Genomic DNA, 288,358 nt, shown 5'->3' with positions numbered 1-288,358 from the left:
TACTTATTTCTGCTTCAATTTTTTTCCTCTTTTCTATGTATTTGAAATTACTAAAGGTGATTCAGGAAATTGAAGATGAGACATTTTACTTTTAAAATAGTGAAGCATTCCCTGTAATTGCATTAGTGTTTTTGGTAAGTACAGGTGTTGAGGACTTAGTACTTCCTTGTTTTGGCAGCACGTTTAGCACATATGTTATCCTGCAGATGTCATTTTCCATTTCAGGATTTTCTTTTCCTTGTGTGAAAGTGGCAGAATGGCTGTGGTTTCCCGAGTTTCCCAAGGCTTCTTTTCTGACTTAAGGGTTAGAACTAGTTCATATCAGCACCCAGATGCTTTGCTGGCAGCGTTTTTCCTGGGCACTCTAGGATGGACAATATAAAAGCCACTTTGTAATCTTACTTGCTGCTCAGTCATTCAGTATGGATAGCCCTGAACAGAATATTACAAATAGAGACTAATAGAGAAAGCAGAAAATATCACCCCCTGAGAAGCTGAAAAGGGGGGTAAAGTAACTTTTATAATGTTTATAACACTATCAATGAAGTTGTTCAGCTTCACTGGTCTTTTGACCAAATGAGATTTCTTCTGGGAGTATATAGGAGCCCAAACAAAGTTCCTTATAATAATAATATGATAAAATAACATATGTCATATAATATGATAAAAGTAATTGCAGATTCTCAGCAGTTTGGTGACCCCAGCAAGTGACTTCTTTGTGTTGCCAACAGTAAAACTGCCAGCTGGAAACTTGCCAGCTTACTACTGTGCAGGGGAATAACTTTTTTATATTTAATTTTGTTTGATAAATATATATTCAGTTGTTACCATAATAAAATTCTGTCGAAGTCCCAGTTGTAGGATCTGCTTAATGCAGTCTGTCCTGTGCCACCTGCTGTGCTTGCCTGATGGATGCCATGCTTCCATTCAGGAGTTCTCCCTTGTAACTACAAATGTGTGAACAGAAAAGCTTTTCCAAGTGCTCTTATTTACAGTCCTGGAAAATGGACTGAGATCAACACACAAGGTCATGAAGTGCCTAGGGAAAACAGTAGCACTTATTTCCAGAGACATCACAGTGGCATAGCTTCTTACTCACAAGTTGCATGTGACATTGTCATTTAAAATGCTCTGGTCTAACCAGAGCTGGTTAGCAATTCAAGGTATGTGCCTTTAATGGAGCTGAGTTGTTCATGTGCTCTGCAGAGCATCGATTTCAATCGGCTTGAAACAACACAGCATTTGGTAGTTGGTTTCTGTTTCATAAAAAGTTACACATGCCTGAAAGAGTTGACTAACTGTGTGGTTGAATGGAATGAGAGGAGTAAATAAATGTTCTCCCACTGAAGAAAATATAGTAGTAAACCAAGGGTCTAGGTTTTGTGGCTTTAGAAGAATAAATCTTACCCACAAAATAATCACACTGACTTCAATGGGAGTAACAACACATGTGACTGGATTATTCTTAAAGAGTAACAGAATCAGAACCAAAGGGAATGCCTGCTAGTTTTTGCTTAAGGAGGCATTTTCCAACGCAGCCACAAGAGGGGAAAAAGCCCCTCACTTCCTAGAACAAAAAAAACCACCCCAAGGTTGCTTTATTCCTAATTCAGTGTTGGACCTAAGAGACTGTGTTCCGGCAGGGTTCAACTGGTTTAGAGAAGCTGTGTGATCACCAGCCACGGTTGTGTGTCCGTGTGGTGGATGCCTCATTAAAACATACAGCGGGTCATGCACATAATATCTCAAGCTCTGAGTGCACATAAATGATAAACATGTTGGACAAAATGCGTGTCTACACAATTCCTAATATGGGAAGAATTCCTTAATGTGAAGGGAGTATCATAGCACCAACACAGTTTGAACACAGCTATATTAAGCCAAACAGTGCAGTAATAAGGAGTCAGTGACTTCCCTGAAATGCTGTTGTAGAGGTGTTAGAGCATGACTGGTTCAGGACTTGGCTGCTGCTGTTCCAGAAAGAGTGTTTCTGGCAGTGGCATATGTAGATGTTTCTGGACTGCAGTTTGGGTTGCTGTGGCAGTGATGTGAAGGTGCTGGCTGTGAGGAGAGAGGGCCAGCACTGTGCTGCCTTTCCTGCTCTCACCTCTGCAGGTACAGACTAAGGGAGCAAAAGGGCCATTCTTGTTCTGCTGGAGGCTTCAGTCAGCTGTCTGCTCTGCCTGTAGCTGGGGCCTATGCTGCTCACTGCTGCCATAGGTGTGTGAAACAGGTGATTAGTGCACACAGTATTTTTTCACAGCCTGTTCTCTAACCTGTGCAGCATAAGCCCCTTATGCTGGCGTAAGGTACAGCCCTGGCTCTGTGGCAGGCTTATTTGTCTCTCTGGATCTCAGTCAGACAGATGCTTGTTTGCTAAATGGATAAACTGTCTGTCTGCAAAACTGGGCATGAAGGATGTTGTGAACTAAACCTGCCACCACTCTCTCCTATACAATGAGTAATGCTTCCTCAGCTTGTCTTGTGTTCAATGCTCCTTTCCTCTATTCTATGTGCATTCCTGTTGCTTAGTATAATTTGTTTTTATTTTGGTCTTTCTAGGACAGGCTGTGTAGGGTTTAGGCCCAATCTGGCTTCCTCTAAAGTCTAAGAAAATATTGGCCTTGAACCAGCAAAGCACTTACACTCCGATAATGCTCCCATAAAATTCAATGGCTAGACTCCCACTCACTTCAGTGGTGTAGCCCAAAGTGCTGGGATTACTCACTTGCTTGAAGTTATGTGTGTGTCTGTGTATTCTGTGTTTTAGAGTCCTAACCAATAAAAGCAGGTCTGAAATCAGGGATTTCCATGGTTATTTCATAGGTTTGATATCAGAAAGGAATGAATTGTGGGACTTTTCAGGAAGTGAATAGAAATGGAAACTGGAAATTCTTTCCTGAACCTGAAATACAAAATGAAATTGAGTTCTTTGAGGAGGAATTATGGAAATACTTGCAGGGCTCCAAAGACACAGCATGACCATGGAGTCCTATCTGCTTTACCTGACAGTATTCAGATCCTTTGGCTTCAATGGTATCAAAGTCTAGAAAGAAAACTCATTTCTTAGACTGTTTCCTGTTATTTTAACATCCTTTCCCTTAGTTCACAGAGCAGATGCTTTTTTGGTGTGTTTATCAAAGCATCAGCCCAGCCTCAGAACTGTAAACTTTGGCATTGAAGAGGTAGGTCCAAAGACCATTTCTGTGGGAAGCGGAAACATAACAGTGTATGGATTGCTCCAGACCAGAATCATTTAGGAAAAAGTGTGGCCTGTAACAGGCAGAAGTTGATTGTTTCACAATGCTCTTGTTTAAACCCTGCTTCATAACATTTTCACAGTGAGGAATGTTGCATACACTGCTGTCAGTGAAGTTTTGCTAATTAATTCATCTGAGGTATGGTTTTGCCCACAATATACAAGGTTTCTTAATAACCTGACTTCTAATAATAGTCTAGTTTACAGGTATTTTAGACTATAGCGTGACCACATTTATTAAAGAACTCTGTATTAAACTCTGTTTTTGAATAATCTAATGCACAAAAATGCATCTATACGTAAGTGTCTACATCCCATATTCATATGCTATAACAAATTGAAATTTTGGATAGTGATACAACTATTGCATCTAATTGTGGTACCTCCGATTCCATATCTGATGAATGACTGCAGCTTCCACTTAAAGAGAGGCCCTTGACTCCTGCACTGTTGAAATGCATGCCCATAAAATCTAAGGCTATCAAAAACTAGTGATTTAAAGAAAGTTCAGGATGTTCCAGTAATTATCAGATCCCTTTCAGAAACTGTTCTGCTTTACATTCTGCCCACAGAAAATGTGTATTTATAAAAAAGGAGTGAAAAAGATCAGCATAAACAAATATGCCTAATCTCTAATAATAGTACTGCCAAAAATAAAAATCTGCCAATTAAAGTATTAAAAAAAAGTTGCAGGTTTGATGCCATCATTCACTTGCATAACACCGCCGCTACAATCTGCATATACAGTCTGCCTTTTCAATGGAAATGCTGAACTTCAGCTCTTGGAAGTGTAGCTTCAATGAGCTAGGAAGTAATACACTCCACCAAGCTGGCAAACAGGAACTCAAGGCTTTGGATCCTAGCTGTATTTTTCTGCCGACCTTGGGTGCATCTGCTGAGAGGAGAAGCATTGGGTTTAACTGCACCAGCTCTTCCTCATTTACTTCCTTAATGTTTCCTCGTCTGTCAGGATATAGCAGAACTCGGAGGAACCCATGGGACTTCCCCATCCCAGGGGCTGTGCTCTTAGAGGCAAAGAAAGCCTCACACATAAATTATGTGTACTAATATACTGCTCATCCCACACTCCCCATGATGTCCATAATCACCCAGCAGGGCTCACTGTGTTTTTTCAAGTGAACATGAGCCATCCGAGTCTAAATCAACCTGGTCCGATCGCTTTGCACTATCTCAGTATTGACACTCAACCCGTCGTGCTGCATGACAGTGAACAGCTGGCAGAATAAATCAGGGATCCTGGACATGACAAGAACTCACTTGACCTTACTTGACTTGACCTATAATATCTTGTTGGCGCAGGAGGAGAGTAGGCTTTCTCTAGTGAAGTAATCATATCCTCTCTAATTTTTCTTCATCCTATCCAGAGCACACTGTTGTGTGTGCATGGAGTGAGGGGATTTGTGAGGGAGGAAGTGGTGGGGCCCTCCCCCTGCCATGTGGTCCTGAGAGAGGGGCCCTGGGGGGATACATGGGGTTTCCCTGCCCCTGGTCAGCCTCGTTCCCGTTGGTTGTTTTGTGTTCCCCTGCGCGGGCAAGGACCCTCGGGTCCCGTGATTGCCTCAGTTCCTCAGCAGAACTCCAGCCATGCGGCTGGAGAAATAAACATCTGTCTGAAACATCTATCAAAAATCAGTCCATATGTATTTCATTTCCACGGGCCTCGTTGTCTGATACGTGTGTTGCAGTATCCGCATTGTAACAAATGGTGGATAATGCGAGCAGAATGATCCCCAGTCCCTACAGGGACTGATTTGTGAGTAAACTCTGGATTCCTCGTCTTGTTTTTGTTTTGCTGTTCCATCTCTAAATTATGGAGGAACCATGGAAAGACTCTTGGCTCTCAGAGCCACATATGGACATTTATCTTAAACTTGAAAAGATTCTTGAACAACAATTTGAAAATTTTAGCTTAATTCAAACTCAAAAGAAACTGAAACATTTCCTTTCATGGTTGTTTAAGAACTTTTTCTATGTTTCTTGGGATTTAATTCTTACCAAAGACTTTTGGAAGACCGTTTGGACACAGTTAATTTCTGAGTCAAAATACATGCCGATGGAAGAGTATTTTCGTGAATATTATTTAATTACTGAGACTGTTGAGCAATGTCAGCTGTGTCCTGGTGAAGGGAAGCCTGGCTCAGGGACCGTGTGACCCAGACCACGTAGACCGAGCACTCTGTGAGCAGCAGTGAGGCAATTCCCGTGTGCGGGCGGAGCGATGTGAGCTGCAGTGTCAGCAATGGAGCGAGGCACGGTGGGAGCCCGCCCAGCCCCGCGCAGCGCGTGGTGGAGTGAACCCCGTGAACGCCTGACTGAGAGGGGCAGTGCGCGGGCAGTGGCTGGTGGCGGTGGCAGTAGAGTGGAGCTGTGCCCAGCCGAAACGCTGGAGCAGGGCACAGGGGGCTGTTGCTCAGGGGCCCAGCCAAGACGCGGGTGCAGCCCCAGTCAGCGGCAGCGCAGCTGAGAGCAGAGGCGGCAGCGCGGGGGGGAGCTGAGCAGCACGGTCCGGCCTGGCATGCGCGGCCCCGAATGCGACCCCGGGAAGAGCGTGCAGGCACGAGCAGCTCCGGCGGCCCCAGCAGCCCTGGCAGTTACAACGCGGGAGCGAGCGGAAGTGAAAGAGAAAGCAAAAATGCAGCAAGACAGAAAACAGCAGCCACTTGGAAAAAGGAAAAAATCTTTGTAGCCAAGGTTTTAGGAATAGTAAGATGGTATAATGTTAAACAAAATTGTGGTTTTATAACGAGATGTGACAACCAAGAAGACACATTTGTTCACAGAACTGCTATTAAAAAGAATAACCCTGAAAAATGCATCCCAAGCTTGGGAGATGGAGAGGTGGTGGAGTTCAAAATTGTGCAAGGTAGAAAAGGGTTACAAGCAGCAGAGGTCACTGGGCCTGATGGTGTTCCTGTAAAAGGCAGTATATATGCTAAAAATCGTAGTCATGTTAGATAATATCTCCATTATAAGCCCCCCTACAGTCTCGCTTTCCTAATCCCACCTTTCCCTTTTACCCTATGTCCTATTACCCCCAGTGTATTCCCAATCCGTTTTTTCACCCATGATTTCCCTCAAAAAACCATGCCTTTGCCAATTGTTTCCCCAAAAATCCCTTTCCAATGCCGAGTGGGGGATGAAGAGGGGGAGGGAAGAAATTAACTATTTTTGTTTAGTGTTCCAACAGGTACAAATAGAAGAAACCCTCTCCTGCCTCAGTTTCCCCACAAAGCATGCTCAGAGAGTTCTGTCTCCCTTCTATCAGCCTTAAGATGCTCCAGAGAATCTGTTTGGACATTTTAAGACTCAGGAGGGTGGCTTGTTTTGTTTTGAAACTGTCCTTGTTATCTCATGTTTATCCAGTTGTTTTCAATGTTAAGTTTTAAATCTCTTTTTGTTAAAAATAAACGGGTGAAATGCTGGGGCCCTCCCCCTGCCTGGGGTCCTGGGAGAGGGGCCCTGGGGGGGAGGCACGGAATTCCCTAGCCCCTGGTCAGCCTTGTTCCCCATTGGTTGTTTTGTGTTCCCCTGTGCAGGCCAGGACCCTTGGGTCCCGTGACTGCCTCGGCAGATCCTCAGCATGCAGCTGGAGAAATAAACATCTCTCAAGAATCAGTCCATATATATTCTTTTCCATGGGCCTTGTTGTCTGATACGTGTGTTGCAGTATCTGCACTGTAACAAGGAAGCACCTTTTCCTTCTTGAAGATTATTCTAGGAAACTGCAGTATAAATCCTTACTCAGTAGGTTTTTTCTTTGAAAAATGTTATAGAAAAAAGAACTTGTATTAGCTGAGTTGGAGGGAGAGTGAGAAAGTCCAGCGCTTTATGCCTGAGTGTGATTATTATTTTGTACTGAAGAGATTGGAGAGGTGTAAATTAAAGTGTCATTGTTTCTACAAATTATCACAAAGTGTTAACTTTGCTAAGATGAAAATAATAAAAGTAATGTAATGTGAGAGGACTAAAAGCCATGACAAATTTCTCAAAATTGCACAGTCCACTCCGCTGTGTATTGGAAATCTGACTCAAAACCTGAAGACACTTGAGGCCTTTGCTCATATAAACTTCCCTGTGCCAGGATGGAAGTTGTTGGGAGACTTGGTGAGCTAGACCATCAGGCATCTATTTCTGCACTGTCAACAGGCAGATATCAGATAGATGAAAGGGATGCTAATAAATGTTGCTCAGATAGTATTCTCATAGATGAAAAAAAATACTTTAAGTTCATTACAAGTTGATTTGTGTTTTCCCACACTGATTTGCTGTGTTTTAAGTAAAGTTATTACATTGCAAAAATGGCAACAATATATAAAAAGTATGGCTTAGGTGATGAGGTGTTCTAGGCCCTGGACAACCCAGAATCTTACGTAATATAAAATGTATTTCAGTTTAGCCACTGCAATTCTGAAAGTCTATTTAGACTGAGATACTAAGTATTTAATTTGTTTTAATTGAAACTCTCATGAATGCTGAGAGGATGTAGTAATAATATAGCCAGACATACAATTTTCTCACCCTGATTCACAGTGAATTATTAAATAATATGTACCATTAATCCTCACATTGAAATTTCTTAGTGAGATTCATGACCTGCTGGCCTTTAATTCCAAGTATTTGAAATGGTACTCACATATTTTATATATAAAACTTTGTCATGTATTCTTCCTTTGTTTATAAACTTTGTATGCTTGCAGTCATGCAACAGGTTTTCCTTTGTATTACGAATATGTTTATCTACTTGTTATTTAGTAATTTTATCAGCATGTGTGATAATCTGACACATAATATTTGAGTTGCACAAGTGCCTACATTTTCTGGAAATAAGATGCAGGGTCAATATAGTTCAACACAAGATCTGTCCTCATTTATCTGAAGGAAGTCTTAACTGCACAAGAGTGATTTTAATAAATTAGAAATGCTGTCCTGAGGAATTCAGCCCTGCTTTTGAAGAGCCCATCATTTAGTTTCATCCAGGGTGAGAGAAGTATTGCAGCTTTGGTAACAGTCACGTGCACATAGCCTGTTACCTTGTCTAAAGCTTCTGGAGGTAAATGCAATATTCATTAAATAGATTACATCACAGTAAAAGTGATAGCTTACAGTTTCAGGTATCTGATTTTCTTTCAGACACTTATTGATTCAACAGCTTTGCTTTCTGTGATTTTTTTTTTAAATTTATTTTTGGCTTAAGGAATTCAGGTTTTGTCCTAGGATATCAGCTTGGTACAGTGGTAAAGAAAATAACAGACTCAAGTGAGTTTTCTACTGGCAAGATTCCACAAGCTTCAGTGAAGCTATGCTTGTTTACATGCATTGAAAATTTGGCTCAGTGCCTGGATATGTGATATAAGTTATCTACCTGCTCCTACTTTTTCAGATAGAGACATCCTGTGCGTATCTTGGCTTTCTTCTTTCATTCCATTTCAGTCAAAGGGGACCTTCAGATAAGAAAAGTCTAGCAGACATGAGTAGTAGAAAGCATTAAACTGATAGGACGTTAGCAGGAAACTGCCTAGCAAGGAGGACTTGGATAATTTTCATAGTGGTGTAAGGATTGAACAATGATAAAAGTGGCTCTTCAGTTCCGGAAGAGGTGCTGAGGTATCTGGTTGTAACCGTTTCATTTGCACCATTGTTACAAGCTTGTTTTAGAAGGACATATTTTCACTTTCATGCCATTTCATGGAAAAACGCAAAACCTTTGCCTCCTGGAATGATCATCTCTTTCCCCAGCTATAGTGCCACATGTTGGTGGCAGGGAGCACTCTCTAGAAGGCTGCTCTGCCTAAAAGCTTACTGTGTCCATGCCCCAGCAGTCTCTTTTTTCAGTGTGCTCCCAAATTTTCAGGATTTTGCCAGCACTTTCCTTTTGTGTTTGCTATTGCATATTGAACAAGGACATACTTCTTCACATTCTGCCCCTGGTTTTCATTTGACTTTTTTTTTCTTTTTAATAGAGAGGAGTTGCAGTGCCTTTCTCTGGAAAGTAAGACTCCTGACTTGCAAGTGGCATGGAGTTGGGAGGTGTGTGCTTTATTCTGCTGCATGTCAGGGAATTTTGCTAAATTCCATTTCAATGCAATTTATTTTGAAATTATGCATCTGAGGTTCCGGTGGAACTTCTTGAATTACCTGTTTATAGCAATGCTGCAGGGTGTAAATCATCGCTAACTTTGCAGAATTTTTTTCCCATGAAGCAACACTTACAAATTTAAAGTAGTATTTTCAGATACAAAAAAGGTCTCTCAGTAATCCTGTTTCATGCCTTAAGACTTTAAAAGTCAACTTTTATTCTGAATTATTCAGGTCCAATGGGAGTTCTTATTTTCTGCCATGTAATCTGAATCTCAGTATCTTCCTTCTGAGCCTAAATATAATTATCTGTTAAGTTATACCAACTTTAGCTGATTTCACAACAGGGAATTTGGGTGCAGGTGCTCAAAGCAAACATAAAAACCAGAAATATGATGTCACCGTGCATCCATGGTAGAGTTACATTTCAGAGCAGTCTTCTACCACTGATGTTGGTGGACATCAATTCTGATAGACATGTAGTTCATATTTTGCAAAAAGATTACCATGTTCTTCTATTATTTTTTTCAGATTCAGAGATAATATTGATGAAAATTAATTTCACTGCTAAAAGAAACATTTCTTCACAAGAAGTGATATGTTTTAAGGACATAGGTTTGACATCAAATGTTATGACTAAATGTGGCTTTCTTTTTAACTCAGATCTTATGACAGGTTAGCTTTAACTCAACCCTGTTACATGTCATAAAATATACTCCTGTGTAAAAACAATGACAGTTACTGCACAGATGTGTGTGTGTGTGTGTTGTGATAAAAAAGGAAAATTGTTCAATTAGCAAGAGAGAATTGAAAAGGACAACAATGTGTTTAGATGAATTGTCCCAAATCATCAATAAATGCCATCCTTTTATGCAACATGACAAAATTCAGAAAGTGCATTTGGTTTCAAGCAGGTGAAACGTGGGTTACAGATAGAGAGCTCTTTGCAAGGATGGTATATCTGATATTCTCAAGAGCAAATGAAAGCTTGCAGTAGTTTTGGATAGTATCAGGGGATGGGTGGTCATAGGAATTCAGTCCTTGTGAAGTGCTAAAACTCCATCCATATTCATTGGACACACCCAAAGTGCTAAAACCTGCTGCTAGGGTCATAATTCAGGTTGGGATTCCCAGGGAAAGCTATGGAAGTCCGATTCACATAATCTAAGAGACCTGCTGCAAAGCAGCTTTGCTGAGAGGCAGGAGATGATCCCCCAGCTGATGGAGGAGCCCACACACCCACGTGCCTGCCTCTGGCACCCTGCTACCAGCACCAGAGCATGACGCAAGCATGAGTGCCAGCACTGCTCGAGCATCTTGCCTGGGTTTTAGAAAGAAAACAGAAGCCTGATGAGAGCTGCCTGCTGGTGGGAGGGAGCAGGGTCAGGCTCTATTTGGAGCTCTGGCATGGGCGGATACCGCAACCCTGGAGAGGGTACAAGAATTCAGGCCACGCTCCTGCAATTAACATTTCCAGCTCCAAGTGGCTCCCGCTCTACATGTGCTTTCTTGGATGGCCCTTCTGAGAGGTCTAACTCTGCATGTGCTCAATGAAGGGAGGCTTAGCACCCAGCTCTGGGTTTTGAATTTCACAGAAGGAGCCAGAAGCTTTGAGGCCAGGTATTTGGTGGCTGATCTGTGGGGGTTAATTCTCTTATTGGAGCTACGTACAATAATTTGACCTCAAGGATCACAGCTCCAATTAGATGGTGTAGGAAATGAAAAACTGCACAACCCCCTCCCATGCATTTTTAAATAGTTATGTATATAGGTCCATAGCAATTCTTTGTGCAGGCATGCATGGGGATTCCTATAATAAGCTCTCAGTAAGCTGAATGCATTGAGCAAAAGGTTTTGGTTTGGAATGCCACAGGCAAATTTAATGGTATGCTGCAACCTCCTCTTCGCTGCTGGAAATATTTTCTTCGTTTGCCCCTAGTTCTGAACCGACTAAGAACTGTGTTTCAGAGTGGAGAAGTTATGCTGCTTAAATTAGCTCCTTTTTAAAACTTTGCTAATGAGTTTTGCGTTGTGATTATCTGGTCCTTTATATTCTGAAAATGAAATAATGAGACTTTTTCCCAAGAGCCGAGGATTGGGCTGACAGAATGTTACTTTAATAGGTGGGAAAGAACAGCAAAATCTTCACATCACCACATGGCTTTCTGCTCATCCACCCACACCTGGAGGCAACTGTAGAAATGAAAGTCAGTCAAATTGCTCCTCATTTCTGCACTTGGGAGAATGCTGTTTCCTCTCTGCTACTGGGGCTACTAGTTCTGGGTTTTCTATAAGCCCCCTCCCAAGGTGAAGGGAGGTTGCGGCCTGAGGCCTTTTCCAAAGTTGATAGGAAACAGAAATAAAATTCCTGCTCCACTGCTGGGAGGAAGAGAGATGGGTTTTGCTGCAGGAAACCCACATGCACATGAAGGATGGTCATGAAGTCCCATTCCCATTAGGAAGGCAAGCAGCCATGTGGTGGCTTTTTATCACTCTTCAAGGTGTTAGAAAAATGTCCCACTGATACTTCCCCATGCAGGAACCCCCCAGCCACTCACTGGGGGCTGATGCTTGGTGTGGGGACAGTGCCTGAGTGCTTTCTGGGACCTGCATTCAGCCTGTTTAGGTCACCTGAGGTCACTTAGTGACCACCCACTGAGGGTGCCAAGGAATGCACAGCCTTCATCAGAGTGTCCTCGACTGGACACAGGAGACACACATGGGGTGGGCAGGGCTGCACAGGCCCTCCCCTCACCATCACCACACTGAGCTGTGCAAACCATCCTCCTGACACCATATGCTGGGCTGGGATGTGTGATACTGGTAAATGTGCAGGGCTCCATGCCAGGCACAGGGCCAGGCAAGAGCTGATCTGGGCTACAGCACATCAAAGCAGTAAGGTTGCCCTGTGGAGGGGCACCTTGGAACACTTGAAGATCCCCTGGTATCAATGTAGGCTGAGGGATGAATGCTTCAAGAGCAGCCCTGAGGAGATGGATTTGGGGCTACGAGTGGATGAGAGGCTGGACATGAAGCTGCAATGTGCACTGTGCTGCTAGAAAGCCAAATGTGTCCTGGGCTGCATCCAGAGCGACATCAAGGGGGGTTATTCTCCCATTCTGCTCTGCCCTCATGAGACCCCACCTGGAGCACTGCATTGAGGTCTGGTGTCCCCAGCTTAAGAAGGACATGGTCCTGTTGCAGTGTGTCCAGAGCCTAAAAAGATGATCAGGGGACTGGGGCACCTCTCCTATGAGGACAGAGTGAGAGCACTGAGGTTGTTCAGCCTGGAGAAGATTCTGGGGAGACCAGATAGCACCTTCCAGTATTTGAAAGGGGCCTATAAGAAAGACAACTTTTTCAACAGGGAACACAGAGTTTTCTGACTGAGAGATTTGACTTGACAAATGTAGATGCTGCCATTATTATTTCTACTTCCAAACTTAGAACTGGTGTCAATTTGCAGCATGTATTTTTCAAGGCAAGATATTATGAAATGACTTAAGGGGTTCACAAGTTTAGATTAATGTAAAGCAGTATTTACTTAAATGTTTGTAATGTACTGTGATTAAGGCCTTCTAGAAACAATTTTAAGGCCTGTAGATGTGATAAAATGGATAGCATGGGAGCTGCAGTTTGTGACCTTCCAACCCCAAACAAAGGAGGAGTGTGTGAGGCTATGTCAGACTGGGGGCAATGAACTGTCTGATTTGTTTTGTTAGCCAGGTCGCCTAGGTCTCATTAGCTGCACTCTAGGGCTATAAAAAGCCTGGGTCTCTTTTTGAGCCAAAGAGATAAGTCTGAGACAGTACTCCAGCTGGGAGCATGTCACAGGAAAATGTAACAGCATTGCAATGTACTCAGCATCATTTCCACCCCTCTTGTTGTGTTTCCTAATATTTTCTTTGGTTGGGTGAGTGCTATTTGTGAAGTTCAGCACAATGATTTTCAGATTATAGCTGTAGTGGACAATGCAATAGATACCCAGAGTTGCTTGGTCTCCTGTGGTTTCTAACAAGCTATATATAACTGCACCAGAATACGATTTGTGACCCAGGCCTAATTATTCGGTATGGGTTTTGCACCATCAGGTTCTGCTGTGCACCACAGCCAGTAGGCTTTTTTGGATACTATTTTCACTACATTTTACTTACTCCTCCATTTTGCATTTTATTGCTTTTACCACCATGGTTTTGATCTGGTGATCTCTTCTTTAGTTGTCAGCTTCCCTTATGAGGCTTGTTACCCTGTTTCAGCCTTGGGGGACCAGAAGAACCTTTTTCCACATTCTAGTGTTGGCACCTTGGTATTGTTACTCTCGTGACCAGTGACAGGACTCAAGGGAATGGCATGAAGCTGAGTCAAGGAAGGTTTAGAGTGGATATCAGGAAAAGGTTCTTCACCCGTAGGGTGGTTGGGCACTGGAAGAGGCTCCCCAGGGAAGTGGTCACAGCGCCAGCCTGACAGAGGTTAAGAAGGATTTGGACAACACTCTCAGGCGCATGGTGTGGTTGTTGGGGTGTCCTGGGGAGAATCAGGCATTGAACTCTATGACCCTGCTTGGTGCCTTCCAATTCAGCATATTCTATGATTCTGTGATTCTGTAATGAGGTCAGTATGTTAATATAAGTCTTTCAGTATCCTCAGACACAGGACGATATGAATGCAGAATGGACAAAAGGGACTGGTTGTATCATTGAGTCTTGACTTCCACAGGGTTGGGGAACCACATCTGAAATGGTTAGTCCAGAAGATTTTTTAGTCCATGTGTCTCAATCTGTCAGAGACCACAAGGCACACACCCTGTACTGAGTTTAGATCTTGAGAAACAGTACAAAATCAGTACACATTGAAATGCCTTGGTCTATATATATTTTTTTTTTGATGTGACTTATCTCCAATATTTGAAAGACTGAAAGAAAAATAATAAACATGTCAAATTTTATAAAAAAAGGGGAAACTAGTTCTTTCCTGAACATTTCAGGCAGCTAGAAGAAGCCTCAAATGAATGTCATGATATAAATGTACAGTATTAAACAAAGATGATCAAGGAATTGAAGATGGTGTCTTCTTTCTCTTCTTTCAGTTCTCCTCACAGTCAGCCTACCAACAAAGTAACCACATAAGGATTCACGACCAAAGCTTAGAATTACTCTGCTGTTTTCCAAAATGAGTATCTATCTATCTATCTATCTACACATCCATCTTTCCTCTTTTGGTTTTTTTTAAATCTCTGCTAGAACAATGACTCCAGCAGCTGTAACACAGATAATAGGACATAAAGAAAAGAAGATTTTGTTTTCAGCCATTTGGGAAGGATGTCACAGAAATTCCTTGACTGTTACTGAATTTTTTATTTAACTAATTTTTTTAGGTCTCACAATGTGGATATTATCATGTAGTGTCTGAAATCTTCACTCACTCTTCCATCTCCTGTGTTATACCAGTTACTCCTTATGTGACATCTGAAAGGTTATTTATTTACAGATAGTCTTATTTATTTACATGTAAAGCATCAGTGGAATGCCTCCCATTAGAAACCAAATCTTATGATTAGTTTAGAGTTTATGGTACAACTTAGAACACAATGTATTTATTGAGTTGCCAATTAGATTTATTTCCTGAAGTTGGACAATGATAGCTATCTAAACCTTGCTTCAGTATGTCGAAGTGCATCATACAAACAGTTGCATAAACTATTTTGCTAATGTTTTTTTTCTTGAACTGTAATTTTCCTTATTTCTTTTATTTTTAAAAGATAAAGGATTTACAAGTTGGAAAATATGGATCTCACAAGTTTGTGGGAACTCAACCTGACCAATAAACACATTTGCTTGCATCATATTCAGTGATTATTGTGATGTTAAGGAATGCTTTAAATCTTGTTGCCAACATAAAATCGTAAGATTTGTATTTATTTGCAGCAGATTTGAGGTTGGCCTATTGTGTAAAGATGAAATCTTAGCATGAAAGCCTCAGTAATGACACTGATCCAGAAATACTACAAAAAAGGGAGGAATCTCTTTAACTTCAGTGAGGTTTCGATTAGGATCTGTATCCATTCCAGTCTTTAGAAGCAAACATAAAACCAGCAGTAACAACCTCTGGACTACTGATTCATGACAGTAGATGAGATATTTTGGAGAAAAATTCAGGAGATAACTTGGTTGCAAGAGTTAAAATGTGTTTCTATAGAAGATGTATTTAATAAAGCAATACATTCATTTACAAAGATTTTTTTCATATTAACAGCCCTAGTTGTCAGAAAGTGTGCGGAGCTTTAGGTTGGAGCCAGGATACGTGACAGCTAAAAGTTTCTTGCATTGCAGAACACTGATCTGCACTGTAATTTTGAGATATTAATTCTGAGGCTTAATTCCAGATGTTTTTTGAGTATGTAGGAGGGAAGGATTTTGAATTTATCTTTGTAATGATACCGGTAAAAGAAGATGACAGGGCAGTAAAAATGAAAATTTCTGTTTTTCTGATTGTCAGAAATTGATTAATGCTTTGAAATAAAATTTTAGATTAAAAAGGAGATAAGGATTCTCTACTCTACCTCTCTGAGCAGTTCCCTTCATTATGGGGATAAAACCAGCACATAAGAACACAGAATCAGAACTAAAGCATAACTTCAAGTGAGGACAGCCGCAGAGAATCAATCTCTTGATTACAAAAAAGTCTAACTTATTCACAGAAGAGACATAGCAGAGCTGAGTCTTATTTGTAGCAATCATGATGACCAAGTCAGTAAATGCCCACATTGTCTTCTCTCTTGGTGTTTGCAAAGGGTAAGATTTTTTCTCCGTCCAGCATCAGCTGGTTCTGGATAACATCAGGTATATGCAAGAACTTTATACATCTCTGTTCTGCAGAGATCTGCAGCTGCTGCAGGGACACCTAGGTTCCGACTGAGCTGGAAGCAGACAGAACATAATTACAGCACTGGGTGAATGTGAACCCTCTCTAGCATGTTAGTCTGAGGGTGCTGAAAGTCAGGGCTGGTTAGCTGTGGAGCAGCAGCATCCTGGGGTGCTCGGACTGAGCTAGCACAACTGGTGCTGCACTCCACTTTAGGCTATACCAGTGTGGATCCATGGCAGTTCTGTATTCTACTGCTGAGGATAGAGATTCCTACAATTCACGAGGCTGTGGTCTGAGGATGTTACCCCTTAGAGCCTCTCAAAATCTTTTTAACCTTAAAAGATAGAAAAGGAGACAGTTTATTTGGAAAGTAGAAGAAAGATTTGTTTCAATGAGATTCTTTTCTCCTTAAACTGTGGATGATTGAATTTGTCTAAGGAAATCTTCTGTTCAATAGTCTTTCAAATGTGAAACATAGTACCTTTCCACTTTGGGAAAAAGAACACACAGTATTGGGTCTGTGGCTGGATCTGAGGATTCTGCCGTCGTTACAATCTGATTCTGTTTCTGAAAGCAAAGAAAGACAAGCAGATGAAGGAAGCAGAAAAGAGCATGGAAACAGCAAACATGCACTCTTGAGTTGCTGACTCTCAGAGGAACAAAGTTACTGTCACTACAAAACTTGGCAAACTCAGTAATTCACTCAGCTTTTCTTTTCCTCTGAAGACATTGGATGATACCAGTGCTCTGTAAGACAACTCTGGGCTATCTAAATTGGACTTTTCTGAGGCAAATGGCTAGAAAATGAGACATAGCAAAGGGAAACAAGGTGTGAAGGAGGTGGTAGTCAAGAGAGAGGTAGGTAGGGGAAATGTAGCAACAGGAAAGAAAAAAATCACACCTAAATTGAGGTCTAGGGTTTTCCTGTCCCTGATGGAAGTTGTAATGCCCAGAGATCCCTCTTTCTGCTGTTGGAATATTATTTAAGGGACTTATTGTTCTGGAAGTTTCATTTATGCTTTGATCCCAAAGAGTCTTCTTTTGGAAGGTTTCTAAAGACATATCTTTTTGAATAGTCAGTAATTTAACTCATCATTAATTACTTCCAGTGCTGCCTTTTGGGCTTACTTATTTCTAGTCCCATTCTCACATTTTCTTTCCTAGCACATTTTTGATGCAGCTCTTCTGTAGCATTGTCAGAGCACTATACTAGATTAATTCAGTCTTTCTCACTGTTACTGGCCTTTATAAACAGTGTCCTGTAACTTAGGTTCTTACAGTATCTGACTGAAGTTCCCATGTAGACAACCAGCACTGCAGGTTTTCAAAAACAAGGACTTTATTTGTGAGAGTTATTTTGTATCCTGAGATTCTCTTGTCTCTAATGACCAATGTTATGCCTGCCTGACATCTTCTTGGACAAAACAAGATTCTTGGTGCTTTCTTTGAAGATGTGAGCAGCATATTTCCTAATCTCTAGTAGCATGTGCCTGTCTGGGCTGAAACCCCAAAAATCTTGATGAGGATATGTTGCTTGTTAGTGACCTTGTTTTCTACCATGGTGAACCTCAAGCATACCCATCAATTTGATGTGCAGACTCTGTTCAGCCATAGTGTCTTTGTTCATCATGTCTCTTGTTCAACAGCCATATTCACCTCATTCCAGAGTGAATGGTTTCGTTCAAATTGCAGGTCATACTGTCATTGTTAAGGGTTACTTGTCAAAGGTTTTAATCTGTCTCCTAGAGCTTTGGACTTTGATCCTAGTGACAGTCTGGTTTGTGTTACTGACCCAGCTTGTTATCCTTTCTCCTTTTGATTTGTCTATATGAGAATTTTGTCCTTCATTTTCACACCACCCCCAAACTCTTCAATCAGTTGGCCTTCTTTCTGCACTCTGTTTAAGCAGACATCATTCATGTTTTGTTGTTATGTGGTGTTACTCCTTCCACTTTTTAAGCTTTGTTTCATAGTTAGCTTTCTCTGCCAGAAATAAATGAAAATTGATGAACACAACAAGAAGAGTCTGGACTCTGAAGTCTGTCTTTTGCTGGACCTCTCTGCTGGCAGATACAGAATGAAATAAATGCTTTACAAAGTTTCTCATTTTGAGGAGGCTTTAAATCTGTGGAGATCATAATCAGAGGAGAGAGGAGCTGGAGGTGTGTTTAATTTAGGAATGCTCAGCTATCAGTGACTGCCAGAAATCTGCTTTATTTTGTGTTCAGTGTCTGTACTTAAGGGTAACAAGAGCTTCTCTGTGCATGTTCCAGGCTGGAGTGCAGTGTAGAGATATGGAGGTAGCTTTGCATGTCTTAGCTCAGGTACTGAAAGAGACCAAAAGACTGTGTTGGGTTAATTAACCGACTTCTTGTTGATTTGTACAGAAGAAAAAAATCTCATATATTTTTTTTCTCACTCACTGGTGTCCTTAAATACTACAGTTACAGAGAGAGCAGTGAAATCTTAACAGAGGAAAGTAAGACAATGAATAGAAGATAATGTGGGTTTGTTACGAATGACTCATGACAAGTTAAATTATGTGTTTGGTGGTTATCTTAATGAAGGAAAGAAATGCAGTGCCCATACTGGTTTTTTTCCTTGTGTGAAGTTTTTTTCTGAAAAGCTCAGGTATGTGGTGGAGCTATAGCTGCCATAGTGAGATTCCAGTCTGTTCTGAATAAAGTAAGTTTAAACAAATATAACCAGTAATTGCTATTTGTTCATTGCCAGGATATGCTGATGTATGAGGACTCTGTACTCATGGGGGTTTAAATGTTTCTCAGAATCTCTTCATTATTACTTTTTCATAAAAATAGTCTGAAGAGAGTCATGAATGCTTTGTAGAGCACAGTTAAAAATACTGTATGAAAGATAACAGTAGAAACAGACTGAAGTCAGTCAAGTGAAGTTTTAAATGCAAACATAACATGTTTCACATAAGAAAAAATAAATATAGAATGCGGGAAATCTTTTGGGACATGTATTTAGCCCATAGGGAAGTATCTGGGGATTATAGTGGGTGGTGATTTGAGTTGGTAAACAATGCAGTACTAATGAGAAAAATAGCTACTCGTGTACTTCATTGAACTACCAAGAGTATTACATGTGAGGCAAGTGTTCCTAGTTTGCTGTAGTCAACACATGATCTATAATATTGTGTTCAATTCTGGGCAACATGTTTTAAAAGAGACCCAGACAAGCTGGAGAGAGATCAAAGAAGTGCAGCTAATGTGATAGATGTTTTGGAAATGAAGACCTGTGTGGAAAAGAAGTGAGAATATGTAATGCAGAGATGAGTGATGGGAACATGGGACCTGACTATCTCACATCAAAACAGTCTCACAAGGAGAAGCAGCATAACTGTTCATGTTAATCCACGAGGATGGTAGAAGTAATTATGGATGGAGCAGGAATAAGAATATAAATCAAGCATGGAGGGTTTGTTAGAGGAATGGAACAAAAAAGACAGCTGCCAATGGAGGGTGTGAAACTGCCTTTGTGGGATGTATTTCCAGCTAGAGTAACTGTCCATCCATCAAGGACAGCTTCTGGGCTTGAAACTATTGCTCCAAAGATGCAGGTGGCTGAGTTATACAGTTCTCAATTCGTTCCAGATCCTAAAACTGACTTGGCTTTCCCCTTTTTGTCTGTCATCTTCCATCCTTACCTCCTTTCAGCCTCAGGCATGGCTTCGGCTGTTTTGTATCAGTGACACGCTTGATTATTTGAGTGACTTAAATTCAAGGAGTGGCATTAGTAGAGGTCCTGGAACTACTCCTTACTTAAAACCTGGATACATGGATCTGCTTAGAGATGTTGAGGAGCACCTGTCAAATCTTTCAAGTGCCTCAGGCAGTGAACTATGAAACTTTGCAGTCAGAAGCAACATGGCTGGCATGATGTGGAGTCTTTTGGCTATGAGCCTCACAGCCAGTCGAACTAGTATCAGGCCCATGACATGCTGAGGAGATGTCTGGTTTGAGGGCCCAAGTATGGTTTCTGCACAGCTTTGCTCCATTCTGTGAGTACATGCTAGCACGTTTGGCTCTAACTTTGAGCCCTCTGCCTCACTTTCTATTGTACTATGTAAACATAATCTGTTGTGGTGGCCCAGCCCCCTTTGGGGCTGTGGCAATCAAACATGGTTGAGGCCATCCCCTGGGTGGATTTCCCTGCCCAAGATAGTGGATCTGAGGGCAGATCTATGGGCGGCACTGAAGTTTAAGTTGCATCCCCCTGGGTGGCACCTTGGTCCAAGCCGCCTCCCCCGCTTCTGGAAAATTTTCCATTACTTAGTTATCTATTGGCTCCCACTTGTAACTCCTGCCTCCTTGTTTCCCCACTGGTTAAAGCTAAGTTGTATCCTCCCCTTTGCTTGTACCCTATTGGTCGCTTTCCTTTTCCCCATCTTGATTCACTTCCCCCCCATAAAACTGTGTGCACAACCCTTCTCAAGGCCCTTCTGGTCCCTGGACCCTCCTGCTAATAAACCCTGCTGGAACACACACCAGAGGCCCCTCTCTTTTCCTTTGCCTGTGGTGGATGTAAGCCCAAACCATCGGCTCCCTGACGTGCCTCCTCTGTAGAGGAGCCAGCACACATGACCAGCTTATGCCCTACCCACACCAAAGACGTCTCTAAAGGACATTGCGGAAGAGACGCTGCCTCCCCTCTGACCGAGGGCATGCCGGAGCTCAAGCCAACGAGCCAGCACTGCGTCAGTCTGGCACCCAAACAGGGACTCACAAGCATGAGTTCCTGCAACGTCCTTGTCGTCAGAGGATGGCAAGTGTCCACATCCTTGGAGCTGCCAATGCCTCTCGTTGCAGTACGCTCTGTTCTAAGAGTGGTGCTCCGAGAGGAGGCTGCCAGCTCGCAGTTCCAGAGAGCAGCCTGTCCTGGAGGACCCCACCCGTGCTTTTTCAGTTTCCAGGACTGGATGTCTGTGGCTCCGTCAGGGGGAGCATCTTAGTTTTGTGTGAGTATTCCTGGTTCCTGGGAGTTTTGTTTAGTTTTCCTTTTGTGGGTGGTGGGTGGAAAAGAGTGCTGAGAGAGCCATGGGATCAAAACTCTCTCAGCCTCAAAGAGAGGTTTACATCCAGGTTGGCGAGTCCCTTAAGGGAAGTGGGTTTGTGTTTTCAAAGGGGTTGCTGAAGAAATGCATAAGGTGGCTTTTCTTTTACTTTCCTTAGGTGTACCTTGCATATTTAAAATCGTCTGCATTCTGGCAAGCTGTGGGTGATAAAATTTCTGATTTAAAGTGGAAAGGAGACACCTCAGGGGAAAAGTTTTACCCCCTGGTTTTAGTCCTTTGGGACTTGCAAAAACTAAATGAGAAAGTAAAAGAAAAAACAAAGTTTTCCCCAATTCTCCCCATATCCCTCCTTCCTCCCCTCGTGTCCCTCATCCCACTTCCCCTTTGTTGAGAAGATTGGGAGGAGTAAAATGCCTCGAGGCACAGGGTTGCCACCATCTCCCTGACCCTCCTCAGTCCTCTGCCCGTCGTAATAGCCCTGGTCAGCCTATTTCGCCCTCTACCCAAACCCAATCTCCTGTCCCCTCTTCCCCAGTTGTTAGTCCCCATAACTGTTCGAAATGTTGTTCCCCACAAAATGGTGGAGATGAAGTTTCCCAGCCCGCCATTTTGCCCCCTTTTCCCGCCTTCCCACAAACTGGAGGGGACCGCATGGCATGGCCCTTCATTATGTCTCCTTCTTCCCACTGTCCTTTTCTTCCTTCTCCTTCCAACCCTTTCTTGTCTCCACCCCTGGACGTGACTGCTGTGAGCTCCTCCCACGCGCTGGGTACCACCCCCTGCGTCGGGAGCTCCCGCCCCTCTTGTGGCCACTCCCTTTTGTCCTCAGTTCCCACCCACTGGGAGGGACCTTCCAGTTCACATGCCTCGTCTTCTGGTTCCCATAATGTGGAAACCGGAACCAACGCCATCTTGAAATCGGAACCGGAAGCGCCCTCCAATCCCTTTGCCACTCCGGTTATTTATAACCGAGCTGGTAACAACCTCGCATGGAAACCTTTTGACTCCTCTGGTCTCAAAGAGCTTTGCAAGGCCCAGAAGGAGTTTGGGAGGGAGAGTCAATATTTTCAGACTATCCTGCGGGAACCTTCACAACCACAGTGATGGTCCCACATGACCTTAAAAATATGTTCTCCTGCTTGCTTTCCCCATCCTAATTCCAGATGTGGGAAATGGAATGGAGAAAACAACTAGGAGACGTCCTCCCAGTCCTACTGCAAGACCCAAACAATGCAGGGGTTTCCATGGACCACCTTACTGGTGACGGGTTGTTGACTAAGCCACAGGACCAAGCCTGAAACACACCGGAGCCAGTCCTGAATGTGGTGAAGCATGCAGCAGAGCAAGCCTTTTTAATGATTCCCCCTGAATTGGTGCCTCAATTAAATTCTACTGAGATATGGCAACAACCAAATGAACCATTTATTGATTTCATAGACAAATTAAGACTTGTGGTGGAGAAACAAATTGAAGATTCAAAACCAAAAGAAAATATAATCACACAAATTGCAAAAACAAATGCGAATGAGGCATGTAAATATGTAATTCTGAATCTTCCATTTGATCCTCCACAAACGCTAAACCAAATGATTCGTGCTTGCACGACATTAGTCCCAGTTGGCCAACAAAATTTAAAAACAAGGGGGAATGCAGTGAGAACCACAGGTGCTGTTGAGGCAACAGCACCTCAGGACAAAAGGAATTTTAAATGGATCTGCCACAGGTGTGGGAAACAAGGGCATTTAGCCTGGAATTGTAGAGCTCTGGCTCCACTTAACTGCAATTTCCAAGCTGTCTCCCCAGGGCAAATGACATCGCCTGCCCCTGTTGAGATGCAGCCGGAAAACTGATGAACCAGTGCAAATCTGCAGCCCCGCATGAGGACAGAAATAAAGGAGCTGCATCTCGAGAGACTGTCACTACCACCGCCTCAACCTCGATGGACTCCATGACACCTCACAGAGTCCTTGTAAGTTGTGGAAGTCTCAAAGACTGCATATTATTTGTGACTGGGGACATGACACATATACCACCTGACATCTCAATTACACCTGAGATCGTCCAAGTGGGGCCACAAGGACTTTTCACTGTTAACATCCAGTGTATTAACCCGCCCTTTTTCCTTGCTGCCAACCAGGTTGTCGCCCAAGCCATCCTCATGCTCAGAAACTCACCACAGAACTACGACCCATCTGTCTTCTGGACTGAGGTGGTTGGGAAGGACAAACCAATGCTCAACTGCAGACTGTCCTGCCAAGGCTCGGATATCAGCCTGGGAGGTGATGATGGACACAGGGGCAGACGTGATGGTCATTTCTTCCAACCATTGGCCATCACACTGGGAGTTGCAGCCAATGGAAGGTATTGTTACTGGCGTGGGAGGATCCATACCTGCCCAGAGAAGCAGGACTCTTGTCCAAGTTGAGGGTCTGGAGGAGCAGGTTGCATCAGTCCGCCCATTTGTTATTGACTCCGGGTTTACATTGTGGGGCAGGGATCTCATGTCTCAATGGGGAGCCCAGGCTGAAATTCCATCTTGGCCTCAGTATTTTTAGTAGGGGCCACTGCAGAGCGCCCCACTCAGAAGCTCAATTGGACCACTGATAAGCCTGTCTGGGTGGACCAGTGGGCCTTGAATAAAAAAAATTGCAGGCGCTCACTGCACTCGTGGAGGAGCAATTGAAGAAAGGAAATATTGAGCCCTCCAACAGCCCTTGGAACTCCCCGGTCTTTGTGATCAGGAAGCCAGGGAAAGACAAGTGGCAGCTCCTCCACAACCTGCTGAAAATTAATGAAGTCATTGAGGACATGAGGCCCCTGCAGCCTGGAATGCCATCACCCTCTATGCTCCCTAGGCAGTGGAAGTTAGCAGTCATTGATATCAAGGACTGCTTCTTCCAGATCCCCCTACACCCAGACGATGCGCCCCGGTTTGCCTTCTTGGTGCCCACAATCAACCGAGAGGCTCCCATGCAGCGCTACCACTGGTGAGTTCTGCCGCAAGGCATGAAGAACTCACCCACCATCTGCCAGTGGTATGTAGCTTGCATTCTGTCCCCTGTCCAGAAGTTGGCAGCAAAGGCGGTGGTGCTCTACTATATGGATAATGTTTTAGTGTGCGCCCCCAATCAAATTTACCTGGACAGGACATTAGAGAAAGTAATCGGGACCTTGGAGGCCAATGGATTCGAAATCCAGGCCGAAAAGGTCCAGAGGACCTCTCCATTCAAGACTTACGATTCATAAGCAGCGTGTGGTTCCCCAGCAAATTAAAATTAATGATGACCCCAAGATCTTGCAGGAACTCCACCAACTCCGTGAGTCTATCATTTGGGTGAGGCCGCTCCTGGGGCTGACGACTGAAGACCTTGCCACTCTGTTCAACTTACTATGAGGCAATGATGATCTCCGTTCACCGAGACATCTGATGGAGGCGGAGAGGGAATCCATCTTGAAAGTTCAAGAAGTGTCGTCATCAAGGCAGGCACATCGCTGCGACCCAGGTCTGCCCTTTCAATTTATTGTTTTGGGGGGAGATGCCATACCTCTATGGGCTGATTTTCCAGTGGGACGAGGTGCAGAGGGATCCCCTGTTGATCATCAAGTGGGTTTTCCTCTCGCACCAGCTGTCCAAAAGCATTACAATGCCACAGGAGCTCATGGCTCAGTTGGTGATGAAGGCTAGATCCCACCTCCACACCTTTGCAGGGTGTGACTTTACGTGCATCTACTTACCACTGACAACTGATTAGCTTGATAACCTCCTTCAAAACAATGTGCACCTTCAATTTGCCCTGGACAGCTACCCAGGCCAAATTTCCATCCACAATCCCAGAGACAAATTGTTTAATTTGGTCTTCAAAATGATTCCAAGAGAAATCCAAAGTCGAGAACCATTGAATGGCCTGACAATTTTACAGATGGCTCTGGAGCATCCGATAAATCTGTAATCACTTGGAAGGATCCTCACACTCAGAAGTGGGAGTCTGATGTGCAGGTGGTCGAAGGATCACCACAAGTTGCAGAGCTTGCAGCCGTAGTCAGAGAATTTGAGTGGTTCAATGAGCCATTTAATCTGATAACTGATTCGGCCTATGTTGCAGGTGTAGTTTCCAGGGCAGAGAGAGCCCTACTAAAGGAGGTTGCAAGTCCAACAATTCACAACTTGCTTTCAAAACTGATTCAGCTAATCTCCCACTGAAAGCAACCATTCTATGTCATGCATGTAAGATCACACACTGACCTGCCAGGATTCATTGCAGAATGAATCTGGAGGGGAACCGGAGAGCAGACGTCTTAGCCATGCCTGTGGAATTGGCAAACCTGCCTAATAGGTTCCAACAAGCCCAGCTGAGCCATGCCATGTTCCATCAAAATGCTCCAGCTCTCGTCCAGATGTACCACCTTACCAACGACCAGGCAAACGCTATTGTGGAGACATGACCCAACTGCCAAAAACATCAGCTTCCATCATTAGGTCAAGGGGTTAACCCTTGAGGCCTAGGCAGTTGTGAGGTATAGCAAACTGACATCACCCACTTCCCCAATTTAGTTGCCAAAAATATGTTCATGTATCTGTAGACACCTTTTCCGGTGCGACCTTTGCCTCAGCCCACTGTGGGGAAAGGGCCAAAGACATTGTCAACCATCTGACCCAGGCCTTTGCTGTGCTGGGGACACCAAAGAAAATTAAAACTGATAATGGCCCGGCGTACATCCCCGCAGAATTCAAAAGTTTCATGGAAGAGTGGGGTGTGCAACACATCACTGGTATCCCTCACTCACCCACAGGCCAATCAATTGTGGAACAATGACATCAGACTTTGAAGAAGCTGCTAGAGCAGCAAAAAGGCGGCAGTGAAATCACCGCCCCTATCTTAAGACTATCCAAGGCTCTGTTCACATTCAACTTTTTAAATTGCACTTTTGAAGAACCCAATGCTCCCATCTTATGGCACTTTACGAACTCTTCAAAAGCAAAATTAACAGAGAGACCAGAGGTCTTTGTTAAAGACCCTGACACTTTACAAATATGTGGCCCTTACCCCCTAGTAACTTGGGGTAGAGGCTATGGGTATGTATCCACTCCAGGGGGTCCAAAATGGATCCCTGGAAAGTGGATCAAATCCTTTTTAAGATCACCACCTACAGGAGAGAAACACAACGAAGTAGCTACAGCCTGGAAGAGGAGAAAAGGCAAGGTCACCTGAAAAAGACATTCTCCTCCCAGGCCTGAAAAGACAAACCTTCTCTCCCTAATCTTCCCTAATGTGCTTCGCTATCCCAAAGTGACCCTTCATTTTATTTTGAAAAAAGGAGGGAGTTCATGGGAACCATCATTGTTTAAGTTGAAAATCATGTTATGTTTTGTTAATTGTCTTTGTTGTTCTTTTAATTTACTTAGCTTTTATCATGGTTAAAATTGTTCTTTTGACCCATTTCAAATATTAATAAATTAAAACGGCGGAGATATTGCAGTGCCCAACCCCCTTTGGGGCTGTGGCAATCAAACATGGTTGAGGCCATCCCCTGGGTGGATTTCCCTGCCCAAGATAGTGGATCCGAGGGCGGATCCATGGGCGGCACTGAAGTTTAAGTTGCATCCCCCTGGGTGGCACCTTGGTCCAAGCCGCCTCCCCCGCTTCTGGAAAATTTTCCATTACTTAGTTATCTATTGGCTCCCACTTGTAACTCCTGCCTCCTTGTTTCCCCACTGGTTAAAGCTAAGTTGTATCCTCCCCTTTGCTTGTACTCTATTGGTCGCTTTCCTTTTCCCCATCTTGATTCACTTCCCCCCCATAAAACTGTGTGCACAACCCTTCTCAAGGCCCTTCTGGTCCCTGGACCCTCCTGCTAATAAACCCTGCTGGAACACACACCAGAGGCCCCTCTCTTTTCCTTTGCCTGTGGTGGATGTAAGCCCAAACCATCGGCTCCCTGACGTGCCTCCTCTGTAGAGGAGCCAGCACACATGACCAGCTTATGCCCTACCCACACCAAAGACGTCTCTAAAGGACATTGCGGAAGAGACGCTGCCTCCCCTCTGACCGAGGGCACGCCGGAGCTCGAGCCAACGAGCCAGCACTGCATAAATAATTCCCATTTTCCAGAGTCGACTGAGAATTAAGTGCCTAACTGTGTGCAGAATCTCTCTGTGCTGAAGCTGTTCTCCCATCTGTTACAGCCTGGTCTTGAAGGAACAGGGCTTCCCGTGGTTCATAATATGTTACTGTCACCACGCTATAGGGCTTCCTGATATGCAGTTATCTAAGTCTGCAGAGCAGCTCAATTAGACTATTTACAAAATATAACCCAAAAAGATGCAGGCTCAGGAATTCGATTTCTGTAGGACTGTAATCTTTATGGAAATTGTCCTTTTGAAAATACCTAAAATAATGATAGATTAATCCTTGCATCAGATCAGTCAACCAGGGAAGAATTTTATCCCAAGTCTCCCAAGTGGAGACAGTGTGATGAAATGTTGTAAGGAATTGCCAGCTCTCCAGACAGTATTTTGGCTCCTACACTTTTCATTTTTCCGGCAAACATTGTGAACACTAAGATAAAAGGAAAATATGTAATAGGAAAAAAACCTGGGGGACAAATGATCATCCAATGCAAATCAGCACTGTGAAGGAAAAATACTGGTGTTCCCTGTTTAATATCTTGCTCTTTCTTGGCAGTATTCTACAGAAATATGTTGTTTTTCCCTTCATGAGACTAAAACTTTTCTGCATCAGCATACCCTAGCCCTGTGTTTCTGTCTTTTATCTAATTTTAATGGAACTGTAAAAGTGTTTTTTTTTCAGATAAAAGTTGACCATCAGGAGCAGAGTGCAGGAAACACAAGGAAATCTCAAGGTATCTGAAAAAGTCAACTTGATGATTTTCGAGATAAAAGAGCACAAACAATAATAAAATTTGGAGACATTTTATGAGCACTTTTCACTGACATTACAACTTCAAGTCATTTTGTGGCATTTCATTATTTAAATTTCCAGGTCAGTGGTCAGGAAGGGGGAACTATATTAGGTATGAAATATAAAAAAAGGAAAGGAAGGAATTATAATAAAACATTCACAGTCATTCATGTGCATGTGCAGACATATTTAAATTTACCTATGTTCTGAGTGTTTTTTTGGCCTACTCAGACAATTTGTCAATGCCAGCACTGGTATAGTCTAAACATCATAAATTGTCTTCTCTTCAGCTGCATTAAAGTCACTTGACTACAGCTTTAACCAGTGTTTTTTTGCTGCCAGTAATACTTCAGTTTCCTTTGCTGGGTTTCATGTATGCATTCAGAGGTAAGTTCTTTTGCTAGTCAATTATTCTAAGTATGTGGATTTCCTAAGGTTAAGGCAGACTTTGTATTTTACTCCCTTTTCCCACTGACAGTATGGCAAATACAAATAATTACTGGCATTACTGCTACATTTTTCTTGATTGCCATGCTATCATCAGAGACAAGACACAGAGTTGGAGGAACTTTTGGCTAAAGTCATGGCTATTCTTTTGTTCAGAAAAAATTAGAGGAGGATAAGGTGCCCAGGAGAAATGGCCATCCTGCACTGGGCCATAAATTTATACATGCCCATGTAAATTGAGACTCTCGTTACTGTTCACAGAATTTGGCACTTGTGGACTGCTGTGAGTCTTTGCAGATGGCTTTTGTCACTGGGTGTGCTCCACACGTCTAGCAGCTCTGTTTGTCCTGGGAAGAAGTGTGTTGTTGGGCACCTTTTTTTCATTTCAACGGAGTGTCAGCTTCTGTGGGAACAGTAACAACATGGGATTTGCTCTCATCACGTCCCTTTTGCTCTGTGACAGGCTGACTTGTGCTGTAGCCAGGCTAATCATGAGTTGAATTGGAGTGCCAGAAATTAGTCCTCCTCTACTGCTGTGGAAATGCTGCTCAGCACAGTTGTGCAATATGAAGCATGGTCTGCTCTTAAGTTTGTTTTTTGGTTTAATCCTGTGTTGCTCCTGTTTCTTGATATCTCTTGCTAGCTTGATATTTCCTAGTAAAACTTTTCAGCCACCTTTTGACCTCACACTCTTGTTGGTGGGTTCCTGTGTGAAGCCTAAAGCAGCAGGTTGCTGTAGCTGAAAGTTGTTCAAGATCTGCAATTGCTAGAATGGCTTTACTGTGGCCATGAGAACATAGGGGATAATTTGGAGACTTTCACACTTACCTTCAAAGATGATCTGTTCACATAGACTGAGTCTGTGGTAGGCCGCAAGGGTATTTTACCTTTTCCATGCCCTCCTGAGCTTTGTTGTACTTCAGGCCTGGGAAGCTCAGAATGGCTTTATGGTTACCTGTTTGGGAGATATACTGCTGAATTCTCATATATGAAGCTGAGACAGATGCCTGAAACTTTAAATTTTAAGGATCTTTCTTAGAAAAGCCTTGTTTGTTTCAAGCCATTGTATTAGATGCAGTGGGAAAAATCCTATTGTACACACTGGCACAGGCATCACAAAATCCTTTGTAGTTGGCTTAAACCAAGTAGATTTAGCTGCAGCCTTTACTCTATGAAGAAAGTTATCCATACAAAAATGAAATGCTAAGAATAACTGTTTGTATTCAGGGTTTTATTTTTCATTGTAGTCACTGGCTGCCGAAACTGATCTCTGCTTCCCAAGAAATATTTTATTCGTTTTCTGGTTGCATTTTTGTCAGCATCCCAGTTCAGCTTGGAGATTTTGTACTTATGGTAATTAGTTTCAGCTCATACTTACTGGCAGGCATTGCTCCAAATCAGTGAAAGTAAACAGAAGTGTAACAGCATTTTTAAAAGGATGCCGTATTTTTGCTTTTCGAAGGCCATAAACCAAAACACAAACACAAAAATACAGCAAGGCATCAAATGTGTAAATTCAATACAGTAAAGACGACAGGAATAATATTGCAGTTTTCAATCTCAACTAACTGCTAAGGATTATATCTTTTGCAGGGTAAAAAAACCCTGCCATCATAGGGACTGTAGATGACAGCTTAAGGCATTTGCAGTGAGAACTTAGAGAAGTTCTGGATGTTAATAGAAGCTTTTACTGATAATGGCTTGAAGTTCATGAGTGCTAGAAGTATGTTATTTCTGGTGTAAGGTTATAAAGAACATAATATGGTATTCATTAAACTGTGAAGCCAAAAATAACATCTGTCTCTCATGAATAAGGGATAAGGTCTCATTTTAGATCTCTTCATATTTGAAAACAGTATTTTTTATAGAAAATTAGTATTTGTACCCTTCCAAATAAGCAACAACATTAAATATCACAGTAATATGATCACACCATTTTACCACTATATGATAAAAATATACAAAAGTTGGTTGAACTTGGTTACAACTTTTCACACCTTAGGCATGATTCTCACTGCCCGAACAAGCCTTTATTTGGTTTCTTCGGTGGGTCACATGGGTATTTGCCATGTTACCTGAGAGGGAACTGGATGTTTTAGTCACTGATCTCTTTCGGAGCTGTGGAACAGGGTTCATCCATGGGCACGTCGGGTTCAGGCTGCCACTGTAAGAACCTGAGTCTGTATAGAACTGAATGCCTCTTGGGAGGTTCTCAAGAGCTTTAGGGTCCTATGGTGTAGTGCCTGGTAGCTTTTCACCATCACTGGTAATTGTTTATCAAATTCGTGGATTTCAGTTGTCTGGAAATTATTTATGAATTCTTGTAGAATTCAACAATTTTTTTTCATATAGAAAAAGAAGTATTTTATAAAAAAGATTGAAATGCTGCAGTCTGGTATCTTTGACGAAAAAATTTCAGCAGTCAGGTGTATTTCTTTCAGTAATGTGCATGAATTTACTGCTACTGAAACCTGCTCTAAGGTAGGTTCCCCTGCTCTTGTAAATGAAATGCATCACGTGAAAGACATTTTTGCTTGTTTTGCTGGATAAAAGTAGAAGGTTTTTTCTCAGGGTGTTGGGGGTTTTGGTTTACTCATCTCTCCTGAGTCAGTTATTCAGTCTGATCTACTCACTGTCACAACTGTCATAGGCCCTGCTGCTGCACTCTGGGAAAGGCAGATGCAGACATCTGCACAGAAACCCTGCTGCACCAGCATGCCACCGGGGGTGTGTGCATTTTGTCCTTGCAGAAGCAAGCATCATGTCATCATGTTTTCATAGCTAAGGTTATCCTTCTGTAAGGTGCTCTAGGTCAGTTTTTACAGGGTAGCTGTAGCCATTCCAAGACCAGACTGAAAGCAAGTGAAAGCAAACTCTGTAAGGTGAATGTATAACTGGAAATGCCCTCTGGAAAATGACAGATCTTCTGTGCAAGTTGGGTGCTGGGTACCCTCAGATAAGCAGCTTGCAGGCAGTCCATAGGCTGACTGTGGGTCTGTGTTCGGATGCAATTTAGAGACCCTACAGTATCCTCCTGCTCCCCAACTGATCTTTAAAAGTGAGTGTAGAGGCACTGACTGTAGCTTGTGCAGTGCCTGGTCTGCTGAGTGCATGTGAAACAATGTGCAATAAAATTGATGGATAGCAAATGTCATATTGCATTATTAATATGAATTTTTCATGGTTCAGGGCAAAAAATGCATAAATCAATAGTAAACACATTTTCTGTTTGGAACACCTGTTACAATTAATTCTGGATAATCAGTTATATTTTTTCAATGAAAAACAACAGCGACATAGACATTACTTATCTTCAGTCTGATTTTAATTTTGATGTCACACAAATCCTTTTGGTTTTGATTAAGGGCTTGCAAGATCTATAACAGGTCCATAACTTAGGTCAGAGATTTTGGCTGACACAGGAAAAGGACAACTGTTAAAGAACAGGTTATCTTGATTCATTAGTCTGGTTTTTATTTCCTATTATTTTTCCCCAATGGGAATTTAATTAACCAAGGGTGGCTTGAATAATAGTGTTGCAAAATAATATTATGAGTGGATAGTAATTCTGTAATCTCTGTGTCTATTTGGTAATAAAATATTTTGATTTAATAATGCTTAGCCAAAGTGGAGCATTGGAGCCACATGTTAATATTATTTAATCTCACACACTTAGCTTTGTTCAGCACGAATCTCAAATATGTCTGGAAGCAGTCAAAGTTTCCTCATTTATATGCATAGCCAAAATAAAATAGGTTCAGAAATTTGCACTGGTGGGAAGTCTCTGAGGGCACATCAGCCTGTTTGGGTCCAGGTTCATGTTCCTGTCTTTTAGTCATTGTCCCGAATGGCAGAATTTGCAGTCCTGATGCAGGCAGCTACGGATGTCTGGCTGGCACAGGGAAAGGAGAGGACTCCTTTCTTGGGACACTAAGCAAGGGATTGACCAGAGGACCTGAGGATGTGGGAAACGTTTCGTCCTATTCTGTCTCTCAAAGAGGCTTAGGCAGCTAATTCTGAAGGAGGGTGCCTCTGTTTCTTAGCACTGACAGCCATGAATCCTTTTCTGCAAGTAGGTGGGTGGCCAGGACTTTATAACATAAAGTGCAGCTGTAATAGGAGGAGGGGATGGAACGTGTGGTGCATTTGCACTTCTGGCCAACAGCTCAGTCAGCAGAGATCTGTCTGAAATAAAGAAGCGTTACATTCAAGCTCTTGCTCCAGTGATTATTTAATTATCGATGCAAAAATAGATAATTATTTAGCTTTACTCTGGTGGTCTTTCAGTTCAGCAAACCATCCCAAGTCAGGTATTTGCACTGTTCTCACTCGTTTTGTATCACAACCTCTTCAACAGGGGAGATGACATTCCTTGAAGTGCTCAATAGCCTGGTAGTTAAAGCATTTTCTTGGAAGTGGTCTTCAGATTTCTGCTCCAATTTGTACCTTACATGGCCTTGAATTTGGCTCATTTATATCCCTGTACTTCAGTTATAGAGTGCTTTGGTCTACTGTAAAGCTTTAGGCTTCCAAGAAAAAATAAGAAGGTGGTTCTGGCATGAAGTCTGCCATTTTGGGAATGGTGAACTGTGCTTATAGGATTCTTTCTTCCTTAAAATGCAGAGAGCACTTAATGAAACCTTAAACCATGGTTTAAGCCTGCGGCAGGAACTGAGCTGCACAGTACAGATCGTGATCTCTACAGCTTTGTGGCAAGCAGCAAAAATGAATTTACTTAAGAGATATTTTGGTGAAAAATTTAAGGTTAAGCATACACAGGCCAGTACAGACATGCATCTCTCCTGCACTCAGGCATGGTAGTTGATACGGCTTGTGCCCTGGAACAGTGTTAGTTGCAGCAAAATGCTTTTCTTTCTGAGCCAAAAAGAGATACTTTTAGACAGTAAACAGAGGACTGAAGTCTTAAATTTTGCGTGTAGGTACCCATCTCTAAGTAATGTGAGTGTGAGCATGAATGCGTTGTATTGTGTGTTCCATGGTTCTGAGACATTTCTTAGAGGATGTCAGAGTAGGGTTTAGTGTTATTAAGGTTCAAGATCTAGAATCCATAGTCAGTCAGTAGGACCTTATTATGTTACATGCTGCAGAAGCAGAAAATAACCTCTCTGTACCAAAGAAACCTGAAATTTAAATATAGAATGAAAACAAAGAACTAGCTGGCAATTATGGTCTGTGGTGATCTATTTACCCATTACGTTTCCTATCCCATATTATTCCCCCCACTCCCCTCTGCCCTTAGCCCTGGCCACTCCCTGGGGCTCTCCCTATTGGTTCCTGTACCCCAACCCTGCCCAGGGACCGCCCCTGAGCCCCTGAGAAAAGACCCTTGTGCCCGCATCACCCGGTCTCTCTGCCTCTGGGGATTGCTGGGACAAGATGTAAGATTAAAGATCTTCTAAAACCCTTGTGGAGGGATCCTTCTCGCCTGCTTCACCGTCACTGTGTTGTAGAGCTGATAGCGGGCCGGAGCAAAACTGTGGAGCCGTCTGAAAACAACTGCGGGAGGACAGAATGGCTGCCCTGCCCTAAGCAGCCCTGCTGAGCTCCCAGGGAAAGCTGCAGCTTGCTAAACTAAACTTAGCATTGCAACAATGGTTCTAGAACACTGGTTATCCTAAGCCCTATTATTATAGAACTTCTGGCAGAATATGTAGTATATACAGTGAACTGAGGTAGGAAAAATGGGTTATTTGGCTGGTGCTTACATTCTGTGTGAGATGTACTACTGGGGAAGTTCCAGAGACATTAGAAATGTTAGCAAATCATGCTGGCTGACAATATGGGCAATTTGGAGATAGACACTGATGTCTTGATCTTGAAGGAGGTGGTACCTTAAGGATACTAAAGGATATTTTCAGTATTGATCTCTCTTGTTCTTGTTCCATTTGCCTCAATACTAAACCATAAAGAACAAATAAAATCACAAGTGGGTGTATAATAGCTAAAGTGACTGTACAATAGGTATTAATTTATTACATTAGTACATAACTTTTGAGACTTAAGATAGGATGCATTAAAGTCAGCATATTGCGCAAGGAGTGAATAATGTAAAGTATATTACTAGCCTTGCTCCCAAAGGGAATAGAAATCCCAGATCTGGAGGAAACGGCCTGTGCTTCCCACCGCTTTATTAATACTTTAAATCACAGTCTTCTGTTCTAATCCATATCAGCTGTGCTCTGAACAGGCAAAGATTCTTTCCCTCTGATAAGGCTCATGGCTGTAACCTGTAGTCTGACTTGCATGGAAAGAAGTAAAAAGCTGTTGTCAGTGCATGTTTTAGGTTTCATTTCACCCTGACACCTGGAAATCTTTTCATGGAAATCAAAGAATAATTTCCTAGGAGAATGATGTGTTGAAAAGCACTGAGAAGAAAATGTCAGTATTAACTTCATATTTTCTTGGATTTCTCTGGTTGTCACAGATTTAGCATTAGCCAGGATAGCTTTTGTGTTGAATATGACAGGAAGATTACTTTTATTCTTGGTATCAAAATGCAGAATTACACTATGTTCAGCTATGCTTATACTGTGTGGTTTGGTTTTTGTTTAAAATTTAATTTAATAAAGATAGGTCAATTGCAATAGCTAATACAGAGTTGAAGTTGCACAGAAAATGGTTTCTGAAGTACAGGCTCCTGCTTTCAATCTACCTCAAGACTGGTTTTTCATGTTGTTTTTGAAACTTGGACTAGCAACAGTTTTTAAGAGAAAAACAGTCAATGCAGTGTATTTTCCATTTGATTAAATGAAATTTGTATACATGTACAATGTGGATTCCAGATTCTTCAAATTTTACAGCACTAAAATCTGTTACGATGCCAGAAAAAGTTAATTGTGGAAGAGATACATTCCTAGAAAACTCATAGCACTGTATCTGTGCTATAAAAAACAAACCCATTTCTTGTCCTTATCTAGCACAAATAAAACAGATTCCACAGGATGAAGTCAGAGTATTCTGTGACAAGGCTGCAGCAAAAAGACACAAAACCAAGACTGGGCTGAGAAAAAGAAATAGGAATTAAAAAACACTTTAAATTACCATACTCTGCTTATACAAGCAACTGTGGGATGACATCTAAATGCTTGTCAGGCATTAAAGAGGCTTCCCAACAACTTCATGAAGTTGCCTATTACATTCATTTTACAGATGGATTAGACTGAGAAAGCATGAAATTTAAATGTCTTGGTCCCATGAGGAATCACTGGCAGAGCTGAGAACAGAATCTCTCCCCAGCAACTGCTTCTTAGTACTGACAAGAGCAACCATTTTAAAGTAAAACCTTTGACCTAGGTTTACAAAATCATAACATTTTAAATAAAACTTGAGATTAAATCCTCAATGTTTCTATAATTAAAAAAAAATTGTTTACATATCCAGAAAAATGAAGAGAAGGTAGTATTAGTTGTAAAAAAGCAAGATTTCTAAGAAAGTATGAGAAGGTGTTTCTTTTGAAGTAATTTCTAACCTTTATACTAGAATCTCTGCTTTCACTGAAAAGACCAACTTTTCCCATAAACTTTATTGTTGGCACATCTGAATTTGTACAAAGGAAAGACTGGGACATAGAAGGTCAGCCTACCCTTGGATTCAGAGAATACCATCAAACCCACAGACTTGGTGTGGTGCCAGTGTAAACAGATTTACACCAAATATCCTATCAGGCATGATCATAACAAGTTGTTCCCTGCACAGAGAAATTGAGGGCACCTATGGATTCCTGATCTGTCATCCATGCAATGCAGACTCTCCTGCAGGACCCCTGTTTTCCTATCCCTGCCACATCTCTCTTTGTGTGCTTTGTACAACATTATTGGCATGCCCTCAGTTTTGCCCAGTTCCGAACTCCTTTAATACCCACAGCTCTGGCCCTTTACTCTTTGAGCCCCACAGTCCCTCAGATCCTCATCACAAACAAATGTCCTCAGGACCCTCTCCCATCTCCATCTTTATGGCCCAAGAGCACTGTGACTGATGGGTCAGGGACCTCATGTGCTGCTTGAGGGGCTCATGCCTGGTTAGTGGCTCAGTAGGACTGAGTGGATAAGGAATGAGAGCACCTTGTCTTCCCATCAGCAGAGGCAGTAGTAGCAAATCTCTCTGTCTCTGATGACAGGTGCTAAACTTTCTGTTAAATTCAGCTGAAATTGGTAAAGGGATTTGGGTACTGTTAGGGAGGATCTGAGAGATGCATAAGGTCATGTTCATATAGATATAATGGCAACATAAACATAATTTCCCTATGGGAAAAATGAAGCACTATATTATGAGCTGTGTTATCCAGACATCTACTTGATTAGTATTATAAACTGCTTGAATAAATAATAACAAAAATAATAATAATCAAAATCTACTGAACTTGTGATAAGGGTGGGATATGAAATAGAAACAGCAGGAGTAAACGCACCCATGCCAAAAAAATTGAATGTCCTTCACACAAAGGTAGGAGAGAGGAGCTTCTCAGAGAAGATTTGAAGCCCTTTGTGATGCTGTGGACAGAGAAACATAGGTATTCATTTGCTATCCAATAAATTGATGTTTGTGATATAGCAGATATTATACTTCTGTAGAAAAGCACCCTCTTCTCTTTAGGGTCTCACAGAAGTTTCAGAAACCCAGGAGAAAACTCCCAGTCAGGCTTTGTAAAAGTACAGAAAACCTCCGCTTACCTTTCTGTGCACTGATGCTGGCATTCCCAGAGATTTTGCTGCAATGACAAACTGGATGGAGAAGGAGCTAATGCTAAAATGAAAACTAAACCCCCCTGGTGCTATTTTTAAAGGATGACTCTGCTGCCATGGACTTTTTCCAAGAAATTTTTGCCCATCTGCCCATAAAACAGTTTGCCCTGGCCATATTTCCATGCTCCCCATAAAAGACTTTTCATATCCAGTTGAGTGTCACTAGCTGCCTTTACTACACCCAAAGTTCTGATGTTTTCTCACCTCCCACGCTTGGGACAGAAAAAGATCCCGTCAAAAACATGCAGAGGCTTTAATGCCTCCCCTGCTTCCTTCCTTTTTATGTTCTACAATTATACAGGCAATGAAGCACAGCTGTAACTAAAAAGTATACTAACCCTACCACCATTGCATAGTGGTTTGACTTCTGAGAGAAGGATTTGTTTCAGGACTGTGAGATTGCAGTAGGCTCCAGTGAGTTTTTGTGTATTTTGCTTTGGTTTCATGTTGGGAATATTTCAGTGAATGGTCTTCATATAGCTCTGGCTTGTAGATTACAACATCACTGCTGTAAAAGAATTTAAACCTAAAAAACATGTTTAATCTATTGTGCCTATATTATGGCAGAGTTTTATTTGATCTTGGCAGTTTGAACATCTTTGGGGAACAGTTGAAAACATCTTTCTAAACTCGTTATTGTCAGTCTAAAACAGCTCTCAAAAACTAAATGGCTGCAAGCTTCAGTATAAGGCAGCTGTACATTTATTAGACATAACATTGGACAGCAGAAGTACTGTGTCTTAGATAGCCAGACTGATAACATTTTATACTCTTCTGATACAAGTGAGATTATCTGATCTCTGCTAAGGAGTCAATGAAATGCATTTCTAATACAGCACACAGATAAATATTACAGCCTTAGCAAAGCTGAGAAGCATTCTGAATTTTCTGTAATAGCACTAATGCATGGTGGTGGAAATGGACAGACCTATGAGAAATACCAGGTGTGGGCCAAAGGAAGGCAGAGAGCCAGTTGTGTCAATTCTGTCTCTGACTAGTAACAGAAAAAAAGTATACTGATTGTGAAGGTTAAATAAATTAACCATTGAAGTTAAGCTTGTTGCACCATGGAAGTGAACAAGATTATATCACTGCCATGATTCCCAGGTATCTGTGAGATACAGAGCAGTGAGAGACCAAGTATTCCAAATAACCAAGTGTTCAAATATGCTCAAGCTCAGTCTGTGATGCCATTAATATTATTGGACTTAATATATACAAGATTGGCACTCTTAAGGATAATTATGGAAGGTCTGGGCTTTGTAATTTAAATAAACCACTTTGACTAAAGAATATAAGAACTGTAAGCCTAGACATGATCCAGCCATGCTACTCAAGGAGGTCTAAGAGAAAGTAGGAGGCTGAAGTGTGCTGGGCTCAAACAGACCTCAGAGCTGTTAGTACAGCATCAGTATCTCCTCTGCCACCTCACCTGGTGTACACACCACATCCTGGGCTAGCAACAGTGGTCAAGCTGTGCACTCAGGGACACCTGTGTCCAGGGAATGTCTGAATTTGGGGTGTCACTGTGCTGCTTGCCAGATGATAACCCTGTCCGTAATGTTAGCTCCCTCCCCTAGCAAGTCTGGCTGTGCTGACACTCGCTGGATCCCTCAGTGTCCTTGGCTTACTGGTGAGCTAGTCCTGAGACATCAAGGACACTCATGCATGGTGCAGACAGCTGCATGTCTGCTCTTGGGAAGGCAGAATTTATAGTCTGGACTCAAATTTACACTGATGCTGTCACATGGCATCTGGATTGCAGCTGGTTATGGAGCAAGCTGGGAATGTGAGGAACTATCTGTGGGACTGCAGATGTGTTTTGACTCTGCATGTGAAGATGATTTTAAGGAGTTCTTCCACAGAGAAATGTTTCCAAAAGAAAACAAGAGTGACAAGTATCAGTTATCTGTTTGCTTTGTTGACTGCACTGCCAGAAGGTGAAATAGGTTTATGGTCTTTATGTATTTGTTCCATGTCACCTGAACAAAACCAAAACACTATAAATTAATTGCACTGAAAAATTCTCCTTGAGGTTGGGCAAGTTTCTTCATTGCATGAAAACTCCTGGACTGCTGACTATTAGCTCTGTCCTCTGACAAATCCAGGAAAATCTTGCTGTACATCACATATGTCTCTGGAGGGGAAGAGAAACCCATCCACACAGTATAAATGTTCCTGAAAGGATTAGCTAACAAAACCATCGTGGTAGAATTGACTCATGGACAGTTTTTTGTCCACCGAGACCCCCAGGTCCTTCTCCACTGAGCCGCTTCCCAGGAGATTGACTCCCAGTCTATATGATGCCTGGAGTTATTCTTCTCCAGGTTCAGAACGCTGCATTTTCCCTTGTTGAATTTCAGCGGGTTCATCTCTGTCCATCTCTCCAGCCTGTTGAGGTCCCTCTGAAGGGCTGCAGAGATCTCTGGGGTATTGACCCCTCCTCCCAACTTTGTATCATCAGTGAGCATCTGCCCCTTCCTCCGAGCCATTGATGAACACGTTAAACAAGACTGGGCCCAGTATTGAACCCTGGGTGACATCAATATTGACAGGGCTTTAACTAGACCCTGTGCTACTCCAGAGATTACACCTCTCTGGAGTCTGACACTCAGCCAGTTCTCAGTCCATGTCACTGTCCACTCATCCAGTCCACACTTCCTGAGGTTGCCTACAAGGATGTTGTGAGAGACAATGCCAAAAGCCTTGTTGAAGTTGAGGTAGACAATATCCACTGCTCTCCCCTCATCCATCCAGGTAGTTGTTTCATGGTAGAAGGCAATCAGGCAGGTCAAACATGACTTACCTTTAATGAATCCATGCTGACTACTCCTGATCAGCTTCTTGTCTTCCATGTGGATAGAGATCGTATCCAGAATGAGGTGCTCTATCACCTTTCCAGGGATTGAAGTGAGGCTGACTGACTGGTAGTTCCCTGTGTCATCCTTCTTGCCACTTTGAAGACCAGGTTTTCTTCCAGTCCTAAGATTCCTCTCCTGATCTCCATGACCTTTCAAAGATGATAATGAGTCTTCTGGCTATGATGTCTGCCAGTTGCCTCTGCACTTGTGGATGCATCCTGTCAGGGCCCATGGACTTGCAGATGTCAACTTTTTTTATGTGTTCTCTGACCCAGTCCTTGGCCAGTGGAAGTCTTCCTTCTAACATTCCTTTACCCTGGTCTCCTGGGTTGGAAATCACTGAGGCCTGGTCTTAACAGTGAACACCGATGCAAAGAAGTCATGCAATAACTCTGCCTTCTCTCTGTCCTCTGTTACCAGGGTCCCCTCTCCATTTAGTCATGAGCCCACATCATCCTTTGTTTTCCTTTTGTTATTGGTGTATTTTGTTGTTGGTGTATTTTGCTATCCCATAAAGCAGTGTCTAATGCAGAGGTGACATATGAAGCTTCCTATTTCCTAAAATAAGAGGCTCCATTTTCAAAGGGCAGATTTGTGTCCTGGCTGAAGCTGACTGGGGTATTTTCTGTATCAACAGTGAATTGCTTTGAGGGCAGGATGACTTTTCAGCTGGGTTATTCTGCTTGTTACAAGGTGAAGGGAGAAGTAGCAGAAGACTGGAAGGTGGAAATACATCTTCTGCTCAGAGGCCTGTTCCTGTGTCAGCTACAGTCCTGAGCTTTTTAGGGAAGAAACATGGCAATGATGAATGTTGTAGGAAGCTGATTTAAAACATGAGTCTGGCAGGAGCTTCCCGGGAAATAAAGCCATGTAGCAACCTAGAGACCCTGAGCTTGGCATGATCCTCTCCCACAGTAGGGTCTGTAGCAAGTACAAAGCAGGTCTCAAACATGCACACTGGCTTTCCTGCATCCTGCTTGCTCAGCGTTCTTTGAGTATGGGTCTGAATGCCCATGGGTACATGCAGTAAAATGGCTCTGAGAAAGGGTACTAAAGGGAGGGAAGAGGTTGTCTTTCATATTACAACTGTTCTTGAAAGTATATTTGCATTGTGAATCTCTGCAGCTCTTTATTGTTTGAAGAAAAATCATTTTCTTTTCTAGCTCTGTTACCATGGGCTGGAAGGAAATCTTGCACAGTTATTGCAGTTGGTGCAGAAAAGTGTGGTCAATCAGCTTTGGTTTGGCTGCTGTCACTAACTCTGTTTTTCCCATTTATTTCAGGGACTTTGCTGGCATTCCACTGACTTTAATATACTGTCATGGATATGAATTCCATGTGCCCACTGTCTGGGCAGAGTTTGTTTGTTTGTTTATGTTTTGATGGTTTGTTTGTCTTGGAGATTATTTTAGGGCAGGGCTCACCCTGTCCTCACCCTGTCCAAAGCAAAGACAAACCATAGCCTCACTGCCACAGTACAAGGACCTCATTCGAAGCTTCCTCCTCTGCCAGAACAGGCAGCCAAATTATACATGAAATATGACAGCAGAAACTTCCTAAAGTTTCTGGGTTTAATTTAATTAATTTATTTTTTATTAATCCAGCTTGAAAATCTGTATTTCCTACCATATGCAATTAATGGAGAATTAATTTAAATGCTGCATATTCAGGGCTGTGCAACTTATATACATATCCTAAATCACAATATAAATCATGATATTTTCTACTTTCTCTATTGAAAAAAAAAGCAGAGCAGCATCAATTAGACTGAGTGAACTTTTTTATGTATACAATGCTTTGAAGATGCAAAATAGTGAATTATTATGGGTGTTCCATTTTTTTATGCCATCTTCTTGATGAGCATGGGTCCTATTTCAAACATAAATGTTCACTACAGAAGGCTGTTATAACACCCAGCCTTGGTAGCAGCTCTGCATATGTAACTTAGCAGTTCTTCATGCATTTGCAGTTAAGAGCTAGGAACCAGGATGAAAGCCGTGTTAGTAAGAAGGCCTTGGAAGGCCTCTTCTGGGACCTTTAACCTTGAGAATTAGGAGGGCTGCATGTAAAGTAAGTGGTTTTTGTTGTCTCTGTATCAAGGCTGGGGAGCTGAGGTGAAGGCAATTTTACTTTACTTCTTCACTTTTTTGTGCACAGGAAGTTATTCTATGGCTGGATCTGCTGCTATTGAACCTTGCTTTTTTGTTCAGTGTCCTTTTCAGATGGATATGTTTCTGTTTTCAGGAATGCTCACTTCTCTATCTTAGGCTGCAAGGCTGCAGTTACGGAGAAGATTATTCTGGAAGGGATTGGAAAACACCTGAAGGACAGCACAGTAATGGGTCACAGCTAGCAAGGCTTCATGTGGGGAAAGTCCTGCTTATCAAACCTGATTTCCTTTCATGACAAGGTAACCCACCCAGTTGATCAAGGGAAACCAGCTGAAGAAATCTTTTTGGACTTTAGCAAAACTCTTGATACTATCTCTCACAGAGTCCTTTCAGACAAAATGTCTAGACTCCAGCTGGATAAACACATCATGCAGTAGGTGAGCAACTGGCTCATGAGTAGGCTACAAAGAGTTGTACTGAATGGGGTGACATCAGACTGGCCATCTGTCTGTGGGGTTCCACAGGGCTCCATCCTCTGTCCTATGCTCTTTAACATCTTCATAAATGACTTGGACACAGGAGTGGAAGGGACACTGAGCAAGTTCACAGAAAGTACAAAAGTGGGAGGAGCTGTTGGCTCCCTCAAAGGCAGCAAGGCCCTGCAGAGACATGTTCACAAATTAGAGAGATGGGAAATCACTAACCATATGAAATTCAACAATGGGAAGTGCTGGATTCAGCACCTGGGATGGGGCAACCCTGGATGTACTGACCGACTGGGGAGTGAGAGGCTGGAGAGCACCACTGCAGAAAGAGACCTGGGTCAATGGCAAGTTGAACACGAGTCAGCAGTGCCCTGGCAGTCAGGAGGGCCAGCCCTGTCCTGGGAGCATCAAGGACATTATCTCCAGCCCAGTGAGGGAGGGGACTGTCCTGCTCTGCTCTGCGCTGGGGCAGCCTCACCTTGAGTGCTGGGGGCAGTTTTGGGTGCAACAATAAAAAACCTATTTTAAACTATTAAACTGTTAGAGAACATCCAAAGGAGGGCCAAAAGTGTGGTCAAGAGTCTGGAGAGGAAGCTGTTGAGGAGTGACTGAGATCACTTGTTCTGTTCAGCCTGGAGGAGAGGAGACTGAGGGGAGAACTCACCACAGTCTACAACATCCTGATGAGGGGAAGCAAAGGGGCAGGCACTGATCTCTGCTTGTGGTGACAGTGACAGGACCCAAGGGAATGGCCTGAAGTTGTGTCAGGGTAGGTTTAGGCTGGATATCAGGAAAAGGTTCTTCACCCAGAGGGTGGTTGGGGATTGGAGCAGGCTCCCCAGGAAAGTAGTCACAGCTCCAAGCCTAACAGTTAAAGAAGTGTTTGGACAGTGCTCTCAGGCAGCTTCCTGGTGTGACTCTTGGGGATGGTTCTGTGCAGGGTGAGGAGCTGGACGCTGATGATCCTTGTGGGTCCTTTCCAACTCAGGGTATTCTGTGTTTCTGTGATTCTGTGACTCTGTGTACTCTTTACAATGGACAGCTAGTAGCTGGATATTTGAGAAGATGGATTTTTAGGACTTCCAACATCACAGATTAATTGAACAATAAGTTCAGCTGTTTTCTGATAGAACTGAAAACAAATCCGAAGTATTTTGTTGCTGTTGTGAATCATACTAGACTTGACTGGTTTTTTTTCTTAAATTAAAAAAGGCTTATCAGTTTACTCTGTTGATGAAAGACTTCCTGCCCAACAATTCCATCTGTTACAGCAACACAGTATACATCATTAGTTTGACCATTTCTATTAGCTGTGTTGACGAAATAAGTTTTTAAGATCTTCAATTCTTTCCACTCTTGGGGAAAACAAAAAGTACCTGTTATAAAGCATAATATTTTTGATTACTGTTACATAATTTAGTTGTCAATGGGTATAGTCAATATTTTTTTTCAGTGGAGAAAAATCATATGTGATGAGTTCCAAAGCCTGCCATCAAAAGGTCATAGTTCTGCTCTGTAAATGTCAAATCTTAATTAGCTTTACATCATTTTGATTTTTGATTGTGATCTTGAAGCACTGCTTGTATTGATTTTTGGTCTTCCATCTCATTGATTGCAGCTCCAGTGTTGGTATTTAAACAGACCTGAGGAGCACGTGAGGGACCTGAGGGACTGGTAAGGCATTTACAACAGCCAGAAGGATGTAGACATTTCTGGAAATGGATGCAAGTGAAGCATGAGGATAGATTGTAAAACCCAACTGATCTTGTTCCCACTTACTGTCTCTTTCTTTCCCACACAAGCAGACTGTAGTAGATTAACAGAAGCCAAAAACTTGGTTATGTATCCCAATTTATTTTAATTTGTAGATAGGCTCAAACACAAAACATTTTTAAACATTTTTGGTTTAGATGTCCACCGTTTTTTGGCATTTGAACAGAGGAGCAGTGACTCTATCTGCCTGAATTAAATGGTTATTTTCTGATGCTGTTCATTACAACATAACTTGGTGTTGCTTGTTCGCTTTCACAAGGGTTTTTCTGATAAAAAGCACAGCCTGGTGAAATACAGGTCAAATACAGTCTGAAATGTTGAAAAGCAAACTCTTATGTATTGTTAATTTAGATTGTGCTATGCCCTGAGCAAGCAGAGCAGGAGGCAGACAGAGACAGTTTACTGCCTAAAAATTTGTGATGGGGAGATGAACAAATGGAAAAGCAGAACAGCACAGCAGAGGCAAATATTATCCTATTTACATGAATTTTTGAATTTTAAATTTTGAATTAATTTAGTTTTTCCAACTTAAAAATCTGGTTAGGGAGGGTTAGCCAGTGATTATAAAAGGAGACTGGAATGTCAATTTGCAAACATCACTTGCTTTGAAACATTGTTTGTCAACATGAGCCTCAAAGAATTGTCAGTAACTAAAATGCAAATATTTAAAAGGTCCAAATATGCATTACCCTTCTTTTTTTTTTTTTTTTTTTTTTTTTATTCTTTCTTCATTGTTCACTTGTGTTGCCTGATAGCAGTGAGCTTTTTCTTTACAAGGCAGCTTAGAAACCTCTGTGCCTTGTAGCACATTGGCCTTATCATCAGGCATGCCCTGTGCAACATGATCCTTTGAAAGTCAGTGAAAGTCTCTGATAATCCTTTTTTCTTGTAGAGTCCCATTTCTTAAATCAAGGCACATTCTCCCTGTTATTTGTTTGCATTTATTTACAGGTTGAAATGCGAGCATCCACACTTAATACTCTAACTGCATATTTGTTGTTGTAGTCACAAACAACATCACATAGCCATCGTGGTAACAAAATAGGTATTTTGTTTCATGCTTTCTGTCTTCTGTCGTGCTTTCAAATTTTCACATGACTTGGTTAGAGAGAGGAGTCCCTCCCAGAGGAGACAGCTGAACATCCACACAACATTAGCCAGCTGCATTTGAAGATGGAATTAGGAATAGAATGAACTTCCAAAAGAACAATCCTAGTATGGAAGAGAGCCATAAAATGATTTAAAGTAGTGAAACAGCAAAGAGGAAGCACTGTGGGTTTCCTATGACAGCTATTACTTTGTCTCTTCTTCTGACTCATGAGCTCTTGTAATTTTTAAATTTTTCTTTCTAAAACATGTGAAAGTACACAATGAACTGAACGTGTGTCATCAAAATAGTTTGTTAAGGGTAAAGGTTTTTTTGTTTCATGGTTTTTGTTTTCTTTGGTTGTTTTGTGAGGTTTTTTTTGGTTTTTTTTGGTTTGGGATTGGTTTTTTTTTTTTGGTACTCAGATGCTGCAATTCTCATTGGTTCGTGTCCTCAGGAATAAATCAGTAAGGTGTTAAAATCGATGTCAGTATCTCCATGGGAAGAAAAGGGATCTCACCAGTCCAAATCACCATCTTTCCTGGCTCTTCAGAAACTAAAGCAGAATATCTGAATTGGAGAAAAGCTATTGTCAACTGTGCTACTCCTTTTTTTTCTCAATATGATAGGTTATGAGTTGAGACTTGTTTTGGCAGTAGAGTTACTACTCTTTGCCAAAAGTGAAAGAGGGAATAGAAAACGGGGAAAACCTTGACTGCCATCAAAATCTCTAGAGTGCCATAAATATACAGCATTTTGGGTGCATTCCTTATGTATCCTCTCAGAATGTAAACATGATTTGCAGCCCTTCACGTACAAACCCTCTTTTCTGGTTGCTAAAGATTCCATCATTACCATCACTGTTGCTTCTTCCTGAAGGACAGAGGAGTGTCAGAGGTTTGGAAAGTTGTACACTGCATACTAAAGTTGGATCAAATGCTGTAAAATTGCAGTTTTTGGGGGCTTTCTCTCACCTTCAGGTATAAACTGCTAGGGTTTCTACCTCAGTACTTTTCTTCATTTGGGTCACAGCTTAGATCTCTGGATTGGGACAAACATTTATCTGTTCTGGAGAGCACAATCAAGCAGGTAAATGCAGACAGCATTTGAAGGTTGAATGCCCAAGGGTACAGCTCACTAACTGAAGTAAAAGCAGTGCACCATGCTAACCCTTGAGTTTACCAGTGCTGAGACCTTGGTGCAACGCGATGTCACCAGCGTTGGTTACACTGCAAGTGTTTACAACGTAAAGGAAGCATTCATTCCTTAAGTAGATCTTCATTAATGATGGAAAAATCAAAGAGATCCAGGGAGGTTTAGAGCTTGAATGTGTCTTGACGTAGTATTTCTGGGATTTTTCCCGCTCAGGTTGACATACAATTTGGAAGAAACATATCAGGAGTGAATCAAGCATTATTAGTACACGTAAGGTCTCATCTGATTTTTTATATTTCTTTAATTAGTTCTCTTTTAAATGCAAAGAAATGGCTCCAGCTGCATTAGACTTCTGCTGATGTTGACAGGATTGATTCTGACTTCAGGAGGATTTTTGTCTGTAGTCAAATATAGTTTAGTGTAGCAAGTAATGTCTCTGCACTGCTAGTATTGCATTTGCACTCCTCTATTCCTACAATGTTCAGCATTGTACAGAAATAAATTGCACTTAAATGGCCTTAACAGGAAATGTTGCCTTTCCTGTACATATGGCACAGCATTGTCAGGTTGCTGAAGTGGTTAAAAGCAATGCAGTTTCCTTAAAATCCTGTGCATTGGCAAGGAAGTCCCACATTATACTGGAACATTTCTGAAAGCAAAGATACAAGTTATGAAATTTTTATCTGTTTGTATAACCTACTGTGTTAAATAATTGTTGCAGTTAAGGAAATATATTTAGCTTTCTAGTATGTGCCAAAAATATTCACAGTATTTAATTTTCTCAGGAAGTTAATGTTCCTGGGATGCATTTCTTAGTGGTGAATGGATTGCTCTTGACTTCTGCGTACTTAACTACTCATGAACTGTATTTGGGAAGCTTTTTCTTACTTGCAGTTCTCCGGAGCCTGCAGCTGATTTCATCTCTGGTTTGCTTCTTGAAAAGAGATTCAAGTACTCACTGCTCACTGCCAACAGGCAGCACAATTTTGTGTTGTAGTGCTCATAGTCTGGTATCTTGGGATATCTGTTACCACAGATCTCTGAAGTCTTTTCTATAAAGATCATCTGCTGCATGGCAGCATAATACATTGCCCACTTCTAATGGGAAAAACCCCAATCAATCTGCACCCCCTTTCAAGCACTACATAATTTCTTTGCAGTAGTGGCTTCCTCACTCACCTGGGTGGATTTGAATTAGGGTTGTGCTGCTGTTGCTCCAGGACAAAGAGCCCATTTTCAGGTCTTTTGTGTCTGAGCCAGGCTCTGCATGTCATGTGTGCAGTTGGGTAGCTGCATCAGGCTACGCACATTGCCCAAGATCAGAAGCCTGACTGCATGATCTCACTGCTGTTCAGATCCCACTTCTCAGTGTCATGCCCCTCCAAAGAAAGTCCGGTCAGTGAAAGACTCTCAGATTTGGCTGTCTGCATGCCTGTAGCAGTTCTTCTGCTTGCAGAGGAACTGACATTAAAAGAATTGGAGGGCTTTTAGGAATGGAACTTCTGGTCTCCCTTGTAGTGGGACAGAAGCAAGACCAACATCTGCCAGCATCTTTTATGAGACCTGGACTGGATCTTATTCATAGTTCAACACTTTGGGTTCTTTTTCTTCAGCCATTTTCCAGCTCTAAAACTGTTGTTAGAAGTTCTCTGCATCTGACTGCCAGAAAGGAAAAAGGAATGGTACAAAAGAAGCCTCGGGATGTGTACCTTAGCCAGGGTGTGTTGGTGGTGGGTTCTGGTTTGGTCTGGGCACCAAAGAAAGAACCAAGTCTCCATTACAGAAACTGGAAGCCTACATTTGTGAATAGGGTTGGAGTCCAGGAGTTCTTGCTTTGCTCTAGGCACTCACTTCACCTGGGTTGAAACCACAGAGCTATTTTAGTGGGGCTCAGGCCAAGGAATGCACCAGAAAATCAGATTTTAATTTGACAATCAAACTGGAGTAATGATAATGAAGAGCTGATATTGCTACAGAAGTTCAATGAATAGAATGTCAGGTATAGATTTGACAGTTCTGTGAGGTGTTCCAGCTGTTGTTTTTTGTAGAAGATTAAACAGTGCTGAGCACTGGAGCCTGATCTTCTATATTGTTAAATGGTTAGAATGGCCCCAGGTATGACCCTTACCTGTGTTATGGCTCCCAAACTCTGAGTGGCTTGGCAGTTTGTACAAGAGCAAGCTAACTCCAGTGGTGGTTTGGTGGCAATGAGTTTGACAGCAAACTTATTTGTGTCATTACATGTTAGCTGGTCTCAGCTTAGAGCATGTAACTTTTAATTGCCATTACAGATGTAGCCCGTTGATCTAGCCATGGCACAACTGAGGAATTTCTGGTGGAGCTGTTGTCTCAGGCATGGAACAGGCATGCAGGGTGTTGCAGTGGGGATACTGCAACACGCATATATCAAACCAGGAGTCCCGTGGAAAGGAAATATATACGGACAGACAGATTCTTGATAGCTGTTTCAGAGATGTTTATTTCTCCAGCCGCATGGCCGGAGCTCTGCCCAGGAACTGTTCCAGTCACGGGACCAAGGGTCCTTCTGCCCGCGCAGGGAACACAAACCAACCAATGGGAACGAGGCTGAGCAGGGGCAGGGAAACCCCGTGTCTGTGCCCTCAGGGCCCCTCTGCCAGGGCTACACGGCAGGGGAGGGACCCCAACACCTCACCCGTTTTATTTTAATAAAAGGAGAATGAAAACAACTGGATAAACATAACAAGAACAGTTTCAAAACAAAACAAGCCACCCTCCTGAGTCTTTAAATGTCCGATCAGATTCTGTGGAACATCTTAGGGCTGACAGAAGGGAGACAGAACTCTCTGAGCATGCTTTGTGGGGAAACTGAGGCAGGAGAGGGTTTAACTTCTTCCCTCCCCCTTTTCATCCCCACTCGGCATTAGAAAGGGATTTTTGGGGAAACAATTGGCAAAAGCATGGTTTTTTGAGGGAAACCATGGATGAAAAAACGGATTGGGAATACACTGGGGGTAATAGGACATAGGGTAAAAGGGAAAGGTGGGATTAGGAAAGGGAGACTGTAGGGGGGGCTTACAATGGAGATATTGTCTAACATGACTACGGTTTTTTGCATGTATACTGCCTTTTACAGGAACACCATCAGGCCCAGTGACCTGCGATGCTTGTAACCCTTTTCTACCTCGTATAATTTTGAATTCCACAACTTCTCCATCTCCCAAGCTTGGGATGCATTTTTCAGGGTTATTCTTTTTAATAGCAGTTCTATGCACGAATATGTCTTGCTGGTTGTCACACCTTGTTATAAAACCATAATTTTGCTTAACATTATACCATTTTACTATCCCTAAGATCTTAGTTACTATGATCTTTTCGTTTTTCCGAGTGGCTGCTGTTTTCTGTCTTGCTGCATCTTTGCTCTCTCCTTCGGTCGCTCCCGTGTTGGAATTGTCGGAGCTGCTCGTGCCTGCACGCTCTTCCCGGGGTCGCGTTCGGGGCTGCGTGGGCCGGGCCGGGCCGCGCCGCTCAGTTCTCCGTGCGTCGCCTCCTCTGGTCGCAGCTTCGCTGCCGATGCCGGGCGCTGCACCCACATCTCGGCCGGGCCCCCGAGTGACGACCCCCCCGCGCCCGGCTCCAGCGCGCGTCTCGGCTGGGCGCGGCTCTGCTCCACCGCCGCTGCCGCCAGCCACCACCCGCGCGCCGCCCCTCTCGGTCGGGCGTTCACGGGGCTCACTCCACCACGCGCTGCACGCGGCCGTGTGGGCACCGCCGGGTCCCGCCGCGCCTCGCTCCGCCGCCGACACTGCGGCTCGCGTGGCTCTGCCCGCGCGCGGGAACTGCCTCGCTGCTGCTCGCAGAGCGCTCGGTGCACGTGGCCTGGGCCGCACGGTCCCTGCGCCAGGCTTCCCTTTGCCAGGACACAGCTGACATTGCTCAACAGTCTCGGTAACTAAATAATATTCACGAAAATATTCTTCCATCGGCATATATTTTGACTCCAATATTAACTGTGTCCAAACGGTTTTCCAAAAGCCCTTGGTAAGAATTAAATCCCAAGAAACATAGAAAAAGTTCTTAAACAACCATGCCAGGAAGTGTTTCAGTTCTTTTTGAGCTTGAATCAAGCTAAAATTTACAAATCGTTGTTCAAGAATCATTTTAAGATAAATGTCCATATGCGGCTCTGAGAGCCAAGAGTCTTCCCACAGTTCCTCCATAGTTTAGATATGGAATAGCAAAGCAAAACCAAAAAGAGGAATCCAAAGTTTCCAGGGTTTACTCACACAAATCAGTCGCTTAGGGATCGGGGATCGTTCTGCTCTCAATTCTCCACCATTATGTTGCAGTGGGGATACTGCAACACGCATATATCAAACCAGGAGTCCCGTGGAAAGGAAATATATATGGACAGACAGATTCTTGATAGCTGTTTCAGAGATGTTTATTTCTCCAGCCGCATGGCCGGAGCTCTGCCCAGGAACTGTTCCAGTCACGGGACCAAGGGTCCTTCTGCCCGCGCAGGGAACACAAACCAACCAATGGGAACGAGGCTGAGCAGGGACAGGGAAACCCCGTGTCTGTGCCCTCAGGGCCCCTCTGCCAGGGCTACACGGCAGGGGAGGGACCCCAACAGCAGGGGACTTTTGAGTACCAGGGACATTGTGATGAGAAAGATTTCAAGTGGCTGTGTCTTTGGTTTATTGTAAAATTTATTAATATATATCTCAATAGATAGACAGACAGTATTTAATATATTTATTTTATAATATATGTAATATATATTATTGTAATATAAAATATATTAAAAGTTACTTTGAATGTCATATGTATGTAGATATATGAAGAATTTTAAATAACATTTTTCCCCATTACCATTTGTACTCCACAGAATTCCCATGCTTGAGAAAGTAGGAGAGCCATAGTTAACATGTATTTTTACTGTAATTGTCCAAAGCCAAAACTAACTGAGCAGAGGAAATCTTAATGTCTCTGGAGGGAATCCTGGAATATTGTTTTATTTATATTAGAAAATAATCTGTGTTTCAGCCATGGAGTTTACCAACTGTGCTGCAGAAATATGGGTATCCTTGTGGGACCACAAATATGTTCAGTGTAGCAAGGTGGCAACATTTCACAGATGATCTCTGGGGAATGTTGAACTGGAAATTTCAAGGGGTCAGGGACTTAATTCTCTTCTATCTTAACCTTTCTGCCAGTTATTGAGAAATTGGCTGCTCTTTTCTTGATTTTAAGAGACAGTGACACACTAAAACCATTTTGCACTGCAAGCCTTTCTGAGCCAAGCTTTTTACCGAGACAGAGACCTCCTCAGTAGGACTGAGTACCTCAGGAGCATAACCATGGCAGTACAGGTGGAAATGGTAACGGGCTGCAGACTTGCAGTGGTTGGGATGCAGCTACTTGACAAAGAATCTTGTAGAGAATCTCTAGGAGATTTTATGCATCCCTTGAATCTCCTTTTAGTCTGAAGAACCTATAGTGCCTGAGCTGTCCCAGTAGTCTTCAGAAAGCATGTGTTCTGCTGTAAATTAGTTGCTGTGATGCAAGCGAGAATTTTGCTTGACCTGTGTTTTGGATCATGACAGGATCACCCAGACCCCAAACTATGTTTTGGCAAGTTATAATCCGAGACCTTTATTATCAGCATAACTGATTAATCCTAATCCTCCATGGGATGATCATAAATCATGATACATTAGTCACTACAGGTTTAGAAGGTCAATTTATGCAGTTGTTTGGTGTCAGGCTTAAAATCCAGATCCTGTTCCTCATATAAGTTCCTTCTTCACTCAGAGAAACTTTGATATCTGTCTACTGCTGATGTCCATTACTTGCTATGAATGTAGCCCAAATCCTTTTGTTGAAAGGAACAATCTTGTGGGGTGTGAACCTCTCTCTGTCTGAATATCAGGGTGTGTCTTGATCTACAGTTTTCAGTTTACTCTGAGTTACTACTGACTTTGAGTTACTACTGACTATTAACAACAGCTTTATGACAGATTGGTTAGACACCACTTCACCTAAAGCATCATTGACCATGAATTCTTACGTTCTCCTTTATCTATGTCATTTTATTTTGCTGAAAATCACCATATATGAGGTGTTCTCCATTTTCAAGACCTACTATTCAAGTTGTGCATCTAACTGTGTTTAGGAACTATAAGTGGCTTCATGTTCTCACCTAAGATCTACACAGAAGTGAGGTACTCAGGCTTAGGTAGTAGATAGGCTCCCTCTATAGTCACTATCAGATACTTTCCATAGAAGGAGATAATTGTCTTTTGGAGCTACCTGTTTTGCTACCTAGAGGAGTTTCCTGCATGACTACCAGACTGAACAGAGGAAAAAGACACACCTAACTATGTCCAGCAACTCCAAAACATACAATATTAAGGCATAAACCATAACTTACATCTGGAAAATCCTAAGTGATTTAACTTCTTTAGGATAGGAGGAAAAAATACATTCCTGTTACATATCTGAGCTCCTTTAAGAAATGCAGAAAAAGAACAATTTTTTTTCTTGTTTTGCTTTCATTTTCCAGATGGCACTGCTGATACAGTGCTGAGGAACAGAATTGCAGTTTGGCTGAAATCTGGTGGCAAGTTTGTGCACAGTCAAGTTGTGGCCCAGATCTCCCTCTGGCTCTTTTGGTCAGTAGCGCAGTCACCCCAGTCCGTGGTAGATGCCGGGCAGCTGTGACCACATCAGAAGATGGTGTACGGAATGCCAGGGCAGACATTGGGAATGGGAAGCAGAATTTGTAGACCGTCAGACATGAGCTGGAAACAGAAAATTTCAAGAGACTAGTTAGAAAAGCAAAGTATTCCAAGGTTTTATAAGAACTTTACAGAAATTACTGATTAGTGTAAATGATTCTAATTGGCACAATAGTCTGAAAATTTAAATTCCGGATGTGTTATGATGCCAAAAAAAAAAAAAAAAAGGCAAATTTCTAGCAGGGGGCCTTTAAATACGAAACTGAAGGAATCGATGGGAAGGGAGGGTCTATTGCATCTCCAGGAGGAAGGCGGAATGTGAACATCAAATGGGAAAATACCACCTTTTGTCGTCTCTACTACAAGGTTCCTTCTATAAAATACAGCAAGAGCATGTACTTAATATATCCACCTGTTTATAGGCATACTTGGTCAAGGCGTTGGCCATAGTTGTTCGGGTTTTTTTTAGTTTGGGTTATCTTAGTACATCTTCTGCTCTTGTTGTTTGGTTAGTTCTAGTTGTATAAGTAGTAAATTTATTTTTTCTGTCACTTCTGACTTGCACCTGCTCCTTCTGAGTTTCTTCCATTGGCATCTCTTTTTGGCTTTAGTCTAAAATCCTTAGTTTATACAGCATTTGACAGAACATTTCCAGAAGTCTGTTACCATATTCTTCCCCTCCAGTGAACTCAGTATTTGTTTGTTCAGCATGTATTGCATAAAGACTAAAAGATGTTGAATATAAAGGCTCCTTGACTTCCAAAATCCATGTCTGTGTATCTAATCAGTGCTGTCTTTCTCACTCCAGGCTGGTAAAAACTGAATTGCCATACAGCTCAGCAAAGACTGATTTTGCAGGTGCATCTTTTGTAGCTGTGCTTGTAAATCTGGCTTCTGGGATGTTTGGAAGGCAGTCTCAAGTACCTCCAGAGAAGGAATGCATTATGAACAGCAGAGATAAATACAAATATTAATGTTACCATTGACTGTTTAGAAGCTGCAGTATTTGATAGCATTTGTAAGAAGTTTTATGTGTGTCTGTACAGTACAAACTGCAGACTGTCAGAGTGATTTTTTGGGGGTGAAAACTGAAATAAGCTGATGTAAGCTTTTAAAGTACTCTCAGAACATAATACTGGGATCTAATATTTGCTTTCTTGGAATGGGCACATATTTAACTCTGGCCTCACAAAAACATAAAAGTGTTCTCTTGCTAATTCACTTCTTTCAGTTCACATCAACATTGGTTACACTGGTGCAGTGATGGACACATATGCACCAACTTTAAAACTTTTCCAAGGAGCTAGGTAAATCCAGAGAGCTATTTTGTCCAGACTGAGATTTCCCAGCTGAGATTTTGTTGCCAGTCATAGCTGAGGTGTAAATTCAAGTCAAAATCGAGAATAGTTTTATAAGATGTAGTCAGTTCAATGAAGGATACATGGGAGCAGAGAGGAAATTGCTTTTTAAGGAATAGAATTGGCATCCAATGATGTGTGTTTGCAGACCAGAAAGCCAGCTGTAGTCTGGACTGCATCCAAAGCAGTCTGACCACTAGGAAGGTGAACCTACCCCTCTCCTTTGCTCTGGTGAGATCCCACCTGGAGCACTGCACCCAGCTCTGAGGTCCCTGGCACGAGAAGGACACAGGGGAGGCCATGAAGATGATCAGGACTAGACCACTTCTCCTATGTGGACAGGCTGAGAGAGTTGGGAGAAGGCTCTGGGGACACCATATTTCATCTTCGGTACCTGAAGGGGTCCTAAAAAATAGCTGGAGAGGGGCTTTTTACGAGGGCATGGAGTGGTATGATTAGGGATAATGACTTCAAACAGAAAGACCGTAGGTTTTTCATTTTATAGTAGGAAGAAATTCTTCACTGTAAGGGTGGTGAGGCACTGGCACAGGTTGACCAGAGAAATAGCAGTTGAAGTGTTCAAGGCGAGGTTGGGTGGGTCGTTGAGCACCCTGGTCTAGTGGAAGTTGTCCCTGCCCACGGCAGGGAAGTTGTAACGAGATGATCTATATGTCCCTTCCAACCTGAACCGCTCTGTGATCCTATGACAAAACATCTATAAAACATTCCTCAGTAACTGAACTGGAAAGGATGTCCTCTCCTTTTAGGATTTACATCAGGTGAATCTGTCTTGACCTGAGAACCCTTTTGACTAATATAGTTAATCTTTTCAGTTTCCACAGCCAACCGAACACAGCCATGTGGTTTGGACCGCAGTCAGTGCCTTTGACACTCCTGCCTGAGTGACCAGTTCCCCATTAATTATAGGGTGACTCTTATCCAAACTCAATCCTATTCCTTTAGGTCCTGTAGCAAGCTTGGCTGTGTGTGAACATATGTGTAAACACATATGTATGTACGCATCTGCTTTTAGCAAAGACATCCTTTAAATTCCCTATAGAACTAGAAGTCAGCCTTGGTTTTAAATATTGCAAGGTTAAGCCCTCTTCCCCTTTCACATCCCCTCCCCATGAAAAAACCTGTACATTGCTACATTACATCAGCATTTAGGATTCCTAGAATAATGAATAACAATTGTATCAGATTTTCTGAGTGCAGTTCATGCCAAATTCATGCAATAATTAGAAATGCAAGCCCAAATATTTTTGTATTTCTAATATGAAAACATTGCAAATTCATGGGAGAAAAGTGCCCACTTTGAGCTTTGCTTTGCAAAAAAAGTTCAAAATCCTATTCTCCAAGCACCCAACCTTGCTGAATTTTTTAAGCACTTAATTAATTCCAGGCATGTGAATAAATAAATTTATTTTGGAAAATTAATAGATGAATTTGCTTTAAGGTTTTGCTAGAGGGAGCATCAGGGATCTGCAAGACAGGGCCCTTTCTATTTCTCTGTCAGGTATCTCAATGAAGTTTTTAAGGACAGCTCACTAAATTCTACTCACTTCATTCTGCATGGGAAAGCCCATGCAGAGTGGGCACAAATTTGCAGAAATTTTAGCTGTAGAGGAGATATGATGAGGATGCAAAGAAACCTGTTAGTCTCCTGAGATGTAATATTCCTTCAAAGTACTGAAACAAACCTCTTTGATGGATATAGGATCAATTACTTAAGACATGGTAGTTTGGCCAATCTGGAGATGTGGATATCCTTGAATAGCCTTTGACAGCACTCCCAACTGTTCTTTGAACAAGCAGAGAAGTACATCACAGGCCTTCATTTTGTCATATTGGTCTTCCTCCATAAGAGATACCTCTTATGGGCTTCTGACTCAATGGGGCTCCTACTCCCTACACAGTGTGGTGATATGGTAACACTTTTAGGCCTCCAAAGCCACTCTCCCAGGAAGGAGCTACTTTTGTGGCAATAAATTTGCGGGTAACAGAAGGAAGGACAAAATAAGTGGCCTAATAAATCAATCTGTGGGAAAACTTGAAGCTGAGACTTTTAAAAAATATATAGCTAATGATAGGGAAGCAAACAGTATAACCATCAAAAACGGTGGGTATAGAATGTGTCAAATATGCTGAGCCCTGATGTAGGAAGCAGTCTTAATTTGTTGATAAAATTCCACTGTGTAAGTTTATATCAGAATACTGGCCAGTATAAAATTGCAACACAGATTCCTTAGTTGTTTTGGGGTTCGGTGTTTCTGGTTTGTTTTTTTTTTTTCATATGTCCTTCAATCAGTCCCTGAAGCCAAATGACATGGCAGATTCATAAGAACAATCTATGACATTCTTAGAAATGTTATCAGAAGATTAATTCACTCTTTATTGCTTTGATGAAGCAGAAAATAAGAAGTATCAAATAACGGACAGACAAGGATTTGCTTTAGAAAGACTGATGGTGCCAGTTTGGGGGGAAAAAAAAAGAGTAAATCACACTGAAGGTTTTTAGTGCTCTGCCTCTTCAATAAGGTCATGCCATGTGTTTTCTAATAACAGGCTGGTACTGTGCCAACCCCAATCTCATGTCTTTATTTCTCTATACATGTTTTATAGGTATCTGGGTGATACAGTCTGATGGATCACGTGGTTATAGGTCTGACACAAAAAGCTCCAAACGCATTACGGAGTTACGTAAATCAAGAGTAATATATTGCAGCTCAACATAAAGTCTGAAAGCAATCTGTACCCTGTTGTTTAGCCCTGTTTTACAGACTTAGTTCAAATGAATTGCTGCTTATACGTAATGTGCTAGGAAAATACTATTACAAATATCAAATCAAGACATGTTGGAGTTCAATACCATATTGCCAGATTAAGATGCTAGTTAATCATGTTAGAGAATATTGATAGAGAATGCAACAAAGAAGAGACCAAATCTTGGCAGTCTCACTGCAGAATGCTGCTGACAAATGGAGCTTTATGTAGGTGACTCCCAGATTCAGGATCTGATGCTTCTATGGGAGAAAAATACACCCTAAATTAAGGTTTCTCTGAGAAGACAATATTAAAATTAAATGATGGCAAATGCCAGCTGTCTGTGTTTCACACAAAGAAATTCTAGTAGCATAACCTTCCTGTAGGAAGAACATATAATATACCTCAGAGGATGAAGCAAGAGAAACCTAAAGTGAAAGCAAAATTCCATGAATAGCCCTTTCAGTCAGAGATTACAATCAAATGTCAGCTGGTTTAATGAGGCAGGTCATCTACTGCTTCCAGTAAATGTTCTAATTCAATTTGTTGTCTACAGACAAGCATTCTTGTTTGGGGGTCACTACAGGAAACTGAAGAACCTACCTGAATTGAATTCCTATTATTTAATTATGTTGTTCTGGAAGGTACATTTTTCTAAGTGAATATGTGGACTTCAGCGCACAGCTGTCACATAAATCACCTCAAGCACATATGAGGAATGATTTAAAAGCCTATAATACCCTTCCCTCATAGCCTTATGTTTGACTTCCTAGCTAGAATGTGGAAAGTATTGAACACAGTGTCTGCAAATATGAGCTGTGATTTAAAAACTGGTGGTATAAGTTAGATTCTTCTGCTTCTTTGTATTTTCTTTATTTCCTGAAGATATTCAAGTGAAAGAGTTTTGTTATAACAAACAAGAATTTTAAACAGTATATTTTGAATTACCTTGTGAGTAATAGTACTGGGTTCAAATGTTTCCCTGCTGGCTTCCATTTGCAATTTGTTTACTCAGCTGATTTTAAGCTTTGTGTCTCTCAGCAACTTACTCAAGGCCACCTAATTTCCACCAACCATTTCCCTTTTTTCCCCCCATTCTTGCTAATCCTGCTCCTGGCCTTTAGGTCTTATCTGTTCAGGTTAAAACATGTGGTACGAGGATATTGGATGGTAAAGTTGGAAGTACACAAATGCTAAGTTGTAGCACGGGTTTATTTCCCCTTGTCTTTTAGATTGCTCTGAAGGTCCCCTAAAGACTGAATGTCACCTTACTTCCTAGCAATATGGTTTTGAAATGTGTTGGACAGTCAGTAATAGAAACATAACAAAGGGTCCAGTTGCCATGGCAAGCCTAAGGCAGTTCCTTAGGTGCCTGATGGTTATTTAAAAGTAGTCCATAACATGGGCAGTGCCATTGTAGGTAATGCTACATGAACTAGCTAATGCTAATGAACTAGCACCATGAAAAAAACCCTTTCGTCCACCTCTTCTTCACATTGCCTCTTATTCAGAGCTCTCCCCAAATGACCTGCCTTAGAATATGTCCTGATGATCCATTTTGTCTCTTTTGAGATAATTTCATTACCTGGAGAATAGGAGCAGAACCTGAATCCTGTATTTGTGCAGAGCAGGAGAGCTCAGCTGAAGGGTACAGCAACTACCCAGTGATGAGTGGTCAGACATGTGTGCTGGGGTCAGACTGGCAGTTGCTATCTGACAGCTGAGCAGATCAGCTGAAAAAATTGAAGCAAATCAAAACTCAGGGATGAGGTTGTAAATCTGGGGGCTGCTATCAAACCTGTGGGTTGATTAATTGGGACGTGGCTGCTCAGGAAGTGGTGACTAGTGAGTTTGATGGCAGGCTGCTGATTTTTCAGTCTATTTGGAAAGCTGAAGAGATAGTTTGTGTTTGCTTGGTGAGTCTTATGCCAAGCAGCCATTACCACTCTCCTCAAGCTGGAGTGTCCAGGTAGGTGTTTGGAGGCCCTGTTCTAGGAAGAGAAAGTTGAAAAGGACTTGTTGGGCTGTCTACGACTTCAGGTGCTGCTTTATGTGGAATTCCTAGGCTTCCTGAGCTCAGAGTTAAATGTAGGGAGGTCTTCTGCTCTTTTGCTTCTCTCATTAGCAAGATGCTTAATTGTTTCAGGGTGTGAGAGCGTCAGCTTCTACTGGTGCAAAGATGGGTATTGAAGTAGTATTGCCAAAAGAGTAGTTAGCTCAAAATAAACGAAGTTAGAGTGGAAATATTTGCTCTAAATATTTTGCTCAGTAAGTTGTATTGCTCTTTTTGTGAAGGTAATGCAACTCTTCTGGCTACTTCCGTGTAGGGATTTGCGTATCATACCTCTAAGGAAGCAATGTGGGAAATGTCTCCTCTTTCTGTAGGGTTCAAACAATGAAGAAACAACCTCCTTTCCTCTTTTTTGTGGGTTGGGTGTTCTGTGACATTTAAAACCAGTTTCAAAGTAACTCAAAGCCTAAAATTAAATAAATAAATAAAACCACATATGTTTACAAGCTTTTATGGACATAGCCCAGGCTGTCTACGGGTTATTGGCAATATGTACCTCAAATATGATTATGTCATGATGCTTATGACAGTGTTTTTTTTCTAAAACCAGCAGACATTCTTGTGTTTAGTTCTAACTTACCTCATTTTTTTCAGCTTTTATAACTGTGTACTTTTAAACAAAATTAAGTGATTACTTCATGGTTTGAAAAAGCGGGCTTTGGAGTCCTGGTATGGTTTTGCTTTGCTGGGTGAATGCACATCTGTCATTTTCCACTCATGATTCAAAAACAGCAAAAAAAATTATTTTGAATGTTTGGATGCCAAAATGGAAATTTTTATTTTTGCCAGGTTTTGATTTGGCTGGATGTGGGTGGCTGAATAGTTAAGTCTCCACTTAACTCACAGGTATTATCAAAAACAACCTTCACCACAGAAGCAGCCATTAGCAATTCTGTAGCTGCTGCATAAAGAACCTTAAAGATCCAACTGCCACATGGCATAGAGTGTCATCCTGCTGGCTTGTCCTCTGCTACCCTTTTGCTGTGTTTCTCCTGAGCAGGAAGGGCTGTTGCTCCTTGGCTGCCCTGGGCAGCACATTTCCCTGCGGATGTGGAAGAGGGACATATTCTACAGCTTTTTCTGCCTCCTCCTTCCCACTAGAACCAACAGGAGAATTATGAAAGAGAAAGCCCTGGTGAGTGGGTTGTGTTAGGATTTCTGGGTTTCCTCTCCCCACCCCAGGCAGACTGGCTCTCAAACTGCAGAGCCCAAGACTTGCATCTCATGCTTCCTGTCTCAGGCAGCAGCTGCTCATCTCTCAGCTCTCAGGACAGGCCCCCCTTGCTCTCCCCTGATCCAATCACATATGTAATGTTTTTGTAATTTAGAATTTAGTAGTATATGTGGCTTGTCATCAGGCATCAAAGAAGGAGAACTAATGCAGGAATCTGCTGTTAATTCTTTTCTTGCTGCTTTTCATATGATGCTTCAAAGTCCACTTTTGTTCATTTGAGCTTTCTAGGTGTTGTTTTCATTGCCCCCAAGAGGTTTAAGGTTTTAATGCTGTCTAGCTGAATGTTTGACATGTTGCTCTAAGTTGGCAAATGCCTGATCAGCATTTGCCAGGTTGGAGGAAGACACTGATCTTTTAATGTATAATTCAATGCCTTCATGACAAACATAGATATTTAAGAACTTTTCTCAGAGTTACAGTAATAATGCCTGTTAACTGGCAGTAGAATTTGTTTATAGCAGAATGAACTTGGATGGCTTTCTGGCATGGTAGTGAAGTTTAACCCTTACTTAGTTAAACAGTATTTTCTTTACATGCTAAGTTAGAAGCATTATTTAGAAATGGAGCAATGCCCATTTTTGTTAGCTAAGACTCTTTCCTGCTGCTGCAAATTATTATGTGTAAATAAACTCTAATGCAATTAACTTGAACATAAATTCTGCAGATTTTGGTGTAGTGTTGTTTGTCACATGCTTTGAATTTAGGGGTGGGGGTGACAAGACTTGGGCTTATGTGTTTGGTTTTGTAGACTCTGTCCCAATATGAAGTTTCACCAGTATGTCTGCTTCATACAAGCATTCCTTGTCACTTCAGAGAGCAAAACCATTACTGCACAACTTAAATAAATAAATCAGTTCCAGCACCCTCCTTATTTGTGAAAGGAACAAATCTTGTGTAACTGTTTCCCATTTTACAATTTGGTGACAAGAAGGGGAATGCAAGTGCCAAAAGGCCATAAGGCTTTTCCCTCCCTCCTTCCTTGTCCAAACTTTGTGGTCATTAGCCAGGGATGGGGAGGAACCTTCCTCCAGACAAACAACTGCAGATGTTCTTCCTTGCTTTACATAACACTTTGTGAATAGGCTTTGCTTTCCCTTCCACCTATTCTGAAATAAATAGGAGAGATTATTAGTCACGGAACAGCAAGAAACACTGGGAAGGCTGGAGTGGTGAGTGTGCTACATTCCCTTCTCGGCTGTGTCAAGAGTCCTAGTGCTGGGGAATACAGTCCTGTCATCCTAAGGGGTGACTCTTCTGTCAAAGTGTTTGGGGCAGACTGAAGGTCAGCTGGGGGTTTGTGTGCTGCCACTGGCACACAGGCTCTCACACCACTAGCCCCAGTGCACAGCCAATCCCTCATCTTTCCCCATCTTTGGGCCTTGCCCCACAACATTTTCAAGGGTACCTGAAGTCACAAACACAAATGTGACTGGAATGATGCTATGCACATAACCAAGAGTTGAAAATTGTTTTTTGAAAGTTGAGTTTTATACTGCAGAAACAATAAATAAATGGCTCCCATCTGCCCACTTGGGAAAGCTGGGTACAATTCTAGTGTTTACAGCAGGAAATAAAGCTGCCAGGAGCACCCCTGCCACCCTGCACAGAAACATAAAAACATTCCTTTTCTTGCTCAAAATATTTTCTACAGTAAGTATCTTTGGCATGTTACTTTTGTTCCCCCCTATGATTCGGGCTATTTTTTAAATTACAGTAGGAGTTTTACAGTACTTTGGTAGTATTAATTATAAATTCAAACCCCTAAAAAAGAATTATAGAGAAAATCTGTAGGGGATTCCATAAAATTATCTTTCTCTGAAAAGTCATTCCTTACTTGATCTGGCTTCTCGTAATTTTGTCATTGCTGCATCTGCATGGCTCTGTCAACATTTGTGATAGAGTGTGTCTCCTGCTAAGGCTTCTTTAGGTTCATTCTGAGCTTTTTTTAAATGAACATTTGAATCCAGTAAAACTAGTTTTATCTAGTAAAAGCATTTTAACAAACTATGCAGCAAAATATCAGGCCATAGTATCTACCTTTGATCTCTTGAAAATTTATATTTGCAATAAATATATATATATATATCAGATACCATTACACTTTTCTAATGGAAATGAAGAATACTTGAGTGACACTCCTGGAATTGTTCAAGGCCAGGCTGGAGGGAGCTCTGAGCATCCTGGTCTAGTGAAAGGTGTCCCTGAATATAGCAGTGCGGTAGGAAATGATCTTTAAGGTCCCTTCCAACCCTGGCCAATCTGTGATTCCATTATGTTACTAGTCCTTGTGTTTACTTTTGCTTTACTAGTTCAAAAAAGACTTGAGTATCCTCTGAATTCTTGTCTGAGAAGAGAAGGTGAAAGTGAAGGATTTCTTGAACACTATTCTACAGTTTATAGGAAAAGGCTCTTCAGCTGAATTTAAGTGTTCAGTTTAAATCTTTCAGTGAAATCACCATCAGTATGCAGTCAGGGGTTCTAACCTAGGGAATAAAACTCCTAGTTGTCTTCTTGTCAACAAGATCAATTGCGAACATAAGAACGTTTATTAAATTTCTTAATTTTCAAATGAAAAGAATAAGAGTATTGAAATGCTCTGCTTATAAAACCAGCTACTTAGCTCCCTCTTGAGTCAAGATCCCTGTGCTCAGGACAGAAAGGCTTCTCATTGGTTTTGAGAATATTTTTAAATTTTACTGGATTTATTTCGCATCTACTTATGCATAAATCACATCAAAATCTATTTCCTGTTACTTTGTAGACCTCAAAGTTATGCAGAAGACATACATTTTAATTTCAAGTCTTTGCATTTACATATCCTGGGCTGAAATATAGACAATATCACACATTCTTACAATCTTTATTTATTCAGATGCTGATTTACATAAAAACAATTCTCTGAAACACAAAATCATGGGGCTGGGTGTTCAAAAGCACAACAAATCATATGAAATGTGGTAAAAGTATCTTTTGCAGAGTTCCGTCTATTTTTGTAATAAAATGCTCATTTTTTAGATAATGAGTTGCTTGCTGATTATCTGCTAATGAGATATGCCTGGGCTCATAAGAACTACAGTGTATGAGTGTCCCACTGGGTCTGGGGGTGGCAGGAGGTAATTCGTGCTGTGTAGCTGTTGTTTCTCTATGCAGGGGACAGAACTCTGCAGAAATTAAAATCATAACCTTGATTGTCTATTGGGGGCTAATGCATGCAAGTGGAAAGAAGAGCCTAGTACTTCCCTGCTAGGAAGAGGGGAAGATTAGTTGAATGAAGAGCATCTCCTGGGTGCAAGAAAGACTGAGGAAAGTTGAGGAATGGCCTCTGAGTTGATGGCTTCTTATCACAAATGACATCAGAGTGCAGAATGTGTATCTCATGGCCTCTATTTCCTTGTTGCCTCTGAGGAGAGACTAAACTTTAAACTTCGGCTTTGAGGACTTCTAAGTTTTCTCTTTTTGTGCTTTGCAGAGCTTTACTTTGCCTCTTCCTCCCTGCTAGTTTTCCTGCTCCCATCTAGTTCTGGAAGCCTGCAAGGGGCTGTGAGGGCTTCTCTGGCATGGCCACTGAATCAGGAGACTTCTTCTGCCTCTGGAGCCTGTGTAAGATGCAGTGCTCCTTTCCCCAGAAGGCAGAAAACAACTCCGTATCATTGACTTTTCCCACACTTGCTGAAAGATGAGGAGAGACTTGAGAGGTGGAACAGAAAGATACCACCCTTCTACTAGATCACTGGCACCTTTTTGGTGTTCAGCCCTGACTAATCATCTTAGTAAGAAGCCTGGGGTTAATTATCTGAAGTGCCTGGATCCCTTGCCAGGCTTGTTTGAGACAGTTAATATTCTGTTCCTGAGAAGAAATGCCCTGTTAGGAAGGTTAGGCTCACTCTATTTTCCAGACAGGGAAATCCACTGTTTTTCTGTTTGAATTATGTTGATTATTTAAGTCTCTTGCTGTAAATATTATTCCCCAGGGAAAAGGCCTTTTTTCCTTGCCCTTAAACCTTACCACCAGTTACTGGTCTGCCCCATAAATGTAATTTGTATATACAATAAAAACAGGACCAGATGGGGCAGGCACATCAGTGTTTTAGCCTAGTAAAGCTAGTGACCTAATGTGTTTTAGGGGAGTTACACTGTAGTGGTATTGTACCTACATCAATATTCTCCTCATTTGTTTTACGGTACAGATGTAAATGAGGACAGTTAACAGGAGATACACCACTGGCAAGGTTTTTATTCAGCTTTTTTTGTTCTGAAATTTGAGATTTAAAATGGCCTTGCTCCTTTGTTAGTATGATGATGCTTCTACAACTGGTAGGAGTAAAGTTGGTTGGTTCTGCAGAGTCCTGATGGTTTCCATGCTAATTATCTTCTTGTCTGTTACCATCTTGTCAAGTGATTGCTCTGAGTTACTTTTGACTGCATTTAAGGAAATGTTTACTGCATGCATTTAAATACATAGGAGTCTGGATAGTAAAAGGCTGTATAGTTTTGCACTTCCCTTGTGTATTATGTTATGTATTTAATATAAGCAGAAATATATTAAAGAACGCAATTCAAAAGAATATAAAAAGCAAAATTTTGGACAGTTGAAAGAAAGTGGATCTGAGTAGCTTAGATTTTTAATTTCCTTTCCTTGGAATATTTATCTTCGTATGTTCATTCTGGTGTATCAAATTCTGGAAGTTACTTTTTCAGCATAAAAATTTTCTGGGATACTGTGGTATCCAAGTAACTGTTGAATCTAGCAGAAGGGGAGCAGAAAGAGGAGCCTGTTCTTACACACAGATTCCAAATTCTGCTGTAATAATACAAGAAAAAAATTCATAGATATCAGTGAGTGTGTATAAGTACACTTATTGAAGTCAACACAGATCTAAATGGGTATGATTAATTCTGAAAATGTTAATTTTCTCAGAAGAAGCTTTTGAGTATTCTACTAAATGAAAACAGTCTGAGGGTGGTCACTTGTATTTTGCAGTGCCATAAATTGTCAGTTGTCAGGGATAAGTTTCTAGCTTTTATTGTTTCTTATCTGTGGCAGCCAGCCTGCTGTTCTGAATTTATTTTTATTTCCTTCCTATATTACATTTTGTTGCCAATTGGTTAGATTTTTCATTTCTAAGTAAAGCTTTCAGTCCCATGCTTTCAGCAAATAAATTTTTTAAGTATATTGGCTTTAATGATCTCATTCACTTCATGAGTTGTTATTTGTGTTCTAGAAGTGAATTGTGTTGTCTAACTGAACTGGTATAACTATATTTAATTCTAACTTGATTACCTCTCTGCTATTTTCTAGATTAAGCATACACTCAAATATACCCACATGCTTCCCATGGCTCCATATGCTCCCATTGGTAGGATTTGCAAGCAATATATCTAATTGCACTTTTCATTATGTAGTCAATAGGCGTATAAGTTAATTGCACAGTTTTGCTTTCACTTTAGGTATACGATAAAAATCGATTTTCCTTCCTTCTGACATTTACTAGCTGGCCAGCACAAAACTGCTTCAACACTACTGAAGGTCCAGTGTTTTCAGTAACTAGAATTCCTACTGCTTTAATGATGGAACTGACTTTGGCATGATGTATTAATTAGGTGATGTGGTTGCAGATACAGATTCATACTCTTCCCTTCTCTTTGAAGCGCACTCTTAGTAAAGAAGTGGATTTGTGCAATACATGTTTTGCAAGTTGCTGTTCTTTTTCCCCTTCTTTTCCCTCCTCATCTGGAAAGGCCCAGAACAGCTGGCAATATCGGGAGCAACAGAAAGGAACAGCATTTGACCCAGTAGGGACCTTTCCACCTGATTGATATAAACATACACTAGAACCTTTCTCAGAAACTGGTGTTGTATTCTCTGACAACCATCAGGTTAAAAGCATAGATTGCTCATTAAAAAATCTCACATACCCCATTAAGGAGTGGCGTATATTACGTCTTTCTAGCTTTTTTCTCTCTGTTAGGGTGCCTTGACCCATTCACTGGCTTAGCCATACAAGCTCTTCCTCTGTCAGCCCACCTTCCTCAACACTTCACTGTTTTTTCTTTCTCTGAGTTTGGCCAGCCAGCTACAGCTTCCCTGTGGCACTCATCCTAGCCACAGCTGACATATTCTGTGTGTCTCTATATCCATGTGTCAGGAGGTATAAATTGTCAATATAATTGACAATTGCTTTTGCCATATTTCATGCAGATATGGAAATTAGATCCTTTAGTGACTTGTAGCAAATCATATGAATATTGGCTACTTATGCCTTGGTACCCTTTCCAACTTCTGATTTGTTGATTTTTTGATGCAGCACCATAGGTAGGTAATTCAACCTACCCCATCTAGCTGGGAGTTGTGCTAAAAACTATGTTCATATACAGATCTTTAAGATTTCTGTCAAATTTAGGTGTGGTTGCTTCCTCCATCTGTTTTTCTGGCTAACTTCCTGGAGATATTTGCCCACTGTAGAAAGGTGAGCAAAAGGGCAATCAAATATCTGTAACTGTGGGGATTCCGAGTTATTCCAACAAAACTGAGTATCTGAAGCAGGGGAAGTACCATGGGTCCTAGGGAAAGAGCAGCAAATGACCTGTGTGCAAAAGCTGAATATCCTCCTGATTTCCAATTGGCTTGCTGGGTGTTTTCCAAATTGCTGGGCTAGGAACAAACTGACATGACTCTGGTCTTCTAGTTAATGGAAGCTCTGGAGATGTTTTTATTATCTGTCTCAGTTTAACCACTGAAGACTGTAAGAGAGGCTTGAATGTCATTGATAACATTTGTCATAGGATGGCTTAAGGTAAAAGCAACAAGAACCAAATCCAGGTTTTCTTGTGCCTGTGTTGATGTCTCAAAGCTAGCAGAAGAAATCATATGAAAACCATTAGCAGACTGCCCTGAAACCTTCAGATGGGTGATTGATTTCATTTATGGCTGCAGGATGGCCTACAGTGGCTGAATATGAGAGGCATGCAAATATTTGCCGTTCCAGTCATAAAGGATTGTGTTCCAGCACCTCCTGGTTTAGCACTGTTTGTCCTGGTATATGCCTCCCAGCTGGATAAAGGAACAGCCAAGCTGTGGGACAGATATCCATCCACTGGGGAGGGGGAGTCAGTGTGTGCAACTGAAGGAGGTAGCTATGATGGCTAATTAGGAGCACTTTCCCCTTGGGGTTAAGTAAAATTAAAACTGTGGTTTTAGGTAAATGTGGGTGCAATCGGAAGGTAATCACTTGGATATTGCATTTGGATAAGCTTCCCTTGATGTTAGCAATGAGTGGAAATGTTGGAAACTGAAATCGTATCTTTAAAGACTTTCAGAGCTGGGGTTTGGGATTGTGCATCTGCTTGGGTGAAGATCATTACTGAGTTTCAAGAGATTATGTGACTGAAACTGATAAAATATGGTGTAAGGCATTCTTAGTGATCTTTGAGGTTTCTTTAGCCCTGTGGTTCTTGATGGCCACACTGCTGTTTCAAACCATCTGTCCTCATGTTAGTAGTAGCCAAGATGTTTCATTTTGTTGTCCTTATTTTGTGGAGTCCTGGGAAGTGGTTATGTGGGCTGTGTGGAGGAATATATGAAAGCATAGCCAGAGACATTACTGAAGAAAATCCCAATTGGCTTATCCAAAGGAAAGCTTGGATGGAGCGAACTGGATTTAAAAATCTCTCTCACAAATACTTTTTTTCACAACAAAAAATATATTTCAGATCTACAGTTGGGACTTTGCTGATTTTTATCTCAGAATATTCACAGAATCATGAAACAGTTTGAGTTGGAAGGGACTTTAAAGATCATTCATTTCCAATTCCCTTACCATAGACAGGGACACTGTCAGACCTTTACTAGACCACATTGCTCAAAGACTCATCCAGCCTTGTTTTGAACACTTTCAGGAATGGGGCATCCACAATTTCTCTAGGCAACCTGAGCCAGTGCCTCACCACTCTCATAGTGGTGAGATTTTCTTCCTAATGTCTAATCTAAACCTACTGTCTTTCAGGTTGAATCCATTCTACCTTGTCTTATCACTCCTTGTAAAAAGTCTTTCTTCAGCTTTCTTACAGGCTCCCTTCAGGTACTGGAAGGTGTTCTATGGTCACCCTGGAGCCTTCTTTTCTCCCAGCTGAACAACCCCAACCCTCTCAGCCTGTGCTTCAGTCCTCCAATCATCTTCATGGCCTCCTCTGGACTTGCGCCAGCAGGTCCATGTCCTTCTTGTGTTGAGGGCCTCAGAACTCAACAGAGTGCTCCTCAACCAGTGCTTGGTAAAAAATCATGGCAGACATACTGACATTTTCATACTAACTCATGTGGAAAAACTGAGGGTGTTACAAACAGAATCTGTGATGGGCTTTTTGCTACAAATTCTTGCTTGCCTGCATTGGGGTGATGCCATTAATCATAAACAGTAGACTTACATTTGAGTTGTGTTGATTGTCAAATGAGTGGCAAAACCATTTTTGCCGCATGCTCTCACATTTTAGGAAAGCTGAGTAAGTCACACCCATGAGCTGGAGAGTCCTGTGACAAATTGCGCTTTTGAAGCAGCTTGCTGTTTGCTAATAGCCAGTTGTCTACATTGCTTTTAAAAGTTATCATCTTAAAACTAAAACAAAACCCAACAAACACAAACCAATAATCTGTTTTTCCTCAAAGTGTAACCTACTAAACCCAAATCATACCCATCTATGGCAAACAATAATGTTTTAGAAAAGGGAACTTTGACACTCATTACAACTAGAGATGGAAACAATATGCAGTCAAAAATTCAAGAGGGCACATTTCCAATAGTATTAAAGTACTTGTTCCTAGACACAGTAGATCCTGAGATATTGGATCTTAATCTGTTGGCATTCCTATATGCAAGGATGCTATTTTAAGACATATTATAAAGCTTTGAGAGTGTTTTAATGATTGTTCTCCTTTCTCTGACATTAGTTCTGGCTGATTTCTTAAAAGCACTCTCAGGCACTTGTTTAAATAGTTGTCCTTCAGCATGAGTGCATATGTTAAATACTGGCAGGTCTTTTGAGGAAGACTTAACTTGTCAGTGCAGATACTGTGACTAAAAGGTAGTCTCTTCCCTAGTTCTGCTGGTTAAAATCCTTCTTTCCATGCCCACTCACCATCAGTGTCTCCATGGCTGTCTAAAGCACGTGTATTCTGCAGCTAGTGTGCTTGCTTGCATTTAACAGTGGCATCTGGCTGATGTGACCCAGCTGCCAAGCATGCCCAGGTCATGGTGATGCTCTGAGCCTTAAACTCCCTAGCAAGTGGCTGGAACGGCAGGAGCACTACTAAAAATCCTCTCCTAAGTATAAAACTTGGACTTGGCATTATTGCCTATATATTATTGGTGTATTCACTATGGCTGTGAGTACACCAATAAGCACTGTGAGTACAGCTGTTTTCCAGATGAGGCAGAATTGGTAAGATTTGTGTACGCTGCCTCCAGAAGCCCGTGGGCTTGCATGGCTGTTCTGAACTATCAGCAAAACTCATGTGAAGAAATGCTGTGGGTTTTGGACAGCCCCCACTGAGACCCATCCTGCTACAGCTTAGCTTCTGTATGTGCTTGTACTACTAGCCTGGGTGTATTTGTTCCTGGCAACCAAGCTCAGGTCACTGCTCCAGACTGCAAGAGAGATATGGCAGTGCTTAAAAACTGCAAACACAGAGTAGTATAGTTGTCCTTGGCTCCAGCTTTTACAGGGCTGCTCACTGCTCAGGACATTTGGAGCTTGTTTTCTCAGCCAGCACAGATGATTTAAACAGGTCTGGCAGCTAGGCAGCCTTGAAATATCTGAAGTCAAATTTTATTTTCCCTTGAGAGAGATTTTATGAATAAAACACAACTGATGGAGCAATAGAAATCTCTCTAAGGAAGATGCATGTTCCCCTTTGGGAGATGCATCCTATCACCAAATTCTTTCCTATTTCTAGGCCAGAATGCTTCAGAGGTGCAAGCTGTTTCCAGATTTTACAGTTTAGTTCATAACTAACCCTGTCTCTATTTTTTAGGAGTGATTTTCAAGATTGTTTGGGTGAATAAAACCTTGTGTGTGATGAAATTACCCCAGGTTATTGATTTTAGCTAATCCATGCTTATCTGCAGTTGTCTAAATCACAGCGTTAGCTTTGTTTGCAAAGATGTCAGAGTACCTCCGCTGGCTAAAGGAGCTTGAATCAGTGACAAGGCTGCCCATGCAGGGCAGACCAGAGGTGATTTAGAAACTGTTGTTGTATGTCTGATGACTAATAAGTGATCTTCATGGTTTTGTAAATGTCTATACATCTGGTCACACCTGTGAGTGAGCTAAACTGTTGGAGAAAATAAGTGTAAAAATCAATCAGTCTGGCTCACAGGCCTATCTTCCTGGTCAATTGCTCTGAAAACTGAACGACAACACCTGTGAGGCCAAACCATGGTGGGACAGGGTAGTTTTGACTCTGCCAAGCCTCTCGTGCAGGTCTTGTGCCCAGGAAATGGCAGCTGGCATTTGAAAATGACCTGCTGTCGCCTGAGCTCAGCTACCATCAGCTTAAACAAATGCCAGTCTGGGAAGGAGGATGTAAGTAACTTCAAATCATGCACAGGGTGCCTGACCTAGGTTTACCACGGTGACAGTTGCTTCTGTGAGACTGCAAATGCACTGCCTTGCTTCCAGTAGTTCTGGTGCCCTAAACCACTGAGGATCTTAAATCAGAGTGGTTTGGGGTTTTGTTGTTGTTGGGGTTTTTGTTGTTGTTTTTTGTTAGCTTGTTTGGCTGTCAGTTGTTTCGGGGGGTTTTTTTCTGGTTGTTGTTTTTTTTTTTTTTTTTGGTTTTTTTTTTTTTTTTTTTTTGGTTAGTTTATTTGTGATTTTTTGTGTGGGTTTTTTTTTTTTTTAGCTGTTGTTGGTGTTTTGCTGTGTGGTTTGTTTGTTTGTTTGTTTGTTTTTTAACAGAATGATCCCAAGAGGTTTGTAGGCACAGCTTTGGTGCAGTCTTCCTCAAATATATGGTAGCATATCCTGCTCTTCCAACCTTCCCATGAGCTGGTGGGTTGTGCCTTCTTCTAGAGGACACAGAGCAAGAAGTGACTATATCCAGCTGCCTTTGTATTTTTCTAAGATAACACAAACTGGAATTTCACAATACCCTAAAGTAATCAATGTGAAGTTCATTTCACTAAGTTTTAGAGACTGTGAAATGGCTAGGCATTATTTAAACATATGTGATACTTCAGAAGTGTGCAGATCCAACTGCTGTATTAATGGTAACTTCCAAAGAAAGGTTTAGACCAGGTGTGAGAAAGTTCAGAACTATTGCCTATTAAGTAAGCTTTAATTTTTATACACTCAATTTTTTTTCCCCATGAAAACACAGCACTTCGATACACACACAATTCCTTTACAATAGCTCTGAAAATGTTCTCTTCTATTTTGTATTGCATAGTGCCACAGTGACTATTTTCTTTAGATTTTTATAATGCAAAGTATATTTTAATGAACTTAATGATTTAACCACATTTTAGTTTGAACCAACTGACTGGAAAGCGTTTAATTTCCATGTTTTTCTTTCCTTGATCCTGGTACATAAATGGATACTTGGATTTTTGCAGTTCAGTGGCAGAAAGCTTGTATTCAACCATTTTTGATCTACATTTGAGTATGCATAAATTCTTGTAGTTTGTTATGGTTCTGACTGAGACCTACCAAATGTACAAAGTCAAGGGACAGACTCTGCTCTAAAGAATGTATAAAGAATTGTATCAAACTGGATTTATTTTTCATTTTCATTGCCTATGTTCCAGATTCTATGGTGCTATGAAGAACACTTTTGTTTTTAGAGGGTTATTATAGGCTCATTTATCTAGATTTGGTTTTAGGCCTCAAAGAAAACTTTCCATAGCCAGGCCTGCATAAGAATTGAAAGGGGCTTTTTTTTCTTTCAAAGTGAGGTTTTGTTTCATGTGATTAGAGAGACGGTATTGGAAATGGCATTCTCAGGGTCAAAACTAAGAACCCAAGATTCATTGATGCCAACTGTGATGTCAAGATATAATTTGTGATTTCTGAATGTTTAATGTTTGTGGTGCTGAAGAACCATGCAATGAAAGTTTATACTGCTATCTTGAAAATGAGCTCTATTAGAAACCTAAAGAATGAAATGCCATCAGACAGAAATCTCGAACAGTAATTTCATTTAATTTCTTTGCAATGTTAGGGAAACTTCCCGGCTTGGCCATTCCCGAGGCCCCCGGCAGTCTCACTCCCAAGTTCAGAGACTTTCACTGCGAGGACCGAAGCCCCTCCACCACGGGTGGCTCCAGTGCCCCGAAGGGTCCCTGCTCGGCTCCTGCACATCCCACTCAGTCAGACCAGGTTTCCTCACTGGCCCCACCCTACTTTTCCCCTGGCAGAGTCTCAGATGTTTCATTCCATAAAGCCATTTATTCACAGCACAGTAACACAGAAACAGCCCGAGCTGGTGCTGCTGAGGAGAGACCCCTAACAAAGGAACTCCTGGGCTTTCATCCCCTCACAGTCCAGGCCGGATGCAAGTCTTGCTCCTTCTCCTGAGTCCTACTCTCCTGCTGTGTCTCCAAGTGTCCGTTCACCTGGCTGGCCACTGGTTCTTGTGCCCTTTGTTAAAGACCTTTGTTGGTAGCTCATGGCCTCTTGTCTCAGGCTCCCACCCAGAGCTCAATCACATCTCAAACTGCAGCTTGCAAACTCAGCTACCTACACCAGATGTATTCCCCAACACCAATATGTATCATCTGTGTTGTTAAAAAACTGTTGAAGCTGACAGTGTCTTGGGCATCGGGGGGGTCGTGGAAATCCTCCAGCTCTGTGCATTCAGTCTGTGTGGGTCTAGTAATCCTACAGTTTATTTTGGGAAAGTGCAGAAAGGTGACGAAACATTAGGGACACATAATATGAAAGAATGGCTTCTCAAATGAAATGGATATTTTGTAGTTCCAGTTTTATCCGTGCAAGGTTCAGAATTGTTGGGACTCCTGTGTAGCAACATGATTACATGTCCTTTAATCTTCCCTGTCTCTTGTGAGAGCTTTGAAGGGAGGTGGAGTAAGGAGAGTGGATAACTTTAAGCTTACTTTGTGCCTCTTGATGCCATCTGAGGAAAAGGTATTGCTCTACATGAGACTATGTTCCAGAAAAAAAGATCATACCTATTTATAGAAACAAATAATGAAAAAGAATATCAACTCTAGTTGGCAATGTATTATCTTCTCTGTTATTCTAAGAGTCATTTAACTTGCAGGATTTGTGAAAATACAGCTCCAACATGAAAATGCAATTTCAAACTGTCAGGCTCCAAGGGATGTTGCAGCAGATAAGGAATATACAATAGCAACATCTATACTCAGTTAAATTCAGGCTTTGAACTGGCATTTTGCCCTTGCAGATACAATGAAAAGAAGAATAGAAAAATTGTTGGTTAATTAATTCCTTGGTATATAAGATTACTGATCTTGACTTTTCATCAAACTTTCAGGTATCTCTTTATTTCTAGGGACCACATAAACTGTATCTAAAATACTTTAATTCTTGCCTCCTCTCCATGGAATGCCTTTATGAGGCACAGAGGGTTATTCCAAAGTGCAGAAGCTGCTCCCTGTGTGTTACTTATTCATCACAGGGAGCTCTGACTGCTTGACTTCACAAGGATTGGAAGCTGGTCACATTCAAGTATTGCAAGACTTATTTTTCCATGCAAGTATTTTCTAACCCCCTGAGGAGCAGTCTGATACATACTGCTTGTTATTAATGTGCCCTAGCCATTGCTTTCCAGCCCTTCTGAGCTAGGAGCAGGAGATGATACCAGCACTGTGGTGATGCAAGAGACCACACACAAGTAAAGAACGCAGGTGCAGTTGGGGAGGGAAGTTGAAGCTTTTGCAGCACAGGCCAGAGTGAAAATCTGTGTGCACAATTGGAAGAAAGGTACTTTGATACTGAACTGTACTGTTGCAAAAAGGAGTTATTTTAAACTGTCTAGGAGCTGTTTTTCTCCCTTTCCACATCCAATCACTTCCTGGGAAAACACAATTTACAAATGCAGAAGAAATTTGATTTGGAATATTTGTACATTCAGCTCTTGCAAACTTGTCTTCACTTTGTTTCTTCATTGTACTATTTTCTCTGCCTTGGTTCTTCTGATTTCTGTGGCCACAGGGTCAGGTAGAGATACCAAAGCTGATTATAATGGCCCCAGAATGCTACTGAAAACATCTCAGTGTCAGGAGCCCAGTGCTCCAGACTGGTTCCCTCATTCTGCTAGGTGAAAAAGCCCTGTTCTTTACCTCCAAATAAGTGTTGATAACATAAAGCCTAAGGGACATGATCCGTCTCTGCAGGGTTCCCAGATCAGGCTCTACTTGGTCTCTCACTTCCTCAACCACGTCCGCTCCCGGTCTCACATGCTCGCACCTTCTTTTTTTGTCTCTTTGGGGACATGCATGACAGTAGGGCTAAGAATACTTTTGGCCGAGAGCTTCAAAGCTACCGCAGGAGACAGATGCATCATTCTCATTGAAGTTCATGAGAGCTGTGTTCTAAATTCTCCATGCTGCTTGGGGAGCTTTTTGCAGTGGCTGATGTACCAATACCACTGGAGTACTGTGATCCAAATAACATGCACAATCAACGTAATCAAACTGATGAGGTGCTGATATTACCCTGGATGCTTGTTCGACTTCTACTTTGGGCTGCCTTGTGTAGCCTGGGGTGGCCTGGCTTTGCGCTGTCCTCTGCCCTTCCTGTCCCCTGCCTCACCTGAGCTGCCCTCCCCACCCGCCTGTGTGCCAGCTTCCGCTCTGGAGGCAGATCTGCCCTTTGCTCAGCCAAGCCCTAGTGCAAAACTGCTATGCAAGGGGAGATCTATGGGGTCAGAGTATCCAGGGAATGGAAAAGTTTTCTTGAGGTGATCACATGTCCTTGAGATCAAGGGGGAATATCAGACCTTCTTATGCTGCAGTCCCTGTCACTGTGTAATGTCCCTAAAAGGTCTCAGTCTCGCAGGGGAGAGGGACAGATTAACTAAGAATCCTGCTTCCCTTGCAGGAGACTGCACAGATTGCCTTGCTTCTCCCAGAGATTCAGTGGTGTTTGATGCCTTTTTTGGTATAAGTAGGAGTTTGGAGTGGTATTGTCAATCACTAGTCTGTATATAATTAAACTGCTTTCAGTTTTCTAACTGCTTTACCTATGCATTAGTCATACAGTCATTAAAACAGCTGGAAGATGTATTTCTTAGCATCACTGATCCTCCATGGTTTTCAAAGATTCCATTTTATTGAGAATAATAAAAGTGGAATTAGGATGCAAGTGTCTATGGTCTCAGTTTTATGCATGGATTTAGTGAACATTGTGTGCTGCTTTGTCTTAAACCCCTTGTGCTGTGATACTAAGAAGAATAATGCTAGTAGGGGAATATAAAGGGAGCAAATCCTAATTTCTGCATTAAAAATGTAAGTGGTATCTGATCTGGCATTTCTCTTCTTTCAAGTAATCACCCTGTTTTAAGCTTCTTCCAGGTTTATTTTCACACATACAAAAATAACTTCCAAGGATTTTATGAAGAGTGGACATAAAAAGATCTGCAGTTTTTTTAGTGTGGTGGTTTTTGTTTTGTTTTTTTGTTTTTTTTCTCTCCAGTAAAATCTGCTGTTTGAAACTAAAGGACAAATCTTTGTAATCTTCCATGCTGGAAACCTGAAAACTAAATCAACTTTTATATTACATTTTCCCGCCTCTTTGGAAAATGCAAAATTTTATTCTCTCCTGTCCAAGAGCAATAATAGAAAAAACCCCAGCCCATCTCCCCAAAGAGATTATAACTTTGTGAGAAAAAGAATTTATTTTGGACCTCTTTTCTAAATATATAATTCTTCCCTACCCCTGTGACGATTTTATTAATTCTTTTTTCCTGCATCTTTCCCGTTTGTTTCTTATCTAATTTAGAAGCTGCATAGCTGGGAGCTGTTTGAGTTCTCTTTTGTAGGAAGGTGACTGGAAGTGGAGTAAGGATGTGGAAGCTTACCAGGTTTTGTTGAAGACACGCTACTGCCAGCCCACAGAATGGCTCAAGGGATTCCCAAGGTAATCACAGCTGTATCAACATAGCACTTACCTGTATCTGAGGCCTCCAGCACTGCAGACATGGAAAAATATATTTGTTTTCTAGTGGCTTGTGCTTTGATTTTATATGTGAAAAAAAAGCTGCAACAGATAATGTCATGGGTTGATTTAGTTGATGCTGACAAGCTTTAAAACTAATGACTATGTGGCTGCAGAGACAAAAGCCTTATTGTGTGTCCCAGGGGTGGGACAGACTAAAGGTGACTTGGGCATCTTGACAATGGGAGACTAACATGTGGCTACTCTGTAACTTTAGGGTACCAAACTTTTTAACCTTTGATTGTCTATAACTTCTATCCAATTGAGCTGCTTGCCTCTCTCCTGTAGGGGAATATGCATATATAGTGAGCTATTCTCTGTCATGGAATTACCTAACCGTGAAAGTGTAGTGGCTGTAATTAAAACTATTTGTTCTGTAGCTGATTTACTGGAAAGATGCTATATACGGTTATTTTTCTGGGAAGTATCACTATTGGATTTCTGGCAGAGACCAGCTCATTTTGAGACTGGAATGGCTTGAGAAATCTGATCTACGTTTGAAACTGGCCCCTCTTGGAGCAGCAGGATGGACTAGGTGACCTCCAGAGGTCCCTTCCAGCCTGAATTATTCTGTGATTCTGTGGAAGTTTCCTCGACCTGTTCAGGGACATTATCCTTTAAAGCCTCCATCTGGCCACGTGTTAATCTTGGACTGCATGGGCCATCAGCCTCTTCCATGCTAAATCTGGCAGGTGAAGAGAGAAAAGTTGCAGCGTGCATGCAAACCATGTGTCTGTAGCACATGTGTCCATAGGTACATCTAGAAGGGTTAGAAATGGTAAAAATGAATGTCTCAGCTCTGAGAACAAAGCTATTAAGAAGTGCAGAGAGGGGGTTTTACTGGGGAAAGCAGTGTATGGCGAAGTTTCATTGTCCTGTACCTGATCAAAGATATTGGGTCAAAAAGCGGTATTCACTCAACATCACTCTGTAAGTGTTAGTGAATTAAAAAACATTCCTGTTTTTCAGCTGCAATGATTGAGAACCTGTACATGATGGTGATTTGTAACAGGAACGGACCATCCAGAATTTATATTTGACACATGAAATAACAGAAAAATAATGAGTCTGGAGTAAAACCTTTCCTCTCCAAACCTGAAAAGCTGTAGCCTCACAGCCCAAAGTAAAAGCTATGGCTATAAAAATCCCTTTTCTGTTGTATAGTATTTACTGGTTTATGATAAGGCATAGGGACCCTAGATGCTGTTTAATAGTTTTAACACAGCTGCATAACCCTGGAAAAAGTAATGTCCTAAACCTTCTTTTATGCTCATCAGATTTTGTGGGCAAAAAATAAAATGTCCTGCAAGAGTAGACAGGAAGAGAGCATCTGCCTATTTAGGTGGGTTCACAGTCCCACTAAATCCTTTTCTGCTCAGCTGGATGCTTGGTATGTTGTAGCAGACTCTTATCAACAAAATGGGCCAGACTTTGAAGAGCAGTCCCTGAGGAACTACTTAAATATGACACTCAAAGAGAAGCTTTAAAAACTAATGGGAGCTGCCTGTTTGTTTTCTTTAAACTGTTAATCAACATGATCTGTTGTTACTAATGGGCAATTAATAAAGACAATCTAAATTCCCAAGAGAATGGGACATCCAATAACTGAGTGCAAGATGTGTGCCAGTGCAAAAACAAATCCAAAGCTTTTCAGTGACCATTGCTATGGAGAACAAGGGACAGGGAAGGCATAGATGATAGCAAAAAAGGGAGGAATTCCTTTCATGACTATGGCAATTGTCTTAATTTTTGTGATAACATGATAATTTTTTTTTTTCAATTAACAGGACTTAGAAAACTAAAAAGGTTAGACTAGATCACACTCCAAGCTCTGAGAAAACTTTAATTAGGCAAGCAAAAGATGAGCGTGAGATAGTAAACATGCTATTTGAGTGATAGAAAAGAGACTAGGATGATTTATGTGAGAAAGAAGGTTGGGAGGAGGACTGGGAGGAGATTCAAAATCAGGGTGGTAATATTACCAAGTGTTGCAAGCAGTGTTAGTGTGAAGTCAGTGATAAGAGGAATTGAAGAACATTCTCTTTTGTTAATTTTAATTTCCCAATACTAAAAGTTTAGAAAAGCCCAAAGCTTTCTAATTAGAGAAAAAAAAAAAAAGCCCAGAGAAGTTTCAGTGATGATTCTGGAGTTGATGCTGAATTTCCTGGATCCATTATAAGCCGTTTTTACATGTCAGTATTTCCTCAACCCTGGCTTAGGATTGGAGACCTATTTGATTTTGGTTATTACAGACCCCTGGAGATCCACTCTTTCACTCACTAGTGCGAGGAAGTATTTTCTTTTTGTGTGGTAAGTTTGTCTTCTGGTACCAGATGGCTCAGTTCTGAGCCTGTGCACAGAGCTGCAGGAAGAACAAGAGTTGCTTATTGGAGAGACAAGTGAGGTGTTCCCATTTGCAAAACAGGCTGGAGATCATCCAGCACAAAGCTAGCAGGGGGGAAAACTGGAGAAAGCAGTTATATGAGACAAAATTAAAAGATAAAAAATCAGATTCCCACGTGACTCGGGATGTTGTGGAAAATCAGTAAGACATCCTGGTTAAAAATTTTTTTCAGTGGCCCTGTTTCATTCTCACTCTAGTGGCCTTGCTCAGGTAATATCACTCTGGAGAGATAATTGTGGATAACAGAGTACAGTTGTGCAAGGTAGAGTATTCAAGTGATACATGCAGATAAGACAGCTTTGTGATACAAATAGGTAATAAATAATGTTGAATATACTGCTTTCTAGCACTCCCCTGTGTGGGTGCATATGTTACAAACTGGCAGACAGCACATGCTGAAAATATACTATACTTAGTGTATATGTTTCTATGATTTATCTGAGTGCTTTTCTGTACTGTACAACACTTTGAGACATTTTTATAAATTATGGCACTCAAATCCATACGTCATAGTACTTCAGTACTTGCTCTCCTGTAGCATTACCTTGGGAATCCATAGCATATAATACTTCGTTTGGAGGAGAAATTTGTCAATTGCTGCATCTGCAGCCGCCTTTGTAGCACTTGAAAGAAATGTGTTAAAAAAGAAAAGAAAAACCAAACCCAAAACCAACCAAAACCCCCTGTCTGTTCAGACTTACACTTAAATATTTGGTTTTACACTATATTTAGGACTGCCTGGCTGTCGGCCAAGACAGGTCCTATTACAAATCTAAAACACTAGGTGGAAAGATCATATGACTGTTAATTTAATTTTTTTTTAAATGCTGCTTTTGTCAGTGCATCACTTAATATTAGTCTATTAAAGTGCATGGGAAATAATGTTAACTGCAATTTCAGAATTTCAGAAAATATCTATCAGGCTTGTTTAGTCATGTTAGGGGACTGTTCTGTTCATAGAATATTTGGTATTTCCACCAGGTACAAGTAATTCACGGGCACATCAACACAGGCACAATCAAGTGGCCTCTAACTACAGACATCAAGATTTAGGCACTAGGAACTAAGGAGGTAAGAATCAGCAATGTATAAAAGCCCTCCCTCCCCAAATGTGTAGTCAATTATTCTTAGATGAAATAAGGGGTTTAACTGTCCTGACCAGTCAGTGTGGATCTGCTGATTGTTACAAGTGATAGTGCCTGTCTGAGTGGGAATTTCTATCCCCAAAATCCTTCTGACCTTTTACAGCATGCCTGCAGCCTTTTACTTGGGAGCCTGGCGTCCAGCTTCCCCATGTGTTTACTCTGTCTTTCAAGGTACTTTGCCTCACTCTGTGCAACTCTGTGTTGTGCTTACATTACCAAATGTGTGAGCACCTTCCTCAGAGGGGTGGGTACCTTGACTAATTCATGCCTCTGAAAAGCTCAGATATGGGAAAGGTTACAGAGATAAAAAGTCTTATGATCACTTCAGATCCACGCTGCTCATGTAGCAAAGTTAGAAAGGAACAGTATGCCTGGGCAGACTCTTCTTCTTCTCTGGCATATGAATATATATACCTCCTCTTCTTCTCATGTGCACACAGTGTAGAAGCTGGATATGGAGGGGAGCAGTTCTAGAAGACCAGCTGCAGGTAAGTAGGTGTGTTAGTTTGGGACCAGTAATCCCACTTATCATTTGAATGCCTTCAGCAAATTTTGCAATAAGATATTTTACAAAACCCCTTTGCAGGTGTTATGGGCCAGGCTCTGGTTTTAAATGCTTGGCAAAGGCAAGGGAGTTCTTGCCAAAGCTTTTGGAGATGCTTTGTTTTACAAAGTTTAGGCAGAGAGGAAGATTTCTCCTGGAAGATTTGGGCCAAGAAGAAGCACTCTCCTGCTGCAGTGTCTAGCCTAGGTAATATTAATCTCCGTCACTCATATGTTGCTGAAGCATTGAGCGCTATATACAGACATCCAGAGTTGTCAGGAAGCACTCCCTGACCTTTCTAAGCTTCAGGTGAACCTACACAGGAACGATCTCCTCTTGATACACCACCACCTTTCTTCCAGGGCCCCACCCCTGTGTCTGCAGCTATCTCTGAGTAGAAGGCAGCAGCTGGTTAAAAGTGCAGAGGAACAGTACATGATTGTTTAGGACAGGAAGTTGCAATATCCACTTGCAAGAATGTAATTGCTTTTGAGCTGGAATAGGGCCAGGACAGTTGATTCCAGCTGGTAGGAACAGCTGCAGCTGTGAAGGCAGCCAAAACCGGGCCTGCTGCATGGAGGGGAAGGGGAGAGATGGAGCTTGCCAGCAACCTTCTGAACCCAGAGGTGTGCAGGGGAGAGCCCTGCCCAGGTGCCTCATCCTCCCCGCTCCACTGTGTGGCCCACAGGGAAGTCTGCAGAGGAGCTGGCCAGAGACTGTAGCCAGCCACAACCCAGGACTTCTGGCATTCAGAGGCTCCACAGAGTTTCGCCTGGACTCCAGCTAGCCACACTGTCTGCCTGTTTGTGTCCATCTTCCCATTCCTTTTTGTTCAGCTTCTTCAACTCTGTGTTACTCCACTCTTATCCCTTTGCTTACCATATTTTACAGCATCTTTCTCCCTTTCATTGCCTAAACCTTCTGGTCAATCCCCCACTCCAATACCTGGAGCTACTGCTTTGTGTTCACTGGACTTTCCAAGGGCTTGTGTGTTTCCCACCACCAGGTCTCTGTTCAATAAGCTCCTTTTATGGAGCCAGTCTGGTGTTCTCTTGGTGTGGTACCTGGCACAAGCCTCATTCTCCACTGGTTCTTAAAGTGAAAAGAAGATTATAAGTAGTAATGAACTTTGTTTGCATTGTGATAGTGTCTTGTGAATCCTACTTTAAATGGGGCATGCTGACTTAAATACACCCCAAAACCTAACTCTGCGGTCAAAGAATTTTGCTGTTTCTAAAAGAGGGGACCTGTCCACATGAATCCAACATACAGATTAAACACAACTGTACAAACAGATTATTTTTTAACTTTAAAACTCTAGTTGAAAACCTTAAGAGAAAAAATGTGCTGAAACAGGTATCATGGCACTGTAACACAACAGTGGCTTGATTTTGAGGCTAAACTGTGAAACTACAGGTTGTGCACACTCAGAACCTTTCCAGGTTTTTTTCAGCTGCACTTAGATTTTCCAGAGCTGGTTTTGCAAATAAAGAGAGTCGTGTGACTTCTGAGAATGGCAGGTCTGACGAACTGTCTAATGCTGTCTGCCATGTGCAATCATAGAAAACAAAAATGCTTTTCCTTTAGAAAAATCTCCTGTATATCCTGGAGGTTCCTTGTGTACAGGACTGCTTCCCACCACCTCGCTGTTTGCCAGGGGAGGCCATGTTCACAGGATTGTTTCTCCTTCCTAGCAAGGCCAAGTCTTCAGTCAGCTCATGAAGTTTCTGTAAGGGCAGGTCCTTTACCCTTTAACTCTCTTGAAGTATGTTGGGGAGCTGGATACATGACACAGTTTCTTAATACTCATGTTTTTAAATTCACCAGCCTTGATGAAAAACACTTTGATCTTACCCAGCTACCTTAGCCTGGTTTAAATTAAAGGAGAGTTTTGGGAAATATGCCAGGAGAAGTTCTTACAGCATCTAATATAGGCAACACAGTTACAAATGTTTATAAAAGAGGTAAACGAAGAAATTACAGAAAGAGAACACTTAATCTAATCACAGCAAGCTCATATCTAACAGGATCTTTTGGGTTTCAGCTGACTTGTCATTGCCCCAAAAACCTTGTCTGGGTTTTTCTGTCCATCTGCAGCTTGGCGAGAACTCTTCAGGGCCAGCTTGGTCCTGATTGAAGGGATGAGTTTCTTTCCCCGTCATTCTTCCTTTCACCTCCAGGCAGAGCCAGATTAATGATAGGTTCTCCATGGGCCTGACATTACTCAGATGGGAGCTGTGGCCTTAGTGCTTTCCTTTGGTGTCAGAATGGCAGTGTCTATGTTTCTATGTTTCTGTGGTTCACCCTCAGTTTTCACCCTCTGTGCCTTTGAATTTCCTGCCAGCTTCTATAGTAATAAATGCACTTGTTCTAAATCCATGAACAGGCTCAGTGATGATGATGATGATGTCTAGCTCGTGACTGAGACTAGGCATGGGGATAATCAACCACATAGAGAAACAAAGCTTATGACACACTTAGCCACACCAAATTTAACCCTCAAAAGATGCTCTAGCATTCACTTTTACTCAAATTATGAGGGAATCTTTTTTCTGTCAAACAAGATCCATGGTGAGGTTTTTCATAAATGACAGGGTGCATTTGGAGAGAATTAATTTTCAATTGATTTATGAATGGACATCTGAAAGTACAAGGCTGAGTAAGATAAGGGACAATGCAGCAGAAAAGGTAGTGTTGTACCAGTTTGAGAAGTGATAGAAACAGAAAGCTTTCTTTTTGTACCTGGATGTCATCAAGTGATTCTGTGACAGTCTTGAACATGGAGGGACAGAGCCCTCATGCAAGCATGCTGGAAAATTTGCTGCAACGTCCTTGAGGTGAGGCATTGGATCATCCTATCTGGTGCCATGAGACAGCTGCCTTGAATATTATAAAAATAATCAGAAAGAGTATATATGACTTTTTCTAAAATCCACTTTCCAAATCCACAGTCAAATTAAATAATTTTACTGTTAGTTGAATGTGTCTAGTATATAGCAACCTCTTGTCCCTCACTGTGACTTCATGACACAGGCACAAGGCATCAGTGGGAGCATGGAGGGAACTCACATCACTTCTTCCCTTAGCCTTGAACAATCAGTAATTATTAAATTGAATCGTGACCATTTACATGCAAATAAAAATGCAAATAAGCAGTAGAAATTAGTAGCAGTAAACCATTTTCTTTAACTTCATTCAGTATTAAAGCCAAAATTCAGTTCAGCCTTCTTTGTGTATTTAGTTTCAGGGATTAGAGGGGGACTGCTATTTGTGAAAACTGATGCAAATGAATGATACATTGGCTTTTAAAAGGACTGCAAAAAGCACATATTAGATTCCAGTCAGTGGTAATGTTTTGGAATTCATCCTTCGATGGATACGTACAAAGTTGTCTAAGTGAATAGGAGAAAGCCTTCATAATTTGTATTTTAACACTAAATAAAAGCTTTTAAATTATCTATTTACACATAATTCAAAATGCTTCACAAACTATTTGGAGGTCAAACATTAATTACTGAAGAAATTTTGCCCTAAACATGAGCCGGCTTGTTCTGGAGGGTATACAAATGATCAGGGAGGAGAAACACAGGGTGTGGGGAATAAGCTGCTGGGGCGTGGTAGTATTGTGAAACCTCAGCCCCAGGGCACAGAATATAAATGCACAGAGGAAGAAACGGCATAATTGAATCATTATGAAATGCGGACTACTTAAAATTCACCTTCTGAATTGCTTTCTTTTGGATACCATGCAATATTGTGATGGTGACATAGTAGCTTTAAATAAGAACTGTTTCAATCCACTCTTCCAGAAACATGGGATGCAGACAGCTTCAGAACGTATTATAATAATAAACACCTAAAGCACATGTATTTACCTGAGAAACACTTTCACTGCAAAAAAGACTCACTGTAACATTTCTGGGATTTACTGAATGTGTTTGCACAGAAAGTACAGTAAAAACGTATTCCAAGTCGGTTCTTTTGGTTTAGGGAGAGTGCCATTAAATGTTATTTTAGGTCTCACTGTTCAAGCAGAGTGATGCATTTGGTCTGTGAATATCTCTGAAATGCCTCCCTGTGAACATAATTAACTTAGGACTGACATTCCACAGTTTCTAAGAGGAAAAAAAGCGCCCAGTATTAAATACTTGTTGTTTGCTATTCATCAGTCAGTTTTCTTCTAGTCTAAAACACATAATTTTTTTCAGTAAGGGACATAGTCTGTTGGCAATTGCATTCTGTCAAGGGCTCCTTGACAACATGGCAGCATGTGAGAGAAAACCTGTCCATTGGCATCTCTTTATCACCATGTTTGCTGACCCTCTACAGCTGGAAGGAAAACGGTTAAAACAATAAATCTGTGAAAACAGAGATTGCATATAAACAGCTCCCATAAACCTATAGGTACTAAATCCACCAAGGGCTGTATTCAGATGTGTAATTTGTTTGTTTGACTCCATAACTGTGCAAGCCAGAAAGAGAAATAGATGATACCACCAGAAAAGCAAAGTCTGATCCAGAGTGGTGGCGGGGTAGGAGAGGGGGAAGCTGGAAACACTCTTTTCTGATGCTATACCTGCCAAGCCATGTTTCACAGTTCCCACTCCATGTTCCTTTTCTGGAGACTTACCTACAGCACAGCCCCACAGACCCTCTGCTCCTCTGGGGAGATGTGAACGTCACTGTCTGCCAGGAGCTGGCCTGGTGTTACCAGGTGGGAGCTCAGCCAGGCAGCTGACCCTTAGATGTTGTGGTCTAAACAGGCTTTGGCAGTACGTGACCTAATGTGCTTGAGGACATCCATGTCCTCTCTCCAAACGAAAGGCTTTGCCTGACCCTCTCATCTGTTCCAAGAGTGAATCTCATGTGAAAGTTTTCTGAAAACTTGCTCTGTCAAGCAAGGGATGGGATACCAGGAGGCCTGTAATGTGCTTGAGGTCTGAGCTGCCAAGGACTCAAGAGAGTTTACTTAATCGAAGACCAAAATCTGCTGCAGTCAATGGGAGACTTGCATTGACTCTAGAGCTTTTTGGATCAGGTTCCAAATGATTAATTCCTCATAAACAAAGGGAAAAAAAGAGATTCCAAGGAGTCAGGCCTGGAAGAAAGACAAAATTTGGTCCTATAACTGTCATATTCTTTATAAACTGAGTTACATGGTTATATAGTTTCTAATTATCTTGTAATCTTCAGTCCTGTGTGAATATTAATATTTACATGATTGCCGTGTGCTACGGTTCTGTGAGTACTTGCCCTTCCAAGAAATGCCTGTTCAAGAGTGAAGCAAAAAATAACTCACATGGAAGAATAAAGTTTGGCCTCTAGGAGCGACTTCCAAGGACATTACTGAAATGCCAGAGTTGAGTATGATATAAACTTCAAAAATGCTGACTGGGAAGGGAGGAAGGAAGGGAGAAGAAAAGAGACGACAGTGAAAAAGAAGATGAGAGTGGAGAAGGACAAGGACCTTGAGTTCAGTTACATTCATTTGCAGTTTTCAACTGAACATTTTTAACTTAGCTGGGTTTAATTCTGTGTGGCTAAAATAGTGAGGGCATGGCCAGACAGGAAAGCCTAATAGACTCTTCTATTAGGTGGACATGTTTTCTCTCGAGTCTGCTCTGACCTTTATGTCTGCATTTTTCATTACACAATCATCATGGCCTGAATTCATCTTCCTTGTGCATTGATCCCAGACTTACGGGCTTCCTAGGAAAGGAAGCAAAGGTGCTCACTTGATGATCCTTGTGGGTCCCGTCCAGCTCAAAACATTCTGTGATTCTGTGATTCTTTTGCTGGCTGTTGGTGAATGAAAGGTTGTGTCAGAAGGCATTAAACTCTTGTCTGCTGGGTGACACCAGCATTCTGCCAGCAAGGGCTCAGCTCCGTTGGTGTGCAAAGCCCATATGCCAAGTGCGTCTTGCCTGTGTGTGAGGGACAGTTGTTTCTTTGTGCAACAGAGCAGCAGGATTGAACATAGTTTGAAATGCATGTTCATTACAGTCTGAGTTCTTTGTATAACTGATCAGTGCAGCTTAAAGATGGGCAAGAGAAACTCTCTTCTCCTTTCTTAATATTTCATGGAGCACAAGCTATATGAGGGTAAATATGTGAGGCAGAGTTCTTCACAAGTGGGTGAGTAGAGACCTGTTGGCCAACATCAAGCTGATACTCTCACAGCATTAGGGAACTGAAGTCCTTAAGTAGTTCTAAGGGGGAAACATGGCAGTTTGTATTGCCATTGAATCTAGAGGAAGTGGCAAGGGAAGAGACTTCCGTGCAGACATGACATTGCATCTCACGGTGTTACGGGAACCAGGTTCATGTGGAAAACCTCTTGTGGCAATCAGGCATCGTTTCCTTCCAGGAACTCCAAATGTGCATGGTTTTTTGGCCACTGGAGCCACACAAAGCCTTTATGGGCAGTCTGCAAAGGGTTTTCAGCTGTGGCTGTTTGTGATGGAACCAGCAGATTATTAGTTTTGTGGTCTCTCTATCCTCCCCGGGACTGGAAAAAATTAGAGCTTGCAATGACCAGCCATATTGGAACTGACAGTCACCTGAATGACAGTAAGCAACGAAATATTATAACAGGCTGTGGATTCAATTTAACACATATCAAGAAATAAATTTCTTCTCCAGAAGTTCAAAGCTTACTTATCTGCCTTAAAATTCTTTAAAAGAAATACTCAGAAATCCTGGCATATCATTGACCAAAACAAGCCCATGCTAAGATGGAAAGAAAAGCTCAGACTTAACACTACCATGTTCCAAAATGTTTGTTTGGGACTAGCAGCTTAAAGAAGTTCTGACTGGCCAATCTTAGCAACATGGAAATAGCAGTAATTTTATATGGTGAACCTGTCATGTAGAATTTGCACTATCAATCAGAAGAACAGAGCTGAGCAGAACAGTGTCAGTTTAGTTGCCTGTCGATTTGAAATTGTTCCACTTTCTTCTGAAGTGAACTGAGTGCTCATATGGCAGTTACTTTGTCTTAGCAGGAAACCCACAGTTAGTGGACAGCTGGAACATAACTTAGGCAGCCAAGCTCTCTTGCAAGTGAGCCTGTGGTTTGCCACTGCACGTGGGCACCGTACAACTAACACTGCAGTTGAACAGAGAGCTTAATTACTCCACACAAGCCTGGAAGACTTTGGGTTCCCTGGGAGGTGATAACTTCCTGAGGTGCCTGAAAATATGACCTGGCTCAAGGCAAGAGTTTTGAGTGATGAGTAGTCACTGAGTCTGAGGCCACAGAACTGGCCTCCTCCCAGGCCAGTGCAAACATGCCCTTATCAGTGGGATTTGACAGGAATACAGCCCAGTGTCTGTTCTCTGGTCTGACTGCACAGACTCTCTAGCATGGAAGGCTCAGCTGCAGAAAAGCAGACTGGCTTAAAATGGTTGACAAATGCTGACCTACTAGTGGATAATGTTCTTACTGTCTTCCCAGGCTCCTTTCTCTGTCCTGCCAGGTACACGTCCATGAGAAGTGACATAAACTATATAGATAGTCAAAATATGAGTGGTTAACTCACACATAATGGCTATCTTTAAAGCTACAGCATTGCTCAGGAGAGGTAGACTCTAGTCTGCTGGAGACATGGTTGTATTTCCCTTTATTTCCATTACAACACATGGTATCCTGATTCTACAGTTAAGAGAGAAAGCAGGAGACCATGCTACATTGGCCAATGTACATGAATTTTTATGCTGTAAATGCTTCCAGTTGCAATGTTTCTGATCCCCTGTCCTCCCCTGGAAATATCTTCAGTGAAACTCTCCATACCCCGTGCTGTCCTAAGCCATCTACTGCCTAATGGTTGTGAACAGAACTCTAAAGCACAAGGGGATGGGTACACTGGGAGTGAAATCTTAGTGGCCAGTGATTCTTTCTTGAAGGTGGTTTGGGGGTTCCTTTCAAAATACAGTGGAGTTTTCTCCTTCTAAACGCTGCACTGTTTTATATCATTGATAAAGGCATATTCATTTGTACCCTAAAGGGTAGACTTTCATAATTTTAATTGTAACAGTTTGTATGCTGCAGAGAGTCTGATTTTTAACATATGTTCTGTGGTATATCAGTCAGAATGAATTACACTCCTTTAAAAAAGTCACTTAACCCAGTACAGGATATTTCTTTTAATACCAGTTGTTTGGAAATGTTAACACTCAAATGATCACGAGCATCCTTTGAAGTGAATCCTGGCCTGGAGATCGATTGATGAAATTAGCACCTTGGTTGTTTTTGCTTTAGTCAGTCTGTTTGAGGTCTCTATAACACATGAGTTGATTGTTTTACAACTTGGAGGTTATCTTAGACATCTAAAGGGGCAAAGTACTTCATTTTCTTCTCTTTTCATTTGGGGGTTTGGAAGTAGAGAATGCCTCAAGTCATGAGTCTCTAAAATTTCTCTGTCTGACAAATTGAATTACTCAATTTTGATTCAAACAACCAGGACAGCTATTTCAGTCTTGTGTAGGAGAGGAAACATGGAGGAGTCTCTGAAGCAGGAAGGCTGTAGCTTGTTTCACACTATCATCAGGAGGTTGCAATAGAAGTTGACGTAAGGGAAAGGTCTAGTGAGTTGTGGTGCCTCTGTACTAGATTGGCTAACATGAGGCACCAGCAAGGCTGCTATTTTCAGGTAACACCTTAAGCCCTGGAAATCAGACCTCTTTATGGAGTCTTAAGGCACCTACAGTCATTAGTGACTTAAAAAAAATCCTGACTCTTGTTTGGATAAGGCTTAAAGGATACTGCAAGGTTATTTTCTTTCTTGCTCACTGGTCTCAGAATAGAATATGCTTCTAAGGAACTCAGTCCCATGGAAAAGTAAGTAATTTGCTGGGTTTCAGATTGTCACTCAGACAATTCATACAAACAGTCCAAGAAGGATTTTTACCTCTCTCAAACATTTTTCTCCTTTTGCTGAAAATATTTGCAAATCTTGCCTAAGTTTGTGAAAGAAGATATAAGGCACACATTTCTCTGTGTGAAATAAGGAACTTGGAGTGTGACTTATTTCCCAAATATATGACACAATGTTCCACAAGCTACATCCACTATCTCATACTATGTGATGATGGCAATCTGTGTGCATCAAAAAGATTCATCAATAACCCTATGTTTGGAATGCAGCAGGGGAATGAATATTACAGAAAAGCAATATTGTGGCAAATACAAGACATCTCAAAAAAAACCAGCAATAAAACCTTTCCAGTACACAGATGGCTACATTCCTAAGGATATGTCCAAACTGCTTGAGATAACAAGATGATACATCTAAATTTCTGACAAGTTAGCAGTGTCAGAAAATTGCCACAAATCCTTCTTCATGAGGTCTGAAGCCCAAAATAAAACTTGAAGAGGTCATCAAAGCATGGACTTTAAATAGACTTTAACTGGTCTGAGAGAGCAGAAGGGAATTCCAATTATTACGCTATAGTAGTGTGAGAGCTTTTAAGTTTCTGATGAAGTTTGTGGAGTTTATTGCTAGTGACAGCAACTACTTTAGTTTTTCTGTGACTGTCTTGCACTTTGTCCTTGGCAACTGTTAAGGGAAAAGAATTCGTGACTTAACTTGAAAGCTCTCATGAAGGGCTATGTTAGAGACTTTCTACTGTACACTACCACTAGGACTTTTGGAGGGCAGTTTTGTAGAACTGCTTGCCTTCTCCTCTTCCTGGGCTTAGGGTGTCTCTGGAATGAAGAAGGTCATTATTCTGATGTGGAAAAATACATCTGAACTGATGGTAATGTGGCCAGCTTGGGCAATGCCAGAATTTTAAGATCCTGTTCCAGGATGTGTAATTAATCACTGGAACTCTCATCCTCAGGTTGTCATAGAAACAAAATAAACTGCATAATCTGAAACAATTGTATTAGCTGAGATTATATAGAAATTTTAAAAGGGAAATGAGGTCTCAAAAAGGGAAATGGTGATCCATAAATGGATAAAGAAGAAGCTTTTTCAGTGATTTGGTCTCCACAGAAAGGATTTCTTGCACCTGACTGGTGGCTCTGGTCACCAAGATTTGAGCTGGATGATTCACAGAGTCAAAACCTTACCCTATGTGTTGCACTGCTGTTCTTATACATAGGTTATACCAAATGTAGTTGTAGTTTGGTCTTGTACAAAACTTTTGCTCTGGACTGAGCTAGCTAACACCAGACAAAAGCCTCAGAAATCTTAAAAAAATAGGGAATATTATTCTCAGGTTTCAAGCTTTCTGAACTGTTCTTAGATTGTTAATTGACTTTGGTGGGACCCAAACGAGGCAAACACTTTAAACTTTTGCTGAATAAGGGTCTGAGGAATGTTAAACTACCAGCTGGTTCTAATTTGAATTATTGTCTTAATTAGTCATTGGATTTTGACACATCTAAAACGTGTACCCTGTTGGAATAAGCTTTCTCTTTCTTCTGACTAGCCTGTTTCTCAGTCCTCCTCCACAATTTAACCTGTTCTTCAAACAGTAGTCTTACTGCAAGAAAGACAAGTGCTCTGCCCTTGTCAAGAGTGAACTCAATAATTTTCTTCCCCCCTGAATCATCTGTTGGAAGGATGTGAATCCAGGAAGTTATTTTTAAAATATTATCTCTATGATGGAATATGGCATCTTTGATGTGGGTGACCCATTCGAAAAATACATTCTGCTGGTAAATTTTGAGCCTTTCATTATAGTTTAATTGTGACTTCATTAAGAAGACATCAATATTATTTATTTTAACTTAAATGTCATAGGTGGTTAAGAGTTGTAAAAGTAGCTGACATTTCAATAGTCACATGTAACTGTTCCTGAAGAATAAAGCTCCAGTATTTTATTCTGCCACTCTGCACTTTTTTGTGGTGTAACTTCTGTTTCTGGTTCCCCAAAACTCTGCACATACCCATTGTGCATGGGGCCAACACAGGAATCAGATGTTCTCTCAGGGTGGGAGAGTCTGTGCCTTGCTACCCTCATGAAAATCCTATGTAATTATTTCTGAGTCTCTTTCCTTTTTTTTTTTGTGTGTCTTACGAGTTCTTGAAGGCAATGAAAATGATGGGATTTGTTCTAAATTCAGAGCACAAGGTATAGGAGAGATGAAACCAGCCTCTAGCAGCTTTCCTGAACCATGTCTTAAAAAATCACAGCACATCATGGATCCATCATCTTTAATAAATTCAGGATGACGACGCATGAATTCCTGCCAACACATCTCACAGAATTTAAACAATCCCTTTTTGTCTTAAGCATGCAACTTCTGTTTCAACCCATGTCTATGTGTCTGAAGGACACTGGTGAAAATCTTCAAGTAGAATAGAATTCACTATTGCTACACATACTTTTCAGAGGATTAATTACAACTGCTGTTTTGACTATATTCCCAGACCTAATTTCAAGGAGGTATTTCTGTGTTACCAGGTATGTGCAAACAGTAGGCTGAGGAGACCATGGTTGAGTTTCCAATATTGTGTGGTCTTTCCTGTCTTACATGACCTCTTTTAGAGCCACCTGTTCAGTTTCACTCAGTAAATTCCCTGGGTGAAGTATATGGTTGCAATTCATTACTAGGCTGACTTCAGACAAGTAAATGGAACAGCACTACAAATAAATTTTACCCACGGTGAAGTTTTTGAAAACTTTACTCCTCTTGTACTGAGCACAAAGTTTCCAAGGTTACAGTGGCTCCAGAAGGAGCAGAGCCTGAGGTCTCTTACATTGTCAAATGACAAGGATCCCAAAGTTGTGAGACTGCTTAATAATATGCACTTTAAAAAAAAAATCCATTTTTAACTTGTTTATCATAATTTATTGGATCTCTAATCCAATTTGACTGAGTCTTAACTGTCCCTAATATTTCCTTATCTCCATCATTTTTGGACTTCTAGCCTATGTAGACAAATTTAAACACAGAGGCAAGAAAGAAGAATAGTTTAGTTAGTAGATTAATTTAACAAGCAAATGTAGGAGGAAGCTGTCTTTTTACTTTGTATTTTTAATTTATAGCCATATGACTAAAAATAAAACCTAGGTTTCACCACTAAACTCATCTGGAGTACATGTGTAAGCAGTTAAAAAAGTATGCTGGACTTTGGCAGCATATCTGTCCTAAATAGTCAAGCAGCAGACTGGACGTTGCTTTTTATTCCTTTCACAACAAAACCTTTAATATGAACCTCTAAGGAGGAAAAAGGGAAAATAAAAAAACAAACCAAAACCCCCCAACAACCCAATCTTCAAAGCTTTTACCTGTATAAATGAGTTAAACTTATATTGTGACTCATGATACCAAAATCCAGAGGAAAAGTCAGAATAGAAACAATTTTAAACCTTCTTTTCCCTTCAGTCACAGTGACAGCATCATTTCCACAAAGTAATTTCCAAATGCAGTATTTGAAGTAAAACTGTGTTCACTGGATACATGGGTACCGACAGCTGCCCTGCAGAATTTCAAGGGAATTATGTTCCTTTTTTTTTTTTCCTGAGAAGTTGATTATTTTTATACACTTAGAAGAATAAGATGTGATCAATCCTGGGATAAGAATGAATCTACTAGTGTAAACTATTCATCCACATTAAAAGACAGAAGTTTAGTGAAATCAGATTACATTTCTTTTGTCCTTTCTTACTCTAGTGGATTTAACTGACCCAAATCTATGGAAGCTGTAATGTATTCTGATGGATTTTTACTGACAAAAATATTTTAAATGAAAACTTAATATTCCTTTTGGGATTTCTGTTAATGCTTGGTAGTTAATGTTTTTTATTTCTACTAATATTTCTAGTGGTTTTTATAGTATGAGTTCTGTAGTGTTGGCTTTAATTGTGCACCCCAGTAAAGAGGAGTTACAATAGGAAATTTCTTTATTTTATTTTTCGCATGATTTTCGAAACTTAATCCACAAAAATTAAAAATCACATGGAAAGTGCAAAAATGCAAAAAAAGCAAAAATGTTTGAACGGACAAAACCATGAAGAAGCACAAAAGCATGAAAGCACATATAAGACTGCAGTTACCTCTTAGTTTTTAGCTCCTCTAAGTTGAATTTTAAGGACTTCATCTTTGATGGATACTTAGTTAAGGTTTCCATCTAACAGGTGTTCTGAGTTAGGAATATCTTGGGAACGGCTGCCATTAAAATCTCAGTACCATGCTGTAAGGACCTGGGTATAATTTTGTAACATCTGGTAGCAGCCACTGTGACTACTGCTGATGGTGTGTCCCCACTGAGACAATTTCTATCATAGACATCTCTAACATTTCTTCTCGAGACTGAATACTTTGTAGGCTGCATCAAACAGTAAGTAGCTTAAAGGCAAGTACTTGCCATTACATAGAAGGTGCAACGTCTTTCAAGCCTCTACAAACTCTACTCATGCTTAGCATCAAACAAATCAGAGCCTATGATGCATATTGCTATGAGTAGATGAACACTTTTGGACAGGATGCTGAACAAGAATTTATTTCTCAACTAGTTTTGTCTCTTTTGTTTTAGTTACAAGAAAACTTTTTTCCCCTTTTAAATGGGACAAAACAACATGAGAAGTCATCCTTTGCAACATCTGCTTGTCCAGATAAACATCTCAGTGACTCAGGCGCCTTCTGCCCTGTCTGCCAGGCCTCTGCTGCCACCCACCGTGGGTTGCAGAGGAGAAGCTCCAGGTGTGTTGTCAGCTGGAAGTCTTTTGTATCTGTTATGCAGACAAATTGCAAAATGAATCACCAAACAATGTGTTTTACTCAATATGTAGAATTTTGCAATGGGAGAATTTTTTCCCTATAAACAAGCAAATCTTCAAATCTTTTAAAGGGCTATTTCCATTCAGAGGGGTTGCTGAATAATACTGGTTAAATCCTGTAAAACAGAATTTAAAATCTGCTAAACTGAGTTTGAATGGCAGTTTCTGGAAATATAGAGTAACTGAGGCCAGATTTTTCTTACATTCGTCTCTGAAATAGCATAAGCACTTTTGCAAATATCACCCTATGATAAACTCCCATCTGTTGTCCTTCCTCTTTGGAGAGCTGATGTTTGTCATTGTTCTTTGCTGTGGTGGGACCCGAGACTTTCCAACTTGAACCATCACATTTAGGTGATGTCATTCATGTCTGATTGTACTTGGATCACTACTTTAGTTACTTAATTTTTACCCTATTAATTGACCCCAGACTTTTTCTCAAAAGCAGCACCGGTTTGTTACTACCTGGAGGCTGTCTGAACCCAATAGAGGCAGGAGGCGACTGTCACTCTGCCTGCAGTGAGCTTGGGCACAGCACCACCACACAGTGGCTGCTGCTCTAAGGAGCCGGTCTCTTCAGAACTGTTCTCACAGCAGCTTTCCCAAACAATAAATTTCTCTGATATAAAACAGTACTGTGCAAATTTTATTATTGTATGTCACCAGGACATACCAAAAGGGTCATAGTGATGAATCAGTTAAGAAAATCCTTCATCCTGTTCTGTTAGTGTCCCATCTCCCATGTAGTGTTTGGGTTTATGGGCTTTTTAAAGGCTCCAGTGATAACTCTCACGAGCAGAGTCTTATATGCAGCCATATATAAGTGTAGGTAGGAGGAGGTCACTGACATGCTGGGAAAATCCGCTGTCTCCTCATGCAGGGAAGTCCAAAAATAGTATCTTAAGTGGTCCTATTAACCCTTTAAGGCCCTTGTCCCTTCTCTTGTGCATGTAATTGGGCTGCCTTTGGTGGGTTGACATCACATTTTCCCTTTGAACGTTCTATAAATGTGTGATCCGTTGCCTCATGGATTTTGGCATGTTTAGTTGTGCACTGTTGTGCAACACTTGGTAAGAGCTGTCACAGATGTTATCAGGGGAGGACAGGCTCTAAAATATTAATGCTTTGAGTTCAAAGACCCTCATTACATCAGCTGTGGCCAGTGTTCTCCAGTGTCCAGAAAGAGGACAAGGAGAGGAGAGCATAGAGGTGTGTTCCCTTCTGTCCCCCAAAGAACTGCCAGGTTAAAGGCTGGGTAATCTCTCTCACTCTCCTGATGTCTTGCACACCCATGGCTAGGAGAGAGGAACAGCAGCTCATCTGCACAACCAGAGACGTCCTGCTGAGAGGTGACAGCACACAACAAATGTCCTTTGGTGGCTGACACAGCTCCACAATTCGACTGGGCTTCACCTTAGGCAAATGTCTCCCTGGCATCAGGAATAGGAGCTGTCCCAGGCTATGCAAGGCAGGAGTGTCACACTGCCAGCTTTCCTGGAGGACCAGGAGGAACTTGCTTCTGCCCCATGGTGCCTTGCTGGGCTGCTCTGCAAATAATAAATGGCTTCTCTGAGGACTAGTCATAGGGGAAGCTGTCCAAATAAAGTGGATTTTTAGCCCAAGGCTCTGCTATGTCTAGCTCAGAGTCTTGCTGCTGCTGCTGGCCCATACCTGTGGCCAGCCTGTGTTTCATTTTTGGTATGAAAGTATTTTCCCATCAAAGATGCTTTCAGAAGCACCCATTTTCAGCTGATAGTTTGGTGAAAGCAAAACCTTTTTCTCCTGACCACTTTGGGGGTACAAGAGAAATGCTAAGTTGTACTAAGAGTTATGTCATCTTAGATAAGATGTACAGAGCTTTGGCTGCTTCCTCTCATGAAACTCTTCCATTTGGCATTAGATAAATACAGAGAAGAGAGGGCCAGATTTCCTCTTGGTGGGAGCAGGGACTTTGATTTGTGGGTGAAGAGAGTTGTAAAACCAAAGTATTACGAGGTAAAATCTAGATCACAGATTAAAGTTTTCTGATGTAAGTAGTGGAAAACCTTGCCAGTCATCCTAGCTGTATCCCCATCAGCTTCCACAGCACAAAGCAAGAAAATGACACTGTCCAAACAGAAAGGATGTGATCACACATTTCTCAGGTTGCTGCTAACAACAGTTTTATTAAACAACAGACACATCTTGGGCATGCTGAACTCAGAGTATGAAGGTCATTTATGTGAAAATGTATGGTAAATACTTATTGATAAGTTGCAGGTGACCACAGACAAGAGTGAAAAGCTTTATGTGCTACTAGCATAAAACAGCGTTATCAATCCAGTGACAGCATTAACTGTTTTGAAACCCCTCCGGGTCAATCCTGCAAGTGTGTCCTCATATGCCCAGGATTCATATATTCTCTCATATATTCTCTCTGCATCTGGCTCTTCTCTCAAAACAGTTTTATATTGTTCTACTGACTGCAGTGCTTATATCATCCTGCTCAGGTCTCCAGGAGAGTAGAACTGAGTCAACAGAGTTGAAGATGAATGTAGTAAAGTTTTGAGTGATACCAGGTGACAGGAAAGCTGCAAATGAGCCTTTCAAAAGGAATTAGGGAAAAAGTTTAGGCAAAGATGAAAACATTAGGGCAGAGAAAAATTAATAGTTTTTTTGAGGATATAGAATTCAGTCAGTACAGAGAAATGTAAAATTACATCCTTAAAAATTATGCAGAGCATAAAAGCAAGTGCTTCTGGTTTACAAATTCTAGGTAGTGAAAGGGGTGAAGTTTTTTATCTAGGATTGCCAGTGGGTTACTAGACATAACCATTAAAAAAGTCTATTACTGATAATTTTAAAAGCTGAAGGGGCTTTTTGGATATATGTGTCATCCCAGAAATTGACTCCATATGAGTGGTATGTGAGTGACATTTTGCTGCTTCCAGTCCTAGCTCTGTGTGCCTGTCACTGCTTTTTCACCTTTCGTGCACTGGAGCTGTTTAAAAAAACTCTCTGGCTTAAAGCTCACAGACAGTTTAAGATCTGCCATTGTAACAAGACAGCAGAAAATGGAAAGGCATCATGAAAGCCAGTGGACTCTTCGTTATAGTTGTCTAATATACGTAGGAAATATTTGGATATGGCTCTGCTGTACTCCGTCCACATACATAAGTAGGGGTTGGTGAACTCTGATGTTTAAAAGAAAAGGATATTTGTCCAATGAGGCACCACTCCAATGGCCCAAGAGACAGAATCTCCTGTATTCTTCTGGCTGAAATGCAGTTTTTGTGTTTTAAGGACCAGATCACCAGCCACGACATTGCTATTTTGCCTGTGTGTGAGCAGACTTGGCATGGGCAGGCAGTGATGTGCAAGCCCTAATGGACAAAGGCTATGGGCTTTGATGTGTTGGAGAAAGGCACCAGACTGTCCTTCTTTGAGAATTAGACTGTCACAATTCTGAGAAAGAATTGCTTTTCAATTTGACAGGTTATTAATAATTGGTCATAAGTGAGTGTGCTCTTTGGGTTTCTCCTCTCTTCCTTTAGCTATCTGGTTTTAGTGAAAGGATATTTATTCTCTATCAGCCCTTTGGTGCCTGTCTGCCTATTTCTCTTTTCCAGATAGTAAGGAACACCTCACAACTGTTGTATTGTGCTCTCTTTGGGGAGCTCAAGAGAGGGCACATACCTATCCTAAAAACAAAGTGTTGTACATAGGAGTTGCACACAGTGCCATCACAATGCCGCAGAAACAGCCCCCATATTTCTTCACCCTTTTTTGTAATAAAGCAAATTCTATTTGACTTTTGTAGCCGTGGTGCTTGTGTTCTCATTGCCTCCCACTTGAGCATAGCAATTCTTGATCGGGTACAGCATCAGGTTGCAGCGGGGTTAGCATGTGGTAACAAGAATGATGCTGGGGGGCCTGAAGGAGGGAGAGTATTGCTCTAATTTTAAATCACTGAACTGGCAGCTTCATCTTAGATCAGCTTACTCAGACTCAAAGGATATTGCTGTGGTCTATTTAACTGAAATTAACCTTCACTGATATGAGGTAATTACATTCCAAAATCAGTGGCAAACTTCTGTTAATCAGTCCCCGTGTGACACTGTCCTTAGGTTAAGGAGCATTATTTTCAAGCTGTGAGAACAGATTTTTAAAGCCAGTTTTGGGACTTCCTGAGTCCCAGCCAACTTGTGGGCAGCTGAGTGTGTGTGCTGTGCAGTTTTTAATCAAGTATGTTCTGCTATGAGATGATTTTGCAGAGCAAGCTGAATCTAACCTGTGATTGAGCTTACCTGGCTCCTGGGCACTCTTGTTCTTAGGAGGGAAGAATAAGGTAAGAAGCCTCCTTGTGTGTCCTCTTCCTGTGTGCAGTGAAAGTTGTCACCTCCCACAATCTCCTCTCTGTATAGGGACAGCACCAGCACGAGCCCACAGGCCTGCTCTAAAAGAAGGCAGGAAGAGATTGGAAAGAGCCAGTGCTAGGGACACCTATTTCTGGAAAAGGGCTGAATCAGCCATCAAAGCAATTCATGTTTATGGGTCATCAAGGAGGACAGAAATAGGAAGCTGCCTTGTTCACGTCCTCATTTAACAATGACTTATGGACATGGGAGAGGAAACTGCTACTGAATGGCAACAGCAGATGCCAAGTCAGGTTATTCTGCTGTCTGAATAGGTGAAATCCAGTGGATACCATCAGAGGGTGTTAAGAGTGTCCTAGAGAAAGGATATGCGGATGAGAAGGGTGAGCAGCTCTGCTTCTAACCCCCACTACTTTCCCATAAGCCTCTGTAAAGAGACCTTCCTATGGAGTGACATTTGGACATGAGGATGTCTGGTCACCTATAAGAATCTTATGGGTTTGAGGAATTAGCCCTACTTACTGATATTTAACTCTGTCTAAACATTCAGAGGCTTCACATTTAGGCAGTCATCTGGTGAAAGGGGTGAGTCAGGACCCATGTGTTAAAGACCACATGGCCCCTTATTTTATTGTAATGGTTTTCCAGATTGGAAACAATTCTGAAGATACTTTTGGACTGAAGCTATGCTTACCTTTGTTAAAGCTGATGTTGCTATGATCCTTTTCCTTTTTTTAATATACTGTGACAATCTACAGAATACTGTTTTCTTTATGTGGCCTTAGAGTCTGTGTGGAAGATTTTTTATTGTGCCTTGTTTTCTGGTTCTCATCAGTGGTGTTAAATTTGTTGAGGGCTTGGTGGAACAAACACTGCTGTACACTCACAGGAAGGTCCTTCATGATTATAAGGGAAGGTAAGAAGGAGAAGGAAAGGTTAAGTATTGTCCATTTAGATTTAAGCACAGCTGAGCTGCTAAGCCAACTTCAGTTCACCTCCGTGCTCAACACATTCACCCTACCCATCAGACTGTACAGGTACTGGTGGTCAGTGATGGTGGTCAGTGCTTCACAGAGTTCTCTCTGAGCTGTTTCAAAACACTTGCTCTTCTATTTGATGCTTTCTTGGAAGCCCCCCAACAATGTAGGTCTGTTGTGTCATCTTGAGTCCAGGTTCAAACTGTGTCCAGAAAGAGCTCAGCCCATATATAGAGGAAAGCAGCTTACTGGAGTCAAGACCAATAACCAGACCTCTTTATTTCTACTGAAATAGGACCGATATGGGAAAAGATCAGGCTTTGTTTATTCAGGGTAGAGAAAAGATCCTGTTATGGCTGAGATATAAGGCAGCAGGATATACACATCTAAATGTAATGCAACTAAGGTGCTTGTAGGAGTGGAGAGCTGCATCCTGATTGCATTCTGGTGTCTAAACCAAACAGAATGGAAAAGTGCCTCTGTGCTTTAGTGACCTTTCCTGGGGTCACGCTCTAGTCCCATTTATTCGGGGTTTGAATTTTTTTCTCTCTTGAGAAAATGTTTAAACATTAAAGCTCACTATGAATCCTGGATGAATTTCTGAACCCTTCCCAAAGGCCTCCGAAGCACTCACACCTGTCTGTTGATGCTGACTTGCTGCATACCTTATTTTGTATGAGGTCTCAAATAATGCCTGGTTTGAGCTGCCTGCTGATGTTCACCGTAAAAAAAGAAAAGTTTTAGGAATCCCAAGAGCCTGGATAAATAGTAGAACTATTGCTCTTGTAGGACACAATTCCTATGTTCTCAGCCCAGTTTGCGCATTGACTCATTGGATGACCTTGGAGAAAGTGTACTGGAACAGGGATTGACTTCATCAGGCTGGTGATTAACTCATCTCAGTCTTGTACTGGTAAAAGAAAGGTTTCTGTGTGAAAGAAAAACCCCCACCAAGGCCTTAATTCATCTCTTTTCATGCTTGTTGGGCTTTACTCTGAGTTTTCTTTGACAAAAACAATGCCATCTTTTATGGATGAGAGGAGTGGAGTTTGTCAGAACAGAGTGATATAGCAGAGGCTTCCATTTGCCAGAGATTCAATCCAACACCGATGGGAAAATCTAAATGAAGCTCCACCAAATGTTACTGATCCATGCCGTAATATTATTTGAAACTAGAAATATCTGCATGTTCATCTCCATGCTTCTTTATAAAAAACTACCCCAAAACCTCACATCCCTTAGTCTCAATAATGAAAGAAATGTCTAGTAGCTCTTTTCTACGCCATGTTTTGATAGTGAGCTTGGAGAGTGTTTGTGTTGGAAAACTGCCCAGAGAGCATTTTATTGGTCATATTCAATTTTTAAATGGTTTATATCTTTCTAAACCCTAGGTTCACAGTATTTAATATTACTAATGGGATGGTGAGATTGCCGAGCATTTATCAGCATAGAGATATCAGAATGGAACTAATAAAATGACACATTAATCTTTGAGTTCTCAATATGTCACCACAGAAACACCCACTGCCCATTATCTAAGTGTTATGAAAATACCAAGTTCTTAATAACAGACACATTGGAAGAGCAGTCGAAGTGCTGGGGAATGAATATTGCCCTCAGCCCAATCCTCCCTTTCCTTATTCATCTTCAGTCACAACCTGGACTTGCAGGCAGCTCTGCCTGCCTCCCATGGGGACAGGTCATTGCCAGGTGGTCTTCAAAGAAAAGAGAACAGACAGATTGTATTTGTTTAGTCGTTTTTTTTGTAAATAAGTGACACTAAGTACTCTTATGCACAATAGTTGATCTGTGATGGTAGCAGAGCTGTCACTAGCTTCACTGTCACTAGGTGAAACTCTTGGGGACCTGATATTTATTGCAAACCAGGTCAGAGTCCTAAGGGTGAGCAGGAAAGAAAATAGCAGACAGCTTGTGATTTGAAGGGCTGTGATTAACAAATAGCACCATTTCTAGGCTTCCCCCCTCCCTGTTGCTCCAGATCCTGTCCATACCCATAACGTATTCCCAAGGGGAAGAACCAGAAAATGGAAGAACTACCCATTTGACATTTCTGGATGATGTCTTTATCTGCTGAGCGGAGGGTTAGCATCAGTAGCATTTGCACTTCTGCCTCTCAAACTGCTTCCCACAGGCTTTATTGGGTAAATGAAGTTTAGTTAACTGTCACCTCATTAAACAGCCTGCTTCCCTCTGGGTAGTGAAGGAACTGGACCTGAGTAATATATTTGTGAAGGTTCTCCCTCTTTCTACTACAAGCAAAAATAATTGATCTCTTTGTACTAATCAAATCTAAAGGAAATTTTTTCATTTATGACTGGGGAGGTGAAAAAGTTGTCTGACAGCAAATCTTTTTTGATATATTAGGGTGATAATCTTTCCTTAGAAAGAAGGCTCTTGTGGTACATTACCTGGCATACTCAGAAAGAGGCAGCATGAATAACTCAGCTGTTTTTGGCTCTGTTTATTCTTTCAGTGAAGGAAGAAACCTTCAGCCTCTAGTAAAGAAGGAGAAGGAGAAGGAGAAGGAGAAGGAGAAGGAGAAGGAGAAGGAGAAGGAGAAGGAGAAGGAGAAGGAGAAGGAGAAGAAGAAGGAGAAGGAGAAGGAGAAGAAGGAGGAGAAGAAGGAGAAGAAGGAGAAGGAGAAGAATTGAGAAGAAGAATGAGACGAAGACGGAGAAGAGGAAGGAGAAGAAGAAGAAAAAGAAACAACTGTTTCCCAGCTGGGGTCAACCCATGACCCTTGCTTTGTCCAGGAATTGTGCTGGAGAGAGTAGTGCACCACATGGGCTGAGGGATCTGAGCAGAAGCAGCATCTTGTCCATAGGTTATGGTACCAGTATTTGCCAAAGGCTCTTTATGAACAATGGCTTTGTAACTTGTCCTCATGAAAGTGGTGATGATTTTATTTGTGGAATAAGCAATAGGGCAAAACAGAGATTCTCTCTTTTAATGTCCTAAGAAATAGAGAGCATATGAAGCCAAATGTGGTTTTATCTGCCTTAATAAGCAGCTCTACCTTTTTAATGAGGAATGCACACATAACCTTTCCCTCACAAACAAGGGATTTGATGTTAACTTGTACATATACAAGCTCACAGTTCTTTGGTATGTCTCTCTAATAGTACTGTTGGTCCGTCTCTTCCAAAATCAGATCCCATGAACAAAATGTATGTTTAAGTCAAACTTTCTCTGTGAGACACTCATCTTAAGCTCCACAGAGGTTTTGCAGGTGTGTCAGGAATAAGCAGAGCTCACATAGCTGCAGGGAAAATAAAAAGCTCTGTTTATTCACTTAGTGATCTGGCTGCTTGTGTCATCCACAATGTCAGACAAAATGTCAGCACCTCTGTTTAACTTATGTTTCTACTTTTCACAGACCTGATATCCTTAAGTATAACTAATACCTGCTGTATATCTTAGGAAGAGTTGGGAGACATGTCTGAAAATTGCAGCAGCAGTTCTATAAGAAATCAGTCTATGCTTGTACACTAACTTTATCAGTCAGGGGCTATCTCACACGACCATGTGTACAGATAGTAACGATCCTTTGAGTGCATTTTTAAACAGAGAAAAGCCCCAACCCCCAGCCTTGTAGATTCGTTGATATTACTTGCCCAGAGCATTTTATTCAACCAGAATTAACACTGTGTGCTGCTGCTAGTGGAGCACATGGCAGGGGAAATCATTAATGCCCACACATTTGTTCACTTGGTTACCATGGCCTAAGAATAAAAAGTCATCTGTGGTGATGCATGTGCACTTTGCAGGGATTAACACATCTGTATATTTCCATTTTTTAATAAAATGTCAGCTACATGAGTGTTACAGCACTCGTGATGATTACTGTGTTGTGCATCTGCTAAAACTAATGATGCAAGGAGTTTCTAAAGTTCAAACACTTTCTTCATTTCCTAAAGCTCGAAGATAGAACACTTCTGGGAACTGAATGCAAATTTCTGAATTGAATTAGAAGGAAAATTGAATTAGGGAGGGTTTTTTTCATTTTATAAGAGAATTAAATGTCCTACCACAGTACAGCTACACACAGTAGACCACACATAGTAAAAATTCCAAACTAGATAAATAAAAGTCGTGATTTGCATTTATTTTTGGATGCATTTTGGATGAGTCAGAGCCTCATCTTCCCATTTAAATGAGTGAAGTTCTGCTTGGTTTTTTTTTTAATACTGTGGATATGGTACCTGTTTCTCCCTCAATAAGTCCAATCCAGCCTTGCATATATGTATCTATATATATTTTTTTTTTTTTTTCTATTGAATGAGGTTTAAAATTGCATTCTAAGCATACATCTGTGTCAGACTTGTCTGTAGCTGAGGTCTGGGCTGCTCTTGCCATCTCTGTAGTCAGCTAGTCTGGTGATCCTGACCTGACCACCCTTTCTAACATAAGCTACCTGCTGAGGCTGACTGCAGCAAGGCTTCCATTTCAGCAGAGGGATGGTCTGGGCAGGGAATATACTGCATATTGAGATGGTGTGTGATTTACATTGCAATGCTTAGTGAGCAGATGATGTGGAGAACAACTCCACTCTGTTAGTGCCAAACATCACCTGGCTTTGAAAGCAAAGGAATTTCCTTGTGTTGGCAACTCTGTGGTTGGACTAGGGCCAATTTTTTCCTGGTAAAGAGAGGGTAACTGTTCCCTGTCATAGTAGCCTAAAGCCAGCTCTTAATCATCCATCAGCTGACCATTCTTCTGTGGTGTCCTGTAACAGCTAGTATGGCCCAAAGACCACAGACTCTATGGTTGCTTGGTTGTTTTCAGAATTAAATTCCTAGTCCAGAAAATCTCCTAATCCTATCTCAGTGATAGGAGCTGTTAGATTTTGGATTTGCTCTGACTCTTAATGGAAGGCGGTGTTCCATTGAGCTGAGGCTTAGGCCAAACTAGGTTGGAGAGGTTCAAAGGAGCACCTTGCACCCTGCACTGAGGGTGTAACGTCAGCCACTCTAATTACAGCAATATGATCCTCCCAATGTGTTAGTACCATCTTACAGAGGTCCAGTCACAACTGAATAGAAAGAGTTTTTGTGGAAGCACAGCATATGAAACTTTAGGAATAGTTACTGAATGAAAGACATCCCAAAGTACTTTGCTTCCATCCTATGTTTATAGCACAGTTTCAGTAACTTCATGATGTCCTCAGCTCCTCCTCTCTGCATTCGCTTTTATCTTCAGCTTTCCTAACCCTATCCGTCTCCACATCTCACCTATGGCCATAGAAAGCCTGCACCCTTGTCTCTGGGAATGGGGGAACAACAGCCTGAAGTATCTGAAGCTAAAACCTGCTCATTTTGGAAACCCTTATGTTCCTTTCCCTTCCAATAGGGTGATGCAAATTATGATAGAAGGTGGAACAAATTTGGACAAATAATTTAATCACTATCTTACAGTATTCATTTTTATGAAATATAAGTCCTAAATTAAAAAAATCCTGTAAACTTCTCCTATAGGAATTCATTTTAATAATGTAAAATTTCCACTTAGATTCAGCAGTGCATTTAGTGGTAGCAGGAACAAAACTGAGTAGTAACCTATTTCTGGTTCATATCCTAATGTTGAGAACAACTTTGCCCTACATTTGGGAACATCTGGAATGATGTGGTGCGGCTGTCACAAGTCTAAGGAAATAGCTTTTAGAGTTCTCTTTGCTGAAGGAATATCTGAGGAATCTTAAGGCAGGGAGGTGCAGGTTTACCTTGTGAAGTTGTGTCTCCCCTCCCCTGGCAGGCAAGAGCACAGCAATTCTAATCCATGTTGTATAAAGCAGCCTCTGAAGTCCTGGGACAGCTTGAGAAGAGAATTAGGGTTTATAAAACCTGAGTAGGACCCTGCATGGAGATTAGTCATGGATTCTTCAGCCTTGAAGGCATTGCTGTGGACACTTTGTTCATCTGCATTTCCAAGCTTGCGGTGCACAAGTTTTTAAGTCTGGGTTGCATTATAGCCTGGATGTTTGAACTGAGATGCAGACTAGTATGTGTGCACAGGGACAGCCAGACATGCCCCTGTTCCAGAGGGCATGCTGTCCTGTGCCTGGAGGTGGCTGCCATGTCTTTACAGACTGCTTCAGCAGGCTGCCACGTGGGCAGAACAGGTGCTTGTGGGTGGCAGTATCATTTACCCACTGCCATCGGGATGGAGTCACCACACCACACACTGAACAGTGTCAGCAGCAGTTGTCTGCTCAAGATTATGATCCACACAGGCATGGGATTAGAGCAGATTGCTGGTTGCAGCCACCTGAGACCATAGTGTGAGTGCTTGCAAATGGGTTGCCGATTTTGCTTTCTCTCTATATTTGTATTCAGTATGCTTCATTTAGCACAATGAAGCAGAATACAAACTGGTAGTGATGAAGAAAGTTAAGAAAATTCTTTTAACATGCTAATAGATACATAGATCCTGGAGGGGAAATAAAAGGAATTACAGGACCAGCACAGATTTCTCTACAAACATCTTTGAGGAAACCAAACCTGAAAACATTTTCCATATAAAATTCTTTTAAAAAGGAAAGGAATAAATAAAGCACATCTTTCTCACAGGAAAGAGCTCTGTTCCCAGTATTTCAGGACAGTGCAAACTTCTACTGACTGCAGAAGTAAAAGCAAAGCTGGTGGCTGGGATGTACCTAAGCTCTTGAGCTGTGCTGGGCAGAAATAGAGGTAGCTCAAGGGCAAGTGACAGCAGGAAAAGGCAGCTGCAGCTCCTTGGTGTGGGCATCTTCCCTGTTACTCTGGGACCATATGACCATGAATTTTTGTGAGGCCGAATCTTCACACAAGCTCATGGAAGATCTTGGTTTAGCTAAATCTCTCAGCCTGTAAACTTATTCTTCCATCTGTCAGAGTGCTGGGAATACTCTTTGAATTTGAGTCCTGTAACTGTAACCCATCAATTTGTCACTGGGAAAAGCCAATGTTAACAATTGGCCTACACCTGTTTACTGTAAACATCAAGAACAGCAGGTTGTACCAACCTGCTTCTCCTCTTCAGGTTACCTCCATCTCATCTTCATCTGACAGTGTGTGACTGCTTCATTAGGAGCCATGTGATAAGGCACAAACCTGTCCTTTTAAATTTTTAAGTGGAATTTAAAGGTGTCTTTTAAACTTTCCTTGTCCTTGAGTAGTACAACACTGATTTCTATTCACGGGCTTAACTTAACTGCGTAATTTCCCTTGATGCTTTATGGAGAAATCACTTTGACCTGCAAATTCATTTTTGCTTAATTTCATATTTATTAAGAAATCAACAGTTAAAGTGCTTTTCATAGGGGCTCAGTTTACAAAGGGCTACTGAATACCGTCAACTCTGTTAACCAGAGGTTTCCAGTAAATAGACAATACCTTGCAGGATTGAGCTCAAAATTAATCTTATCAGGGAAAACAATGTTTGTTCTGAATATGTAATTTGTGTGAATTTTTGCTGCTTTCAGTGAACAGAAGATGCTCAGCATGCATTGAAGCTGGGACAACCCTGCCAGAAGTGTTTCATTAAAACAGTCATTCTCTGTGAGAGGTCAAGGACACTGAGTAAATCACAGAACTGATCCTGAGCATGGATTTATTTAATGGAGTCTTAAAAGAGAATGGTGAAACTTAACAGCCTTGTTTACTGCAAAAAACCATTTCAAACAAACACTTACCTAAATGCATTTGTCCCTGCAGGTCAGCACAGGGAAAGGTACAATACATCCACTAACGGTGTCCCTCAAATATGGTTTCTGTTGTTGATTTTTGTCTCATCTGGATACTGCCCCTTGTGCTAGGGGTGAACTACAAGAGAAAAGCTTTTCAGAAGCAGTGAGTGGTCTAACAGCCTCTCTCACCATTCTAGAACTGCATGGCTAGTTGCTGGTGCCAATGAAAGCATATACAAAAATCTTCACAAGGTTATACCCTTGAATAAATAGTTGGAAAACCAAGACAGTGGAATGACCACTTGACATTCAGCAGATCTTCCGTGGCTAAGCTAAAAGATTTTAGTACATGTATTTGTGGCAGGTAGTAGAGCTTGAGGATAACTACAAAATCAGCCCCAGCTGTCAGCAGAATGAACATGGGCGTTTAAATGCTGTTTGAACTTGCCTTTGAATTCTGGCCCAGGTGAAAAGCAGACATGCCGCTATTTAAATATTTGTGGCTTAACTGCAGCAGAAATGCATGTGATGCACAGAAATCTGTTAGTAACACCCTGTATTGCAAGAGTTCTGTCACTTTTGAAGGCTTTCAGGGTGCCTGAGAACTACCAAATGTGAAGTTCTTCAGACTACAAACTACTGCTCTTTCTCTCCATTTATTGTATTTGTAGAAGGACAAATGCAGAACTGATCCAACTTCCCTGATTTTTTTGGGATGTTGCCGATATAAACTTTGTCCTTTTAACTCTTGTTTTTCTTTACAAGCTGTGTTTAAATACTTTGGGCCTGTGTAGTTTTTATTACAAGGAAAACATACTCGCTCTGCGCCTCCTCGTGTCACTATTTTGACATACCATTCCCTTCTTTTTTCTCTAGGCAGTCTCTGGAGAGCCTGGAAGAGTGTAACAGCTCATTGACTTGCAATGTGATTAATCCTTGGATTAGTCAAAATATGATGCAAACAGATCCTGACCCAGTGCTGAATGCTGTTCTTGCCTGTGCATGCAGTGTTAGGTACCTTACAACTGTCTCGAATTGATCAGGACATCCGGATTTTGTAACCTCATTTTATAACTGTTCCTCTCTCTCGAATTCCATCCTGTGAAGTTCTGAGGATATGTAACAAGAAGCCACCCAGTTACTATTCCTTGCAGCTATCTGCCAGTGTCACCTGCTTCTCTGGCATCATCATGCAAGCATGCACTGTCACACTCCCTGCTGGAATCTCAGCTCGCGAGTTGAGATTCACACCATCACTCAGCCTGACAAGAGTGTTGACTCCTGGAGCCAGAGCTGTGCTTGGGAGCACATAAAAGCACCCGAGTCCCCTACATCTTGGCAGGACTTCAAGGACTATCCCAACGAAGAGATCTTGACAGCATAGTTGTAAACTCCACAGGCCCCGAGGGCTCAAACACCATGATATTTATGCTGCAGACTGGATTGCCAAGATAGTATCACTGATGCAGACATTGGTCCCAGGGTAAGAAGTAGCATTTCTCACACCTGTTAATTGGCATTTGAAAAAATTGAGGCTGACTGGAGTGGGCAGTATGACTGAGAAAGACAATGCATGCAAAGGCTGTATCGAGTGTTTTTTCTGTTCTCTGTTCAAAAAGACTTCACCTGCATGGGTACCACAAATAATTGCAAAAGCCAGTATTAACTGAAGGAATTGCATACTGAATTATTGACATTCCTGGTATATTTAGCACTGTTGTTTTACACCCTTTCCAGTCTTTATTACAACCTCAATTTCTGCAAAAATATAAGAAGTCCAGACCTGTTAAATCCAAAACATGCTTAGGAAGCACCTTATGGTATGACCAGCTACTGTAAGATTACAAGCAGGCGTTCAAATGAAGCATAATCTTCATACTTTGCTCAGCTCTATCCCTGATACAAGTACTGTGTCTAAAGTGGGTCCTTCACCATGTTTCACTAGACTGGTCTGGCTGTTGCAGTAAGCCCAGGTATTTTTGTATTAGTAGGTAGTAATTAGAACATTAAAGAGAAGAGGTGGATCTGGAGACCTTTGGCAGGTAGTGTTTCTGGCACTTCAGGCAGTGCGAGGTAAGTGCAGCAGCACTGAGTGTTGACAGCAGATTTCAGACTCAACCTGTTGAAGTAAATGGGGCAATTAACGCCTTTGAAAACTAGTTTTTAAGTTCATTTGTGGGGGAAATCCTTGGCAAATTCTGAAGACATAACTGCATTACTCAGCTCTGATCCTCAGTATATTTTCCTGAGAATTGCAAGGGTTATATATTAGCATAACATTTAAAAAAATTTGGACCATAAAAAGCATAATTATGTGACTCAGACACATTACTCCATAAGCAGAACAACAGAACAGAATATTTGAAATCCTGCTAATAATTCTTAACTCTATTTTTTTGGTCTAAAGACAAAGTTTCTGAGCAAACTAATTTTAATTTGGAACAATTCCATTCATTTCCAAGAACTTATATTGAAAATAAGGTCTGTCTCAGTAATATGAGAATCTCAACCATGGGAAGTCAAACCCCAAACCATCTTGAAATTATTCAGCCTCATGTAAAATATCTGGAAAGTGCTCCCATCCAGTAGCAGCAATTCATGGGATTCTTAGGAAAAACCTCCTTAATGAATGTAAGAAAAATGAGAACAAAGGGTAAAATTTTTACAAGTAGCTGAAAATAGACATCTTAAAACTTAGAGTCAGAGAATGGCTTGGGTTGGAAGGGATCTTAAGGATCATCTGGTTTCAGCCTAGTTCTTTTCCATGGGCAGGAATGCCACTCACCAGTCCAGGCTGCTCAAAGCTGAATCCAGCCTGGCCTTGAACGCTTCCTGGAATGGGGCTTCCACACCTTCTCTGTCCCAGTGCCTCATCACCCTGTGAGTATCCATTTTCTACTAACATCTAATCCAATTCTCTCCTCTTTTATTTTAAGTCTATTGCCCCTTGCCCTATCACTATCTGCTGTAAAAGTCACTCTCCATCTTTTTTATAAGCCCCCTTTAAATACAGAAAGACCACAATAAGTTCTCCCTGGAGCCTTCTCTGCCTCAGGCTGAATATCCCCAATATCCCTCTCAGTCTGTAATCACAGCAGAGGCGCTCCAGCCCCTGATCAGCTTCGTGGCCTCCTCTAGACCTTCTCCAACAGCTTCATGTCTTTTCCATGTTAGAGACCAAAGAGCTGGATGTGGCTCCCTTCCAGGTGGGGTCTCACAAGGGCAGAGGAGAGGGACAGAATCACCTCCCTTTACCTGCTTGTCTCATCCGCAAAAATTCTGTAATTATACTCCTGCTCAGATTTTCCCCTAGTTGTTCCTCTCTTTCTAGTAAGAGTGGAGAAAACAACACTCTAAGCCAGCTACCGTTGTGCTTTTTCACCTCCTCCCTCTCTCTTCACCCCCCACCCTGTGTGTGCCCTCGGACTTCTTGCTTTTTTCAACTGTTTTATTTCAGGTGTCTACCTTTCTACTTTTATCCTGTCTTTTTGTTGTTTTGGTTTGCTTTGTTTTCTGTTTGGTTTTGTTTTGTTTTTGTAACATGGCTTTCCCACCTCATGTAACCATCTGCCTTCTGAAGTAACATCTCTAGCATTTGAGACCAGCTCAAACAGATCGTCCCAGTGAGGTAGTAGTGCGCAGGAAAGGGACTAGTGCAGGGAGCGGGAGCACAGATGAGCCGAGTGAAGGATGGAGAGAGGTCCGGCGGGGTCCGGGGTCCCTCTGGTGGCCACCAGTCCGTCGCCCCCGCTGCTGCCCCGCCGGTGACCGCTCGCCCACGGGAGCAGCCGCGCTCCGCTGCTGCCGGCAGAGCTGCGGACCTCGCCCCGGTTCTGCTCACTGCGCGCTTTAAACCTGCTTGCGTCTCTCTTTTTACTTCTCTGGAGCAGCAATTTTCAGCTGTCAAACTCATTCTCCGTTTCTTTGCTAAGTCCGGTACTTATCCTGCATTATATAAGTGGCTTGAAAAAATGTTGGCCGTGTCAGCTGCCAAAAGCTTGACATCAGAATTTAAAGTGCAAAAACGTTTACATGATGCTAGCCTACTATTTCAGCTGGTGCTATTTTAAACTTACAAATCCCCATTTATTGACTGAATATTCTTGTCACAGCACACTTGTGTAGATTTTTACAGAGAGGGGAAGCACCAAGAGAATCCCTGGCCAGGGCTGCACACCGTGCAACTCAAATTCTGAATGCTGCTATGAATTTCCTCAAATGGCAGCTCATATCTTTAGAGCTTACTGCAAGTTTCTGTAAAACTTGGGAGACTGAACGCTAAAAGCATTGACCTTATCTGGTAATATGTTAACATGGGGGGGGGGGGGGTGGTTCAGCTTTTTCTGACAAGTAGAACCTCTCACTTTCAACTTAAACCCACTAGCAGGAAGTCTGTTTTCCTTAGTGGTCTTTCAATGAACTGAAAGGTTGAACTCCAGCACTTGCTGTGATCGAAATGATCATATTATGTTGTTTCTTTCCCAAATCATGTATTTTGTGAGTTTACAAGTTTTGATACTGTAGTACTGCATAAAATGGTTTCAGTTTCTTCCAAAGCATTATAAGAGAGCTCTTACTTTCCATTCTTGGTTAAGCTTTAAGAGTGAGAAGAGTCCTCTACACAGGACCTTAGACAAGGACTTCACCATAGTTATTTGAATTCATCTCAGGGCTGAACACAAAATACTAGGAGAGATTCCTTTAGCAGTGTTGAAATAGCATAAGCGAGCATATCTGATGCTGACCATGCATATGATATTCCCAGCAACTGACTGACATGCCTCCAAAAGATCAAATTCAGCCTTCCTTGCATGATGTAAGATAAAAATCTGGCCTAGGATTTAACTGTACCTGGTAATTAAGTTTAAAGAACAATAAGGCCTCACAAACCTCTCCAGGCCTACAGTAAGCATACTGGAATCTTGGTTGCCATTTCTGCAAACTGTTTACAATTCACATACCTCTGCAAATCCAATCCTGGTCTCAAATTGCTGCTCATAAACAACATAGCAGAGATTTGATGTATGAGGGCATGTTCTGAATTCCCCTTTGCTAGCAGTAGCGTGGCTAACTTCTTAGCATTAAAAACACCTCTTATTACAAGCAATGCTCAATTAATTACTTGAATATATCTCTCAGCCAATTTTTTTTTTGTGACTACTGGCAAAAAGGCAGATACAACATAGCTAGCTGCCTGTAAATGAGTACTTTTCACAACTGGAGTCAGGGCAGGCTCTTTAAACCATCCCAGAATTTCTGTGGCAGTCCATCAAAGCCAGATGTTGTCACCTTCAAAGCATGCTACAAAGTGGATCTTTCAGGCAGTGTTCTTCCTTAATCTTCCTTAATCTTAACATTTATCAGTTTATTAGTGAACCTGGCTAGTGCACTGATTGTGAAAAATGAGGTAAACTGCGGGAGCTTGGGGTGGGTTCGGACGGTCGGGACGGACGGAGACGAGAGATCTCTGAAGTCAGATCTTGGAACGTGCGGTTTATTGCAAAGGGCGTGGGTACAGGGGCACTGCTTAGAGCTGCCAGACGCAGCTCGGAGCAGGCCCAAGAGAGCAAGCGGGTAAGTAAAGAAAGAGAGAGAGAGAGAGAGAGAGAGGAATAAGAGTGTCTGTGAAGTCCTGGTTACAATACAATAAATCATCTTCTGTACTGAATATTCTAATTGTCACTAACCAATCTAATACAAGATACAAATCCTATAGCATTTACATACAGCCTATAAGAGTTCTTATATTACCATAGAGTGTTACATCTTAACTTCTAAAAACTACTCTTTGGACCCCTTCTGCTCAGCTAGTAGGGTCTGCTCTGACCCTTGGACCTGCCTGCAAGCAGAGGGTATTGCTCAATCAAGAGGGGATTACCTTCAGTCGGCCATACCATTGTTTTCCAGTTGTTCAGTAACTAAGACTCGGTATCTCAAAGGTGGCTTTCATTTCGATGTCGCTTATAGTTTTCATATTCCCAAAATCTTTTGTCAGGCAATCATATTTATAAGGCTTTCCTGTTTCATCTTCCCCAACAGTAAACTTTCCTGTTTCATGAACTGTATTTTTAAGAGGAAAGAAAGGTGTTTGCAGAACATGTTCAAATAAGAAAGAAAGAAATTACACACTTGCATTTACTTGACTTTACAATATACAAAAAATTAAGGGCTCTCTTTTCAATATCAGCTGTTTCATCAAGACAGGCAAGTATCCCAACCCATATGTTTCCCTGGGGAACTTGAGAAATCGTGCAGAAGTGAAGCTTGATCTGATTCTAAAAGAATTGTGTTTGAAGAGAGATTTGAGGGCAGGAGAACTGGGAGAGGAGAACTGGGATATACAAAACTGAAAAGACAGTTGTTCAAGGTCATGAACAGGAACAGCTCTCATTCATTTTACTTTGCTTTTCTTTACTTGTGTTTAACAGGTAAAGTTTATGTTTTATTAGCTCGCTTAAATAAGGTAAAAGTGTCATGTCCTGAGCTGGGATGGTTCCCAGTGGCCATTGATGGAATGGTAAGGTATTTCTAAGAGAAAAAGGATGGGGATCTTAAAAGGACCAGGGACACCAATTATGAATTCAGACATGAATACCCACCATTAATTTATCCCAGTATCAGGGCTGTATAAGTTGGTTGCTATTGAGCCATTATTCTTGCAGTGTGATAGCCCCAGGATGGGTTTGCTCTTGCCTGGGGCAGTCACTGGCTGTGAGAGATGATACAAAAGAATGTGACAGAAAAGATAGCCCAGGGAAACTCAATTCAGGCTCCATGGCACCACTGCAAATTAGATTTAGTAGAGACATGAATTGACGTGCCACAGTGGAGAAGGATTGGGTGTGGCTTTACAGGAAGACAGTAGCACCTCAGGGTTGTGTTGGACCACTTTGAAGAAGCTCTTGGTTATGCGAGCACATGCTTATCTCCAGGAGACTTTCAACAATGTTTCTCAAAGTGTCAAAAAAACCTGTTGATCTGTAAAAGAATGATATTAAATGTTCCTCATAAATTGATGACTAGTTACAGGTAGAAATATGGAGTAGGAATAAAAGTCTGTTCTCTCAATCCTCTAGGGGATCCTAGGGCCTTGCTATCTGACGTATTCATGAATGATGTTGGAAAAGTGAGTCAGAAGAGGATGGCAAATTTTGCATGTGATAATAAATTACTCATGGCAAGAAAGACAAGAAACAGCTATGCAGGATTACATGCCATGCAGAAAGATTTCATGCTATTGGTAGGCTAGAGGATACAATACCTAGTGAAATCCAGTGCTGCCAAACATGCAGAAATGCATTTGAAGAAAAAAACCACAGGTACAATGACAGATCCAGCTCTAATTATTATCTCTGAGGAAGGAGACTCATAACATATTTCTGTGAAAATGTCAACTCACTTTGCAGTTACAGTTAAGCATACTGGGAAAGGAAAAGTAAATAAAAGGGACATACAACTATGTTACTACAGAAATTCATAGTGTGAGTATATCCTGACCACTGTTTTCAGCTAAGAAATGCTGTCACTGAAAGGACATAGCAGAACTAAAAAAAAAAAGAAGTCTCAAAGGGTGGCAAAGATGAACCAAGATTTGCAGCAGCATCAGCTCAAAGATCAACTGAACAGGCAAAGGTTCTGCTACTTACAAAAAAAGGTATGTTAGAGAGAGGAAAAGAAGAGATGTCTAAACAGAGCAACACAGAGAAGGTATGTGGAAAGAGTCTAATCTTTGGGGATAAATTACCTTTTGCAATAGGACTAGAGGTAGAGGGGTTTCACTACAGATAGTCTTTTTAGATTAGATATAAGGAAGAAAGTTTTTCTTACAAGGAAGGTGGTGAAGCACTGGAATAGGACTTCCCTTCTCTGGAAACATTCAAGGTCAGGTTGGATGGAACGCTGAGCAACCTGACTTAGTGGAGGATGTCCCAGGTGATTGCAGGAGAGTTGGACAAGATGACCTTTAAAGGTCCCTTCCAACTCAAACTACTGAATGATTCTATGGTTCTTTTTCATAATGACGTAGAACTGAGAGATGTTAAATGAAACAAAGTATTGCCAGACTTAACATCAAAATGAGGTATTTCATAATGGGTTCTGAAGTGTGGAAAACACTGGCGGAATTTTGTGAATGCCAGATGGTAGTGTGGATTTAAAGATAGGATTTGTACCTTGAATGGAAAAAAATTCTGTTTGGTGCAAAGAGAAAGCTCAGAGTTGTTTCTGTGCCAGGAATGTCTGGAGGCTGGGAAAGTACACTGAGAAGACCTGTAGCTCTTCAGGGGCTGTTTCAGGAGAGGAATGCTGAATTAGGTAAACCTATAGGATGACCCACCACATGTCATTGACTTACAGCCAGGAAAAATAACAATGGGAACATATAGGCTGTTCAGGATTCTGGTAACATGCTGAAGTTGTCAGCCCATGCTGATATCTGGGCTGCTCTACCTTTGCCACTGTTTGGACCACATTACCATGTCCAAGATCGCAGCCAGCAGAGGGAATGCCTCTCTTATTGTGCGTGTGCTGCCAGACTGCACTGGAAGAGCAGAAAGCACTTATGTTCTGGGAAACACGCTCAGAGTAGCAGATGACTTTTTTTCCCCAGGCACTCAGGCGCAAGTACTCGCATGTTCCTCACAATACCGCTTAATGTTGTGCTTGCAGGGTTATCTTTCTCCTTGAATAGTGTCTGAGACTGCATACCCATGACAGTAACCTTTTTGTTCCACTAGATGTCCCACAAACTCAGCGATTGCAGTCATTCAGCTCAACTGGCACTTCTTTCAGTCACAAAAGTTTACAACCTCTGAAATAAAAGGTTCTACTAAAGGTAAATTCTTTATTCATCTGTATGCTGATCCTTGAGACAGTACTGGAGAGGAAGCTTAATATTCAAAAATACATTGAGTAAACGAGATTTCAGTGGGAATTTATCGTTAAAAGCTGGGCTTCCTTCAAGGATTCAAGTCGAGCAAGTTGTGAAAGCCTAATTGGACCACAGGGGATAAGAATGAACAAACCAGTTTAGGACCTGGTGCTTCTCAGGCTGTAAAGCTATTCACAGCTCACACACAAGGGTTCTTTACAAAGCTGGTCCTAACTTGTTATTAATAGTGTTTGGGGCTTTTTGTTTCTTTTGGGGTACTGCCTTTCTAAGTAAGGCTTTTTCTTTCCAAAATTTCAACTCTTCTGTCTCTAAACATATATAAGACCCCCACAGATATACAAGTTACTCTGCTTAGCTTACAAAGATCCACTTCACTCTTCCACTGAGCATGTGAAGATTTAGCTGCCTGGGTATCTGTCGGTTTTTATTATTTGAACAATAGCCAAGAGCTGCTGCTCTTGCTTTAGAGGGGGAGAACTAAAAGCTAAAACTTGTTGCAATTATATGCTACAGCTAGCATAGTGCCTTGGAATTTCTTTTCTGTGCTATTTAGGCAGCTGAATTTGGGAGACCCTGTTCTAAGTATTGATAAACTACATTTAGAGTGAAAAGATAATTTTTTTCATTTTTGCAGGAGGAACAATACTCAAAAATGGCTTAATAGGCTGGGTTTGGGGTTTTTTTAGTTTATTTTATAAATGCAAAGAACCATAAGAACATTTTTTCTGACATGCCTTATAGCACAGACCAGAAAGACAGGCCATACTGTTGCTAATGCATGTGTTTAGAAAGGTTTCAACAGTTGAAGTGTTTGCTTGCTGAGAGTAACACAGCTTCTAGAAAGATACCTAACCTGCAAGAAAGACTGTAAAATCCACTGTGATCCTAGGCTTGTTGTCCTGCTAACTAATTGCTCTCATTACTTAAAATGTGTAGATTTCTCCACATGGAATTTGCCCACCTTTATTCAGGCCCTGGACACAATTATGCCTTTCTGTATTAGGCTAAAAACCACCAGAACTGATATCAAGGCCTTTATTTGTTCTAACTGGTGATACACTTTAAGACCCATCAGGGTATCTACATGGCACTAGTTTAAAAAAGATGTAGAGAGGAGTCCACAGAAACTAGATTTGGACTAGTAGGAGGAAACGTAGGTCTTGACTATTACATGACTTGCAATGGTTCTCTTTTCAAGCACCTGCACAGTTAGAGACTGAGAAAATAAAAGAAAAACTATTTAGAGTGGTGTGTTTTAATGGGAAGGAAAATCTTTGTGTTTCCACAGCCCTGTCTGGCAGAGCCTTTGGTAAAGTTCAAATGAAGACGGAGGGTTGTCTTCTTTAGTTAATGTTTCTTAAAAACCACAGTGTCTTTTTGGGAAGTGGGTGTCTTTGTAAACCCACATAACCAGATAAACTAAGATAATCCAAAATAACTACCTAGGACTTTTATGGCTATTTCAGTGTTAAAATAAAATAGATTAACAAAGCTTGTCTTCTTTGTTGGCAAGAGATTTTTAGTGCTTCCTTTCTATTTTTTTTCCCCCTCCTTCTCAAGCATATCACAAAGTTGTCTTCCCTTTGGAGAATGAAAATATTTTCATATTTTCAGCATGTTCTCAGTGGTTGCTGCCAAAATCTGGGGTTCTTTGACTTCATATTTCTACTTATGACATATCTCAGGGGAGACTTTCTAGCAGGCCTGGGGTGAAAAAGGCACCGGTGCCTCTGGCTGCACAATGCATACTGAGGGGAAATTTGCTGTGTAGTGATAAGAGAGCAGTTGAGGAAATGGTTTAGATACTGACCTTCAAGTTTGAAGGCAACAAAATCTAGGACAGCAGAAGGAAATCCAGGAGTACGGAGGAAACAAAGAGCTTGTGAAAGATGGTTGAGACAAGAATGGAAAGAAGATTCTCTTGAAGTTGGGAAGGTTTTGAACAGACCCAAGCTGCTCAAAAGCTAGGTTCAGCAGTATTTTGGGAAGGTGAAACAATGGTGGGAATAGACGTTTGTGGGCAGTAGATCTGACTTTCTATGGTACCCCACCTCACCTAGACCCAATCCAGCTACATGTGGAAACATTTTTATTCTTGCCCCATGTTTGGTCCTGTCAGAGACTTACTCAGACATTTACTCCTTTGCTGATTACTAATGGTCTGATTTTCAGATTAGATGTGCTCTGACACTGTTTGCAACCTTTTTCTTATGTCACAGAATCATAGGATATCCTGAGTTGGAAGGAACCCACAAGCATCATCAAAGTCCAACTCCTGCCTCTTCACAGGACAGTCCCAAGAATCACACCATGTTCTTGAGAGCATTGTCTGAACATTTCTTGAATTCTGTCAGGCTTGGTGCTGTGACCACTTTTCCTGGGGACCCTGTTCCAGTGCCCAACCACCCTCTAAGTGAAGAACCTCTTCCTGATACCCAATCTAATCCTCCCCTGACCCAGCTTCAGGCCATTCCCTTGGGTCCTGTCACAGAGAAGAGATCAGTGTCTGCTCCTCCTCTTCCCCTCATGAGGAAGTTGTAACTGCAATGAGGTCTCCAGGCTGAACAGACCAAGTGATCTCAGCCACTCCTTAATGACTTCCTCTCCAGACCCTTTACCTTCCTCATGGCCCTTCTTTGGATGCTCTCTAATAGTTTAATGTCTTTTTTATATTGTGGCACCCAAAACTGCCCCCAACACTCGAGGTGAGGCTGCCCCAGCTCAGAGCAGAGTGGGACAATCCCCTCCCTTGCCCAGCTGATGCTGTGCCTGATGCCCCCCCAGGACAGGGTTGGCTCTCCTGGCTGACAGGACAGTGCAGACTCATGTCCAACTTGCCATCAACCAGGACCCCCAGGTCCCTTTCCCCAGCATGTCTTTCCAGCATCTCATTCCCCAGTCTGTGGGTACATCCAGAGTTGCCCCATCCCAGGTGCAGAAGCCAGCTCTTGTCTTTGTTACATGGTTGCTGATTGCCCATCTCTAATTTGTCAAGGTCTCCCTGCAGGGCATCTCTGCTCTTGCAGAAGTCAACAGTTCCTCCCAATTTAGTGACCTCAGCAAACTTCCTTAGTACCCCTTCCAGTCCTGTGTCCAAGTCATTTATGAAGATGTTGAAGAGCACAGGGCCAAGGATGGAGCTCTGTGGAGCCCCACCAGTGATAGGTCACCAGCATTCACTGTAACCCTTTGTACCCCACCCATGAGCCAGCTGCTCACCCATCACATGATGTGTTTGTCCAACTGTGAGCTGGGCATTTTGTCCAGAAGGACACTGGGAGACACAGTGTCATAAGATATACTGGAATGCAAAAAGATTCCATCAACTGGCTTCTCTTTATCAGCTGGGTGGGTTACCTTGTCATGGAAGGAAAACAGGTTTGATAAGCAGGACTTTCCCCACATGAAGCCTCGCTGGCTGTGACCAATGACTGTGTCATCCTTCAGATGTTTTTCAATACCTCCCAGAATAATCTTGTCTGTAACTTTATCAGGCACTGAAGTGAGGCTGACAAACCTATAGTTTCTAGGGTCATCCTTCTCGCCCTTCTTGAAAAGTAGGAAAATGTTAGCCAACTTCCAGTCAATTGAGACCCCTCTAAATTCCCAACACTGCTCAAAAATCATCAAGAGGGGCCTTGTGATGACATCAGCCAGCTCTTCGCGTATTCTCGCATGAATCTCATCAGGCCCCATAGATTTATAAGGGTCCATCTGGAGCAGCTGATCCCACACTACTTCATGGTCAGCTAAGACCTGGTCATTCTTACAGCCATGTTCCTCCAGCTCAGGGCGCTGGATCCCCTCAGTCCATCATCTGTGTTGAAGACAGACGCAAAGAATTAAACACCTCTTCCTTGTCTCCGTCCCTGTCTGTGAAGTGACCATCCTCATCCTGTAACAGGCTGATGTTATTTCTGCACTGACTTTTGCCAGTAATGTATTTGAAACTCTTTTTATTTTCCCCCACATTTCTGTCCAGCTTCTACTCCAACTGAATTGTGGCCCCATGAATTTTCTCTCTACTGTTTCTTCCACACCACCTAACCTTGCTTTCACTAGGCATACACTTTTCTTTTTTGCCTTATCTCCTTATCCCCATTCCTTATGTCAGTGCTGCCCTCTATTTTAAATAACTTTTTACTTTCCCTCATTTTTACTTTTAGAATATAATCCTAGAAATTATTGTCTCACACATGATTTTCTTAGAGCACTTAATCCACTCCAGTAGGATAGAATCTCTCTCTTTTTTTGTATAAAAAATGCCTCTTGTTTGCACATCTTATATTTAAATCTGGTACATTCATAAACGTTTGAAAACCATTATTGATTATCTGTGAAATCAGCATAATGTGTTTAAAAAGAAATGAGACTATATTACTGTAATTTTTTCAAGTTCCTGTAAACATACTCATTCTGCCAGATAGAAAACTGAGTCTGTCCCATGCCTTTGTAAAGTAGATTTTTATTGTATTAGTTTATTTTGTATTAGTTTATTTATTAGTTTATATTGTATTAGTTTATTAGATTTTTATTTAGTATTAGTTTAAGGACAGTATTTTTAACATTTGTTTTTATTTTACATTCTGCTCAGGTCTCTCTCTTTGCAAATATTTTACTTGTTGTTGTTTATAATGGATTGAGGACTTAAATTTTCATATTAGAAAATATTTGCCGGATGGAAGTAATATTCAATTAGTCAACTACCTCAGGTATTGCATTTTGCATTTCAGAAGAACATAGTAGTTTCCTTTTTTTCGCCCCACTAAGTTTATTTTATGGTTTGAAAACACATTTTCTTTCAAGTATCTTGTGAAATGACACCCAAGTAAAAAGTGCCAGAAAGACATCAAGTTTGCAGAGTTAAAAGAGTTTTTATCTTCCTTTGGTGATTTGTTGCCATTCTTGAAAAAGTCCTTTTGGAGTTTTGTTCTTTTGATGTAGAGATCTAGATAAAAAAAAAGAGAGATGTGTATTATTGGTTTAATATGTACACTCAAGCCTGATCCAATACACAGAGAAAGCAAAACCCTTCCATTAGCTTTTATGGGCGTGATTTGATGCCCTTTAAACATTAGTATATCCTTCAGTGCAGCAGCTGATAAATGGTTGCTGATTGTGGCCTTTGAAATGGACCATGCTGGGGTTTTTACCACTTCCAACAGCATCCCACCAAGGTAATCATTATACACAAAGCTAAGTAAGAGAAACATTTGTTCTGTTGCATATTATTTATGTTTCTCCCCTTGTCTCCCAGTATCTCTTTCATTACACTCCCCTTTCCTATTTATTATCTCTGTAATCAGATTCTTTCAGTATGCATAACTTGTTGGAATATAGATGGTATGAAAGGCACCATAGGAAATAAGGTTTTATTTCATAAAGAATTGTTTTTAAATGTTGGGGATATTGGCCATTGATTTCATTTTTATTGCACTATGAAATCATAAGCCACTTGAAGAGCAAACTCCTATATCCTTCACAGCAAATAAGCAATGAAGTAATGAATAATACATTTTTTATTTATGTTGCTTCCTGCAAGTTCCATCTAAGCCCATTGGGTGAAGATTTAATTTTCATTGCACTGTGTAGCTAGCAGTTGTACATCCATAATCTATCACAAAATAAATATTTGTATTGCTGCATTTAAAAACAAAAGGGAAAATGGAGCATTGTACTCCTGTTGAATAAGGCCTTCCTTTTGTTTTTGACTTCAGTTTTTACCCAGATATCCTACAATGGACAGATATGGTAAGTTTTATGTCTATGTTTTATGTGAAGGTGGGTGAAAGGCATCTAAGGAAATGGTTGTGGATAGACAGACTGTTGACTTAGGTATCCAAGTTAACTAGCTTTGGCAATGAGTGTCGATGTGACTGCTTTGCAGATGACACACAAGTGTTAGAGCGGCCTCTTGATTATTTCTACCACAGACATTACACATATCCACCACAGAGGAGTCCTAGGAATTCGAGTGTCTTGCCAACACTCAGATGGTATCTTGATGTTTGTAAAATGAAGTATCATTCTCCAGCACCCTCCCTTTCCCATCCATCCTTCTCTTCCATGGCTCATTTCCTCCATTCTTGCTAGCAAAATGACCCGGGGTTAATCTGAGCTATTTTTGTTTTTGTTTTTTTTTTTTTTTAAATTTTATTTCAACAGAGTCTTATCCAGCCTTTTTTGAAAAGCAGATTTGAGGGGGTTTTAAAGGAATGAGACAGGAAAAGGCACATGCATAGGATCAGGAAAACTGAGGCACAGTTGTGGCAGTTTTTCAGGTACTGGAATCCTTCCACGAAGCTACAGGCAAATGCTTGTTTTAACCCAAATGCTTATATTCAAACTTTCCAGTGCCTGTTTTGCCTTTAGATCTCCAATGCTAAGGATGAGGAACTCTTTGTAACACAAGAAACATTCAGAGGTGGCCTTTGTGATGCTTTAAACCACTCGTGTGGCACAGATGGGACAGAAGCACCATCCAGTCCTAGAAGACCCCAGAGACCGGGACTCCACTGAGAAGTTCTGACCCTGCATGGCTGAGTGGCCTTCAGAACATCACTTCTCCATAGCTCAGTTCTCTCACCAGCTATGTGGGTGTAACCCCTTCCCAGTGAAACACTTTCAGCCTCACTGGTGGTGGCCTAAGAGCTGGGGACTGTCAGGCTGTAATGCAGCATGAGAGTGTGTCCACAATATTCCAGTGACACTGCAGGTAGGCACTGGACATAAAACAGTTGTGTGAAGATAGTCAAAGACCCTCACTAACACACTCATGAAACTGATCTGAGAGACTTTTCTTCTACTGCCAAATGAGACCAAGGTTCTTCTAAACACAATATCATATTCCCTTCTTTCAATTCCCTTTCTTTCAATGAATTGACCTTATATCTGTCATATCTGATGCTGATAGGCAGAGCTAGGCTCTTGGTAGCCAGGTCTTCCTAGTAGCCGAAGAACATTGATGTCATGGAAGATTTTTTCTATGATTGCCTTTGATACCCAGAAGAATGATACAGAAGGACTCTCTCAGTCCTGTGAGCCTGTCCTGGGGGCCCTTTTGAACTATTTTTTGTCCTACAACACCATGGATGTTTTCCCTGACACACACAGTGGGCTGAAGTAAGACTGTCACTGAAATATGGGGGTAGCTCTTAAGCTTCATAACTACATTTTCCAGCTACTTGTATCAGTTACCTTCATGTTTATAAGCTCTCCTTCTTACTGCAAAAGCTAGGGCCTTACTTATTTTCAGTGCAAGCTGCACTGCTGAGTTGATCTCATGGCTCTGGAGCATAGGGCTCTCAGTGCGGTATTGTAATGTTTACAATATGGATTGAACCAGGTAGTCGTGAAGAACAAATGAAGATCAGATGAATTGTTAGTTTATCCAGGGGGCAAGAACTCTCATTGAGTTCCAGTTTTACTGGTATGGATCCTCCTACACCTGTGATCATTTGTTGCTAGGCTTAACACCTCTTCCAAAGGTTTCCTCTTTTTCATCACTATTTTCAATTTTAAATACCTAATCTCCACTTTGGAATAAGCTCAAATCTCAGATCTTACTTCACAGCTTCTCTGTCTTTGTGCTCTGCTCTTCTTTTGGCCTCTCAATACCTTTCTCACCCCATTGCTGTCATCAGCTGCTGTCTTTTTCTCATTTCCCACAGAAGACTGACTTTGACAGGCTCAATTAACATTGAAGTGCATTAGGTGAGTGCCTCCTCAGCACCTGACAGGATGTTCACAGAAAAGGAAGTTAAAACTCCCAGTTCTTCTAAATATTCCTGTGTGTCTTCTCCTTTGAAGGGGGTGAATTTTGCATCTTGTACAGGATTCTGTTGCTCACCGGCTCTTGAGCCATTGAGGGTTTATTGCCCAGGATCTCTTGCTGACATACATGTTTTCCTCGAATATTGTAGCAGAAGTTAGGATACAGCTTTGCTGATCAAGCAGTGGTATTGAGCAACAATAGCACTATACATGATCAGAAGTATTTTTCCAACCAGCAGCTCTTGGCAGCACAAAGCCCCCTCTCATCAGGCACTGCCTATGGATATGCAGAATACAAAGTCAGGCTGTGTGCAGGAGCTGTTTAACAGAACAACACCATGCATTTTACCAGCCATAGGCGACAGCAGAAAGGGGACCAGGGCATGGAAACTCAGACCAAGAACAAAACTTATTTCTTGGACACAGGGACCAAATCTCATAACAGCTAATCTTGTCATGCAAAGGCCTGTTCAGTACGAGCAGGCCCCCTGAAAATGTATTGCTGGAAATGTTCTGACACAGAAGGAATACGGTAAATTGGATACAGCACAGCTTTCCATCCTTCTGCAGTAGGGAGGCCCTGTGCCATAGGAGAAAGGGTAATCCAGTAATGCCTACACAGAGATTTCTGAGAAATCAGCTCTGGAGTGATGGAGGTAATAGGGCTGCTCAGAAGTACCTTTCACAAAGATGATCAATCCATGAGATGTGCAGGGGTATACTTTAATGCCCATATCAATAACAAGTTTCCTCACACAACCCACAGAAATCTCTTTTGCCTCTACACCACTGCTATACAAACTGTGTAAGAAAGGAGATTGGAGTTTCCTTGTTTTTTAAAATCTGAATCTGGGAAGAAGTCTGAGACTGAAGACTTCAGAGTTACCTTCAGAACAAATGCTACTAAATCCGTCTTATTATTTGATGGTCACTTTCCACATGAGAATCAGTCATGCTTCACTTTTTTCTGCCAAAGCTGGACTAGGGGGCTAGGTGGAAGGTGACATGCAGAGATCTAGGTGTGAGGTCTTCTGATGATGGAATCAACACATCCAGCTGAGTGCCACAGGGTAGTCATGAGGTGATAACCTACCAATGTCTTCAATTTCCTCCACAGGGTGTAAACGAGATGAGCATCCACAGGGGAACTAATGTGAGGTAACCAAAATATTGCAATTCCCTTGCCAGTCAGTGACCCTCCTGGCAGACAAACCTTCTTCACAGCATGATCTTAAACCAGTGCAGTGAAATGTGTGTTTAGTATTGCTTTGCTGTAAACCATCTGTGTCTGCTGTCCCAGTAAAAGAGGACTGCTTTAACTGCTTGTGTCAAATACGCCTACCCTTGGCTGAAATACCAGCGTCCGCAGAGAAATTTGCACAAGATTGGCTGAAGAGCATCTGTGTGTGGTCAAGTCTGGGCAGCAGGACCTCTTTGGTGTCCTGGTACAGTGTGCCCTTGCACAGCTGGGCTTCTCTAGGCTAAACAGAAAAAACCCACATCTTTTTTGTGTCCAAAGCCCCACCTGCACTCCTGATCTGTGACAGAAACTTCCATTTCCTTATGCAAGGTTTTACACTCAGATTTTTCTTTGTTGCTCATCATTGCAGCACAGAAACAGCTGCACACAGCAACACATTCATGATCCCAGCATCTGTGTACAGGAGGGCAGGAACTTTCTGCTGCAGCACAGGGATGCAGCTCCAGACTTATGTCCAGCATCTTTAGGAGAGCAGAAGGTAGAGAAGAGAGAGGAGATTTTTCTCCAGAGTACTGAAACTGCTTTTCACATACATTTCCCAGCAGTAACATTACCTGCTAGCTTAGTGTATTTCAATTACTAGAAATTTAGAGAATATAACATTGATGCACTGACAAAGACGCCGACCAAAGATAGGGGCAGTTGGCTGGAACCAGCGCAACTAATGCAGGAAAGTACTTTCATCTTTTATTGCTTTCATATGCTGTTGTATGTGTTCGACTCTGTGTGTGTGTGCGTGTGTGTATTTTTAGCAGCTTGAGTGTACAATAAAACTAACTTAATTCCCTTGACAAAAATTATTAAACATCTGTCAGAAAGTGTACATTCAGCAATTGCATTCCACATCTATTTTCTTTGCCTTTTAAATTATTTATACAGTTATACCACCCATAGCTTTGTGGTCCTTTGCACCCAATGAAAAAGTTTCTCTGTGGATAGGATTCACTCTTTTGTCTTTGTCTTACCTACTGTATGAATTGGAGAATCTAACATACAAAATACAGTGCAATAATGAAAGAAATTGCAACTGAAGTGATGAAAAAAATTAGATTTTTATGACATGAATACCTCAAAGATAAAAAGAAAAGAGTTTATTTCTGCAGAGGGAAAACAGAGAAACAGAGAACAATAATACAAATGCTCTAGCAAAATAAAGAAATAGATCATATTCCTAGGCTTGCTCTTCTGATTAATTCCTAATAAAATACACCGGTTTTTCTAGTGATTTAATTCCAGACACAAAATGAGTGGCTTTTCACTGATGAATTCACTGTCTGATGGCCTGAATTTAAGAGAAGGGTGGAACTGAATATCCAGCATCATCAGCTTGTGAATCAGGTGACATCCAGTCAGCTGAAACACACTGATAAAGTAAATTATAGAGGCAATGAACCTGAGGCTGCACCTCGTCCTTATCAATGCTGATGGCAAACTTCCCACTGGCTTTAGTCTAGTTCTTTGCTTATTTGTGAGGTTGGATAAATTATTATTAACTTGAAGCCATGTCACAGAAATGTTAAAAAGGCAAAATGAAATAACAAGGGCACAAATTTTAAGAGGAAAACCAATCATTATATATTCCATAAAAAATAATTTGTGTTCTTGAACTGTAAATTATCCTTGGAATTTACTCTTTTGCAGATTTCTCTAAAATCAAACATCAAGACAAGAGTTACATTTTCTCTCTAGGAATTTCCTTATTGCATTAGAGAAAATTAAGTCTGAATTAAAACAGAAATTCCAAACTAAGCATTGACATTTTGAAATTAGCACTTTGGTTAATTTCAGAATGTTGTTTTGAAAAATGGAAATATTTAATCAAAATTGGTATTTTCCCAGGGGTGGATGGGACTCTTTAAATTAGGAAATGCAGGAAACTTTTTTCCTCCACTAATTTATCTACTTGACTTTGGAATTTGAGAATGCTGCAGAGGCAGTTCTTTGAACGAAAACTGAGTGTCTATAAAGAAGAATAAACTCCAGTGTATCCCTCCATCTGTGCAATATTATTTCATGTCATAGATTTTCTGCATTTTGCAAAGCAGGAACAGAAACAGAAAAATCTGTGCAGTGCTTAGCATAAAGATATCCTGATTTTTGTCACAGTGCAAAGAACCAAAATGGGTTTGTCCAGTTCACTGCAATGTTTAATAAGCCAATGAATAGGACTTCTGCACATCGAGGGGAGGTAGATTAAAACACTCACTCTACCGGGTTTTTTCTAAATATTCCTCAGGAAAGTACCAGGACCTTCTGCTGCTCTTCAGCATGTTCCAGGCTGCCGCAGTTGTAGCCATCTCACTCACATGTTTCAGAGCTCTGATGTCTAACACATATCTGCTCTTTCCTGTTTCAAGGCCATCACTTCCCTGCACAGAGTCTGATTTTCTGCAGATTTTCCTGAGGTGAAAAAACTCCAGACAAACTCAGTCCCCTTGTGCTGGATACAGAGCTGATACTAATCTTGCTAAGCCTAGAAGCTCAGCTCTAATGTCCAATACGGTAAGTCGGTCTCATCTTGTTCCAGTTTCATAGCTAAAGATTTGGAATTTAACCTTACATGATGGTTTTCATCCGGAGAAGCCACTTGTTTCAGCTGGGTATGCTAAGGACATGCCTCAGATGACCAAAAGCAGCCAGACAAAGTTGGTGATAACTGTCTGCCAGAGATGTGCTATGCTTAAACTCACTGCCTCAGCCTCAGTGCTGACAGACAGACACTGGGATTACCAGTGTAGTAAGGACTGCACAAGGGCTAATTACATATATATATGTGTGTATATATATATATATATATATATATATAAAGAAATCACTGGCTAACACAGTCCTTCACAAACTACACTGTCTGTGTTTCACCTCTTCCTAGTTTTGCCCTACCAAAGAGATAGGTATCCATCAATCTTGGCTTTCCGGCCAGCTCCAGTGTCCTCCCCACCACACTGTTCCAGGGTCTGCACCAGGCTTAAGCCCATAGCACAAATGATATTTACTCTTGCTCATTTCTCTGCTCTTTAACTCCCTGCCCCCTGAACTTGAACTTGCTGATAGGAAATTACAGTCTCTCTCCATATGTTCCACCCAGCTGTGCTTTACAGTCCACTACAGCCAAGAAGTCAGTATTGATTCTCTGGTGCACAGGAGAATCCAGATTTCCCCTGGATTAATGTGTCACTTCCCTTCAGGTATTACCTTGCAAGCTTTGCACTGTCACAGCATGAAATCACAAGTCTGGATGTTATTTTGATTTTTTATTAGTAGCTGATTGACACTGGTAGCCAAGTAGAAAATAAGACTGATATCCTGGAATACAGTGAAAAGCAAATGGAGTTGCCAGTTGCTGCAGATACTCCAGGTAGACTGTCATTTCCTCACAGAATGGGAGAAGGTTCATCTTTCAGGACTCTGCTGTCATTTGGCCATGTGAGCAAAAGCAGAGTCAGTGCAGCCACATCTGGCTGTTTGGGTGCGAGACAGAGCATTCCAGCCCCAGGGCCACCTTGGACAAGCTCAGTACAGCACTAGGACATCCTGTTTCTTCATCACTCATTCTCTTTCGGTGGTTTATTTTATTTATTATTGGAGGTGTTACACAAACACCTCCTTGTAAAGACATAAGGCCTCTTTCTCTTAAGCACTAAGTTGTACTGGATAAGGGAGATCCTAACTCTTGCACAATTCCCAACACTTCACATTACCCCATTTCAAAGGCCTGTGAGGGAGTGTCGTTGTGTGTGTTCTGTTACAGCATCCCCTCTCCTCAAACACAAAAATATCTTCCTGGGACAGCCCCAGGAATATAAGTTTGTATATGGATGTCTCCTTTGAAGAGATTTTTTTTCAAGTAGGACTGCCCGTAGGAATAGGAAAAGGGATAATGGTTTTAAAGTGAAAGAGGGTTAATTCAGACTAGATATAAGGAGGAGATTTTTTATGCTAAGGGTGGTGAAACACTGGAACAGGTGATCCAGAATAGCTGTGGATGCCCCATCCATAGAAATAATTAAGGTCAGGTTGGACAGGGCTCTCAACAAAATGGTCTAGTTGAAAATACCTTCCACATCAAGGTTGGACTAGCTGACCTTTAAAGGTCCCTTCCAACCCAAACCATTCAGTGATTCTGTGATTTTTATCAGGATATTTCTTGTAAAATATTTATTTTCTGCTTCCAATGTAAAACACCATAACACCTATGTCAGGCAAGTAGTCATCAACGGGCTGTGAGGAACTATGAAACAGGACTGGAGAGGTTGCTCCTGATTCCCTGAACTTCTGTCCTCAGAGTGGGACTGGGGAATAGGGAGGACTGGGAGTGTTCAGAAATAATATTATTTGCTTTAAAATAATGTAAAAATGCCCAGATGAATAAATTTCCATCCCCCTGATTGCCTTTTGCTGTTGGATTCTTTTAGGATTTATGTAGAACTTTTCTTTTTTCCTCCAATTTAAACTACAACTGAGTTTTAAATTAAATCCTTAATTCTGTGTATGATCATGTAACTCCAGGAGCTGAAGTTTCACAATGCACAAATTGTCACCCCAGATGTTTCCTCTAAAAATTGAGGGACTCAGAGGTCCTGTAGCTTTTCAATAGAACTGCAGTTCTGAGCTGGTTCCTTTATCTTCATCCATGACGTGCTATCTTTAGCACTCTCCCTAGACTTATTTCATGTCTCTGATCTGACATACCCCGCACGCTTACATACTTGGCTCTAGATTTTTCCCCTGGAGTTTGCTCTTCACTGGTTCTTCTCTCTGGCACTCACTCTCTCTGTCTATCAAGATACATCCTCTTTTTGAGTGTGCATCTCAAATCTCCCTGTTTGTCATTATGCTAAACCCATTTCAGGCCTGTATCCATGGACTTTTATCTTTGCTTTGCAAACAAAGCGGATTTTATCTTCTTTTTTAGTTGCTTTTTTCTTTTCTTTTATCCTCGGTATTTACACTTTATATGTTTAGTCAAGGCTGTGTTAACATTCTTGCACTCATCTCTAATGAAGCATTTTTTGACTCTCTGGACAATGCAGCCATATTATGGTGTTGTGAATGCTAGTACCACTTTCTTGCATGCAACCATCACTACTATTTTTTTGTTGTTGTTTCGTCCTCCTAGTGATTTATGTTGGGTATGCTATTTCCTTGATTATGCATTGACCACATTTACATACACAATTTAGGCAATTGGACCATATTAATCTTGCTTTGAAATGATGGCTCTCACTCTTTAAGATATTAACTCATTACACTGAAAATCCTGTCATTCACTCTCTAGAAGTTAGGCATTTCACTTCTCCAGCTACTAGAAATACATCCATTTTACCAAAGAGTAGTTAATGAGCTACACAGACTTCCAAGGGAAGAAATGGACAGCTGCATCATTTTGGTGAGGTCAAGGACACCTTATAGACCTAATATCCTATTAGCAAGGAAGAATTTGCAAGATTCTGTGTATAGTCTAAGTCATCATTCTCCTTTTTTCCTTGGAGAAAGGGAGGAACAATACAGCCACTGCTGGTGTAGAGTCCTTTCTCCTCACTACATCATTCATTTCAAAGGGCAGAAGTTTAGCTGTACTATTCCATCTTTGACCATCCTTTCTCTGTCCAGTTGCATGGGAGGAATAGCAACCATCACAAAAGTAATTTTATACCTCAGACTGGGCTGCTGCACTGCAGTGTGGTCAGGATAGACAGCACCAGCTGTACCTACCAGATAGTGCCGGGCTGGGACAACTGTAACATCCCTTTAATTTATTTACACAGATAGGAGACAGTAGAGGGTTTCATTCCCTTTATTTCCAAGAACTACTCTGGAAAAGAAATGCCCCAGTTACCTGCAGCTGTCCTTCAAATTTCTAATTATCCACTATTTTCCCTTTATCCACTATTTTTCCCTGCAAGTTTTTTTCTGGAGCTCATTTCATCAAAGTTTTCCTTTGCATCCTCTCTAACATCTTCCAAGGTAGAGCCTCATTCATAGAATCATAAAGTTGCTGAAGCTGGAAAAGGTCTTTAAGATCATCAAGTCCAACCTAGCACCACCACCATGTTCACTATTAACCATGTCTTCAAGTGCATATTCACATGTTTCTTGAAGACTTCCAGGGAGGGTGATTCCACCACCACCCTGAGCAGCCCATCTCAATGCTTAATCACTTTCAGTGATGAAATTCCTCCTGATGTCTGACCTGAACATCCCCTGGCACACCTTGAGGCCATTTCCTCTCCTGTCACTGGTTGCCTGGAAGAAGAGGCTGACCCCCACCTGGCTACAACCCCCTTTTAGATGGTTGTAGCAGTGATAAGGTCTCTCCTGAGCCTCCTTTTCTTTAGGCTAAATACCCCCAGCTCCCTCAACTGCTCCTCATAAGACTCATGCTCCAGACCCTTCCCCAGCCCCATTGCCCTTTCTCTGGACTCACTCCTGCACCTCATCATCTTTCTTGTACTGAGGGGCCCAGAACTGGACAGAGAACGTGAGTTGTGGCCTCACCAGTGCCAAGTACAGGGGGACAATCACTGCCCTGGTCCTGCTGGCCACACTATTGCTGACACAGGCCAGGATGCCATTAGCCTTCTTGGCCACCTGGGCACACACTGGCTGATATTCAGCTGCTGTTGACCAGCACTCCCAGATCCTTTTCCACCCAGCATCTTTCCAGCCACGCTTAGCCCAGCCTATGCAATGCCTGGGGTTCTTGTGACCCAAGGGCTGGACCCTTTTTCCTGAACCTCATACAATTGGCCTTGGGCCATTGACCCAGCCTGTCCAGATCCCAACTGACCCATCAAATCTTAGACAAGAGAGCAGTCCCTTAGGGCTGGATTGTGAATTTCAAACCTAAGATGAGATGGATGGGAGGAGCAGCATCACCTTTTGTGGAGATCAAAGTACAGGCTTTATCCTTACCTCTTTCCCCCTCACTTGTTTTGGAAAAGCTCATATCTCTAGCCTACAGAATTGCACCACTCTGTCCCATGCCCTTTTACCATCAGCCCCCAACAGTGGCTGGCTTCCACAGGAATGGGAGGCACTGATTTTCTCCGTTCTACTGCTGCCTTTTTCCTAAGTCACCACTTTGCTTCTCATAGCGTGAGGAGAATGAAGGTCTTTTTATTTCCTTCACCCACTAAGTTGGAGCAGTGTCAATTTAGTTCTCAGACAGCAGGTCACACCAGCCAATAAACAAACCCCAGTGATCCCCTACAGCTTTCACAGGCCTGCATTTTGGTATTTGAATTCTGAGACTCCCACTGCAGCTAATTGAAAAGGTCTGTTTACATTTTGTTTCTAAGAGATCTGTATGACATTCAAACTATCCTGTGTACACACAACATGGGCAGGGAATTTAAATGTTTATAACATGGCTAGGTATTCATAAGTGTTTAAAGAGTTCCTCGGCCAAGACCCCAGTGCATGGTTGCATTTTTAAGTCCCAATTGTTTTAAAAATCCTTCTTGTTCATATGAAGAAAACTAAGCAATGTTTATTACCACCTAAACCAATTTTTATTTTTGTTTTTCTAGAGTTCATGAACAATGGGTTTGCAAATAGCAAGAGAAGTGGTTACAGCATGTGATTATAACCAGCAGCTGAGCATGTGTGGATGGTTTGTGACAATCATAATGACACCAACTCTACTGCTCTCAAAGGTGACAGATAGGTCAGCAAGGTTCAGATGTCTGTGCTGCCACAACTGCTTCAAAGTTAGGGGCCAGAACAGTTGCAGAACAGTTTGCTATTTTTTGGTGTGGGTTCTGGACCCTGGTAGTGAGTGGTGCTGCAGTGCAGCTGAGAACCACAGCCCAAAAGCTAGAGCATTCTGGGGAGATCAGAGGCAGAACACTGCAGACACCATCTTCCAGATGTGCCTTTTTGGCTGTGCTGGACAGAAAAAAGAATACCTATTTAAGAATTAAATTCTACATAAAGTCAGCATCAGATTACTAGTGAGAAGGAAGGTTACAGTACTGGTTTTCAGCAGTACATATTAATATAATACCTATCAAAATGAACATGAAAACATTTTAGGCTCTTAATTACATGCCACACTGACATTACACAATAGATTTAGCTAACTGAGATCTTGACAAACTTATGGCCTACAGAAGATGAAAATGTAGAGAGTTTATTGGTCAGAGAGGTTTAAAGAGTAAGCCTGGTATAACTGCCATTCTACTGCATGTAAAGAGGACAACATTAGATGGATCCAAGCAGTGCTCTCTTAGCAGAAAATAGCATGGCTTACCTCTGGGATTGGTACAGGAATGGAAATAAATCAAAGAAATATTACTCTAGGAAGATACAGAACTGTATTTTTGAGGAAAGATATCTAAATATGACACCAACAAAGCAGCATTCAATACCTTTTAAATTGGCTTAATCCAAGAAACAATGTGATGTCTCACAGATATGATACACAGGATGAAAGCTTCTATTATTTCTGTTAACAAAGTGCATCTGGATGTCCCTAAAGATCTGAGAAGTTTTTATGGGCATCACTTGTTTACTTCTTTCTTTTGAAGATATTTTTTCCTGATGGTAGACAAAGGGAGAACAAACTCACGTATTCTTTCACCATGTAAAATAAAAAGTAAAAATAGTTTATATGTTAAATATAATGTTAGAATGCTTTTAATTAATAGGAAGACTCAGACATCGTCTTCCTCCTGGATGAGTGAGAAAAGGAAAGCCTTGATGATTTTGAAGAAGCGTTTGTGAAGAACACAAGCTACATCAACACTGGAATCTTATTTCATCAGCAGACTGTCCCTACTCCCCATACTGCTATAAGGTAATATGCTGGGGACAAACCCTTGGTCACCGTAGGAGACTGTTTTTCTGAAGCTGATGGAGTCTCCTAGGAACTGTCCTGACTCAAAGCTACATCTGACCTAATATTTTACAAAAGATAATATGGTTGATGTAAAGGGGACATACATTTATATACTTATTGGTCATCTGTGTGTTTGGCAGCAGCAAAGTGACCTCAGGAAATGTGTCTACAAAGCAAAGATACAGGTGGCATTTGTTGCTACAGCAGTTTCAGATGAAACAACGAGTTTAGACTTACATAGCAAAAAAGTAGCTCCTCTTAATAAAATCCCTGGATTTTCTGCACCCAGTGTCTGTGAGATTTGTCTCTTTTATATGGAGGGTCCTTAAGTAATTAGAATACAGAAATACAGCCTGGTTCATTCCACTTAATCTATAGTTATGTATATGTCCTTTATCACTGCTCTGTCTTGAGCCTGATCCTGAACTGAAAAATGGTACTATAAATCCAGAATAGCTCCACAGATATGGGTAGAGATGGATAGATTACTCTGAGTATAAGCTGTTGTATTTTCACTTTCAAACTGTGTAATGGTCAGTATTTACTTCCTTCTACTAAGAAAGCAGTTTATCTAATTTTGATAGAGCTCGTTGCTTACTAGAATATAAACATGAAATAAGCAGCTATTCAATGTAGTTAGAGCCACCATTTTTCTGGATATTCTTGTTCTGTCTGGAAATTTTATCTGGACAGAATTTAAGGACTTCCGCACATTTTTTAGGATCCCTCAGTATCAGGCCTAATGAAGCAGCAGACCTGATGACATTCATTAAGTATCCATATCCCACCTGGTACACGTGCTCTTTATACCAACAGAGCAGGCATTATGCCATGCACACAGAGATGTGTTTCTGAAAGGAAAGTCTGGTCAAAGCCACAGTAGTACTAATGAAATTATATTATGGAGTACTGTAAGTCAAAACAATTTAAAATATATGTGGCATATAGTAAGGAAGTCTCTCAAAAACATGAAGTTCTCAATTCCTATGAAAGAATTTTTTTCTTTTAAAAAACTTATTATTTTATTTTTCCCTTTAGCTCTTTATTTTCAATATTACAGCTGATTTAGTTCAGCCTTAGCTTTACCATCCTTGTTTTAACATATCTGTGCAGATATTAAGACTGTGTAGGAAATCATATTAATCTGTGTCATGTGCACCTGAAGAACTAGGGCAGTCTCTAGGGGGCTGGGTCAATGGCTTTCTCTCCTATCTTGTAAGCCAAAGCATAATTTGTTGCTTCTTAACTTTTTGTTAGAAAGTAAATTTGAGGGGATCTTACCGTGTCCACATCAGGTTTCCAGTCTCACTAAGACAACGCAAGAGTTTTGCTCTTACACAAGAGCAGTGTAGCTCAGAGACCTTCATATTGTTTGGAAGCTGGATACAAAGTCCTACATATATGCATAGATCAGAATACAAAGCAGAGTTTCCCAGCTACTGCCCTTTCTGCCTTGAGCAGGAGCATGGTGGTTGCAGCTTCATGTACCCCCATGCGTAGAGGTATTAAAAATCATGCCTGAACACCTCAATGCTCATCTGACAAATGCAAAATCCACTAAAGTCACTAAAAGGCTTTCAGTTGACTTTATCAGCTTTGGTTCCAGTCCAGTAAGGCAATTGCATTAATAAGTTTTGCAGAACCATGTGGTCTAAGTTACAAAAGAAGTGTCTTATTTGTATTAGATCCATAGTAAAAAATGCTAAATCAGACTGAAAACTCATATTTGAATTACAAGCTGAATATAACTTTCTGTTCCCTGTCTCTGAGAGAAAATAAATTAGTATGTCCATAGCAAGGGGACAGCTGGCCAAGTTAATGCATAACTTCAAGTCCAAAACCACTGCCTCACAGCAACTTCACCTCTGCGCTTGGGATGCCATATCTCAGCAGTGAGTAACAGAGAAGTAAAAGGCAAGATGGTCAGCATTGAAACTGGGGTGGCAATTTTAGGAAAACAAGCTCAAGATGGATGTTGGGACTGGAACACAGTATCCTGCACCCCACCCACTCTGCAATGTAACAGGACTGTTGAGTGGAAATGCATGTCAGAACTGCCTTGGCATTAGAAAACTGTGCTGGAAAAATCTGGCCTTGAATTTCAAAGCCACAGGAAATTGAGATGCATTAACAGGCCAGAGGGCAGCACAACTGACCAAGACCTGAGACAGTTTTACACACACTAGCATGGATATCACACGTGATGTGAGTCCACAGCTGCCCTGCACAGAAACCATTGGACACCTTCAGAGCTATGGTTACATCAATGGAATAGTGCCCTCATCTTCTGAATCTGCCTGAGAGATCAGCACCATTTTCCTTGTACTTTTTTGCAGCCCACCAAGACATTTGGGACCTGAAATATGGATCCACAACATAGTCATTATAAACATAAATAAGCCAGATGATGACATTTACTACTCCATAAGATCTGCTGCTCTATGACTGTTCAAGAGCTCATTTGGTCATGTGCTCTTGGGGAAACAAAGAATCTCCCAGATCCCTTACATTAACAGTCTGGGCAGTTCCTGTGCCAGCGACTGCCATCAAGCAGTCGCCCTCAGTGGCCACAGTTGAACTTGTCCCTCTAGAATTTTGTGGAACCTAGATATTACCCTACACAGGTGAAGCAAAAGGAAATTGCTGTCTTGTCTAAAACATCTTTCACCCCAAAAATAAGAAGCATGGTTTTAGGATAAAATGAGTACCTCACTAACCCACTATTTTCATATTTACACAAGCAGGGCGCTCTTATAATGACAAGAAAGATGTAAAATCATGTCAAGTCAAGCTTGGGAAATAAATAACACATAATTTTTGTATTTTCTTAGTCAAAAAAATGAGAAAGTGAAAAGGTTTCACAACTTATTCACCATGTAATCCTATCTTGGTGCTGTCGATGCCTTTATGGTGATTTGTTTGGAACTTGCTACCAGCTATTTTTATATAAATATTACTACTCTGTTAGGGCAAACACTTAAAACTGCTTTTAAACATATTTTCAAAAATTTATGATTTTCAAAACCTTCTTAGAGGCTTGTCAAGCTGCAAGACAGCTGGAGTTATCTCTACAGTATTTTCTCTCTGTTTCAAGACAGTGAATTAATCTGTGGCAAGTGAAGTTTTCAGTGATCTTTGGGAAGAGACAGGGGAGGAAACTTCTTAGGTGAATCAATGCACAAAATTAGTTGGAGACCTCTTATCTTTTATATTCATGTAAACTGGGAGACCATGTGATACGTACAAGAGGGTTTTTCAATGTCAGGTTCCAGAGGTGAACTGGCATATGATGTTATATCCATGGCAATGTGTTAGAACACCCAGACCTCAAGAAAAATTTGGAGAGAAAAATTCAACTTCTTAAAACTTTTGCTTTTTCCTCCAGTGCTCATATTTCCCTGTGGCAGGAGGAGAAGAGACTGACTGAGTGAAAGAGAAGTAGCAGATCTTGTAGTCTTCCACTTCTTCAGTGGCCTTCCCAGAAATGCCATTCCTTCTGCAAATTCGTCATTTACTGCTCTTTCCTGAAAGTAAGAAGGGGGGAGTGGCTGATGCCCCACAGTGATCTGCAGCCCTCCAGAGGGCCCTCAACAGGCTGGAGAGATGGGCAGAGAAGAACTGTCTGAAATTCTACAGGGGCAAGTGCAGGGTCCTGCACCTGGGGAAGAACAACCCTGGGTACCAGCACAGGCTGGGGGCCAGCCTGCTGGAAAGCAGCTCTGTGGAGAAGGACCTGGGGGTCCTGGTGGACAACAAACTGGCCATGAGCCAGCAGTGCCCCAGGCCAATGGAATCCTGGGATGCATTAGGAAGAGCAATGCCAGCAGTCAAGGGAGGTGATCCTGCTCCTCTGCTCAGCCCAAGTGAGGTCTCACCTGGAGTCTCTGCTCAGTTCTGGTCTCTGCAGTACAAGAGAGATTATGGAGGTCCTGGAGTGGGTCCAGCAGAGAACTACAAAGGTGATGAAGGGACTGGAGGAGCTCTCTTACAAGGAAAGTCTGAGAGAATTGATTCTGTTCAGCCCCAAGAAGGAATAACTGAGAGGGGACCTCACTGGTATCTGTCAGTGTCTGCAAGGAGGGGTCAGAGGAGGGACCAGGCTCTGCTCAGTGGTGCTGGGCAATATGACAAGAGTCAATGGGCAGTAAGTGATGCACAGGAAGTTCCACCCAAACATGAGGAAGAACTTCTTTACTGTGCCATGACCAAGCACTGGAACAGGCTGCACAGAGGGGCTGTGGAGTCTCCCTCATCAGAGATACCCAAGCACCATCTGGACACAATCCTGTGCCGTGTGCTCTGGGATGAGCAGGGAGGTTGGACCAGATGCTTGAGCAGGGATGTTGGACCAGATGACCCACTGTGGGCCCTTCCAACCTGACCCATTCTGTGATTCTGTAATTCTGAAATCCTGATCAAAAACGTGGGGAAATACCCTGGGAAATTGTATCCTAAACAGGAGTTATATACCAGTCTTTGAAATTAACAGATGAGAGGGTGGGGAGTTGATACATATTATATTAAATAGAAAAACAATGAAAGACAATTTTTGAAGTCACTTTTTTTTGAGAGCAGAGAAGGACTGAAATGGGAAAACAAATATGAAGATGGTGACCTGAACTCCTCAAAGCATTGAGGATCATTAATTTTTCTTTATATCATCATCATAAACAGAAAAGATGGAAAAAGCATCCTTTTTCCAACATCTCCCCCACTTACAAATAATAAATATTTAATATTTACTGCATGTAAAATTTATGAGTATCTCAGTTTGAGACAAGTTGAGGGGGAAACGCTCTGGAAGGTACGTAGGTACGTCTCCTCCACAGAAGGCACGTTTCAGCACTCCCTCCCCCACCAATACCAAAGGAATTTCTTGAAGGAAAGTGAAAAAAACTATTTACTTGACAAAAAAAGTGCCAGCAGGGCACAGGAAAAATGAATAACTGTTAAAATATTAAACCTCCTTGATGCAGAGAAAGCTGGTGGATTTAGAGTTCCCTCTGTAGCTGGCTCGGCCCCTCCTGAGGCCAGAGGCTGGGATGCGGTGTCCCTGCAGCCTCCCTGCCAGTCCACGGGGTGAGATGATCTGGTTCTTGGATTATAGCTAGGCCGAACAGTCCCAGAAGAGGAAGAAGAATTTACCAGAGGATTTCGGTATGCCTGTATAGGAGAACTTCTTGCCTCAGGTAACAGGCTGGCTAAAAGCAGAGAGGAGCTCCCTCAGCTCTGCAGCGGTGAGGACATGGGGGAGTGTGTGTGAGTCCTTGAACACAAACTGTGCCGAAGAATTCACCTGGCATCTCTCCCCCCTCTGCTGGACCTAGCTAAAAGCTATGGGACCCATTTCTGGGCATAAAGCGGACAATAGGGGAATACAGTATTTTCATAAAATCACCCCAAGAGAATGAGTGCCTAAAAATATATATAGGTTTGTAAAAGAGCACATTTCTTCCTTCTGCTGCTTTTCACTGCATTTACCATAGGTCCAAAGTCTGTCAAGAACTGACCTGGCAAGAGAAGAACTTGCTCTGCTAACTCATCACGAATAAAACTGGGAATTATTGACGTACCTGAGATGAAAAGGTGAGAGAGATGAATAAAAATATGCTTAGATTCTTAGGTTAGAATTGTTTTAAATTTTGGTCTTTGTGCTTCTGCTGTTTCTTTGTGAGCTGAATAAGGGACACTATAAAGAACATTCGGAGTTCAAGACAATGCTTTCTCCACCTTACCAAAACACAGCCAAAGAAGACAAAAGGAGGAGGAAAACAAGGTTAATAAAACAGGAACCTGCAAATCCACAAACAAGTCTGATAGAAAGAATAACTCAATAGCTTTCTCATAAAAAGTGTCAGATTTGGCTCTTCCAAGCTACCACACATGTTGCTAGGCCCTATTTCCAAGGGGCCTACTTTGCTTACGAACTTTCCCATCTTGTAGTTAAATTTACTCAGATTGAGTTGTCTTTGGAGCTTACCTTGGACATTTGCAGCACACTGACACCCTAATCTGGGACCAAAGAGCTGTCAAATTCTTTGCTATAGGAGTCAGAAAAAGTAATATTTACCAAAAGAAATGACAGGATTAAATTTTAGGATTTGAACACATGGACTGCAACATCCATTTTGGAGTGCTGGCACAAATGAATGATTCTGTTCACTCCTGATTGCATTTATTTTAAATTTCAAACAAAGTAATAAAGTTGGCCCACAAATGGAACATCAAATGTTTATTCTCTGTAATCCTATTGTTTTAACAGTGTAGTGCATACTAGTTCTTAATTACAAATACACTGCAAAGTGTCAGTCTGTGACTAATAAAAAATGTATAGTGTGCTAGGAAAGAACACTTGATAACATGATAAGTACTACTGCAGCATAAAAGAAAGTGAAAATGAGTGAGGGCAAAAGAGTGAGACAACAATGAGGAATGTAATGGTTTATACTGGCCAGGTGACTGCAGGGCTATGACCACTATTGCTGCTCATCATCCTCCCATTCCCCACTTTTGTTCTCAGCATTTACTTGTGGCCCATTTGAAAGTCTAGGCCACAACAAGGCCTTTCTATGTTATCACTTGGTCTCTGTGTGTAGAACTACTGGTCTTGACTGGGGTTTGTAAGTCCTGATGGAGTACAAGTAACCAGTGAAATGTATTTAATAAAACTATCCTGAAATGTTGTAGGAAGCAAAGAGATGGAGGGACTGAAAAATAGCCCAGAATACAGCAGGAAGCAGGGAGATGAGGAGAAAGACCTGACAGCACGTGAATGAAGGTTGCAAAGACTCTCATCTCTGTAGCACAGTCACTGCTTGCAGATGCTCACGTGTGCTTTCTGGCAATGCTACAACCACTCTGTATGAGAGACAATGGGGGGCAGAAAGAATATGAGACCTTGGAAAGCTTGATGGACTTAAAACTGTCAGTTTGGCTACTAAATACATGTCAAATATTTATTGATGTGAGAAGAGAAATCTGATGCTGTTTGTTTGGTCTTGTTTTTTTCAGCATTTAATACATGCCCATGTGTAGTATGTCTCTGATGTATAGCTGTTTCTATATTAAGATACAAGTAAATGGCGGGCAGGGATTGTTTTGGGTTCCTTCTCCTAAATTAATTAAATCAGGTCTTCACAGACTGTCTTATGGAAAACAGAACAATAGAAAGAGCCTTGAAGGCTCAGTTCAGACCCAGATCAAAAATAAGTAGATGGTGTCAGAAGTTAAGAACCTAAAAGGATAAATTCATCCCTTCACTGTTTCAAAGTAGTTTAAATTTACATAAACCTCTGTGTGTTTCCTAATAATATCCTAAGGAAGAAACCCTAACAACTCTGCAGGAAAACTAGAGTTTCCATGACCCTTTCCCCTCGAGTTTGTTGGGCAGCCTGAACTTACTTCCTATCCTGGTCAGATGTACACTGGCTGTAGAATATCAGAAACAGGTCTACCCAAGACACTCAATTTAGTTAAGCCAGAAAAAAACAGTGTATGAGGAAGAGTTATGGCTTTAGTTGAGATAATTGTCATATGCACTCTATGCACATCTATGGCATTTTGTAAGTCAATTATTTATTATAAAGATTAGTAGAAGCAACACATATATTCATTTATGAAACAGCACTGGTTTCTAATTTAATGAAAATAAGATACAAATTACCGTGATTTGTTTGTTATTGCTATAAAACTACATGTGACCTGCTGAATTAAAGTTTGCTGGTTTTAAGTGATACTACATTTGTGAGGTTTAATTTTGAAAGCTAGTGAGTAATAGTCCTTCTATTTTCCATAAATCTTTGAAGTTACTAAAGTCAATAAAAAGATCTTCACTTCTATATAATTCTATTTAACACCTATATAGATTGGTATCACTCTTAGTCAGTATTTTGTTGGAATTAATACCAGGATGGTAAAATAGGTAGAATCACCTTGGCATATTAAAAGGACCTAAATAGGTCAAAAGTTTATGCTTTTCCTTTGAGAAGAACCTATGAAAAACTCCTGACAAAAATAGTGGATCATGAACAAATTGACACAATGCTACATATCTGGAATTTGTCTTTTAAAAATTGCTGATTATTTAAAAAAAAAAAAATAGAGGGAGAACAACAAAATTTTTAAGGCTTCAGTTAATGAGAAAAAAATTCATTCTTCATAATTATGAAAACGTATAGATTCTTAATGTCTTAATATGCCCCCCATACTATCATCATAAAAATAATTATAAAGGTGCAAAATATCCCGTTTCAACATAGATGCCTCCATTTGCATACTTCTCCCTCAATTTTCACTGGTTTTCTTTTAATCCTATTCTGGACTAAATATGTCCACATGTGGAGCAACTCTGGAAAATGTTATAAATTTACACTCCTCTTTCAAGTGAAGACAAGCTCCAAGGCAAAGACAAAGCTCTTTTACCCTCATGAATCACAGTGGAAAAGCCTGCTAACCTCACTGGCCAGATTCTTATGCTATCCAGTCTCTCCATCTGCTCACTTAACTGCACACAAAGATTTCCTTGCTTTTACCAAATAGTTTTGAGGAAAAACATCCTGTTTTAGGTCCTTCCGCAGCACAATGCTTCCTCAGTGATTTATTGTAAAATCAGGTGTTGAAAATAAGCGTAGGCATCTATTTTTAACTATGAATGAGTAATGGTCTAGATGTCTACTGAACACACTTTTTTTCTTTGAGAGTCCTGATGTGCCAACTTTGAAATTTACCAAAAAAATCAAGTCCTCTTACCCTGGACCTCCAAGACCTGAAAGGGAGATTATGGCCATGCTTGAAAATATGGTGCTTTGCATTTATACCTATTTTTATCTTTTTAAGGAAAAGGGGTGGTTCTTGATTTCAGCACTTGCAAATCACATGTTGATGTAACAGGCTAATGTAGTTGCAAGCTGAATCAGGTCAATCCTTCTGGATGTGAGCTTTTAGAGGGGTCTGGGTACACTGAAGCATGACACAGTGTCTCTCCTGCCTTCCCAGGACATCATTCCTTGCATCCCTATTGCTGTATGCACATGTGTTGTCTCTAAAGGAAGATAAATGAGGGGAAAATTCTGTGCTCTGTGTTGTATCCCTTTGCTTCCTTGAGTAAGAAACTATGTGGACTGATTCTCTCCCAGTGCTACAGAGTAAGAGAAAGGATGGAATATTCGACCTGAACACAGGGATAGTATATCCAAATCCATGTGCTGGTTTAGTAAGCATCTTCCCTGGTGGAACACATTCAGGAGATGATGGAAAACTGCCTCCACCACCACTACACTCCTGGGTTTACGAACTTTTGAAAGACTGTGTCTCAGTCCTTATCAACAACTATTTACAACCACTGGAGAACCAGGCACATGATGGGTGTTTTACACATCTACACATTCTCAGAGACAGGAAAAAGTCTCATCACTGGCATAGAGATGGCTCTGAGCTGAATCCAACTGCAGACCACTGATTAAAGCCAAATCCAGACAGCAGAAGTTTCAGGTGAGCACAAGCAGAAACAGCTGGATAAATATGCAGACAAGATGTATCATTAATAACTTTGCTTCTCCGGTACAAGTGAGTCCTCCATGAAAAAGGTAATTTTCCGTCTGTAAGATGATGATGTGTCTCACAAGCTGGCACAAAACTCAGCAACTGTCTAGCCTCCCAAAACTCAGCACTGTCAAAAGTTCATGTTACACTTCACTCATCTTGCCATCTCCCAGATCAATGAACACCAAGGCACACGTTTATCTTTTAAACATAATTCCAAGCTTTAATTGTATATACTCCACTAAAATGCTTCTTCCTCTGGAGAGAGGTTGCATTAACAAATGTGTGCCAAGTTTTATTAACTTAAATCCATATGCTACTGGAAGACAACAGGGACTTTGCCAATGAGGAGAGTGTAAAAATCTTACCAGTGAGAAAGCCACTGGGAGTCATGTTGTTATTTAGAGGGAATTCACCAGGCTTGTGGTGGATTACCTTTATTGGTAGGATTTTCAGGAAGAGCACCTCTCCATACATCCAGAACTGAATATCCCACTTCATCACAGCTGAAGGAAAGTTGCCAGTTGCATGGCTGCAGAGATAATCTCTCAAAACTGTAATTAAAATTACAAAATCTGTCTTGAATCTTTTCAGGCAGTTGCCTGAAACTCAGCAGTATCAACTTTGGTGTTCCAGTCAGTTTGGCCTCAATATGTCCAACTACAACTTAATCACAGAATACTTTAGGTAGATAGGCATATGTGACAAGATGAACTACAGTGGTTATTATCAGTATTGCCAGAAAAGAAAGTCAGAGGAAAGAAATGGGGGAGTGAAAGTAAGGAGGAAGGAGATCAAGTAAGAAGAAAAGCAGAAATAGTAATATATTTGATGACAGCACACTGTACAAACAACAATTACTTGGAGTGTATATAAAGGACAGGCTTTGCTTTTCTCCACCCTTGGCTGTGATCTGCCTGCCACTTTTGCCAACAAGTTAGCAGTCCATGTGCCTTTTGGGCAAATATGGAGTCCAGAGTTCATTCTCTGCCCTGAGAACTGCAGTTTCACAGCACACCACAGTTACTGACCCTGCCAGGAATTCCTGCAATGAGTCCTGCACTTCTCCCACATGTACTGCAATTCCTCTGTCTCTGCAAAGGCAGGCTGATAAGAGTGTGAGATAGACACACCACTGGCATCCCAATTACGCTTAACAAAACTACTTTAATTCCTGCAGCCTCACGCATACTGGCAGTGATCACTCTGAAACTTGGATGTTGCCCTTTTTAAAAGGACCAGGTTTCTGTCTCCTTTCCTTGTCCCCGAGGTAAGCAAGGGCTGTCCTCTCCACTGTCTCCTCTAAGGGCTTTGATTACGGTCTCCAACTTCTTCATGAGGTACTTGCAGTGCTTTTACAGGGTAGGGGCTCAAACTCCCTTCCTCTGATCTTCTGTCCAAAAGGATTTCATCACCATTTCCTTGTCTCCTCTTATACCCTAAAATGGTACAGATTTCCTTATTTTCCTGTTTCAGCATTATTTCCACAGAGAGACAGTTTTTCTTCTGATCTCTTCCTGTATTTTCTCCACATGTCATAAAATTACAGCATGGAACTCATTGAACAGGGTATCAGTTTTACAGATTCACAAAGAGACTCTATAAACATACCTAATTTATATGGACATCAAACCCACAGAAAGTTATCAAAGTAAACAGCAAAATAAACAAATGAAGCTGATTTCCGAACCAAAGCCCACACAAACCCTCAAGACATAACAACTCTGGTGTTTCAGGGTTTATACTGATCTCTAACTAACCAAGCTTAGGATGAGACCTGGAGCAGAGGGCAGACAATCTCATATCTGCTAATATGAAGTTTCTGCACTTCCTTCTGTCTTTTAAATTTCAAATACGGGATACTAAACCAAATGGGTTTGGTCATTCACCCCACCAAGGTTTTATTGCTCTGAAGGGATGCTTTGGATTTCCTGTTTATCTCAGGTTTTTTGTGGGATCGTCAAACTCCAGCGCATCCCTTTGCCTTCCTCCCCCAGCTCTCCCCATCCCCTCTAATCTCCACAGGGGTTTCTATATTAGTCTGAGTGGCTGGATAGGTCTCAGCTTCCATCTGGGGGGGATTAAACTTAATTTATCCTCTTAATTCAGCAACAATTTCCTCACCAAATCCTCTTCCTAGCTTCGCCTTCGCCCCAGCATTTGGCTAGCATTTCAGCCCCGTACTTTCGGGGAAAAAAGGGAAGAAACCCGTGTCGAATGCCGATGCTCCCTGGGGACGGCAGCACTCGAGTGGGTGTTCCTCAAGGCGGAAGGGGGCCGAAGGCCAGGGGAGGGCAGGGACGGGCGGGGGTTCTCGCTGAGGAAGGGGTGAGACACTGCCCCATGGTCCCCGGGGGTCGGTCCTGAGCACCCTTCCCGCGGCCAGGGCCGGGCTGCCGAGCGACCCCGCCGGCACGGGGGGCTCCCGGCAGGGGACGCCGCGACCCCTCCAGCGGGGCTGGGCCGGGCGAGCCGGGGCGCCGGCGCCCCGCGGGGGAGGTGCCGAGCCGTGCCCCGCGCCGGGCGGCCGTAATCCCATCAAAGCGCCGGACCCAGCCTCCTCCCCCCTTCCCTCCGTCCCTCCCCGTCCCTGCCCGGGCGCGAGTCCCAGCCCCGCTGTCCGCTCCGCTCCGCTCCTCGCCGGCCCCGGCTCCGCTCCGCACCCGGCTGCCGCCCGGCCCCTCGCCCGCGGCCACCGGCCCCAGCTCCCTGCTCGGTCGGGGGGACACGGCGCACATGGAGGTGCCGGGGGGCTGTCACCGCCGCTGCTTCGCCTTGGTGCTGCTCCTGGCTTCGTGCATCGTGTGCGCGGCCACGCCGCGCAGGAACATCCCCCGCCGGCAAGGTAGGACGGGCTGCAGCGCCAGACGAGGGGTGCCCGCCCGGCGACACGCTTGCACCGGCGAAGTTCCGCGTCCTTTTAACACGGGGGGTGCCCCCGACGGGGCACAGGCGCCAGCGGGGCCGGGCGGCAGCCCCCGGGTGGGCAGCGGGGCAGTGCCCCGGGTCGGGCCGCCGCGCCCCCGAGCACTGAGCGCGTCCGGGAGCTCCGGGTGCCCGGCGGGGCGTCCGCTGCTCCTCGCCGTCCCCTGCGAGTCCCCGACGCCCTCTCACGGGGAGGAGAGGATGCCCCGGCAATGGCAGGGACCCGTGAAATTGCGGGATCGGTGTACGACCCATTTTCTCCGACATCTTATACCCAGTACCGGTGGGCGCACTCGAGTTACAGACCAGGACCAGTCTGCAGCTACTGCGGAAGAAATTGGGAAAGATTTTATCCGGTTTTCCCTGGATCCCGTTACCTGCGGTGCGGCGTGAGCAGAGTTAGAAGCCCGGTGAACCTCTAAGCCAGTCAGAGGTGACCTGTCGGGAAGGCCGTGCCGTGGCTGTGACATTTATGTGTGTGGCAGCAAATAATGTAAGACATAGAGTAAATGTAAAAGAAAAATTACTAGAGAAGCAATGATTTTGTCCCAAAAATGTAGCTATTGTGTACCAAGCATGATGTGGTGAGCCTCCTGGTCCTGGTCCTCGCTGAGCACTATCTGTGTCCTGTGGGAGAGTTCCCACGGCTGTCGGCGGGAGGTTTGCGCGCTGATCGAGGAGGTCGTGAACGGTCCTTAGACGTTGAAAGTTAAAACCCTGAGTCTGAGCAGCTTTTACAGCCCTTTTACAGTCTGCAGCGTATGAAACAGTACGGTAAAATGTAAACAATGAGATGGGGACACAGTGCATGGTGAAGTTTGACATTCTGTGTACTTTACAAATTGCGGTGCTAAGAGAAGATAACTATGCCCGAGACTGTTTCCAACACTGGGACTATCCTGGAGTCTTTGTGACCAACACTGAGTCTTATCACTGAGTTCAGTGGGATCAGTTCAGTTGAAAATACAAGAAGTTTAGTAAGTTCATGTCACAAAGTGTTTGTAGCTTCAGATCCTTTTTGTATCTATCCCACAGTACTGAAAGATTTTTATTGCTGGTTTTTAGCATCACTATTGCGCGTTTTCTTGCTAATGAAAAGAAAACAAATGCCTGTACAGTTGGAAACTTAATATTTAAATAGAGCCTGAGCTTAAAACCCTTACTGGACAGATGGCTAATTTTACTGGTCTGACCTTGTCTCTTAGGGATCTAGTCCCATGATCCTTGGCTGTCATAATAGCCACCATTAAGTACTTGAGTAAATTAGGCAGACAGTTGTTGGGAATGAGATGATTAGTAGCTTGCATTAAAAATGCTGGATATGTGAAGTTGGGGAGAGAAATGTGTAAATATTTTTAAATATTCCTTGACTGTAACATACTGGTGTACTTGCTTCCCCTAGTTACAGCGGAATGGCAGTCCTGGGGAAAATGTATTTCTGCGCATTAAATTAAAACAGTGTAAAGCTTGGAAACTAATTGTAGTGTTGTGAAGGAAATCAATTAATATGTTAGTATTGTGTTTACCTTACTTTTGTTAGCACACATTTTACGTTAATTTTTTATAATATGCTTCAGATTCACTGATTCAATCATTCCTTTCTTGCTTCTTTTGCTGTATAAGAAGTAGTGAGTTTTATTTGGCACAGTTTGTTCAAAATCTGTGCAAACATTTAAAAATTCACTTGTAGCAAGATGTGAAGAGGGAAATCCCCCAGACAGTTTGTGTGCAGTAGTATATATATGATTTAAATCCCATCTGCATTTTGCCAGGGGCTGTTGGAATTGAGAGCTTCCAAGAATCCCATGACTGGGTCCTTACAGAGAAATATTGCTCTCAAAACACTGAGAACAGGTGTAGTTCCAGGTAGCTGGAGCATCTCTGCCTGGTTCTGCAGCATATCATATGCTGGGAGGTTAAGAGTGGAAAAGAATAATCATTTACTCACACATCCATAATTACATATTCAGTGAGTAAAGAAGAGATAAGATAGTAAAAAGTTCTTAAGGATTTTTTTCTTTCATTTTGCCCTTTTAATGTGATAGAAGTGAGACCTGTACAAGAATTGTAACTGAGGTGAAAGCAAGAGATTATATCAAGAGAGAAGTCAAAAAACCAGTTCTTAAAAGAAGGTGACTTGGAGGTCCTGTGTGTCAAAAGAAAAAAGATAGGAAAATGCATCTCCATTTTTCCCAAGTTTCAGTTCAAGGTTTAGCTTACAAAGATCAGTTTTGTAAGCCCAGGAAAGCAGCAAAGTGGGAAATCTGTGAAGTTAAAAATATATAGTAAAATGGCCACAAATGCAACTTCTTAAATTAATCTTCAGGGGAAAAGGCTATCGTACTCAAATACAAGACATCCTGATGACTGCTAAACTCATTTGAACATTTATTTACAGTTACATAATACATTTTCTGGAGACAAGGAAACGGGATGACAGACTCTTTGGGAAGGGCTTAAAACAAATCCTTAGACACCATGTGGTGAATAGTATAGCTGGGAACAGATTAGCCTGGGATTCTCTGTATCTTGTACTCCCAGAAGCTGGCACTCATACTGCTGCTTTTACATTGTTTTCTTGCTTTTGCCTTCTGCAAAGACACAGGTTTTCACCATATCTGTTTCAAGTTTCAACTGGTCGAAGATTAGAGAGTCTAAAACTAGCTCCCAATGTGTTACACTGCTACTAATATGAACACAAAATTTAATTTTAATGGTTGTGTGATTTTAGAGAATTTTAGGGGAAAGAGCTGACCAGTCCTGTGGATGTTCATGGCATAAAGTTGTTGCACTGTATTGCATTGATGCTTCTTTAGTAACAGAATGCAAAATTCCAACTCCCTGTAGAATAATAAAACGGGTAAGTTTGTCTGCATGGAGAATAAAAATAATCATATCTGATGCTTAGGAATGCTTCTCCTTTTATAAATATATTATGCTTGCCAGTTAATATAAATAAAGAATTTGGCTTGTATCTCTTTCCCAGATGTCTGTAGCAGTAGACATCACCAGCTTTCTGTGTAAATGCTGGAGGAATCAGACCAGTTAAGGTCTGAAGACTTTACAAGAGAGTAGCACTCAATATCAGAGCCAGATTTTCAGAAGAGTACAGATCCTTGGTCAGCACTACAGTAAGTTAGGTTTTTTTCCAAAGGATTTGGCACTAGGATACTTGAATTCTTCAGAAAATCTGACTATAATAAGAGCTGCTAGATATGGAACACTTTTGAAAGTCTAGCTGTATTTATGTATCAAAACAGGTCAAACTGCCTTGAAATCAGGTCTACAAATGTGAAAAATCCCAGTCTTTGGGAAAGAAGGTGCTTATTTGAGTTTTCAAATATTACAATTTTTTGGAACAACGATAGGATGAATTCTTATTCACTGTCATAATAAATCCCACACGTAAAGCATGCAGGGGTAAGGTTGATTTGCTGCTGAATGCAAAGTGTCTGAGAAGAGGAATGGCTCTGAAGCTGAATGATTCCTAATGTGAGGGATGTAGAACTGTCAGAGTGCATATCTGTGAGCTAGAACTAATAAAGAAGATGTGAATAATTTATGTGGGGGAAGATTAGTATCATCCTCTTATAGCTTCAAAAATGTCTTCAACACCAATAAAATCAAGCACTAATTATATATGTATTTGTTGTTTGTCACATTCAGGTGTAAGTTGCATCGCAACTTTATGTGACATTCTCATTTTGACTGGACTTGCTCTTGTACCTCTGGGGTCCATAGTCTGGTAAATCCTGAACTGATCAATCACATCACCACCTCATGCTGATATGAGCATTCCAGTAATACTCACCAGGGCAGCAACAGGAATGCAGTGAATTAGTCCACTTGAGCATGTTACTTTGTATGTCACTGTTACTCATTTTGAAGTATGTTTTCTGACTTTAGTTAGTCTCGCAGCAAAATATCTTGTGCCCTTCCCACTATGAAACTGCCATCTTCCTTTGTAAAAGGAAACTTTCAGTAAATGTTTTTCTTGGGCACCATTTTGCCAATGCCAATGCCTGAAATGACTATTCAGACTTCTACCAGTATTCAGAAAGGTAAAAGTAACCAAGGCATTTTAAATGTTGATGGAATTATACCTATACCAGATACTGGGGTTCACAGTGATGCTTCGGAGACGAGGGGTTGTTTTGGAGTTAGGGCACTAGAGTGATCTTTGGGAAAGCTTTTTGCCTCGAGGCTGTCACAGACTGTCTTTTATGGCTTGCCAGTGCTTCACAGACCAGATTTTCATTTTTTAAAATGGCATTGGAGTGGTTTTATGGTTTTATTCTTTTCCAACTATGCCACTTCAGACAGCGATTAGACTCTTGTAGGGTGCTCAGCACAGCTGTACCCCAATTTTAGTCAATGCTTCTAGGCTTTAACTGAGTGATAATATGTAGGTGATTTTCTTGGTGTCTTCTAGTGTGCCTTGCAGAAAAAATAACTCTTTTTCTCTCCTTGACACTGGACTAGATAGGACACAGCACCGTGTACTGTGTGCAGCTCATTAGGAGTGAACACATCCAACAATCAGACTCACTTTAAACTTAATGGCAGGGATTCTGAGTGTCAGTCACCCAAAAGACATCCTGTGGAGCAGAATAGTACCTTGTCTTAAACCAGAAAATGTCAGTGCATGAGTTCTCTTCAGTGCCCCTCAAACTCATTGATTAGCTGAGAGTATACTTGGACGTTTCTAACTCCTCAGATCAAGCTTACATTGGGACTCAAATTTTTGCATATTTCTGTTTATGCTCTTTTAATGTGGTTTTATTGAAAATAAAATTAATTTTAAAAAGGTGACTAATGTTGCTTCATATCCTCAAAGCAGGACTGATAGGACCATTTCACAACTTTCCCATCACAAGGAAATGAAACTCTAAAATGCTTATAGAAAGTTTTCTGTATTAAAAAGTCATTAAACGATATTAAAGATACCTGTAATCTAAGGGAACAGCCATGAATAGGTCTTTGCAGAGTTTATTATTTCATTATTGAGTGTACAGTTGGGTGCCATATTTATCAGTGAATGTGCAATGGTGGTCTATGATCACATCACAAAAGGCTTTCTAAATCACAGCACATGGGAGATTATGTTAACTGTGTGACCTTGAATAAAATTTCTTAATTGTTTTCTGTGCAAACAAATTATCTATCTAAAAAAAAAAAAGCCACAAACCAAACAAATCCCCAAACCTGTTCTTCATAACTAATTCCAACTGAAAGGAAATAAGTAAGGAAATAAGCCTTTTCAGTAAGGCTAGGCAAGATTTGATTTCTTTTTATTTTTTACTTTCAGTGAAGATGTTTACACATGAAAACTAAAGTAGTTATTTCATGTAACATGACGATCCAAACCACAGCAAAAGATGAACATTACTGTTTTAGACTTTTCAGAGTCACTGAGCTGAGAACAAGCACAGCAGAATTCATCTTTGAAAGTAACTGCTTCAGGAGGGTATAAGCCACTGAAAATTGGAGGCTTAGGGGGAAAGCTCCACGACAATCAGATACCTTACTCAAATCTAGATGATGATACGGTGTGTGATGATCCATAAAACTCTGCAGGTGAGAATTGTATAGTGTGAAATACACCAAGTTCATGCCAGTTCTTCCACTGAGTGTAGGGTAGCTACACCCAGGAGTAAAGACTAATTTTGAGGAAAGTCCCTCAGGATATTGGCCTCTAATGAAAAAGGAATCCACACAATATTGACAAAGGGAGCCAGTTCTTCAAAAGGAAGAGGACAGCTATGTGGTCATGGGAGAAACCTTTTCTTCTCTTGGCTTGGATCCCTGTAGTTGGATAGCCAAAACGCATTGGCTTTCTTTTCTTAAAAAGATCTCTCACTCAGGCATTGCTGAAGTTATTCTGGACAGTTTTTTAGAGCTAGGAAATATAAACCATATGCAGGTGCTAACATCTGAACCTGGCTTTCTGAGTGTATCCCCAAGTAGTGATAGGGTGTCTTTTCCCTTATATATGTTAACCTTACAGCTAATAAACATTTTTTATACAACAGTGCAGATAGCAGTCATGTCAAGAGCAGTTCTGACAAATGGACACTGAGTGGTTCTGAGTTTCCCCACATCCTCAGAGGATAGTCAGTCCAGTCTAACTCTCACAGAAAGATCTCTGAAGCTGGAAGAATCTCAACCCAGATTATTCTTCACACCTCGCTCAATTTTAAAAGTAGTTTAAAATTGCTGGCGTCTATGAAAATGATGGTATATATCAATACCTCTGTACATTTGGAACCTGCAAAATTGTCTTTCTAAAATGATGGGAAATGAACATCCTGTGAATGTTGATCATGCTTCTTTCAAATACAGAAATCATTCTGATCTTTCTGCTGTGCCAGAGGTATTGTTGCACATACAAAGTTTTAAATCAAGACTGGCTTTGTGTTGCTGGCTCAAAAATCTTCTGATAAAAAATCCTAAGGGCAAATATTATACAGTATTTCACTCAAGTTTAATTGCTTTTATGCATGAAAAATTTCAACTAGAATATCATTTTAGGAAAAAAGAAGCCAAACCATGAACTAAACCTGTCAAACTGTAAATGATAGAAAGTACATGTCTAGGACCAAAATTTTTGTGGTTTAATTAAAGATTGCAGAAGCCAGAATCTGTTCCTTGGAACTGAAATGTGAGGTCTCTTTCATATTCTGCTTTCTAGACAATTACAGGAGAAGGTAACATGTTTCCAAAAATAAGCAGGCATTTTAAGAACATGAGTATTTACAGAGATGTTGGCATTGCAGATGATACTCCAGCCATGCATGGAGATTGGTGTCCTGCTGGCATTTTTAGTTCCCGTTCCCATTTCATGGCGCTCTCATTCCATGTGAACCTGTGGCGTGCAGGTTGCTAATGTTGCCATCATAACTGATCAGTCACGATGGCAGAGTTGAACTTTGCAGCCAAGAACTGTTTCTCTGTCTATGTGTGTGCCAAAGGACTCGCTCCGTAGGGTGAGATGGGGGCCTTCCAGATATTCACCCCTGCAGAGCCATAGGATCATAGGATGGAAGAAGAAACCTGGAGAACATAAGCAATTCTTTCAGGGGCTTCTGGATAAAGAACAAGACAGCACCTAAAATGGGTTTAAAGGGGAAAAAAAAGCAAGCTGTTCAAACCAGCTGATGCCAAGTAAAGGGCATCATAAATGGTTTGCATGAGGTAGGCCTGGTAAAGGTTTGGGTCAAAGGGTTGGACTCCACAGCCTGCAGAAGACAATGTGCCAGTGGAGCAGGGAATGCTTTGAGAGGATTAGCAAGCATTAGATACTAGCTGTGTGGACATCATAGCTGTGCCTGGGCCATGTGTTATTTTTTTTCCCCTATGTATTTGTTCTTTATGCTGTGATATATTTTCCACGTCTCATTGTCTCTTGCACCAAAGAGGGTTTTGTTCTTCCCTGTCAGTCTCCCAGCTCTCACATCCTGCTGCTTGTTACTGGTTCTTTGAATATACAGGCCATGTCCCACACTAAATCAGTGCAGGGATTCAGGTTTAAAAACCAAAACTATTTCAGTCACTTAGTGGAGACAAAGAATTTCCTCTGGTTTTACTGATAGTTCTAGTGAATGGAGAGACTTGCTGACTGCAAAAGGTATTGAAATTATCCAATTTCTTATGGAGGAACTGAGTTGGGGAAGAATTTCCTGCTCCTTGAGTAGATGTCAGATTTTCTCCCTGACCTGGCCTTCAGCAGCCTTTAATAAAATCACAGTTGCAATTGAGCAGGTTAGGGTCACTGTGCAGTGGCAGCCCAAGTGGACGTGCTCTTCCACCATACCAGAGTCCATTAGGAGGAGTGTTTCCTGGAGGCTGAGGGAGGTGATCTTTTCTCTCTACAGAGCACTGGTGGGACACACCTGCAGCACTGGGTCCAGTTCTGGGCTGCCCAGTAACAGAGGAAACATGGACATACTGGAACGAGTCCAGCAAAGGGCCACAAAGGTGAATAAATGGGAAGAGGTGAAGAGGAACAATTAAGCTTTGGAAGTAAAATACTTGTGGGAATCATACAAATGTATATAAATGATGGGGGAGTAATGAAGATGGAACTAGGCTTTTCTGAGTGGTGCCCTGTGACAGGGCTGGAGGCAATGGACACAAAGGGAAAGCAGGAAATTCCCCTTAACATGAGAAAATACTTTTTTAGTGAGGGTGACTGAGAATTTAGCCTGAGATGTTGTGGAATCTCTGTCCTTGGAGATACTCAAACCCCTTTAGGCAAAGCCTTGGGCAACCTGGTGCAGCTGAGCCTGCTCTGAGCAGGGGTTCAGACCAGGTAATCTCCAAAGGTGCCTTTCAGCCTCACTCCCTCTGTGATTTTGCAGAGTGTCACAAGGATCTCCTGAAAATGTCTGTTTCAGCTCTCGGGTTCAGCTGCCTTTGAACTCTCCTCCACCCTGTCATGGACTGAAAACACCAACTGGACCAGCTACTCCGCTTTCTACAGAGAAATGAGTTTTTGCTGGTGTTGTGATCAGTACAAAGTGTTTGGTGGGAGGTTGCTACCCTTTGTGTTTTCTATGAGGCCTGTGCCAGACCCTCAGGGATAACAAACCTGCACAATGATTTTTGTGATGCTTTCTGGGATGGGACCAGATTGTTTGTATCCACGAATAATGAATTTCAAAACAATCACTCAGGACTTGGAGGGACTGTGTGAACCCAAATGCTGCATGTTGTGTCCTCGCCCTGCACATTTGTTGCCTGTCACCTGGTCAGCTTTGTCCTCTTTTATCTTTTTGCATGTGTGTACGTAATGCATGTGTGATTGTCTGATTGTAATTTTTTTCTATCTGACCATTTTTCAGGAAGCTCCCCTTGATTCTCTTTCCTTCACCAAGTAAGATGCTTCTTCAAGAGCTGTTTTGTTCTGGGTTTCAGCAAGAAAAAAAAATGTAGTAGATAAAGTGAACAGATTAAGGGACATCAAGGAGAACACTTTTCAACTATCATGAACAACTTTGCCATGTGTTCCATTGAGATAATAAGATTTGGATAGAGATCACCTGAAAAATAAGTGATATTGATTGATGGGAAAATAATTTTTCAAGTTATTTATTTGGCATTTTTACAATTTCACTGGCCTTTTTACTTTATATATATATATATAAAATGCAACTGTATTTTCTGATAATAAATATGAAGTCTTTCATAGGGGGTTCTCTTATGTATTGTACCCATGTACCCAACGCTCAGAAAATGCAGCAGGGTGACATTTATCTTTACTTTTATTATTTTGTTTCAGAGCAGGAAGGCACAGTTTCCTTCATGTGCGGAGTTTCTCCTGCAGCTCACTGTGTGTGCCTCAGCCCGGCAGCCTGTGCCGACCCACCAGGCTGCCTGGCTGGAAAGCTGCTGCTTGATGCTGCCCATCAGCTGAGTGGCATTTTAAGTGATGGATGTTCACAGTGTAGTCCCGCTATAGGAAACCATGAAGGGACACAAGGTTGGAGGAGATGCCAGGATATGCCTCTGGCATGCTGGTTCCTAAGCAGCCCATCCCACTGATTACTAATGCCTATTACAGAGACATGGTGTGAAAAACGAGGTTCACTCTCCTGTGAGAATTTAAAGGGTTTAATATAGAGACAATAAGAGACACATAAGATAAAGCAAAGAGGTAATGGCTGGGTGCCTTGGCGCTCTGCCAAGAGCACACCTGATGCTCCAGGTTAGTCCTTTTTATACCATTTTTACTGTCCTCTATTCATATTCAAACTTTTCCAGGAGCTGTTCTGCATGGCCACTCCTTTTTAGAGCATGCGTAGTCTTCTGCCTTGCGGTTTACTTCTTTTGATTCTTGGGGTTGGGCTCGCTAGGTAGGAGTCGATGGTAGGGTGGATCTCTTAATTCTCCAGACAGTCAGGGCTGATTGCAGCTTTGGGCCTCTTTGCCCCCCGGGCAGAGCGGTGATAGCGGCTCTGGGCTCTCCTGGCCGAGCGGAGTAGCCTTTGGGCCCTTTTGTTCTCTGGACAAAGTGTTGATTAGCAGCATCTTGGGCCTCATCCTCTGTTCGCTTGGAGGTTATCTTACTTGCTCACACTTGCTAACATCCTTGCTAAAAAGAAAGAAAACTACATCCACACAGCAAGAAGCATTTCTAACATTATATAATATCTACCTTTATACTTGCGATAAGCCAATATTACAATATATGTTTATAACACATGGTAACATACTGCTGCTTGATTTCAGCTACCTTCTGGCACTTAAATTGTATCTCTGAGACACTTTTTTAAAAAGTTATTTGAAAAGTGGTGAAGCAGCTGATGAGAAGGCAGGCCATGGCGGGGCAGGCAGTGTGCTGGCAGCAGGCAGGGCTGGCTGCAGCCTGCCAGTCGCTGGACACATCCACTGGGACAAGGCAGGTTGAAGCCCAGACAGGAAATCCCAAGCCAGGAAAAATATTGAGCTTTGCATTTTCAAGCAGCTTTTAGGTTGGAGTAGGGAGGGGTGAGCCTAAGTGTCCCTTCTCCAGGAATAGGAACCTGGCTACCAATTTCCTATGCCAGGCCAAGGTGCTGCAAGAGATGTCAGGAATTAGGACAGCCATGCCCCAGCACTGGGGCTTCAGTGGGCAAAGCACAAGCCTGGTTTTAGGGGAGTGAGCATTAGATTTGACTCACACTTCCAGAAATGCACTGGAAGTTACGCAAGTGAAGTGTCTTGGTGGGGGTTTTTACAGGCACCTATACTCCATTTACCCTGGAAGGGGAAAACGCTTCCATTAGGTGAAATATTTCACCAAGTTATCCCGGTGAAGATTCAGGGTATGCAGGTATGCACTTCTGTGAATCAAACTGGCCTCTGAGCAGTAATTATTAAAAACACAAGCCTGTGAGAGTTACCTAGAGATTGCCCCATGTGCTCCTCTTGACTAGGGCAAGACATACAAAGTAGACTTTTGCTCAGAGGTATGATGTCCCCTACTTTTTATAACCTTTAGCACTAGGAATTCTCCAAAAATGAGTCCAGGGCATAACCATCCACAGCTAGAAATTTTATATATATATCTTCAAAAATTTTTTTGTAAAAAGCAGTTACTCCTTTTCATTTTCACTCCTAGAAGTCAGTGTTGCAGTGTGAAGAGCTCCGCTCCTCTCTCCTTCTCTTTTCTGCAGTTGGAGCCCTCCTGGGAGCAGAGCCTTGCTCCAGGAAGGAGGGTGAGGAGAGAACTGGGGCTTCCCGTTGCTGCCTTTCTGTTCAGTGATCTGCAGGGCCAAGGTAAAGCAGGAAAAGCCACAACAAAGTCACCAGTGACACTGTGCCTGTTCATTCCTAATGAGATTCGTGGTGTTGCACTGCAGCTTAAGTTCTGAGCTCTGTCTCCTTCGTTACCCTTCCCCGGGCTATAAAAACCCTAGTGACCATCACCTCAGATGTCCCTGGGGCAGATAACAGATGCTATATAAGCATCAGAAAAACATCACATGTGTCTAAGCCTGTTACTTATTAAAATGTTGAGGGATTTTTTTCATTGTGGTTTCTTTTGCAGTGTTTTTAAAGGACTAATGAAGGTCAGGTTAGTCTCTCCAAAGATTTGTGCACTGAGGTTTGGATCAAAACCAGTGATGCCTCTCTAGGGCCAGGTTACCTGCCATCTCTGCTCTGGTACTCAGTGTGGCAGTGTCCAGACGATCCAGAGGATTTCCTTTTGTCAGGATCTGATGCAGTGGAAGGTGATTCATTCGGAGGAATGACTGTCAAGATTTTTTTATGTGTGTGTGTGTGTATGTTTCTGCTTGGGGTGCACAACCAGGACAGGCTGGCTGAGATTTTCCAGTTTCAAGTCCTTGTCTTTTGTACTTGTTGTGGCTGTGAAATTCTTGCTCTCTTACGTACTGCTGCTGGGCAGTGGGAGCTGGAAAACGCTTCAAAGAAATTTAAATACGGCATATTTTTTTCATTTAGAATTTCCTGACCTTTTCAGTTTGTCATGTTGTCTTCCTTCCACTGTGGTGTTTGCATAACTTTTGGTCTGTAAAATAAGGGAAGCAAAAGACCTTATCACTGTTTATTGTTTTATAGATAAGAATTTCACCAATATTTCGGTGAGAGAAGGACTGTTTCACCTCTAGGAGTGGGCAAGCTTTTTTGCCTCGAAAACAGCTATTACAATGATAAAATACTATTTTAATAAAACTCAGAGTGAGTTTTTTTGTGAATTGGTGAACACAAATAATGTTCCGAGGTATTTCTGGAAGGTGTTTTGTTTTGAAAACTTCAATTTAGAATTTGTTTGAATTCTTTTTCTTGAGCTTTTTTATTCCTGTTTTCTTACATTGTGACATGTTAGTAGTGACAGCTGGCATTTCATCAACAAGTTTCACTTGTTTCACGGAACACAAATAGGAGACACATCAACCTGGAAAATAAGGAGCCCTTTAGTCAGTACCTCTTAGCTGTTACCCACAGAGATTAAAAAGTAAAATAGTGAAATGCTTATCTCCTTCCATTGGCTTATGCCCTCTCATTAAGAGTGGTACAGAAAATGTAGTATAAAGATTTTTATTTTCCAAACTACAAAGTAGTAAAGATGAAATTAACCACCTGTTTTCCCTTAAATGTATTACCATATTATTGCATGTGGATTTTGAGTTATTTGCATATTATTTCAGGATCTGCAAGTACCTGTGACTACCTGCATGCCTTGATACAGCAAAAACATCTAAAAAGAAAAGATTAAATCCAAAATATAATTAAAATTCTGAAAGAAAAATTTCTAACACAAATCCTTTCAGAGAGTCCATTCATCAGTATTTTAGATAAAAACTAGTTTTCAATCACTATTATTTTAAACCAATTTAAAATTTGAATCAGTTTTGAAATTTGCTCTAAAATAGTGGTACTAGTAGTACATACTAATAGGGATGAGCTTTATCCATTTAATCCAAAGTGCTTCAAGTGTGAAGCTTGTGGATATTAGAAATGTATTTGGTTTGAAGCAGCATTTTTTTCTCATAACTGTTCATCACTGTAGTAAGATTTTGGTATCAGTCCATGACTAGAAGGAAGGAAGGAAGAACTGTGCCTACATATGCAGGTTTTTTTCAGTAGCTGAAGGAAAGGATCAGGCTGAAGTGGCTGCTCCTGAGCTCGGCACAAGGCCAGCATGGGTGTCCTGGGAGCAGAGGGTAGATTCACTGGAAGTGTTTCTATTGTGTACTCAAGGTAACTGCACAAAATCACAAGGGCAGACATGGAAGTGACATTTATGCTGGTGTATTCAGTGATGGCAAGGAGCATTCAGCAGCACTGGTATATGGAATCATAGAATGGTAGAAGGTTAAGGGGTTGAAGGGACCTTAAAGACCATCTAATCCCAATCCCCTTGCCATAGGGACATCTCCCACTAGACTGGGTTGCTCAAGGCCTTATCCAGCCTGGCCGTGGACATTGCCAAGGCTGGTGCATCCACAGCCTCTCTGGGCAACCTGTGACAGCGCCTCACCACCCTCACAGCAAAGAATTTAATCTCTTCTTTACAGTAAAGGATAACTCCACTGCCTGGCCCAGGCTGGGGACCATTCCCAAGAGGCACACATTTAGCCTGTGGCCACCCTGATGGTAGCCCATGGGTATTTAATATATGGGCAGAGGCTGTTGTATGTAGCAGCGAGAGCCACAATGGAAGTGACACTTGTATTGATGGCACAAGCATTTTCACCATTTTTAATTTGAGTTACTTTTGTGAAGCAAAAATTTAAATAATGGTCATTATTTTGAAATGGCAAATTTTACTCCCTTTCAGGCAAAATTTACTCCATCTCAGGGAGAGTGCTTTTGTATTCTTCAGCTCACTTGGAGAGCTTGTTTGGTGACTTCTTTACTGGTTTGATGGTTTTGCATATCTTTAGAAATACAGAGCCAAAGACATGTATAAACGAGAAGGAAAGTAGCTGTAAGCAGAAAAGTAAACACAACATTGTCAGCTCAACATCGTTTACCTATGGCTAAATCCTCATTAAGTTGTGTTTGATATACTTTCACAATGTATAGTAATAATACGTGTGAGAGTGCTCCCTCTTGATTAATGGCTTCTTTGCATGGCACTGGAGTCATTGCTTCCATTACCATAAAAGCATTTTGGACAATATCGAACTTTCTGTGCCTGATGGGCCAGAAAGGAGAATGACTGTGTTTGTACAAAACATGTTTAATTTTATTGTTTATATAAATTGGATCCTTGTCCTTTATGATCAGAGCAAGTCTCCATGCCTTCTTAGGTATTCACTGGACCCAGCTGCAGAGGACATTGGCAGGGGGATCATTACTGAGGCAGAGCTTCAGAGAATGCACAAGTAGTGGATATGTCTCACCCCCTTGTCTGCAGATTCCCAATCCACAGGCTTCAGAGGGGAGTAGGTTCTGTTGTGGTTTTGCACTGTGCGTGGTGCTACCAGATTAACAGAGAGTTCACACTGAGTTTTGAGAAGACGTATTTCTGACCCCACTTGTAGGAGAAACTACAAATACCCCAAGAGTTTTACCCTTGAAAACTCTTTATTATTTTTAATAGTCTAAACATGACATCTGACATAAAGACATAAATGTTTAGACCAGTTTCAGTATCTGTTTTTAGTGTGCCTAATACATGATGCTCTGTAAAATCATTCAAAATATGTTAAGCTCACATTTATCTCAAAATGGTTCATCAGTAGAGCAGTGACAAGTGTTGCAACAGTTGTGATCAGCTGACAAACTGCTTTGATATGGTTGCTCAAAAGCCATGGCATCTCCTGTAGCTCAGTGCCTTAAAACTGCTTGCGTCAGATCCTGCCATCACTTCACCATGGTTGTGAAGGGAAAGTTCAGTCCAGAAATGGACATTTTTTACTTTCTGCTGGTTTGTGTGAAATTCGGACCCTGACAACCAGAAGTGACTCTGAATCCCCAGACGCACATCACTGAGCTGTCAGGCCAGGAGTGGTGATAGCAGAGGACCGTGGGACTGCCATGCTGCATGAGATACTCCTCTCTGCCTTGCCCTCTATCCTCCCCAGGAAATAACTCTGTGCATGGGTCACAGCTGCCACTGGCTTTCTTTGTCCTCTTGGCTCCTGGTTTGGGCATGAGGCAGCAGGTCCCCAGCAGGGTGACTGCCATGTGCCTGCTTGTCACACGGCTTTGTCACAGAGAGGGCAGGATGCAGTGGTGTGGTGAGCTCTGGCCATCATCTGAGGCTGCTTGTAAAGACAGTGCTAAGGCTGATGGTTCCCAAGCATGTATCCAGCCATATCCCTGTTGTGTTAGGGGAATTCCCTAACTTCTAGGGAGAATTAAACAAGGAGGATAGAAATACAGGCCTCTCTGGCTCCTTGCTCTTGTTTTCCCTGGCTTAGGCCAGGGCTTTATATTTACTCCACAGTGACAATTTATAGGCCAGTGTAGCTGAGGTCAATTTTGGCTCTCTGTGTCTCTTTCATCATCTGCATCCTGGAGATAGTAGTGTTTTCTAGGGCTGAGTGAATAATTCATTATGTGGCTCCTTATTAAACAGATGTTGCCTCTCTGTTTGCAGATAGTCTGCAAATGGATTGCATTTTGTTCAAATTTATTTGTTGTTCCAAATTATTCACCAAATACTTTCAGTAAATAATGTTATTGGCCTATAGTGCAGTCAGAATATGAATTTGAAGCCTGCCTTACATGACTATTTGTCATTGCTGGTTAAAATTTGTTATTTCAGCAACTGTGCCTTCCAGCAAACTTGTCTCATAGAGCTTCCCCAGAAAGTAACACAAGGATGCTATGAATATGTTAAGAGTGAATGTTTAGGGGGTATTCTTTCTTCATTACTACTAATGCAGCTGAAATGCTAATCTGCCTCACTGGGTGTTGTGGATATTGGAAAGATGTTTTCTGAATGTAAAATGCTTCTAAAGTGGACACTGATACCCCAGCCCTGGCTGCTCATCCCTGCCACTCCTTTAGGTAGCAGGTGGTGTATGGTTCCAGCTACTGCTGAGTGCAGGGCAGGAGGTGAGCTTAGGAGGTGGCACATGCTGTGTTCAGAGCCCCTGGGCCAAGCAGGAATCCATTGGACTAAGTCCCTCCCTGCTAATGAAGAAAATGGGTGGGGGCCCAGGGAACATGGCATGGTTTGGCTCTCATCCACACAGTTGAACTCCTTTCCTTCCCCAAAGATGCCCATACTTACTTACAGATGTGGTGGGTGAGCTGTGCCGTCCTCCAGAACACTCTGGGGAGGCCTTTCCAGTAGTCTGAATCTGTGCCACAGACTGTACAAGCAGTATGAATGTGTGAATGTCCCTGTGTTTGGGTCCTGGGTAGTACCCAGCATTTCAGGAACACATTTAAATCCTACGAGTTGCTCAATTGCTTGAAGCACTGGGTACTCCTGAGCTGAGCAACAGCTTGCCCATTGAGAAGAGGAGATGTCCTCCTTTGCTCCCCCTCTCCTGGTGTTCCACTGCTACCTTGGAAGTTAGAACTGGAGAGGGAAAAGGGAAAAGTAAAATCTGAATAGCTTGATAGTTTGGAATGAGGGCAACACAGGCCTACTTTTCAAAGCCATACCTGCCAGGTAGCTACAGGAGAGGGTTTTTGTCCTATGGCTCCTTATACAGTGCCATTTTGTTTTTAGCAGATAGGCTGGGGCCTCCTCTGGATATTCTGCTGGATTCACTGAACTGCACAGCGTTCAGTGTGCAATGGAAGATGCCAAAGCAGCACTCGAGCACCATCACGGGGTACACGGTAAGTGATGCTCCCTGCTGCTGCCTCAGCCTCAGCCTGCACACACAGACACCAGTGGGACAGCCCCTTCTCCTAACACACAGTGCCACTTCCCAGAAAGTGGCCAGGGGACAGTGGGCTTGAGTGGATTGAACTGTAACCTTAAAAAAACAAGCAGTTCATGTTTTAGAAACAAGCTATGATGGGAATTTGGGTTGGATGCCAAGGGCCTGCAGTGGATGTAGATTGCTTTCCTGCAACTGTTGTGGTTTTCCTGCAAAGCTCTCAGTGCTCTCTGCAGCTGATAAAACAGTAAAGTAGAGCAGAGCAGGTCAATATTACACTGTGCAAATGAGGGCCATCCAGCTCCTTTGACTTATACATCCAGCCTGACGATTACTTTAGCAGGAATATGTTTTCAAATGAAGCCTCTAAAACTTCCCAGACTGGTAGCAGGTACAATGGAAGGAGTCACTTTCATGGAGTCTCTTCCTGGATAGGTACTGTACTGCACAGAATCCCTGGGAAACCACCAACAGCCTTAAATATCAAAAGGACTTTGTTTTATTCCCCCCTACCTCAGAAGTCAGTTTCTGTTAAAGAAGCTGAATGATTTTCCTGTTGTACTCAGCAATTTTATAGGGAAGCCTCTGACCCCCATCAAGGCTCTGCCATGTTACCTTCTGACTATATGGCAAAACAGAATGGCTAGGCTAAACTGGTTACTGTGTTTTAGTGTTCAAGAAGAAAAACAGTGAGCACTAACATGCCATTTGTTCATTTTTGTTAGGTCTTGCTTTAACAGGTATTCCATGGCAATGAAACTCAGTCCCAAAACGGAAGTTTTCGTCAGTGGGAAATTAGCACCAAAGATGTGAGATGTTGACTAGAATGTGTTGCTTTCACCTTCAACAAAAAAAACCAAATAGCAGTTGTTCTTATTAGCATTTTCTATGGAAGGATTTGAAATTTCCAGGAATAAAATACCCAAAATTCAGTTTTATGTAAAAAGGGGGGAAGTAGAATACCACTGAGTACCTTTATTATTAATGTACACTAAAAGGGTGAGACAATTCCCTGCAACAGGTGTTTCTGGTACACATGCTCCTTTATCCCACAGTCTTGTAAATCACACCAGTGCAGCCCAGCTGCAGAGTTGATTTTGTTGTTATGAAAGTGCTATGAACTAGAATATAGTAGTCTAAAACTCCAAAAATCACTGGCTGTGGCCAGGACCTGCCTCAGGTGGGCTCTGTGTAGCTGGGTCCATCCTTCTCTGTGAAAACAGAGGTGTGATGAGTAATTGTCTTAAGTCGTAAACAGTTTTCACTTTTCATGCACGCAGATCGAGCATCTGAGCTCCACTACTTTTTTTAAGCCTTGAGCTGGTGTGTGGCATGATAATAAAACCAATGACAAGCAGCATCAATAGTGTTATACCTAAAATGTTTTCACTGTAGTATCTTGACCCTCTGGCATCTCTGGGTCTCTGTGCATGGGAAAGCAGATTCTCTGTCTCATTAGTCTCCAGTACATGGCAACAGACATGGAGAGACATTTTACGATAGAGCAATTTTTATAATGTCATAATCATGTAATGTTCACATCTTCCTTACATGAAGTAAGGTGTCTAAGTGGTGCAGACTGGTCCCACAACTCTTTAGCTGTCCATGCTCACCACAGACAAATGATGCACAATGAAAATAGTCAGCTCAGGTCTGCACTACAAACCCTACAACTGCGTCTCACATTAGTTAAGTGTATACACTTTGTGATGGTGTCCTTTGGTCACACCGACAACTTCTAGCAAATATGTAAGGAATATTAAATATTAATATTACCTTTTCCTGCATTTGAAAAGGTAAGAGATCATGGGCTCAAATGCTGTCCTCAGAGTGAGAATGGTGCACTGGTGCACTCATTCTTAAGTAACTCTGAAACACTGAGTTATTGCTTTAACTGGTTTGACTATATCTTCTTCCCAAGGTCTTTTACTCAGAAGTTGAAGGTGACAAAGCAGTTAAACAGCTCTCACATGATGTACCCCTCAGTTTGGATATGATTAGCATGGTGAGTATTGCTTTACATCAACAATCAGAGCACTGGAGCAGAACATGCAAGTGGAAACTTGCAATCCAAGCCCCAGATCTGCTCGGGGTGTTGAGCAAAAGGAAATCACAATGTTTTTCTGTTTGCGTGATGCACTTTTGCTCCTTCTTGTCTGACTGTTTTATCATGTAAAACTATTGGGACTTGCTCTCAGCTTCCTAGTACTGATCTTTGACATCTACTAAAATAGAACTTTTAATCTTGAATGTACATTTTCTGTGCATTTTCATACATGGAAGGGGTGGAGTTGCGCAAGTCTATGCACAGTTAGAGAGAGTTGCACTATCAGTGTATGTGTATTGCAGTGTCTGACATAGCTGTGTGACTTAAAGAGTGTTTTTGCTTCTGTGTGAGACTGTGGCCTTCTGAGATATGGCTGCTTTAGTTGCAGTTCTGCAAGTTCATATTCTAGAAGATTCCCCTAGATGCTGGTGTTTATTTTGTTCTTGAATACACTACTTTTTCTTATTGCTCTCAATTTGTTTCTTTAAGTTATGTTTTTTCTTTTTTATCTCCTTTGTATTCTTGCTTTGGGGCTTTTTTTCATTTGCCCCTTCTCTTTCCTTCTTCCCTTTTTCTGCCCCACTTCCTCACTAGAAGTGTGAGTGAGGAGGATGCTCAAATTTCCTGCAGTTTTCCATCACTCTGGTTGTCAGTTCTGACTTCTGCAGGATCCTGGGATCACAGTGAATGAAACAATATTGCTGTCATGATATATAATTTCTTTATTTATGCATTATTTTCTCCCTTCTTATCTTTATCTCTGTATTCCTCTCTCGCCTTTTTTTTTTCCTAAAACCATTCTTACTAGTAGTGCCAAGAAAGATCAAACAGCACACTGTTTTTTATCTTAATCCTAACAGCAGTACTTTTTAATCACTGGGAGAGGAGAGACTGTATCCCAGTATTCATGCAGATGATTAACAGCCACATAGAATACTACATGCTGCAGCATATGGGTCTTGTTTTAATTCCCTGACCCATTATTTATGTGCTTTTGCTGTCAATTTTTATTATGTTAGTTCTTAACAAGTCCTATTTGCTTTTTCCCAGGGTCAGCTTGAAGGACAAGCAATTTTTGTAAGTATTGCTTCGCATGAAACTTGGTCACAGATGAGCTTTAAAATGAAATTGAATGTTTCTGACTTGGTCTTTCCACAGACTCACGCACAAAAGTTAATCTCAAATGTTGATTCTATGTAGCACTTATACAGGGCCTTTCATGGTCAAAATGTAGCAAATAGTAGCCCCAAAAAGCTCAAAATCCACAGGTGAACAAGGCGGACATGTAGGACAAGTAGCTCCCTTTTTAGCAACGGACAAACCTTTTTCTCAGTCATCAGAGGTATTTAGGGATGTCTTGTTTTGATGGAGTACATTTGTGCAAAAAATGAGGTATATCCAGGCAGTGAGGATTTAAAGATGATGGGGACAGTCAAGTAGTCAGACAGACACTAAAAGGGAAGAACAAAGTCTGGCAGTTGGAGAGGAGATGAAGAGGGAAAAACCTGAGCCAGTCCAGAGAGAGCCAAGAAGGAGGAGGAGCACAGGAAGAGGCCAGCCTTGCAACGCCCAGGAGGAAGGAGTGGGAGACTAGCTACTAGTCTAAAACAAGTTTGAAAGAAATACCAACTCTCTTAATGGCTTTGCAGCTGGTGAATTAATCAAATTGATTATTTCCAGTCCTGCACTCAGTCCAGTCTGCTTCCTGTGAGCAGTAAACAGGTTGGGTTTATTGTGAGCAGGAAGCAAGCAGGAGGTGCTTGAGTTTAGGTAGGAGAAGGACAGCAATTTCAGTCTTTAACTGAAATCCCTAACATCAACAGCCTCTTGCAAATTTTTTTTTCTGAGAGCTATTTTAGGAATAGAGAAATCTCACGAAGTTGGTGGAGCTCACAGAACTTTTGTGGTCTGAAATAAGGGAAGTTTGGTTGTACTATAGGAGGCTGAATCCTCAGGATGCACTTGAACCAGGACTATCTGGTTCAATCCTAGTTGAGCTGAGTCTGGATTATGGCATCTCAGAGTTGAGGTTCCACACTGGGCCCTACTTTTCTGCTTGATAAAAATAACACTTCGGAGGGGTACTTGTGGAGAAGTATGAATGGCTGGGATTAATCAGCTCCCAGCTGTCATTAATCCTCCAGGAAGTGGTGTTCTCGATGAAATGCTTTCTGTTTTATTCATACCAAACTCAACAGAAATCTGCAATAGTTTTGTGGTTAAGTCTGCATAGCTAATGTTTCCATCACTGAGCCTCTCCTGGTGCTGGGTATGACCCTGCTGCTTTCTTAGAGGCTTCTCTGGGTCGTGTGAGACCACTGTAGCAAGAGCTGATTTGCACCGCCTGTTTCTGTGCATGCCTATGTTCATGTGCCTGTGTGTTAGGAAAGTGGATAATGGATTATTGTGTATTATATCATCATAAAGTAGAGAACATGTAAGTGACAGCAGCTAGGAGAAGTGCAGATGCAGTACCATTTAGTAAGGCGATTGTTCTAACTGGGCATAATATTCAGGAACTCCAGCACATATAAAAAATAAGAAAAATCAATAAAAATTAGTAGGCTTTAAAGGTGGGAAGTTTTAGGTTGGGCACAGAGCCGTGGAGAGCAACACTGCTCCCTGTCAAATCACTAAACATACCAGTACAAAATGGGAAGTGACCAGCTGGGACCAGTAGTGCAGGGAAGGAATTGTCATCAGGGGAGAGAGTGTCATTAAACCCAGCTCAGTTCCTGCAGCTGTGTTGTAATTCAGGGTTTGATGATTTTTTGGATTAAAACAAAACAGAAAACAGACATTCTTTTGGAAAACAATTTGTAATCCTGGTGTCTGTGAGGCAGCTTACTGAGCCTCAAAAACAGTTTCAACACACTTGTAGGGAAGGCAAGCTGTATGGCAGGGCAGGGAGGGATATATGGGATAATCTACAAGGAATTGGCTCCCCTACCACAGAAAAGGTATCACATTGCCTCACCCCATTCAACAGTGTGAGATTGTAATGAGAATACCAAATGTGATTTTTTAGGATTTTAGCAAGAGTTGGGCAAGACGAAAAAGTGAGGTTGGTGACTGTTGAAGCATCATCAGCAATCGAGTGTTGAGTTTGGGGCATCAGGCTTTGAAATATAGAGGTAATCTGAGTGGAGGGAGGATTACAAAAATGTTGGGGGTAGCTCTTCCACATACTACCTAAATTCATTATCTGTGAGGCCACTCTGTCTCTTCTGAGAGGGAGAAAACTTGGGTTTAAGACCTGTCTTCTAAATACAAGCAAAAAAAGAAATGAAACATGTACTCCCAGGCTGCTGGACAATGGGGGACAAGGAAATGTGTTTCTTTTCCAGGATCTGATTTGAAAGTGTTCCTGGTGTGAGGTGGGTATTCCCTGACATTGCCACAGGTCAGGGTAGCTTGATGACGTCCTGAATTTTTACTTATTCACTGATGTCCTGATCTTTGAAGATTAGAAGGGGCTTGATCTCAGAGATACCCACTGTGTGTTCCAGAGCTCTGTTCATGGAAAGGGCACTGCCAGAAGGAGGCAGGTAGCCACATGTGTAAGGCATGAGTGCACCTTATTGAGGTTTTGAGGGCACACATGTTGAACTTAAATACTTAAGTAGATATTAAGGCTTTGATCTTGACTGGCCAGGCACTCAATGAGATTCCCTCTGTTTAGCTTATTGTAGACTTGAGTCTGCAGGTAATAGTATGAGGCATGCGCATGAATCTCCAACTCTCTGCAAGCACCAAGTTCCTGAATAGTGTGAAAACAAAAAGACAAATAATGAAGGATTTTTTCCTTATAAGAATGAGTGTAATAAAGAGGAATACTGGCAGGAACAAATGCACAGAGTTAATGGCAGACAGACAATACCTATGGCATGGAGGATAGAAAGGCAGGAGCACGGGCATCAGTACTGTCGCCAGGAGGAGGTACTGGGTTTTCAGCAACTGGCTTCTCAGATCACATTGTGAAAGATCTCAGTCCCTTCAGCTATGAGACTGAAAGACCCAGATTAACCTTCCAGAGTGAGTGTTCTTGCTGCCTCTCTCTGGACAGTTACTTTTCCAGCATTGTTTTTGTCTCAGATTTGTCCAGATCATTCGAACACATCAAGTGTGAATGATGGAAAAACAGGATAGTGGTCAGGTGGTCCATGTTAATAGGAAATCAGTGTTAGTGCTCCAAAACCATGTCCAGAGAAATGACAGATGGCAGGGTGTTGTCGAACAACATTGTAGTAATAATGTAGGTTCCCCAAAGAGTAGAGAGGAAGTGGTTTTTTCCAAATGACCATCAAAAGGAAATTTAGCAGTTAATAAAATTTTTGGATTGTTTACTATTTTACTGCAACTGGAAGCGCAGATTTAAAGTCTGTTCCAACATGAAGAGAAAGGATAACTCCGCATTTTCAAATGCACTGTGACTAATGTGTTTAATATCAGAGAATGAAAACCAGAAGAATAATTGCTGTAAACCAGTTTTTTTGTAAGTGCTTATTTTTCACACCAGAACAGTCTGTGGTGTAGAACCTGGTATTTCTGTTTACGTGTGTATGCTGTCAAAATTCATAAATCTGGGATTAACACAGGCATTCCAGGTAGGCTGCAGGTAAAGTATACTCAATTTCTGTACACATGTACACATTCTCCATTAAAGATCCACGAGATCTATATGTCTGGGCTGATCCATGCTATGTGCAGCAGCCAGTGATGAAATGTAATATTTTGGTGACATTTTCCATTTTCTGGAAGAATTGAACAGGCTCCTCTGAAGAGTATTCATCAGCACAAGCTCTTCACATGGAGTTGAGCATTGCCTCCTTTACAGTAGTTGTCTGTGGGTTAATCTTTCTGTGTTTATGGCAGAAGAACAAATAAGGGAAATGCCTGCTTCAGGTCAAGGCTGTTAGCTGAGCTCGTAAAATTGTGAGAGATGATGGGATAGAGCTCTGCTCTGTGAGAAATTAAGGATCATCAGTTCACACTGCATCGAATTGCTTCACTCTCAGGAGGTTTTATGGCCTCTGAATTTAAAAGAGAAATGAAAACAAACAAGAAAAAAAAAGGGCAAAACACACCAGACTGATACCAAATGCTAGCAGCTGGGTCAAGGGAGGGAATAGTATGTGACTTTGACTTCACCAGTGAAAAAGCTGGATATCAAATACAAATGATCTGCAACCTTATGAGTTATGCTGAGAAATGGGTCCAGGTCAACCTTGTGGATTCCCCCTGGGGCAAAGCTGCAGCTTGAGAGGAAACACGATTCTATTTGTGTTTGTTGTTTCTGAGCTGCAACTGGGCTGGAGACAATCTTCCTAGGAGAGTACATGGAAAACACCATGTAAGATCCCCAAATTCCAGCTCACAGCACTATCCCCAGTTGTACAGAATTGCTGTCACAATGTGCTTGTCTGCTCTTGACTTGGCAGGATGTTGTTATTGGTGACCTGAAGCCAGGCACCCCACACCGCGTTAGCGTTGGAGCGTACGGCTGGGCAGGGAAAGGACGGCCCAGCATGCCCAGAGAGGTGACAACTTTATCCCAAGGTAACACTGCCTGCAGGGCTCTGTTGCAAAACTGGCAGGGCAGTTGTCTCTAGCACTCACACCTAACCTCTGTCACGTGCAGTATCATAGTACTTCTCTGTTACTTTTCCACAATTGTAGGGTTTTAGAGGGGCAATAGGGTGAGGGGAGAAGGCTATAAATTTGATTTAAATCTGTGGGTGTTGGGTTATTGTGTGTGGCAATGCAGCTGCTTCTCTAATGCTATTCCTTTGCACCTCTTCTTAGATAAGTGCATGCCCCCTGCACCACCCTATCAGCCCCAGATCGTGGTGGTTTCTGATTCAGAAGTTGCATTGTCCTGGAAGCCTGGAGTGAGTGAAGGAAGTTCTCCCATCCTGTACTACACAGTGGAGTTTATCAGGCAAGTTTGCCAGTGGAGCCTGAATTTCGGTTGTTGCGCACTATAGTGTTTTGGGGTTTTTTAAACCTAAACTGCTCTATTAAACTCCATATAGATATGGTTTATTTACTTACTGTGTATCGTATGCTTAGATTTCCTCTCAGTGTGTGTTGAATTACCATGAAAATTTAAAGACGAAACCAGAAATGATCCAATTTGTTATAAAATCACCAGTAAGTTGTACTTTCTGATGGAAGAGAAATAAGGTCTAATTTGATCTGTTTCCTCTGCTAGTGGCCTGGGTGAATGAAGCTTTAAGTTTCTCCTGTCATCAAATGCTGTCAAACCATGCTGAGAAAAGAGTGTTTGGGAGAATGGTTTCCCTGGGTTGCCTGTAGACAATAAATCAAGGATTGAAAATTCAGCATGTTGGACAGTTTTACCTGACAAAAGTTATAGAATCATAGAAACATCGAGATTGGAAGAGACCTTCAAGATCATCCAGCCCAATCATCAACCCAGCACTACCACTGTAGCCCCTAAACCACATCACACAGTACCAGACCCAGACACCTCTTGAACACAAAGTCATTTGGGTCTTGAGCTTGCAGGATTTAGACTTGCTTTGTTATGCTAATGCTAATCAAGTTTACATGAAATGTTGATCTCTCTGTTTAGATTTGGGGGGGAAAGTGGCGTGTTGGTGGGGCCTTTTTTTTGTTCTTTTATTGAACTTTTATTGAACTCTAAAATTCGCAGCAGTAGAACTGAACTGACAGAAGTTGCCAGTCAAATTGCTTTTATAAGCTGCATAAGAAGGGTCAGGAGGAGGTGATTGTATCTGCAAGCATAAACAAGTATTTGTACTTGACTGTTCATATGCTTGTGTGAGCTAATATCTGCATACAAATCTATGTATTTTTATTCGCCTCAATGTTTACCCTTACAGTGAAAGTAAAATTCAGCCTTTTAATCCTTTGAGCGAATACTTGATGACAGGTTTTAGTTGAGGTTTCTGTAAAAGAAGAGAGAATTGATTCTTTAGCTACTCTTATCTGTAAAAGTCAAAAAAATCATTCTTCGGGAAAACATAGTCATTTTTTAAAAAGAATTGTTGTTGTTAGAACAGACAGGAAGAACCTGCTTTTCAAAGTATGGGTACAATCTACCAAAAAGATATTGATATAGCAAAAAGAATACCCAGACTGAAAACCTACTTCTTAAGTGATGCACTTTGTGTTTGGACTGAAATGCCCCATATTTAGTTGGAGGCCATCCAATGTTCAGGGCACTGCGAGGCAGGATGTGAGGACTGAAGATACTTATCTCCTTCGTTTAATGTCTGCTGTAGACCTACAATGAAATTTTTTCAATATCTACTTCTTTAACACAATTTTTATCTGAGCTTTTTGCTCTCTCTCCATCACTTCTCTCTCATTTGCTCAGTTGATGGGGAAGGGATTTTGTTGTATTCTGATTGACTGCACTTGTATCACCTCCGTGCTTTTACTGGAAAGTGGAACCTGGAGGCTTATGTACACTTCTTCATAGCACCAGGAGCCTGCTAATGGAAGAAGTGGGCACCATCATCTCCATCTGACACAGTCACAATGTTTTTGTTCAGCCAGGGAGTGGAAAGCTGCCTTTGCTGTTTAGGTCAAAAGATGCGAGTGATTGAAATTTAAGTGTTTCATCAGCTTTAGACTTTGGGAAAGAATTTGCTAGCAGCAAAATGTTTTGATTGCACTGTTTAGTTTGAGGTTTAGAGCTAAGTAGAAAGTGCCTTTCTTAATTCTGGGATTACACTCTCTTAGGCTTGGAAGCTTGGTTATATATTTGGAATAAGTTCAATGAGCCATAAGCCCTAATGGCAATTAGAGGTAAACATTTAACTTTAAGCCTCATTGTCTTTTGCTGCATATAGTGTTAATTACTGTAAAATGTATTATCGTGAGTTAAGGCCAGTAAATTAAACCAATGTAAAACTAAAACAAATCAGTTCAAGTAAATCTAGAATTCAGTCCTCTTATGTCAAAGAAATACACCATTATCCTGTGATTTTGCAAAATCAATTGCTTTCTAATGCAAATGTGTAATTTCACTTGGGTACAGCGCAAATGTCTAAAAACCATGACATTCTTTAATAATTTCCATCTCCTTAGAACTAACTTTATGACTTTAACCCTAGGAAAAACATGTTGGGACAAAACACTCCTCTCAGTTGCTCAGCTGTGATACTGGGGAAATTCAGTATATTCATGAAAATTCAGTACCTTAATTGTTTTGAGATATCAGAATCTAATCAGAACCAGAGCTAGCCTGCAGCCTGTGGTGCTTTATTTAAGCACTTGCCTAAGGGGTTTCCCTTGGGAACCTTTGGTTCACTACAGGCAGTGGAGGGCTGTAGGTGGCTTCAGATGTAGGATGAGCTCAGCTAATTCAGGCTCTGCTCTGCTGCTGACTAAAAGAGGATGCTAAGGAGATGACAATCTCAACTTGTCTAAATGCTGGAAGTCAGGAGGGAGACTGTGGGACTCACTCTTCACTGGACAGTTCATAAGGAATGTGCAGTAGAATGTGTTAAAACCAAAATACACAGTGTCTGTGCAACTTTGTAGGCTCAGTGTAAATATTCTGTTGGTTAATGGCGAGAAGTATTTAATGAAAAATTACATTTTTATGAAAGACGCTAAAGCAAGACCCTGGACTTAAGCATCTGAGTTTGGGTGTTTTTCCTAAAGATGCTATACAAAATTAATTCTTAAAAATATCTGGGGTGTTTTCAGTCAAATACTCCAAATACTCAAATTTTTAATCTGTTCAATGCCTACATGATCTTCTAAACTTGGTGACTAACTTACCCAAATTTTTATACCCACATAGCAGCTACAGAATCACAAGTGTTTCAGCAGCACATACCCTAAAACAATCAGGTCACTTTCTTTTCATCTCATTGGTATGTAGATGAAATCAAAAGCTTTTAATATTAATCTTGGCATGCAAAAGGAAAATTTTCAGTATCTTGGTAGTGACATGAAACTTCTGCTGCAATGAACTGGGCATGTTCTGCTGATAAAACTGGGAGATTTATTAGTATTCAGATGTTAGGGTGGTGTGGATTCAGTATGGTGGTGTGCACAGATTTCTTGATTAGTTCGAAGCCTTCCCTCTCCTTCCCAGAAAAATCTATCCCTGAATCCATTCCCTGCTGAACTGTCTGTCTTTGGCACTGCACTGAACCAGACAGTCATTGTTTGCTTTTGTTTGCAAAGAACCTGAAACAACAGAGCTGACCAGGGAGACACCTCCTAACATCTAGGAAAAATACTTTCAATACTGTTTCCCTGATTATTGCATGAAATAGGCATGTCTGCCTCAGGATTTACCTCACTGCTTGTGAGATTAAATCCTTGAAAAGGTAACTGATGAAGAAAGAGGAACAAAAGATATTATGGAGGAAGCGCTTAACAACATTAGATAGCATCAGAAGAATATCTAACAAGAGAATGAGTTACGAAAATTGTCCACTTTTCCTTTCCTCAGAACTGACCTGGCATATTGGTTGATATATTTTGTAGAAAGTGTCACAATAATGTGAAATATAATCGTTACTAAAAATAATATGTTATAGTGCAGTATATCTACAAGAGATTTTTCCATCCAGTGAATGATGATGTATTGTACTTGTCATCATATTTATTATTTGCTGAAATACTTTTTAAAAACCATTATAGAGATGAATCTGCCCCTTGAGATGAGTACAAATATGGCACAGAAGAACAATCAGAAACCTTAGAAAAATTGGATTGCTAGTGGGTGCCTCACACTTAAATAATTTCCAGGTGATTTTAAAAGGAAGTTCAAGTGACTATAAAATTGCCGTTCTCTGCATCAGAAAAAATTCCCTTCTTGAGCTGAATCAGTCCCCAGGTTACAACATAAAGCAATAATCCAAAATTTTTGGGTAAGTTTGGCATGGAATTCTGCCCTTGGTTTATACCCATCCAGTCCTATTGACTTTAGCCATATATTTATTATCTCAAAACCACTATGATTTGTGTTAGATTCCTGCTGCAGAGCATTTATGTGTTGGAGACACACAGCTGCAGCTTCGAGAGCAGGCAATGTCCATGGAAGTTGTCTGATCTCCCTATTCACAGATACATTTGGACCTACCCTGCAAGGTCTTGGCCAGAGGCACTGAGACCTGTGTTGGGCAACATAGTGCTGCAGGAAAATGGGAAAAGTGGTATCAAAATGAGCCCTTCCAGTGTAAAAGTTGACAACATAAAATCATTTGACATACAGAAAAGGACCATGGGGACAGTTTTCAATAAAATGTTCTGTTCTCATCTCAGGGAACATGGGCGCTGGCTGGCCCTGGATGCAGTCACCAGCAGAATTTGTGTTCCTTTCCCCATCTGTTTGCCATGTTTTCATCTCATACCGTTTTGTTCACACAGGGAGCATTCTGGAGAAGTAGCAAAGGTCAAGTGATAAATCTGCCTCTTTCCCTCTCCTTCAGCTGCAGATCCTTACACATTTTCAGACATTTCCTTTATTACAGACTTCTGCAGAAGGAAGTGTTGGGAGAGACAGTCTGTATTTGAAGGCTAGCCTGCTGTTTGTGTTATCTCCTAAATATTTTTAGGGTGCAATGCCTCCTTTGGGTTCTTTCATCAAAGGCATGTTGTTTCTACTTGGGTGGACACATCGTCAAGGTCTGTTGCAAAGAGGCAGCTTTTGAGTTAGCAGGAATTCCTTGGATGGGAATTAGAACCAAAAAAGGATGTGTACAGGAAAATTGAAAACACTACTAAGCAAGCCTTTGGAAGGAAGCAATGTTAACAGCTTTCATTTGGAAAACACTATATATTTTCATTTTGGCCCAGGCATCAAAAGCTCAGAGGAGGGAAACAATGGAAGAGTAGCCAAAATAAATGCTCTCCTGTCTACCAGGAAATGGTGGTGAAGGGTGACTTAAGATGGTCTATTTAGCTATCATTACATCTTGTGTGTTTGTCTGATTTTGTTTTTATTTTTAGCAAGACAATGAAATATTCATGTTCCGTGTGCCACTGTGCACTTGGGACAGGCAGCTGAGAACTGCTGCTTTGCCACTGCATTTGCTATGCTGGCACAAAGCAATGGAACCTCAGTGATCAATAAATCTTGTATTGACCACGAAAATAAAACATATATTAACTTTGGCATTTCCTTCCAGCTGAAAATAAACAAATACAAAATGCCTGCCTCGTGCTATAATTTTTAATTTGAAGACTGTTGGAGACATTTGCAGCTAGTCCTGTGTAAACACTGGTAGATTCAGGGTGCACTTGGAGGTTATTTCCTGTAATAAATATTGCAAGAACACTGGAATAATTTTCTCTGAAAGCCACTTCTGTCCTTATTTTACTTTCATAAACTTTAATTTTAGTATTTTGGGTGGCCTAGAGTGAATGTTTACATTTTTGTTTTGTTTGTATTTGTTTAGCTTCTTATTTTGTTCTCTCTTTGATAAGAAGAGGCCACTTTTAGAGAGAGTGGAAATGGTGCAGAAGCATCAGAATACTCTCTCAAAGTACTTGAAATCACCCACCCCTTTACAATGTGCCTGTATGTATGAACTTAAAACATTTGATACCAAACTGCCATGTGAATGGTTATACTGGTTTCAGCCGGATTATAATGGCACTTAGAGAAGCACTTGTTGGCAGCTGGCTTCCACTATGAATCAGGAGTTAACTAGGCATTGTCCAAAGGCAGCTACAGGAATGTGGTTACAAGACCCATGCACATAGGCCACACTCTCTGCATTATTGTTTTGTGGGTCTTGGGTTGTCTTTGTGTGTTTTTTTGGTGGCTTGCTTTGGGTTTGTTTCGGGTTGGTGTTTTTGTCTGTTTGTTTGTTTTCTGAAGAGACTTTGGATCTGTATTTCCTATGTTGAGTGGATTAACTAATTACTTGGGAGATCAAATGATGGATTCTCATCTTGCTAATGCTTGTATGCGTTTGAAGGGACTTACTGGCATTAGAACACCAGCTCTTAGAAATAAATCAGGATCTTTCCCTCTATTGCAAATTATTGCTTTATACAGCCATACAGGGAGGGAGTTGAGAACTACAGGTAATAGACCCTCACTTGAAAACTACTAACCCAAAACCCACAAAACAGATAAGCATAACTGGATTTGTCAGTCAGTCCTCTAAACAGCCTCCTTGGCTTTATAACCAAAATCTGAGTATTGGGTTTGTATGATTGTACAGTTTTGATATCACAGGCTTCACAGCTTGGTAATTGTGGGTTGCACAGTCTGACCCTTTAAGAGTGAAGGGTTTCAGTGATTTAGTAGACTTCTGTCTCATTTATTAGTGTATTCCCTAGAAAAGTTTAAAGGCAGCTAATTTATAGAGCCAGCTTTAATTATTAAAGATGTGGTCTTTGTTTGATCCTCAAGGCCAGACCTTGACAGCAACTGGACGGTAATAAGAGAGCAGATCCAGATGGAGTCCATGGTTCTCAAAGGACTTCTCCCAAACACGAAGTATCAGTTTGCCGTCCGAGCAGCAAACTCCTTTGGATCCAGCCCTGCCAGTGCACCAAGTGATGTCATCCGCACATTCAGTGAGTACAACCACCTTCTTGTAATCAAAGCTAAACAAAAATGAAGTATATCTGTAAATAAAGTGTATCTGGGATAGCTGTGGAGGCCTGCTGGTGGAAAGAGTTGCTCTCCAGGAAGAGTCACCCCCATTCTCACACCTCTCAGTCCTGTCTGAGGAGTTTGCAGCAAGCACCCTGTGAAAGTCAAGCCACGAGCAAAGATTTGAAAAGACCCAGGCAGCATCACTTTCATGCCATTTCTCCACTCTGGAGGTCATTGCCAGGTATTTTTGGATGGCTACTTTCTGAATTTTGTGCTGGCTTCATGCAGAACTGATAAGTGAATATCATGGGGAGAAATGAGAGAGATGAGTATATTGTTCATTTTTTCTGTTCTTTGAAGCTGAACCTTATATATTACATATATAATATCAGCAACTCAGAAACACCAAATCAAACCTGTACAGTTTTCTGAGGAATAAGACTCTTAACTATTAAACACAGTCATGAAAATAGTGTAAATAAAGTGAAAATAGTGAAATAAATAAAGTGAAATAGTGAAAATAAAGAAGTAAGCACCCCTTTTTGATCAGAAGCTGCATAGCAAAAATATTAGGTGAACATGCTGACATACCAACTTGTTAACTATTATAATTACATTTGAGTAGCAATATAGACCATGCACATTGCAGTAAGTGTTAGTCCAGTTGCTCCTGGGCTTCCTCAGGATGCAATCCTCTGCCAATGCTGGTGTCACTGTGGGGTGATTTTGGGGGGGCTGTTGCTCCTCATCACACCCAAAGTCACAGCTTGTATGTGAGAATCCCAACCAAGGCAACATAGAGTATGCTGGGAATCACACAAAGAACATTTTCTAACAGCAAAAAACCAAATGTCACAAAGAGAAATGGAGGAAAGAGAGCCAAAGCCTAAATCGGGCTAAAGGAGCTATATCTTTAGTGTTCCAAACTTTTTATATAGAAATGTGTATCAGTATTTTATGTGCCTTTTTTTTTTCTTTTCTCACTCTCTCCATTGCAAACCATCTCTAATTAACCAGTGAAAATGAGCAGCAAATATTCAGGTAGGACTGTGAGCTCTGCAATAAGATTTTACATGCTGCAGAAACATAACAACATGCTTAGTGATCCACCAATTTAACCTGATAAAGATTTATTTCTAAACTGCCTCCCTGCTGTAGAATCCCTGTTTTCATTGACTTATATGGCAGTTTTCATTCTTTTTGTCCCTCTGTCCTAAATTCAGTCACCTGAACAGTTTGCATGTAGTTTGCTATGGCTGCTGAGCTCAAAAGTTTAACTTCTGAAGTAAATGTTTGTGAAAACCTCTTGCAGCATACTCTGGAGTTCCTTGGCCTGTGGATCCTCCAGGGTCAGCTCCTGCTGCCTCAGGCACACGTGTGTGTTCCTTGGTATCTTGTTTATCTTTGGATGTTAGCAGCTGCATTCTTTGGTCGAAAACATAAAGTGTTTAGCTCTATTAATAAGGGTGGAATCATCTTCATGCTGTGCAGTACTCCAGGGAAGGCACTTTGTCTTTGGAAACTGCTTGTTCTGCAGAGGCCTGCCAAGATGTCTCTAAAACATGGGTTTCTGTCATTAGTGCTTGGAAACAAATTCACATCTGGTGTGTATAAGCACTGATTTCTGGAGAGGTTCATAAGGGATGGGAACTTGGTTCTCTGTGCCTGGATCAGATCTGAAAAGTCAATATATTATGCATTTTGCACTGCTCTTTGAATGGGCTTAAAAAGTCTGTGCTGGCCCAGGGTAGGCACATGGGTGCTGCAGTGGCTGAGAGGTTGGTTTCCCTGCTCCAAGGGCCTGGCAGTACTTGGCAGAGACCTTCATGACCAGGCAGAGCTCCTGCAGCCCAGGACCATGTCATGTCTGTGATGTGCTCCAGTCCTGCTCCAGGGTACTTGTACTTGGAGCTACTTTGGCAAACGCAAATGTTATTCTTTTGCCAGTGTGCTCTTTGAAAATAGGCTTAAAAACTACATATAGGCACTATACCTGAAACTACACATCGTGTTATCTTGCGGATACCTGTCGTCACAACCACATTTTTGCAGAGCAAGGAGTGTTGCTCAAGAGCATCAGGGATGAGTGCCTTTAGAAATAAATTATTTGGTTTTCTGAAGGCAGGAGTGTAGCTCAAATGATAGTCTAGCTGATAGCAGCTCTCACTTGTCTTTACTTGTGATGTCTGTGTAGGAGACTGACTTGATGTTAACCAGACACACAAATACATTACACATTAGTAGAAAAGCTAAACTTTTGTTGGGAGAAAATTGTTCATTAAAGCTGTGCATAGCCTGAACATCTATTTTTCTCCAAAACATTAAAAACCCCTGAAGAATGATTTAAACCACTGACAGGTTTCACGGTACAGAAAAAAAGCCCCAAACGAAACACTAAACTCAAGGGCATCCAATTAAAACTCAGTCCTAATTCACATTATGTATCTGAAGGTACCCTCCTGCTTTTAGCAGCTAGAAAACCCAGTTCTTTGGCTCAGTTAATCACTCACTTCAATTGCTTAAGTGTAAGTGTTCAGCAGATTTGAGGTCCTCAAAGTTTTGTGGTTTTCAACAGTGACTACAGGAGGGCATGTGCCATTCATAAACACCTGACAGTCCCCCGGGGCTGTCTCAGGTATGGTGATGTATCTCAGGTGGTACCAGTTGCTTGACTCTCTCAAAGTGCCAGCAGATTACACCTTAGTCACCTTGTGTTTTTGAAAAGGTGTCAGACAGTTGGCATCTCTGAAACTGAAGCACCTTTATCCTTCAGAGTGCACATCATAAGAATTATGACCTTCATTATTACCATGGTTCCTCCTCCCACCTAAGCAGTGAAACATGCTACAGGCCACAGATTTTTCATACTATTTTCTGCCTGCCTATGTATTCTTCAGAATTCCTGAAATATCTTAGAAAGCTGGCAGAAGTTCATACAATGTCTGACTCCTTTGCATTACACTTAGCTCACATGGTGCTGGCACTAAGGTCCTTACTGTGTTTGGAATTAAAAAATTTGTAGTTTTACGCTTATATATGCTGGCTTTTTCATGCCTGACTTGAAATAAGTAGTGCTGTTCTGATGCTTATTTTAACTGATTAACGGATTCCCAACATTACCTCAAAAGCAGAGGGTCTTCAGGGTCCATATAGGCTTGCAGAGAGTTCTTGTAGGCAGGCTGAGGCAGAGATGGGTCCATGCTACTCAGGGATGTTTTCTGTTGTGGTTTATCTCATTCTCACAGGTAATTCACTCATTTTGTTTTTAAAACGGGGGTTTTGCAGTACTCTTGACTGCATTGTTTCAGGTCAGCATAGGAAAACATTGTCTTTGTTTGCTTCACTAAAGGGATGCTGACAGTGTCACCTACTGTGACAGACCTCCCAAGGTAGAACATGTGGCTTTGATTATAAGCAGTTACCCCCTTACCTAGTAAAAAATGCATGCTTCGTTAATTGCTCCATTTTCAGGGAGGAAAGAGAGGGCAAGTTTCCCCAAGGGTTCTCATTTATTTGTGATTTGGTTTCATTAATTTTTTTCTAGAGGGAAATGATGCAATAAACCAATTTTTTTCTTGCCTTTCTTAATTACAGTTGCACGTTGTGGGTATTTCACTTACATGGCTGTTTGGGTTTTGCTGTATAAAATCTTTCAAAATGTCATGGACAATTCACTGGAAAATAACAGATTGCACATACTCAGTTTAGAAACAACATAATAAACTGTCCCAAAGAATCAAACAAAAAAAAATGTCATCACCTGCATTGCTTCAATACCCTTCATCTTCTCGGGAAACAGATGGGGTTTGCACTGTGCCTGCAAGGTCACCAGCCTTGAGCTTTGCCAGACCAACAGAGGAAGTGTCTTCTGTTAAAAATACCCTCCTGCTTGTCTCCACAGCAAATGTGACAGAAGTGACTGCTTAAGCAGGGCACATCCCTTTCTGTAGTCCTGGCCGTCACTGCCAGGATCACACAGAGCAGGGCATTGGCAGAGGTGCTTAAATATTCTGCATGGAGCTTGCATGGGTCAGCTGAGGCTCAGGCACAGAAAAAGGGCAATCTCTGGGGCCCAAACCTTGATTTAAATGGTGGTGATGTGTCCTGGAGATAGTAAATGGAGAAGGTTTTTCACAGAACTGTTCCCCACAGATCTCCAGAGACTTTACAAAAGCAGTATTGGTAGTTGTAGGGAAAGTGGCAAAAGCAAGAGACAGGTCAACTGACATGCATCATCACACTGTGAGTCACTGAAAAGCATAAAAGTAATTTTTAAATACTCCTGTTGTATTTTGGGTTAAGACCTATGGGAGGTTCTGCATGAAGGCAGTAAGTCTGTTAACACTTCCATCCAATCTGCCTGTGTTGTAGTGCCCCCTGTTCTACCTCCTACACTCCCTCGTGTCCCTTCCTCAGTATGATGATGGCAACCTAATTAGCAAAAAAAAAAAAGTTCATGTGGCTTTATATTTGTTTTAAGAAAAATTTCTTTAGTATAACTTAATCCCTAATTATTTGGAAAGAGGCTGTCTAAAGCTCATGACCCCCTCAACTTTTTCAATTATTTATAAAACAGGATTATAGAACCTGGTAGAGGGTCTTAATCAGACTACTTCTCCTTGTACACTGGAACACTGATTTAATTAAATACAGCCTGCTTATTATCTCTACAGTCATTGTTTTGGTGTTTGCAGAGTACCACTTTGCTTAATTGTCCCTGATTTACCACCCATTATGAGATGAGCTCTCCAGGAAAGCAACACAGAAAACACTTAAGAGATGGGCTGATGTGGGGCTTTATCTACAAAAAGTCCTGTTAATTTCTCTGCATCCTGTTTTGTAGTTATATTGCATCATTTCACATGTGACTGTCATGTAATGTCCAGTGAGCAAAGGCCAAATGTAGGCAAGAACAAGGCAACTGAGAAGCCAGTGGGCTGATACCTCATTAGTCATATGTGTACTCACCTGTATAAATTCAGACATGGTCAGAAGTGAATGCATCTCATTGCTCCATTGCTCCTGAGTGCATTACATGCTACCAAAACTGCTCACAGATCAGCAAGTAGAGCAATGTAGCATGTGCTGGCTGAAATTCAGTTACAGTCAGGAAGGGGAAAAACTGGAGATCTGAAGACCTGTGGATATTAGGACACCTTCTGAAGTCACACTTATTCTGGTGACGCCAACCTTACATAGTGAATGTCTTTGAAGAAGGGCCTCAAAGCAGTCTTTCTACCAGACACAATAAGCTGTACCTTCTTTGCTCTCTCCAGGCTCTAAAATGTTACGAGTTCAGTAATGTGAAAGGAACCATTGTCCAGTTTAAAATAGTGGGTACATTTCGTCTCCCCACATCTTCTGTTAGGAAAGCATGGAATGTTTTGATCTGCCAGATGAAAGAGGGACACCTGCTGTTTGGGGAACTGCCAGTCTCTCCTAAGATACCATGTCTCATTGCATGCTGGTGCTTATTAATGTGTTTTTAGTGATAACCACTCAAATCAGGAGAGTTACAGTTCTGTAAAACTGGCATGGCATTAAAATCATATCCATATATCCAAGCAAATGTGTTTATCTAAATGTGAATTCGAGACCTAACATTCTCCTATGTATGAATATAAAGATACTTCATTTTCTGCATTGCTTCACTCTTGCCATCCTTATCAAACTTACATCCCGTTAAGCCAATAGAAAGTTTGACTGGAAAAAAAAAAAGATAGCATTTTGACTATAACAGATATTTATTTTGTAGCTTATGACTTCCAAGTTAGAAAATGGAGTGTGTGTGTCACAGCTTGTTTGGGTACACATTAGATTGTTTCCCCTGACACATGATTGTGATTTTTCCTTTCTTTATTCCCAAATTATCCTTATGGCTTCCATTGCTCTTAGGCAAATTTATACATTAAAAGAACTAAATTAGTTCCGAAATACTTTCAGACACATAAAAGGCAGTAAGTAGTAGTGTTGGAAATGATACAACTTCTAATATTTTTAACTAACTTTAGTCAAGGGTTTTGTTCATCTTTGCCCAGGAGGAAGGGAATGGAAGTTTCTTTTCAAGAGACTCTGTTCCCTGGGCAGGGCCTGAGGAGCTTAACAACTCAATGGACTGGGAGCTGCCAGGGGATGCACAAGATATAAGTGACCACAATGAACGTCAATGCCCGATCATCCTCCCTGGTGTCTCAGAGACACCTAGTCTGGGAAAAGATCAATAAGAGAATGCAGGATGAGGACCTAATTAGCATCGAAGGCAAAGGGATCAATAACCAATAGAAAACCAAATACTAAGAACTGCGTAACTTGGTACTAATGAACATTGAACCAATGGATTTCTCTGGGTTTTGACTGTATAAGTATGTGAAAAATCTAGTAAAGAGCCATGTGTGATGGAATGATTTTCTCTGCTCAACCCGGGCAATGCCCGGATGAAATGATTTCTCTTGCACATCCTGGCCAGTACAACATCCTGGCCAAAATAAAAAATGCTGTAATTCTCTAACATTAAAAAATGTTGTTGAAGAGTTTTTGTTTTTTCAGCAGTTTTGGTGACAGTAGCACAGACCTGACGTAAAAGCAAGTGTTCAGGGAGCTGAAAATTGCTGCAAATGCTGGGAGCTGAGTTAGTGCTGCCCTTTCCTGTGGCATCGAGGCGTGAGCAGGATGAAGCTGAACATCTCTTTCCCAGCAACTGGCTGCCAGAAGCTCACTGAAGTGGACGATGGGTGCAAGCTAAGAACATTCTATGAGAAATGAATGGCCACAGAGGTCCTGGCTGATTCCCTTGTTGAGGAGTGGAAGGGATATTGGCATAGTCATGCTGGATACTCTGAGTTTTGGCAAAGAGTTGCTTTGTGTGGAGATTATTGCTAGCTGCAATTTAAGGAGAGAAAGTTTTTTGTTAAAACTAATGTTCTGCAGCAATAAGGTCAAGGGCAGACCTGGATTGCTCTCGAAGTGAAGTTGCTGTACACTTGTAAAGTTTGTCTCTGAGAAAAAACTGGCAAAAACCGCAAGTCGCAACAGAGAGAATTGGAACTTTGGCAAAGGGGGAAAAGAAACCTCCTGGCCAGGTAGCACGTGGTCAATCTAAGATGGCTGCCCACAGAGCACATGGTCAGTCTAAGATGGCTGTCCTAAAAGGGACAAAAACCATAATGGAGTCTGAAATGGCTACTCAAAAAGAGAAGCACATTTTTGCTGAGGAGCTGGTAAAGGTGCAAATTGCCTTGAAGGCTGAAACAATTGCTTGCCTCAGGGCTGAGGCAGGGCTGATGGCCCAAAAGCAACTAGCCCAGAACCTGAGAAACCTGTTAAACCAGTTTGTGCAGAGCTTTAGAAAAGAAAATTACCATCTTTAGGGGAAGCATGCATGCCAATTTGGGGGTGGTGCTGGGCCACCCTGAGCATTACCTCACCCCTGGGGAGGAGTTTGCACCAAATCCAGACTCCTCCCCACACCCTGAACTGTGCCCACTTGTAAAAGGTGAGGAGGTAAAGAGCTAGGCAGGACTCCCTGGTCATTGATGTCACCTCCCTTCACACTTTGGAGGAGGGGGATGACTCATTGGAGCCACCCCCTGATAATCAGCTCTTTTTTAAAGTATTAGCATATGATGGAGTGGAGCTGATGGTGATGATACCACACCCTGCAGCAGAATTAACTAAGTTGCAGAGGATAGAGACTTTTGAAAATTTTACTGATGTTGGGAAATGAAATAAAGCTTTCTGAAGAAAGAGCACATGGCAAAGAGCTGTGTCTTTTAATAAGAATGCATACTGTTGCATGAAAAGTTTGGATTTGTTGGGGAGGGGGAACTGATCCCTCTGCCCACTCCAACATGTGATAAAAATACTGGGAGCGTGCGGGAAGTGGTGAGCTTCCAAACAATGCCCCAGAAGGAGCTGATACCCCATTGGCTTTCTCCCAGATTATTGTTATTCATTCCAAAAGTTAAAGATCAGGACTGAGACAAAAAACTCTTGGAACCACCCCCAGAAGGTGAGCTGGGAGTGGGGGCCAAACTGGAATATTCTCAAAAGCTCACTGAAAATGCACGGAAATTTAGTTTTAGCCTGGAAAAAAGGAGGCTCAGGGGAGACCTTATCACTGTCTACAACCACTGGAAAGGAGGTTTTAGGCAGCAGGGGATCAGTCTCTTCGCCCAGGCAATCAATGACAGAACAAGAAGACACAGTCTTTAAGCTGTGCCAGGGGAAGTTTATGCTAAGCATTAGGAAGAAATTCTTCACAGGAAGGGTGATTGGGCATTGGAATCATCTGCCCAGGGAGGTGGTGGAGTCAACATCCCTAGAGGTGTTTAAAAAAAGACAGGATGTGCCACTTAGTGCCATGGTTTAGTTGATAAGGTGGTGTTAGGTTGTAGGTTGGACTTGATGATCTAAAAGGTCTTTTTTCCAACCTAGTTAATTCTGTGATTCAGTCAGCTGAAAATTGCTGTGAATGCTGGAAGCTGAGTTAGTGCTGCCCTTTCCAGCAGCATCAAGGCACGAGCAGGATGAAGCTGAATATGTCTTTCCCAGCCCCTGGCTGCCAGAAGCTCATTGAAGCGGACAATGGGTGCAAGCTAAGAACATCCTAAGAGAAACGAATGGCCACAGAGGTCCTGGCTGATTCCCTTGTTGAGGAGTGGAAGGGATATGTTGTCAGGATCAGTGGTGGCAATGACAAAGGATTCTCCATGAAGGTGTCCTGCCTCACGGATGTGTCTGCCTTCTGCTTAGCAAGGGCCATTCCTGCTATTGCCCCAGAAGAACTGGAGAGATAAAGTGCAAATCCATTCATGGTTGCATCAGTGATGCAAACTTGAGTGTTCTGAACTTGGTCATAGTGAAAAAGGGTGAAAAGGGCATTGCTGGGCTGATGGACACAACCCTGTCATCTTGGCCCCAAGAGGACTGTTGCGGGGGGTGGTCCCGGGAGCAGGGGAATCCAGCCAGAGTCACGATACGAACACCGATACGATTTGAGCATCGTGCTCCCGTTTTATTATTCGGTTACACCAAGTTATACTTTTTCCCAAAGTTCACGCCCCTTTCCCATGAGAAAGCCTCTAAGCAGCGGGGGAGCTGACCAGTGTATACCTTTTCCCAAGGCTGTTCAAGGCCGCCGGCTAGCAGGTGCCTTGCAAGCCTGTTTTCAGCCTGAGGCCCCGTCAGGGGTACTTCTGCAACAGCCCTGGGATGCCCAAGCCCTCCTGGGGTATCCTATATTCCACAAGGAATCCCTCTACAGAGGACCTGCAGAATCTGCAAGCTGTTCAACCTGTCTAAGAAGGATGATGCTCGCCAGTACGTTGTGAGGAAGCCTGTGAACAAGAGGGGCAAGAAACCCAGAACCAAGGCTCCTAAGATCCAGTGACTAGGGACTCCTCGAGTGCTGCAGTGCAGGCATATTGCTCTGAAGAAGCAGAGCGCTCAAAAGAGCAAGGAGGAAGCAGCAGAATACAAAGCTCTTGGTCAAGAGAATGGAGGAAGCCAATGAGCAATGCCAGGAGCAGATTGTGAACTGGTGCTGGCTTTCTTCGTTGAGAGCTTCTACATCTAAATCTAATAACCCTAACCCTAACCCAAATCTGAATCAAGGCAGAAGTAAGGATATTGTAGGTGATACTAAAAAGATATTGTATATGATATACCAATAAATCCCTTTTTTGGTGAACTTTAAAGAAAAAAAAACACCAAAACCAAAATCAGAACAAAAATTAACAATTTAGACAAAATACACCCCTGGATCCTTCACCACAATTAAAACAAAAATTCCCCACAATCATTCTACTGTTTAACATTTACCAGTACTTGTTTTGCCTGTTACTTCTCCCAGTTAGTATCCTCATCTTAAAATCATCATGATTGCCTTCATTGTCTAATAAAAAGACTGGGTTAACCTGGCCAGATGCCCAGCCCCCACCAAGCTGCTCTCACTCCTCTCTGCAGCTGGACAAAGGGGAGAAAATTTAACGAATGGTTCATGGTTTGAGATAAGGACCAGGAGAGATCACTCACCAAATATCGTCGTGGGCAAAACGGGATCAACTTAGAGATATGAAGGGAATTTTCTACTAACCAAATCAGAGCATGATAATGAGAAGTAGCATAAGCCCTTAAAAACACCTTTCCCACCCTGTTCCCTCCTTCCCAGCTCTACCTCCTACCCCAGCAGTGCAATGAGACAGGGAATGAGGGTTGTGGTCAGTTCATCACCCGGGGCTTCTCTCACAGGTGAGGGAGAAGAGTCATTCCCCTGCTGCACTGTGGGGTCCCTCCCACGGGAGACAGTTCTCCATGAACTTCTTTGGCATGAGTCCATCCCACAGGCAACAGCACCCCTCACACTGCTGCAGCAGTGGGTCACTCTTCCACGGGTGCAGTCCTTCAAGGACAGGCTGCTCCAGCCTGGGAGCTGGGCACTTGTCCCTGGGTCTCCTGTGGGCTTTCACCCTCTTCTCAGGCACCTACCTGCTCCAGGGTGGGCTCATCGATGGGCTGCAGGTGGATCTCTGCAACCCTGTGGACCTCCCTGGGCTGCAGGGGCACAGCTGCTTCACCATGGGCTGCACCGGGGGCTGAAGGGGAATCTTGGTGCCGGCACCTGGAGCAGCTCCTCCCCCTCCTCCTTCACTGACCTTGGTGTCTGCAGGGTTGTTCCTCTTGCATGTTCTCACCTATTCTTCTCTGGATGGAATTAAAACTGCCACAAACTTTGTTTTGACTTCTTCTTAAATACATTTTCACAGAGGCGTTACCACTGTTTCCAATCGGCCCAGCCTTGGCCAGCAGCACGTCCATCTTTTGAGCCACCAGGGACTGGCTCTGCCAGACACGGTAGAAGCATCTAGCAGCTTCTTAGAGAAGCCACCCCTGTAGCCCATCCTCCTACCAAAACCAGGCAAAGCAAAACCAACACAACTGCAAATCATATTTGTAATTCATATATTCGTGGTTTTACACGCTGAAACTTTTGTAGAATGGCATTTCTTACAGAATCACTGTTACCAAAGAAGGGGATTCTAATGCAGTGATGGGTAGAAGATGCAGCTTGACTAGGTGATCGTTCCTTCCACCTGAATAATTACTCTACTCTACTCTACTCTACTCTACTCTGCTTTATTCTCCCTAGCTTCCAACCTGGAGTAAAATTATTCTGGATGGTGACTAACCAGAGTGACTATAAAAGTGAATACTAGGAGTAAGAGGTTTTGTTTATGTTTTGATAGTACCTATTGTTTTCAATATGGTGAAATTCATTCCAGTGGTTGCAGGACTGGGACCAGTTCATAAATGTGCAGTCTAATTCTCTAATCCTTTGCCTGTGCATTCACAGTCAGTAGCAGAAATAATCTGGATGTAGTTTGTCCTGTTTGCCTCATCTTGTTACCAGTCATGGAGTTATCTGCTTAGCTCATTTGGTAGAACTCAGGGCTGAATACTTCTGTTTAATGTACAGATAAAATGTATTATTTACAGATTGACTAGGTATACATGTTAGAGTGAAAAGGCTTATACACATTTTGTCCCAGTCCAGCATGCTTTCTTGGTTGCAAGTGTGTATGCCTCATTACCTCTATGCATTTGCCTCTAATTTTTCTGTGTGCTGATGTAATGTGCAAAGCCCATTGATAAGTAACCCCTGCAGAGGATGTGGAGTGCAGCCAGTTAGTCAGCCAGGGCACACATTCATCTCCGGTGCACATATGTTAGATTTCATAACTGTCTGCCAGGACTTCTGGGTTGCAATCACAGCAAAGGAGGAGAGAGTACAAAAAGATTTAGGTAAGTACACTCCTGCCTGTATCAGTTTAGTGAAACATTTTTGCTATATTGTCCACTGAGCTGGGAAATGGCTGATCCCAGTTAGACTGACTCAAACAGCCCAATAGCACTGTGCCCACACTGCTCCTTCTGAAAGTCTGCTGAGCCTTGTTAACTTCACTGGCTTTATCGGATTGCTTAGTACTGGTAGTGAAGCTCTCACTACCATCAAGTGGCATTTTCTGACTCTCCTTTCTGCAGACAGTCACTGCCCAGCAAGACTTTGCATCTCTACATGTTGCAATGTAAAGGACCTGCTAACTGCCAGAAGATATGGACAGGTTATGGCTGCCAAAATACACAGGCAGCTGGGGTCAGCTTAGTAGAGAAACTCTGCAGGTTACCTATGCTGTTCTTAAGTCATGGCAAAATATTGCATGGAAAAGGCAGATACATGAATCTGTTGTTTTAATAGTTTAATGTTATCTGTTCTTAGCCTTGCTGAAATGATGAGTAACTGCAATGATGTGGTTGCTTTTACTATATTACTTCATGACCTGGTGAACTTTAATAGCTAAAAAGCACGGACCATTGTTTAGGCAGAATTTGCTATGTAAAGTGCAGAAAAGTACAGGTATTTTCTATGAAATAGAAATGAGGATCCCCTTAATGGAACAGTTTAAACTGTCCATTTCCAGCCCAGAGTCCTTCAAAGCACAGTTCAGTGCTCTGGGGAGTGGCAGAAGTTGATTATGTACGTGAAAAACATATGGTCATAGAATCATGGAATATCCTGGGTTGGAAGGGATCAACAAGGATCATTGAGTCCAGCTCCTGACCCTGCACAGGACAGCCCCAATAATCCCACCATGTGCCTTGTCTGAGTGCTTCCTGAACTCTGTCAGGCTGGTGCTGTGACCACTGCCCTGGGAAGCCTGTTCCAGTGCCCAACCACCCTCTGGGTGAAGATGTTTGTGCATGTTTCTTTTTTCAAGGTACTGAATTGGATTTTAAAAAATAGTCTAAGAATACATATAGGACGCTAATTTCAGGAACTTTGGAGTCAGAAGAGGTAGTTTAAGTCCTAAATAGAATGTATCCTAGCTGTGTGCATCTCTTTTGCTGTTCCTGTTTACATGGCTGCCAGTAAGGCAGATAAAAGACTGTATTTCCAAAAGGGAAAAATTTGACCTAAAAACAATTAAGTCATTGAAATGTTGTCCATGCCAAAAAAGTTTGATACCTTTTTCCTGGAAAAATGATGAATACAAGTCAGTTTGCAGAAGGAGAACTGAGTTTTGCCTGCTTTATTTGTTTAATCACCTAGTAACTGACTAAATGAAGGTCTTCACTTTAAGTGTGTTTTAAGTTGGACAACATCTGCCATCTCCACACTTGCATTGTCTGTTCAGGATGAACATTAGCATCACTTCAGACTTAAGTGTTGTGAATCGGGGTGGGTGGTAAGATCTGAATTGCTGTGTGCAAACTCTGTGAACTGAATATGCCAGTTATGTCTTTTCAGGCTCTGAGGAGTTAGGAAGTGGAAGCTATGGGCATCAGTACATCACAGACACAGTGACTGGTGATGGTGATGGATTTGATATTGATGATTCAGACTACGACATTTATATAGAAGAGGTAAATGTCAGGATTTCTCTTTGGCACTTCTGTTTTCTTTATAGTCTGGATGTTTTAAAGTGTCTGGTCCTGTCAGGAAGTTTCATATCTGATATTGTGTGCTCACATATAGTAATGTGGGCACTTCTTTTTCTTCATTGAGGGTGAGTTCGTTGCCTCAGATCTGTATCTTGAAAGGTATTAATTTCATTTCCCCATAGCATTTTAGATTTACTGAATTGGTGTTTCTTTGTTTCAGCTCAGACCACTTCCTGCTATTAAAGGAGGCAACAGAAAATTTCTGGTTGAAACTAAGGTCACACCAGGGTCTAGTTCCAGGCTCCTGTCACGGGTTCTCACAACCACTTCTGAACCCACTACTTCCACTCCTACCACCACACGACCTTCAACCACAGTGAGGGCGACCACTGCGTGGGCAGCGAGGAGGGGCAGCATGTCCTCTGCTGCCCGCCTCTTTGACCTGTCCTGTGATGAGGCCGTGTGCTCTGCAGACAGCTTCTGCATCAACGACTATGACCGGGGCGGCTCACGCTGCCACTGCAACTTGGGCAAAGGAGGGGACATGTGTGAGGAAGGTAGGTTTCTGTGTGCCCACTGCTGGCTGCTTTTTTGTCTGGGTCAAGGACAGAACCAACCAATGTGCACTTTGGGAATAGCCACCTGGATTTAGTGGATCTCTAAGGATAGGAGCAACTTCCAGCGGGAAGTCACAGCTCAGGCATCATCCCCTTTTCTTTTTTTTCCTCAGTGAGGTGGGAAAAAGTTATTCTTTAATAAAGCTGAATGCAGAACCTGTGTAAAGATGCACAGGGGAGGTTAATCCTCCCTCCCTCACCTAAGAGTCAGGAGATGACAGAGCAGGTATGTTGTTAATCACCCAGGTGTGGCAGGATCCAATCATGGCACCCACAGCTGGAAGCTGAAGATATTCAACCCCTCTTTAACACTTGCCTTTTGGCAGCAGCTGAAGCCCAGAACCACCCCCATTTTCAGTGTGGTCCATCAGATGATGCCGGTCCCACAGCAGGGATGTGAGAGAGCTCCCATTGTAAAAATACCTCCAGAGGAGGCTTTTCACATGGTCTGCAGGTCTGCAGTGCAGCACTTATGTCAGGCAGGTTGGGGCAAGGGAGGAACAAAGTCTTATCCCCAGTTCAGAAAGCATGACCTGAAGGCTGGGCCAATGTGAGGAGGTGTGTTGGTCTCAGTCAGGACTTGCCATCCATCCCGTTGCCTTTTTCCAGGGCAGCTGAGCCATGGCAAGAGCTTGCTGAGATGAAGGAGGCTGTCCTGCTTCTTCCCTTGCTGCCTTCCTGTTCTTTCCCTCTAGAGACCTAAACTCACCCTTTCACAAGGTTAACAGTGAAGAGATCACCTGGTGAGCCAGTCCAGCTCCCTCTCCAGGCCCTAAGCAGGTCACTTTTTTCCCCCTGAAGTAATTTTTCTTCTGGTTTGGTAATCAAGGGGTCAGATGGACTCTGGGGCTCATTCGAAGAAAATGTCCCATTTGTTGTGGTGGTCCAGCTCCATCACAACAAATGTGGTGGCTGTCCCTCCAGCTAAGAAAGAGCTGTGTTGTAACTGCTGGACTCTGTCTAGCAGGCTGCTGTGGCCTGAAAGCTCAGCGAGGGTTCCCTAGGGCCATGCGATTAATCGCATCCCGGAGTCCATTTCGGACAGCCCCGCGATCGGGCTCCAGCAGCCAGCAGTGTTACAACGCAGTGGATGGTAAAGAAGGTAGAGAAGGGTCTCTCATGAGGGACTGAGATGACTTTAAACACATCTTGTCCCCGCGACGTTCAGAGGTAGAGCGACAGCGTGGTCTGGGTGCGGGATGGTTTTGTCAGGGGCCCGGGGCGGTCCCTGGGCGGGGTTGGGGTACAAGAACAAATAGGGAGAAACTGAGGGAGTGGCCAAGGCTAGGCGGGGAACAGGGGGAACATGTGAAATAGGAAAAGCAGTGGATTAACAGATCCCCATAGAGCTGATTGTCCGTCCCACTGCATGCTGATCTGATCTGCCAAGACCCTGCCATGCAGCAGAGCATCGGGAACCCATGTTTCTTCTACAGGGTCACGTTAGACCTCGTGTTGCACAGTGTCTTGCCTCAGGGATACAGACACTGAAGGTGCTTTGTCTTCTCCAAACTGGAGTGCTGGAACAAAGAGAGCTCCTTCTGAAAACAATCTGTTGTGACTCAGCGACATGGAACAGCTGCAGATGTGATTTTAGGCCTTGATCAAGTGCAGAGAGTTGAGGATTTATTTGAACTGACATGGCCATATACAACTTGGAAAGCAGTCTGTTAACATCAGTCCAAACCCTTCATTTTTCACAGAGGAGTGTGTTATTCCAGACTAAGCATCATGTGCCAATACTCCTTTGTACTGAATTTATCTTCAGTAGCCAATATTGTTAAATAATATATTAATCTGAATGGAAAGTCAGCAGCTGAATTCACAGTCAACAGCTGCATGACACTCTGTTCTGAAGTCAGTCAGTTCTGCTTGTGATCAGGACATGAGTTAATTGTTCTCTGCTGAAGTTGCATTCAGGTTTATAGCACCAATCCCCTTCACCTCAGCTTAAGATGTATGCATTGCAAGCAAAAACACTGAGAGAACTCTATCCAGATTCAAAAACTGAGTGAGAAAAACACACTCAGTATTCAAATAGCAAAGAGGAATAGGACTCCTCACCCTTCCTTCCTCATTAGGCTTAAATCCACTGCAAAAACTGCGTCTGTCCTCAGTGCTCCTTAGGAAAATTAGCTGCAAAGGTAATTTTACAGCTGACAGTGGCTAGCAGTAGGACATCTCTGATTTTCATTTTCTCTCAGGGTCAGGGTTTAACGTAAGACAGCAAAGAGTGAGGGTTTATAATGCCATTTGACAAGAGCAATAAGAAGAGCCACTGTTGCAGCCAGGGTTGGAAAGATGCCTGCGGGGACTCTCTTCTCCCCATCACTCCCTTTAGCTTCTGCCCTGAGCTGACTTTAGGGAAGTGCTGGAAGCTTCTGGGCTGTTATGAGACATCCAGTGATTCTCCAGATGCTGGATGCAGCAGCTATGGAGCAGCAGTGACTAATGCTGCCTAGAGTCTGGCCATATTTCCCACCTATATTTTTGTAATCCTGCAGAACAGAAAATTACTTTGTCCTCTCTTTGTTAAATAAGTTCTTAAAAGAAGATAAATATAAAGTTGATGGGTTCTGTCTTCTATAACAAGGATGAAAACCTGGAGAAATTTCCTCTGAACTCTCTGATTAAACTATTGGGCTTTACTTGGCCCTCAGTATCCTGTTTCTTTCCAAGTTCACCAGGTCCTTGGGAATAAAGGAATTAGCTGTAAAAAGTGGTGGGAGGACAAGGCAATAGGTTAACTGATTGTTGACTGCTGCTGACTAATGGTTGTCTCTGGGGGTACTCTGCCTTTCATTGCCACCTGATGTTATCTAGTACTAAATGTGTATATTGATCTTTATATGGAAGAAAACTGCTAAATAACATGCTTCCCTCTTTGCTTTTCAGACATTAGTATCCAGTATCCTCAGTTCTCTGGCCACTCATATATCACCTTTGAACCACTGAAAAAATCCTATCAGACATTTCAAATTACCCTTGAATTCAGGGTAAGTTTAAGCAATTCTCACATAGGCATTTTAAATTTTATTTACTTATTCTGATGCAGTGGACAACAGAACAAGCTTCAGTATAGCTTGTAGTGTAATTATGGCGAACCTGTGCATAGCCTTCATCTGCAGAGATCTGTCTTAACCTTCAGTGAATGTAAATGAAGTTTGTAAGCAGCTGAAGTGTTTTCATCCATTATTGGTAGGCACTGTGTGAGAGAATCCCTGGGACTAGTAATAGTGGTATTGTGGACTAGCAGCAATGTACGCTGGCAAGGTTATTGTCACATGGATACGGTACAGGCTGAAGAACACCCAGAATTTTTGTGAATTAGAGTTTGGAAACAGTATGCAGTATTTTTGTGGACAAGAAACTATGACCCTGTCATACTGAGCAAAACACTGCCCTATATGTAGAGTTCCTTTCCCACCCTGCAGGATTTAAGTGGACATTGTTTTCCACCTCTGAAATTTGGGACATGGGCTATTAATATATTCAGGATACATACAACTTAAAATGCAGGTCTAAAGTGAGGGTACATCCCATGCTGGCTAGTGTTAGTGCTGTCTGTTCATTATGGGCCAAACATGTAGGGCTGCCTCTAGGGAAGGTGGCCAAACTCCTGGATGCACCCCAACTCCCATATAAAGCAGACTCACCAGCCTCACAGTCTGGGAAGGAGACTGTCTTTGAAGCAGCAGCAGTGCGTTGCCTCAGTGGTGATCTTACCCTCCTCCGGCAATTTCATTTTAAAATGCAGGATGGCAGCAAAAAGCCACTGTGTCAGCTGCTGCACACATATGGAGAAATGCTGCCAGCACAGATTGTTTGGCTTGAGAAGTGTCAGTCTCATGGAACAAGTGAAGTAGGGCGTATGTATTCATGTGCAGTGAGTCTGATGTGTCTACACTTACTGGGCTTGCTAGGACAGTCTTGCTAGACTTTTTACTCAGGAGTCTCATATGGGACATGTCTGACAGTCCTTAATACTTCCAGGCTTTTTTTCAGGTCTGGTAGTATCATACTTTAAGAGATGGTCTTAAATTGTTTAACCATTAAAGCAGTGATTTTCTAGGTTTTTCAAATGCAGGATTCAAAACTGATCAAACATTTTGTGATTCTACGAGTTAAAAACTCAATCTGAAAAATGATGAAAAGTCCCCCACTGCTGCTTGCTTTTGTCTGCAATTGTGAGGCTTTGATTTTTCATGTTGACACAATGATTGCAGGCTGAATCCGAAGATGGTTTGCTGCTGTACTGTGGAGAAAATGAACATGGTCGTGGTGATTTTATGTCACTGGCAATTATCCGACGTAGCCTTCAGTTCAGGTAAAACCTCCATCCTAAATCTGATGTAAAGAGAAGGGGCTATTTCTGCCTCCTGGGACCACTATATATGATGAATATCTCCAGTGTCTTTGACTTGTGCCCCATATAATGCACAAAATGGACAGTATAATTTTATTTAGAGTTCTTTAATACTTTTTTCTCTCATCCTTTAGTTTGTGAACATGTGTCCTGTTGAGCTCTTTTGTTTAGACCTCAGTGTAAAGGGAAAATGATCAGTTTTCTTTAAGGCATTTGTCTGGGGCTCACAGCTATGTTGCCAGAAATGCCAGTGAGACACTGTATTTGCCAAGCTGATGGTGTATTGATGGTATATTGAGTCAGTGTTTTTGCTTCACAGCAAAAGACTTGCAGATAATGTAGCAAAATAAAGGATATAATGCCAGCAAGGGGGCCAGGAACTTCACCTTATATACCTTGTTTAGATGAGACTTGCAGGTTTTTTTAAATGAAGATGGAGAGTGTTTCTTGCAGTCTGATAGATATGAAGCAAGTGAAAGAGTATTTCCAGGATCTCCTTACTTGTGAGGGTGAGTCCTTTGAAAATGGGGAATAACAAAGTGGGTGATGTGCCTTCGTTGTGTTTCTGTTCACCTGCACTGCATGACAATCAGGAAAAATGGCACATTTTGTGCACATTCAGCTCTCCTGGAGGTCTTCCTGTCAATCAGTGCTGAGTTTCATACAGACTAGTGGAGTTATTAATGTAGCACTTTCACCAGGGAGTTAGAAGAATTCCCAGGAGAAATTACTGTGATGTCAGGAACTCAGATTGTAATACCCTCCATCTGGAAACAGTTTCAGCTGTTGGCAAGCTTAGCAATGCACTTGGTATGGACAGAGAATGCAAAATCTTCTCCATGTTAGAAAGATAGATAATGAAGTTTGAAACTTGGAACAGATCATATGTTAGGCCTGCTGTCTAATTTTCCTGTGCTAATATGCAGTGTGGAACAGAGAGCGCAAAAAGAGTATTTGGAGTCTAAAACCAACTTTTGGTTATCTGGTTAATGTAAGATTGTCACCTTGCCCTCTCTGTCTCATGCTCCTAGGTTCAACTGTGGCACTGGAGTTGGAGTCATAACGAGTGAAAACAAAATCAAGCTGGGGAACTGGCACAGTGTCACATTGTTCAGAGATGGAGTGAATGGCTGGCTCAGGATGGACAACAATGCTCCAGTGACAGGAAAATCTCAGGTTGGTAATCCTGCCCCTGAGGCTCAATCTTGGGGTCTCTCAAGGTTATAATGACCTTTTTTTTCTTGCCACCAGAAGTCTGATCAGATTTGAAAGGTGCAGTTTTATTTATTGGTGTTAGGACATTTAGTGATCAGTGTACAGATTATTCTTCCAATTACGTTGTCTAGAAATCACAGAGATAAATAGCACAGGGCTGAATTCCATCACAGTTTCCCTGTTGTCCTCCATGTTTGCTCTGCTACTCTTCCGCTGCCCTATGCCAGTCTCAAATACAGGCTATTAGAAGTTTACTGGATTGTACAGCTGCTGCTGTCCCTGATTGCTTTCTTTTTCAAGCCTCAGAGAGCTGCTCTGCTTCCTCAGACACAAAAATTAGATGCATATGTGTATATGAGTATATACTTATGTATAATATGCATATATCCACACAAGGTTTGTATACAGAGGTGTAATTACATGCATATTCTGTGTTACAGTATGGATACTGCAACACGCGTGTCAATCAACGAGGCCTGTGGAAAAGGAATGTACATGGACCAATTCTTGATAGATGTTTCAGAGATGTTTATTTCTCCAGCCACATGGCCGGGGCTCTGCTGAGGAACTGCAGCAATCACGGGACCAAGGGTCCTTCTGCCCGCGCAGGGAACACAAACCAACCAATGGGAACGAGGCTGAGCAGGGGCAGGGAAACCCCATCCTCCCCCCAGGGCCCCTCTCCCAGGACCACATGGCAGGGGGGAAGGGACCCCAACAATTCTGGACATAGATTTAAGCATAGTAATGGAGATAGACATTCTGCCCTGACTTTTGTTAACACCAGCAAGCTCATACAAGGCTGACAAGATAAAATATAATGGAGAAGGATGCCTTGACTTGCTCATCTGTTGCTAGGCCAGAAAACAAAATTAAGGCACTGGAAGAAAAGGCAGTTTCAAATTGTTTCAGATGTCTTTCCTTTGATGGCCGCTATTAGCATGCCATCCATAGCCCAGAAAGAAAGCAGCTTCAGACGTCTTATTATTTTCCCTTTTCATGTGCAGGCACCGAAGGGAAAAATTGCAGTGCATTGAGTTCTCATCAGCTGGAAATGACAGAGGAAAGAATTTCAGTGTATCATGTGTTGCTGTTACCAGTGCTATGAGGCCATGCAAAGGGCAGATGTGAATCAGGAGAGATGCGCACAGTTTCTGCAGTGCACTGTGTGAGTGAACACCTGCAGACCCAATAACCTCAGCTTATTTAGCATGGCAAAATACAGGCTATGGGGATAGAATTTATTGTTATAAACACTATGGGAACAGGGCAGGGGTGAAAAATCCAGAAAGCTTTTAGGCTAGAGGTCGGGGCTGTCAGAAGCACAGGTTGGTAAAAACTGGCCCCGAATAACTGAGAATTTTGACTGTTTTCTTCTAAAGGTCCATGACTTTTGAAAGAACTGCTGAGTAGGAGGCAAAAGTCATATTTTGAGCAATTTGTGGAAGGAATTTTGACTCAGTTGGCCACAGTAGCATGGAGTTTGATTCAGTGATTCAAAAAGGTTGTGTTAGTTTTTCAAGTTTTTTGTTCCTTCCTGTGCACTGTAGCAATACTAGTAAACTTGTGTGTGTAGGTTTCTATAGGCTTGTTAAAGCCAAAAAATGAGATGGGCAGTAAATTTAGCAATGGCAAAGTGAGCAGAACACTATTGAAGTTGTGATTTTACTGGCTTTTGCCTTTTCTTTGTTTTTATCCTTTTTATTTTTTTTTTTGTCATTTCATTATTATTCAATGCTAAACACTTGCTGGGTTCTGTCCAAAAGACAGTATCTCATTGGTCTCTGTCCCTCAGGGCTTAGGGTTTAGAAGAGAAGCAATTTTTGGCAAAAGAAAACAAAGGAATTGCAGCAAAAGACAGACCACACTTTCTCCTCAAAACAGTGATTTTTAGTCTTTTTTATTGTGCTTTTAGTAGTTCATGTTATCATGATGGGATGCAGGTGAAAAAGGTTGATTTCAAATGGTGGACTGATTTGGGGGATGACTAATGGGAAGGAGTTACCAATGAACAACACACATACTCCCTGCCACGATTCTTCATGGAGGAAAGAAGTTGATTGTCAACTACTGTGGCTTAATGAGTTGTCCTGTGTTGTATCTGTTATGCAGCATATTGCACTCTGCTCTCCCTTCAGGGCCAGTACAGCAAAATCACATTCCAGACTCCCTTCTATGTTGGCGGTGCTCCCGGCGTGTACTGGCTGGTCAGGGCCACCAGCACCAACCGCGGGTTCCAGGGCTGTGTCCAGTCACTGAGCATCAATGGAAAGATAATTGATATGAGACCCTGGCCATTAGGGAAAGCTCTCAGTGGTGCTGATGTGGGTAAGTGTAATGGTGTGGGATCTTTAATCCATGACTAACCCAGAGTTACCTTTTATGCTGCTGGAACAAATTGAGCGATGGTCCAGGTTTAAGAGGTAGAAGGTGTGATCTCTATTTTTGGCCTGGTTTTCCTCTGTTCCTTTGCACATTGCTCTTGCTGGGTCTATAGTAGAAAAGTTCACCACACTGCACAAGTAAGCCCTTTGTGGACACACTTCCTGTGCACAGTAAATAGTAAACCCATTTTCATGAGCAAACAGTAAGATCTGTGTTGCAGATATCATTACAACTGTGCTGGTATTTCTGCCAGCATCTCTCAGGACACCTCTTCATGCCCCTGACTGACACAGTCATGTCATCAGAAATCAATTATGTGTATGCTGAGCTTGCATTTGAAACAATATGGGCCCAACTAAATGTGTTTTGCCTAAAGACATCATTGCACTTGTCCAAAGTAATACATGAATCTCTCAGCCCCACAGCAGTCCTGTGGCTGTTACAGAGGGCTTTCTGTGTTACACCCAATCACTGATGAAGCATATAGGCTTTCCTGTATGCCATCCTTTGTTTTGCTATCCAGAGTCATGGTATGATTTAAAAATAGCTTGGAATAAATACTTCCATCAGCTTTATGAAGTGTTATTGTAACATTATTTTCTATTCTCAGAGTAAAAGATGGAGAAGTAGGGAAGGTAATTAACTAGTCCTGTCTCATTTATTCATCTATTTCATCCATGTAATAGGCACTTGAAAAAAGGCAGGGCAACAAAATCCTTGCTTTAATGATCTCCCAGTCTAAATGGTTTAAGAGTAAGAGTAAACCCAAGACAGAAGGGAAGTGGTAACAGCGAGAAATAGATTCCATGTCGCTGGAATCTCCATGCCATGCCTCAGCCACAAAGTCATCTTTCTTCTCTTCTGTAGCTGTGCATTTGACATCCCAAGAAGGAAATTATGAGAAACTTCTTAAGAATTGCTCTGTATTCTCTAGATACCATGCCCAAACTTCTGTGCAATATTGGGGTAAAACAGACTGTCCCAAGAAACAGTTGCTGAAAAGAGTAAGATTTTGGAAGCAGAGTGTAATTTCATGATAGAGTGAGAATCTATGGAATTTAGACAGATGAAAGCCCTGCTGAACTTTTCTGAGCCCTAATCTCTATTGCCTTTTAGGATGCAGCTAGCTTCGTTCCCATCCACGAATGCTCCACATACTACTGCATTAACAATCAACATCAATGAAAATAAATGCTGTGCTCTGCCATGTGTGACTCGAAACTGACTGATAAAGCCTTACTGTCCTTGTGTGACTGCACACATTTATATGAAACTGTACCAGAAGAGACTTGCAAACAATAGGTCATGTAGGTTTAACTTTAAAAAATTGCAAGTAAACTAACTCTGCTAGGATTTAGGGATGACTTTTGCCAGTCAGTCTCTTGAAGCTTTTTTCTGTTGGCACAGTGTATAAATCAGGGGTGCTGTGTACATGGATCACAGAACTGAGGCTGGGGAGGAGAGGGGTCCTTCCCTCCCTGTGCTCTCTCTTCTGGCCACAGCAGAGGTCCCACTGAACTGTGAGCTGAGGGACCAACACAGGAGGCAGCAGCCATGGTTTGGAGTGGGCATGGCAGGACCCTGGACTCCTGCTGCAGTTTCCCTTCTTTTTCATCTGCCATTGCAGCCAAGCATATGCAGCCATCACACCTGTGGTTTGCCTCTTCAGCAAAGTCACTTGTGCTGGCCCAAAGGCTGTGAAAAGTCACTGGGACACTGGGAGAGCAGCCTATCCTTAAATACCAAGACTGTTCCAATTCAAGCTGTTTCTCAAACCAGTGATCCTGTGACTGGTCCTGTTGCCGTTGTCTTCCTTGTTCTTTTCTGTTTCTCTGATCTGTTTGACTCTGATCTGTTTGAACATACTGCCAACATTGATTAGCACTGCAGCAGATGCAGCAAAGATGAGCATTGTCTTGGTTTTCTGTTTGTGTCTTCTCACTTGATGCACAGAGATCCTTGTTTACACACGTCTTGGATCTGTTTCCTTGCCTATAAAACACAGCTAGTGCTATTCTGTCAGTGTCATGATAACGGGTGAGTATATGAGGGATCTGAGCAACAAGATACCTGTCCTGCTTTGGTTCACTTGTGGCCATTACAGTGCAGACCAGAAGGGAAAAAGACAGCTCAATGTGCACTGCCAGCAGCCCTGATCCCATGGCTGGGCATGGGGAAGATGTAACTGTCCCCTTCCATGGAGAAGGAGCCTTTTTTCCCCTCTCGGGGACTTGCGTGTTTTGTCTGTGCTCCTCAGGTTAGCTCTGGAGTCCTGTGTCATGGCTGCTGTACTCAGATCTTCCCTCCATACAATGAAAAATGGGCCTAGTAGGAGATTTGTAGATGTGCAATATGAGACAATCTAGTCTGGCAGAGTTGTACCAGATGACCTGTGAGTTGTCCTGAGTTAGTTAGAAAAGGTTATTTTCCACTGTGGACAGCAGAGTGATTGGGATGGACCATCAGCCATTTACATCTGCATACTTGTGTGTGGTTTTCTGGCGGTGGGATGGAAATTCAAACTGTAAAGCTGGTGCTGTACAAACACCAGTGTCTTTCTGAAGATGTGTGGAGACCTGCTCTGGAAACTGTGCTTGCAATCAGAGTGCTGTGTTTAAACAAAACAAAAAGGGCATATCCCCTTCTTGCAGTAGTTTTTCAAGACTTCTCTTAATCATCTCAAATTGCAACACTGTTGTCAGAGCTGTCTCATGAACCCTTTGTCATCTCAGAAGTGATGCTTAAATGTACCTCAAAATAAATGTGTAATTCTTAGTTTGACACAAAACACTACGCCCCTCCAAATGGTGTGCTTACAGTTGTACACCACCAAAGTCTTACTTGGTCTTCTTAATGTGTACAATCAGTTTGTTACTATTGACAAGGAGAGAGTTACTTGATCAGAAAGTAAAATAAAGGAGAAAATAAATTCAACAAGAACTTCAATCAGATGTACATTTGATGGTTGCATAATCTGACTTTATAGATATCAGCTTTAAGGAGCAAATGAGAATTTATTTGTTCTAGAATTTCAGCTAAAATCCAGCAAGAAGAAATAATCTCCTTCTTACTTAAGTTGATGTGCCAGAATAGTAGTGATGCTTCTTGAAAAGCCCATATGTTGATGATGTGGATCCCTTTTAGTGTGTACAAGAGGGTTGACAACCTCATTTTGGATAATAAGATTAGTTGATGATGTTTAACACTTCCCATGCTCAGCATGGCATGAATTTACAGTGAACAAAGAAGCACTTAAGAGAATTTAAATTAAACAAGGCATGGTGCTTGTAAACAATCTAGTGAAATTTGTGTTTTATGAGAAAGTAAATAGGAAGAAGAGCAGACAGTAAGTAATCCAGGGAATGATTGAAAGTTACATCTGTCATGGTTTGCTTGTAAGGGCTACTTTTTGCTATTTTTAAGGTCTCTTGCTGGTCTGATATTAAAAAAAAATACTCATAATCAAGCTCCCTTGTCTAAATTGCACACCATTTGACAAATTGGGAAAGAATCTAGACAGAAAAGCAAACTGCGTTGGTTAGTAGCAGTGATCAACAACCAAATAAATCTTTGACAAACTTCTCTGATAAATTAATGTTCTGACTCCTGTGTTTAGGTGAGTGTAGCAGTGGCATCTGTGATGAGGCAGCCTGCATCAACAGTGGCACCTGTACTGCAAGCAAAGCAGATTCTTACATTTGCCTTTGCCCTCTTGGATTTAAAGGTCATCATTGTGAGGAAGGTGAGTGGATGCTGGAATGCCTCTATTTCTTTCTGTGTGTTATTCAGTGTTTCAATGTGTTTTCCACTTAGAGACAGCTGAGGAGGTCTCATCCTGTTCCACTGACAGAAGAGAATACTTGTTACTTCATCTTTTTAAAGTCACATGCTGAAACCCTTCTCTTACTGCTTTGGAGCTACATCCAGCTTCTACATAATCTGTGATTCTCAAACCTCTTTGTTTATTTAAACTAACTGTACTTAAGCATCTCAAAATTCCTTTTCAGAAGTTAAAATAATGTACCACTCCACAGCTGCACATTAATTCTAAAAAAATACCCACTTTTCTTCTGACCAGTGTCAGTTGTATATTTTGAAATGTAAAGGACACAATGTCAATTTCCTGCTAAAATCATAGATACAAGTAGTAAAGTAGGTGCAGCATTATTTTCTATGCTGTAGAACTTTTCATGCTACCACCCACTGTATGCTTGCTAATTTGAAAAACACTATTATGAATCACTAAAGAAAAGGTACACAATGCTTTATAGTACAGATACATCCCTGGAAAAGGAAGGGATTAAGCAGTATTGGGTAGGATTAAAAAGTATTTTTAATTTAGATGAAAAAAATTCAGGTTGTTTTGCTAAGGATTAGCTTTAAATATTTAACAAAAGGAACACTGGTTGGTAGGGGTCAGTCGTTTGAGCCTCAAATGACTTGCTTATGATTTCTGGATTTCCAGCACTCACCTTGGCCATTCCTCAGTTCAACGAATCCTTAAGATCATTTGCTAGCACACCCTGGCCCTTGGAACCACAGAATTACCTTTCCTTCATGGAGTTTGAGCTGACATTTCGTCCAGATTTAGAGACTGGTATCCTTTTGTACAGCTACGACACAGACAGCAAGGACTTCCTCTCCATTAACATGGTGGCTGGCTACGTGGAGTTCAGGTTCGACTGTGGCTCGGGAACGGCTGTTATCAGGTAAATGGTGTTGCTCATGTTTCCTTCCCCAAAGTGCCAGGGTGCTGATCGAGGAGAGGAGTGGACTGGAAAGACACACAGCCTAGGATGAGGTGTGCGAGCCCCTTGGTCTCTAGTGCCTACTTCTAAGGAGGTACAAAAGCACCAGAAATGTGGTCAAGGAGACATCAGTTTATGTTTCAAAGCTTTGTGCTTTATCGTACTGCAGATGTTACATTTGTGTCTGTATGGTACTGCAGTAATTCCCTTCTTGTCCCCGTGACATTGCACCATAGCTAATTAGGGGATCTGTAAATGTTTTATGCATATACTTCCTAGCCACAGGATTTCACACTTGGGCACTTCTGTAAGCATCCTCCTTTCTGGTTTCCCATTCCAAGTGGTAGGTGCCAGGCTGGAGGTGGCACAGGAAGATACACCTCCAGGTCCCAACACTTCCTCACAGTGCTGTTTTCTGGGGGACCTGGGGCTAGTATTCAATTTATATAACATAAGCTGTCTAAAAGATAAAAATGTGGTTTAAACTGGTCACCCAGGTTCCCATACAGACCTTCTGAGAATGACTCATTGCATCCTAAAATTAATGTCTAGGAGGATGGAAGCAATGAAATGCCTCAAAAATGCTGTTCCCTCTCCCTGTGTAACTGAATGCCCAGTCGCTGGGCAACTGTTCCCGGGCTTTCTGAAAAGGCACTGGGCTGAACAGAGGCACTCAGTATCTTGGATATGGCCCAGGAGGCTGCCAGTTTGACCAGGCTGACCTGATATTTAGAAATGATCTATATAAAGCTTATGCAAAATGTGTACATTGTCTGCAAGTCTTGCATACCAATGATTCCTGTGGATGGACATCAGGAATTTTGACTCTAGTGTGATTAGGGGAAATGTACTGATTTTATACTGAATGAGAACTCAAGCAAACAAACCCATTCAGATGACAAAATGAGAGATGAAATTTCAAGGGAGCAAATGCAAAATAATGCACAAGCCTAACAATGCACAGCTGTGGAAAAACAATTAGTGTTGTCAGACAAGAAAGATCCGGGAGCCGTCATGGATAGTTCTGTGGAAGCAACAGCAGACTGCTCAAATACAGAAACCTAAGTACAATGCAGAGGACTATTAGGAATGGAATAAGGAAGACTGTCTCTGCTAAAGCCCACAATGCACCCTGTCTTGAAAACTTGCTGCTATTTTGGTCACTTCATTTCAAAAGAAATTAGCAAAATTTAAAAGAGTAGTTTTGAGATCCAGGAGAGGGAATGAAACAGCTTCCACAAAATACAGCAAGACCTTTCAGCCTGGAAAAGAAAGAGTTTGGTGGAAGTATGATAGAGTTTTTTAAATGATGAATAACATGAAGATTAATGAGTATTCTGTATTTTTTCAATATGAAAAGAAAATAAGGAATCAAAGAAAATAAGACTTTTTTCTTTGGGTTTGGGGTTTTTTTTTTTTCAGACAGCACATAAATAAGTTGTGGAAACTAATTGTCACAGCAAGTTACAGATGCCAAAACTATAAATAGGTTAAAAAAAATTGGACAAATTTGAAGAAAGATCCATTGAGGGAGATCAAACACAATTGTACGGATGCAGCCTCTGACTCAGGAAATTGCTAAATGACAAGTTGCCAGAAGCTGGGAGGATATATCAAAGGAAGAATCACTTCATATTTGCCCTATTCTATTCTCTTGCTGAAAAGTGGCAGAAATAGCTGATTTTGGAGACCTTTTCTCCAACTCAGAATAGCCCTTCGTACAAAAGCCTTCAATCTTTACTGATTGCAGCCTTCTAATTCCTGTTACTGGCAACCGTAAGATATAAAGCAGAAATTTTTTTCTTCCAAGAATGCTGTAGCACTTCAAAACACCTTGTACTAAAGTTTAATTGATATGTAGGGTTATAAAATGTGGCGAGAGCCACAAGCATATGCCTGGGAGTGGAAACTGCCTCTTTCTGTTGGAAAGCAGAAGAACAAGCTGGATGCTAGCTAATGCCTGAACTACATGCACTGGAGGAAAAAGAGTGTGGTGAGATAGCAGAGTGGTGGGTGAGACTCGTGAGACCATCAGGCTTCATGAAAGTTGTCAGGTTGTCCTGTTAGCTCTTTTTTCTAGAAAAAATGTGCAACCTGCACCCTGTCATCAGCTCTGTCAGTGATTAAATAAGATAAATAGATTCCCTGTTTTTCATGCCTGCCTGGACAATGTCCACTTAAAAGTCTGTCTTCATCATACTGCTTCATGCCTACCCTTTGTCTTTCATGGAGGTGTAGCTCTGGTCATCCTGATACCTCTGCCATAGGACTACCAGGCTGTTAGATATTATAATATAATCAGAACACAGCCATAATGTCTTTATAATTAGGATGAGGCAAGCTTATCTCTGTATGTCAGCAGCAGCAGTAGGAGAGCTGTTGCTGGTGAAGGTTTGTTTTTCCTGATGTGTCCTGGGATGGAAGCAGCACAGTGTGCTCTGAGGGCTCCACAGGGAGAAGGGATGCTGAATGGGTGGACAGATGCAGAACCTGAGCACTGAACTATCTCAGAGGAGTTTCCCTGGGATTCTCCTAGGCTGAGCATTCACAGGATTGTGATCTTCATGATCTGGTGTATTTTTTAAGCTTTGGTTTACATGGGACAAAGTAACCTCCCAGCACATGAAGAGGCAGGAGTGTTCAAACACTGGATGAAAGTGTTTCAAAACTGATATTGATAGTTAAGAAAAAAAGAAATTGCTATTGTCACATTTTCAAAATTATGTAAGTTTTTAATCAGTATGTGTATCACTATTGACTCACTATTTCAAATTACATTTTTTTTCCATTTTTTTCATTTCAAAATGTGGGAGATTTTTATTTTTAAATGTAAGTATCCTGAATATACAAAACATTATTTCATTCCCAGAACTTCTGTATTTTTTCACTGGAAGCTAGAAAGTCTTAGGGGTCCTAGATAACACGGTTCTGATTTTTCCAGCTTGCCTGGTCATCAAACACAAGTTTCCAGTCCTCCTGGAGGAAAGGCTGCAACATCTCATTTAGACATAAAATGCTTTAGCCAGTGTAGTAAAATGACATTTGAAAACAAGATACAAAGATCTACAGAACTTGTGAAGGGGAATGTGGTTTTGCCCTTCATACAGGCTGCTATTCGTATAAGTGCTGCGCCAGTAAAGATTGTAAGAACGGTTTAAAAATGCTTCCTTTGAGACTGGTGAATACTTTGCACAACTGGGGATTATTGTTCCTAGCCAAGATCTCATCACATCATTAGGGTCATATTCTAATTACTTCCGTTTTATGTATAGCGTCCGGGCCGCACATGTGTGTGTGTAGATCTCAATGTAACAGGATGCGTAAATAGAACTGATAAGCCAACACAAAGTAGTTCTGTTTTAAAAGAGGATGAAGAATGTGGGGCTAGACCAACCATTAAGTGGGAATCTTCTAGTGAAATGAGGATGTACAGCTGAGACAAAAATTCATCTTTACATGTTATAAATGACTGGGCAGAAAAACTACCACAGAGGTAGCTAAAGTGTGTGCTGATGATAGCGTTTCATTTATAAATAAAAATAGAGTGCTTGTTATTTGCTCTGGAAATATGGTCTTTGCTCAGAAGATTGTTACTTCCTTATAAGGGAAGAATCATAGTGGCTGATACTTATTTTTTATTCAGAAAATCATCCCAGAGGACTTGACTTTTTAACATTATGGAGTATCAGAAAGGCACAGTGTTACGTGTTTGAAAATTTTCTTGCCCTTAAAACAGGAGTGAAGAACCTGTCAGTCTGGGTCATTGGCACGAATTACGAGTGTCCCGCACGGCAAAGAATGGTATCCTACAAGTGGACAAACAGAAGCCAGTGGAAGGGATGGCAGAGGTGAGCTTACGGCAGACTTGTCTTGAATGCAGCTGTTGAACTGTAAAATGATTGTGTGGTAGACTGCACAGCCTGCTCTCAAAGCTCTTGCTAGCTTAAAACAGTACACACATTAGGGCAACATTTTCTTAAGCCCAGAGCTGGGAATTTGTGCATAAGGTCTTCCCTCTGAGGACAAGGATCCCTGTAAAGTCAGGGATCCAGAAGAAATCTGACTGTACCTGCTCCTGACATGTAACTGGACTCACATTTTTGTGTCTGCTTCATATATGTTCCTGAGGTTCTTTTCTTGGTACTTGTTGTGGCTAAGTCTGTTGAGCAATGTGTGCACTGTGAGAGGTGTAATTTAGAAAAGTATGATGCTGAAAAGTATGTGCCTAATCTTTTTTTAACCTCTTTTTTGAATATTGTCCTGGAAAGGTAGGCCACAAGAAAATTGTTTCTTTGTCATCTTCTTCTTGCAAAAATAATTTGCAGGCCAGAGTAGGAGCTGGAATAATCAGACAGTTGATGACTTGCTTTTTTTTCTTTGCTCACCAAGTGATCACAGTGAGTCAAATTTGTAATAAAGTGAAATTGTACTTGTACCGAGCAGGATATTCACTCTAAGCACTCAAATGCATGCACAGAGGTACATTTTCTATTTTGATAGAACCCGAGGCTAGACCTCCATAGAAAATGTCTTTTATTCTTTCCTAGTGGAGAGTGCAGACAGAAAACCAGACTCCAGATCCCATGGAAGAAAAATCCCATAGCAGAAAAATCCCATAGCAGGCTTTTCAGCAAACTGGGAAACTTTTATCAAAGCTTTGACTTTTCTTCAAAAATTTAAATAAACTGAAATTCCAGTTGTCTGTCAGGAAACAAATTGAGTGAGAAACATTTGACTGGAGCACTCAAGACTTCTTTAGATAGATGGGTTAAGATGAACACTCCCATTTTTTTCTTCTAAGTGCTGCAGTGCAGTGCTCCAGGAGGAGAGTGGCTGGGAGCTGCCAACCATGAAAGCACAGAAGTTTCTGCAGGACTGGAATTACACAGTTATTCTGTCTTGAGCTATTAAATGTCTTTCAGTTTGCTCCAGGACCCTGAATATTCCCATCAGGTATGCTGAGCAACTGCTGCTGGTAATTAATGCAAACTCAGTGTTTCTTTCGTTTAGCCCCATAACTTATAGTAGGTTATCTCTTAGATGTAGGAAACTGAATGAGTTTCTGTTGCATGAACTTTGCTCCGTTTTTTAGCTTTAAGAACATCATGCTGGTTGTAGATTTACATCCTTGTACCTCAAGTCTTTGCAAATGAAGCTAATTGTGCAATCAGAAAACACAATGAGGCAGTTTCCTTTCTTTCCTCCTTCAGTATTGCCGTTTTGAAATACTTGAGATTTTTCAGCTACTTCTGACTGGGATAACATCAAGTCAGTTGAGAATGTCCTACAATGGCTTTTTTGATAGGACTGTACAAAGAAGAGGCATTGAAGTAAGCTGTAAGATCTAAAGTAGGGCTATAACAACTCATGTAGGCTAGTCTGAAGATACAAGCCTGGTTCCAGCTATTCTAATAAAATCTTATTCTATGTTTCTTGCAGGGGGCTTTTACACAGATTAAATGCAGCTCTGAAATATTTATTGGTGGAGTCCCTAATTATGATGATGTGAAGAAGAACTCTGGGATCCTCAGACCCTTCAGTGGGAGCATCCAGAAGGTGTGTGCCCAGAGAAACACACTGGGGGCATTAATTTCTGTTGCATCCAGTGCATGCTTTATGTGGAAACCTGCCCATATTCAGCTGGCAATAATCAAAATAATCTAGGATTTCACTTCAGGAACCCACCATGAAGTGGTTAAATTATTATTTCACAGTGAAAAGTCCACCTAGTGCATTCTTACGCCACAATGGAGATGCATACCTTACTGCTCTCCCCTCTTACAATTTTATGTGGGGCACATGAATGGAGGAGCTGTTTTACATTGTTAGCAGACATTAGGCATGATGTTCCCATGTGGTCAGCTGAGCATGAGTGCAGTTCCTTTCTAGATAATGTAAATTCATAATCAGTCCTAGTAAGTAATCCAATGAAAGTTCAAACTGAACTAACATTTTTCTTTCTAAACATACTTAAAATAGCTTGGATAAAGTTGGAAGGTTGGCCCTGAATCCTCACAGCTTTATAACTGTGAATTATTGCATCAGATTAATGAAAAGAAATAACAAATAAACCCAAAATTTTAATAATAGTTTTAATTAAAAAAAATTTAAAACACTCTAGTGGATCATGTTAACAATTGCTCCACGACATAACAGTAATGGTAGGTCAGCGTAAGTGGTTTCATCACTTGATCTGACATTTTGTACTGTCTTTGTCAGCTGTCCAACAGAAAACATGAAGTTAAGGAGAACTGAGGTAGTGAATAATAGTGATGGGAACAGGTCAGACACACGACATCACTGGGAAGGTAGATTTGACTAAACACAATCTATTTTGGGCTGCAAGATAGCCTAGTAGCAATGAATACAGGTTACAGTTACAAGGTGAGGTGTTGTAGCTAGAGTAAAGGCACTGATAAGGATTGGGAAATGCAGAGTGTGAGCACTTATCTCTATGATGTACTTAGCAAGGTGTATTTGTATTCTCAGAGGCATGAATGGGATGTCAAGGAAGAATGTTGCATGCCTTTTGGGCACTGGGAACGTTTAGTTGCCTGCTTCACACATAGTAGGATTTTGGAGAACTATAGAGATAGAGCTGCAAACATCACCAAGTACTGGAAAATATGCAGCATATAGAAAGACCTAAGATCACAATCTATATAGTTTAGTCAGATAAGGCTGAGAAGTGACTTTATTATGGCGTTCTAGTTCCTGCATGAAGATGAGATTTCTTTGGATACATGGTGCTGGAATTGTGCAGAAAAAGATGTGGTGAGAAACAAGGGCTGGAAACGGAATATAAGTTTAAAACCAGAAACAAAAGACATGTTTTTGTGAGTGGAGACTTGTTAGCCTCTGGAATAATGTAGTCAAAATTTAGAAAGGAGCTGAAAACATAAGGGAGTCTTCCCTGGTCCATTACATGACAAGACTGGATGTTTTTCTGCTGTTGGAGTTGTGTTGTGCTTGATGAAACCCCTTCTCTGTGTAGGATCCCCTAGGGTGCATAGTCTGAATTACGCAGGAGCCAGAGCACCTATTACCTTTCTCAATTCTGGCCTTAAAATCTATTGTTTGTTAAGATGTACTTATTTTGATGTGGCTGAGATCAGATGCTGTGCCCTCATGTAATCTCTCTTCCCGAGATGTCAGCTGAGATTATACCAATGTAGGTTTATTTTGGAGAACATATGCTCCTGACATACTGGAAAAATCCCAGAATTTAGCAGTTCTCTTCCATTTATATACAAACAGTTTTGTGAAGTCATTATTTATGTTTTTCATTCATCTTAACTCTAGCTTCTTTCAGATGAGATGAGATACTAGAAAGCAATAGTAAATATGAAAAACAAGCTGTTCTGCTTAGTATTTCTGTTGTCAACACTCATCTCCTGGGAGGTTTTCTGATCTCAGAAATGCTTTTCCTCAGCAGCGCTCATCTAATTTTACCATCCTAGCTGATGGTTCAGCTACAAAGTGTTGCACCAGTGTTCAGGCACAAGCCTGGTAAATTCCACACAGCTTCACCGCATACAGGAGTTGCCTAAGGCTGTTTCCCAAGACACAAAAGAGATTAATCTCCAGTGGACTGGGGGAGCAAAAGTGTGGGTTGGACCTCTGCAACTGGAAAACACACAAGAAATAGGATTTGGGCCAAGTTTTTAAAGTTACATTTCTCTGAAGTCTTTCAGAGGAATCTTCTAACTAGCAGGAGGATACTCTGAATGTGGGAGTTTTTACAATGTGTTTTCACACTTTTTTTTTATTTTTTTGAACACATAGATTATCTTGAATGACCGGACAATTGATGTGAAACAGGATTTCACTTTTGGAATCAACCTCGGCAATGCTGCCCACCCCTGTGTGACCTCACCATGTGCAAATGGAGGCACCTGCATTCCCAAGAAGGACAGCTATGAATGTGACTGTCCCCTGGGCTTTGATGGGCAACATTGCCAAAAAGGTAACAATGGCTGGATATCAACCCAGGGTTCTGGAGCTGATCAGAAAAATAAGGAAGATTTAGCATCTACAACCACTGCTGTACACATCCCTTTAAATAGAAACCCCAGAGGCCAGAGCTCCCCTTATATCTGTGCACTTTCCCTGTATCTAGGGAAGAATTTGTTTAGTTATTTAGGAATGTAGTAACTGTTATCCCAGCACAAGGCTAGAATCCATAGATAGCAACCTGGTATCCGGTTGCTTGTGGTGAACAACATTAAACAGTAACACTTCATACACCTCCTTAATTGTGCAGTGCTATACAGTAGGGGAATTTCTGCCAGGGTCCTCCAGCCAGCAGTTATGTTACATCCTGAAGCGTGAGCATGGATAACTCTTGTAATTTTATCCTCCATACAGCTGACAGCAAGCTCTGTTCTCACACACAGAAAGGTCTATTCCTGTTTTAGACACGGACTCCTCTGCTGGTAATTTCACCATCTGCAGAGATCTTGCTCTGGTGGGGTGAAGCAGACCACCAAGGAGGAAGACTCATCCACATGCACATTACTCTCTTTTCTTTGGAGCCACTGTTACAGTTCAAACTTTAGAGTCAGGAAAGTGATAAGATTGCATGGAAAGGGTTTAAAAAGTGTGCTTTGGGTTATTCCACTAGATGGAGACGTTTCACTTCTGTCAAGCTTGATCTTGAAAAACTCCTAGGGGAAGGTTTTGTAATGCAGCAGTAAACTCAGTTCAGAAGAGCTGGCTGACATTATTGTCTTCACCCACTGCTTCATTTCTCACAGGCATAAGCTTCAAAGTTAAATGTAGTGGTTTTGGTTAAATTGTGATGAATAGATTGTCCTTTTCTTCAAAACAGACAATATCTTAAAACAAAAGTGTCGTATTAAAATACAATGCAAGAAACCCCTTTGCTTACGTTGTTGTGGTCTAACTAAGAGCTGAAACAACGTCATTTACCTTGGCTTTTTTGTAGAGAGGAGGGAGAACTGGGATTTTGGCTTTCTAGGTATGTACAGGGTGCTAAATTCCTGACTTCAAGATGGTATCTGCAGCTGTACTGACACATCTCCCGGGGCAGTCAGTCAAGGGAATGCTTTGCAGCCTGGGTGTGTGACTGCCTGCCCATTTGGTGAGTTCCTGTGCAGTTCTGGAGCCGCAGCTCCTCGCCTCTGCTTGGCTCCTGGCCTGTGCTGAGCCCAGGGAGCAGTGTCCAAGCTCATAGTACCAGCACTGCTGCCAATTGGCTGGTGTGTCCTCCCTGTTGTCACCTCAGTGGATGTCCAGGCTTTCAGAGACAGTCTGAAGAACCTTTTGCCTTTAGCCAGATCCTGGGTGGTGCTTCCTATGTGAATCCAACCTTTATTCATTTTTAAGAGTGTCCAAAAGCATGAGTCATCTGGTTTCTGTTCCTGCACCCTCTGGCTCCTGTTCAGGTGCAGCCCAACCTCCCTGCACTTGTGCAGCCTCAGCTGCCACCAAAAATTGAAGGGTTTTCTGATAGATGTGCAGAGATCAAGGAGATCGCTCCTGAACCTCAGTCCATGACAGCCTTGAGGAGAACCACCTGAAACAGATTCCTCAAAATTATCCTTACCTGTGTCTCTACAGGAGTGTAGACATGGTTAAGGTGAGATGCATGTCTGTGTCCACTTCTGTTTCGCTACAGGGTTTTGGTTAGTGCACTCAGAAGGTATGTGGGGTGAAGGTGCTGTCTCCAACCTTCTTGGTGGCAGGCTGCTGTAAAAAACCCTAAAAAGCAAAGTGCTCGTGAAAGACTGCACCACATTCTTCAAAATTATACACACCACTTAAAAACTCAAGTAATGCTGGTATGAGGTATATGAGATATTGATTCATATCGTAATGGTTCATTAGCTGAAGATTCAATAGAGTTTCTGCTGGCATTGCTAAGTTTTATATCTTCTGTCCAAGCTGTGGGAGTGCTAAAGGTATTTTTTATACTTTAACCGTAAGATGGAGTAGAACAGTAAACCTTTGTTTTCCCTTGTCTAGAGCTGATCCCTGAGTAAAACCTGATGAGTTACTGGGGTTTGAGAAGCAGGACTAGCAGAAGGGTTTGGTACTGGTCCCACCTGTCTGTACCTTTGTGTGTTTTGAGCAGACAAATATACATACTTGGGCAAACCAATAATAAAACCGGTGCTACCTTCATAGGTGATTGTAGTCATTTATGCAAGTGCTAGGTGGGGGGTTACACATTTGCAGAAAAGTGGGCATGAAACTGGACTATGGGAGATTTTTAAGCTTTAGAATAATAAACCCAGAATGTTCTTGTTTTGTTTTGTGCTGACTCACTGCAGAGTGTGGAAGTTACTGCCTCAACAGTAAGTACTGCAAATTACATGAAAACTGCTCTGTCATTGTGTGTTTGTCTGGATGCTGGGTTTCCATTAAGCCTGGCAAGTTTCTGTCATAAAGCTAAAATATCTTCTAGGGTTATACAGTACTTCCTTAAACATTGTGCTGTTGATATTTCAAACTGCATCCAAAGCATTTGCCAAGCTCAGAACAGGGGCTGTAGAGCTGGTCCCTGTATTTGCAGAGCAGAGGAGCCAGGCAGCTGGCTGAGGGTTTTGTGGTGTGACTTCAGGCTGTCCTGCAGTTCAGAGCTTACTCCTGCTTCCATCAGAGCGTTGGTGCTTGTCTGCTGAATGGTGATGAGCAAAGAATGGAGGTGTTTAGTCCTAGATCTCCTGACTGGCCCAGCTCCCTACCAGCTGCAAAGATCCTGGATGCATCGAGGATACTGCTAAAATTTGCTTGGTTTTCTGCAAAGAAGTCAGAGTCAGTGAAACAAATGGAGAGCAAGCAGAGGTAAATGCCCATTAAGCCCCGTGGAGGAAATCAGAGTACTCTGGCAAAGGCAAGGCTTGGTGCATATCACAGGCACCTTCCCCTGCTGCAGGCAAGAGCACTGGGGCTCTAGTGCAGGATGTGATGGGGGAACAAGGGCTCCTTCCATGCTCTGCTGCTGTCAGAGGCTGTCCAGTGCAGAAAGTGTCAGACCTGGTGAGAAGTGTTTGGCCAGCGTAACACAACTTTTGCAGTCTTGAACGATGTTGGCAGGCTCCAGGCTGGACATGGCCTGGACATTAGACATATTAGGCAGCTTTCCAGATTTCACTATGGATGAAAACAGTCATTTGTCACTATCTAAAATTCTCAGTCTTGGCACCTAGAGCTAAATTTCATATTGCTGTTGCTGTCTGCCAGACTACACCAATTGTTGCATATCTGTGTCACAGTGAGGTCTAAAAGCCCAGGCAGACCCTGTGTTGCATAAAGAAAGCAAGCATCTTTGCCCTGGAAAGCTTGAAATTTATATAGATAGGATTAGCTGTGGTTGAAGGGATTATTCTTCAGGAAGAAAATAGGATGAAGGCATCTATTTTCGGTAATTTATACAACTGGCTTGTATTAATGCAGCAGCCAATTATGGGAGATCAGCAACAAGCTGTAGGGTGTTCACTCAGCAAAAAAATCTGTTCAGGCCAGTGCTCATAGCCTGGTGAGGGGCTCTGTATCAGGGATGTTCAGTGATTTATGTCACACAGCTGAGTTATATTGCCAGAGATATATGTGGGCAGAAGTGCACCAACCCCAGGTCTGGCTCCGATGTGGGCCACTGTCCCAGTCATACACCACAGGGGTACCTGGGGCTGTCCCTAGAGAAATGCTGTATGGGGGACACAGAAAACAACCCCCAAGGCCGCACTGCAGTGTTGAATACACCAAGGGGCTCTACAGCCTCTGCCATGCAGCCTTTAGTGTAGTCTCAGTTGCTTTCAGACCTAAAGTGATCTGGAACACCCCGTAAGTCCTCCCTGGAGATAATCTGCCCCCCACACTGTACCCCAGGGGTGAGCTCTGAGCAGGCAGCAGCCACTCTGTGCAAAGTCACATACACTGAAAGAGGAAACAGGTTGTGTGTGCTGCCTCTCAGCCTCCCTTTGCAGGGTGAGAGGTTCCTAATGTGCTCTGCATATGGTGCTCTGTTAGGAGCTGGGGAGGAGTTTCTTAGTCTATAAACACGGGTGGTTACTGCATAAACTTTGGCAGGGGGGAGCGTTGAACCACATGGAGAATTGAGGAATGTGGAAACGGGGGTAAAGATAAAATTTGCAATGTTTTCCCAATACTTCATATTCTTCTGCACTACCATTTATGTTGGAGCAATACATTAGGCTTGTGACAGGAATGCTGTAAACAGAGGGACTGTCAGCAATTTAAACTCCCTTAACTACTGCCCCTACATTTCGGTAAAAACTGGCAGTGGCTTTTTGCGAAGCAGTGTGGGTTCAGCTCAGTCTGTGCCACTGGCAGGTACCTGCCACTGCAGGAGTAAATCAATAAAACAGCCTTGTCTCTTTTTCTTTCCATTTCCATGTCAGCTATCTGACATGCTTCTTAATTTTTTGTATTTACTTCTCAGCCATTACAGAAGCAATTGAAATCCCACAATTTATTGGTCGCAGTTACCTCACATATGATAATCCAGATATCCTGAAAAGGTAAAGTATCTCCTGTGAACCTAAGTAGTCTGTTTCTTAAATGTAATAATGTTAGCAGCCTTATGTGGGAGGGTGTACTATATTTTGTTTATATTATGTTTTAAGCTGTATTTATAGTATTTCTAGCTGTATTTCTGCAGTATGTCTAAACTTAAGGGAAAATACATTTTAAGTGGATATACTGGTGGCTTAGTTTGTTATATTTGAGCATCTTACAGCCTGTCAAGAAATAGCACACGTACATCTGGCATGGGGAAAGACTGGTTCTTCCCTGAGGGCAAAGAACAGACATACAGATCCTGTGTCTCTAAGGAGATTAAAGACATTAACTCCTTTCTAACTCCTGCTTTAGCCTAACGTGTAGATCCTCAAAGTTACTTTTTTGGCTGCTCTGTACCATAGAACATCCCCACATTCCGGCAAATTGAGGCTTGTTTCAACAAATTCCTCCATCTACCTTTATTTCAGCCACTGAGTAGAGAAGGGTTCACCAGTGTCCTCACCGCCATTTAGTGCCTTTCACCTACTGGGACTTTCTGATTTGCCCTTCTTATGCTCCTTCCACTGGTTTCTGAGGGCACCACATCTACTGGACATTCTCAAAATATGCTTTTTGGGCTGGATTTCACACTAGTTTTGAGGACAAAAAGGATTTTCTCTTATTTGTCTGGAATAACCTAGCAGCTATTGTGTTTGGGATTCTGGAGAGACGAGTTCAATTGCTGTGCTCTGAAATGATGGGAATGGGGATGTGAACCAGAATCCTTCGCACATCAGCGTGTAGATGAGCTACAGGACAGTAACCCACCTGACCAACATAGAAGAAATACTGCATTATCTTCTGTGTTTTTTTAAAAGAAAACAGTTGCAATCTAGTATTTTATGATTATTTCCTTCTACATTAAACAGGGTGTCAGGAACAAGAACAAACGTGTTCATGAGGTTTAAGACCACAATGAAGGACGGTCTTTTGATGTGGAGGGGAAACAGTCCCATGCGACCTAACAGTGATTTCATCTCTCTAGGCCTTCAGGAGGGAGCGTTAATATTCAGGTAAAATTTCTCTCCCTTTTTTGTATAGCACACAGGGCTCAGAGGAGTTGCTACAACACATCCAGTGCACTTGTCCCTTGGTACAGTGTGAGACACATCCTCAAAGGTTTGTTCAGTGATGGGTCCCATTTGCTGTCTGGGAAAGGATGTAAGTTGAAGAGGTAAGGTGCTGGAAGATTTGCATCGCTCCTTCCCAAGTTTCCAAACATCTGGGCTTTATTGTGATTTTCTAAATGGTTTCTTATGAGGGGTTGAATACTCTTGGTAATCCCCCCACAAGCCTCTTAAAGCCATCTCAGTTGGGCAGAGCAGGGTAGGGCTGGTGGAGGGAGCAGGGGTTGAGGACAAGCTCTGATGGTGCCAGTGCCGACTGTGAGCTCTCTCTTTGCCAGAGAGTGCACATGAGAGCAGGGATTCCACCATCTCAAACCCTTAAATTGCCAGCTCTGTGACGCACACACACAGCTGTCACCACACCTTGTTTCTGCCACCATCCACAGAATCACTTAATTAAGCAGTAATACTGCTGTGGAAATGGTGGAATTGGGGAGTATTGGGAAATGTTGGGTTCTTGCTCCAGAATCTCCTTCTCCCTTGCAGACACTCAGGCAGACCCTGTGCAAGTTTTTGCATGGTGCTTTTTTGGGACTCCTGTGTTTTGAAAGCCTTGTCTTTCCTCATGGTGCTCCTTTAGGTTGTGTAAGACCAACACTGAAACAGCAAACTACAGATGCAGATTGTTGTGAGACACTATTCATTATGTAGAAGAGAGTTTATTACTTAAGCCGATTTTTTTTACTTTACTTAACTGGCTGTTCTTTGCTACCATGGATGTATAGATAAGTTGCACATTTCTACTTAAATTAGTTTCTTGTAAGCTTCTTTTAAAATGTGATTTATCAGTGGCTAACTTGGCAAAAACTCTTAGTTTCCTCATTGTTTTATAAACAAGGAACTGACTGCAAAAGTGGTGCATTTTTTAAATGTCTCTGGGAGAGACTGCCTTGCCAAGATCCGTGGCAGTAATGATGCCTCAAAGTGGCTACCTGAAAACAGAGGCTAGACAAGATTAAGAGAATAAAAGTAGGTATTTATTTGAAGGTGTACCTTCAAAGGTACACCTTAGGCAGTCAAGAGGCTCCACCCAAGATGGACACTGGGTCACGGATTCTTCACACTTTTGTAAGCTTGGTCCATTTGCATATCAGGGTTAATTCTCCAATTACAATTTCAGTTAGTGATGCAATTACCCCAAGCTTGCCCCTCCTCTCAAAGGCTTTAGTTTACATATTTTGGGGCCTGGGACAACAAGGTGTCCTTGAAGTACAAACCTAGAGAGGGTTTGTTATGTCTAACCAGCATGAGAGAACACCTATTCAGTCTGTTTCTGAGGCACAGTTCATTTTTTATTAGGGTTGTTGCTCTTCCCCAGAGATGAAGATACTCAAAGGCTTTAGAACAAACCAGCTGAATTTTACTGAAAAATTTGTACCTTCCACATGTATTTAAGAAGGCAAAAGATTGAGTTACCAGAATAGAACTTTCATAAGCAATCACTGCTCACTGAAGGGGAGCAACAATAAAGGTGGTGAAAGGACAAATGCAGAAAAAAAATAATCTTTCCAGAAGCTTGGTCCTTGTGCTAGTTTTTCACCTTTTGAGAGGTGAGGTCAAAAGACTATCAGGGCTGTGAACTGGTCAGAAGTATTTTCCTTCAGGTCAAGTTTAGATGTCTGTGTTCTGATCCAATTTGAAATTCAAAACACACCTTTTCTTTCCCATTTTCTATCATCTTATTCCCTGTACAGTGTACCTGCTGCTGTAAATCCTTTCTGTTGCTCCCTGCTTCTGTAGAAGGTTATTTCACTGTTGTAGGGGGACATCTATTGTAGAGGGATTCACTGGGGATATGAACCTCATTTTTGTAATCAAAGGTCTAACACTTTGATGCAATCCTTAACACCTAAATCCTCTTGGTTTTGACCTCGACCAGTATCTGCATCGTGCGTAATTCAGGTGCTTGCCTGAGACTCACTTAAGCCCCCAGGAAACAAATTTAGGAAAATCAGCTTGCTCTGGGCAGCTCACAGTTTAATGTGCTGTTTTGAGAGCCTTTGCTGGCGATGAGTTCATACCATGTTCAGTCTTTTTTGAAGCAATAGTGGTGCTGGCTTTAATCCCTCCTGCTTGGTACGGGCTGAAGTCCAGCAGCAGCTGGCTCTGTCTAGTTCATCCTGAGGACCCAATAGCTCACTGTGCTGTAGCATCTACTTCTCCTTTTTTAAGATTAGCCCAAGCTTCAGGGACCCAGAAATTAAGGTGCCTGATGTGTAAACATGATGGGGACATTATATCTGCTGAGTAATTTTAGTAAAAGCAAATACAAAGAAATAATCAGAGTGGCAGCTGAAACAGGTAACTTCATAATTATCTCTGCATTTATTTGACTTCATCTTTTCTAACATCACAGGTCCCAACCTTCCCTACAATTCAGATGATTTGTATATCTATTATAGGTCACATGCTTATTTGCTCTTGTAAAAATTTATTTATTAACCATGTTTGCATGGTTACTGCTGTCTCCCATTAGTCCAAAGGTCTGACCTGCATAATCCCCTGATTTGGGGAAGAATGACCCTGCAGAGGCTTTCTTCTTGCTCCCATGGGAATGGTGATGGTACCCACTCTGACTCAGGGAGTTTTGCCTGCTTATCCATGAGACTGACTTTGCAAAATAAGAGCACTGCTGCTGGGACTGCAAAGGACTCCTCTGGTTGCCCCAAAATCTGAGCCAAAAGGGAGTAAGGATGCCTGAGAAACTTGGCGGGCAACCAGTCCTTTCAAGGAAGGCAGTTAACACTTCCATTTTTTTAAATTGTAGCTACAATTTGGGCAGTGGCATTGCTTCCATCACGGTGAACGGCTCCTTCAGCGATGGCCGGTGGCACAGAGTCAAGGCTGTTCGGTAAGTGGACAGGCTTCATCTGGGAGGTGCTTGGGGGCCACCCTGCCATTAAAGATGCTGGTTGGCATGTCTGGGTGCTGGTGGGGTGTGAATCACTGTGGCTCCACACTCACATGTTGCCTAGGAGTGGAACTGTTAGCAGCTTGGCTGTTTGAGGATGATGTACACAAAGATTGCTGTATTTGAGGTGACAGTGCCAGCTCGGCACAGCTCAAGGCAGGCTGCCAAAGTCATGCAGGGCTATTCTGGGGCTCTGACAGACATTCTATTAAACCCATACCATGTGGGTTAAGAGTATTTTTCTTTAATGTCTGCATTTTGAAATTCCCTAGTGAGCATTTTGCGGGCTGGCACAAGCACTGGAGCACAGACAGTGTAAACCTACTTCTGCTATTTGGAGGAGGTGCAGACATCTTGCAGTGTATATATAACTCTTATTTATAACTCATTACCTCATGGGAGGCAACTGTGTTCAGCAGGGAAAGCACACATCCTTCTCTTCATGAGAGGTTGGTTCCCTGGAAATCACAGTCTGACATTAGCACAGCTTGTTACCAAATTCGGTGGGAATAGGAACCCATCAAGTAGCTTTTCTGTCAGTACTGTTATTGACCATATGTAAAATAGCTCTAGTGAGAAAGAAAGCTGCCTAGAAGTATTGCAGCCGGGTTGTGGTCTGTGGCTCAGACCCAGGAAGCCGTGACTGCTCCAGAGAGAGTGTCCCACAAGGGACAGCCTTCCAGAGGTCTGTGGCGATCCCTCGGCCGCCGGGGTGCCTTCGCAGAAGGGTGACTGTCTCAGCAGGCTGTCAGCTCTCTAGTGATTCATCAAGAGTGATTTCAGCTCTTGTTCTGCAAGGCAAACCCCAGGCTGAACCAGGAGGAGAGAGACGAGAGGCTCGTTTAGCAGTTCCGCATGAGGCAGCTTTACTAGTCCGCACCCTGCGAAGGGGAGGCCAGGGAACTCAAAGAGGGAGAAGGGTAGATCTTATAGAGATACAAGGGTGGGTGTGAGAGGGTCGAAACCGATGGGTTACAAAGAATCTACATAGGGTCTCCCAGCGGATCATGGTTCTTGTTTTCTCTCACCCTCACCGAGAAGTGCTGCCTTTTCCAAGGGGATCTTGCTGGGAGGTTATGCAATCTCCTTATCTCAGCAGGCCTCCTTCCAGGGCAGGGGCTGGACATACCCCACATAGAAGTATGTTTTACCTTAGCTTGCCTATTTTTTTCCCTTCTGTGGAAGCTTCTGCTGTTTACTTTTAAATTACCTTTAACAACAGGTCAGAATGTGTCCATCCTCCCCTCTCCCCTAGCTGTGAAATTTGATTCTTTTCCAGCACTTTCTGCTCTGCAAATGCATCCTGCACACTTTACAGGTCTTTGACATCTATAAAAAAATCCTAAAACCTGAAAAGTCTGGATTGCCATAGAACATTGTGTCTGTGGGGCTTCCCAGTCCCAAGCCTTTACCTTTAACCCTTCCAAGCTCTGTCTCACCTTGGTCTCCTGGCTGCTGCTCCTCCCCCCTTCTGATTGTAGGCTGGATGCATGAGAGTGCTTTGCTTTTCATTTCAGGGATGGACAGTCTGGCAAAGTAACCGTGGACGATTATGGTGCCAGGACTGGTAAATCCCCTGGGAAAATGAGGCAGCTAAATATCAATGGAGATCTCTACATAGGTGAGTGCTAATTATTCACATTCAGGACACAGATGCAAGGTCATCTGCAAGGCAGGGCTTTCCAGCTCTGGCCAGCTCCTGGTGGAGGTGTTACACAGCAGCCTCTAGTCCTCCACAGCCTGTTTTTTGTGAGGAGGCCTCTCTGAGTGGGATGGAGGAATTGGTATGAGAAGGGACCAGCACCACGGGATGCCCTATGGTACTCCTGGCAGGTACATGGAGAAACAGCAAGAGGCAACTGGAAACCCCACAGCTTAGTGGATCTGGGCACAAGCTTATTCATCTCTTACTCATGCTACAATTTCTGGAACAAATAATTAACATCCTAGTTCATTACCTCCTGCTTATCCCCTCTGTACTTTCAAGCGCTGAAAATGTTTATTTAAAACAACACAGAGGAACCTGTAAATTAGAATTCCCTTCTGAAGGCCACTAGGAAGGCTAATGGCACTGCTGGGTGTGCAGCCTGCCAAGCAGAGCAGACGCCCATGTTGGTAAAGGGTTCCTCACGGCTGCCCTTCCCACAGGTGGCATGAAGGAGATTGCCCTGCACACGAACCGGCAGTACCTGCGGGGGCTGGTGGGCTGCATCTCCCACCTCACGCTCTCAACCGACTACCACATCTCGCTGGTGGAGGATGCCACCAACGGGAAGAACATCAACACGTGTGGGACCAAGTGACAAGAGAGGAATCCCGGTGCTGAGGACCCGTCGTGTGCTTGTGTGTGTAGCTGAGCGAGAGCTGGCTGATGAGTCCTCTACAGCCGGACCATGTTTGCCATCTGGGAAGGTGATAAAGCCAAAGGGAAACATAAAAGAAAAAGAAGAACACTTTTCCCTCTCATTCCCTCTCCTTTCCTCTCCTTTCCTGACCAAGTGAAACCAAGTATTTTGTGTATGAACCGTGCCCTCTACCCCTTAAGTGTGTAGTGAATGCTAAAGGTTGTGCATCTGTGCAAACGGCAAAGTGTGATGTTACAAGTAGCTCAATGACTGTGTTGTGGTCCTTAGGTTAACTTTTGTAGTATCAGAGAAAGCAGTCTTGAAACACCTTCAATCACCCCACCCTGCAGTGATACAGTGACTGTGCTGTTCAACAACTGCACCATCAGGCAGCGTATATTTCTGCATTCACGTGTAGGTCCTGGAACAAGCAGTTCTCCCTACCACTCTCTGATGTAGCTAAATTATGTTTCATCTTGTGTAACAGGTAACAGTTACAATGACTGGTTTCAAAATATTGTTGTTTGTTGAGGAGGAACGTTCTTACAAGTCTACTTTTTTATTACAAGCAACAAAAACAATGAACCAATTTTGTAGAAGTAATTTTATACTTGTCTATTTTTTATAGCAGCAGCAGACCTGCTTACATGGCATCACTTTTAACATCTACATGTATTATACAATTAGCTCTTTGCACACTTTCCTAAAAATAGAAAATGGACCTGTGGCTTAATGTCTGTATTATACAGTTTTAATGGGGATATTTGTGAGTTATGACCAGTTTTACATCTGACTCTTTTTGTTCTGTAAATTTTGACAGTTTAAAATTGTACATTATGAAGCTTTCCTGTCTTAAACAGATTAAAAGATTAGGAAAAAAAGAGGAAACGCTTGCTACTGTGGTATGATAAATCACTTTTTTTTTTTTTTTTTAATGTCGGAAAAATGAGAAAAGGGAGTGCGAGAGACCTTGGTAGGTCACAGTCCTCTTCAAATGTTATGTTTTCTAGGCACTGGAACAGCACTTATGCAACCTTGATTGCCAAAGTGTAATTTAAGCAGGCAAACAGAGTGCTGTTGAGACACTGAAAGAGAGGTCCAGAATTTAATAATTTGAAGATTTTTATTCCTTAATTCTTTATTCAAAGTGGATGAGTGAGCCTTTGTTGGGTGGGATGGGGGAAGAGAGACCAACCATGCAGCAGGGCACCCCACAGCCTGCCACGTGCCCGTGGGAGGGTAAGCACAAACTTCCTCAGGGGCACAGGTTCACCTGAATGCCTGTGAACTAAAAGGACCTGATGTGGTGAAAGCAATGGAGGTGAGGAGGTTTCTGCTGCATTCTTACTGTGCTCAGAGTGCTCCTGGCTCCCTGAGAGATCCAACATCTTCCCTAGATTCATCCCACCTACAGCAAATCTAGATAATGGCACAGGCAAATACCTGCCAAGGACACCTCAGCTCCTGTCCTGCATGCTGAAGGGACACCCTGATCTCTTAGGTGAAAGATCTTGTGCTCCTTGTAGATAAGGTAGCAATGGTCAAAAACAAATGCAGGCACTTATTAGAAACAGAAAGTAACAGAAAAATATATGGTGGTCCCATCAGGTAATGTACACCTGTGCTCTGCCCCCTGCTCAAATGATACTTCAGAAGAAAAGGACTGTAGAAGACATGGGCAGCTTGCAGAGGAGCTGGAGGCACTCATGGTTCTCCTCCCAGGAGAAGCAAAGTTTGGTTTGGCTTGGGGAGCCCCATGGGGAAGGAGAAACCTCCATGGCTGGAAAAAAGCAGGATAAAGTATACAGGATCAAGATGTGCCTTTAAAATGAAAGTAAGTGGAATTTGATGCCTTGGGATGTAAAAGGAAAATGTGTTGGGTTTGAGAAGGGTGAAAACTAAAACCTCTGGAGGCTGAAGGTTTTTCTGCCTGCTCAGTGCAGCCCTGTGGCAGTGGCCAGACACAGCCTGTGCTTGGGTCCTGTCTGAGCTGCTGGCTGCCTGAGGGGGAAAACTCACATTTTATGAGCTTGAGGGGTTTCCCACATGCTAATGATCTGTTCTGACCTGGCACAGAGTAGGGAGGTTTGAATGGCTGTACCCCTAATCCTGAGGACCTCTTGTGCTGCTGCTGATGGGGCACTACCATGATCCCCAAACAGCATCATCCTCTGCTCTGTCTTACATGCCTCGCCTTTCCCATCCTTTCATTTCTGTCACAGGGTTTGGAGACCAGTTCCAAGACAAACATCTGGCAGGAGAGGTCTCTATTTTAAGATAATTTACTGCAGGATACCAGGCGCTTTGGCACAAGGCTGTACCTCGCCAAAACAAAAGCTGCTCTTTGAAATGCAGCGTAGGGAGGGGAGTGGGTAGGAAATACCTTTGTTGTTGTTGTTGTGGAAAAAGAAGAGCAGCAAACGGCAGCTCTCCAAATGCTTGTTTCCAACTCTGCTTATCACAGCGCGAGAATTCGGGGCTGGCGACGTCACCCTGCAGCGTGATGCTGCAACCCTGTAGGCTGAGCGGAGCAGCACAGCTGCGCCGTGCCGGCCGGGCGGGGGGTGGAGGCGTGAATAGCAAAGATGCTGAGCGGTTTAAATCATTTAAGGAAAACCAAAACAAAACAAAAAAAAAAAAATCTTTTCTGCCTTCTTTTTAAAGATAATCTGAGAAACATCTCTCATCAACATCTCTGCTCTCCCTGGTGAGGCTTGGGGATGGGAGAGAGTCTTTGGTTTCCGCTCCAGGGGCTGAGCAGGAGTCAGGTGCCAGAAAATCAGGAACATCTGTCAGGCCACATGTGGAGGCTCTGTCTCCCGCCCTCTACCACCCTCCCCACTGATGCTGGGTCAGGAAGGAGAAAGGAAAGGTGGACAGGACATGGCAGAATGATTAGTCATTTTCCTGGCCTCCATATGCTGCTCGCTGTCTCCAGGAATGTTTATTAGCACATTACTCGTTGCTCGAGCTGACTCAGACGCGATGCCTGACCCCAGCGCTGAACAGGGTAAGTTCCTGCTGGTTGACAGAGCCGTGTCCCTTTTGCTGCAGGTACCTGTGCAAACCAGCAGTGAAGGCAGCAGTCACAAGAGCTTGTACCTCTATTTGCAATTTAATCTCCTTCCTTAACTAGCAGTTCTTATATTTCTTACTAATTTTCCACATTAATCCCAAAATATATAACATTCCACTTAGTAGGGCTAAATTCCTGCCTTGGTACTGGCTTTGGAGGGCTGAGTAAAGCTTTGTGCTGAGCTCTGGCTGCTGGGCAGAGCTGCTTCCTGGTTGTCCCTTGCTCTGCTCAGGGCAAAGTGTGTCTTGCTGCTCTCTACTACACCTACATCTCAGTGGGAAGCAGCTACTGGGAATCAGCAGTTGGGTTTAATGTGCTTCATCCTAAAGGAAAAAAAGGAAAAAAGAAAAATAAAGCAAGTCAAGGGGTTCTAAAGCCAAATGAGACTCAGCAATGGTCCCTCTGGTAGGCAAATCCTTGCTGCACTGGTTGGAGCTGGGTAGTCAACTAGGTGCCCATTTCCATCCCAGTCCTCCCAGCCTGGCCCCAGGGAGCAAAATAGCGAAGAGGAGGAGGAGGAGGAGGAGGAGGAGGAGGGGGCTGCCAATGTTGGGAAGTTGCCCATTCCCTGATGGAGTATTACCCTGCAATAGATGCCTGTTAAGAGTTACTATTTTGTCAGCCAGGCTTTCCTTTTGAGAAAAAGTTTTCATTCAATTTGCACAGCAAAATAAGCTGGGTGGGAAATATATTGTTCCAGCTCTGCACACTCAGCTCCCTCCACAACACAATCACCCCTCAAGGGCCAAATCTCCTCACTTTAAAGGCCTAGATAAAGTACAGTCATGTAACAGCCACATCCCATCAGACAGACGTATCTTTTATCAGTGTTTTATTTTCTGTTTTTGAGGGGGGCGGGGGGTGGTGTTTCCCTTCACCTACTGTCTCCCACTCCATTTTTTTATTGGTTTGACTCAAGTGATGTTGTGTCCCTGATTCTGCACTTGGGCATTTCACTCATGAATAACAGCCTGGTGCCAGCACCTGTGGCCACTGCAGCTATGCAAGGTCCTGGTTTTCTGTCCCTGTCCCTATGGACAGGACTCGACTCATCTGTGAGTGCCCTCTTGTCAAACTGCTTGTGATGGAGACTGCCTGGCAGTGCTGTGACCGACTGCCCTGATTTCTTTTGAATATCCATTCACCATCACAGCATTTTTCTTTGTTCATTGTGCACAGGACAAAGATGACATTGTTCCTCTTCCCCTGCTCATTCTTTTTAAATCTTCCCTCAGTCTTTCTTTCTAGGAAAACAACTGTGCCAATTCTTTCAACACTGTCCCCACAGGCCATGTTTTCCAGCACTTTATGTTACTGAGATGTATGGGGAAGCGTGGAAGAAATGGAGCTGCAGAGCACACACATGCTATGCTTTGTCTCACAAAACAGCAGCTTTCCAACCTAATGTTTTGTTTTGCAGACTCTTAAATCGTTTCTATTGGCAGAAGTGGCACCCTAGGTCATTACTTTTGTGGACATGGGGGAATTTTCCTAAATTTTTCTGTCTTTTGAAAACATGGGAGGAGCAATATCTAATATTTTCTTTACCATTTCACTTACTTCCATTTTTTCCCCTCTCTACAGTTTTCAGTGTTAGTGTCAGCAAAGCAGAATTCAAAAGCGTAATCACCAATTTATCATCATGTTTAGGCAGTTTTCATTTGAACTGATTGTTCTTACCAAAACACAGACTTCTTTTAACAGCTAACAAATGTTTCATACATAGGGACTTTAAGCTTTATTTTTGTGCTGAGAGAAATTTTCTGTGGTTGCAAATCCAGGGGAGTGCTGTACATTAATGCTACAGCCAGTGCCACATTGGGAGACACTAGCACTGGCAGCACTGGGAGAGTCAAGCAGAAGATAAGGATGTGTGCTGGAACAGGGTGGAACAGGGACAGAAGACATGGATCGTGTCTCCCTCTCTCCACCCTCATTGTGATGGTGACATATGGGACAGTTCTTGGTCCCTGCAAAAAAACCTCCTGCTTTCATGGTCCTCTGGTGCTGCTGTTGCATGAGTATCTCCATGATGATTGTACCTCTACTCACTCCAGCTGTCCAGGAGCTCTGTTAAATATCCAGCCCAGCTGGATTAGCCTGGTTTTGCCAAGGATTGAATGAGCTGTATTTGAACACTTTCAATATCTTCAGAAAATATTGCAAACCCATGACCCTGTTATTTGTTTTAGACCTGAGACACAGATGATGGAGTGAGACCTGTCTGGAACTCTTCCCTGGTATCCCTGCTCTGACCAAAGCAGTAGCAGGGCTGGAGAGAGCAGCTGTGGGTTTCACTTTTGGAGCACTTGAAGCCTTTCCTCATTTCCACAGCTCTAAGTGTTTCAATCTTTTCAGAGCTGTACTCTTCAGTCTGGCTAAAAGTCCTTAATCCCACACCTCCCCAGTGCTCAGAGGAGCTCCCACATCCTGCCTAGGTGCTGTCACACCAAGCTTTACAGATCTGCAGGCAAGGAATTGTGAGGCAAGGAATTGACTCTGATTTCCAAGAACACCTCCAAAGAGATGGAGAGAGCACAGTGCCACCATGCCATGATGGTTTCATGTGACATGCTGTGATGTGGCACCTGTCATTTCACACATTGCTAAGTTCAGGTGCCATTCCCAAACGAAGGTGCTGTGGGTTAGATGAGCCACAAAAGTCCTTGGCTGTCACTAGGACACAATGACAAGACATAAATGACCTCAAACTTAAGGCCCACGTTACAACCACTGTATTAGCTGGTCATCTCTGTTCCACTAAAACATGCTGAGAAAGTGTCCTATGCCACTCAAACCAACCCCACAGTGCACAGCCTGTGCCCCTTCATCCTGCCGCTACACCTTTCATCCTGGCACAGGGATGTCCACCATGCAGACACGTCCACCACGTGGACTACTGGAGAGTCTCCAGTGACCGATGTTTGCACACCTCAGCCCAGGAATGCAGGGGGATCACATATCAGCCCCTAGCTGTGTTAGAGCCACAAGCTGAGGAGGACACAGGTAAGTGACCAGGACTTCTTCCTATCACTGCATCACAACAGGAGGGCTTCAGGGGGCCTTGGATGTGCTAGGGTCTGCTGTGCTGAGGAGAAGCCACTTGGGGAGTATCTGTTACTACCCACTCTATCACGAAGCCAAGGCTGTTCTTGCTAGATCCTGTGGTTATTTACTCTGGCACAAAATTTAAATAACTCTGTTTGTACTGAGGCATGATCAAAATTTAACTCTTACTTAAAAAATAAATAGGAAAGCAAAGAATATGAAGACATATAAGAGTGTAAGAAAATATATTTATTAAATTTCATGGCAATACTATGGCAAAATTGTTAAACACATGCTTACTTTTAGACACCCAAGCAATACAACAGGAGTTACAACAAGCAAGCAAACTAGGTTTAAAATATATGCAGAGTTGTATCTTAGTGTTAGGTTAGTCTTAAATGTCAACTGCCACACTGAAATATTATATCCCCAACATGATCCCATGCTTCCTTTTTTAAGCATGCATTTGTTTAACTGCTTAGCTGATAAATTTTTATATTGATACACTTTGTTGAAACAGTATTTTACTTGACATGCTACAGCTTCATTAAAGTGCCATGTGATGATTTTGCTAAAATTGTGAAAGAAGTAATTTTTCAATAGCAGACATGGAAGCTGGAAGATTTCAGTATCATTCAGCAACAAAAATGTGTTGAATGACTTATTAGATTTAGTGTGTTATGAAGACTATTTTTTTCAGCTCAGTCTATTGATTTGTTTTCAGAATTAACTTCTATAGATGACTATTTGAAATTGGCAAACAATATTTTCACTAGTATTAAACAAAAGTCCATTAAAATTTTCATAAAAACAGAACATAAACATCTCTAAGCAAATTATTTATGCTGTAAAAAATACGGTATAAAAAGAGCTAAAAAAACATTGAACCTGTTCACAGTATATGTTTTAAAGTTACAGCATTATAGTACAATGTTGTGTGTTTTTTTCAGGTGACCTGTATGATTACACCAGTTCTGATGTTTTGTGCACCACAACAGGCTCAAAGTTCAAATTAGTGTTACCTTCAAGTAGGATTTCAGACATGAGTTGTTTCAGTTGTCTTCTCTTTTTGTTATCCCCAGCTTTACAAACTTTTGACATGCTATGAAACATAAAATGTTCATCCAAAGCCATTCTTGAACCACATTAAGAAAACATTGACAAAATGATGTTCAAGGATTCTTTTTAAATTGTATTACTACTAAAGAGAGTGACCTTTCTATTTTATTTTGCCCTTCTCAAGCTATTTATTTTTTAATTTTTCTTAATCCAAGTAATGAAAATGAGAACACTTCATTTCTTGCTTTGTCTCTGGGTTAGTTTTACTCACTACCTTTTGCACAATATGAGACCAAATGAGTTGCAAAGGTATTGAGCCTTCCAGCGGAAGCTGTGCATACACCTCCACTGAAGCTTGCTTTCAGTCAAAGTGCAGATTTGGGACTGTCCTAGAGATTTTGTTAGGTATCATATTAAAAACCAAGGATTTCATCTGCTCTGCTGCACCACAAAGTCACCTGAGCAGTGCTGTTGCAAGAAGAGGGTGAGACTGGAGAGGGATTAACGCCATCCTCTCATGAAACACCCTGTCATTAGACCAGCTCACCCGCATGGGGAAGCTGAGCCCCTGCCCTCCAAAATGCAAAATACCTCTGGAGGCATTTTTTTTAGTTGTAAAAGCAGAAGGAATTAATAGATGTTTTGTGAGGGAGAAGTATTGTCACGCACCCTGGGACAACTTGTAAAGTTACAGAAAGCCTGCCAATATCATCTGAGGTTTGTTTGTATAACATGCAAAAAGGAAACAAACACTGGCTATCTTAAAAACACTGGGGAAAATCCAGAGTTATATAAATGGGGGAGGGGAAAGAAAATTGTGGTTGAAGAAACTGTTTTCCAGCTCCTAATGAGATATTTAGGACAGTCTTAAACATAAGGAAATTAAACACTAACATTTCTGAATCCTTATCTAGCATCTGGGGTCTGGGACCGTGTTTCCAGGCTGGCTAAGGAAAAGGCAAGGAAAAAAACCAACAAATTTTGCAAACTGTGAACAGCATCTCTGAGCATCAGCCATGCAGAGCACCATTAAATGCACAGCACCACAAGTGGTGTGAAGTGTGTTGGGAGGAGCACAGATGGCAGCTGCTTCCTCTAGACAAAACTGTCTCAGAAGGTATATATTCACACACAGGGCTCCAAAAAAATCACTTCAGCGATTGCAAGCAGACTTCCTCTGCCATATGCACCTAGGCACATGATAATGTAAGCACATGTGTGCATAAAGAGTTAGAACTTGGTGTTATAAATATTAAATGTCATTTACACCGAAGCCTTCATCAAAGTCTGTGGCAGAACAGAAGATGCTATTTACATGGGAAGCTCTTCATAGGTTTATGGTACACAGAGCCCTGTTAGCAATCTCATTCTCTAAATGTTACATTGTTCTTATATATTTCAAATTATTTTACTATTTTTTTATCTACTTGCAGGGATACAAGTATTGTATTTACAAAGCAATATTTATTTTAAAATAGAGCACGCAATTGATCATTGCCTTTTCAGTGATGTCTGAACACCTTCTCTCTCCAATGCACCCAGTTGCTTACATTTTTGCTGCTATTTATGTTCAACTGAGTGTCCTGGAGGACATGGTCACAGAAAACACCACAGCTCTAAGCTTTACCCAGCTGAACCTATCAACAGCAACGAAAAAGGTGGCTTGAAAATGCCTCTTTAGAGCAGCCTAAAGCTGGAGGTCAACAGAGTGTGCTGCTGCCACGTTCCTGGCACGGGAAAGTTCTGGTCCCCCACCTGAAGATGAAGAAACACAGCGCATCTGCCAATTGAGCCATGACAGACAACACAGATACTGGTTCCCTTTGGAAATGGTTTACCCATGAAAGCAGCAACTAGAGATAATAAAGAAGCTACCACAGCAAATCTCAGTTATCAGGTTCTTGGTCTGCCTATACAGCCACTGCTTAGCAGGGGAGGTAATTCACTGCCTGCCTGTAATATTAGCTTACTGTTTTGTCGATATATTAACTAGTAGTTCTGTGAGGTATATCAAATGCAGATCTACCAAAAATCTAACACACAAACCCGAGATCCCAGATCTCTGTGCATGCCAGAAAAACAAAAACAGTGAATGTGTCAAATAGGAGAGTGCACAGTGATACATCAAATGTGACTAATGTTCCATGCATACAGTGATCAGTACAAAAACCCATTACAAAACTTAAATTGTCACATATGACAGGCATGGCTCAAAAACAAAAAGCAGCAGAACCAATGACTTTCTTCAGAAAGCAACTGCTTGGCATTAATACCCTGCCTCTCTGAACATTGATCCTGGAGGTCTGAAGCACTGAGTTAGGCATAATAGTAATTTGGACACAATCCCTTCTGGTCATATCCCTTCTGGAAGTTGCTGAGTTTTGGTTTTTGTTTTGTTCTTTTTTTAATTTAGTTTTTTAAAAGCTTCACTTTCAACTCTTCTACAAACCAAAGTAAAAAGCCAAAAGAACTAAAGCAAAATAAATGTTCAATAAAGGATAAGATCTTTCACAAAATGATGGTAAGGAAATGCAGTTTAAACTTTAAGATTCCTAAGATAATTTTCAAAAAAAATTTGTCCGTAGAGGCTCATCAGGAAGCTAGAAGGCACTAGTACAAGGAGCCTGATCCCCTCTGAAGCTTACAATTGTTATCAAAGGATTTAGAGGCTAAAAGCACCATGCTTTGAAAGAGTATTTGGTTTAAAGACATTCCTAAAGATGCTTCACTGGTTTAACATGGTACCTGGGCTCAGAAAGTAAGTCTGTTCCCTGACAGTCCTTGTCATTCATCCCTACTGCTCCATGCACCTAGGGGTGGCTTCACCTGATCACAACATTAGCACACCACCTCTCCCTACACATCTGAATTCACTGCTGAAGTCTGAGATAGGCATTTGAAAGGCAGCACTGGATAGGCTCAGAGGAAACCACAGAGGTGAAGCAGCTGAACTTTCAAGTGCTGGATTGACAACTGCTTACTGGCTCATCAGCATTAAGCAACAATGATGCTACAGATACTGCACAAGCCTGTGTCTCTCCCACATCTGCCCCACTCTTCTGTTACTGAAGCCATTGCTGTTAACAGGACCTTTCTGCCCTACATCCTGGAAGTCAGAACACTAGGCAAAAAAAATGTATAGTCAAAAGTTAAAAAAAAAAAAGAAAAATAAGAGATGAATAATTTGGTAAGAGGGAGTTTATAGCATAAACATCGAGGCAGACCATGCATTTGTGGAGCTTTTCCTTACTTAATCCCTAAGAAATGAAGCAATTTAAAATGTTGTTGTCTTTACTGAGTAGGAAGAGCAGCACACTGGGAAACCTGAGTATGTGATGCTTGTGTGTAACTGATTCACCATGTGAACACTGTGAATGGTCCTGAACTGCTCCCTGTGAGCTCTGTTCGTTCTCTGCAGCTGCCCTGATTTCCAGTCTCCAAATTAAAAATTGCTAGTACTCTCAAACTACAGTTTGATTTTGCTTCTAGCAATACACAGCCAACAGAAAAGCACAGTTATTCTTCATGGTCAGCTGTTCCACTACAGAGGGGTTTTTTTTTCATTTGAATCACCATACAATACTGATTGCTCCTCTGCATTGAGAAACTGCTCTATAAAAAAACCCCAAACCACTACCCATACACACTGTCCATGACATCATCTGCTTTCAATTAAAAGCATATAGCAGCACAAACTAACAATCATCTTAGGAGATAGACACATTAAGCCAAATCTACACTAGTGAAAAGAAATACTCTAAAAAAGAATTATGAAAAACAGTTATTACTATTAGGATTTAGCCTCCCCCAGCAATCAATCAAAAAAGGCATAACTGCTTCCTTTCATGTGTTGGTTTAATGTTCGGAGTAATAGGCTATGACACTCCCCTTGTGCTGATTCCTGGTCACAAATGGACGTCAGCTCTTTGCACTGACTGTCTTTTCACTCATAGCTTAGCTATTTCCAAGGCTCAATAGCTGAATCCAATGTGCACTTTCTGTTCTTTCAGAGACACCTTGCACTCTGCCAGGCCTGCAGACTGGTCTGTTTTTTACTTCTTCACAGTTCACTCTTCCAGGAGGCACACACAGGCAGTTGTTACTGGTTATGGTAACTATTTAGTGTTCTGCCTTTTTGTCAGTTTTGAAACACCTCTACACTTTCATTCTATGGAGATGGCAGAGACATGCCAGCCTCTGAAACTGCAGAATGCATTGCTATGATTAGGTTTAACCTAATGCTTGGTTTTATTTTGATGGCCAGATCATGTGGTTTGGAGACCAAATCTCTGTCATGATAGTCATCCTCCTGGTCTCCTCTCACACGTTTTCAACTAGCAGCCTAGCTAATTCAGTTTCTGTATCTGTTTTGTTTATAAAACCATTCCCATGTCTTATTTATTAAAAAAAAACAGAACCAAACCAAAACACAAAGTAACTAAGGAGACAGAGAGCTAAAAAAAAAAATAGATTTGGCTAGGACTTTATGGAGACCCTCTTTGATCAAGCTCTTCCAAGGTCTGATGCCTCACCACTGTGTTTTACAGCAAGAAACAGGTAAGTTTCTTGAAAGTTTCTCCTGTGAGCTAGTGAAATTCATGTATGCCACAGCCTGAAATTTACACAATAAAGTGTTACAGTTACAGCTGTCTAGAGAGGCACATGTGAAAACAAGCATTTTAAAAGATGATTGTTCTCAACACTCCTTTAAGCACACAAATGAACATAATTGAAGCTTTCTTTGCATCACATATCTGGTAAAGGAGAGGTAGAATTAGCGGCACTAAAACCTCCCTGGGTTTCTCTCTGCCACTAGAGAAATCCTACCTTGTACTCCCAGGCAGGATTTGTGCAGAAGGTCCTGTTGACACCTAAGATCAGCCAGGCAGCAGGTAATACAAAGTTAATACAATAAAGACCATCCGAAGAGCAATTTTTTATCAAGGAGCTAGTCCTACTACCTCCAATTTCATGTGCCAAACTGCTTCTAATGGCAGCTAAGGTGAGTAGACAGAGATTTCCCCGTGGCTTACATTACTGCATAGTGCAAAGACTGCTGAACTCTGAGGATGAATGGACTACTGTACCACTTCGAAGCAGGAGATCCAGACCAGCAGCTATGAAATACAAAATGCATTAGTGCAATACATTAGGAAAGATTAAATCCTTAACCAAAGGATAGAAAAAATATAGAGCATTCTAAGTTTTTTTTAAAAAAAGGAAATTTTAAACTTTATGCAGTTCTTGTTGAGGTTTAAGTCAGTGTTACACTTTTTTCCCCCAAGTTTGTACCCCTGAGTCAAACATTTAATAAACATTGTACAGTAGGTACAGAAATTAGTGTCTAGTTAAAAAGCAACAGATTTGAATGGCCATTGCTTTGTAAGTGTTAAACAGTGACAATAACCTTCCATACAGGAGAAGAAAAAAAATAGCATTCTCATTTGTTCTTAGTTTATAACTAGGCAAAAGATCTCAACAGTTTCCAACCATATTGTTTCCGTGTCCTAGGCTGAGGTTTGTGATAAATTAAGCCTTCAGTAAGGAAACCTGTTGGTGCTGCATCATTTGAGTCTGCACAGTTGAGAACAGCTACAACAAAGCAAAGCAACCTTTCCAAGTTATAAATTGCATGAGACCATGTTAATCTTGGAGCACTATGTGAAGGTAGGCAGAGTTCTTTGACTATAATTATCAGGGGCTTTAACTTCAGTACCCCTTACATCCAGTATATTTTACTAGAGTAATAACTAAATTGCTATAATTTTGGCCTCTCGGCCTCTATTACAATGGAATATTAACACTTCGACTATCTTAAACATGGTAACATTCAGCTCACTAGAACTTCTGCTGACTGTCTCCAAGAATAATTCATGCCTTTTGCACTTTTCTTCTTCCTTTCTTTACAACATCAGGAATAAAAGCTTATTCAGAAGGCAAGTTCACATTCAGTGAGGACTCACTGTTAATCATTTGGTTTGTTCTGAAAAAAGTGTGTGAAGGACCACCCTGTGTTAATGGGTTTAGGAGAGTCTTCATCATCTTTTGGGGGAAGGAGAAACTGTCGGGAATTAATTGAACATGGGCTCCCAAAAGATGCATTTTCATTGTTGCTTTCAACTGATCCAGGAGAGTCTGGAGTGCCCATGTTCCAGGTGCTTGTGTTTGCTTGAGGTCTGTAACCTGTGGTTTTATCCAATTCTTCCTCCACAGGTGAACGACCCTCCATTTTCAGAGCACTGATAGACAGCTGCATTTGTGGCTTATAGCCTGCTGTAGTCACTAAGTCTATATCTGGCTCCTCCTCTGGTTTAATTTGAGGCTGATACATTGACTGGATGTCAATGTAAACCACCTGAGATGACCCCCCAGGTCCATCCATAGGGGGATTTGAGATCTCCTCTTCAATGATAGGGGGGCAGTAGGACACAACAACATGGTTCTCCATTTCTGAGTCAGAGCCATCTTCAGGCACAGTGGTCTCTGCTGCTGGGGACATCATCTCTGTGTCTTCAATCTTTGGAGCTGTAGACTGTGTTTCCACCACTTCAACACTGTTGGGGGTGCATGGGTTCATTTCCAGTGTTTTAAGTGTCTTATTCCCCTGAAATGAGAAAAAGGAGAAGGGGGAGACACTAAGCTAAAAGATCTGGAAAATCTGAAAGCAACAACTTGCCCAAATTACTCATCCCACAGTCATTAGTACCAATACATAAAAAAAAAAGTGTTAATAATTTTCTGGCTCATGTAGCATATACACACCTCCATACTTTCTGCTTCTAACACTTTGACAAAGCAGTCCTTTCCTAGATCAAACATTGCAAGTAACTGCATTAACAACAAAGCTCTAGATAGCACCTGACAGGAGTTACTCAGTAAATTGGCTTGTTTCCCCCTGCCACAGAGTTTTTTCTACAATTGGAACAAATGAGTCAAGAGTAAGTTTGCAAAAAAATTCTTTAACTTGTTTTATCTTTCAGAAGCTTAAAATACTAGATTTAAAAAAAGGGTTACCTCACAGATGTTCCTCTGAAACTGCAGTGCCTTACTGTTCTCAGGATTCGGGATTTCTGGATAAAATGTTTCTTTAATCCTTTAAAGATGAAAGAATAAACTATTATAAAGATATCTAGGCCTGAAACAGATTGTGAATACACAAAAGGAGTCAGGACATCTCCCTTTAATTCAGAATACTGAAGACATCTGGTGCAAAGATTCAGTGTGTTGAAGTTTCACTGAGTATAATGGAAAAAACAGCAACCTTTTTTTTTTTAAGTCGGGAATTTAATACTCCACATTTACTAAAAGTTGAAGATGGTATGTCTACCTTTGTTTGTAGAGGGCACACAAATTACAGTTTGTCACCAGCTTATTTCCACTTGGGAACTATTTATAAATGGTGCTCACTGGGAGACAGGCTCCTGCAAAAACTTTTTGCATTCCTCCCTCTGACCTCTCTCCAACTCAGTTTCTCCCTCACCTTCTACAATGTGTTTTTGCCACCCACCTTTACACAAAGCCCACTAACATCTTTGGGTAGTTAGAGAAACAAAGGAGTAATTAAAATAATGGAAAACCCTAGCACTAAAGCAAAAACTTCCAGGAAAAGATGAAAACCTGAGGCAGGCATTTACCATTCCCTCTTTCGGTAGCAGAAGATGCTGGCCAACACTCCAAGCAGCACCACCACAGCCACGGGGATGAGAATTGCAATGATTAATCCTACAGCTGGGGGATAAAAAAAAAGAAAAGACAGTAAATATATATCCAATGTTACCAGCAAATTTTATGCCTTTTCTAACATTCCCACCAATTAAAGGCCATCCCATTACACTCACCTAGTGCAGTGGACTGCAAACAGTGACCTACACCATTACCCTTCCCCTTTGCTGGATGGGCAAAGTTCATCCATAAACAGATTCAGTGATAACTACAGGAATCAGCAGATATTTCTCTCTGACTGCTTAATTGCAGAAGGTTTCATGTGCAGCTCAAGACTTATTGCTACTGTGATTCTATTCTCACTAAGCTCTGGAATTGCACTTTCACGCTACCTGAGCTGGCCAAGTTTCTGGTAATGACTCTTCTAGGCCAACAACTCATTGCACAAACATCATTGTCTTTTATATGTTTTACAATGCTTCCAACCCCTGCGTTTTAGCTCCAATACATCCCCAGTTCCTTCTTCCATTGATATTAAGTGCCTCAAGTTTGATTTTTCATGTATTTTAGTTGCACCCCAGTGTTTAGTACTTCACAGGAAATACTTTTTTCTCTCATTCCCCAAAGTCAATATCTTTTTTTTTTTTGTAGTTGTCTGTGTTTGCTTCTGTCAGGGGATCAATAAAACTGAATTCAAAGTAGAGAGGCATCTGTTTACAATTCTGAAACTGATAAATATTTCCACAATGTCTTTCTTCCCACCATGTGTTAGCAGATATTCATTATGGGAACCCTGACAAAAACAACTGGCTGTTTGAGAAAACTAAGCTCAGACTCCACTATATTTAGTAGTAGGTTAGAAGTTATTTTTCTGCATACATTACCATGAACTACAAAGTAGCTGTAATAGGAAAGGATCTTTCCCTCACTCTGAAATGTACCAGTTTTTGTATTTATAAATAACCAGCTAAATAAAGGAAAAAATTAGACTGTAGGCCCAAACTACCTACAGGATGAGAAAAAAGCCCACAAACCAACAAAATAAGCTCAGCTTTATACATATTGTACAGCCCCTGTGCTAAAGACAGGGAACAGGGAAAATCAACTTACAGTCCTCCTTTGTCACCACATAGAGGCTGTTTGGAGGGCTCAACCCACCAGCTGTGTAGGCTTGTAGTTCCAGCTGGTAACTTGTTTTGCCTTGAAGATCAAGTATTTTCATAGACTTCTTTGTTAAGTCAGTGATATTGTTAACTTTAAGTTCTGGATTCCCTGTTTGTTTGGAAGCAGTAAGAAAAGCATAACTTTGTAAGAAAGGATTCAAAAAGACAACCTCAGCTTTTGCAAAACTTTCATGAAGTGAGCATATGAAACCTGAAGAACAGTCCATGAAAGGAAAACTGAAATAAAGAACCCTAGCAATGCTGCTTGCTTACACAGCACCGAACAGCACAGGAGTGTGGTGCTGCTGCTGCAGATTGACTTCATTTCCTTACCCCCCTGCTCATCCTCTTATGAATGTGCGTCAGCCTTCACTCCTGACAGGACAGGCACTGGAAGAATATACCCTATTAAATATAGCCATGTAACCTCCCTGCCTCATCTGCCCAGGCTATCTGAGCAGGCGAAAGCATGACACATTGCCACTTAGTCACTGCATTACTTTATGGCCCCAGTGAGACAACATTTTCTCCAACTTTTGCTTTATATTAAAAAACAACTGCGCTCTAACCACACAAGGAGCTGATTATTTTAAATGCCTTTGTCACATATCAGGGGCCAATTATAACAGTGAGTAATGCAACTGAATTATTATTAAAGACTCTTTTTTATTAAAGTGAAATTAAACTATTAAAAAACAAAAAAGAAATATGTAAGTAAGGAAGTTGCAATCTATACAATTAATTTACCTGATTCTGAAAGTCTGGGCTTTAAAGCATCTTTTTCACCTTTTGCAAAGGAAAGAAGATATCCTTTTAAAAAGCCTCGGCATTCTTCAACAGGAATGTCTTCCCATTTTACCAATATAGAATCTGAAGAAGTTTCTTCAACAATAAAATTTGGTGCAGTTTTTGGAGCTGTAGGGAGAATTATGAAGGAAGAAACTAGTAAGAAATTACCTTATCATTAAATGCCGAAACCATGTAGGTATTTCATCACTTTTGTTTTGGGACTAGCATTTTCCAACCTTTTCCTCAGGACTCCTCACTGTAAAGTATATGTGAAAGATTTAGCAGGAGATACTACAAAAATACAGCTATGTTGGACTTATTAATTACTGCAGTATTATCTGCTAAGGGGTGCTAAAAGAAAAATTTCTCTTTGGTCAGCCTTCTTACAGACCCGTACGTGTAAATACCCTTCTTCCTGCAACAAACCCCAAAAGATTGTATAAACATTCAGAGGATACAAATTAGCTTTTAAAGGCTTTAACTCTGTGACTTCATAGCTTGTCTTAAAACTAAACAAACTCTACATTCTTACCATGGAATTCTATCTCAGCTTAAAAGAACTACTCTTAGCAGTTTTTACAAGTCCTTTTTCCAATACCTGAAGCCTACTGAAAGTGCTAGAGCAGATAATGCTTAAGGTCATGTGCACAAGGACTAAGTCTGACATTTGGCTTTGATCCAGCAGGGCTGAATTCATGTTTAAGAATGCATCCATTTTTCTCCTGATGATTATCTGTCCAAAGGCAAATCTGAAGTTTTAGGATAAATCTATGCTCTTGTGCATTTCTCAGTTCCTCATAAGTTTCTTCTGCACATTCAATGCATTTTTAGTCCCTCAGAGTCTTTGTATCTTGAAAGCTTCTGTCTGATCTGTTCATGACACATATGAAAAACTCTTCTGGGAAACTTCAGAATTCTGTTCAGATAAACTGTTCAGATATTCAAATGGCTGAAAATTGAGTTTCTGGTAAAATTGCCTTAACCTCACCTTCAACCTTAGCGATGAAATAAACAACATCATTTCCAAGGACTCAGATTATGTCAGCAGCTCAGTTTTCCAAGCAAACTATTTTAGCAGAAAACACATTGAACTTCAAAGTGAAATGGGTGCTGTAGTTACAATACAATACAATACAGCTGTGGTGTTAAAGAGTAAAGTCATGTTCAGACACCTGGGAACAGAAAGCATTCAGACACTAATGCATATTCAGGCCAGCAAAGCTCAGCACTGGGTCAAACCCCAGTTACCCAGACAGGGCTGGTGTGGGACAGAATACAAGTGCAATTCTCAAGGTGGTTTGTGCTCTACAATCTAGTTGAGATTTAAGAAGTGCTTTCAAACAGAAATATCATGGATACTTTTTTATTTGCTGAGCTGTACCAAATGTGCTTGGAAGTTTACTTTGATTTGATGAATCAAAAAAGTTGCCTTCTGTCCTGTAGAAGGGACCACAGCCATGTGGTTCAAGTTACAGCTGTAAATTGCCGTGACACTCTGTGCCACCACACAAGCTGGAGAATACAGGGTTATTGCATACGCTTGGAACTGGAAGTGGCTGGAGAAAGGTATCACAGTTATAGACTGAGAACAAACAGAAGTCAGTAGTACTGCATTGGGATTCTGGTCTCAGTCTTCTTCTGCCAACACTGAACTAAAAATAGACACAGACTAAGTTCACTTTGCAGAGATCCTGAGTGATAAAAGTGCACTTACGCAGCTCTTTCATATACCCAGTTATGTTTTTCAACAACTGATATCCAGTGGATTTGCAGCCATACAGTGAAAAGTTGTATCGCACGCCAGGTTTGAACAGAGCTGCAAGAGAAAATTGCTGTAACAACATTTCACTTCTGAAGAATGACACTTTTAGATTTCACGTGATGCAGACATATAAATATGTATTAAAAAATTTCAAAGTATAATCGTATAAATACCATCCCTACTTCTAATTCCTACAAAAGCTGTGCCATCAGATGTGGTTTAGAAGCAGTAACCAAATCTAGCTTCCAGAGAAAGTTTAGTACTAAACAAAAAGGATTCAAAACAAGCTACTCAAATTGCATAAATTGCCCTTTACATGGGGAAAACACAAACCGAAGTTACCAGAAATAATCCCCTTCCTTTCCTCCCACAGCAGCCATGTAGATCCTGCCTCCTCAGAAATACAAATGTATTTTGAAATAACCAGGCTTACTGGAGCAAAAAAGATATGCAGAAAACTCTCAAAAGTTACAGTGAAGCAACTTAGCAATGAACTTCAGTCCTGAACTGACTTTACAAAACATAGATAGTCATCAAATTTATGCTTCTCATGTCTTTGATGGAAACATAGGGGTTTGATCCTATAATGTGTAAATACCACTTTCTAGGATTTTCTCAAGTCAGGGCTGTACACTACTTTCAAGATTTTTTCTAAACAAGATGCCCCTGTGAAACTATACAGAAGTCAAATGGGTTTTGCAAGAGTTCAAGTCCAGCCTGAGAGATTCTCCTAGAAAGACTAAGAGCAGAGGTGGATTTCCCAGCTTGAGCCAGCCCTAGCAGCTAGATAACGCACACAAGAGTCACATTCTGCAAGAACCATCCCAGGGAAGAGCTCAGGAGTAAAGCAGTGCATCATTGGACAGACACAGTATTGTCTGCTTATAAAAGCAATCTCTAGCTAGCACAAACGAAAACAACATGGACACAGCATTGTAATTACAGACAGAAAAACATATTGCCCCCACCCTCCCAGGTCCCACTCCCCCTCAACTTTCCTATGTACACAGCTCCAAGTTGTTTTCGTGAATGGAGACTTTAATACTAAATTCTTCTAAAAAGCAAATATATAGCCTCATAGGCAGCAGAGAAAAAAATCCTAAATCTTTACTGGGTTCTCTCTTTTCTCTTCTGCTGCTACTAGTCCCACCACAGCTGAGTTTCATTTCCCTGATCTGCCCACCAGCATCTAGAGACCTGGAATGTGCCCTGTTCCAGGAAATTTCAATAGCTGACAACAAGCCAACACATGGAGGTCACACTTAAAAGTATCTGCCTGATGTAAAAACAACGGATTAGTCTTCTCCCATCCTGAGCAGCACTGTTTATGCTTAGAATCCAAATAAAACCCCAAACTCTAGATTAAACATTATGCATTAGGCTGAGTTAGGAAATTGTGGGGTACAGCTAGAAGAGGTTATTTCAAAACAGTTAATAAACACAGGATGATAGAAGTTAAGTCAAGATGATACTTGGATTTGGCAAGACTGTGTAAGAAATTAAAATAAACACAGTACCAAGAAGAATTTCATTTATTTACACAAGTACACAGCAATCAATCTGCAACCTATAGCTTTGCGCTGCTCTTACTCCACTTGCTGCTCAGGGTCTCAACCAGAAAGTCACAAGAAATTATTTTTGACTTACCAGATTTTATCACTGCATTTGTTGTATTTGAAGGAAATTTCTGCCAGTCCACAATACATGGTTCAGACCCAGATGAACGACACCATTTTACTGTGTAGCCACAGGTCATGTCTGGGTAAGAATCCCAAGAAATATTAATTCCATTCCCCATTGCCACGGCCTGATCTGTTGTGACATTGTCTGCAACAAAGATGACACAAAAATCCATCAAAGACCAGACACTTATCTATAGCCCAAGATGAAAGAAAGCCTTCCAGACAGAGCACAATGGCTTTATAAACAGCTGTCATTTCTAAGAATGAGAGGTGAGCGTGAACTGTGAAATTCGAAGCAGTGCACTCAGCTGAGCTTTCTGGAGTGCTCAGACTCAGACACAGCCTGCAGCAAATCCCTCAGCCAGCCTTAAGTATGATGACGAGAAATGCAGCAGCTCAGGACTGGCTTAAAAAGCACTTTTTCAAGGTAAGGATTTACAGCAGATGTCAGGTTCAAATATGAATTGACACCAATTTGGCAGGAGCCTCCAGCTATAAATTCCTGCTGTCATTTCATCAAATGGTTTGCTTTGTGTTTCCTTCAAAATGTCTTGCTGTCACTCGCCCAACCACAGACAACCATTTTTCATGAAGAATCAACAGCAATAATCATGTCCCTGGTGAACTTTATGGAGGCTTCAGTCTACCAAGGGTAAATTATACAAGAAAGAAGGAAAAAAAAAATCTCTGCCTTTAGTCTGTTTTCCTTGTTTCTGATTATCAAATGTTTAGCTGCCCTTGAAGTGATTGGATCTGGGAACAGCTTCCGATTCCTGCAGCTGCCCTCCATGGCTGTCCATCAGATGGGACCCCGCAGAGCTAAGGGATGGTTTCCAAAGGCCACCACAAAAGCAGTGGCCCCATGACAGATCTGCAAAAACAATCTCAGGGTTTCAGTTTTCCTTTTTCAGTGTTCTCATTTATGCTCCCCATTGAGTCTATTATTTCATTTTATTAAAGCCATAAACTATGGAAGGCTGAAGGGCAAGGACTGTTTTTAAGAATCAGTGCTATGAAAACTTTACTCTCACAGATGTGCTGTGAATGTCGAAGGACTGTCTATTTCTAAATAATCTTAACATACAGTTAAGTGTACAATCCTTTTGTAGCTTGCTCATGGCAAGAAAAAGACAACTGAATAAAAAAAGCAAACCAACTCCACAATGGTTTTGATACTTTCCCCAGAAAAACTACTATGCATCCAGTGAAACTACATTTCTATGATGCCAGAAAAGACCATATTTCTAATTAGCAGACCTTAATTTTCCTATTTACAGAAAAGAGCTTTTACTGACAGTAAGCACATACTGTCTAAAAAATACTTAAATACACCACACTCCATCTTATTTCCTGAGCTAGATGACTAGAAATTCACCATGGGCAGTACTGCTCATTTTGGTGTATTTATAGTCGCCACCTAGACTAGAAGAACAAATAACTACTAGCACTAGAGCACTACTGTGGTAAGGAAGCCTGGATCAGACAGATTATATGCCCCAACTCTCTACAGAGCACTTTTCAGAGACAGTGACAAATTAATTATGACACAGTATCCTTTGTTTGTGTTTTCAGTTTTCAGAAAACCTCAGCAGATCTCCAGCTTCAGATCCTCTGCTTTCTTATGGACATTAAAAGCACTTACAGACTGCACACAGGAAGCAGCCAGAAAAGATGTCTGGGCAAAAATGTCATCCAGTTCTTTGAATGAATCATCTTCTATGACTCCAGTCAGTGACTCAATTCCTATACCAACTCAGGAGCAAATCTTTAAGAGTACAAGTTGGGTAACACCAAAGGGAACCTCAGACATCTGAGAGAAAGCTATAAATGAATGCAAAGCTCTAGCTGCCATCAGCTACCCCACATCACAAACCTATTACAGAGACTTCTTTGACTTCCAGAGCCTCATTCTTTCTCTGCTGAAGGAGAGCTGTAAAAGCATTTCAAATCAACTGTCCCATACAATTACTTTTCCCTCCAATGGGCAGACTAAGAATATACTACAAGGCATTACCATTGGTGCTATGCCCAATTCTGAGCTCCTCAGAACAAGAGAGACATGGAGCTCCTGGAGTGGGTCCAGGGGAGGGCAACAAAGATGCTTATGGGACTGGAGCATCTCTCTTATGAGGAAAGGCTGAGTCTGAAGAAGAGGTGACTGAGAGGGGACCTCCTCAATGTCTGTCAGTGTCTGCAAGGAGGGGTCAGAGGAGGGACCAGGCTCTGCTCAGTGGTGCTGGGCAATACGACAAGAGGCAATGGGCAGTAAGTGATGCACAGGAAGTTCCACCTGAACATGAGGAAGAACTTCTTTACTGTGCTGTGACCAAGCACTGGAACGGGCTTAGAGAGGCTGTGGAGTCGCCCTAACTGGAGATACCCAAGCATCATCTGGACACAATCCTCCGCTGTGTGCTCTGGGATGACCCTCTTTGAGTGGGGAGGTTGGATCAGAAAACTCACTGTGCACCCTTCCAACCTGACCCATTCTGGGAATCTTTGTTTTGTAGAAGCACAATAAACATTATGTACAATGGTTTTCCTTCACATAGTAACAAACTTGTTTTTTCATCTCACTGTGGATCTCAGCCAAAACACATTTCTTCCTATGAGAGATGGCCATGTCTTATCAGAACCTGAGCTGCCACACAAGCAACTGTGACACCTGTTCTCCACATGGGCAAGGAGAAGCAGAACCATGAATGCTCCTGGCAAACAACCAGAGAGGGGCCTTGCTGTGTAAATCTGTCCTCCCTGCAGAGCATCAGCCAGATCTGGAGCTAAAGGTTTGTGCTTTGTGAGATTACACTTTCTGGCGTGAAGGGAAGTGTGGACTCTCAATAACCACTTCACAGTATTATCTACTCTCCAAGCTCAGTCTCAGGAGCAGAAAATCATTATCTGGCTCAGCTACTTTCCTTGACAAAACCCTCAGCAAGAGTGGCAGTGTTTTAATTGGGAAGCTAAAGCCCTACATCCTTTTCAAATACTAGCTCCCTAGCACAAGGATGCCAACACTTTACCAACCAGTCCAATTAATATTCTCCTGCAGAGCTCACAGGCATTGAACTGACAATTCTCGCCTTAAAAAGCCACACAACACCTCCAAAACTTCTGAATCTCTTTAGCATGTAACACTTCTCAGTGTCTCAACAATAACACACAGAAACAAACTGAGCTCCCTAAATATCAGGGGTCCAGACCAACGCTTTTGAAGCCTCATTCTTCTTGTTCCTGAGAGGTGTCCAGAAATGTGCAAACAGCTGCAAAGACTTCAAGCAATCATGTTTATTTTATGTAAAGAGCACAATTAATTGGTGAGACACCACACTAAAAGCAAAGCAGCATTTTTTTCCCTGCCCAGCAGATTTGTGTGGGGAAATTAACACAAACAAACAAAGCATTATTTTTCAATAAACTTACTCTCCCCAGTATTCCCCAAGCTCTGAAGGTGTTTAACTCTCAACTGGGAGCACTCACCACTTGGAAGTTCCACGCTTGTTATCCTTGAGGGGGGAGATGAGCCTGCATGGTTTTTGGCTACAACACTAATTATACAATCACTTTTTCCAAGTTTTATCTCGGTACTGTTTGAGGGTTCAGTGACTACTTTATGCTCCAGTAGTGTCTCTAGCAGGAAGCAGGACACTTCATGAGACACTATTTTTCCATTGGCTTCAGAAAGGGATAAGGGCTATGAACAGACAAAGAGTGCATTAAAATCAAAATGCAATATACAGAAGAAGATATAGGATAATACAAATTTACTGTTCCTGATCTAGTCTGATGACTGTACAAGGCAAAAAAGTCACTCAAGTGTGACTTTGAGAATTGACATGTAAGTTTCTAAGTTTTTGATTTCCAACTGAGATGTATAAAAATTTAATTCTTCATATGAAATGCTTCTCAATGCAATGTTTAAATTATAAAACTTTAATAACATTCCCATTTGGGGAAAAATACTGTCTCAATGTATGGTTCTATAGAAGTTTAGAAAAGCAGCCTGGTTTATTGACTATAAACTTCATTAATTTATAAAAGTGTAAGTAAATAGCTTTTTGTACAATTACATTACATATTCTTTTAAATCCCCTATCTACCTTCCAGAAGACTTTTAGGCTTTCTCCAGAAGGACTTCTCTCTCGCCAGATATCTGGTCCTCTTGAAGGAGCTAAATAAAAAAATAAGAGTGGTAGTTTTTTTCTCCAGTTGCATAGTAGACAATTTACCATCTATTAAAAAGTTAGGTTTTTTTAGATGACTAATTTTAAAACATATGTCTTCACAAATTCAACATTTTGTCATCAAGAGATAGATGAACTTACGGGCTTCTGATGTTGTCTGGTCCACTCCCCTGCTCCAGTCACTCCACCTCCAGAAGTGGTCAGCAGCTGAGCAGCGCACCCTGAACTGGTAATTGGTGTTTGGGTACAACTCATTCAGCTGAGCTGTGTAACTTGAGGATTTCCCACCAGGCATGGAGACATTTTGCTGTTAAAAATTAACAGAAATAGACATGATACATGCATTTTTCCCCCCTTGATTATGCTGCTAGTCAACATCTAACAAGGTGGGTTTTTTTTTCCCCCAAGAATACTGACAGCATCAAAGCTACAGTCAAGCCCTATGAAGAAAATAGTGAAAAATAAAAATATTTCCTATGCAGTCACCCTAGCCAATGAAAAAAACTTCAGAGATGCACCAAAATAAAGTCCTGTATAGAAAGAAATTGAAGCATGACAGTAGGCAGCACCTTTGAGATGATATAAAGTGTGAAAAGGAGATGCAACACTGAAGAGCCTTCAACAGGTTGAGCTCTGCACAAAGCAGCAGGTGGTTGTTTCCTGTCTATCCCATTCAGTCCCCCTCTCTCCCATATGCAGCAAAGCTGCTCACATGGGGCAGGCCAGGATTTCACCTCTGGTATTCAGAACCTGCACTTCCACTGAGCACAAGGACATCAGACTGTGGGGACAGTCCTACCAGACATGCACAGTAGTATACTAAAGACAGTCTGTTTGAGCAAGATATTTACCATGCAGTCTGCTTCCTTCATTTTTCCTTCAAAAGATGGTACCCAGTTCTTATCCAGGTGATCTCAGTTCACAGCTCCTTTGACAGGACTAGTCTCTCTTATTATTCTTAAAGTGGCAAGATTCTACATAGCATTTCTGTTTCACAATTACTTAAAGAAACCCTAAGCCTGGGAATATTTTTTTACTGAATCTAATTATAACACATGTGCATCACAGCTGCCAAAAACTGGGCTCCAAGTGACTTTAAGATGCAACCAATTGTGCATTTCTAAAGCCAAATGACAACTTGAAAAATACTAGAAAAGCCAACAATCTCTCATATGGATGGAAATGCTTCTGAAAACATCCTCAAAATGCCATGTAAAACTCCATAACAATTTCACAGCTACTTTTGTGACAGAGAACTCCTGGAGTTTTTTGTTAAGCAACCAGCGACCATATAACAAAGCAATAAAAGCTTCTGCCAAGCTGTTTGCTGCATACAAAATATCTGCGGCTGCAGGCTTTGATACAGGTACAGGGAATCAAACTGCTGCGGAAGCGTAAGTCCTGACCCTCTCCCACTACCCTAGATGATTGATCCAGCAGCAGGGCTCACAAACGAGTGCATGCCCCAGGTTTAGAGCTGCGTACTCCAAAAATATCTGAGTTCCTTTTGTAGTACTTAATCTCTGGTATTACTTGACACATGTAATTACAGAGAAAATAAGAAAGCTTAAGGCTTCCATACTCATTAAGTGCTTTGAAAGTATTTTAAAAATACTCTTACAGAGCATGCACCCTATTATTTTGGAGGCATGTACATAATGATTATCTTCAGTCTTAGCTGCATCATTTCTGTGGCTCGATTTACATTATTCAAGGCTGTGCTCAACAGCTGTGCCCAGCTGGCAACTAAATGCAAAGGGTAATAGAATACTGCTAAAAATCAAACAAGCATTTCAAAAAGAAGCCTCTGAGGTTAATGTGCTCAAATTAAAAATTCAAGCTCTGTGCACCAAGATCTAAGAATTCACTATGTGCCTACTTGAAATGTACGCACAAAGAAACTGGGGATAAATCTCAGGCCAACTGAAATGCAGTTCTCATTAGGCTTCCTCAGTGTCACCCCATGCTAAGCCAGGCAATACAGAAGAGGATATATTCACACTACCTACACCCAGTATCTGATGCTGGTGTCTAAATTAGTATCCTAAGCTCCTCTGACAGTCTGCAGAGTAAATATGCAGCTCCAGTCCATGATGCAGAGCACCAGGCAGCAGCTGGAAGCGTGAATGGCTGAAAATCTGAACCCCACCCGGAAATATCACCTTCTGTCCTGCTGCAGAGGATGTATCACTGGAGTTTACCTACTGATACATCCCATGGGAGAATCCTTCCCTATCCTGTCTCTACATCACTGAGATATGAAAGGTTTAGCAGCTGCCCATTACGGCCACATGCATGTCAACTGCTGACAGCAAACAAATGAACTGTTCTCTGAGGGGAAAAAATAAAGGGAGAAATTCAGCTGCAGACTGCAAGATCTGAAACAGCCACTGTGGAAGTCTGCAGGGCAGCAATGCATCCTGAACTAGAGTGTGTTAATACAGCTTGCACCAGGAAGGACAAAGCACAAAGACTGTTTCCTAAGAGGTCAGCACAAAGCACTATGCACCCCTTTCAAGTACCAAATAACATGGTGTGTAATTTGACTTTTCTCTAGTGTTCAAAATAAAAAAACACCAGCCAACCAACCTACCAACCAACAAACCAAAATCACCCAAAATAGGCAACAACAGAAATGAGCAGGAAGTTTTTTGATTTTAGTAAATGAACTTCTACTCATTACTACATTGATGATTTAATAAGATCATCAGAATGAAGCTCTTAGTGAGAAAAGAATTTGAAATGTGATTAGTTCAGTGAAAAAGATAATTTTTTGGATGCTGATCTTTTAAAAGCAACACTTACCAGTTTTTTCTCAGAGTGACCACTGGTAGTTTCAATTTGACACAGAAGCCTGATCCCAGCAAAGCTGCCATTTATAAACCAACGCAGTTGGATGCCTGTAGAGTTGTTTCCAATAACAGTTAACTTTTCTGGGGGTTTTGGATGAACTTAAAAAGGAAAGAAAAAGCCTTCAGTTATAAGGAAAAAACCCACTTATTTTAGTTCAGAAAAATCTTAATTTAGAAGATCAGAGAGAATAGAAGGATAAGTGTTTCAATCAGCAACTGGGAAAACTGGTGCTGGGAAGGCACCTGCAAGCAGTCCCATTCTTGACTCTCTTCTCAGCTATCAAACATGGAAACAGATTTACTTAAGACTGGCTATACTGGAACATGTAATAAAGAGTTGAGACACAGAAAAACATTTTCCCTCTTACTGATTTTATCAAAAAAGTGAAACATCAGCTATTTCAGATGACCACAGTGGTGGATGAAATTTACTCAACTTGTTCAACTTCTGTGAACTTTTCAAGTCAGGACTTAAAATCTGCAGACTAGGATAGAGGAGGATTCCTAAATGACTCCACCCCAAAACTCCCTTCACAGAATTTTTCAAAAATATTCAGCACTAATATTCACTGCTATTAGAGAAAAAAATATCTACTGTTGGAATTGGTCCAGTTACCCTTAAGGAAATATGTAGTCTGCTTCAGGAATTAAGTGGACAGTGTGGGAAAGAAAGAAAAGGAAACAAATAGGAAATAGCAGCATATCACTTGAGTGTGAAACAGCCCAGTTTATAATCAACAGAAACAAATTATGTTTCTCTCAACTCTGCCAATTTACTCTGACAATTCTAATCTCAGGCTAGTTGAACTGGGATTTGGACCAAAAAAAATGCACTATCCTCATGCTTAAATTCAGTTTTTTGGAGAACAGCAGAATACTGCAACCAATAGGAATCCCTGAAGCCTCAGCTGTCGTTGTGGAGGAGAAAAGGTTGGCAATGCTAGAAAGGTGGTCATCTCCCTTTCCTTTTTTAAACTGAAGATCTAAAGAGAAAAGTTACTCCTTTCTCCAAACCATGACAGCAGATTACCACGGCTATTACCAACAGCATGCAATAGTCCTGATATTACCTTCTGTCTTTTCAAGCTATTTCTTTTATGCTCCAAATCCTGCTGCTGTTAAACTGTGTGATATTTTGTCCTATAAGCAAACACTGAAATACAGGGTCATTTACAGTTCACCCCAATTTTAATTCTTTTTCCCTTTTTAAGTCATTAGTCTTACCTCTTTGAGTTATATCAACCAAAAGAGATGACTGTGCTTGCCCAATAGGATTGGAGACATCTAATATGAAATCATAGGTTTTTTGATCAGGCAGTACTGGAAAGCCACAGACACGGTCTCTGTTCATTTCATTGACTTCGCATGAAACATTTTTACTAGATATTCTACAAAGTAAAGAGAGGAGGGAAAAGCTTAATCTTTGAGTAAGTTAATTCCTAGCAACAGTCAGAAATCTAGACCGAAAACATGGTACAGAACAATGGGTTCAGTTCACATGGCTTACAGAATGATTTGATTGCAGAGGCATATCTAACACCACAAAGCAGGTTAAAGTGGCATCAGTCATGACTTGCCCTGTTCTCATGTGAAACTCTCCTCTTCCACTAGCATAACATTTCCACTCTCTCACTTCTCAAAAGCCTGGAAAACAGGTAGGTCCTGTAAAACCACCTCACAAGTCACAACTCAGATTCTGATTTAAAGTATCTTTGTTCAGATCAGCATACACTTACATTTAAAGAATTTTCTTAATTGCTTTCTGAACTAGTGAGATGCTACACACATTGTCTTTCTAAAAGCCCTGTCAAATCTGAACTAAGGTTTGTTACCTGGAATACATGCACTAGTCCCAGTTGTCTTTTAACCAAGAGTAGGACAGGCAGTCTGATAACAGACAAGAACAGTGGTGCATCTTTAGGGATAAAATCTAAATTGTGTATCTGGATGCATGTACATATATTTGCTTTAATTACAATCTGTGTAAGCCTCTCGTTCAAGCAGCACAAGTTTAACTAACTTGTTCCCTTGGGCATTTTTATCGTGTTCTAGCTGAGCTCTGATCTCCCTCCACGCCACACTCTCTGTTTCAATAGTTCAGTGTGGGCTGAGAACAAGGATGGGAGTATTTATCCTGAAATGCATGACATTAATCTCACAGCTTTGGGCTGAGCAAAACAAGATTGGACAACATCCTTCCTTATAAGATGAATATAGGCAGTGACTGAAGCTCCTTTCTTCTGAATACCTGCTCTGTTTTGTCCATCTCTTTGCACCCTACCCAGTGGCTTTTTTAGCACTGGCACTCTAGATGACATCTCTGACTGTAACTCAAACCTCATTGCCTCCAGCATGCTTCTAAAGCAACCATGAGACTCCATTTCTCATCATTTTGTGTGACTCAGGCCTCTCCTGGCTTCTTTCCCTCACTGCTCCTTTGGAATGACACAGGAGCCTCCTCACCATGGGAATTTTGTTAGCTCCTCACTAACTTCTAATCACAACCACCAGGAGGTGATTTGCACTTTGCATGTGCTATTCCAAACAACATTTCTTCTTTTGCAAGGCTTTACATGGTGTAAGACAATGTAGTAGGACACAACATGACTGCTTTCTGTGGGTGAAACCAGTATTTGTCCCTTTCAATGTTTTATGGGTAACATTTACTCTGCTTGCTCTAATTCTTAATGCTGAGAGGAGAATGGATGGAGGCCAACTGCTATTTTCCCTAGTGGCATTTGGGAAAGGCCCTACGACCTGCCTTACGATTGTTTCTCAGCGAACTTCTGTCATCCTGCTTAGCAGAAGTTCCGTAAATGTCTGACATAATCTGACCCAGGTTTCATATTAAAAAAAATTTAAAATTAGTGATTGACTCCTCCTATCTCCCTTTTTCATATTGGCCTTGTCCACATGTTGGCAGCAACCTGAGACACTAAGGCCTTTATCTAATTGTGAGTTCATAATGGTATAAACCTTTGCGAAAAGTCATCCTTAATTCCCATTGGAATTTTGCAGGGCTACATAAGGGTTTTCCAAGTTTAGTTTAGGTACAGCTCCCAGAAACTCTTGTTAAGTATTTTAGGCTCCAAGCAATCACATTTAAATAGGTATAATGCAGTAAGTCCCAGGCAGCAATGGAGGTATTCCAGTTGTACCCTTTTACTCCTTTTAGTGCTGATTAATTTTACCTTTCAAACAAACTGTACTTTGTTTTTCGTTCTCCATATAGTCCACTGGGCCTGCCTGGTTTCCAGGTGCATTTTATTATCAGAAAGTTGGATGTTTCACAGCTGAGGTTTTGGGGAATATCAGGAGCATCTGTAGCATGAAAGGAAACCAAATCAGTTAGCTGATGTTTTGCCATCCTAGTGTGACATTTGGGTCACTGGCTTCCTGAAAGCATGGCTCTTTTGTTTTGCTGGGCCTAGATTGCGTGCTTCAAAAATACATGGCAATAGTTACACCCCAATCACAGAAGTAATATGCTTTAAAGAAAATTACAATAAAGTAGATGGATAATTATTATCAGCCCCATCTGACTAACACTTGACTCGAGAATTCTAAGTGGGTGGGTAATCTGGAAAATCACATGCAAACATGTTCACAAGCTCCAGGCTCTGACCTGGAAGTGTTTCACTGAAACTCTGCCAAGAGTTTTCTTAAAGTCTGAGCATCAGTTCAGCTGCTGAGCAACGCAGGAATGCTGTCAGCTGTGCGTCACATTTTCTAACATGCCAGCCCCACCACTGCTTTGAATTCTCCAGACAAGTCGTGTCAAGGAAATGGTCCCTTTAGCATGAATTCCACATGGAATTTGAAAATTAAAGCAAGCCTTGAATGGCTCATCCTCTTCACCATACCTTATCATTCCAGACTTGGTGTCTCCACCAAGAGCTGGCCTTTCCACAGTGAAATCAAACACGTACAATCCCCAGTTCAACTTCAAAACCAAGGGCCAAGAGGAAAAAAAGCCACAATAGTATTTTTTTCCTAGCACAACCCTAAGAGTCTCAAACTTATTTTGATTTTTCTAAGGTTAGTAAACATGATACATACATCCAACAAAAACGACAGATCCATCCATCCCATTTTCGAGTCTGCACACTACATTTGTCCCGCTGCTATTAGAAGCACTGGCATTTAGCACTCTGATGGCATGGCTTCGACTGCTCAGTTGCATCATTGTGTAGGATTTTGATCCGTAAGTCATATTTGTTATGCGCTGATCTTCTTCATGGACACAACAAAATGTCACATCTGAACCTACTGCCACCACAGTGTCCAGAGGAAACACTCCACTCCCACCGGGCTCAGTATCTTTTCCTAGCAGAGAAGGAATAAAACAAACAAAAAAACCCCCAAGAAACCTTGCATGAACAATTTGCTATAAACATGATGTGATCAGCTAAAATGTGACTGAGGAGCACTCCAATGCACACAAATAAATGTTTGCTAGGTTTCAGTAACTAGTGATAGTATTTTTTCTCTAATCAAAACAGTCTCAAAGGCAGTAGCTCATCACTGCCTAATGCCCTTCCTCTGACTTTGGCTTATTTCTTATAAAGAAATAAAAGTCCGCATGGTAGCAAGGGAACAAACATACCAGGGATCACTTCTGCTGGGCTCCAGTCACTCCAATCCTTGGGGCCAACAAACTGTGTTGCATTAATGTAACAGCGAATCTTCACATAGTGTGAAGTACACTCCAAAGGCATATCTGATGTCCAGTTCCAAGAAAGAATGATGTCTTCATGAGTCAGTTTTGAGTAGTAAGTAACCTGCAAAGTTTTTGCATCAAGAAAGCAACCAAGACAGAGCTTATGAACACCTGCTAAAAATGACATATCATCTCCCAAGTGTCAACAGAATGGTAAATTAGGTGAAGTAAATCATAAAATCCTCATAAATTATTGGAATGTTCTACCTAACTTTTAGTTGTGCTGTTAATTTACCTGGACAAAAGCCTAAGTTGCTAAATAGCCCACTAGCTAGGTAGTCTGTCAGCCAGAAATACCAGAGGGCAGATATTTGGAGGAGAGCCAGAAGATTTCCATGCATGTAAAGAGGTATACACTGCATCCTGGGCTTCTCCCAGGCAGGGAAATGTTCCAACTTCTCCAAAATAAAACTCTTCTAATATTAGTCCCAGGCTGCACATTTCATCTTTTCTCCAATACTAAAATGTATAGTACAGAGCTACAAACTGGCCTGGAAAAACTCCGGTTACAAAAGAAGAAAAAAGCAAGCTGAGAATTCAAAGATGACCAAGACAGGAGACACTGTTGGAGATATAGAGACAATGGTGTAAAGTATCTGCCAAATTCATAAGTAAGTTTGAATTATAAAATCCTTGTACCAGGAAAAAAACAAACTGCTGTGACTAAGTATCAACAGTACAGTAGCCAGTGTTTCCATAGCTTTGAAATTTAACAAGAAGTTACCTACCAGAAGCATGACTACACTCAGGTCCTGCAAAGCTCTACTATCTTCATCATTCTCAGTTTTTTTCAAGTGACATCTCAGAACATTACCAAGGGCAGAAATTGTACATATATTTTTCATAAAGGAAGAAAGGGACTTACTTGTGTAACTTCTTCCATTGCTTCTTTTCGAAGTATCTGAATCTGCCAAAGGGCATCCAGTCCATATGGGAAGACCAATCCATTATCACTCCACTTCAGATTTAATGTGGAAGTTGGAAAGTCAGGCGTTAAACTAAGAATGTGTGGAGTGGCAGGAACAAAGGCTTGAAAAAGAGGCAGGGGGAAGAAGCCATGTTCAGGTCATTTGTCAGGAACACCAGCCCTACAGGTGTTTTAACAGCCACATCTTTCTGCTCTGAACTGGCTAGTAGCCATACAAACACGTAACTCAACCTCTGTAATTAGAACAAGGCTCTGTGGCTACTTGAGCATGAGAGTTCTCAGGAAAGCACAGGTGCTGGTGAATCATCAGGTAGCATTTTCTTTTAATACCTCAGCTTGCAGATGGGCAAGTAACTGATTGTGAATATGACTCTTCACAATGCATAGTAGGGAACACATCCCATCTTTCGCAACCTCCCTTCAATGCCACAGTGATAAAGGAAACATGGTGGCAGTCTTTGAAGTGCGCATGAGAACACTTCTAGGGACGATGGTGGAAAAACATCCCCAGAAGAAGAAGTATGTTTTGGAGACCAGTAGGGAAGTGAGGACTTGCAACAAAAGGGAGAGTGGCAAGGAAGGAGACCACATGATGGAAGAAGCTCACATGAGGTTCTGAAGAAGATCATGGGGAAAGTGATTTTAAGCTACAAGAAGTACTAAGGGCATGAGATCACAGAGGGGACAGGACAGGGAGATTAAACAGAAGCACCTCTTCTGTAAATGTGTGGTGGTAAGCAAGAGGTTGAGAAACAGGGAAGAACCTTGGTAATACAAGGGTTATGGCATTCATTGGGCCTGGTGCAAGCAAAAACATTTTAAAAATATGTGTGATACATCCCACTTCCCGATCAAGAATCTGAGAGCTTGCAAAGTGTTCAGCACAATCAAACTGCCCATGATAACCTGTGATGAACCCGAGCGACTCATCGTGTTGACCAAATATTTTTGAGTTGCATTTTGTTGAAGTTCATAAACTGCTCTTGACTGTAAACAGAACCATGGATAAGAAGTGTTACTGACACTAGAATTTGACTACACTGAAGGAGTAAGCAAGCAAACCAAAGGCAAAAACTAGAGCAAGGATGCAGATTGTGTCACTGCCATCTTCTGTTTACAACTTCCTTCTTTTCCCGGAAGGAAGTGGGAAAAAGTGTAATTTACTTATACGTGTAGATTAGGAATTCGTTTCCAAATGCTTCCTAATTTATAAGTAGGACAAAAAAGGGCAAAGAGTGAGGGATGTAACGTATTTTGTTTTCCTCCTCACATTCTGCCCTTGGTTTTTTTGCTATGAACTAGGGGTAAGCGGAGTATTCTTTCTCTTGAAAGGTTAGAGAAAACAATGATATATGGTAGCCTCATATGGACTCAGCATATCAACATGCTACATACAGGAGTGCTGCCAAAGAAACCTGCAAGCATATACACATCTGAAGAGTTGTTAAACATAGTATAAAGGCCTTAGGTACACATATGACCTGATACTTACAGATGTCTTTCTGGTGAATTACAAATTCTTTGGTGGCAAAAGCAGTTCCAGGGCTTTTGATTGTCACTGTGATGGAGCTCTCTGGGACTGGAATCTCAACCCTTCTCTCCTTAGTTTTAAAACACACTTGAGGGGTAAGGTCGCTGAAAAGACAGAGAGGATTAAGCAGTTATTTCAGCTGATAGGAAGCTAAGGCAAGTTAAGTCTTATTCTTGCACACTAATAAAACACAAATTATCTGTAATAAACAGACAGCTCCATATCAAGTTTGTGAAGAAATGAGCCTTACACGGGCTTTAATCTCAGATTAATGGCATTCCCTCACCTTTCAAGTCACTTTTTATCATACTGATAGGTTGTGCACTGGCTGTGTAATGCAACCACCTAGTTGTTAAGAGAACTCTTCACTTTGCTTTTTAACCAAAATCATAGAATCATAGAATCGTTAAGGTAGGAAAAAATCTTTAAGGTCATCAAATGCAACTGTTAACCTAACACAAGCACCATGTTCACCATTCAACCATGTCCTTAAGTACCATATCCACATGTTTTCTGAACACTTCCAGGGATGGTGACTCCACCACTTCCCTGGGCACTCTGTTCCAATGCTTTACAACCCTTTTTGTGCAAAAAATGTTCTTAATATTTTAATATTTTCTTAATATTAAACTTGAGGCCAACAAAAGACATGTTTCTGAAACCCAGTCACCATGAATCAATATTTCAAAATAAGAAAAATAAAAAACCCCAAACCAAACCTAATAGTATCGCCCCCTTCTTTGTGTTTCCTGACTCACTCTCCCTCCATGTCTTCTCAAAGCAAGGGCATATGGGTTGAAAGGGCAGGTTTACCATCTGTGTCCACATCTTCGAACAAATCTTTTAGCTCCCTTCTGCTGCTCAGCTCACAAGGAAAGAGCAGACAGCAGGGCAGAGGATTCCTAAGATACCAGGTGAAAATGCAGTCTGTGCTTAATGTTTGTGCAGTGCTCAGCACAACATGATCTGGCTTTTGTCTTGGAATTGTAGATATATACAGGAAACAATAATGGATGGGTCAAGTCCTTTTGCTCATTATCACGGATACGCAACTAGAAAGGCAGAAAGTTTGGAAAAATCCAGACCTTTCTCTTGGGGGAATGACGGCAGGAAGGAAAGCAGAGAGAACAATGCCAGACTTCCTGCTGAGGGACTGTTACTCACTTAGAAACTGGAACAGGACCCTGGAGCTCCCATCGGCTGGAGTCAAGAGCTTGGGTTGAACTCTTAAGATTCACACAAGACTCTGGGCTAGCAAAGGCCAGCTGAGACTTGAGTGCTCAGAAAGGCTATTCCTCCTCAGTACTGATTTATTATTAGAGGATGTTTGGGAAACTGAAAAACTCAACCTCATTCCTTCAGGAATGTCTGCACCAAGCTCATCTCAGACTCTCTGCTTCAGGGACCCCAGCCTGTCCTGCTTTGCTAAAGAGAGACAGCAGCAGCTACATGATTGTTCTTGTTCAGAGGGCAATACCTCATGAACTCTGCACTTCTGAACTCTTGCCACAGGGTCATATATACGGTGTTTTTTTAAAATAGAAATGATAGCTGGCAATGCAGCAGGAATAATGAGACACAGAAAATCAAGCATGTAGGTGGACTAAGTGCAGCCAAGCCCTGGGACCCCAAGGAAAAGTCTGGGCTGCCTGCAGAATTTACAGGAAAAAAAGACAGTACAAATATCTGGATTGGGGGCAGGATTAAGATACAGAATGGATTTGAACTCATCCCTAGCCCATGATAAGTATTTGGCAGACCCACAGCACAGGGAATTGAACATGTAGTTCTCATTAGTGAAAAACGCACAGAAGATTTAAGTTTTTTTAACTTTTCTCAAAATTCTCAACTTGCATTCACTTCAGAAAAGCTGTTTTAATTGTGAAATACTTTTTACATTTTCTCTAATACAGTGTTCTTCAGATAGCTTAAAATTTACAAAGGTTGTGAGGCAGTCGCTGAAAGATTTTTCATGTTTTTCCACATGAAATCCACATGAATCTCAACACTTGGGTCATATATTCTACTGCCTTGGATCACAACATCAGGATTCACTGCTTCCAACTCTAATTTCCTTTTGGACTGAACCTCTTTTGAAGATATCCCTCATGAAAACTCTGAGCAAGGGATAGGCAGACACACAGAGAAGTCTGAGTAAATAAGAGCATCTTCCAGTCCTTTGAACAGAGCAAGCAGATTTTGGCAGGCAAATTGTTAGCATGGAACAATTTTGCCAGAAACGCTGCCATTGCCTCAGTTAACAAGGCCTAGGGAGAGCACCACCCGAGGAAAACTGATGGGGAGATGCTGGGAAACAACAGCATCACAATTTCCATGGGCAGTGACTGAGGAAAAACTGTAATTTCATCATTTGGTATTTTTCAACCAGGTATGTGGGGGGGACTTACTTGGTAGCATAGCAAAAGTCAGTTTGTCCACGTCTTCCTCTAGAAGAGACATCCCATGTACAGAGCATTTTGTGTAAATTGTGCGTTACACATTTCAAATTCTGGGGGTCCCCTAGAGAGCCTGAAATCATATAAGAAAAGAAATTGTCAAAATACAGTCAAAAATTATAGGTCAAAAATGAGCAACTGTAAAACAACTGCTATTTTTCACATCTATAACCATTCTTCTTACATTTGTATTGCATGCATGTCTAGCCAGTACTTTAAAACTGTTGAATGATTGTGTGCCTGGTTAGACAGCCACAGACTCACTCATTTCTAGAGGGACCAGAGATCTGGATTTATACCCATGTGTATAACAGAGGCAGCTGCCTCTTTCCACAATACCTATTCCTTGCCTAGCCTAATAAGCAGGCTTTGGGCCAATGGCAAAACCACAAGCTTTGATTTTAACCTAACGAGTTTTTTGCTCTCCTCCATGTCATACATGGAGGGCGATTAATGACAGAAGGGCAGTTAATGATAACGTGTGAAATGGTTGAAGAGAGCCAACAAAAGGCTTCAATGCAGACATTTACACCAATGCACATGCAGACTATCAGTGGCACTATGGATAATTTAACACCCAGTTTTTCACTGGTTTAGAAGATGCTGCTGGGTGCTGGAAAGCAGAAGACCAGGCCTGGCACTGCCTCCATTCCTAGGATGGTGTGGGGCCACAGAGGAGACAGGTTTTGAACATACATATAGTAGGAAAGCAACGCAATTACAAGGTACAGAAGTTACAGAGAAAAAGTAGTTAGTGAATTACATGGCAATAAACTTACCTATCTCTTGGCTATATACTAAGCTTCTTAAGCACAAAATAGCTAGTGCTAAAAGGCAGCGGAGGCTTGAGTTCTCCCACATTCTTCTACTGTTTGTTTTAAGAATAGCAGCTTTAAGCGGGAGTAAACGTCATCTTCCAACAAGCTGGTCAGTTCTAAAATTAAATACAGATATAAAAAAAAAAAAACAACAAAGTTTTAAGTTCTAGACCTGGTATGCCACAAATGCCACTTTTTGTTCCATATACTTTTCTTCTTCAGTAACGTTCCCAGGCATAGCAACTCCTTCTTCTTCATCTGGCAAACAAACCTCTTCTCTGTCCCAACAACTCCTCGATTCATGCATTTTCAGTAAGATATTTCTTCAAGAATCATAGACATATAAAACTCTATAGTCCATAGGTATTCTGCAGGACTATCTAATATCAGAACAGAACAGGCACGGCAGAATATTCCCCTAGAATAAGTCTCTTCATCTTAGATGAAATGTCATATCCACAAAAGATACTGTATATCGTGAATGGAAATGTCCCCTACTTCATTTACACACTTAAGACCAAACACACCATCTGTTTTCTTCTTTCCTCTGTTCAATTTTCATATTGCTGCTATTCAAAGCTATGGAACGCCCAAGACATTGCAGAACCAGACCTGATCACCCAGGATCACTGGTTCAATACAGTGCTAACTAATAACCCCTGGAGGAAAAATAATGGGGAAAAAAAAGTGAGCCATTTCTCTATCAAAAGATACTTGTCGCTGCAACTACTGACCTTGGAGTAAAAACTTATCTGGATGTTTAGTGTGTCCATTGAAGATTAACAGGTTTCTTGTTTTATAAAGGGAAGCTCAGCTGTTCGGCAGGACCCAGGCAACACATTCAGTTCCACCCATACATCAACTACCTTCAGATTTTGTTCTCAAAAAGGAAAAACTGAAGGAAAACCTATCCAAAAGCTCAGTCAATTCCTGGTGCATGGTTTCCCTGCTTCAATCTATGAAGACTTGAGCACCCTTCCAGACACCATAACCAGACACCAGGTAGCAAGAGGACTCCTCTCAGCAACCAACAGCAGGAGCTGGGCCATTTTCATGTGAGAATATGACCAAGCCTACAGCTTTGTTCCCATTTTGTCCAGGCTCAGATTTTGAAACGCTCCTGACCTTGACTCAGAAATATCTTCCAAAGCCAGATGAACATCACTGGCAGAACAACAAACTTTGTCTAAAAGCCTCTGTAATTGTAAAAGAAACCCCTTTTCACTGAAGTCTCCTGCGCCACAAGGAGTGTGCTCCCTCATCCCTGCAATACAACTATGTATTTTTATTAGTTTGGGTTTTTGTTTATTTTTGTAAGGAATCCTCCCTTAGGGGACAGCTGGAAATGGCTGAAGAGCTCTTCTGTCCCTTACCAATCTGCACTGTGCAAGGAGAAACATAGCAGCACTATGCTAAATAATCCAGAGCTGCTCAAAAGAGGCCATTTCTCTTCTTTCTCTTGGTCTGCAATAACCAGTCTGAAGGAAAGGCCCAGGAAATGCTATGGAAAAGACCACTGTTACATATGGAGGGACACTCATAACACATAATAGTTATTTTAATTTCAGCATGTTCTCAAACCATTTGAAAACCTCATTAAACACACACTAATTTAAGCTACACTGCCCCCAGCCAGTATCATTCATATACTCCTAATTTGTAATATCCATGCTGTGCAACTTGTTAAAAGCCAAATCAGGAGCAGAGGCTGACAAATCCAGGAAAAGATGAATCAAGAACCAATGAGCATATAAAATATATTAGTCTCTGTGCCAAATTCCCCCACTGCATTCTGGTATATCTCAGAGTCTTCAGACTGTATTTCTCCATGCTATTAATGAAAATATGGGATGTTATCTCCAGGTTTAAACTTTGCTCACAAGACTTTAACTTCATACAAAACTTGAAGACCACTCAGGCCTGGGAGTTACATGAATAAAATGACTGATTTATATTTGTGAAGCATATGTAAATTTTATCTGTTTCTGAGGACTTCTTTGAAGGCTATTTCCGGTTTGCAGAAAAGTCCAAACCCAAAATTTCAAGCTCTATATCGCAATCGATTGACAGACCCCTATCAGCTGGCAAAGTCTAGGAAAGAATAAAAAGCCCTGATGCCATATGAAGGAGAGAGAACTGTGATAGTAATTAAATCCCAAGCCTCTCATATTATTCCCAACCCTCTAAACACATTACCTGTGTAGGTTTGTGCAAAACCTGTTTGGTCATGCCAGGTTTATGAGGTAGATTCAGCAACTCTGTGTGTGTGTGTGTGTGTGTGTGTGTGTGTGTATTCTAACAAAATCTGGTTTTCTGCACCTCTTTCAACACATAGCTTACTGAGTTGTCCTCCTACTGAAAAATTTTTAAGAGTAACATCATAGCAGTGCATTACAAGAAATCTGAGTCATACCAAGTTCTCCTAATTCAAAGCACAGTTTTAATTTCAGTTTCAGAGTCAGGCACAGAAGTGAACCTATGTAGTCTCATGCAGGGTATGATGAGAGTCTTGTAAACCACAAACTTTCGTAACAAGAATAGACTCCCTGGCTCCTGTGTTCTCAGACATATTTTATAACTTGCTGAAAAGTTGGCAATTAGAAGCCTCATGTCACATAATTAAAGGCCATTAGTCAGGAGAGAAGATTCCCATTTATAGGTTTGTTTTAATTACAAAGTTACAAAATAACTGAAGTACTTTAAAAATAGGAAGTTTCCTTTCTTTTGATGAAAGCTGTCTTCCATCAGTTCAAGACTAAATCAAACAAGGAAAGGGTGTTTTTCCTTACCCTGAAAGATATCAAAAGCATGTTATCCTCTAGACAGAGGCACTCTTAGGAGTAAGGGATATTTATGTAGGACAAGAAAGCTCAACATTGTCAGAAGAAGGCAAAACCTTGACCATTGTTGGCCGGAGCACAACAAGAGCAGTTGTTACTAAATGTAAATGTCTTTACATTGCCGGTCTTTGTTTTTAAAAATGGTATGAAGGGGGCTAGGCCCATTGTCTCCACCAGAAAAAGCTATTAGAATTAAACCACTTTTAACAGTTGTCCATCTTAAAAAAATATCAGCAATAGAACATCCCATAACAATCTCATTTCCTTGGGCAATGTATTTGTATCACTTCACTGGCACTATCATCAGTGTTTCAAATGTGCTCCACAACTATCTCTTGCTCCATTTTAAGCACATTACTTTGTCCTATATCCAGGAGACAAAGAACAGTTTATCCTCTGCCTTGCAGCAACCTCTTACATAGAAGATGACTGATATCAGATCTCCAATAGCTCCTCCCTTAAAAACTCCAATTTTTTTTCACCATTTCACAGTCTCACTTTTTAGATTTCTGATCATTCCTGGAATAAACATTTCTCTGTGAACCAAAGCTGCTGTATCCACAGTTTTGAAATATCTCTGCCCTGAGGCCTGAGCATTATCAAGAACAATGAAGGAACTTTCCTAAGGCAAACCTATGTGTTTACACAGCCCATGCCATATTTGCTTTCTCCTACATTCAGACCTTGTTGACTTAATTTCGGTGTGTGATCCAGCCTTGGATACTGTACAAAGCTGCCACATAGCTGTTTATTTAGTACTTCAGACTTCAATCTCATCCTCAAATGGACTGCAAATCTCCTGACTGAGCATGAGTGTATTTGCACAGCAAATTCATCTTAAAGCCTTTGCCTGAAAAGGTCTTTCTCTTTTGAAATTTTAAAATATGGAAAGAGCCTCCAATAAGTCTTTGCTAAGTAAAAAAACTGTGGGTGTATATAAAAAGTATTCACATGCAAATTCATGCCATACCAACAGCAAAGGCATGACAGGCTGCAGTGTATACTGCCCTTTTTTAAGAGCAGCTACTACAAGCAGGATTCCATAATAACTGTTGGAAGGTACAGCACATGGGAATGTCCTGACTTCTGCCCAGGGCTTTATGTCATGTAGAGGAAGAACCCTTGTGCGTGTGGTCAGAAAAAAGAAATTCTGAATTTCTTTTTACACAGTAAAAGAACAGTTAGATTCAGATTCTTAACCACTGAAGCCAGCAGTTGGTGGCCTATATTTGAAAGAGCTCAGTAGCCATCATAGACTTTTAAATGACTTTTAAAGATGTTTTGATGCAGTCAGTGCACCTACTGGTGATCAGATAGATCAGAAAGGGAAGGCTCTCCAAGACAATAATGGGAAAATACATGTAGACAGCTTTGCTTTAAAACCTTGTCAGCTGTAAAGAAGGTTAAAGGTTCTATGACAAACTGAGAAAATGAGGGCAGCTAAGATATTACCAGCCTCTTTAGACTTTACCTCTTAAAGGAGAAATCAGAAAATAACTGGTATCTCTCTTTCTGACTCTGTTACTACATATTTCTTGGCTTAATTGGTTCCGTGTATCTTTTTTTCAAGCACAGCTGACCAAGTGCTCAATTCTCTTAAAAAAAAAAAAAAAAAAAAAAAAAAGTGTTTTACACTTAGTCAGTTGTAACAGATCAGTTCTCTAAGCACAAAAGTTCTGCAAAGCTTTGTTGTACTTTTGAGTTTTCTGGTCTCCAAACTTTTTCATTGTCAAGTGCTTGGAAACCACTTTGAAAACAAACAAACAAAACAGCTAAAGAAAAAAAAAAAACAATAATCTTTCCAGACTGCTTTCTGCCTGCAACCTGATTTGACAGTCACAAGCCTCCAGATTTGTTTTTTAGAAATGTCTGTGAATTGAAGATTATTTGCCAGAGTTTTTATCTATAAAACTGTGCTCCAGAAGCAGATACCTGAAAAGAAATGGTTAAAAAGTCAGCTTATACAAAAGGTTTAGGGAAACTAAGTGGAGAAATCTAGATGAAACCATTAAGACAGTAAAAATATATGTATTAAATGTAAAAGAAAAAGTCTCATGGTCGATAAATTTTCTCCAGCTACAATTTATATTTTGCCTCCACAGCTAAAGGTATCGTCACAACAATTTGCCACCAAATGGAACATTAAAAGCTCTCAAGAAAAATAATTACATAGCACAGCACCAAAATATTGTAGAGAATGATAAGAGGCTGAATTTTTGGCAATACTAGACAGCCATCATCCCAAATATTGTCAGGCAGAAATGCAGGTGCTAAGTATGTGCCTAGATCAAACCTTGCTAGAAGAAAAACTACTCTGCTCAGCAGGTGGAGAAAGCTCATTTTACTTGTCTCTGCTGAAAGATACTACTTCAACCTTCAAAGTGAAAGAAAACACACTTACATCCACATAAAAATGCATATATCAAGTTATGCATGCTACTGTTGCTAACTGAAAGCTTCCAAAAAAAAATTCCCCTATCTGAAAAACCATGCCAGAAGTACACATTTCTCGGAAACCAAGCAAATGGCCAATACAGCTGACAGTAAAGGCAATGAACACAGAAACAGAAGATGAACTGGCTTTCTTTAGAACAGCTTTGCTGATCCCACAGCCTCCAATCTTTGACTTTATAGCCAGTTGAGTAATAATAATAAAAAAAAGAATTAATAAGATTTATTTGAGGCAGAGAGAGCTTGGCTGTTTTTTAATAGAGTACATTCTTCCACCTCCTTGAAAAAATCTCCAAAGTTGAGACAAAAATCTCTAGTAATCTAAATACAGGCTTTCCCTCTCTGTTTTATAACATGGCACCATTCCACTTTATAAAAGATTTGCAGGACATGAATCATTGAAATGCGTTTATAAATGAAGACTGAGTCCCATTTGGGAATCTGGCTTTCCCCAGTTTTGAGGAATTAATTTAAGAATCTGCTATTTCTCTTTCTGAAAGCTGATAAAATAATTTAAGTTTCCTATCTGCACCAAATGTCTTTTCCTAATCTGCAGGGGAAGAAAAGAAAACAAAGACAGGGTGTTAATATATTATTCAGTAAATGTGCATGAGTACACAAGGCCAAACTTTCAGTCTTATGAGACATTTGTTTTGGTGGGGTTTTTTTCCTGTCAAGCACAAGGAGAAAAATTCCCTCTTTACTGCTTCCTCTAGCTGCCAAACAGCAGCATCACCTCTGAGATACTGGAAAGCCACTGCAGGCACCCAGCCTGCCTCTGCAAGGTGAAGTGAGAAGTCAGGAGACAACACACAAGCTCAACATAAGGATCAACACTTCAACATTTTTAAAGCTCCTGGTCTCTAGTACCACCTACAGATGCAAGTGTTTTAGCAAGCAATTTTACCAACAAGGGTAAAAGTGCACCCCAGACAGGGTAAGTATGTCACCAGTCTCAGGTTGTAAGGCAAACTTGCAACTGCACATGCATTCCAGTATTTTCAGTTTTTCCTTTTTTTTTCTGATCCCAAGACTGTCAGACACTATGGAAATACAAATAAGCAAGCTGCAGACTGGAAGAGCTGCAGGGTATTTCCAGGTAGTGATTTGCATGAGAAGCACCTTTACCTGGCAAGGACATGAGATGACAAATTCATGAACAAGTGCCACAAGTCAAGGGTGATTTTATGAAAGTATTTAGTACCTGCTGGACTATACAACACACACACAGAGAAACTGAGACCCCCAGGACCTGCCTTTTGAAAGAAAGGAAAATACGTAGCAGAAGCAGATATCAAATACTTTAATCATAGCAATGTATACAATTTTGAGATGGATTTGGAAAGTACAATGGAAGACTCCTTTGTGTTACTGATGTAAAACAAAAAAACCCCACCAAACAAGAAGAAGACAGAGACCACTGGGAAGAATACCCCTGCTGGGACCGATGAGCTGGAGACAAAAAAAGCACAGTGATACTGAAGAGGTGGAGCAGTCAGGCAGAGCAGTGGGCTGAAAGGGCAGAACAAAGCAAAGAGACACTGTAGGAACTGATGATTTATTTCTACCATAATCAAAAGGTAACTTTCTGTTTTTCAAGCAAAATATGCGTTTTGCACACTTTGCCTTTTGCTCTCACTGATTTATGCCTGTTTTCAGTTAAACTGCATGCTAATTTAAAAACTCTTAGTCCTACTAGAGTAATTTTTTCATGTATTGTTCAGTGTACCCCACATGAGTAGTTCCCAAGCCAGACATTGCATTTAATGTTCCTAGCGTGAGCTACTCAAAAGAACAAGACACTTTCAAAGGAAAATTGGGCATCTCACTCCTGATTTTGGAAACCCTTGCCATATCAATTAGTCATCGAGTACATGTTTAAATACAAGCACACCAATGACTACTAGGAGCACAACACTGCTCTCCAGATGGTAACAACAAAAAACAAACTCTTCTGAGAAACACAGTGAACCCAAATACAATCAAAAATAGACTAAATATGTTTTGGGATATTTGCAAGCCTGTTCATGATTTATTGTTGTTACATATTAAGACAATATTATTATGGATTACCCCTAGGCCTTATTAGACATCAGAAAAGGCATGCTATAGAGGTTTGAATTGCAGTCCAGTAAAGGTTGACTTCACTCTGCAGCCATTTTCCAACTGCAGAGTTTCACCAAGTTTGTAAGGACACAGTATGCTGAGATCTCACCTCCTCCTCCTGACTGAAGTGAACCTGAGCAGTGTGTTCAAAGGTTACTGCAGGGGTGAGAGGACAGACAACACATTATCAGATAAGCCCAGCTTCCTTAGGAAGTCAGCTCAAATTAACAAGCACAGATTCTTCTGCCATAGAGGTGCAGATGGAAAACACCTAATCATCTGAACAAAGAACAAAGCAAAGGGGTGAAGGTTAAGGGACACTACTGGCCAAAAGAGAATTTTTGATCTTCTAGGTTATTATGCTGTGCAGGAGAAGGAAACAACTCAGAGTCACTTGCACACTTCTGTTTTAACCCATTCAAAAATTTTCTTGATACTTACTACAACTGGAAAATTAATATTGTATGGAGATGAAGGATGTACTTGTATAAATCTGATTCGGCTACACACATTTCCTGATATGCTTGAATTTGGTGACATCACAATCAACACACTTCCTTGAATTCTTGTGCTTTGCAATGCAGCATGGAACAAGCACAGTGAGCAAAGGCACACAAGTCTGATTACTAAAAAATACTTCTTATCATGACTCCAATGGCTACCCACTATGCCTTTTCAATACTTAATACAGGTGCAAAGCATAGAAAAAAAGGCAGCCTCTTTTTTTTTGCAGTAGATAAACCAAGGATCCAATGAAAACACACGGAGAAGGTTTCCCCCAGCTCCAGTACTGATTGCATTTTACTGACACATAACTGAAAGAAAACATAATCCAATTATTCCAAAGCACATTTCAGTTTTGGAGGATACTGTTAGCCACGGTATAGCTCTCAAGACAGCATGTCTTCAGAGGAAAATGCCATTTGCCCACATTGTCAACTGCATTTTACTCAATGTCAGGTTCAAGAGCCAGACCACATCACTCAGACTTTACAAAGACTGCAGAATAAAACTGCTGTTCCTTAGAAGAGTCATAATTTTGTCCCTGCCGGTTCTCTTCAGCTCATACTTCCTTATGAACTCAGAAACATTAAAGAAGCTGACCTTATTAATGAAGAGTTTATTTTCCTTAATCTGGAAATGTCCAAAAACTTATTTTGAACTATATGACCTCTAATCTTCTTTCCAACACAGGAAAAGCCTAATTAGTTTTATAAGAGAACACTGATAATTACTGAAGCAATTCCAAGTGTGTTTTTTTTAAAAACCAGCAATGACCCAAGGGCTGGAATCCTTCATTGTTTACAATGAAACCTGTGGTATTTGAATTATTTTTAAGGTACAATGAACCAAATCCAAAGAAAGTCTCTCTTCATATTTACAAGGAGCATATAAATAGATCAAAGGCTGAAATGTGGCTTTCACATTAAATAATATATTGAGAATAAAGAGCAACAGTTATGTGATATCCTTTTAGAGTGAATGTAAGGAATGAGAGTCACTTACGAGAAATAAATTGATTTTTTTTACTAATCAAGGAAATGGGCAATTCCTGAAACTATAGATCTATATTTTCTGACAAATTCCTGTTGTACTAATCTTTATTGAGACTAAAAGCTCTCACTCCCTGTTGTAGTTCCACTCTTAATAAGTAGCTGACAGATCATATGAAGACATACTGAAGGATGTTATCATGTATGACCACCCTTCCACTGGGGTGGGCAAACACTTTCCTGTCTGCTCTGCTCCCAAGTGGGCCTTCAATGCTGCCATTCCCCTTCCAATCTTGACAAAGGAGGAAGGTCTGCAATACAGTAGGACATTATCAGAACAAGTCAGTCCATGTGTAATTACATAGCAGTTGTATTTCCTTTGTTTATTTCCTTCACATGCTGTTTTAGTTGTATATTTTTCCCCCCTGGACTTTTTCACTTACACATATATACATGCATATCCCTCCTTTTAAAGTGGCAAAGTGTGGGAATTAAGTACTCAGAAATACAAATATTGACTTCTACAGTTGATATACTTCAGAGCTGGTCTCTTTCCTAATCAAATCTCATAGACACAGGCTATAAGAAATTAATATTAACCATGCACTTCATGCATATACATGGCCTCACTCTCACGCCTGCTTATGGTACTCCCTCATTCTCTTGCTGCTTCATTCTCACAGCTTCCACTGGAGCCAAGGACCCAAAAGACATGCAGGCACTCTAATCTAGCTGTCTGAGGGCAACTACTCCTCCTTTTCTGCTCTGCTCCTCTCACAGAGATCCCTGCAAAGGGTTTATGGTCTACTTGTAGACCTTGTAGCAGCACAGCAAACCAGTGTCTCAATATAAACTGACTCTTTCATGTCATCCTTTCTACCCGTCTAATGGACTTTGATGCTTCCAGGAAACAGACAGCCTCACCTCAGTTTTAGTGTGTTCCTTCATGTTATCCCCTCTACAAATGTGCAGCACTTCCTTAAATGTATTGCCCTAACTGAAACAAATCACTTATTGCAACGCCAAAGGCACAAGATGTAGTTGTTTTACAATTAAATTAACACCCAGCTTTCCCTTCCAAGTAATTTAGACTGATCATTCAGTTTAGGCAGCACATTGTCTAAAAAGAAAACAAAGATGCGAAAAATTCCTAAGTTTTTTCAGAATAATCTAAATGAGAAGTTTGTATTTTGTCTGTTGGATGGGTTTTTCTATCTTATAAAGTTCCTTTATTTTCCTTGATGAAAAAAAACCTACCAGCCCTTTAGGTGTTTCATGGAGCATCTCAGAATGGAAAATACTGCTATGAAAGTACTTTGCAGGGATGTTGTCCTGGTTTCAACAGGGATAAAATACTTAAGCAAACTCTGCACCATTAAGATAATGCTCAGCAAAAGAAACAAAGCAATGAAGATAGGAACATTTTTAAATAATAGGCACAATGGCTAGGATCCATGATATTTACTGCTGTAAAATAAAACAATGCTTTTCTGCAATTTCTTTTAGAAGCTAAGAAAAACAGAGAATTGAGTCCTTGTAAATAACCCACCAGCAAGTGCTGAGACAGCAGCATCTGCAAGGGTAATGATGCTGCACCTCATTTAAAACTGAAAGCAGCTCCTACAAGATTGAGACTGCTACTAATAGGACATAGAGTGAGTCAGTTCCACAAGTCTCTTCTGACATGATTCATGCTTAGAATAAGAAACAAAACAGAAATTTTTAAGGCCACATCTCACATCTTCACATCACTTTCACATGACCATCATTATAGCATCTGTAACTTGCATCTGCCTCTTCTCCCTCAATCCTCCTTTGAAAGTGAGATTTACCTCCTGAAGTTCTCTTTTTTTTTTTCTTTTCTGAAGAGTGACTATAAAAAAGGGCTGAGGAGAGGAAAAAACAACCTTGGATTTTACACACACAAGTCATTCCAACTTTTCTATCTCTGCTTAACAGGATTCTTCCTTCCTGCTATTATTAGTAAATCGCACATCTTACTTCTCTCAGTATTGAGCTGGCAGATAAAGCACAAAGAAGAAGGATTTCTTACTTATTAACTTCTGACACCAATAAATTCTGTATACCTACACAGTGGAATGAAAAACCTCTTCCTGTGGAAGGCAGTTCATCACATTTTTCATGCATTGTTGCTGATATGTTTAACTTTTTTGTTTCACAAGTCAGCAATGAAGCAGCTATTGTTTCCAAAGCGCTGAGCAAGTGCTCTCGACTGCGGGAGAGAGAGACGTGCGACAATTCTCAATGGTCTTTCTGGTGGCTGCCCAGACATGGGGGAGAGAAGGCAGGGGCAAGGGGAACCTGAAGAGCTGGAGAACTGGAGAACTAAAATCTGGGTGTAGTTACATGAATCATATTCTGTTTCAGTTTATTTTTAGTTTCTATTCCAGTATTCTATTCCTTAGCAAAAGTTCTGCTCTTCATGCATCTAATCAGGTCTATCCAGACACACAGCACATGATGCATGAGGCCAAGCACATCCTTACAAGTTCACCTTTCTAAACCCAGAAACTGGCAGAACTTTTAATTTTATGGTATGAAACACCAACACATCGCTTTTTCTTCCTTGTTTGAAATATTCTTCTACAAAAGCCTGTGCCAATCTCACCACGAAGCAAGTCATTAGAACTCACAAAGCATTATACAAATAACACCATCTCAAACATCTTTGAAGAGTACTCTGCTTTTCCCATTTCTGCAACTTCCCATACTATTCACAGAATCTGCACAAGGACTATAAATGCAAAACATATTTAGATGTCAATGCAGATGCCTCAAGGATATAAGTATTTGACTTTGGAACAGTATATACAGAAAATACTTGCAAGGCACAGTAGAAGAGCTTAAAAAGATCAGATATATGTGTAGGTATTAAGAATGCAAGTGACAAATACCATATTTTGTCCAAATAAGAAAATTTTAAAAACTAAAACCAAACCAAAACAACTGACCATCATTAAAGATGGCAAAAATTAATGGTCATTGCTTCAAAAGAAGAGATCAAATGGAGACAATTTTTACCAACACTTGTTAAATTCTTAATGTGATCAGCTAATCAAAAATCTGGGTTTAGATTGCAGGACCTTATTCATCTTAGTTCTCAGGTCTCATGAAACAAGCAGCTAAATGCTATCAGAGATCACCTGTGTCCTCTGATGAGAGAGCATTTCACAGCCAAGGAGAGCTGCTCATGACTAACTCACTGCAGATTTATGCAAGATAATAAGCCTCAGTAACCACATATATACACATATTGCTCTGGAATTTGCAAACACATAAAGTATATGACTAATTCTAACTTATGAATGAAGGTACGCACAAACTTATATTTGCACTGTTGGCAGGAGCCCAACTGCATGAGCTCTTTCCTTAGTCTTCAGTACTGGAGAGGTGATCACTGAACAGGGCAGTCACATGAGGCACCTGAAGTTGAAGGACTCATATATAAACCATTGCTAAGAATGCTACACTCGAGGATCACTCAGAAAAGATGTGGAATTATAACTATACATTCTATGTTTGAGTGTGTGGAGAGGAAAATTAACACTATTTTGCTGAAAGCCTGTTAGTGACCTAATTCTACAGCAGCTATTGTAATGCTGAGTGCTTGCTCCCATTTCTGCCTGCAGTAATCACTGCCCAAATTCCAGCCCAGAGCTACCTACACTGATTAGCAACCATGCATACACCAGGGCAAAAGGATAGCAGACAAGAATCTAACGTTTTCAACGATACATTCTTTGCATATTAACACCAGCTGCATTGCTCATTAGTTGAAATATGAAGAAGGAACTGGAAAACATTCAATTTTCAAAGTATCAGTTATCACAGCTCAAGCAAATAAATACAAAAAAGATACTGAAAATTAAAGTCACAACAACTTTTTCTGTATGGATCAGGCTACCTTACAAAAGCCCTTGATCCAACAGCACAAGAGAAAAACTAGCCATTCATTAGCAGTGGAAATGGTTTCATCCAGTACAAAGTCGATTTATACTCGGGATCAAATTATTACTTCGAGCAGTTTGGGTCTGTTGTTGCAAAGGCTAAAACAATGCAACCATTTAGTTCAGAGAGGTTACTTGGTCACAGTTCTCTATTACCTACACAGAGAAAGGATTTAAACTTAACCCACCATGTTAAGACATGAGAGGAAATGCCATGTAGTAGACCTCCATTGAAAAGTGAACGTTGTGAGAAGTAAAACTAATTAAGTATTGGCAAAGCTTTTCAAGGGAGCAGTGAACTGACTGAAATAAAAGATAAGATTGGATCTATTATCAAGAAATTCTAAATATGGGTTCAATGCAAGTCTTCCTGTATTAAAGCCTTTCGTTCACATGACTCCAATGTCAGACCAGATTAGCACAAATCATGCACAGATCTCACTTTAATAAGGATTTTAATGCTGAAGGAAGACAATATACAGGAGACAAAATACAAACTTTGAGGTAAGATTTAAAATAAGGATCATATAGCATCTTGCTGGATTTACATCCAGACTGATTCCGTCATTTGAAATATGAGGCAACATTTGGTCAAAAATTTCCCATCATCTTGAAGAAAGAAACAGACCAACCACATTTAATCTGGAGAAGGCTGTTCTATATTGGGAATTGCGACAATGCTGCTCTAGCAGATGAATTACGAGTTACGTGCCTTGAGACCTGTGCACTAAAGACTTCCCACAGCCATGACCTTTGGAAATGTGTGGAGAAGGAGGGGAAAAGGAAGAGGAACAGGTAAACTCTAGGGAACAGATATTATTATCCTCACAACCAGGAGAAGCCCTAAAAGGGTTTGACATTTATGTTCACCTCACACACACAGTACTTCAGTTTTTGTTGCACGTAACTCAAGCCAACACTGAAGTCTACAATATAAATAAATCAGTTTTTCTTTTTTTTTTTTTTTCTTTCATCTCCTCTCTTTTTTCTGCCTAGGATTAAACATTAGAAGCTTATCTCCTTGGTTTTAGCTCCAGAGTAGCTGTAAAAACCTCAGAGGTCAAACATCTCTTGCCGCAAGTGCTGAACTTGATCCAAAATACGAATTATTGTGAAAATTAGTTACAATTGGAATACTTATAACTTACATTCACCTTTGGGCTTCAGAATCTGCAGAAACTCCACCTATAATACTGACCATTATAATTTTCTTCCTAAGTTCATTTGATTTAGGAAGCATTTTTGCCCTGCAGTAATATTAAAACCAATTATTTAAGAAAGATATTTTGAATCTCTGTCCTCACTGATTTTATACTTAAGAGAGGCCGTTAGATAACCCAGTTCAAGAAGGGCAAAACCATGATCTGCCATACAAACAGAGTTAAATCACATGATGAGCAACACTGCTGTCTTGGCACAAGAGCTTCTGGGTGACTGTGCTAAGTCCTGTTTGGAAAGGAGAACGGCTGCCAGGCGAAGCCAGATACCACCAAATAACCCCCAAAGGCAGACCTGCCCCATGCTGAGCAGAGCCAAGACTCTTCTTCCACTTGTTCAAATTTTCCTCTCCTCTGGGTTCTCCAAGGCATGTGAGATTTGCAACTCTCAAACATGGAAGTAATTTGAAATGCAGCTAATAAAGGTAAAGAAAATATGAATATCAGATATTCTCAGACCACCCTGATGCACTGCAGTGTGGAGGTATCTTCACCCACAGCCTAAATGCTGCAGATGTGCTCACCTTCTCACTTTTTGAGACCACCCTAGACATTTTGCAGTAAGTGGCCTGGGTTACCATCTGGCTCCAAAACAGCTTTTTCTGTGCTTCTATGTTCAAAGTGTTTGAAATGAAGAAAGAGCAATCTTTAAAGCTTTAGGCTGAAAGATGTGTGATGCCCAAGGGCACAATGTGGGGGGCATTCAAGGGCATCAAGCCAGCTAGGAGAGAGCTGGCTTGCTCTGCTCACCGCCCTAGCCAACCTTGCCATAGGCCATATCCACACCATCCAGAAAAAATGCTTAACTGTGCCTGAGTTATGTACAGTCAACTGAGCCTGCATTTCCTCTTGGAGGGAAGTAGCTGATTTATTCAGGGAGCAAAAGTCGCTTAAGTTGATGGCTGAGGCCCAGAAGTAAAACATGGACTATTTCTGAGCCAGACTGACAGTGTAAACCACCCTCAACCACTCCTGTTACTTGTACTTTTATTATACCTTTAAGCAACTTGTGCAATAATGACAAAATTATGCAAGCATAAGAAGTATTCCAGCATACTTTTCAGACAGTGTTTATCACCTAAAGAAAACACTCAAATACATTGCTTTATTTAAATTTCATGATTACTCACTACAAACTACCAAGCAACCTTGATATGAAACTATCAAGATTCAGTCAATATTATAAAGCTGTTATAAGTGCAGTTGTAGGTACAAAGCAAGCACAAAGGTATACCTCTATTTTTGGCATATATGTATATTCCAAAAGAAAGTACTTTTGACTGATGATCAAAATGCAGTAAGCTATACTGGCAGGTAACACCAGCATAACATTACTCATCGATACAGAACCATCCCCCTCCAAAACAAAACAAAACAAAAAAACACCCAAAAAAACCAAACTAAAAAACTCCAACCAAAAACTAAAAAAACACCTCTTGCCATTTCCTAACCAGTGTTACTGTATCACTGAAACTGGCTGGCTGGGGAGAGAATGCTGCAACATAAAATCAACCTCAAGAAAACACTATCTACTTAAGGAAATTTCAGGAGACTGAGGCTGGCTGAAAGGCTGTGCTTTTCGTTTTGCAGGAAACTGCTCCTGAATTGCTGGGTACAGATGAGAAAGGACATTGCTCCCTGACAACACATGGCCCAATAGAGGGGGGAGGTGGTCCTAAAACCAACCTGCCAACACAGCAGTCCATCCTCTGCTGTGCGCTGTGCTGAGGGTCTGATTTTTGGCAGGGTAGAAAGTGAGGCAGAAGGAGCAGGGAATTGCCACAATGCTGTCCTTGTTTCCATGGCATGTGCTTTTATAACTTGTGCTCCCTGAGGTAAAAGGCACAATTTGGACTCAACAGCTGACAACTCAGCAGTTCTCTGCCTGTGGGATAAGGGAAAGCTGGTTCTGTTGTAGCAACAGTTGACCTCACTCCAGTGCCAGCTCCAGACCGTGCATGGAAAGGAGGGGGGACATATGCCCTTCAAAACCTTACACCCTGACCAACATTCATACCAATGGCTTAGAAGTTATTTTTAGCTTAAGCACTTTCTGCTTACAGTGAAACCTGCTACTAGGAGGGATTCCAAGAGACAGCAGCAGGGAAAGGCAGACAGCAGCGAAGTGGCAAAAAGCCCCTGTTGAGCTTCTGGTGCTTGCAGGAGTTCAAGGACCTTACAGACATACAGCAGGAGGGCTCCCACAGTCCATAAATGTAAGGACTGCAAATTTTCCAGAGGAAGGAGGATAGCAATGAGCAGCAAAAAAATGATGATGTGTATGAAAAACAGTCCCTGGATATATTTCTCAGGGAGAGACAAGAACTTCCAAAGATCATTTATTCTAATTAAAATCTGTTAGTTTGTAAGTCAGTAAGGAAGGAAGGCAAAGAATAGAGGGAACTTCTTTGTGATAGATACCCTAGTTGTCCCTCAAGCCCTAAAAATGCAAGTCTGTTCATCTAGGTCTGTTTATCTAGGAATTTATATGGCCCTCATCATCGCCATGCTAATGACTCTGGAAGAAATCCATGCAATTCTGGCTGATGATCCCTGAAGACATTTAAGCACATATAAAACCCAGACTTCTGATGCTTCAACCTAAAGGAGACATGTTCCAAAATCCCACTTAGCTGCAGGTAAATATTAGAGAGGAAAAAAAAATAAAAGCAGAGGTGATGATAAATTTTGTAGGCATCAGCACGCACAGACACAGTGTTGTCTTTGACAGGGCCATACCACTTGCCTGATACTTAAACACTCAAGATTCACAAAGCAATTACTCCCTGCATGCATCTACAGATAAAATGAGCACAAAACCAAAGAATTAGGTTCCAAAGAGAAAAGCAGTTGCTTTTGGTTAAAGATATAGGAGAAGAAAGCAGGAGGAGTGCTCCTTTTTCTGAGGCAACCCAGTCACTGCAGCACTTGCTGGGGTATCAGAAACATCTCTGACCACCGTCAGAGGTTACTCAAAGTGACAAATGAGTCAGGATGAAGACTCCTCCAGCTCTTCTGATGTTTGCATTTCTCTCTGAAGCTTAAGTAACCACTGACCCAGTGCAGAACTCATGTCCTTGTGAGAGGGCACTCACTGGAAGTGAGGGACCATGGTCTCTAGGTCTTGGTCCCAAGGATTATTTTCCTCTTTTACATTAAACTGTTTATGGAATAAAATGTATCAACCAGCTTTGGAGCATAGAGCACTTCTCAAGTCTTATCTAGAAGCAATTTATTTTTCTTATTTTTAGACAAAAATTTGATGCCTAATAGTCAAAAAGTAATCATAACCAAACCTCAGGGGAAAAGAAAAACATAATCCATCTGCATCAGCCTTGTGATATACTACACTCTGCAAGATAGAGTCAGTATTTACAAACATCTAGGTTGTTTAAGACTGCCAAACACTTTTTTCTTGAGGTTTCATCTTTCAGATGAAATTCTTGCTAACATATAGAGCTTAAATATATCCTCTTCATAAAGCACAATATTTGCTGTCAGACATTCACTGGATTAAGTAATCCAACATTCATACTCTAAGAGAGCTGTTTCTAACACACTTAGAGATTCTGTTCTAGCATTACCTATGGATGTTAATAAATTCAGGTATTTTTTTAACCTTTTCTAAAGCACTGAGCTGCACGACACTGAAATAGATGTGACGTTACAGCCACAGATTGTAACTCAACAAGCACTTGAAAATTAGAGCCCTATGAATACCTGCTAGAGTAGCAGCAGCAGCAGCTTTGCCACCTGTGAAAAAGTCTTCCTCTCTTTCAGAGGAGCATCTCCACCCATATGGCTGTTCCCATGTATTCCTGATTTGCCTTTGGCAAGAATGCCCTCACCTAAAGGTTAAGTCTCTCCCTTTCCTCAGCACACCTGTAAAGGGATTTTGCACAATCTAACCCACAGATAATGCTTGCCACTGGTTGCTCTAGGTGACTAAAGTGGCGTATTTGGAGAGTGCACAATGGAAACTGTTATCACTTAATAATGCTGATAAAAGTTTGAATAGGTGAAACAGCGATAAGATGAAAGGATGCAAAGACTTAGTAAACAGAAAGCAAACAAAAATCAGATTATCTACTGACTCCCTAAAAGTTATGTTCGAAACCAGCTCCAACTTAGTGATTTTTCAGCTTTCCTTTTGTGAACTTCTGCAACATTTTCCAGGGTAGATCACAGCCCTGCAGTCTACTGACACTAGACTGTCTTTTCTTAGTCCTCTCAGAAGTAATCTGCAGCTAATGGCCAGCAGCTCATGCTGAGAAATACCAATCAAGTACAGATATGGTGCTTGCTACTCATTCTGCGGATACACTCATGGCATTTGCTCCTGTCTCTTCCAAATCCTTCCCCTCATCAAAGATATTTTTTTGTTTTGACCTTGATTCACATTGTGGCCAAACGCAGGAGATTTCTATGTCTATTCTCACCTTTATGTACAGAAGTCAACAGAAATCAAAGCTTATCTTTATCACCAAAACCGTGCAGCATAAAACAGTTGATGAGCTAAGGATAAGCTAAGCACAGACTTTTTGCATATCAAGGCATTCATGCATTCTTCCCTACATGATGTGCAAAGCTTTATATATAAAGCATGTGGGCACTGATGGATCTACACCACAAAAAACATACCGTGTCAGCAGGCATTGCCACATGCTGATTTGAGAAGGAACATGGCATGACATAGAGTTTAATCTTTCCCACAGCTACTAAACCTGCTCAGTCTTATTAACAGTGTGGGTTCATGCTGTGGGGTTGAACTAAGGGTTTAGCAAGAATTTAAAGAATTCTTGAATAGTAAGGAAAAAAGACAGAATGGACTTCCAGGTGAGATGCCAAAGACGAGTCACACTGCCTTACTTAGGTAACAAGCTGGGTTTCAAATACAGCAGAAATCTACCCAATTCCCAGGCTTCCCTGAAAGAAATTTGACAGGGCATTGCCTTGACAATGGAATATAAATATCTGACTATTTTTGCAACGGTAATTGTCAAAAAGAATCAAAGTGACAATTCCTACACAACAGCTCACCATCGCAGTCTCCCCAGTATTAGATGGTTATAATACCTATCTAGATCTTCGCTCCCATTTATAGCAATCTTCCGAGGCATTCACCACCAAGGACAATTGAAAAACCAACAACCAATTCCTACTGAAGTAACACACAGCATGCTAGCACAAGCATACTCAATTCAAATTTACATGTTGAATTTTAACAAGGGAATAATGTTCTTTACAGAACTACCTCAAAGGCTTTGAGAGATCGTTTACAAATACGATATCTACACACATTACAAATTCAATTACTCAAAACAGACACAGCTGCTACTGTGCCAGAGTCCCTGTACAGCCAGTGTGCAGCGAGGCGCCCAGCATGTCTGGATGTTCCTCAAACACAGAAGAGGCTCTGGAGTCCCTTCCTAAGGTCCATTTTTTCAAAAGGGTGCTACTTACTTAAAAATAAAATAAAATAAAATTAAAGTAAATTAAAATTAAAATAAAATCACAAAAAGAGGCATAAATAGTATTTACCCGCTGCTCAGTCCTTGAGCCAGCCAACCTGCCAGCCAGTAGAATGAGCTGTTGACAAAACACAGCCTCTATTTAAGTCGCAGACTCCGGGCAGCGGCAGAGAGGAGCCGCCGGTCTCCCCCCGCGCCCCCGAGGGAGGCTGCCGCGGTCTGCGCCCGCACCGGCTCCGACGGCCGCCGCCACCGCCACCACCTGTCCCCAGCCCCGGCCGAGCCCCGAGCCGCACGACAGCGGTAAGGCAGCTGGGGGGTGGGGGGGGGGTCTCCGAAAATCCCCGCCGCCGCGCTGGGTCGCGGCGGGGCTGCCAGCCCCCCCCTCCGCCCCTCCCGGCCGGCACCTCCCCGGGGCGGGCAGAGCGAGGGAGGGATGAAGGGAACATCCATCATCGCGCCCCTCGGGCCGCCCCCTCCCAGGTGCGAGCGGCCGGGAGTGCGCGCCCGGCGCGGTCCCGCACTCACCCGGCGCCGCCCGGCCGTGCCCTGAGGGGGCCGCATGCCGCGGGTGCGCGGGCGGTGCGCGGCGCGGCCCAGCTCCGGCGGCAGCAGTGCGTAGCGCCGACAGGAAGGAGGGATGGAGCCGCGGAGGGAGGGAAGGAGGCAAAGAGAGGGAGGGAGGGATGGAGGAGCAGGGCTGGCGGGCTGCCCGCGGGAGGAGCCTGCGCCGCGCACCGCCCGCCGTCGCCCCCGGCCCTGCCCCAGGCACCGCCGCCTCCCGCCGCCCGGCACGGCCCGGTTCGGCCCCGCTGCCTCAGCGCCGCTGCTGCTGGGCCGAAGCGGCCTGGGGTTGCGGGCTGACGGCGCCCTTGGCCGTGTGGCGGGGGCCGAGCTGCCGGGGACACTGCAGCACCGGCCGTGTGGCTGGGTCGCCAGCGGGCTGTGGCGAGTGTACTGCCGGGAGGGTGAAGGCGCGGATCTCATCTCACCCTTTCAGGTTTTCTCCGTGACACTTTCCTTCTTAGGAAAGTACCTTGAATGCTTCCAGCGCTGCCAGACCTCCAGGGTTGGACGTGGTGGGCCTGACCCTACAGACCCAGGCGATTCTTGATTCATTTTATCTTTGTATTTGCCACTAGTTTTTAAGGTCTGGGACTTGACCTCCAGTATTTATTTGAAGCCACAACTGTTGCATGTCAGCCTCTCTTTTAAATTAAACTTGAAATCTTCACAATCCCACAGTCTCAAGAGTCGGGCAATTAAAAAATATGCCACGAGACCCATAAAATCAGAAGAGTTGGCAAGCCTGTGGCTCCTCTCTTGTGCCCCAGTCAACCACAGGAGAATGGGGAGAAAAAGTGAGTGCTAGATTTTCCTTGCATTTTTTTGCCTACATTTTCTTAGTGTGGTTTTCCAAGTTGCTGCAGATTGTTCGTTTGTCTCAGAACCCAGATGACAGGGATCTGCAAATACTTTCATGGAAGTCCTGGGCCAAACTTGTGTCCCATGATGGCTAAGTAGATGATTTCAGGTCACCAAATACAGACTCTCCTGTCATCCTGCACATTGCCTGCATGGTCTAAGTGAACACAGGCTGTTCTGTAGAGAAGAAATCTGCCACTGTTCTATCTCCTTTCCAGGATTTTTACTTGTGCAAACAGAACAGGAGCTTCAGTAGACCAGCAAGATGTATGTGAACCTTGTGATTTGGTCATGCATCAAGATATGACTTCAGATCTATTCTAGCTCAAGAACACACTTGACCTCAGGCCTTAAACTTTGTGATACTTGTCTATGTGTTGGTCTGTGTCATCTCAAGAGGAAGGATTGAGTCTCCTTATACACCTATCATTCCTGGATTATTTTAGACCTGGTCTGAAGAGAAGCCATGGGCTATGACTCCGAAGCAGAACACTGATGCACATTGAAACACAACTCCAAGGATGGACAGACTTTTAGACAAGACCCTATTAGGGATCTTCTATTTAGTAGGTTTAAGCAGGTGTCTTTCCAGCACATCAGTCATCCTTTCACAGTACCAAATCTCTCCCCACTGGAAAGGCTGCTGGACAGCTAATTCTGTGGTGAAGACTTCACTGCAGGCGCAAAGAGGTTTGATATGTCAACTGCCTAAGAACATTTTCCCATTTAGTTCCCATTCTAGCCCAGATGCCCTTGTACCCTCTTTCCATGCAAAAGCAGCCAAATCAAAATGTAACTGGGAATACCCATAGCACCATAAGTTTTGAGGAGAAGGTGGACATTTCATTGTACACACCCATTCAAGGGAAGACTGCCTCTGTCTTTGTTTCCAGACCTCATTTACTGGAGCCTGGTGCCTTCTCTAGAGTCTGCATCCAAGTTTCATGAGGCTGTAGCATGCACTTGTGCCATGGATGACAGACACACAAATGCAGGTTTCCATCCATGAAAATGAGACAAGAACTGTCTTTTCAAAGGCATTAAAAATGTTAAATTATACCACCGTCCTTTTCTGCAGCTCATGCTATTTCAACTTTAGTAAAGGCTCACAGGCATCTCACTTGTCAGAAAGCCCTGTACTATGTACATGGTACCATCAGTAGTGGCAGAAGATTTGGCAAATTTTCTAGATCACAAAACCAAGCAATAGTATTTTTTACTGTTTTCTCTTTTTAATTAGCCAGGTAGCTTCCCTGTAATTCACAGACATTTCATACAGGAAGTGTGTTTATTTGATTTTTTTTAAGCAGAAAAGTGTGATTGTAAAATTAGAAGAAGCTTGCAGGAGAGAACAGAGGTAGGAGTAGTTCCTGAAGTTATTTTAATGTTTTGATATTGTAATAATGGGTCCATTTTCAGTGGCTCGGTTGGAAGTTAAGAGACAGAAGTTTCTAGGTCTGGTGCAATTTACAAGTCTGTATAGGACAGATTTCAAGATGATAAGACTACAGATGGTTGGTACCAGTTATCTCTTTTTTTATACAATGAAAAATGTTAATTTTAATATAAACATCCCATAGTTAAATGAGATAATGAGATAAATGAAATAATTACTCCACTACTTCTGATCTGCAGTAAGTATTCTATAAACACATCCGGTCTCAACATGATGTGTTCTCTCTAAAATATCGTACCTGCTATATTTTATTAGGAAATTTATCTGCATAGAGTACATACATGAAGGCCATTTGTTTTGTTTCCTGCCTTATCTCTGTTTCCAGAAAACTGAAGAGCAGATGCTGGAAAGTGCAACTGTGTTTTTATATAAGTCAGTGTAGGATCTTGTCATTTATGTCAACAGCAACAGGGCTGTGCCTTTCAACACTAATATTTTGGACATTGAGAGGGAGAGGTTTAAGTCTCTATGGAAAGTAGGCTAGCTTCAGTTTATCTTAGTCTATCTCAATAATCTCTTAGTATTACTTAGAGAACAGCAGATCTGCTGTCTAGGTCAGAAAGAAGTTCTTGAGGCATGTAATTCTAAATGAAAGTGAGAAGTCCAGCTAGGACATTTTCATTAATGAGAGTTTCCTGGAGACATTTAGTCTTGTGTTTAAGGGTGTGTTGGTTATTTATGGCAGAGAAAAGGAACGGATGTGTTGATGTTCTGGAACTTTTCCTTTGTGCATTGTTTCCCGTTTCACAGTTGTATTTGGCACCCACTTTCCTCCAGCCAATAAAGAATATTAAAGAACTTCCTCTGCTGAGAAGTTGCGTGCACATTTTACAGTTTAACCATACAGTTTAACCAGAAGTTTGAAAGGTAGTACTTCTACCAGCATTTACAAAAACCTGAAATTGCAAATATATAGTATTGCCAGCAAAGGTCTGTCAATGGTTGTTTTTATGGGCTATCTATTCCTGTTTTCTTTAAAACAAAATAATATAATACAACCAACAAAGCAAATTTGGGTCTGACTGAATGTGTTCTGGAAGGCCAATAACAAAACTCAGATTGGCTGTGATAAACACAGGAGTAACCTCTGCTCATGCCAAGGATAACCTCAAGTACTGGGGATAGCGTATGTATTTTTGTGCACTTACAATGCAACAGATCTTTCCTACAAAGTCTCAGTGGAAGCATCTCTTGTCAAGCTGACACAGAGCTTTTCTTGGAAGAGGACACTGACCCCAGAGAAATAAATTCTTGGTAATTAATAATTTTCAAATACAGGGAATTTTCTTGATCATTAAAGATCTATGCCTGTAAATCCAGGGACATGTTGGTAATATACTGCTAAAGGGCTTCAAAAAATTCCCTGGTCTCTCTTGTCTGCAGAAAAACCATGTAGTCTATTGTGGTTTTTGTGTTTGCAGGGAGAAGTAATGGAGGACTTTGATCTACTGACCTGCACTAACTTTGATAGTGCAGTGAATTTAAAAAGAAATTGGAAGAAAAACACTACTTGCCAAACCCAATTAAATTTAATGCACTCACATTCCTTTCACTGGGAAAAAAAAAATCTACCTCAGATGCCTGGGAAATACATGGTGTTGAAATACTGGATTCACTGCCAGTAATAAGACCCTCATGGCTGGCAGTGAAAGTAAAATTTCTTGCACGCATTACAGAGGTGACAGGAGATGGATTACATTGCCACACATTGCCAAATGCCAAGATCTTTGTGTCTGACCAGGGTCATTTATGTGTAGGACAGAGGATGAGGGTATGGACTGTTGAGTCTTCACTGAGTACCTTGAATCCATCTTCAGTGGCAGCTACAAACAATTCTTTTGAACAGGTCTTTTATATCTTCCTGAGTCAAGCAGCTGTGCAATGATCTTGCCTCAGACCCTTCCTTGCCTTACTCTACAGAGCCTTTGGAAAAGTTTCTGCCTGTCACTGTAGATGCTAAAAACGCTGGCAGAGAAATTTTCCCATTTTTACAGCTGCTTGTGAAAGTCTCCTTTCTCATGCAAGCTAGCTGAAAACGGTGTAGAGGGTTTTGTAAACCAAGACTGTATCTCACAGGTGCAAACTTGTTATGCACAGTCTTGTTTTCCACACTGAAGAAAATATTTTGAAATGGGTGTCGTAGCATTTAGCCAATCACTCTGGGAGGTGTATGGTCAAGCACCCAATAACATTATACCACTCTTGTGAACAAAGCTATATAAATGAGTCGGTAATTAATTAAATAATTCTATTTATCCTGGACTTGGATTCTGTGTCGTTTTTCTCGCCATCCCTGCAGACAGCAGTGACACATCACCATATTTCCTCATTTTCACATCTTTATGGCTACTGTCTGCCTTCCTGTTGAGAAGACGTCATCTGAGCCCATGTTGTCAGAACACAGGTTTTTTTTGGGGAGGGGGGAGGGTGTGACAAGTAGCCTATGCTAAGGGAACCAAACTTTTGGTCTTGTGATCTTGATGTAATCAGCACACTCCTCACCATTCTTTGTTTTGACTACAGTTGTTCATGCCCATGTCTAGTAATGCTCATTCTTTCCACCCTTGCTCTAGTGTGGCCTCTGATGCTCCCATAAGCAGGCATTTCCATTTGTATTTCATTCAGCTAAGTTGTAATACCTCAGTTAAACCTGTCTTCAGGGGCTACAGTGAACTGGTGCCTGAGAAGGGACTTGGTGCTGAAGTTCCCCTGCTATAACAATCTCCATGCTGTAACTAGTTAACAGCTGCAGGCCTGCTTTTTGATCTAAGCACTTGTGCCATCATGCAGGTGGTTATACTGGCAGTGTAAAGTACAGCACATGCTTAATCATCACGTTGGATGCATCATACAGTGAAATAGGACACCAAAAGGAATTCTTGGAAAGGAATAAAGCTAAATATATATTTTTGAAGAAACACTAACAAATGGTAACAATCTTGCTGATTGTGGAAGAGTTGGTGGAATCAGTCCTAGAACTAAGTGTGATTTATGGATATGAAATTGAAGAGGCATACTTTGTACAGTAGTGGAAAGGCCTAATTACATCACAAAAAAGAGGATTTATGAGAGTCAGAAGCAATTTAGATTTGTAATAGCCAGAGAAGCATGGAAATCTGAAAATAAAAGATATCAAGAACATCTCAGACATTCATATGCTCATAATTTTACAAGGCCTTTCACTGGCTCCCTGACAGCAGCACATTCAAACATCCTATCATGTTCTGTGCAACTTTTAACTATACTACTTATTTCACAACTCTTTGTCACTGCTGTGTTGGCTCTATTTCCAATGCAGTGCCTTTCCTGTCAGTCACACTTTTCTGATCACCAATTTATCAGCTAGGTATTGCCGTGCTTTATCCATTTCTAAGAGATCTCACTGAGAAATGCCCTCTGTACTACAAGGCTTAGTAAGTTGTTGCTTCAGACTTTCTGTGCATCAGTCCATGGCCTGAACATGTCTGATGAATATTGGATGAATTTGGAGTATTCTAAGCTGTTATGAACTTTAGATACGCTCCAGAGCTGATCTCCACATCAACAGGAGCCATTCAACTAGAATTTATGTAACTCAAGCCGAGCTGCCAGTTTCAGTGAATCCCAAATAAGTGGCTAGGATTTTCAAAATTCTCCTTGCACAAACCTTCCAGGCAGGAACACCCTCTAACCACACTAAACCGTATCCAGGGAAAGAAATATGACTTCTCCAGCACTATCCTTGGGCTGAGCTGTTAGCCCACTCACTGCTTGGAACCAAATTTCTATGCATCAGCATAGAAGTAGTGAGACAAAGACATCTCAGCTAGAGAGGAGGTA

The 288,358-nt window shown here is 41.6% G+C and overlaps 2 protein-coding genes, 1 long non-coding RNA gene and 1 pseudogene across 7 annotated transcripts; 3 read left to right on the top strand and 1 right to left on the bottom strand.

Annotated features, from left to right (window-relative positions):
- Nucleotides 1–128,241: 128,241 nt before the first annotated feature.
- LOC125319423 lies at nucleotides 128,242–139,008 on the top strand. Its single transcript, XR_007200728.1, has 4 exons — nucleotides 128,242–128,469; nucleotides 133,497–133,622; nucleotides 134,616–134,764; nucleotides 138,192–139,008. It is a non-coding gene; the product is annotated as an uncharacterized LOC125319423 (long non-coding RNA).
- A 7,504-nt stretch (nucleotides 139,009–146,512) lies between these two features.
- EGFLAM (EGF like, fibronectin type III and laminin G domains) lies at nucleotides 146,513–225,270 on the top strand. 4 transcript variants are annotated; one of them, XM_048291818.1, is made up of 24 exons: nucleotides 146,513–146,596; nucleotides 163,917–164,026; nucleotides 165,992–166,075; nucleotides 167,168–167,194; nucleotides 171,559–171,676; nucleotides 171,923–172,058; nucleotides 178,497–178,663; nucleotides 191,989–192,104; nucleotides 192,343–192,679; nucleotides 195,635–195,735; nucleotides 196,966–197,066; nucleotides 198,137–198,281; nucleotides 200,459–200,648; nucleotides 204,322–204,447; nucleotides 205,171–205,414; nucleotides 209,190–209,301; nucleotides 210,893–211,009; nucleotides 213,239–213,419; nucleotides 215,749–215,772; nucleotides 217,881–217,959; nucleotides 218,869–219,012; nucleotides 221,894–221,977; nucleotides 223,555–223,658; nucleotides 224,186–225,270. In XM_048291818.1, exons 2-24 carry the CDS (start codon nucleotides 163,988–163,990, stop codon nucleotides 224,338–224,340), a joined length of 2,931 nt encoding a protein of 976 aa, XP_048147775.1. In that variant the 5' UTR covers nucleotides 146,513–146,596; nucleotides 163,917–163,987; the 3' UTR covers nucleotides 224,341–225,270. The 4 variants fall into 4 exon arrangements, with proteins under 4 accessions (XP_048147775.1, XP_048147772.1, XP_048147773.1 ...); XM_048291815.1 differs by lacking the exon at nucleotides 146,513–146,596 and adding an exon at nucleotides 146,875–147,191 and having other exon boundaries at nucleotides 163,914–164,026; XM_048291816.1 differs by lacking the exon at nucleotides 146,513–146,596 and adding an exon at nucleotides 146,985–147,191.
- Nucleotides 185,261–188,303, top strand: LOC125319969 (annotated as a pseudogene).
- A 5,464-nt stretch (nucleotides 225,271–230,734) lies between the features above and the next one.
- LIFR (LIF receptor subunit alpha) lies at nucleotides 230,735–282,281 on the bottom strand. 2 transcript variants are annotated; one of them, XM_048290631.1, is made up of 20 exons: nucleotides 282,187–282,281; nucleotides 262,074–262,228; nucleotides 261,247–261,367; nucleotides 258,800–258,942; nucleotides 257,245–257,408; nucleotides 256,266–256,440; nucleotides 255,719–255,985; nucleotides 254,851–254,980; nucleotides 252,884–253,047; nucleotides 251,613–251,758; nucleotides 248,949–249,114; nucleotides 248,724–248,794; nucleotides 248,104–248,317; nucleotides 244,589–244,768; nucleotides 242,894–242,995; nucleotides 241,138–241,305; nucleotides 240,338–240,499; nucleotides 239,200–239,293; nucleotides 238,580–238,658; nucleotides 230,735–238,169 (listed from the first exon to the last, which is right to left on the bottom strand). In XM_048290631.1, exons 2-20 carry the CDS (start codon nucleotides 262,153–262,155, stop codon nucleotides 237,531–237,533), a joined length of 3,267 nt encoding a protein of 1,088 aa, XP_048146588.1. In that variant the 5' UTR covers nucleotides 262,156–262,228; nucleotides 282,187–282,281; the 3' UTR covers nucleotides 230,735–237,530. The 2 variants fall into 2 exon arrangements, with proteins under 2 accessions (XP_048146588.1, XP_048146587.1); XM_048290630.1 differs by lacking the exon at nucleotides 282,187–282,281 and adding an exon at nucleotides 281,729–281,998.
- Between the last annotated feature and the right edge of the window lie 6,077 nt (nucleotides 282,282–288,358).

This window comes from Corvus hawaiiensis, chromosome Z (assembly GCF_020740725.1).
Source record: "Corvus hawaiiensis isolate bCorHaw1 chromosome Z, bCorHaw1.pri.cur, whole genome shotgun sequence".
Taxonomy (NCBI): Eukaryota; Metazoa; Chordata; class Aves; order Passeriformes; family Corvidae; genus Corvus; species Corvus hawaiiensis.
This window is presented reverse-complemented; position numbering and strand designations above follow the sequence as displayed.

Excerpts from the sequence above, each read along its gene's own strand:
- EGFLAM (XM_048291815.1), top strand. The coding sequence starts at position 147,083 with ATGGAGGTGCCGGGGGGCTGTCACCGCCGCTGCTTCGCCTTGGTGCTG. Across the intron at positions 213,420-215,748 it reads TGGGCAACATTGCCAAAAAG|AGTGTGGAAGTTACTGCCTC; the intron begins GTAACAATGGCT and ends GACTCACTGCAG. Across the intron at positions 217,960-218,868 it reads AATCCAGATATCCTGAAAAG|GGTGTCAGGAACAAGAACAA; the intron begins GTAAAGTATCTC and ends TACATTAAACAG.
- LIFR (XM_048290631.1), bottom strand. The coding sequence starts at position 262,155 with ATGTGGGAGAACTCAAGCCTCCGCTGCCTTTTAGCACTAGCTATTTTG. Across the intron at positions 249,115-251,612 it reads GTCACTCTGAGAAAAAACTG|CAAAATGTCTCCATGCCTGG; the intron begins GTAAGTGTTGCT and ends AATTTTTAACAG. Across the intron at positions 240,500-241,137 it reads GCCCAGACTTTCAGAATCAG|GGAATCCAGAACTTAAAGTT; the intron begins GTAAATTAATTG and ends CCAAACAAACAG.